This window comes from Symphalangus syndactylus, chromosome 8 (assembly GCF_028878055.3).
Source record: "Symphalangus syndactylus isolate Jambi chromosome 8, NHGRI_mSymSyn1-v2.1_pri, whole genome shotgun sequence".
NCBI lineage: Eukaryota > Metazoa > Chordata > Mammalia > Primates > Hylobatidae > Symphalangus > Symphalangus syndactylus.
In genome coordinates this window covers 53,635,328-53,923,685 of record NC_072430.2, presented here as the reverse complement: position 1 = coordinate 53,923,685, position 288,358 = coordinate 53,635,328, and the positions used below count along the sequence as shown (strand labels likewise).

The 288,358-nt window shown below is 40.8% G+C and overlaps 3 protein-coding genes and 2 non-coding genes across 7 annotated transcripts; 3 read left to right on the top strand and 2 right to left on the bottom strand.

Annotated features, from left to right (window-relative positions):
• Positions 1–14,439: 14,439 nt before the first annotated feature.
• Positions 14,440–22,333, bottom strand: GPHB5 (glycoprotein hormone subunit beta 5). The gene is made up of 2 exons (XM_063645529.1): positions 20,303–22,333; positions 14,440–15,757 (listed from the first exon to the last, which is right to left on the bottom strand). The coding sequence occupies exons 1-2, from the start codon at positions 20,504–20,506 to the stop codon at positions 15,569–15,571; spliced, it is 393 nt and encodes a 130-aa protein (XP_063501599.1). The 5' UTR covers positions 20,507–22,333; the 3' UTR covers positions 14,440–15,568.
• A 62,793-nt stretch (positions 22,334–85,126) lies between these two features.
• Positions 85,127–269,676, bottom strand: PPP2R5E (protein phosphatase 2 regulatory subunit B'epsilon). Of its 3 annotated transcripts, none has more exons than XM_055289145.2 (14): positions 269,537–269,676; positions 266,274–266,434; positions 173,413–173,609; positions 141,636–141,737; positions 134,821–134,913; positions 106,842–106,972; positions 105,796–105,855; positions 104,392–104,500; positions 102,556–102,609; positions 102,400–102,450; positions 99,971–100,090; positions 94,797–94,924; positions 92,410–92,511; positions 85,127–86,498 (listed from the first exon to the last, which is right to left on the bottom strand). In XM_055289145.2, exons 2-14 carry the CDS (start codon positions 266,428–266,430, stop codon positions 86,399–86,401), a joined length of 1,404 nt encoding a protein of 467 aa, XP_055145120.1. In that variant the 5' UTR covers positions 266,431–266,434; positions 269,537–269,676; the 3' UTR covers positions 85,127–86,398. The 3 variants fall into 3 exon arrangements, with proteins under 3 accessions (XP_055145120.1, XP_055145119.1, XP_055145121.1); XM_055289144.2 differs by having other exon boundaries at positions 266,274–266,437; positions 269,537–269,674; XM_055289146.2 differs by lacking the exon at positions 269,537–269,676 and having other exon boundaries at positions 92,425–92,511.
• Positions 199,836–199,942, top strand: LOC129488937 (U6 spliceosomal RNA). The gene has a single exon (XR_008659778.1). It is a non-coding gene; the product is annotated as a U6 spliceosomal RNA (small nuclear RNA).
• On the top strand, positions 201,342–201,483 carry LOC129489050 (small Cajal body-specific RNA 20). The gene has a single exon (XR_008659871.1). It is a non-coding gene; the product is annotated as a small Cajal body-specific RNA 20 (non-coding RNA).
• On the top strand, positions 269,543–271,738 carry LOC129487786 (uncharacterized). Its single transcript, XM_063644536.1, has one exon. The coding sequence runs from the start codon at positions 269,565–269,567 to the stop codon at positions 270,102–270,104; it is 540 nt and encodes a 179-aa protein (XP_063500606.1). The 5' UTR covers positions 269,543–269,564; the 3' UTR covers positions 270,105–271,738.
• Positions 271,739–288,358: the final 16,620 nt, after the last annotated feature.

Here is a 288,358-nt window from a genome sequence, read left to right as displayed (position 1 = left end):
GTCAGCATTACCTGGGAGCTACCAAGGACTGTGGAATTTCAGGCCCAGCCCAGACCTACTGAATCAGAATCTGCTGTTTAACAGGACCCCCAAGTGATTTGTATACACAGTGAAATAGGGGAAGTACTGGTCTCTGAGACAACCAAGTTCATCATCAGTCTTTATATCCAAACATATAGCTGCCTAACGAAGAACCATCAACTTAGCCTGTCTCTCAGATGCTACCTTTTGAGTGTCACTTAGGCTAATATTTGAGTTGCTCACATTTACTGGATGAATAAAAGGGCTGTCAGAAGTCTTTTCTTTTTCTTGTCATGTGCTGCCCAGCTGCAGGAAAGGAATATGCATATTTTAGAATCAAAAGCAGAAAAGCAGCATCTGGTTTGCTAGATCTGCTAGATCTAAAGTACTTCTGTTCTGAAAGTCTTTTTCGTGTTTATTAAGGTGAGAAAAAAATGCTCCCCCAAAATTATTTTCCATGAAGACATAAGAAAGATTCATGGTATATGAAGTTTTATAAACTCACAAAGTAAAGATAAAACAAATTTCTGAGGCACGAAACTTTTGGTAAAGTTTCTGTCTTCATTGCTTAAAACACAGAGCTCTAGATGACAGAATAAGGGTTGATTACAAACAACTTGTCCTCTAAACAGGACACAGACTCATGCCAGAGACTCGTGTTGTTATTGCCTTAAGCACAGACCAGAGTTTTACTAACTTTCTAAACATATTTTTACTAAACATCACTGGGGACCATGCTTTGTTCTCCCTACCCACACCCCAACAACCCTGGGTACAAGAGCCCTTTAAAAACTGTACACAGCCATGTACAGCAGCCTATCCTCTTATTCAAATCCTATTGTTGCTGATGACGTTCTGAAGGCAAATCACACCTATCTTCAAACAAATCAAAAAAGAGCACAGGGATCACCTGTGCTCTTGTACCTGCAAATGGCCTAGCTAATTTTCTCACTAGGATGTCAGTGATTCGGTCCCACAATAAGGACCTGATAGCACTGTGCAGGTGCAGTCATTAAAGGCCCACCTCCTCTAGGAAGCACCAACCACCTCCCTCTTCCTGCAGCAGGCTTCACTTTCCATTTGCAGACACAGGTCTGACGTTAGGACATTCAATCAGGTGTTCCTCATGCTCCAAGCAACTGGAACCCACCTGTGTTCCAAGATTACCTTTCAACTGAAAAGCTTTTAAAGGCCAGGCATAGTGGCTCACGCCTATAATCCCAGCACTTTGGGAGGCCGAGGTGGGTAGATCACCTGAGGTGAGGAGTTCGAGACCAGCCTAGCCAACACGGCGAAACCCCATCTCTATTAAAGATACAAAAATTAGCTGGGCATGGTGGCGTGTGCCTGTAGTCCCAGCTACTTGGGAGGCTGAGACAGGAGAATGCCTGAACCCAGGAGGCAAGTGTTGCAGTGAGCCGAGATCATGCCACTGCACTCCAGCCTGGATGACAGAGTGAGACTCCATCTCAAAAAAAAAAAAAAAAAATAGCTTTTATTTATTTATCTATTTTATTATACTTTAGGTTTTAGGGTACATGTGCACAGTGTGCAGGTTTGTTACATATGTATCCATGTGCCATGTTGTTTTGCTGCACCCATTAACTCGTCATTTAGCGTTAGGTATATCTCCTAATGCTGTCCCTCCCCCCTCCCCCCACCCCACAACAGTCCCTGGAGTGTGATGTATAGCTTTTAAACTGGGACAGCTGTCACCTCTGGGAGCCATTCGGCTAGCCAAAGCAGCTAACATTCTTGGGTTTTAGCAACTCCCAAAACAGAATCTTACCAAAGATTATTTCTTTTTTTTTTTTTTTTTTTTTGGATGGAGTTTTGCTCTTATTGCCCAGGCTGGAGTGCAATGGCATTATCTCGGCTCACCGCAACCTCCATCTCCCGGGCTCAAGCAATTCTCCTGTCTCAGCCTCCCGAGTAGCTAGGATTACAGGCATGTATCACCACACCCGGCTAATTTTGTCTTTTTTTTAGTAGAGATGAGGTTTCTCCATGTTGGTCAGGCTGGTCTCAAACTCCTGACCTCAGGTGATATGCCTGCCTCGGCCTCCCAAAGTGCCGGGATTACAGGTGTGAGCCACCGTGCCCAGCCAATTATTTCTCTTTATTGCAAATGTATCCCTGATTTCTTCCTTGTAACCACTGATGCAAGAAGCCAAAAGGGCTTCTACCACAAGGGCCTGCCTATCTTCCTACAGCCTGCCACAGCATGGCACCCCGACCCAGCTACTTCCTTTCCCAGGCCACAAAGGAAAGTCTATTTTATCCTCTTCAAAAAAAAATGAATGGGAGAAAACTAGTATCAATAATCCATTTGCCTTCAAGAATCCATTTACTTGTAATCTTAAAATGTTTAATTCCCAGTGCCTTTACTGTAACGGTAAAATAAATTCCCTATCCAGGATAACTAAAGGCCTCTCTTCATTTGAATAAAAACATTTCTACTGAATTAGGCACATTGAAATGATCAAGTGCTGAAGGAAAAAACCCTCCCTGCCCTGCCCTTGCTCAGAGTTCACACATTCTCCTTCCCTTGTCTGCAGTGTAGAGGTTGGCACCGGTAAATTTATGGTACATTAGTTCCTTTCAGCTTTGTCCTGAAGTTGGCTCAGATTTTGTTAATGCTGAAATTTGCAGCTGAATTCAGTTGGACCTTGCTTCTCATTAATGAGTTGACATTGCAGTGGGAAGATGTTTCAGCATTCCATTTGCTCCTTGAGCTTGCTCAAGCAGGAGCCAAAAGCTGAACAAGATCTTCCTCTTAAAAACATGCCCAACATATTTTAAAATGCTGGATAGTTTAATTCCACTCAGTAAAACTGGTCCCCCAAAATATTTTAATTTTGATATGCAGATTCCAAGAAGAAATGGAAGATGGGAGGTTCAAAACAGTCTGGAAGCTTAGATCGTCTGACTTTGACGGCTCACTCCTCCATGTTGGGTCACCTGAAGAAATTTTTTTTTTTTTTTTTAAACAGAGTCTCACTCTGTTGCCCAGGCTGGAGTGCAATGGTGTGATCTCAGTTCACTGCAACCTCTGCCTCCCAGGTTCAAGCGATTCTCCTACCTCAGCCTCCCAAGTAGCTGGGATTACAGGTATGTGCCACCACAGCTGGCTAATTTTTGTATTTGTAGTAGAGACAGGGTTTCACCATGTTGGCCAGGCTGATCTCGAACTCCTGATCTCAAGTGATCTGCCCGCCTCGGCCTCCCAAAGTGCTGGGATTATAAGCGTGAGCCACCGTGCCAAGCCATCACCTGAATAATCTTTACGTGAGTAACACAGTAAAACCAAGAAAGCATGATCTGTTCATGCATTTCATGTAGAAAGAATTTGCAACCTAACTGGATAAAATTTTTATTTTAACTGCATAATTCTGTATGTATATACTTCCTCGAGATAATAACTATTAATAGTTCATCAATATCCCTTATTGTGTATGTGTACAGTTTATTTTCAGTGAATAAATGCTCTTTCAAATGATTTTAACTCATATTTGCAACTTGGAGATAGTCACATTTATTCCTTGCTTGTAATTCTTTGAAATTACCAAAAGAAAACTACTATTCTTATCTTAGTATTATTGATATTCTTTATTAAAATAAAATGTTTTTTGTCTTTTAGAGAATGTCTGTTTGTTTGGTGTTGTCAGGGGCGTGGATAAGGAGGTGTTTGTATTTTTGGCTTTGCGTGACTTTCCAAAAGCCCCAGTGGCTCACAATCAAGGTCAAAGCATATAACTAACTGTTCTTGTGTATCAGGAAGGCTTTATTAAAAAAACTCAATTATTTAGTATGCTAAAGAAATTGTACAGCGAGAGGAACTTAGGGTCAAATATAAAGCCAAAGAGCTTGGAAAGGTTTACTTTATTTCTGATAATGAGGACCTGGAAAAGAGAATAGAATAATCCCTCTACATTTCTTAACATTGGGGACAAATCCCTGCCTTACATTGCCAATTACAGTGCTTTGCACCTGCTCCCCTTATTTTCTCATCCTTCCCTAGTTCTTGTCCCAGATATCACCTGCTCAGAAGGCTTCAGTACCCTTTTCAGACATTCTAGGATCACAACCACAAGCCTCTAAGCCTACTAGACTTCCCTGTATACAATTCCAAACAATCCCATTCATTAAACCAATGGCTTGCTTGAGCCTTGAGCCTGGGAAGTCAAGGCTGCAGTGAGCCAAGATCGTGCTACTGCACCCCAGCCTTGGTGACAGAGAGAAACACTGTTTCAAAATTAAAAAGCTCCCATGGAAAAATAAAATTCCAGGAAATTCCCCCTCTTTTTACCACTTATTAGCTACAAAATAACACACTTCTGATTCTAACAGACCCTCTGAAAGAAGCAGACTGCTCCTGCAGGACCCAGGAGACCCCCCCAAAACTGTGAGTGCCCCAACTGTGGAAGGGGGAAAGGGAAACCCTCCTCTCCTGAACACATACCTGCACTGGAGAAGATGAAGTTCTGTTTGCTGGACAAGTTTCCAACTTTACCAGAAGCTGAGTAAATTTGGAGAGCCAAGGGAAATACAGGGGTACAGGAAGCAGCAGAAAGGCCCTGGGAGCTCGCTGGGTCCCCAAGCAGCCCATTCCTGCATGGCACCACAGGGATCCATCAGGAGGGCGGCCAGAGGAGCAGGGGGTAAAACTCCACAGGGAGAAGGAATTGTCTAGCTGAACTTTGTAACAGTTTGAACTCGGTGAGAAGCCTCCTGGCCAGAACTCAGGGGAAGGCGCAAATCCAGTGTCCAGACTCCACAGGCTGGGGAAGAACCAAGCCCTTTTCTTTGGAAGCTGGGAGGCGGATAGCCTGGGGCAGGTTTTCAAGCCCATATTGCCCTCTGCCTGGAAATGGTCTGGGCGTCTGTTTGGTGGGGGGGCACAGTGGGAGTGAGACAGATCGTTTGGTTTGCGTGGGAGCTGCATGAGGCCTGTGACTGCTGACTTTCCCCCACTTCCCTGACAACCAGCAAGACACAGCAGAGGTAGCCATAATCCTCCTGGGTACACAACTCCAGTGGCCTGGGAATCTCACCCCCATCCCCCACAGCAGCAGCAGCAGCAAGACTGACCAAGAGTCTGAGCTCAGACATGCCTAGCCCTGCCCCCACCTGATGGTCCTTCCCTACCCACCCTGGTAGCAGAAGATAAAGGGCATATAATCTTGGGAGTTCTAGGGCCCTGCCCACCACCAGTCATCCCCATAATACTACAGCTGATGCTCTCTGGAAAGCACCACCTCCTGGCAGAAGGCCAACCAGCACAAAAATAGAACATTAAACCACCAAAGCTAAGAACCTTCACAGAGGCGAGATTTCCTTGAGAGGTGATTCTAGTTGGTTATTGGGGGTGGTGGGGAGAGAGAGAGAGAAAATTTACTCCAGGCAGAAGACACCACATATAGACAAGTAGAAGAAAGAAATTCAGAACTCAAAGACAAGGTGTTCAAATTAACCCAATCCAACAAAGACAAAGAGAAAAGAATAAGAAAATATGAATAAAGCCTCCAAGATGGCTGGGATTATGTTAAACAACCAAACCTAAGAATAATTGGTATTCCTGAAGAAGAAGGTAATTCCAAAAGCTTGGAAAACATATTTGGGGGAATAATCGATGCAAACTTCCCTGGTCATGCTAGAGACCTACACATCCAAATACAAGAAGCACAAAGAACATCCAGGAAATTCATAACAAAAAGATCTTCACCTGTAATCCCAGCACTTTGGGAGGCCAAGGCGGGCGGATCATGAGGTCAGGAGATAGAGACCATCCCGGCTAACACAGTGAAACCCCATCTCTAATAAAAATACAAAAAGAAATTAGCCAGGTGTGGTGGCAGGTGCCTGTAGTCCCAGCTACTTGGGAGGCTGAGACAGGAGAAAGGTGTGAACCCAGGAGGTGGAGCTTGCAGTGAGCCGAGATTGCGCCACTGCACTCCAGCCTAGGCAACAGGGCAAGACTCCGTCTCAAAAAAAAAAAAAAAAAAAATCTTCACCGAGGTACATTGTCATCAGGTTATCCAAAGTTAAGATGAAGGAAAAAAATCTTAAGAGCTGTGAGACAGAAGCACCAGGTAACCTATAAAGGAAAACCTATCAGATTAACAGCAGATTTCTCAGCAGAAACCCTACAAGCTAGAAGAGATTGGGGCCCTATCTTCAGCCTCCTCAAACAAAACAATTATCAGCCAAGGATTTTGTATCCAGTGAAACTAAGCATCATATATGAAGGAAAGATACAGTCATTTTCAGACAAATAAATGCTGAGAGAATTTGTCATTACCAAGCCACCACTACAAGAACTGCTATGCTAAAAGGAGCTCTAAATCTTGAAACAAATCCTGGAAACACATCATAACAGAACCTCTTTAAAGCATAAATCACACAAGACCTGTAAAGCAAAAATACAAGTTAAAAAGGAAAAACAAAACAAAACAAAAAATACAAAGTAGGCAACAAAGAGCATGTTGAATGCAACAGTACCTCACATTTCAATGCTAACATTGAATGTAAATGGCCTAAATGCTCCATTTAAAAGATACAGAACCACAGAATGGATAAGAACTCACCAACCAACTATCTACTGCTTTCAGGAGACTCACCTAGCACATAAGGACTCACATAAACTTAAAGTAAAGGGGTGGAAAAAGGCATTTCATGCAAATGGACACCAAAAGTGAGCAGGGGTAGCTATTCTTATATCAGAAAAACAAACTTTAAAGCAACAGCAGTTAAAAGAGACAAAGAGGGACATTATATAATGGTAAAAGTCCTTGTCCAACAGGAAAATATCACAATTCTAAACATATATGCACCTAACACTGGAGCTCCCAAATTTATAAGACAATTACTAATAGACTTAAGAAATGAGATAGACAGCAACACAATAATAGTGGGGACTTCAATACTCTACTGACAGCACTAGACAGGTCATCAAGACAGAAAGTCAACAAAGAAACAATAGATTTAACTATACCTTGGAACAAATGGACTTCACAGATATATACAGAACATTATCATCCAATAACCACAGAATACACATTCTATTCAACAGTGCATGGAACTTTCTCCAAGATCGACCATATGATAGGCCATAAAACAAGCCTCAATAAATTTAAGAAAATTGAAATTATATCAAGCACTCTCCCAGACCACAGTGGAATAAAACTGGAAATCAACTCCAAAAGGAAGCTTCAAAACCATGAAAATACATGGAAATTAAATAACCTTCTCCTGAATGAGCATTGGGTCAAAAACGAAATCAAGATTGAAATTTAAAAATTCTTCAAACTGAACGACAATAATGACACAACCTATCTAAACCTCTGGGCTACAGCAAAGGCAGTGCTAAGAGAAAAGTTCATAGCCCTAAATGCCTACATCAAAAAGACTGAAACAGCACAAACTGACATTCTAAGGTCACACCTCAAGGAACTAGAGAAACAAGAACAAACCAAACTCAAACCCAGCAGAAGAAAGGAAATAACCAAGGCCAGAGCAGAACTAAATGAAATTGAAACAAAAATAAACACAAAAGATAAATGAAACAAAAAGCAGGTTCTTTGAAAAGGTAAATAAAATTGATAGACCATTAGCAAGATTAACCAAGAAGGAAGAGAAAAAATACAAATAACCTCACTAAGAAACGAAACAGGAGATATTACAACTGACACCACTGAAATACAGAAGATCATTCAAGGCTACTATGAAAACCTTTACTCACATAAACTAGAAAACCTAGAAGAGATGGATAAATTCCTGGAAAAATACAACCCTCCTAGGTAAATCACCAAAGAATTAGATACCCTGAACAGACCAATAACAAGCAGCAAGACTGAAATGGTAATTTAAAAATTACCAACAAAAAAAATACAGGACCAAATGGATTCACAGCAGAATTCTACCAGACATTCAAAAAATTGGTACTAATCCTTTTGACGGTATTCCACAAGATAGAGAAAGAAGGAACCCTCCATAATTCATTCAATGAAGTCAACATCACCCTAATACCAAAACTAAGAAAGGACCTAACCAAAAAACAAAACTACAGACTGATATCCTTGATGAACGTAGATGCTAAGATCCTTAACAAAGTACTTGCTAACCGAATCCAACAACAAAAAGATTATCAAAAAGATAATCTACAATGATCAAGTGGGTTTCATACCAGGGATGGTTTAATATACACAAGTCAATAAATGTGATACACCACATAAACAGAATTAAAAACGAAAATCACATGATCCTCTCAATAGGTGCAGAAAAAGCATTCAGCAAAATCCAGCATCGCTTTACGATTAAAACTCTCAGCAAAATCGGCATAAAAGGGACATACTTTAAAGTAATAAAAGCCATCTATGACAAACTCACAGGCAACATAATACCAAATGGGGAAAAGTTGAAAGCATTCCCTCCGAGAACTGGAAAAAGACAAGTATACCCACTCTCACCACTCCTCTTCAACACAGCACTGGAAGTCCTAGCCAGAGCAATCAGACAAGAGAAAGAAATAAAGGGCATCCAAATCGGTAAAGAGGATGTCAAACTCACTGTTTGCTGATGATACAATTGTTTACCTTGAAAACCCTAAGTCCTCCTCCAGAAAGCTCCTAGAACTGATAAAAAAAATTCAGCAAAGTTTCCAGACACAAGATTAATGTACACTAGTCAGTAGCTCTTCTGTACACTGACAGCGACCAAGCGGAGAATCAAATAAAAAACTGAACCCCTTTTACAATAGCTGCAAAAGAAAAAAAAAAAAGGAAACTTAGGAATATACCTAACAAAGGATTTGAAAGACCTCTACAAGGAAAACTACAAAACACTGCTGAAAGAAATCACAGATGACACAAAAGAATGGAAACACATCCCATGCTCATGGATGGGTAGAATCAATAGTGTGAAAATGACCATACTGCCAAAAGCAATCTACAAATTCAATGCAATCCCCATCAAAATACCACCATCACTCTTCATAGAATTAGAAAAAACAATTCTAAAATTCATATAGAACCAAAACAGAGCCCACATAGCCAAAGCAAGACTAAGCAAAAAGAACAAATCTGGAGGCATCTGATCTCAACTATCTCACCTAGGTACATTGTCATTAGGTTAACCAAAGTTAAGACGAAGGAAAAAAATCTTAAGAGCTGTGAGACAGAAACAACTATCTGATCTCAAACTCCACTGTAAGGCCATAGTCACCAAAACAGTGTGGTACTGGTGCAAAAATAGGCACAAAGACCAAGAGGACAGAATAGAGAACCCAGAAACAAACCCAAATACTTACAGCCAACTGACCTTCAACAAAGCAAACAAAAACATAAAGTGGAGAAAGGACACCCTTTTCAACAAATGGTGCTGGGATAATTGGCTAGTCAAATGTAGGAGAATTAGACTGGATCCTCATCTCACACAAAAATCAACTCAAGATGGATTAAGGACTTAAACCTAAGACCTGAAACTATAAAAATTCTACAAGATAACATTGGAAAATCCCATCTAGACATTGGTTTAGGCAAGGATTTCATGACCAAGAACCCAAAAGCAAACACAATAAAAACAAATATAAATAACTGGGACCTAATTAAACTAAAGCGCTTTTCCACAGCAAAAGGAACAGTCAGCAGAGTAAACAGACAACCCATAGAGTAGGAGAAAATCCTCACAATCTATATATCTGACAAAGGACTAATCCAGAATCTACAACGAACTAAACAAATCAGTAAGAAAAAAACAAACAATCCCATCAAAAAGTGGGCTAGGGATATGAATAGACAATTCTCAAAAGAAGATACACAAATGGCCGACAAACATATGAAAAAACGCACAACATCACTAATGATCAGGGAAATGCAAATCAAAACCACAATGTGATACCATCTCACTCCTGCAGGAATGGCCACAATCAAAAAATCAAAAACACAGTAGATGTTGGCGTGGATACAGTGAACAGGGAACACTTCTACACTGCTGGTGGGAACGTAAACTAGTACAGCCTCTATGGAAAACAGTGTGGGGATTATTTAAAGATCTAAAAGTAGAACTACCATTGGATCCAGCAATCCCACCACTGGGTATTTACCCAGAGGAAAAGAAGTCATTATTCAAAAAAGATACTTGCACACGCATTTTTACGGTGGCCCAATTCACAATTGCAAAATCGTGGAACTAACCCAAATGCCCATCAACCAAAGAGTGGATAAAGAAGCTGTGGTATATATATATATATATATATATATATATAATAGAATATTACACAGCCATAAAAAGGAATGAATTAACAGCATTTGCAGTGACCTGGATGAGATTGGAGACTATTATTCTAAGTGAAGCAACTCACGAATGGAAAACCAAACATTGTATGTTCTCACTGAAATGCGGGAGCTAAGCTATGAGGATGCAAAAGCATAAGAACGATGCAATAGACTTTGGGGGCTTTGGGGGAAGAGTGGGAGGGGAGCGAGGGATAGAAGACTACAAATAGGGTGCAGTGTATACTGCTCAGGTGATAGGTGCACCAAAATCTCACAAATCACCACTAAAGAACTTACTCATGTAACCAAATACCACCTGTACTCCAATAACTTATGGAAAAATAAAAAATAAACACATTTCCAAGAGTAAGGAGTTGCTGAGAGTTAGTGTATGTGCCAGAGTCAATTCCCCTGCACCACTCCTCACATGCATAGGAAACAAGTTTAGAACACACATCCCTCAGTTCCACAGCAGTCTCTGAATTTCCCTTCAAGGCTCTGCTTTTTCTCCCTCAGTCTCTTCCATGGCAAGCTTTCATTTAAGCTACAGCAAAACAGTATCTTCCTAGAGGTTATACAGGAAACCAGAGAAAAGTTCCAGTCTCCATAAAACAGCCCAACCTTGCATGGAGCCACCTCCAGGAAAGATGGCAGAAATGCTAATCAATGGTAAGAGATAGTCTGACGATAAACTTAAAGACTTCTCCAAGCAGGAATGACTTGTAAGAAGCATTCCAAAAAGGCACTGTGCTCTAGTGGAAAATGTTTGGTTCTGATTCATAGAAACCTAGCATGAGCTACTTATTAGCTCTGTGACCTTGGGCAAGTTCTTTGACCTCTCTGAGCTTCTATTTCATCATCTGTAAAATGCTAATGGTAAAATGACAATGACAATGCTTACTAGCATAGTTAATACAATAACTAAGAAGTATTAATATAAAGGATTCTGCTTATAGTAAGAGATCCATAAATAATAACAATACATATTTTTTTATTTTCCAAACACAGTACCTTGCACAAAATTTAAGTTAATAAATATTTGTGGAAAGAAGGAAGGGAGAAAGGAAAAGGGAGACTTGAAAAAGATTCAAGTTTAGCACAGTATAAATCCGGATAGAGGCTTTCCTCTTTTTCACTAATAAATTCTCTGATGATAACATAGATCTATTGAGGAAACTGTTTGAATACCATGGACTATTAGCACACAGATCCTGCAGATCAGAGCCCTCTGGTGGCCATTGCAGCTTTGCTACCTGTTAGAACAATTTTGCCCACCTTGTGTCTTACAGCTGCATGTCGCCACCTGGTCCCTGTTGTCCTAGATCCCTATCTCCTATGCTGACACCGGAAGCCCAGTTCCACAGCAGCTCCCCCTGGCATCAGCCTCAGCCTAGAAAGGACAGTGGCGACCAAACTTTTCTGAGATGCACCCCTCACTAGTCAGTCTTTGTTGCTTTGTAAAAGAAATGGCCACTAAACCCTCCAGATGAACACAGCCAACTGGCGAGTTCTCTGGTTTTATGTAATAAATCCATTCTAGCAGGCCCACCTCTCTGTGCCTTTTGTTCCTCAGTACTCTGCCAGGACAGTTCTGGCATCTTCTTTTCATTAATGCAAGCCACCATTTTCCTCACTCTTGAAGGACACATCCCAACAGCACACTGGGACCAGATCCAGGTGTCCTTTTGATTACATTATATTCTGATAATGCCTGCATATGGATGAAATCTTCTTATCCAGTCTTATATTCTGGCACCCCCCCCCATACCCCTGTCTGAACCCCCCGAGACCCATTGTTAAGCACGCTCCACCAATTCCTCCTGGTTTACATTGTCAAATCCTGAAGCTCCTTCAGGGGAGGTGCTTGTTCCTCCCACCACAGAGCAAGTCCTTCCCCAGCCAGATCATCCTGAGATTTGACCGTAATGAACCATCTAGAATAATACGGGATTGTGGGCAGTATTTGAGGAGGGTGAGTATCGTCATGTAAAGCATCCTCCTCAGCATGGTCTCCAGGCAAGGGGAGTCTGCTCTCCACTAGCAAGGAGGGGCTAGGAGGTTCCTCTGCAGGGAAACCTCAAGTTCATCATCCACCTGACTGTTCCCATTCCAGGTCTCTATGTCTCACTTTTTCTCTATCAGAACGTTGACTTAAGTATAGGAGACTTGCCAGAGTGGTAAATTCAGCCCTTTTATTAACTCAGCTGCTTTCTCAATTAAATATTAGACCTAATTTTCAGCACAGTCTGTCCTTCAGCTGCATTCGAAGACAGTCTCTTCAAATCAGCTTTCATATCATGCCTGAGGGCTTTTATTGCACTTAATGACCAAGTCCCACAGTCCTTATAATTACCATGGTCTTCAGTATCTCCCAGATGTTACTGTATTAGCCAGTGCATGTCTTCCCATGTGTATTCCAGATCAATTCACTACAAGGCAGTCAGTACGTGAACTGCACAACATTTTGGTCAATGGCAGGCGGCACATATGACGGTGGTCCCATAAGATTATATTTTTTCTGTACTTGTTCTATGTTTAGATACACAAATACTTATCATTGTTTTACAGTTGCTACAGCATTCAGTATAGTAATCTGCTGTAGAGATTTGTAGCCTAGCAGCGATAAGCTATACTACATAGCTTAGCTATGTAGTAGGCTATACCGTCCAGGTTTGTGTAATTACACTATGATGTTCTCACAATGACAAAATTATCTAATGATGCATTTCTCATCATGTACCCTCGTTAAGTGACCCATGACTGTAATTGTGATGCTACAGCATGCTACCTCCTGCATTAAAGCTGAGCTTCCCAAAAGACAGCTAAGCTGGAGTTTATTCATTTGGCCTCTTAAATCCACTCTCTACCTTTCTTCAACTTGCTGCCTAGGAGGCCAACATTTATGGACTGAATCAATGGGTTTTCTCACTCTCTGCTTTCCCATTTGATTCCCATGTGTTTTTTTCTTTTTTTTTTTTTTTTTTTTTTTAGGAGATGGGGCCTTGCTTTGTCATTCAGGCTGGTGTGCAGTGGCACAATCACAGCTCACTTGCAGCCTTGACCTCCCAGTCTCAAGGGATCCTCCCACCTCAGCCCCCTGAGTAGTTGGGACTACAGCTGCACACCACCACACTCAGCTAACTTTTTTTATTTTTTGAAGAGACAGGGTCTCACCATGTTGCCCAGGATAGTCTCAAACTCCTGGCCTCAAGTAATTCTTCCACCTCGGCTTCCCAAAGTGCTGGGATTACAGGCGTGAGCCACCACGCCCAGTTTGATTCCCATTTCATTCAACAGAAGACCAGAGGATGGGAGGAGAGTGAGGATGGGTATCTGCTCCCCCACCTCCCTCCCTACCAGGTGTCAGTTTGGGAAGGGCTGCATCCTCCTACCAAAGGCTGCAGCTCCTGTCAAGGATCTCACTCCTACAGTTGTCTCAGGGGTCTGACAATCACTCCCTCCTCTTGTTCCTTCAGCCTAGGGTTGTCCATTGCCACTGAACCAGATCTGTTTCAACCCCACTTGTTGGTTTCCTCAATTCTGCCCACACATTTGTAAATCACCTCTTCAGTATCCCACTACAATAGATCACTGGTTTCCTGCCAGGACCTTTATTCATGCTGCGGTCATCTTTTCTCAAATCCTGGCAAGCCCTTTGTGCCTCAGAAAATTCTGAGGAAAGTCTTTAGAGGTGGGTTGAAAACACTTGAGTGGTACCACCCAGGATTCATCCCTAATCATCACCCACTGTTCCAGCAGAGACCCCAAGTACTTGCCTTCTTCTTATGTTAGAGTGACTTCCTTTCCTACCAACACATCTGCTAAAGGTTGGGTGGATTTTGCTCCTGCCCTTTGTTCCCAGATGTTCACCCCGCATTCCAGTACTTGACTGTCAATCTCAACATTTGCTTTACTGTGTTTTAGGGGGACTCCTTGAGTTCTTATTCGAGGAGGACTCCTGGCTCCCAGGGGTATGTCTATGCCACTGTTGGGACTCATGCTACCCAGAGTCATCTGTCTGTGTCCCTTACTAAACATGACGTGCCACATTAATGCTTAAGTAAAAATAACCTTGTAGTTTATTTGAGGTGTGCTTCTCACTGTTATTCCAAGTGTAGTAAGAATTAAAAAGACTTTCTTGAAATTTGTCATGAATCCAAAAGACAGAGGACATGCTTTATTGGCATTAATATAGGTTTTCTTGGCACATTATGAAAAAGGAACAAGGTTAAATTCAACCCCAAAAATGCCAGAATTAAAGATATTTGCATAACATTAGAGTTTTAGAGGTTTTTTCCAGCCACAGAATTAGCTACTGTAAGATTTTAGAGAGGGCAGGAGCTAGAAAATCACAGACTTTTTCCTCGGAGCCAGAGATGCAGTTTTACCCCTAAACGCATGTAAAATTTCTGAGTTTAGTAAGTTACAACTTAAATTTAAAATATGATAAATGGGGAAGAATACTTGTGATTGGCCATTTTGCCATAGCTTTGGGAGAACATCATACTCTAAAACATGAGTTTAGTTTAATAAGTTTTTAAGGCTAAATGAGATAGTTATTAGTTACATATTTTATTTCTGGGTTTTTTTCTTTTAATCCCAACGTAGCCTCTTTATTAAGACTCTTAAGGGAGTTAGGGAATTTTGCTAGGGAAAAGAATTATCCAAATCCAAACATCTTTTCATTGAAGCTACTCTCTTTGTATATCTGAGCAGTCTTATTTCTTATGTAGATAATTGCTCAGTTAAAAGGGGAAGGGAGCATTTTCCCTAAAGAAGCTTGCAGCTGGAATTCCTCTGGGGTGAGGAAGACTAGTACATGGGTTTTGTTCATTTCTAGCCCTTTAATCATAAACCTGGTTGGAGATCACTGGTTAAATAGAAGATGAGAATTTAAAAACTTTCCAGCCTCATATCTTAATCACATCCAATGTGTTTAAATCATTAGCATATTATAAGTCCAAATTGGGGGAGGATTGTGATACACAAATTATGTTCCAAGACTCAAGGCAAAGAAAAATTAATTTGCAGGTATGTGAACTGGAGAAATTATTTTGGTGAAGGCACGAATATTGTTTTGAACTTTTAGCATAAGTAGGCTGCATTTGGGCCTTTTGCCTGAGCTGGACCTAAGGGGCGACAGGTAACCTCCTCCATGGGTATGGTCGAAATTAAACAGTCTTGCATCCAGGAAGTATAACTGCATGTGCTGCTCACACAGGTGGGTCTGTGAGGCTGAGGCTGCTAGCTGCTCTCTGCAGACCATGCCAGCCTCAGATGGTCTCACACTCCGTGGTGGCAGTGGAGCAGGCTCCGCAGTCACAGCGGATGGCCACAGGATAGGTGTAGAAGGGGTCGACTCCCGGGGCACAGTTGGGCAGCTTGATGGTCACCTGTTTGGTCTCATTGTAGGTACAGACTCGATGATGGGCTTCGATATAGGGGGGTTCCAGAATGGGTTTCTGTCCCCACAGATAGAAAACAGAGAATTCATTAGAACATATGATCTTGTTTCAGTTTTTTAGTATCATTTATCACTATCAGAAATTAACTTGTTATTCGTTGATTTACTTGTTGCTCTGTCGTCTCCCAGTAGAAAACAAACTCCTAAAAGCAAGAAGCTGATTTCATTCAAGACCATACATATCCTAAGCTCCCAGGAGAGACCATAGCACACAGCAAGTGCTCCATGCATAGTCAGCAAATGAATCATCTTGGTCACTGCAAATACCTTCTAACTGGCCTCCCCTCTTCCATTTTTACTCCCTACAATCTATTTGCAACACAGTGGCCCTGAATGATCCTGTTTTTAAACATAAGTCAGATCATATTACTCCTCTGCCCAAAGCCCCAGTGATATCCCATTTCACTCAGAGCAAAATTCAAAGACCTTATGATCACCTTCAAGACCTACATCACCTTATCTGCACCTCTACCTTCTGAAATGCCTGCAACAATTCCCACCTCACTGACTTCCTCTCTAGGCTCACAGGGGTCTCCTTATTGTTCCTCTGACCCACCAGGAACAGTCCCAGCTCAGGGCCTTTGCACTTACTGTTCCTTCTGCCTGGAACATTCTTCCCCCGTATGATTCACTCCTTCACCAACCTTTGGTTTTTGTTAGAATGTCACCCTCTCAGAGAAGCATTTCCTGACCACCCTATTTAAAATTGCAACATTCCATTTCCATGCCCAGAAACTTCCCATCCCCCATCCTGCTTTATTTTTCACCACAGCACTGATCGATACCACGTGACATAGTCTACCTTTCATTCATTTGTGTGATATTCCTCCCACTCTAGAAAGTAAGCTCTTTTAGGACAGAGATTTTTGCCCGCTGTGCCTCCAGTACCTAAAACAGACCCCAGGAAGGTTTCAATAACTATTTGTCATTGAATCAATGAAAGAAAACATTACAAGACAGGTTCCCGAATGCTCTGTGCACTGTTCTGATCATCAAAAAGATTCATTTCCTTCCTTCACCTTTTATAAATCTTAAGTTCAAAGATAATTTTGATAAACAGAACACACAGATCAGAAAAAATATCAGCACCTAGCTGGAGTTAACATCTCGAGCCCTGCAGTCAGAACTATGGAGCTTGAGTCCCTGTTTTGCCACTTGCTGGAGACCTTGGAAAATCCACTCAACTTCCTGAAGACTCAGTTTCCTCCTCTGTAAAACAAAGTATCTACCTCCCACCATTGTTTGAGAGATAAGGTAAGATGATATACACAATGCACAATGTCTAGCACAAAGTAAGTGTTCAATAAATGCAATCCATTTTTTTTTTTTTTCGAGACGGAATCTTGCTGTCTCCCAGGCTGGAGTGCAGTGGCGCAATCTCGGCTAACTGCAAGCTCTACCTCCTGGGTTCATGCCATTCTCCCGCCTCAGCCTCCTGAGTAGCTGGGACTACAGGCACCCACCACCACGCCCGGCTCATTTTTTTGTATTTTTAATAGAGACAGGGTTTCACCATGTTAGCCAGGATGGTCTCGATCTCCTGACCTCGTGATCTGCCCGCCTCAGCCTCCCAAAGTGCTGGGATTACAGGCGTGAGCCACCATGCCTGGCCAATCCATTGTTCTTATTAGTGCAATTATTATAAGAAAGTAATGAAAATAATAACAAGCTTTCAAATGACAGTAACTTTGCTTTTTTGTTCTTCTTTGTTCTAGACAAAAAAGAATATATATACATATGTAGCTCAAGATGAAGTTCTTGCATGAATGTCATGAAAATAGCAGCCTTGCCTTTTTTTTCTCTTTTTTTTTCCTTTTTTTTTTTTTTTTTTTTTTTGAGATGGAGTCTCACTCTGTCACCCAGGCTTGAGTGCAGTGGTGTGATCTCAGCTCACTGTAACCTCCACCTCCTGGGTTCAAGCGAGTCTTCTGCCTCAGCCTCCCAAGTAGCTGGGACTACAGGTGCATGCCACCACACCCGGCTAATTTTTGTATTTTTAGTAGAGACAGGGTTTTACTCACCTCTACTAAAAACTGGCCAGTCTGGTCTCGAACTCCTGACCTCATGATCCACCCACCTCGGCCTCCCAAAGTGCTGAGATTACAGGTGTTAGCCACCGTGCCCAGCCAGCCTTGCCTTTAACAAAGACCAGAAGAGCTGAATTTGTCCTCACCTGTTTTCTCCTACCTTCCCGTATTTGCTTTAAGTCCTCTTACCATTAGTACTCTGGGAACCTAGACAGACTAGACGTCCCATAAAATTTCATTTTCAGATACGTAATTTTTTGGAATTAGACGTCCCATAAAATTTCATTTTCAGATACATAATTTTTTGGAATAAGTCGTCCCAAATACTATATGAGACAGACAGACTTATGCTAAAAATTTATTTATTATTTATCTTAAATTCAAATTTACCTGGGCTTCCTGGTTTTCTGGTTTTATTTCAGTTTGGGTTTCTGTAGGGAGGGGATTGGTTGTTTTATTTTATTTTGTTTGTCTGTTTGTTTGTTTGCTAAATCTGGCAACTCTATACCCGGATTATGAGGAATAGCTATCTTCAACAACAATTCCACCTTCAAATGTAAATCCAGCCAGTCTGTCGTCATGAACATCCTTATTTTCAGACATGCTTTTAGTTAAGATCCCCCCCGCCAAAAAATCAAGTGCTTTATAGCTCAGAAACTTTCAGATTGCTGGGAAAATGAATCTCATTCTTCTATTTATTTTCTATAGGTAACCTCCCTTTTCATAACACAGTCAAGACATGAATGAAAGCTGGCTAAGATCAGGGAGAATCTTGTTCTTTAATGGTTTTGGTGCTTCCGTCTTTCCAGTGAGAGCACAGTTCCTTACCTCCTATGGGTGACCATGATCCAATTAAAGACATTCATCAGTTTTTAAAAAGAAGAGAAGATGGGCTGAATTGAGGGGAAGCAGGAGTTTGAGGATTTGGCACAGAGAGGGCTTCAAATAGCCCAGACACTAGATGCGAACAGGGAGAGGCCCTGCCAGGCCAGTCCCTGAACAGGAGGAGGCGCCAAGTGCCCCAAGTGAATTTCCTGCCAATTGACAGGCAAAGTCTACTTAGCAAAACCCGATTTTCATTTGGCTAGTAGGGCTCAAACCCCTGAATGAGGCAAAAAGAAAACTACTTTGATAGAGTAGTTTCATCCAATTTGGAGATTTCATCACTATGACCCAATTCCATTCACAGGGCCATCATTGTAACCTAAGCAAGAGCAGGTTACCCTCTGGGTCCCCAAAGAGAAGGCTATTTTTCCCAATGGCAGTGTCCACTCACAATGCACGTGTGCTTCTAAGTGGCCTTCCATTAGGCTGGAGGATCTACACCTCCAGGGGGAGGTCCATCCCAGTCAACCAACAAATGTGTATTGAATGCCTTGTTCATACACGACACCTTGACAAAAGCTGTGAAGGTTGTAAGAATGAACCTCTGTCCTCAAAAAATTTAAATCACACGTGTGGTGGGGGAGGAAGTAAGACAAAAAGTAGAGCATAGTCAAGTGCTTACCTGCAAGTCAAAGAAGGCCCAGAAAGGGAGCTGGCACTGCAGATGGGCATCAGGAATAAATATGATAATGACAGATGGGAAGGAGAAAGGATATGAGGGAAGGACCAAAATGAGATCCATGAGGGCTATTTGATAAAACCTTTGAAAGTCACTTACCAAGGCCAGAGTAAGAAAATGTGTTGTCTCCAGGAAAGCAGGCAGACGCCATATTGCTGAGCACCTTGAAAGTTAGTTATTGAATCTGTAGGAGTGTGTGGACATTCAAGGTTTTTGGGCCAGGGAGTGACAAGATCAGAGCTAGCACTTCATTGGTTACCAAGTGGGCGGGCTTCAGGGGGAAGAGCCCACAGTCACTATGTAATGTGATCTGCTGGGGTGCTGAATAGCTCTCTTCCTCTTCATCACTCAGACAGCTCCTCTTAGCCCAATAGGGTTTTAACTTTGTTTGACAGTGTTATCTCCACTTTAAATTAAATGTCTCTAAAAAGGCCAGGTATAATTGAATATGAAGGAACTTAATGGATCCGTCAGTGATAACCCCAGAGGGCTCCCAGAGACTTGAGGAGGAAAAGGGCTGCAGAAGAGGCAGTGAAGGGGTCTCACCCTTCACTGGGACCAATTCTCACCCTTCAGCTCAGGGCCTCTTTCTTGGAAACTGGCTAATTTATCCAAAATGAAGAAACACAGGGAGGAGTTTGGGTCACAAGCTTGAACCACAAATTGATTCCCAGCTTTACAATGATGCTCTATGTGACTTTGCAGCCACTCTCCCTTGAATCCCTCCATGTCATCTGTAAAATGGGTAGAACAGTACATCTTGACCTCCCAGAGATGATTCCCAGATACATAGACACAATGTAAACCAAATTCTTAATCTTATCAATGCTTTGTTAGAGGGGCAACATCATGTTTTTCAAATCACTTTTGGAAGATGCCAGTCATAGTTTTGTTTTGGTTTTTTAAATCCACAGGAAAGGGCAGATGCCATCTGCACATCTTAGCAACTCACCTCCCAGGTCTCACAGCGACCCCAGCAGGCATCCGTGGTGATCCGAAGGCCCCTGCAGCCTGGCTTCTTGGCCAGGAAAGTAAACTCCCTCACGGCACAGCCCACAAAGGTACGCAGGTTCCCACTGGAGGCACCGAGGACGCAGCCATAGCCAGCCAGAAGGAGGAGGGCCATGGGGCCAAGGAAGAGGAATGCTAGCTTCATGCTGCTCTTCCGGAGGGGGAAAGGACAGAGTTTAACAGATCTGGCTGCCTTCAATGGTGCAGCCAACCATGCATTTGTCACTATCAAAGGGACCTTGCTCCTAGCATTTCAGGGAAAATGAGCCCAGAAATTGTAAATGCCCACAAACTCCAACACAGGCATCCAGAGATTCCTGTAACTGGTGCCAGTGTGAATTCCATGGCCCTCTCTAGATGCCCATCCTCCAAGTGCATTCTCAGGCTTTTCCTTATTGTAACTTAACTGCTGCAGTTGACATGTGTGTTAAAGAAGTTTGTCCCAGTGATCTTTCCAAAATAAACATAAAATATGAGTAACACCAAAACTAATCCATAATCCAACAGAATACATGAATACATATAAATTATTTTTATTCAGGTCCAGGGTATTTGGGTGCCACGTTACACACTTTGCTCAAAACTATATTTTGAGTGTCATGATGGGGAATGATTTGGAGGGGTTGATAAATATTAATAATAGTATTCCCTATATGCATCGTTACTAAACCAACTCACCACTAAATATGGATATGCAGAAGATATCATGAAACCTATCACCTGAGTTGGTGGCCATTCATAAATGTGTCCTACTCACTGTAAATTGCTTCTGCTCTAGGCTTCCACTGCAACAGCACCTACTTATGATTCAATTTAAATCCAAATGATGGAAACCATAGGAGTTATTTAAAACATAACCTCAATCCACTGTCAAGTCCATCCTCTCTGCGTCTTGGTCATTCCCTGTGCTCTTTCAGGAGCCAGAATCAACCCGCTTCATGCTTTGTCCACTAGACAGAACTCACCCGGATTTTGAAGTATAAAGGATATGGCATTCATGGACCCTTACCCCCCACTGAATTCATTATTCTCACAGTTCCTACTTCTGACCTTACTGTAGCAAGTTCTCTGGGCTTCCCCTCCTCTGGAATGAGGTTACAAATATGGAGAAGCACTTACCTAATCTTGCAGGAGCCCACTCTTCTTTTAGAGATGAAACTTGCACTAAGATTTCAGGAAGTCACAATGAATGGTAGAAGTTTGCTCTGGGTAAATGTCTCTACCTTCTGTTACTGGGCTGCTTGATTGCTCAAATATATAGGAAAGGTCTTGTCAATCAAAACAAAAGAGAGGCAGATCCTTACAGGAACTACTAAACACATCAAAGCCATGGAATAGAAAGCCAGTCTCTATTTTCCAAAACTGATTAACTTAAAGGGTGTTGTTTTGTTTCTCAACATCACCACTGAAACAGAAAGTTACCTTGGTGGGTGGCATAATCCTAAGGAAATAGTCAGAGGTAGTTCCACCTGGTTCTCAGGAGAACAAATGCATTGTGGCAGATGGATTAAATTTTCCTTCATGGTAACCACAAGTTTCCTTTGAAACAGGGGTAAGTGACTAGCAGCTCATGGCAAACCCTTTCCTTTAACCGACAACATGTTTCAATACACTGAAAAATAACAAAACAATAATTCTTGCTGGAAAGAACACAGGATCACTACCTGAAAAGATGGAAATCACAGTGAGAAGAAACATGTCAAAAGTCTTAAAATTAGCTAAGAATTAGATGATATTAATAACACCTTAAAATGAATCATTTAGGAAAAAATACCAAGATGTTCCAAGTGATTATCTTCCAGCATGGGAATTAAAGAAAACTTTTCATTTCCTTTATATGGTTTTCAGTATTTTTCACATGTTCTACATTGGGCAGACTTTTGTAATAAAGAGTCAGTCAATATCAATGTTTTAAAATTAAAATAAATCAATAGGTATGCATTTGTTCTGACTGTAAGGACATTCAGTGCTGCTCTGATAGAGATGTTTTACCAGATTTTTGGTCTTAAATGATTCAAATAAGAGCAAAATATTTTTTATGAGTATGGGATATAGTTTATATTTCAATCTACAATAACAGCATGAGTGGATGAAAAATATACTTGTTCATGGCATTTTTCTGGGTGCTTTAAAAAGTAAATGAAGCAGACATCATCTTTGCCCTTAGGAGTTTTGATAGCGTAGTAAATAATGACATAGGCAGAGACATTGAAGACGCACACTAACTAGTGAAACGAAGTAAAGAAGTTAAACCATTTCCATTTTCTGCAAAGAAAAGTGTTCTTTAAATAAATGTACTGTTCATTGTAGATTTCACTTTCAAAACAGATAACAATGCCCAGTGAGTCCGTCAATTTACCACCCCTCTCTCTAGAGCAGAATTATTACACATGTTTTATAGAAAATTGAACTACGCTTGGAAAAAGGACTTTCTTCAGCCCTTCAGCCTGTGAGTAGCATAACCAGAACTGGAGTACTCTGGGGACGGACTGCTCAGCTGGCCTGATCTTCCTAACTTGCTTGCCAAGAGCTAGCCAATCGGCAGTGAGCTGCCATCCTGGGCTGTTTCTGAAGACGGCTGCCCAACACTTTAAGACCTGAAACATACACACTTGTGTCTGCAGAGTCACAAAATAAAGACAGATTACAAAGGCCAAGAGCATCTTTCTTTCACAATCCCCAACTTCTTTATAATGCAGAGATGTGGCATCATGCATTCCACCCTGTCAGCATTAACTTTATAAGAACGACAATTTATAGTCACTAAGCATCTACTATGGTACCATGGAATCTGCTGTGCTCTTACGTGTTATCTCTAGACCTTACAACAATTCTTTAAGTCAATTATTATTTTCTCATTTTTATACTGGAAGAAATAGAAACTCAATCGTTTTGTAACCTGCCTACTTCCAAAGCTTTCAACAACACTGGGAAAGGCAAATGGGTCTATTTCATCCCTGTAACCAACTACGGTTAATGGGAAGAGGCTACCTGGAATGTTGTGTTAAAGAAGGCAGCTGAAATCATTCTAAGGGCAAAGGGCGGTGGCCCATCAGCTTCATCCTGGGTGTAGGAAAGGAGAATGGTGTATGGATGCCACCTTTTGCAGTCTAGGCCGTGTCGCACCTCTCTGTGGACAGAGTGAGAGTTTGTAGTGTGACTTCAAAGGCTAATTAATGCCCTGCTACCTACAGAATATCTCTGCACCATAGTGTGCATGTGCCTGCCACCTTCCCTTCAATCTACGTTGAAGTTCCCACCATTAAAGTCCCTCTCTTGAGATAGCAAAGAAACATATAAGTAATGACTCCAAGGATAGACTCTGGAGAATCTTCTCTCCTTTTGTTCCATGATCATCTTCACATGGATTTATTGTCACCTTGGAGAGTGAGGCACAAGATATAGGTTCACTAGGGGAAGAAAGAAAGGAGAAGTGGTATACGTGAGCAATCATCTTGAATTCCAGGGGGATCGTGACTCCAGAGGAAGGAGCCAAGTGTTAGTGTCTCAAAGGGGTGACTGAGAAACTGAGGCCTGGTCCAGGGAAGGCAGTCCCATGTGGGGAAATCCTGGGGTGCACACTGTGTGCAGGAGATGGAGACACTGACAGAGCCTGGAAACACTCCCATCCCTCCTGCAGCCATGTTGATTCTCAGTGGCACAATCTCCTTTGGGACTACCTTGAGCAAGCCACTTCTCTGAGCCTCAGTTTCTTCATCTGTAACACAGTGGGGTTGGACCCTGTGAAACCTAAGGCCCTTCCCAGCTCCAGAATTTAAATATTTATAAACTATTTTATGAGCACAAGAAGCTGAGGACAAGTCAGAGAGAGTGCGGAAGGTTACACAACCATAAAGTCAGCTGCATCGTGCTGAAATCTTGATTCTGACACTCGCCAACTTATGATCTTGTACAAGTCTAGTAGCCCACCTGAGTCTCAGCTTCCTACAAAATTGAAAATGCCTCCATCATAGGGGTCATATGAGGATTCTACAAAATAATGTCTATAAATTACTTCTCACAGGGCTTGATACATGATAAGTAGGCAATAATTGTTGTTTCTCTTTCCTTCCCTGGAAATGCATCACTATCATGTGTACCACTAAGAAATAAAAAGCTGCCAATAAAAAATTACATCACACCAGCAATTGTTAGGCATATCCTGATTTCGAAGTATTAGAGGTGAAAAAAAAAATGTGAGTCCGAGAAGAGAAGAAGCAAAGTCTTTGGGGACTGTGAGACCTCACCAGCATTCTGAAACCAGGATATGGGTAGGCACCAAGCTTGCTTTCCCAGCCAACGTGGGGTGCTTTAATCTGACACTGAAATTAACAATGTGTTTTCAGTAGAAGAAAAAAATCTAAAGTGTTAGCCTTAATTTTTAAAGTCCAAATCTCATATTTTGAGGGTAAAAGCTTTATCACAGTTGCAAATCTCAATATATTAATAAATCTTCATAAACACTCAATTTCAGTTCTGACCAAATATGGAGTCGAACCAACTAAGCCAACCAATGCTCACTGAGCATCCACTATCTTGTACAGGTATTAAATGAGAGCCCACAGGAACTAAGCTGTTTGCTGCATCACTTAAAACCATCTCTTAAGAGTTTAGAAAAGATGTGCATGCTCTAGTATGTTTTTCCACACTGTGTTCTCAAAATACACAATGCACTGCCCAAGGGTCAAATTAATTAGCATTATGCTTCCTATGGGTGGAAAAAAAGCCACAAATGAAGCTATGAGTTTCAAGGAACTAATAGAATTAATAATAGAAGAAAGGTCAGCCTTGAATCTTATAAAGTGGTATGTTGCTTTTAATACTGCTTATTTTCCGCAAAGGAAGAGGGGAGGAATTCTGGGCATATGAATGAAGATGAATAGTGAAGACTTAGAAGAAATTAAATTTGTTGAAAAGTCATTTCTTCCTTTCAAAGCACTGGGTATTTGTGGGTCAGCTCCTCATGTTATTGACTTAAAGAGATAACATTTGCCCGAGATGACGGTGCAGTTGCTATGGTAACATTTTTTTAACAAGACTAAAAATAATGACTCCTGTGTCTGATTTACTAGGACAAGTCATGCCTTTCTCCATAACTGTCTGAAAGAATTATCTGTCAGTTGTCACAGATTTATTTCAAATTAAGAGGCACATGGTTTAGCCGCTGAAGTGAAATGTTTTTATTTCCGCCTGACTCTTCCACTTGTGAATATCATAGCTTTGCAGGGCATGGCAGACACATGCCTAATAGGGAGGAACAGAGTAGAGTTTAATGAGTCACAAAGAGGCATTCTTTATTTCAGGTGCATCCTGTATTCTCATTGGAATGAGTCCACAAAGCTGCTGGGTCCCCAAACTCTTCATTTGTAATTCCCGGGGCAGTCACACAGACAAGGCCAAGGTTTTTCCTAGCTAAGCTTCGAAAAAACAGCACTTCATTTGTTAGCGCTTGACTTTGTTCCAGAAAAGATTCCTAGGCTCCTGGCCACTGAGTATGCACACGTGTGTCTGTGTGTGTCCATCCCTACGCTCCAGTGATGGGAGGATGGAGAAGAGGAGAGGAGAGCTGTTCTACTCGCCAGAGTGTTATATCATTTAACTAACAGGTATTAAGCAACTACTGTCTCACACTGGGGTCGCTGGGTTTATTAAAAAAAATTAAAATATAATGATGTTGGAAGGTGGCGGGCGGGGGGGGTGGTGAGCTAACAACTAACAGTTCTCAAAGATTTCTTTCCTCCTTCCTTTCCTTTTCCTACTCCCTCCATCCCTCCTTCTTTCTGGGAATCTGTATTTTATTGAGCATATCATTGAGTGTTACCATATGTCAGATACATACAAAGAACATTTGATGCACATATAAACGAAGCTAACAAGCTGTCCTCAAAGTGTCAATAGTCTAATGAGGATAAATAAACCAACATATATGGACCTAAAAACTGCATCCTTGGTCATTTACCCCAGAGAAATGGAAATTTATATTCACATAAAAACCTACACATGTTCAAAGTAGCTTTATTCATAATAGCCCCAAACTGGATACAACTCAAGGGCCCTTCAACAGGTGCATGGTTAAACAAACTGTAGTACATCTGTAACATGGAATATTACTCACCAATAAAAGGGAATAAACACACAATTTAGATGGATCTCCAGAGAATTATGCTGAGTGGAAAAAAGCTAATCCTGAAAGGCTATGTACTGTATGATTCCATTTATATAACATTCTTGAAATAACAAAGTTATAGAAATGGAAACTAGACCAGTGGTTGCCAGGGGTTAATAAAGGTCAGGTAAGGGTCAGGGGTGGGGAGGAAGTGTTATGGTTATAAAAAGACGACATGAAGAATTTTTGCACGATGGAAATGTTCTGTCCTTTTTTTTTTTTTTTTTTGAGACAGAGTTTCACTCTGTCACCCAGGCTGGAGTGCAGTGGCAGGATCTTGGCTCACTGCAACCTTCGCCTCCCAGGTTCAAGCAATTCTCCTGCCTCAGCCTCCCAAGTAGCTAGGATTACAGGTACACACCACCATGCCCGGCTAATTTTTTGTATGTTCAGTACAGATGGGGTTTCACCATGTTGGCCAGGCTGGTCTTGAACCCCTGACCTCAGGTGATCCACCCACTTCGGCCTCCCAAAGTGCTGGGATTACAGGCATGAGCCACTGCACCCCATGGGAAATGTTCTGTCTCTTGACTGTAGTGGTGGATACACAAAAGAAAGAAAATTGCATAGAACTAAACACATACATGCACACAAATACAAGTAAAATGGGAACTCTGAACCAGATCAGTCATTGTATCAACACCAATATCCTCATTGTGATATCGTATAACAGTTTTGCAAGGTGTTATCTTTGAGGGAGACTGGGAAAGGGGTATAAGGGGTCTCTCTGTATTCTTATAACTGCATATGAATCTACAATTTTCTCAGAATAAAAAACTTGACTTTTGAAAATTGACATAACAGTAAATGTGATAAGTCCTATGATAAAAATGACAATAGGAGGCTATGGGAGCTTAGACTAAGGTGTGGGGGCCGGGCATGGTGGCTCACGCCTGTAATCCCAGCACTTTGGGAGGCTGAGGCAGGCGGATCGTCTGAGGTCAGGAGTTCGAGACCAGTGTGGTCAACATGGCGAACCCCGTCTCTATTAAAAATATAAAAATTATCCAGGCATGGTGGCATGCACCTGTAATCCCAGCTACTAGGGAGGCTGAGGCAGGAGAATCGCTTGAACCTAGGAAGTGGAGGTTGCAGTGAGCCAAGATCACACCACCATGCTCCAGCCTGGGCGACAGAGCAAGACTCTGTCTCAAAAAAAAAAAAAAAAAAAAAAGATGTGGGGAGGAGTGTTGTCAGGAGAGACTTCCTCGAGTGGTGATTCCAGTTAGTTACCAAGGGGATAGTGGGAGAGAGAGAGAGAGTGTGAAAGAAAATGTATTCCAGGCAGAAGACACCACATGTAGAGCAAGGGCTTTGTCCATCTTGTTCACCACTATTTCTCCAATGCCTAGAATACTGCCTGGCTCACAGTTAATTATCAAAAACTGTTGAGTGAATAACTGAACACATGAATGAGGGTGTGATGAGTTTTTCTTTCATCATGATTGAGCATAGAGTATATTCAGGAAGAGCCAGGGCCAAGAATGGTAGCAGCAGGTCGGATGCAGATCGGGCACTCTGAAAGGTGCCCAGGGTATAGTGAGGAGAAAGATGGAGCAAACAAACCGGCTGGGGAGGTTGCTACGGTGACCTAGGCAAGTACTCTGCCTACAACTTCAGATACTGAAAGCCCTTCGTGGTAAGTTCTATGTCTAAAGGAGAGGTATCCAATAAAGATAGAAGTCACACATGCAATGTTAAATTTTCTAGTAGTCACATTTAAAAAGGTAAAAAAAAAAAAAAAGTAAATTAATTTAAATAATCAGTAGGTAATAACTGCTAGAAATAAAATAGATTTTATTTAACTCAACATTACCTAAAATGTCCATGTTTCAACATGTAATCAACATAAAAAGTTATTGATGAAATATTTTACACTCTTTTGACATCCTTTTTTTTTATATTAAGTCTTTGGAATCTGGTTGGCATTGGCTGGGTGCAGTGGCTTACACCTGTAATCCCAGCACTTTGGGAGGCCAAGGCGGGAGGATCGCTTGGGCTCAGGAGTTTGAGACCAGCCTGGGTGACATGGCAAAAACCTATCTCTACAAAAAAAAAATACAAAAATGAGCTGGGCTTGGTGGCTCATGCCTGTAGTCCCAGCTACTTGGGAGGCTGAGGTGGAAGGATCCCTTGAGCCCAGGAGGTCGTGGCTGCAGTGAGCTGTGATCATGCCACTGCACTCCTCCAGCCTTGGTGAAAGAATCTGGTTGGCAATGATAGCACATATAATTGGCCACACATCCCATCCAAAATGCCACATTTCAAGAGCTACATGTGGTGGTTACCATATTGGACAGTGCCGATGCTTCCCAGTGGCAAGAAGTAATTATTTGAGCTCCTTCTAGACCCTGTTCAAGTAGCATATGTATTAATTCTTACAACAATAACCACCACAAACCTATGAACTGTTTTATTACCTACCCTTTCTGACAAGTTAAACAAATTAACCATGGCTTTCCAGCTAAGCAGCGATGGAGCTGGGATTCAAATTTGGCTCTGGCTGACTGTTTTGCACTGTATCAGGCTGCTTTAGCCACTTTGTCATACTGCTCCAGTGAGAAACCTTGGCCTAAAGTGAGGGGATCATTAGATCAACCTTATAGAAATATCTGAGTCCTCACCAGCTGAGCCCATGCAGCTGATGCATGTGAAATTTCAAAGCTTAAAGCAGTGAGTCCATAAAAGAGAATGTTTTTTCTGAACTTATCAAAATGCTCATTTACCCAGAACCATAATTTCTTATCTGCTGAACCAAATTACTGGATTTGAAAGTCTCAAGCTTTAGAAATATGCCTGTTTGCCTCCCTCAGTCACTGCTTCTTACCCTAACAACACTGAGGAGCCTGCATTGGAGTGATTTATAGATAGAAATTTCTCCTACGCAGAGATGACCCTGACATTTCATGAACAATGAAGCCAGAATGGTAATCAGGTCCAGAAAAGAAAAACTAATATAATCAAGAAGATGGAGGACTTTTATAACGAAGAATAGGATTGAAAAAAAAAGCAACCTAGGCTGGAGGGATGGAAAATACAACATAAGATCTTGAAGCCATCACAACTGTGAGTGTACTGAACAGCATTAACAACTAATGTAAGACCCATTTATGTCTGTGGCTCCTGGGTCCTGAGTGTCTCTTGGAGTCAGTGACCCACCTTTGCAAAATGCTAGCCAAAGATTAGAGATAGAGTTTGAGACTTAAGAGCTGGGTAATGTATAAGCCTTAAACTCAAGATTCTGGGTTAACAAGCCATGGATAGAAAATAAACTAGACCCAGGACAGAAAGCTGAAACAGCCTGAATATTAAGCACATAAACATCTAACACTATTTATTGATTTCCTCACTATCTACTTGATCTCCTTATTTGGATGTCACAGAAACAGTGCAACCTCATTATGTCCCAAACAAAGTTCATTATCTTTCTCCTCAGGCTCTTTCCCATCCTATTCATCTTGTTTTTCATCTCTGTAAACAATACCACCTGAGATTCATTCTAGATACCTCCCTGTCCGATATCCTACCTCCACCACACACACACACACACACACACACACACACAATCCTGTGGTTCTATCTCCCAAATGCCTTGTGATTGACCCAGCCTTCCTAATTCAGAGCCCTTGAAGACACCTCTTACTGATGCCTCTCTTCTGCCTTCACACTTACCCTTTCATCTCCGCAACTCCTGCCTCTGCTTTGCCTTTGCTCATTGTCTAGCACTTGGCTTAGCTGCTGCTTCCTTCCGGAAGCCCACCCTGATCCTGATCCTCCAAGTCTGAGGTGGGCACCCAGGCCATGTGCTCTCATCAAGTACCTCCCCTACAGCAGTCCCTTTCACACTGCATCATCAGTGATAGTTCATTTGTCTCTAGCCCTTATTAGACCATTAGCTCCAAGTACCTATGCTTGCCATGACTCTCCTGCCCACTCTTACATCCCCTATGCCTGCACACAGTAGCCAATAAACACTTAAGGAAACGACTGACCAAATGATTGTGGAGAACACTAAATACCACTTATTCTCATTTTCTCCTGACTCGTATCTTTGTCAGTCTCCATTAAAGTTTGGCAAATATTTCCAGAACAGCAAATAGTCAATCCAAAAAGACTTGCCTTCCCATATCTAAATGAGAACTCAATGGGCCAGTGCAGATGCCATCATCAAACACCAAGAGCTTTGTGTTGGTGCAGTGTGGGATCAACACATGGGGGTGTGAGCTTACCCAGGCAACAAGTGGTCCTGGAAGCATTAGGCTCAGGCAGCTGGGTCAGCACCACTTCCCTATTATCTTCTTTCCCATCACAGGACATTAAACCTGATCACTTTCACCCCACCACCAATTTGAACCAATTCCTCCTTGTGAATGGTCAGTGTACACATCTGCTTCTTGGCATTTTGCTCTGTTTGGCTGGGTGTTATGACACTAACTTCAATTACTTCAGGGAGAAAAAAACATTTTCCCTCTTTGCAGCTTGAAATATCTCATCAAAGAAATGTGGAGAGTATGGAAATTAGATCTGATTGACAGCCAGCTATTTGCTTCCATCCCTTCTGCCATTCTGTAGCTTTCTTTGGATAAAGGAGTTTGGGCTCTTCTGACAGCCCAATGGGCAATGACCTAATTTTAATAATCCTCTCCCCTCAGGGGAAAAAAGTAAAGAAGGAAACTTCATAATGAAATTACTGTGCCTCAAAGATGTAGTAACTAGATTCTTCCTTTTTGCATTGTTCATGTCCGGGGCTCTGGAAACAAGATACACATTTCAGGCATGCCTAACACTTATTAATGGTCTATTTTCTGAACTGCCTTGAAGATAGATAAGGCCTTCAGCAGACTAGGCCAAGAGCATGAAGTTTTAGAAATACTATTGAAACACACACACACGCTCAGTTCAACTCCATTCATCACATAAAATTATGGATCTAATTTCTCAATTGAAAAAATTAAAAGACCCTTTTATTTTTAGACTCCCACGTAATCTTTTTTTCCCCCAATATTATGATAGGATTGGCTGAGGTTGGGGTGATTATCTTCCATTCTCACTTCTCCATGGCAGGCAAGACGGAAAAGTCTGGGCAGGATATATGTGGCCTCTGTCTCTCTACTCCACGCTCCTACCCTGAGTCTCTTATCTGAGTGGTGAGATTGGAAAATAAACACAGTGACTCAACATTTTGGAGATTTTAAAATTCAGGAAGATTTATCTGTTAGGATGGTTTTGGCTGCAAGTTACAGGTGCAAGCCACTGAGGGGGCATAAACTTACTTTAAGTAACAAGAAGCCCAGAGTCAGGGAGATCTGCCATTGGTGTTGCTGCTCCACAATGTCATCAAGGACCCAGATGCTTTCCTTTTTTCTGTTCTGCCATCCTCAGTGTGTTGACATGCCTCCCCACCTCCAGCCTTAGTGTCCTGAAACAGCAACAGCTAAAGCAAAAAGGAAAGGAATCAAGAGAGGAAGGTATCTTGTTCCAAGCATCTCTCTTTCAAAAGAGGAAAAGTCTTACAGAAGTTTCCTGCAGATTTCCTCCTTAATCACATGATCTAGATATCAAGGAAGGCTGAGAATAACAGTATCAGGCATTTTCAGCCTCTATAGTTGGAGACCAGCTCTGCTGGCAAGGGATAAAAGCAAGGAATAGCTATAGGGTAAATAACCACCAGTGTCTGTCAAATGTGTAGCTTCAATTCAGGGCAAAGGTCATTTGACTACATATCAAGCTATTCTCTCTCATTTAACTTCGTTCAATAAGAAAGCCAATATTTTTATCTCCTCCTGTCAGATTCTTGCATCTTATTTTTCTATTAGTTCCAAGCTCAGAGCAAAGAAAGGAACACAATTACTTATTACCTCTGAACACTAACAATTACTGCCAGGAGCATTGTTGACTGTAGGAAAATCAACCACCACCCATCTTTGGGCTACAGTGTCTTCATCTGAAAAGCAAGGGGGCTGGATGAAAGCATCTTTAATGTCAGCAGCCCTTTCCAGCCCTGACAGTTTATGATCCCATGACTGTGCATTCAAATGCCTCCATGCAGTGAATCAAATCATAAGCACCCTAAAAAAAGTTACAAAAGGAAGAAATTTGACTCACATTGACTCGCATTGGCCTTAGGGAATCAAAAATAGTAAATAATAATGAACTTTGAAGCCAGTATCAGTTTAATAAAAATAAGAACTTACAAATGTGCCCCAGCCATGTTATTGAAAATAGCCATGTAATAGGCTTTAGGAAAATTGCTGCTACCTTGAGAATGAGTTTTATAAGGCAAGCAGAATGACAAGGCACTAAAATGGATCTCTCCTTCATCAATTTCATTAAGCAATCATTAAGAGACCAACGACCTGTCTTGTAGTGCCACCATCTTCAAGACGTTACCTATAAAACCACCATGGAAGGGAAAGAGGGAGCCTGGAGAATTGTGTAAACCTTAAAGTGAGTATATCATTTTTATCCACATTACATTGGCCATAACTAAGTCTTATGGCCCTGATCTAACTGCAAATAAGGCTAGGGAATAAAGTTGTCCTGTCTACCCAAGAAGATGAAATAAATTGGTGAACAGAGAATTATTGTTCCCACCATAGCTTCTTCACATTTCTATGGAGCGATGCCTTCAAATTCTAATGAAAATGATTTTTATCTCCAAATTCCATACCCAACCAAACCTTCAGTCAAGCATGAGAGTAGAATAAAAAAAAATACAGACATGAGAGATCTCAAAAATTGTATACTTCACACACCCTTTCTCAGGAAGCTACCACATAATGTAAACAAGGAAGTATACAAAAGAAGAAGCAACTTTCTAACATAGGAATCAGAGACCCAATGCAGAAAAGAGTTGAAGTCCAGAAATAATAGCTGTATACTAGGTCTAAAGAGCAGCAAATCTAAACCGGAGCAGCAGGGTAACTGCATTTGAAGGATGGGGAAAGGGGAAATGGGCTGGTGACCTATTCTATCACCAGGTCTTAGCTTATACTGCTCGCTCATCTTCCATAACAGGAAGTCAACAAATAAAGCCTAAAATTTATAAATCGATAAATAGCAGTATAGGCATATTACTTGGGAATGGAGAAGTAAATTCCAAAAGAAATAGCCAAAAAGAGTTGAAAATGGTTGCCCCTGGATAGCTGTACCTGGAGGAGAGGAGAAGTTTGAGCAAGAGAATGCCATTTTTTATTGTAACTCTTGGTGTAGTATTTGACTTTTTAACCATGTAATATATATTTGTGCTAAAAGATTTGACATGTTTTTAAGTAAAGATGAGAGAGGGAGATAGAAGTTTTTATAATCTTGAGAAGAGGGAAGATCGTGGCGGACAGGAGGCAGGACTAGATTGCAGTTCCTACTCAGACAGAGCATCATGTGGAGTCTCGCGTCATAAACTTTTGCTCTAGAACTACTGCAGGAATATATCAGGAAAGCTAAGAGAACCCACAGGCCCTCTGAAGGAAGTGTATTGCTCCTGCAGGACCCAAGAGACACCCCAAATACTGTGAGTGTCCAAACTGTGGAAGTGGGAAAGGGGGATCGTCCATCCCCAAACACACACCCTCATCGGGGAATCTGAAGGCCTAGATTTTGGGAGAAGATTCTGACCTTACCTGGAGCTGAGTCAATTTAGAGGGCCCAGAGAAATACATGGGTAGAGGAAGCAGCGGGAAAAGCCCGGTGAGCTCTCTGGATCCTCTAGGAAGCAATTTCTGCCTTGTCTCACAGGAGTACTTGGGGAGGGCTGCCAGAGACACTCGGAAAAGGCCACAGGGAGAAGGAAACCTCCAGCTGAACTTTGTAGCAATTCCAACCAAACGAGAAGTCTCCTGGCCACAACTCGGGGGTTGGCTTGAATCCGGGGTACAGACTCCACAGGCAGGGAAGGACGAAAGCCCTACTTGCTTTTGTGCTGGGAGGAGGGTAGCCTGGGGCAAGTTCTCAGCCCTGCTCATCCACTGCCTGGAAACAGACTCAGTGCTGTTGCAAGGGGCATGGTGGGAGTGAGACTGGCCTTTTGGATTGCATGGGAGCTGGGTGAGGCCAGTGGCTGCCATCTTTCCCCAACTTCCCTGACAACCTGCATGACACAGCAGAGGTAGCCATAATCCTCCTGGGAACATAACTCCATTGACCTGGGAACCACACCAGCCTCAGCAAGACCCACCCAAGGAGAGTTTGAGCTCAGACACACCTAGCCCTGCCCCCACCTGATGGTCCTTCCCTACCCACTCTGGTAGCTGAAGACAAAGGGCATAAACTCTTGGGAGTTTTAGGGCACTGCCCACCACCTGATCCTCCCCATACTACCACAGCTGATACTCTCTTGAAAGCGCCACCTTCTGGCAGGAGGCCCACCAGCACAAAAATAGTGCATTAAACAACCAAAACTAAAGACCCTCAAAGAGTCCATTTCATCCCTCTGCCACCTCCACAAGAGCAGGTGCTCATATCCACAGCTGAGAGACCCACAGATGGTTCACATCACAGGGCTCTGTGCAGACAACCCACAGTACCAACCCAGAGCCTGGTAGACATGCTAGTGGCTCGATCCAGAAGACAGATAGCAATCACTACAGCTTGGCTCTCAGGAAGACACATCCCTAGGAAAACTGGGAGAATACTACATCAAGGGAATACCCTGTAGGACGAAAGAATCTGAACAATAGTCTTCAGCCCTAGACCTTCCCTCTGACAGAGCCTACCCAAATGAGAAGGAACCAGAAAACCAACTCTGGTAACATGACAAAACAAGGTTCTCTAACACCCCCAAAAAATCATACTAGCTCACCAGCAATGGATCCATACCAAGAAAAAAATCTCTGATTTATCTGAAAAAGAATTCAGAAGGTCAGTTATTAAGCTAATCAAGGAGGCACCAGAGAAAAGTGACACCCAATTTAAGGAAATAAAAAAAAAATGATACATGAGGAGAGAAATCTTCAGTGAAATAGATAGCATAAATAAAAAATAATCAAAACTTCAGGAAACAATAGACACACTTATAGAAATGCAAAAAAAAATGCTTTGGAAAGTCTCAGCAATAGAATTGAACAAGCAGAAGAAAGAACCACAGAGCTCAAAAACAAGGTTTTTGAATTAACCCAATCCAACAAAGACAAAGAAAAATGAATACAAAAATAAGAACAAAGCCTCCAAGAAGTCTGGGATTATGTTAAATGACCAAACCTAAGACTAATTGGTGCTCCTGAGGAAGAAGAGAAATCTAAAAGTTTGGAAAACATATTTGGGAGAATAATTGAGGAAAACTTCCCCAGCCAAGTTTGGAAAATATATTTGGGAGAATAATTGAGGAAAACTTCCCCAGCCTTGCTAGAAACCTAGACATCCAAATACAAGAAGCTCAAAGAACACCTGGGAAATTCACTGCAAAAAGATCATCACCTATGCACCTACTCATCAGTTTATCTAAAGTCAAAACAAAGGAAAGAATGTTAAGAGCTGTAGGGCAAAAGCATCAGGTAACCTATAAAGGAAAACCTATCAGATTAACAGCAGATTTCTCAGGAGAAACCCTACAAGCTAGAAGGGATTGGGGCCCTATCTTCAGCCTCCTTAAAACAAAACAATTATCAGCCAAAAATCTCTTATGCAGTGAAATTAAGCTTCATAAATGAAGGAAAGATACAGTCTTTTTCAGACAAACAAATGCTGAGAGAATTCCCCACTACCAAGCCAGCACTACAAGAATTGCTAAAAGGAGCTCTAAATCTTGAAACGAATCCTGGAAACACATCAAAACAGAACCTCTTTAAAGCATAAATCACACAGGACCTATAAAACAAAAATACAATTAAAGAAAAAAAGGTATATAGGCAACGAGTAGCATGATGAATGGAATAGTACCTCACATCTCTATACTAACATTGAATGTAAATGGCCTAAATGCTCCACTTAAAAGATGCAGAATGGCAGAATGGATAAGAATTCACCAACCAACTATCTGCTGCTTTTGAGAGACTCATCTAACACATAAGAACTCACATAAACTTAAGGTAAAGGGGTGGAAAAATACATTCCATGCAAATGGACACCAAAAGTGAGCAGGAGTAGCTATTCTTATATCAGATAAAACAAACTTTAAAGCAACAGCTGTTAAAAGACACAAAGAGGGACATTATATAATGATAAAAGGACTAGTCCAACTTTGGGAGCCAAGGTGGGCAGATCACAAGGTCAGGAGTCGAGACCATCTTGGCTAACATGGTGAAACCCTGTCTCTACCAAAAAAAATACAAAAAATTAGCTGGGCATGGTGGTGGGCACCTGTAGTCCCAGCTACTTGGGAGGCTGAGGCAGGAGAATGGCGTGAACCTGGGAGGCAGAGCTTGCAGTGAGCCGAGATCGTGCCACTGCACTCCAGCCTGGGCAACAGAGCAAGACTCTGTCTCAAAAAAAAAAAAAGAAGGACTAGTCCAACAGGAAAATATTACAATCTTAAATATATAAGTACCTAACACTGGAGCTCCCAAATTTATAAAACAATTATTACTGGGCCCAACAAGTGAGAGAGATAGCAACACAATAAAGTGGGGGACTTCAATACTCCACTGACAGCACTAGACAGGCCATCAAGACAGAAAGTCAACAAAGAAACAATGGATTTAAACTAAAACCTAAAACAAATTGACTTAACAGATATTTACAGAACATTCTACCCAACAACTGCAGAATATACATTCTATTCATCAGTACATGAAACATTCTCCAAGATAAAGCAAACAATAGACCACAAAACAAGCCTCAATAAGTTTAAGAAAATTGAAATTATATCAAGCACTCTCTCAGACCTCAGTGGAATAAAACTGGAAATCAATTCCAAAAGGAACCTTCAAAACCATGCAAATCCATGGAAATTAAATAACCTGCTCCTGAATGATCAATGCGTGAACAGTGAAATCAAGATGGAAATTTAAAAATTATTCAAACTGAATGACAATAGTGATACAACCTATCAAAACCTCTCAGATACAGCAAAGGCAGCGCTAAGAGGAAAGTTCAAAGCCCTAAATCCTACATCAAAAAGTCTGAAAGGGCATGAACAGAAAATCTAAGGTCACACATCAAGGAACTAGAGCAAAAAGAACAAACCAAACCCAAACCCAGCAGAAGAAAGTAAATAACCAAGATCAGAGCAGAACTAAATGAAATTTAAACAAAAAAAAAATACAAAACCTAAATTAAAAAGCTGGTTCTTTGAAAAGATAAATAAAATTGAGAGACAAGATTAACCAAGAAGAGAAGAGAGAAAATCCATATAAGCTCAATTAGAAACAAAATGGGAGATATTACAACTGACACCACAGAAATACAAAAGATCACTCAAGGCTACTATGAACACCTTTATGCACATAAAACTAGATAACCTAGAGAAGATGGATAAATCCCTGGAAAGACACAACCCTCCTGGCTTAAATCAGGAAGAATTAGATACGCTGAACAGACCAATAACAAGCAGCAAGATTGAAATGGTAATTTAAAAATGGCCAACAAAAAAATTCCAGGCCAGACAGATTCACGGCAAAATCCTACCAGACATTCAACGAATAATTGGTACCAATCCTACCGACACTATTCCACAAGATAGAGAAAGAGGGGATCCTCTCTAAATCATTCTATGAAGCCAGTATCACCCTAATACCAAAACCAGGAAAGTACATAACCAAAAAAGAAAACTATAAACGAATATCCCTGATGAACATAGATGCAAAAATCCCTAACAAAATACTAGCTAACTGAATCCAACAACATATCAAAAACATAATCTATCATGATCAAGTAGGCTTCATACCAGGGATGTAGGGATGGTTTAATATGCAAGTCAATAAATGTGATACACCACTTAAACATAATTAAAACAAAAATCACATGATTATCTCAATAGATGCGGAAAAAGCATTCAACAAAATCCAGCATCGCTTTACGATTAAAACTCTCAGCAAAATCGGCATACAAGGGACATACCACAATGTAATGAAAGCAATCTATGACAAACTCACAGCCAAACATAATACTGAATAGAGAAAAATTGAAAGCATTCCCTCTGAGAACTGGAACAAGACAAGGATACCCACTCTCACCACCTCTCTTCAACATAGCACTGGAATTCCTAGCCAGAGCAGTCAGACAAAATAAAGAAATAAAGGGCATCCAAATCGGTAAAGAGGAAGTCAAGCTGTTGCTATTTGCTGATATGATTGTATATCTAGAAAACCCTAAAGACTCCTCCAAAAAGCTCCTAGAACTGATAAGAGAATTCAGCAAACTTTCCAGATGCAAAATTAACGTACACAAATCGGTAGCTCTCCTATACACCAACAGCAACCAAGCTGAGAATCAAATCAGAACTCAACCTCTTTTACAATAGCTGCAAAAAAAAAAAAAAAAAAAAAAAAAAACTTAGGAATATACCTAACCAAGGAGGTGAAAGATGAAAGACCTCTACAAGGAAAACTACAAAACACTGCTGAAAGAAATCATAGATGACACAAACAAATGGAAACACATCCCATGTTCATGGATGGGTAGAATAAATATCATGAAAATGACCATACTGCCAAAAGCAATCTACAAATTCAATGCAATTCCCATCAAAATGCCACCATCATTCTTCACAGAACTAGCAAAAACAATCCTAAAATTCATATGGAACCAAAAAAGAGCCCACATAGCTGAAGGAAGACTAAGCAAAAAGAACAAATCTGGAGGCATCATACTACCTGATTTCAAACTATACTATAAGGCTATAATCACCAAAACAGCATGGTACTGGTACAAAAATAGGTACATACACCAATGGAATAGAATAGAGAACCCAGAAATAAACCCAAATATTTACAGCCAACTGATCTTTGACAAAGCAAACAAAAACATAAAGTGGGGAAATGACACCCTATTCAACAAATGGTGCTGGCATAACTGGCAAGCCACATGTAGGAGAATGAAACCAGATCTTCATCTCTCACCTTATACAAAAACCAACACAAGGTAGATATAGGAACTAAACCTAAGACCTGAAACTATAAAAATTCTGGAAGATAACATCAGAAACCCCCTTCTAGATATTGGCTTATGCAAAGATTTCATGACCAAGAGCCCAAAAGCAAATGCAGTAAAAACAAAGATTAATAGCTGGGACTTAATTAAACTAAAGAGCTTTTGCATGGCAAAAGGAACAGTCAGCAGAGTAAACAGACAACCCACAGAGTAGGAGAAAATCTTCACAATCTACACATCTGACAAACGACTAATCTTCAGAATCTATAATGAACTCAAACCAATTAGCAAGAAAAAAACAAACAATCCCATCAAAAAGTGGGCTAAATGAATAAACAATTCTCAAAAGAAGATATACAAATGGTCAACAAACATATGAGAAAATGCTCAACTTCACTAATGATCAGGGAAATGCAAATCAAAACCACAATGCGAAACCACCTTACTCCTGCAAGAATGGCCATAATCAAAAAATGAAAAATAACAGGTGCTGGCATGGATGCAGTGAACAGGGAACACTTTTACACTGCTGGTGGGAATGTAAACTAATACAATCACTATGGAAAACAGTGTGGAGATTCCTTAAAGAACTAAAAGTTGCCAGGCACGGTGGCTCACGCTTGTAATCCCAGCACTTTGGGAGGCCGAGGCGGGCGGATCACGAGGTCAGGAGATCGAGACCATGGTGAAACCCCGTCTCTACTAAAAATACAAAAAATTAGCCGGGCCTGGTGGTGGGCGCCTGTAGTCCTAGCTACTCGGAGAGGCTGAGGCAGGAGAATGGCGTGAACCCGGGAGGCGGAGCTTGCAGTGAGCCGAGATCACGCCACTGCACTCCATCCAGCCTGGGCGACAGAGCGAGACTCCATCTCAAAAAAAAAGAACTAAAAGTAGAACTACCATTGGATCCAGCAATCCCACTACTGGGTATCTACCCAGAGGAAAAGAAGTCATTATGCGAAAAAGATGCTTGCACACACGTTTATAGCAGTACAATTCGCAATTGCAAAAATGTGAAACGAACCCAAATGCACATCAGTCAACAAGTGGATAAACTGTGGTATATATATAAGATGGACTACTACTCAGCCATAAAAAGGAATGAATTAATGGCATTCCTAGCAACCAGGATGAGATTGGAGACTATTCTTCTAAGTGAAGTAACTCAGGAATGGAAAACCAAACATCGTATATTCTCACTCATAAGTGGGAGCTAAGCTATGAGGACGCAAGGGCATAAGAATGATGCAATGGACTTTAGAAACTTAGGGAGAAAGGATGGGATAAAAGACTACAAATTGGGTGCAGTGTATACGCTTGGGTGATGGGTGCACCAAAATCTCACAAATCACCACTGAAGAACTTATGTAACCAAATACCACCTGGTCCCCTATAACCTATGAAAATAAAAAATTTAAAAATAAGTAAATAAATAAGTTTTTATAATATTTTCCTTTATTCTACCCAAAGGTCTCACCTAGGTTCTTATCATGTCCTCAAAAGGTCAAGGAGAGAAAAAGGAAACAAAGCAAATGTGCACATATATAACACCTTTTTTGAACCCCAAGCAGAATATTTTCTCCTTCATCCAATCAAAAAAAAAACAAAACAAAACTTGCCAATGGCCCCCCTTCCTGAAGAATTTCAAGGGGAAAAGGGAAATGGCTGGTCACAATAGGTCTGGCCTGAATTCGTCTGTTCTCATAGTGATATAAAGAAATACCTAAGTCTGGGTAATTCATAAAGGAAAGAGGTTTAATTGGCTCATGGTTCCACAGGCTGTACAGGAAGCATGGCTGGGGAGGCCTTAGGAAACTTATAATCATGGTAGAAGGTGAAGGGGAAGCAGGCACATCTTACATGGCTGGAGCAGGAGGAAGAGAGAGAGGAGGGAAGTGTCTCACACTTCTACAAACCAGATCTCATGAGAACTCTATCACAAGAATAGCACCTGGGGGCCAGACGTGGTGGCTCACACCTGTAATCCCAGCACTTTGGGAGGCCAAGGTGGGCAGATCACCTGAAGTCAGGAGTTCGAGATCAGCCTGACCAACATGGAGAAACCTCATCTCTACTAAAAATACAAAATTAGCTGGGCATGGTGGCACATGCCTGTAATCCCAGCTACTTGGGAGGCTGAGGCAGGAGAATTGCTTGAACCTGGGAGGCGGAGGTTGCGGTGAGCCAAGATGGCACCATTGCCCTCCAGCCTGGGTGACAAGAGTGAAACTCTGTCTCAAAAAAAAAAGAATAGTACCTGGGGGAAAATCCACCCCCATGATCCAATCATCTCCCACCAGGTCCAACTTCCAACACAGAGGATTACAATTCAACATGCGATTTGGGTGGGGACACAAATCCAAACCACATCAGGGCCAGACAGAGCCCCTGGAATATCAGTAGTGACCCCATGTACGTTGGCCCTCTCCTCTATTGTGCCAAAAAAAGTGTAAGATATTTTACACATTTTTCTGAAATCAAGAGGCACTATATCCTTCTTATCTAATGGCTTCATAAACCTCTCAAAAAAATTTTTTTGGCCCAGCACAGTGGCTAATACCTGTAATCCCAGCCCTTTGGGAGGCCAAGGTGGGAGCATCACTTCAGCTCAGGAGTTTAAGCCCAGCCTAAGGAACATAGTGAGACCTTATCTCTACAAAAGATTAAAAAATTAGGTAGTGCATGCCTGTGGTCCCAACCTACTATGAAGGCTGAGATGGGAGGATCACTTGCGCCTGGGAGGTTGAGGCCCCAGTGAACTGTGATCACACCACTGCACTCCAGTCTGGTGACAGGGCAAAACTCTGTTTCAAAAAAAAAAAAGAAAATTTTTTTTTTTTTTTTTTTTTTTTTTTTTTAGTTTGACATGACGTTTTGGTGAGCTCATGTTGACTGCCAATGAATATTGCCTTCCTAAGTAATATATACCTTTCAGGCTTACCTTTGTAATTTCAACAACTCATCTTCTGACTGTTTTTTTTTAATTTGGGCAACATTCATTGATCTCTTGGCACTACTGCTGCCCTCCCTGCTTCTGAAAGTTCACAAAAACAGTTTTGTTGTCATTTCTATAAGATCTATTAGAATATAATTTGCTAGGTCCTAGATTCTTGACCATATTCATTGAGTGAGGGTTTAATTGCCTCTTTCAGCAACATTCATCCTATAGTCATCCGTCGAGCACCATTCCAGGTTCTGCGATAGAGGTGTAAAACATACTAAAAGTCCCTATCATTCAGGAGCTCTTCATCTAAAGAAACAGCTGAAAAATAAGCCAACAATTACAACAATTATAAGTGCCATGATAGAGATTTGTGTAGGATGCTACAGGTTAGAAGGGCACTTAAACAAGCCTGGAGGGGGCAGAGAAAGCTTTCCGGGATGAAATGTCCTCTAAGCATGTGAAGAGCTGGGAAGTAAATACGCCAAGAGAAAGAAAAGGGCATTCTGCACACATTTAAAGGCTCAGAAGTAAGGGGTAACTCAGAAAGTTCAGGAACTGAAAGTCATTTGGGCACAGGGAGAAGTAATAGGAGAGGAAGGGCACATCAGAGGTGAGCAGGGTCCAGTTCTGCTGGGAAGACACTAAGGATCTTATTCAGAGGAGTGAAATGATCAGATAGGAGTTTTATTTATTTATTTATTTAGAGACAGAGTCTCACTCTGTCACCCAGGCTGGAGTGCAATGGCGTGATCTTGGCTCACTGCAACCTCTGCCTCCTGGGTTCAAGCGATTCTCCTGCCTCAGCCTCCCGAATAGCTGGGATTACAGGTGCCTGCCACCATGCCTGCCTAATTTTTTGTATTTTTAGTAGAGACGGGGTTTCACTATGTTGGCCAGGCTGGTCTTGAACTCCTGACCTCATGATCCACCTGCCTCGGCCTCCCAAAGTGCTGGGATTACAGGCATGAGCCACTGCACCTGGCCTTCAGACAGGAGTTTTAAACAAATCCTTCCAATCCTGAAAACTAAAGTGTGTGTGTGATAGGAAGCGGAAGGTGAGATTGAGACTCAGTGACCAGACATGAGACCACTGAGTTAATGAGGGGAGAAATCCTGACAAGACGATGGAAGTGTGGATAAAAGAGGAGAGAGACCAGACCCCGCGACTCAGGCCTATAATCCCAGCACTTTGGGAGGCTGAGGCAGGTGGACTGCATGAGCCCAGGAGTTCGAGACCAGCCTGGGCAACATAGTGAGACTCCATCTCTACAAAAAATACAAAAATTAGTCAGGTATGGTGGCACATGCCTGTAGTCCCAGCTACCTGGAAGCTGAGGCAGAGGTGAGAGGATTGCTTGAACCCAAGAGTTTGAGGCTATAGTGAGTCATGACCATGCCACTGCACTCCAGCCTGGGCAATGTAGTGAGACCCTGTCTCAAAAAAAAAAAAAATGAGGAGAAAGAGCAATCAAAATCTATCTGGGAGGTTGACACTCAACAGAATCTAGTTATAAAGGATGATGGAGGAGGACACATCTCCAGTGGCTTGTCTGGCTTTGCTGATGGGATAAACGGTTGTACTACTGGACAGCAGGGGAGTTTGGGGGAAGAGGTTTGGGAGCAGGTGAGTGCACTCTGTTGACTTTGAAAGATTTGCCAGACAGTACAGTAGAGATTACTCACAGGTAGAAAAGTAGGCTTGCACTCCAGAAAGAGGATGGGGCAAGAAAGAAAACAATTGTTTTGTTTGCACACCGGGGTGGTAGAAACGGTTTGGGATGAACAAGATCTTCCAGGAATTATGTGGAATAAAGAAAATGAGCAAAAAGTCAAATACAGAGGCCTGTAGCTTAGTACCTACTAATTTAGACCCAAGTGTTTATCTCCTCAGGGATCCCACAGCACCTTGACCTAACAACCACCATTTTTAAGTTCATGTAACTTTTTTTTCACATTAAACACAATTAACTTAAGGCTAGGGACAAAATCTTGATTTAGTATCCCCAGGATCAAATACACAACTAAGAATATCTACATATTCAATAAATATTTATTAAACAATGGTGGTATATTCATATACGAGACAAATAGCAACTCTGACATGCTTCCATTTCAAAAAATCACCAGTTTTTAGCGTGTCACTCAAAACCAACTTTTATCTAAGAACCCACTCCTTCCCTCTCTCTGCCCCCTCTTTCACTTTACTCACTTCAGAGCACAAATCTGGTTTCTAGACTCTACCATTTGCTTCCTTTCCCCACTGTGAAGAGTATTTTATAGTTCTGAATATCCCCAGTTCACTTTTAAAACTAAAAACCATAGAAATGGTCTTGACTGACTTCTGCTCTCCAATTACTCCTTCTCCGAGTCCCTGGCAAGGCGGATGAGATCAGCCTCCTGGCTGGAGATGCCACCGGTGTGAGCATCCCAGTTAGAGAAAAAGAGAGCTCGATTATTCTATGGGAGGCTTTTGCAATCACAACCTCTCCCTGGGGACAGTTTATTAACATTGGAAATTTGTCATGGTTACAAAGTACTTTGATCTCACAAAAATAAGACTGTCTTCTCTGCTAAGGTGGCAAGTCGTGTTTTGCTTTTTACAAATTAACTAGGCAAGAACCACAAGCGCAGTGTTGAAGAGCCAAGATTTCTCTGCCCTCCCTAAGCCAACTACCTAAATACTCAGAAGACAGTGATCTGTGTACATAGTCACAAAATCAGAGAGTCAGTGAAGAAGTAAAGATGGAAAGCATTTTGTCTTTAAAAGGTAGCTCTTTCATCTTTAAAAGGGCAGGCTCTTGCACCACCTGCCTATAGAATCTCATGTTTCCAGCCATTGTGTCTTGCTTGGTAACAAACTGGAAGCAAATACAGTTAAGGCACTGTGCTTAGTCTATTATAAGAACTCAATCAATATTAACTAAAGAGCAAAACAAAAACAAAAGGTGACAACGTCCGAGTTCTGGGACTTAGCTTTGGTTAGTACAACACAGCCAATAGATGGGACTGGGACCCCATTCAGAGCTCAGGCCTAACTCTTTCTACACCTGGGAAATGACAGTGACAAAATCAACTCCCAAGTCTCAATGGGATGGGCAGCATTTAAAAGAAAGTTCTCCTCTTCCTTTCCCCACCCTTGAGACTGGGGACTAGAAGATGTTCATGGTGCCATTTTATACCTAATAACAGAAAAATACATTAAAATAACACCCAATACTGACAATGATGTTATGCAAATAATGTACCCAAATTCTACAGCCCATGCAAATTGACACAAATCTTACGGAAAATAATTTGCCCATATGTGTCAAAAGTCATAGAAAGTTTTCTACCTTCCCATTCCTGGCAATTTATCTTAAAGGAAAAGAATTTAAACAAGAATACAATATATGCAAAATATATTTACTACAGCATTGTTTTATAAAAATAGCAACAGAAAACATCCTACTCGCACAAGGATAGGAAAATATTAAAGTGTGTATTAAAGTGTGCTCCATCTACACAATGGAATAATACCTATCCATTAAAATTATTATAAAGACTACAGCATGTGGAAAAACATTTGACATTAGGTTAAGGAGAAAAATCAGAACACAGGACTATACATAATAAATGCTAGAGCTACACTTGTTTAACAATTATGCAAGCCTATGGACATAACTGTCAAGTCATAAATTATAATTAATTTTTTAAGGTGAGTGGATTGTGTTAGCCATTAAAACTTAATTATTTCAAACCTTCAAGGAAAGAAAATCATGACACTATTTAAACAATCCCAGAGAGTAAAACATCCCAATTCTTTTCACAAAGACGCTAATGCAACAACAAAAATAAATTAAGAGAACATCAGAAAAGAAACATATACTATTTCTCTTATAAGTACCGATGTAAAAATGCTAAAGAAAATATCAGCAAGTTGAATTCAGCAACATATTAAACAAATAATATACCATGACCAAGTTGGGCTTATTCCAGAAATGCAAGGATGATTCAGTAACAGGAAATCTGTTCATATAATTCTCCATATTAAGAGACCAAAGGAGGAAAAACACATGATGTCATCTCAACAGAGGCTGCAAAAGCATAAGATAAAATAGATACAACATTTCTTTTTGACTTAAAACAATACTTAATTTCTTAGTCCAACAGGAAAAATGGGTACTTTCTCAATATCATATGTATATACATACATATATGTATATGTGTATAGTTAGACTGAATTTTGATTATTCAAAACTATAAAAACTCAGCAACAGATGCTTGGTCTGATGAGTCCCTTGGAGATTAAATGGGCACAATGACCATTCAAAGGCTCAAAGCAGGCCCTGCTATTAGAGAGTGGTCTTCCCAGATTCTATCTTCAGCTCAAGTTACTTTACCTCTGTGCTCATTAAGATGCTTTGTGCTACAAACAATACCCATTCTCAACTTTCTCCAGTAGTTAAACAGACAATTCCTAGTCCCTACCTTGGCCTCCGGGGACTCTTATGTTCCCACCACTGCCGCCCTCTTATCGCCAGTCTCCACCCGACTCAGCTCTATCAGCCTCCTGGTTTTTCCTAAAATGCACCAAGCACATTCCTGCTTTCGGACTTCTGAATTTGTTTCTCCTGCCAGGGAAGTTCTTTCCTCAGATGTTTTAATGGCTCACTCTCTCACTTTATTCACTTATCTTACCACATTGCCTCAAATAGCATGCCTCTCTCACACAGGACCCCCGGCAACACTCCCTATCCCTTTACCCTGCTTTATTCCCTGGCGCATATAGTGTAGATTTATCTGTGTGTTGTTTTCTCTGCTACCAGAAAGCCAGCTGCATGAAGGTAAATACTCTGACCGTATTGTTCCCTGCTGCATACCTAGTATCTACGCCAGTGCCTGGCACATAGCAGACATATGCTGAATATGTTGTTGAAGGAAGAAAAAGCCTGACTCATATAGGTTTCAAAATTAGGAAATTTGTTGTTTCATGTAGCAAAATTTCAGAGGTAGAATAGGCTCAAGGAAAGAGCAAATCTTGGTCTCTTTCTCCCTGAGATTCTCTCTGTTCCTCCCTCTTTAGCATATCAGCTTTGTCCTCACATGGAGGCTGCCCTCATGGTCACAAGATGGCTGCAGCAGCAACTGGAGCAAGGTATTTTCTCTTCCCTGTACACTGAAAAAGAGCAAAGCTCTCCCAAGTCATTCCTTTCAGTCTGATTGGTCCCCTTTAGTTCATGTGCCCACCTCTGAACCAATCACTGACGAGCAGGAGGGAATTCCATGATTGGTTCAAATGAATCAGGACCCACCTGTAGAGTAGGCTGGTGTCAGCCTCTGCAGCTTCAAGTCGTTTCATGAGGAAGGGGCGGGAGGATGCCTGAAGAAAATCAAAATTGTATGTGGAAGTGAGAAGTTGAGAAAATGGATCCTGGATAGACAATGAACCATGACACTAAAATCTCTGACTCCAAAGGAACTCCTCAAGCCTAGGGAACTCTTTCTCATGGAGTAACTGGCCTCCTGAGATCTTGGAACACAATCCTTGACTTAGGATATTTTTTGAGTTAAATACCGCTCTTAGATTGGGAGCTGCCTCAGCACCTTTCCTCCTGGGAAAGCCTGAGCTCTGAGAAAAAGAGACAAATACAACTCTTTCTTGAAAGGGAAAAGGAGATAGAAACAATAATAATTCAAAATACATTTCACAGAGAGCAGTTTTTCCAAACTGATATCAAAATACAAAGCATCTACAAAGTAAAATATTCCTCCACAGAAATTAAAGGTCATTTAACTCATATTCAGGCAGTGTGAATAAAGGCAGCAGTTCAGCGCAGGAGAAAATATTTTGTCAGCACAATGAGCAAGGCTGTAAATTACCGAAAACATCACCAGCCAGACACTCTAAAGTGTTAAACAAATAGTTTGACTAACAAGTTGCTCTGGGCACGTCTCTTGCATTAGGGTGATTTACTAGAGAATAGAGGACAAAGAGATATTCACTGAAAAGCATCTGAGGTCTTGCCTACCCTTTGAACCACGATGCAATATCCTATTTCACCTGCTGCAAAAACACACACTGACATCTAGTATGTCATTCCTGAAAGAGGTTCAATCATATTGTTACACTGTGACTCCTTCCCTAAAATCCCTATATGACTCTTTCTTTTTAATTATCTGTTGAGGCCTCACTTACTATACTGAGACATTTTAGGGTGGATATTTCACATGCCTTGAAAATGCTGCTTTTCTCAATGTTAGATACACCTAAACCGGTATATGCTGGCCCCCTTCCCCCAGCCCTCAATGCTGGAGGCTGCATACAACATGTAGCAAAGCAAGCCTTTGGTTTCCAACACAGAAAAGATAACACTCTGAGCATAACTTTCTTGCTTCTTTCTAATTGTCTTCTTCAAAGGGCTTCTGGTATTCATGTGACGTGAGCCCCGACATTATCCAGAATTTATAAGAACTTTCATTAAAAATATCTACTGATTTTGCGATGAATGAGAGGGAATGGTAGGAGATTTGAAGAGGCATGTTATTGTATTACTAACCAAGAAAGTCAATGCAAGTTGCTCCAGAATACACAACCAGCAAGGAACAGAGCTAGGAGCAGATTGTAGGTGCAAGACCCCTTTTGCTACAACAATGCCCTGAGTAGGTGGCCAACTCCCTTTCTGGTGTGTCTTGCTATACACTCAGTTGGCGCCCGCTCTTATGCTGTGTAGTAAGGCACAGATTTAACTCTGAGGCTCCTTTCATCCAAAGGAAAGTTCTGGTGAAGACTTAAATACCCATAAAGAGATATAAATTAGAGTAAAGAGGCCAGGGATAGTGGCTCATGCCTATAATCCCAGCATGTTGGGAGGCCGAGGCAGATGGATCACTTGAGCTCATGAGTTTGAGGCCAGCCAGGGCAACATGGCGAAACCCCATCTCTACAAAAAATACAAAAATTGGCCGGGTGCGGTGGCTCACACCTGTAATCCCAGCACTTTGAGAGGCCAAGGCAGGCGGATCACGAGGTCAGGAGATCAAGACCATCCTGGCTAACACGGTGAAACCCCGTCTCTACTGAAAATACAAAAAAATTAGCCGGGCATGGTGGCAGGCGCCTGTAGTCCCAGCTACTCAAGAGGCTGAGGCAGGAGAATGGCGTGAACCTGGGAGGCGGAGCTCGCAGTGAGCCGAGATCGTGCCACTGGACTCCAGCCTGGGCGACAGAGCAAGACTCCGTCTCAAAAAAAAAACAAAAAACAAAAAACAAAAAACAAAAATTTGCCAGGTATGGTGGCATGCACCCCTGTAATCCCAGCTACTTGGGAGGCTGACGTGGGAGGATCACTTGAGCCTGGGAGGTCTAGGCTGCAGTGATCCATGATGGTGCCACTGGACTCGAGCCTGGGTGACAGAGTGAGACAAAGAAAGAAAAAGGGAAGGGAAGGGAAGGGGAAGGGGAAGGGAAAGCGAAAAAATAAAGACAGAAAGAAGGAAGGAAGGAAGGAAGGAAGGAAGGAAGGAAGGAAGGAAGGAAGGAAGGAAGGAAGGAAGGAAGGAAGGAAGGAAGCTAGAGTAAATATAGGTAGAAATATATATGAAATAGATACATATTTCATATAACATATATGAAATAGTTGCTCAAAAAAATCACAGCAACTCCTGGTTCTGAGACTTGTGAGAACTTTCTCCCACTGTCCCTCACTAAGCATGTGATATAATCAACAGTGGTACCCACACCATCTCCACAGACAGTATCAGATCAAGTTTAGGCTGTCTCAAGTTGCTTCTTATTGAAGATAAATGGCATAGTACCAACACAGGGTTCAGTAAAAGAGCAGATGAGTTTGCCAGAGAGGGACCAAAAAGAAGTTGAGGAAGTATACATCTCTCTAAAATGGAAAGCAAGCCAGAGAGAGGGAAAAAAATGGACTGGGGGTCTACAGAAGACAAGCAAATGTTTAAAATAGTCAGAGTGGAATGGACACAGAGGGGTTTGAGCTGAGTAAATAGGCAGCCAGGCTGCAATAAGGGGTCAGATGAGATGAAATGACACATCTGCAGAGACACCAATTCCCAGGTCTACATGACTTTATTCAGCAGCAACCAGCATCCCAGGCCAGCAAGGGTGCAGAAAGGCAGAAAGCAAAGTAAATTGAGCCAAGATCTCCAGGCCAGCTGAAAGGCAAGAGGCTGCAGAACTCTGTGTCGCCAAAAAGGTGGGTGAGAGAATGAGACAGGGGTCTGAGATAAATAGATGAGGAAGGGAGAGAGGAACAGGGAGGGTAGACAGCGCATGGGGTTCTTGCAGCAAGAGCCATGTCACATTTTGAATCTCCAGCACCCAGAATAGTAGATGCCCAATGTATACTGAGTTTATGAATGAATGCGTGAAATGGATAAATGAATTCACACACAATCCTGAGCGTATACACACACACACACAGAGAGAGCCTTATATACTACACTAGAAGACCAGGGTCACCATCAGACAGAGTTCACCATTATTGTTAATTCTGTTCATCCTTGTTACCTCATTTGGGTTCTTCATTGCTTCCCTTGTTACACCTTTCAAGATCTAAAATTTTGACTCAGGCTCTGCATTTTGGGGAACTCAAGCAAAGACAGGGGAGTCTCCCGGGAGACGTCTACAAAAGAATTTCCTCTCCAGTGGAAAGAGATCTGTAAGGAGAAATTCTTCTTCCTCCTTCTTGATGTAGTGATATGAGGGCATGGTGCCTGGAGCTGTGGCAGCCATCTGGCAAGCAGGAAGATACAAGCCTGTGAATGAAAATCAGTATGATGAGGACAGCAGAGTGGTAACAGTAAAGTCCCTGGCCCTTTGGGTATAAAAAATTAATCATCAGACTTAATATGTGAGTTTATAAATGTTTTCATTCCATAAGCCACTGTTATTCCTATTTTCTATTAGTTGCAGCTCCATCCCGCCTGACACAATGACACCAAAACAGTGTCCCTCACCTGCAGGTTTTTATTATACAAGGCTGCTGCAACAGGGGAGATGGCATTGAACTCACTAACCTGAAATATTCATGAATTTAGGTCAGGAAGTTCAGAAGCATGATTACTTAGGGTTGGTCCATGGGTATATTGATGATGATATTTCTGACCAATTAATTCAAGAAAGACTGATGGAAACAGATAAAATCTAAGCCTCATATCAGCCAATAATTTGACCTCCCCCTTCCTCTCAATTAACAAAATAAATTCATATAAAATAGTCTACAATTCATATTTGTTGATCTTACTATGTACCAGGCACTATGTTGAGCACTTCATACAAATTATCCCTTTTAATCCTTGGGACAATCCTATGAGGTAGAGAATATTATCATTTCCATTTTAGAAATGAGGGAAGTCAAGCTGAAAGTAACCATCAGACTCCCATCTTGCTGTAAGTTTCTTCTCTGTTACACTCCTTACCCTTTGGTGTTAATGTTAACAAGTAATATAATATGCAATTATCAGGAAATGAGAGAAAGAACACAAAAATGCAAGAGACCCCAGTAATCAAGTGTTACAGTAAACCTAATCAGTGTGTAGGCAAATAAAGCCAATTTATTCAGAATTTAGAATAAGATAATTTGGCAAAGTTAACTTTTACATGTCTCTTCCAATTCCATTATCCAATTTCTCTTTAATGGGCTCTAAGTGGATTTCTACCTCACTTCTTCCATGACTAGATCCGGGGAAAGTTTCTTTCAGAAAGGATACCCACATATTACTGAAACATTCTCCAGCCATTTTCAAAGTTTCTCCTAGATAATTAACCTTCTTTTCACGTTCATAAGCCACCAACTACATGTCACCAATGGTAATGAAAGCCATATCATTAAAATATAAAACTTCTAAAAACACATCTTACAAAGAAACCACAAAGAAAACAAAGATATATGTTTGTTTACTTTAGAGTAACATAGTAACTCTATACCATTTAGACAATTCTCCAAGTAAACCACAATTTCTATTATTTATAACCATGATATTTGATCAAAGAAGAATACAGGTGGCTTATTTCTCCATGCTTTTTTCCCTGGTAGTTAAGCCAAACACAAATTACATTATCTGGTTTCTAGTCACAAGAATGACTGTGATTGTTCTCAAATCTCAGACATCACAGCCAAAAATTTTTGAGAGGGATTGTAGGTAAATCTGAAGAAACAGAAAATAGCAGTAATGGTAATGCTTTTTAGAAATAGTCTGTCAAATGGAGGAAAAAGGTTGTGAGTAGAGATTTTTTTTAATGCACTAAAGGAATTCTGTAATCTCTTCTCTTAGGAACTTGTCACTCAAATTCATTGAGGTTCCAGGATAGCTTTAGGATAATGTGGTGTTATACTGGGTTTTCTAGCTCTCTGTAAGTATTCTGTAGCAGACTTCAGCTTTTTCTTTGAAGAAAAGCAACAACAATTGTTACTCAGAGGTTACTACTTGCACTCACTCTCCTCATGAAGAAAAATATCTAAACTACTCCTTGTATAAAACTTCCATTTGGTGATGAAGGAGAAATCTATAGGAATATATATACCACACAGAAATGTGCTAGTAAAGCTGCCAGAGAGAAATGTACCACTCAGGTAATTCCACATATTAAAGCATATTTATAAATGTACTAAGAAAAGAAAAAAAATTGAGAAACCAGTAGAATTGTGTCATGCATTTTACATGTATTATCTAATCCAGCAACCACCCTATGAGTTTGGTGATATTAACCCCATTTTACAGGAAAAGAGAATAATCAACTATCAAAAGTGATGTTTAAAACTTGTTGACTCAATCATTCCCTGTCCTACACATGTATTTGTACGTATTTCACTTCAACTGAGAATTTAGAAATAAAAACTTTAGGCTGAGCCCAGCAGCCCATGCCTGTAATCCCAGCACTTTGGGAGGCTGAGGCAGGAGGACCGTTTGAGGCCAAGAGTTTGAGGTTACATAAACTATGACACACCACTGGACTCCAGACTGGGTGACACAGCGAGACCCCATCTATAAAGAAAATTTAAAAATTAGCCAGACACGGTCATGCCTACCTGTAGTCCTAGCTACTCAGGAGGCTGAAGCAGGGGGGGATTGCTTGAGCCCAGGAGCTCGAGGCTGCAATGAGCCAAGACTGCACCACTGCACTCCGGCCTCGGCGACAGAGCAAGACCTGTCTCTTTAAAAAAATTTTTTACACAAAAAAGACTTAATCACATGAAATCATTGAACACAAGAGTAATACTGGATGTACATGTGAATAGACAAAAGCTTTGTCTAGATCACTGGTTCCCAAACTTGTTGGTCTCAAGATCCCTTTATTTTCTTAAAGATTATGGAGGTCCCCCAGGAGATTTTGTTTATGTTGGTTTTATCCATCAATATCTACCACAGTAAAATTAAAACTCAGTAATTTTTTAAAATCTACCTATTAATTTTAAAATAACAGTAATAAACTCATTGCATTTTAACATAGATGACACATTTTGTGGAAAAAATAACCGTGTTGTCAAAAAATAGTAAGGAACACTGCTTTCTTTTAGACATTTACAAATCACTTTAATGTCTGACATACAGAAACATCTAGATTCTCATGGGTATATTTATATTCAATCTATTGTGTTATGTTTTTTTAGCTGATTTATATGAAGAAAATCTAGCCTCACAATGATACATAGTCAGAAACAAGAGGAATCTTTTAATACTCTTTTTAGATAATTGTGGATACTCTTTGATACTAAACCAAAACTCAACCAAAACTTACATTTCAATATGCAGCAGAAGTGCATTAAGTATTCTTATATCATCACCCCAGATATTAAACTGATTCAAGTACTGAAATTTAGTAAAATTAATACTTTCTGCTGCTTTATCAAAGACATTCTTAAGTGAAACTAGTAGTATATGTATATTTTTTTGAGACAGAGTTTCACTCTTGTTGCCCAGGCTGGAGTGCAATGACATGATCTCAGCTCACTACAACCTCTGCCTCCTGGGTTCCAGCAATTCTCCTGCCTCAGCCTCCCGAGTAGCTGGGATTACAGGCATGCATCACCACGCCTGGCTAATTTTGTATTTTTAGGAGAGACGGGGTTTCTCCATGTTGGTCAAGCTGGTCTTGAACTCCCGACCTCAGGTGATCTGCCCGCCTTGGCCTCCCAAAGTGCTGGGATTACAGGCGTGAGCCACCACGGCCAGTCAACTAGTACTATTTTTTAACTGAGAATGGGTGGTGGTAAAAATTTTAATGACCACTTTTCTCAAGTGGTAGTTTCTTAAAGGTTAGTGGTAATGTAGAATCTGAAACCATTATCAATAAACTTTTTATACTGAATTAGCTTAAAATCTGTTGGTCTATCTTGCACTTCGAATGGATCTCTTACCCAGGCAGGAGTTTGTAATATCCTGCATCAATCACTTAGAAAACATTAGTTCACTAACTTGGGCAAACCTTCCAAGTGTTTTCATATTTTGTCATACAAAATAAAAAAAATACATTAATTAACATTACCAGGATTCTCATCAGAAAAGTCTTGAAGGTTTTGGAGGATGTCAAGCTCACAGTAGCAGAAATATATTTTCCAAAATTCTAATTTTGTCCTTGAAATCTCAAATTGTATTGTTGACAATAAATACTGTCAGTTATTTTCCTTGAAGTGACAGGTCACTTGCTTCATTTTCTAGAAGATATCTGCCAAGTATCCAATTCTAAATAATCACAGTTTGTCTGTCATTCTTTCAAGTAAAAATGGTGTTACATGGGAGGGGTGGTAAAGTCAGCTAATCCAGCTCTCAATCACAGAAACACTTTTCCTCAAGACAACAGTTATAGTTCAAAATGCAGCACACTCACGTTATGTAAACCTCTCATAGCATCATCACACAAAATATTAAGATGATTCAAGGATGGAATCCTTGAATCATCCTTTCCAAGGATGGAAATTTAGTAAAATTAATACTTTTTACTGCTTTATCAAGAATTTTCATAAGTGAAACTAGCATTTTTTTTTAACTGAGAATGTGTGGTGGTAATTTTTTTTTTTTTCCTTTGAGACAGAGTCTCACTCTGTTGCCCAGGCTGAAGTGCAGTAGTGTGACTGCAGCTCACTGCAACCTCTGCCTCCCAGGCTCAAGGCGATTCTTCTGAGCCTCAGGAGAATCAGCCTCCTGACTAGCTGGGATTACAGGCGTGCACCACCACACTCGGCTAGTTTTTGTATTTTTAGTAGAGACAGGGTTTTCACCATGTTGGCCAGGCCGTTCTCGAACACCTGACCTCAGGTGATCCACCCGCCTTGGCCTCCCAAAGTGCTGGGACTCCAGGCATAAGCCACTGCACCCGACCATGTGGTAGTAAAAATTTTAATGACAACTTTTACTGTTTGGTGTTGCTGCCTTAATTCACGCTAAAGCACCAGCACTTTTGTCCTCCACTGCTTTTATGCCACCAGAGCAAATGTCAATACATCTAAAAGAATAAATGACATCTTAATATTATTCCTTAAACAGTTTTTACCTTGCAAACCTCCTGAAAAAGTCCCAGAGTCTGAAGACCACACTTTAAGAACCATGGCCCTACAGAAGATATAGACTAAAATTAGAAAGAGGGAAAGGGGAAGACAGGGAGAGAAACAGGGAGAGATGATTTTTTGCTCATTTGTTTCTAGAATTCACTGTTTTTTTTTAACCTAACCTTACTCATGGTAGAACTAAAACAAATAAAATCTCAATACATTTTCCAAAAAGTAATCACCAACTTCGACTAATAGTCATGAGGTTAGCAACCCACTGACTCACACTGATTACCAAAGATTTCAAAATCAAATTCCTACGGTTTTTAGGAAAAGCTGCTTTAACTGGAGAAGGGCCTTTATATTAGACAATTAATCCATTAAGAAAGTTCAATTTCAGGTATGATATTGGGAGTTGCAAACAACTTACATTTCCTCTATGTAAGTGAAATGACCAAAAAATTGAGGAGCAAAAAGTCAATATATGGAAATTGGACTCAGTTATTCCCCCGTTCAAGCCCTTTCAGTAACTTTAGATTGCTCTTGGGATAAAATCCAAACACTATGTCATGACCTTGGAAGTCATGTGTGATCTAGCCCCTGCCTGCTTCTCCAGCCTGGCTCCTGCTCTCTCTCCACTGGGAACATCTGTCTTCTCAAGGCCTTTACTCCAAGCAAAAGACTAAATGTCACGCTGAATTTTTAAAATTCTAGTTAGATAAATGACAGAAAGAAGAAAGAGATAGATTTTACGTATAGTATATATCACTTAACACGTTGTGTTTAGAGAAACGAAATCTTATCAATCCTTTTCTTAAAAAGATACATTAAAGGGAGCCAAGATGGCCGAATAGGAACAGCTCCGGTCTACAGCTCCCAGCGTGAGCGATGCAGAAGATGGGTGATTTCTGCATTTCCATCTGAGGTACCGGGTTCACCTCACTAGGGAGTGCCAGACAGTGGGCATAGGATAGTCGGTGCAGCGCACCGTGCGCGAACCGAAGAAGGGCGAGGCATTGCCTCACTCGGGAAGCACAAGGGGTCAGGGAGTTCCCTTTCCTAGTCAAAGAAAGGGGTGACAGACGGCACCTGGAAGATCAGGTCACTCCCACCCTAATACTGCGTTTTTCCGAAGGGCTTAAAAAACGGCACACCAGGAGATTATATGCTGCACCTGGCTCAGAGGGTCCTACGCCCATGGAGTCTCGGTGATTGCTAGCACAGCAGTCTGAGATCAAACTGCAAGGCGGCAGCAAGGCTAGGGGAGGGGTGCCCCTCATTGCCCAGGCTTGCTTAGGTAAACAAAGAAGCCGGGAAGCTCGAACTGGGTGAAGCCCACCACAGCTCAAAGAGGCCTGCCTGCCTCTGTAGGCTCCACCTCTGGGGGCAGGGCACAGACAAACAAAAAAAAGCAGTAACCTCTGCAGACTTAAATGTCCCTGTCTGACAGCTTTGAAGAGAGTAGTGGTTCTCCTAGCATGCAGCTGGAGACCTGAGAATGGGCAGACTGCCTCCTCAAGTGGGTCCCTGACCCCTGACCCCTGAGCAGCCTAACTGGGAGGCACCCCCAAGTAGGGGCAGACTGACACCTCACACGGCCAGGTAATCCTCTGAGACAAAACTTCCAGAGGAACGATCAGGCAGCAGCATTCGCAGTTGACAAAAATCTGCTGTTCTGCAGCCTCCGCTGCTGAGACCCAGGCAAACAGGGTCTGGAGTGGACCTCTAGCAAACTCCAACAGACCTGCAGCTGAGGGTCCTGTCTGTTAGAAGGAAAACTAACAAACAGAAAGGACATCTACACCAAAAACCCATCTGTACATCACCATCATCAAAGATCAAAAGTAGATAAAACCACAAAGATGGGGAAAAAACAGCAGAAAAAGTGGAAACTCTAAAAAGCAGAGCACCTCTCCTCCTCCAAAGGAACGCAGTTCCTCACCAGCAACGGAACAAAGCTGGATGGAGAATGACTTTGACGTGTTGAGAGAAGAAGGCTTCAGACGATCAAACTACTCCGAGCTACAGGAGGAAATTCAAACCAAAGGCAAAGAAGTTAAAAACTTTGAAAAAAATTTAGACAAATGTATAATTAGAATAACCAATACAGAGAAGTGCTTAAAGGAGCTTATGGAGCTGAAAGCCAAGGCTCGAGAACTACGTGAAGAATGCAGAAGCCTCAGGAGCCGATGCGATCAACTGGAAGAAAGGGTATCGCTGATGGAAGATGAAATGAATGAAATGAATCCAGAAGGGAAGTTTAGAGAAAAAAGAATAAAAAGAAATGAACAAAGCCTCCAAGAAATGTGGGACTATGTGAAAAGACCAAATCTACATCTGATTGGTGTACCTGAAAATGACGGGGAGAATGGAACCAAGTTGGAAAACACTCTGCAAGATATTATCCAGGAGAACTTCCCCAATCTAGCAAGGCAGGCCAACATTGAGATTCAGGAAATACAGAGAACGCCACAAACATACTCCTCGAGAAGAGCAACTCCAAGACACATAATTGTCAGATTCACCAAAGTTGAAATGAAGGAAAAAATGTAAGGAGCAGCCAGAGAGAAAGGTCGGGTTACCCACAAAGCGAAGCCCATCAGACTAAGAGTGGACCTCTCGGCAGAAACTCTACAAGCCAGAAGAGAGTGGGGGCCAATATTCAACATTCTTAAAGAAAAGAATTTTCAACCCAGAATTTCACGTCCAGCCAAACTAAGCTTCATAAGGGAAGGAAAAATAAAATACTTTACAGACAAGCAAATGCTGACAGATGTTGTCACCACCAGGCCTACCCTAAAAGAGCTCCTGAAGGAAGCACTAAACATGGAAAGGAACAACCGGTACCAGCCACTGCAAAATCATGCCAAATTGTAAAGATCATCGAGGCTAGCAAGAAACTGCATCAACTAACGAGCAAAATAACCAGCTAACATCATAATGACAGGATCAAATTCACACATAACAATATTAACTTTAAGTGTAAATAGACTAAATGCTCCAATTAAAAGACACAGACTGGAAAATTGGATAAAGAGTCAAGACCCATCAGTGTGCTGTATTCAGGAAACCCATCTCACGTACAGAGACACACATAGGCTCAAAATAAAAGGATGTAGGAAGATCTACCAAGCAAATGGAAAACAAAAAAAGGCAGGGGTTGCAATCCTAGTCTCTGATAAAACAGACTTTAAACCAACAAAGATCAAAAGAGCCAAAGAAGGCCATTACATAATGGTAAAGGGATCAATTCAACAAGAAGAGCTAACTATCCTAAATATATATGCACCCAACACAGGAGCAACCAGATTCATAAAGCAAGTCCTGAGTGACCTACAAAGAGACTTAGACTCCCACACAACAATAATGGGAGACTTTAACACCCCACTGTCAACATTGGACAGATCAACGAGACAGAAAGTTAACAAGGATATCCAGGAATTGAACTCAGCTCTGCACCAAGCGGACCTAATAGACATCTACAGAACTCTCCACCCCAAATCAACAGAATATACATTTTTTTCAGCACCACACCACACCTATTCCAAAATTGACCACATAGTTGGAAGTAAAGCTCTCCTCAGCAAGTGTAAAAGAACAGAAATTAGAACAAACTGTCTCTCGGACCACAGTGCAATCAAACTAGAACTCAGGATTAAGAAACTCACTCAAAGCCGCTCAACTACATGGAAACTGAACAACTGCTCCTGAATGACTATTGGGTACATAACGAAATGAAGGCAGAAATAAAGATGTTCTTTGAAACCAATGAGAACAAAGACACAACATACCAGAATCTCTGGGACACATTCAAAGCAGTGTGTAGAGGGAAATTTATAGCACTAAATGCCCACAAGAGAAAGCAGGAAAGATCCAAAATTGACACCCTAACATCACAATTAAAAGAACTAGAAAAGAAAGAGCAAACACATTCAAAAGCTAGCAGAAGGCAAGAAATAACTAAAATCAGAGTAGAACTGAAGGAAATAGAGACACAAAAAACCCTTCAAAAAATTAATGAATCCAGGAGCTGGTTTTTTGAAAAGATCAACAAAATTGATAGACTGCTAGCAAGACTAATAAAGAAGAAAAGAGAGAAGAATCAAATAGATGCAATAAAAAATGATAAAGGGGATATCACCACTGATCCCACAGAAATACAAACTACCATCAGAGAATACTACAAACACCTCTATGCAAATAAACTAGAAAATATAGAAGAAATGGATAAATTCCTCGACAAATACACCCTCCCAAGACTAAACCAGGGAGAAGTTGAATCTCTGAATAGACCAATAACAGGCTCTGAAATTGTGGCAATAATCAATAGCTTACCAACCAAAAAGAGTCCAGGACCAGATGGATTCACAGCCGAATTCTACCAGAGGTACAAGGAGGAACTGGTACCATTCCTTCTGAAACTATTCCAATCAATAGAAAAAGAGGCAATCCTCCCTAACTCATTTTATGAGGCCAGCATCATCCTGATACCAAAGCCGGGCAGAGACACAACCAAAAAAGAGAATTTTAGACCAATATCCTTGATGAACATTGATGCAAAAATCCTCAATAAAATACTGGCAAACCGAATCCAGCAGCACATCAAAAAGCTTATCCACCATGATCAAGTGGGCTTCATCCCTGGGATGCAAGGCTGGTTCAACATATGCAAATCAATAAATGTAATCCAGCATATAAACAGAACCAAAGACAAAAACCACATGATTATCTCAATAGATGCAGAAAAGGCCTTTGACAAAATTCAACAACGCTTCATGCTAAAAACTCTCAATAAATTAGGTATTGATGGGACGTATCTCAAAATCATAAGAGCTATCTACGACAAACCCACAGCCAATATCATACTGAATGGGCAAAAACTGGAAGCATTCCCTCTGAAAACTGGCACAAGACAGGGATGCCCTCTCTCACCACTCCTATTCAACATAGTGTTGGAAGTTCTAGCCAGGGCAAATAGGCCGGAGAAGGAAATAAAGGGTATTGAATTAGGAAAAGAGGAAGTCAAATTGTCCCTGTTTGCAGATGACATGATTGTATATCTAGAAAACCCCACTGTCTCAGCCCAAAATCTCCTTAAGCTGATAAGCAACTTAAGCAAAGTCTCAGGATACAAAATCAATGTACAAAAATCACAAGCATTCTTATACACCAATAACAGACAAACAGAAAGCCAAATCATGAGTGAACTCCCATTCACAACTGCTTCAAAGAGAATAAAATACCTAGGAATCCAACTTACAAGGGACGTGAAGGACTTCTTCAAGGAGAACTACAAACCACTGCTCAATGAAATAAAAGAGGATACAAACAAATGGAAGAACATTCCATGCTCATGGGTTGGAAGAATCAATATCGTGAAAATGGCCATACTGCCCAAGGGAATTTATAGATTCAATGCCATCCCCATCAAGCTACCAATGACTTTCTTCACAGAATTGGAAAAACTACTTTAAAGTTCATATGGAACCAAAAAAGAGCCCGCATCACCAAGTCAGTCCTAAGCCAAAAAAACAAAGGTGGAGGCATCACGCTACCTGACTTCAAACTATACTACAAGGCTACAGTAACCAAAACAGCATGGTACTGGTACCACAACAGAGACATAGATCAATGGAACAGAACAGAGCCCTCAGAAATAATGCCGCATATCTACAACTATCTGATCTTTGACAAACTGGACAAAAACAAGCAATGGGGAAAGGATTCTCTATTTAATAAATGGTGCTGGGAAAACTGGCTAGCCATATGTAGAAAGCTGAAACTGGATCCCTTCCTTACACCTTATACAAAAATTAATTCAAGATGGATTAAAGACTTAAATGTTAGACCTAAAACCATAAAAACCCTAGAAGAAAACCTAGGCATTACCATTCAGGACATAGGCATGGGCAAGGACTTCATGTCTAAAACACCAAAAGCAATGGCAACAAAAGCCAAAATTGACAAATGGGATCTAATTAAACTAAAGAGCTTCTGCACAGCAAAAGAAACTACCATCAGAGTGAACAGGCAACCTACAAAATGGGAGAAAATTTTCGCAACCTTCTCATCTGACAAAGGGCTAATATCCAGAATCTACAATGAACTCAAACAAATTTACAAGAAAAAAACAAACAACCCCATCAAAAAGTGGGCAAAGGACATGAACAGACACTTCTCAAAAGAAGACATTTATGCAGCCAAAAAACACATGAAAAAATGCTCATCATCACTGGCCATCAGAAAAATGCAAATCAAAACCACAATGAGATACCATCTCACACCAGTTAGAATGGCCATCATTAAAAAGTCAGGAAACAACAGGTGCTGGAGAGGATGTGGAGAAATAGGAACACTTTTACACTGTTGGTGGGACTGTAAACTAGTTCAACCATTGTGGAAGTCAGTGTGGCGATTCCTCAAGGATCTCGAACTAGAAATACCATTTGACCCAGCCATCCCATTACTGGGTATATACCCAAAGGACTATAAATCATGCTGCCATAAAGACACATGCACACGTTATGTTTATTGCGGCTCTATTAACAATAGCAAAGACTTGGAACCAACCCAAATGTCCAACAACGATAGACTGGATTAAGAAAATGTGGCACATATACACCATGGAATACTATGCAGCCATAAAAAATGATGAGTTCATGTCCTTTGTAGGGACATGGATGAAACTGGAAACCATCATTCTCAGCAAACTATCGCAAGGACAAAAAACCAAACACCGCATGTTCTCACTTATAGGTGGGAATTGAACAATGAGAACAGATGGACACAGGAAGGGGAACATCACACTCCGGGGACTGTTATGGGGTCGGGGGGATGGGGGGGGATAGCATTAGGAGATATACCTAATGCTAAATGACAAGTTAATGGGTGCAGCACACCAACATGGCACATGTATACATATGTAACAAACCTGCACATTGTGCACATGTACCCTAAAACTTAAAGTATAATAATAATAAAATAAAAATAAAAAGATACATTTATATGATTTTTAAAGCAACCAGTATTAACAGTCCTGCTACCACTCTGACCCCTTTTATCCTGTTCTGCCCTCAGACAACATTTATATTAATATCTTACTTATGTTTCCAGTGTTTTCTTAGGCAAATACAAGGAAATAACAAAAAAAATCCTTATATTTGCCTCTTTTCTTTTTACAAAAAAAATGCATACTCTAAACTCTTCAGAAATTGCTTTTTTTTTTTCTACAAAATGATACCTCTTTGAGATCTCACCTTACCAGTTCAGAGAGCTCCTCATCCTTTGTTTTTTGCTACATGCTATGGCAAAGGATATTTCATCAGTTCCCTATTGCTTCATTGTCTCCAATGTTCTGCTACCACAAACCATGCTGCAATGAATAACTGAAAACATTATGACTGTTTTTTAAACCTAGTCTTTCACCTCCTCATCAGGAGGAAAGTATAAGCATGCTTGTATTCTAATCCCTCAGCCAGCCCCTTGATCCTGTTAGCTTCCAATTTTTCATTCTAGAGCTCCAAGTAGCTTCATTTTAAACAGAATTCCAGAAAGTTTAATTTAAATTACACAACTGTGCAAACAAGAGAAACCAACTCTAGTGAACTTAAATAAGAAAAGGCCAGGCGCAGTGGCTCACACCTGTAATCCCAGCATTTTGGGAGGCTAAAGCAGGCAGATCACTTGAGGTCAGGAGTTTGAGACCAGCCTGGCCAACACGGTGAGACCCCGTCTCTACTAAAAAATATTTAAAAATTAGCTGGGTGTGGTGACGCATGCTTGTAATCCCAGCTACTCAGGAGGCTGAGGCACAAGAATCACTTGAACCCAGGACGTAGAGGTTGCAGTGAGCTGAGATTGCACCACTGCACTCCAGCCTGGGTGACAGAGCAAGATTCCGTCTAAAAAAAAAAAAAAAAAGTGAGAAAAAGTCTGGAGAACAGGCTCAGACATTAGCAGGGCAGGGCTGCCCTTGCCCCAGTCAGGCTGACATGGGGTGGCCCTGGACAGTACAAGCCATCACTGGTACCCCCGCCTTCTGTCACTAAACAGGTCTGCTGTGCCTCCCCTACCAGACATCGGAGGCTTCCAGTGGAACTCTCCTCAAGAAACAATGAAGTGATGCCTCTTCTAGAGGCATTACTCTAGATTCTACAACTCCAAAAAGGAGTGGGAGATGAGCTCTGGATTTTCTCAAGGGTAGGAAAGAGACCCAGGTGTTTGGCAGTTGAAAACCCCAAAAAATGGGTACCAAATTAGTAGCACAGCTGCAACTGGAACCCACGTCTCACGGTCATGAGTCTGGGCTCTCTTCCCTCTGCTTTAGTAAGTTGTTCTATCTCAATGAAGACAAGGCTAGAACTGGCTAGAACTCAGATACTCCGGCTCCTCCACTGGCTGTAATGCGTCATTCATGAAAGTCCATAGATTTGCCATTATGGCTGACCAAGAATGGAGAGCAGCCAATTATTTCCCTCTTCTCTATTTAGATTATTTCCAATTATTGTTACCCTGTAGGAATCTAGATGTGCCAGCATTTGTAGAGATGCCTGGCTGATAAAATGTCAAATAAACCAGCTTTCAACTTCTATCCATAAAGTTGTAGCAACTCAGGGCTAGAAGGGACTCTGCCAAGGCATCAGGCCAATGTTTCTTAATCCAAATATACTCAGAATGGGCCTGGGTACCTCTTTTGTGACTCTTGATAGTACTGGCCTAGAAGGGGACAATCTGCAGACATCTCCTTGTGCTTGAGGAGTGCTAGGCTGACCTGCAGCCCTCTCAACATGTCAGACCACAAAGAGCAAATCCTCGCTTGGGTAGTAGGTGATGTCTCGTCTTCCCTGCGCGCGCCCACACACACACACACACACACACACACACACACACACACATCCTCTCATTCCCAACTGGTGTCCCCTCACCCTCCAGGAAACTCCACTCCTCACCACATGAAAAATGAGGCTGTAGCTTCTGCCCTTATTCATATCTGGCAATGTCTAGCATCTGCATAAGCCAGATGTGAATAGACACTTTCCTAAGCACAGATTTTTTACGACTCCAAAGGGAGAAGGGTGTTCTGCTGAGCGAGAGGAAAATGAGTTTCCAATTCCAATTCAGTCTCTCCACTGGCAATGGCTGTGGTCATTTTCCTCTAAAATTCTTTACGTGCAAACAAATCTTGTCCAAGTAAGTGTTAATTTTCCAGCTAGAAAGCATGGGCTGGTCTGATATGACAGAAGTACACTCTTCTGAGCTACTCCTTCAGCCAAATACCTGGTGTGATTGAGCCAAAGTAGCCTCTACCCCGTCTTGGCCTTCTTTGGTTTTGAAGATCTTGCAGTAGCCATCCTAGACCCTTGACACCAGCTCCAAATAACTTCCTCTGATGCTTAGCTCTTTCTCTTGAATACAGATTATCCCCCATACCAGATAATGCTGCAAGCAGTAATGTCTCATATTTCTGCCACATACGTTATTCATTAGCATCCTAGGTGCCGTAATAAATCACCACCAAGTGGTAACTTACTCTTTCACCCTTCTCATGGCCAGACGTCCAAAAGCAAGGTGTGGGCAGGGTTGGTTCCTTCTGAAAGCCCTGAGAGAGAGCCCAATCCATCCCTCTCTCCTAGCTTCTGAGGGCTGCCAGCAGTCCTTGGCTTGGGGCTACATAACTGCAATCTTTGCCTCTGTCTTTATATTACCTTCTCCTCTGTGTGTCTGTGTTTCCGTCTCTCTCTTTTATAGGGGCACCTGTCATTGGGTTTAGGGCCCACCCTAAATCCAGAATGATCACATCTCAAGATCATTAACTTGATTATATCTGCAAAGACCCCATTCCAAGTAAGGTCACATTCACAGTTCCTGGTGGATGTATCTTTTGGAGGGGCACTATTCAACTCACTATACTCAAGAGAAGAGAATATAGGAAAGCCCAGCTGCTCTTAAGAGGAGACAGGCAGGGGTGGAGAAATGGTAAGGAGGCTCTACTCAGCCAGCCTGTCCTCTGTCTCTGGACAGGTTACACTCTAGGCTTGATGGCGAGACATAATAGGACACAACTTGACATGAATTGGAAACTACTTTTTAAGAGTTAATAAGAATTAGTTTACAGTCCCACCAACAGTGTAAAAGTGTTCCTATTTCTCCACATCCTCTCCAGCACCTGTTGTTTCCTGATTTTTTAATGATGGCCATTCTAACTGGTGTGAGATGGTATCTCACTGTGGTTTTGATTTGCATTTCTCTGATGGCCAGTGATGAGGAGCACATGGATACATATGTAACAAACCTGCACATTGTGCACATGTACCCTGAAACCCTAAAGTATAATAAAAAAAAAAAATAAAAAAAAAAAAAAAAAAAAAGAGTTAATAAGAATTATCTTCTTTTTAAAGAATTAGCATTTTCTACTTAGCAAGAGACTCTAAAACTGCCTATATATCACATCAACTAAAATGATCGTTACCTTTATGACCTGTCCTTGGGAGCCCCGTCTCCATCCAAAAAGGGAAACAGATTGTGAGGGTTTTTTTTGTTGTGTTTTGTTTTGTTTTGTTTTGTTTTGTTTTTGAGACGGAGTCTCACCCTGTTGCCCAGGCTGGAATGCAGTGGCACAATCTCGGCTCACTGCAACCTCCGCCTCCCGGTTTCAAGCAATTCTCCTGCCTCAGCCTCCCCAGTAGCTGGGACTACAGGCACCTGCTACCACGCCTGGCTAATTTTTTTACTTTTAGTAGAGATGGGGTTTCACCGTATTAGCCAGGATGGTCAGATTGTGAGTTTTAATTAAAGTTGGGTGGGAAATTGGACAAAGACTCTCAGGGGTAAATACAAGGTAGGGCCAGCCACCATCGAAGGAGTCTTTCTAATAGTGAGGGGTAAAAATGAATCTTCCAAAAGAGAAAGATAATATATTTACATAACCGTAGAGAATAGGATCTTCACTAGGACTAAGGATTACATCAATCTGGATGAAATGCAAACATCTGTAAGGATGCTGCTGCTCATGCAGTAGCAATTTCCCATGCAGAAGAATGATGAACTTGGTCAACCGTGATGTAAGGACGCCGATGGAAGGACATGTCCATGACATTCAAGACATCATGCTGAATTAAGCTCATGAGATACATACCAAGTTAGACAGGCATGATCCTTAGGGCACTCAAATGTCTGGAGATCTGTTACTTTGATCTGCTACAGAGAAACATTCCAGATTAGTAGGGACCAACCACGAATGCCAAGCAGCACTCCTGAGCTGCGGGAGGCCCCCAGCTGGGATCCCAAGGCTCACCTTCAGGGTGTATCCCCAGGAGTAGACATCGGCCATGGCATGCCATGACAACTTGGCTTGTTAGAAGCAGAATACGGTTTTTCCAGCCTGAAGCCTTTTTATCATGTGTCAGGAAGCTTGAGGTGCCCTGACTGCCACTCGAGGGGATAGTCATCATGGGAGCTGCTCATCCTACTCGAAGGTCAGTCTGCTGGAGGAAATATGTGGGCAGTAACCCAAGGGCCTGCCGGGTAGTCCACGTCTTTTCAGGTGGATTAAGAATCACAAAGCACAAAGCCATCTCCAAATATCCCATCCCTAATTCCCCTTTAAGCCACTCTCACCCAGTTGTGTCCTCCTTGATGTTAATATTTTCCAAGAACCCCAGAATCTATACCAATAACTTAGCTTCAAGAGAATTTGTCCTACTCACGAAGCACAGAGATAGTGAACCCTAAAGGCATATAAATGTGCAAAGAAGATAAATCTGTCTATGACGATGAAATAACAGGGCCAGGACAACAGTATCATCCTTGCCCAAAAAAGCTAACTGTCATCCAATAGCTTTTCTTACATCTATAACTGTGCTGGAAGAATGGCAAACCTTGCTCAGCACTTCTGGAATGCAAGTGAATCAACTGTCAACCTCCTTTAACGCTGCTTGACGAAAGGCTTACACAAAGCCTATCAATAGAAATTTTCACACATGGAAGTGGGGTGCTACTGTGACAAACACCTAAAAATGTAAAAGTGGCTTTGGAATTGGGCAGAGACTGGATGAATGGTAAAGAAAACCTAAATTGGCTCAAATAGGCTATAAGTAGAAGGGATTTTGAGGATGGTTGCTGATGAAGGTGCAGAAGGAAATAACATGTTATTAGAAACCAGAGGAAGGGAGATGCTTGGAGCAGCAGAAAGCTGAGCAAAGTTGTTTCCTGTGGTATAGGGAAAGCAAAACATTAAGGAATGACCCTGGTTATGTAACTAAAGGGATTTCCAAGCAAGATGAAGAAAGAACTACCTGGCTGCTTCTTGCTGCTTATAGTAAATTGCACAAGGATACAGATAAACTGAAGGAAAACCGTTAAACAACAAAGAACCAGGACTTAATCATTTGGAAAAGTATTAGATTTCCTAGATAGCAAAATATGTTAAAACTAAGAAATCACTTCTTAGCACTGTCAGGAAAATGTGGCATGGAGAAAGGCCAAAAGTGTGACTATACAATCTTTTATTAGAATCTAAGACAGATCAGAGGATCAGAGTAGTTTTCAGTTACTCAAAGGGCCCTTTCAACACATTAAAGGTATGCCTCACAGATGCTTTAATCAAATCAGAGGGACCTGGGAAGCTTAAAACCCTTCTCCCTCAGTCTTCTCAGCAAGAGGCCAAGGTAGAGAAGGGCTATCTCAAAAAGATCTGTAGGTGTGGCTTTTGTTGAATGACACGAACCCCAATGAAATCCATGGAAGACCTGCAAAGTTTTCAAGGAAGTTATTTCAGCAAAACTACTGCCAAATTGGACTGAAAGGAATAGAGATAGTACAAAATGTAGAGATGCATTTGGACTCCCAAAGTCCTACTTATAGAAAACAAGCTGCCCGGACGCGGTGGCTCACAGCTATAATCCCAGCACTTTGGGAGGCTGAGGCAGGTGGATCACAATGTCAGCAGTTCGAGACCAGCCTGGCCAATATGGTGAGACCCCATCTCTACTAAAAATACAAAAATTAGCCAGGCATGGTGGCGGGCACCTGTAATCCCAGCTACTCAGGAGGCTGAGGCAGGGGAATCGCTTGAAACCAGAAGGCAGAGGTTGCAGTGAGCTGAGACCCTGCCATTGCACTCCAGCCTGGGTGACAGAGCGAAACTCCATCTCAAAAAAAAAAAAAAGAAAAAGAAAAAGAAAACAAGCTGATACAACTAAGCTGCAAATGCATGCTATCTTCTACTTTAAAAAAGGATGGATGATTCAGAGGGTAGAACCAAGAACTCAAAGGACAAAGTCAAGAGCCAAAGAGGATTATTCCCAGGACTCCTTTGTACTTCCCATTTTCCCTTTTTAGACAGAAATATCTATAACTATTATCCTATGCCTATTCCACAACTGTTTGTTGTGGGCAGGGTGATAACTTGTTTCTCTAGTTTTAAAAACTGACAGATTTAGGGGAAATTCACCCAGAGAGTGAAGTTTCTGACTTAGAGGGTGAGATTCTAGACTTTGAACAGATGCCATAATGGGATGAGACTCTTTGCCCCTTGGGAGAAGATGAATGTATTTCACATGTGAAGGGACATGTGGGAGGGGGCAAATCATCGAGAATCAGACAGCGAACTATAGTGGACAGATTCTGAGATGGCCTTATTGATCACCGTTTCTTAGCATTCACACTCTTATGTAATCCTCTCTCCTGAGTGTGGCCTGTGCTCATGACTTGTTTTTAATCAACAGAATATGGCAAAGGTGATGACATGTCACTTCTGTGATCATGTTACATAAGGCTGTAATGCCCATTTTGCTAGAAGACTCCTTGCTGCCTTTGTGTAGCAAGCAGCCACACAGGGTAAGGAACTGAGGATCATCTCTGGTCAACAGCCAGTTAGAAACTGAGGGTAGCACCCAGCCAAAGGCCAGCCAGAGACAGGTTCTATTTTATAATTTCAAGGAACTGCGTTCTGCCAACAACCATGTGAGCTTGGAAGCAGATCCTTCCCTGGTCAGTCGTTAATAATAGATCATAATTCTGGGCTATACCTCGACTACAGCCTCATGAGAGATCTCAGCAGAAGACCCAGCTAAGACACGCCCAGATACCTAATCCACAGAAACTCTCGGATAATACACGTGTGTTGTTTTACATTGCTGTTTGTAATAAATTGTTATGCAGCAACAGATAACTGATAAAAATTTTAGCAAACTAGCCTGGGCTTTCCAGGAGTCTCTATGTGGAGCACAGCACTCAGACTTCTATGCTCAAGGCCCTGTGGGGGCTTCCCATGGAGAAAAAAAAAAATGGGCTCACTCTGCAAATATTTAGGCTAGTGGATATGTTTATTATGCATGTTATTCATTCACCTATTTATCCAACACATGCTTACTGAGTACCAACGATGTGCAAGGCACTTTTATTTTAGGAGCTGGACTACTGCTACGAGTGAGACAGACAAAGCCTTTGCCATGACAGAGCTGACATTCTAGAAAGGGAGGTAGTCAACAGGTAAGTAAACAAATTAAGTAAAAGGTAATTTTGAATGGCAGTCAGCTATTCAGTAAATAAATAAGATGATGAGATGGGATTGATTTTGGAGAAGGGACCCTGTTTTAGGTAGACCAGTTAAAAGAGTCCCCTGACGAGTTGACATCTAAGCAAAGAGGGTGAAAAGCAGCCAACCATACAAAGTGCTAGGGGCAGAGGAAACAGCAAGTGCAAAGGCCCTAAGGCATGGCCAAGGACAGGACGGTGGCCAGTGGGGTTAGGTTGGGTGAGAAAAGGAGAGGAGTAGCGGGAGAGAGGATGAGAGTTAGGTAGCATCACCTTGAAGGCCGTGGTCAGGAGTCTAGTTTTTATCCCTTGGGTATCAGGTAGTTTTGGAAAAGTTCTAGAAAGAGGAGTGACATCAATCCATTGCCCTTTCTTCAAGCTTTCTGTCATTTATCTGAACCGGTGATGCATCACAGGATGGAAACAAACCATGGGTTTCCTGGGAAAAAAACACAGTAAGATCTTTGTATTTATTCCCTTAGGTGATCATAGTCCTGTTTCTTTTATAACCTAAACCTGGAGACGTACTGCCCTCCCAGGTGCTGCTGAGTACAGCCATGCAGTTGGCCAGGACGGCCGTTGTTGTGGGCACCCCCACAGGAAGTCACGCCTGAGGAAATCATGACTGGTCCTTCTAGAAGTGGAGACACAGCCACATCTGGCCACCAGGTATACACTGGCGCACCATAGCCTCTTGTCACTAGATGGTGACAGAGTAGAATACAGTCTCTCCCAACCTATCTTCTGTCTCTCACTCCAGTTTCTTGTTTTTGCCTTTAACAAGAAACTAGTAAAAATTCAGCAAGCCACTCATGTATGACACATGCACTTTTCTGCAAGGATATTACACTTTGATAAACAGTAAAAATGAAAGGATGCATGTAATTTCTTAATGAAAATAAAGCCTCCCATTGATGTGTTTTTTATTCATAAGCTTTTAAAATGATTCTCCCCAGCACTTCCCTTCTCTCCCCCATCTGCTGTAATTTAGCTAAATTGTCCTTTCAGCCAGCATTTATGGATCTTCAGAGGTTTCTCTCTGTGATAATTCCTCATCAAACTACCAATACGAAGGATATGAAACTACAGCCCCCATAAGGATGCCTGGTGACCTTCGGCCCTGAGATTTACAGTCTGCAGAAGCAATAAAGTTCCTCTCCCTCTCCTGCCGATGGCCTCTCAGGTCCCTCCATGTGGCCCCTTCCCAGCCAGCTAGACCTCCTGTAGCCAGCACTGGGCTTTCTAAAGAGACAATGTTGTTCCAGAGTTCTCACAAAGAAATTGGCCTTCCTTTGCATATCCACAAGCTTGATTTGTTCAGTCATCATCACTTGACACTTCAGATTGCTCATTATGTGAATTCACTATTGTCTGAGACGCTCCAGGTGCTCAAGTGCAATGGGGAACAGTGATAATATCCTTTTTGTGTCAGTGAAATAGCCTGTAAACGCCTAACTCATTAACACCATCTGATGTTCACATTTCCTCATTCAAGCAAACTAGGAGGCTATTTGTGCCAGGTTTCTTTCTAATCTGGGATACAATAAACAGTGGCACAAATCAATTCCTGACCGCTGCATTCTCAAAAGCTAAAAAAAAAAAAAAATTATATATCTGGAGAGGTATCAGGCAACCTGTTCCTTCCTAAGGCTTGATGTGGATCTGCTTTATCTTTATATATGTAATCACACTGGCCTCAAAGAAGCCCCTTTATACCAATAGGCCTGTCTCAGTCTGCTGAGGCCGTCTCAGGTTTGTGACACTGAGCTTTTGAAATAAGAATGCAGGCTATTTATTTGACCCATTTTTCAGGCACTGAGACTTTAGTAAAACATGGTTATGCCTCCTGCATGACCACTCTCTTCTCTCCTTTTTTGACTACTTTTAACTAATTTTAACTTCTTAAACTGTCAGTAATTGCTTCCACATTTCCAATTTGCTTATACTGCTCTTTCTTGTTTTAGCAACTCTACATACATTAAGGATTCAGCTCTCTTGTACCACCTATACCTCTTTGCTCCCACCCTAATAGAGTTATAGCACCATTATTAATTAATCAATAATCAAAGCTTGTGACTAATATGACTGTAAATATTCTCTGCCAGCCCAGTAATATACTATGAATACTTTTCCTTACAAAGCTTTTTCCCCTAGAGTCTCTAATTGCCTCTTATTCTCTTACCCTCTCTGCCATTTACATTTCATTAATCCTTCCCAATTATTATATCAGTTTTTCTACAAAGTCCTTCCTTCAACCCTCTCCTGCCCCTTTTTTTGTTGCTTGCAGAGTCTTTTATCCCCATGCTTCAATCTGCACTGGATGCTTTCTAGGCCTGCTGTACAACTATCGTATTTCTCATTGGTGCTCTGCCAGGAGGGATCCGCTGTTTCCTGGATCCTGTCTTCTGCCTTCTTGTTTTACTCTCTTTGTTTTGCTGGAGTACATCCTCAAGTAGTTTTGAACCTAAGTAAAATGCATGAGATGTAAATTTTCTTAATACAGCATGTCTAAAACCTCAACCTTCACAATTGATTGGCTGCATATGGAAGTCTAGGTTGAAAATTATTTTTCCTTAAAAATTTAAAAGCATTGTCCCATTGTCTTTTTCACCCAGTGATACTTTTGAGGAGATCCATCATTCTGATTCTTGATTCTCTAAATGTTTTCCCCCTACTGGGAGCTTTTAGAATCTGTCTACTCTTTATTCTTCATATGTTGCGAAAATTTCAGAAGTATGTACCTTGATGAGTCTTTTTCACTCATTTTGATGGGCACCCAGTGGACCCTATTAAATCTGAATCTGGGTAATCCTAGGTATATACCAAAGAGAAATGAAAACTTGTTATCAAACGCCTGCACACAAATGATTATAGTAACTTTATTCAAAATTATTTACCAAAAATTGGAAACAACCCAGATGTCCTTTAACTGGCAAGTAGACAAAGAAACAATGGAACATATTCAGCAATAAAGGAATGAAATATTGATTCACACAACATGGATGAATCTTAAATGCATTTTACTAAGTGAAATAAGATAGGTCCATTTGTATGGCTACATATTGTATGATCCCATTTATATGGCACTCTGGAAAGGCAAAACTATAGGGAGGAAAATAGATTAGTGATTCCTATGACTTAGGCTGACAAGAGGAACTGTCTATAAAGGAGGAGCATGAGGAAGTTTTGAGAGGCAATGGAACTCCTCCACATGGAACTGTGGTGGTAGACAGCAGGTTCTATGCATTTGTCCAAACCATAGGACTGTATAAAACAAAGGAATACATTGTGCTATATTTAAATTTTTTTTAAATCAACCAAGATGTGGAGGAAAAGATAAAAAGGAGACTATGACAAATGACTAACTTTATTACAAATTAATTAAAATAACCACACCGAAGTGGATGGGGAAGAAAGGAGTTGACCTAAATTGCTGTGGAAAGCAGTGCTTTAAATGAATACTGTGAAGCTAAAGACAAAAAGAACTGTATACAAATGCTGAACTATAGTTGGTAAATTTGTTTCTTATTATAGGTGTTAACGGTTAAGAACTCTGAAACTACCTTACTTGTATATTAAAGTTGAACAAATAAGTAAATACATTACAGATCATATTACCAGTTTTATCACTGTTGGAGAAGGGAGTTACTAATAAGGAAAGGGAGGGGCTAGAATGAACTCTGTGGTGCTGGATTAGAGTTGGAGGTTTTAATAATGTATTCATGTTTTTAAAAATATAAGCAGATAAATATGGAAACACAGATGTGTGTATGCAGTAGTGTACAAACATATATATCCTAGAAATCTCTACTGGGAGGGGCTAGAAACAGCAGCAATGAACACATCTAGCATTCAGATCTTGGTTTCTAAATACCATTCTCTAATAAAAGAAAGCAAGATTCACTAGAGAACTGGTTGTTCCTGGGGCTAGGGCAGGAAAAATATAAAATAAACCTGAAGCATGTGACGGTGCCAGAAATAAAGAAAGGGCTTTAAAAAAGAGGGGTGTGTGTATGGGGTGGGGTGCACATATCAAAAGGTCATGGGTGCCAACCTGAAAAAGCTCCCAATGGAACAACTTAAACAAAATAATAATAGTACTGGATTATAACCCAAAGGATAAAATTAAATCCACAAGTCCACATACATAGAAATAAGTGAAGCAATAAATAAATGGGGAAGAAGCAACTACTCTTCCTTACAGAAGAATATCAATTCATAAATTTATTAGGAATGAGAGAAAATAGAAAACTGCCATTAGAACACTACTAAAAATTAGCAGACAAGAGTTTTTTAAGCAGAAATAGACATTTACATAGTCTCTAAGTATTTCCTCCAAAGTATTTAGTAATTATAAAAAGAAAAATAGTGATTTTATGGTGCAAAGTCCTTCTAAACAGAACCATAGCCAAATGATCAAGGTAAACATCACCAGCAATACAGACTGACAACATGTACCCCCGATATCATGCACTGAAAGAGGCATATCATGTCTGAAACGCCTTTCCAAACAATGTATTCACTGCAATCTAATCATGAGAAAATATCAGAAAAACCCAAATTGAGGGACTTTCTGAAAATCGACTGGAGAAGTACAAAAGTATCAGTTGTGGAATTTAGGGAAAGACTGTGAAACTGTCACAGATTGGAAAAGACCAAGGAGACATAACAATTCAATATAATGTGGAGTCTGGATTGAATTCTGAAAGACAAAAAGGGCATTAAAGGAAAGACTGGTGAAACTGGAGTAAGTTCTGTATTTTAGTTAATAGTACAGAAGACATTTATGCAGCCAAAAAACACATGCAAAAATGCTCACCATCACTGGCCATCAGAGAAATGCAAATCAAAACCACAATGAGATATCATCTCACACCAGTTAGAATGGCCATCATTAAAAAGTCAGGAAACAACAGGTGCTGGAGAGGATGTGGAGAAATAGGAACACTTTTACACTGTTGGTGGGACTGTAAACTAGTTCAACCATTGTGGAAGTCAGTGTGGCGATTCCTCAAGGATCTAGAACTAGAAATACCATTTGACCCAGCCATCCCATTACTGGGTATATACCCAAAGGACTATAAAACATGCTGCCATAAAGACACATGCACACGTTATGTTTATTGCGGCACTATTCACAATAGCAAAGACTTGGAACCAACCCAAATGTCCAACAACGATAGACTGGATTAAGAAAATGTGGCACATATACACCATGGAATACTATGCAGCCATAAAAAAGGATGAGTTCATGTCCTTTGTAGGGACATGAATGAAACTGGAAACCATCATTCTCAGCAAACTATCGCAAGGACAAAAAACCAAACACCGCATGTTCTCACTTATAGGTGGGAATTGAACAGTGAGAACACATGGACACAGGAAGGGGAACATCACACTCCAGGGACTGCTGTGGGGTGGGGGGAGGAGGGAGGGATAGAATTGGGAGATATACCTAGTGCTAAATGACGAGTTGATGGGTACAGCACACCAGCATGGCACATGTATACATATATAACAAACCTGCACATTGTGCACATGTACCCTAAAACTTAAAGTATAATAATAATAAAATTAAAATAAAATAAAATACATTTTATTTTAAAAAAGTAGTACTGTATCTAAGATAATTGTACCAAGGATAAGTGTTCTATGGTTATAGAAGATGTTAACACAAGGGGAAGCTGAGGAGAAAGTAGGGTACTCAGGAATTTCTGGTACTATTTTTCAACACTTCCTTAAGTAACAATTATCTAAAAATAAAAAGTTTAAAAAACAAATTTGAATTAAAATGAGTCATTTTTAAATAAGCTAAGTTACAAGTATTACACAGTACAGATCACCATTGAACAACATGGGTTTGAATAGCACTTACACATGGATTTACTTCTGCCCCTGCCACCCCTGAGACAGCAAGACCAACCCCTCCTCTTCCTCCTCCTCCTCAGCCTACTCAACGTGAAGATGACAAAGATGAAGGCTTTTATGCTAATCCATTTCCACTTAGTGAACAGTAAACATATTCTCCTTATGATTTTCTAAATAACATTTTCTTGTCTATAGCTTAAGAATACAATATATAATACAAATAACATACAAAACATGCAAACATATAACATACAACATATGTTAGCTGACTTTTTATGTTACTGGTAAAGCTTCTGGTCAGTAGGCTATTAGCAGTTAAGCTCTTGGGGAGTCAAAAGATTTTCGACTGTGAGGGGAGTCAGTGCCCCTAACACCCATGTTGTTGAAGAGTCAACTGTGTATGGCAAAATTCGTGACAGTGATATGTAAATGGCTGATGTGTGGGAAACTATAATAATCTTGACTGAGCACGATGCCTGATATGCAGAACAGATATGTGTCAGGGGAAAAAACTATGGTTCTCCAGAACATAACCTTTGAGGGAAGATCTGCTTTCAGAATATCTGATTAAAATCCTAATAAACCTCCTCTTGCAGACAAACATGATAAAATCTAGCCAAAATACAAAGAACAAAGTGCAAAATACAAAGGAAGGAAGGCAACTAGAAAGCCCTGAAAAGCATAATCTGGAGGGAAGTCAACTCGGGAAGAAAAGGATGATACTGGGTAAGCTTTCCATGTTTATGAGTTTTAGGCTGAGAGTTAGCACTACGTGAGGTAGAACACCAAAAGAAAAACTGTCTTTCTGGCCTGAAGAACCAGAGGAGAGAGTTCGGAGCAACCACAGACACTGGGAGTGAGGGTATACCCCACAAAAGAGAGAATCAGAAAAGAGCAAACCAAATCCTGCACATAACTCAGCCCAAATCTATGGTTAACCCGGCCCTTGCATGCCTGGAACAAACTCCAGGGAAGGATAAAATAATTGAACTGAGATTTGAGCTTCAGCTGCTGCCCCAGAGGAGGTGGCAGTTTGAGTTCTTCCAAGTTGTTTGCTAAAACAAAATAATCAAAACTCTTCAGAGGAATACTACAGAATACAAAGTTCCCATAACATAATATTCAAAATAGCCAGGACAGGATACAAAATTGCTTGAAAAAAAAAAAAAAAAACAGGAAATGTGACAAATTCTCAAGAAAAAGACTTAAAAACAGATCCTGAGATGACCCTGATATTGGAATTTGCAAACAAGAAATTTATGACAAATATTCTAATTATGCTCAGTGATGTTAAGAAATACAGTGAATGATGAGATAGGCAATCTCAACAGAGAAAAAGAAACTATAAAAATGAACCAAGTAGAAATTCTAAGGTAAAAAATGCAATATCTAAAAGAAAAACAGTACTGTATGGGCTTAACAGCAAATAAAGATAACAGGAAACAACCAGTGAACTTAAAGATAAATCAATAAGTTACCCAATTTAAAGAACGCTGAAAAAAAAAAGACACTCTTTAAAAAAAAACATGGCACACCCACTAAGATGACAGCAACAACAATAATAATGAGAAAATGAGTCCTGGCATGGATGTGGAGCAATCAGAACCCTCTGCTGGCAAGAATGTAAAATAGAGCAGCTTCTGTGAAAAAGTTTGACAGTTTCTCAAAAAGTGAAACAGCAATTCTACAATTACCAATATATCCAAAAGAATTAAAAATAGGTATTCAAACAAAAATTTAAAATGAATGTTCCTAGAAGCACTATTTATAAGAGCCATACAGTAAAAATAACCTAAATGCACATAAACTGATAAATGAATAAATAGATATGGTATATCCATGACAGAATATTATTCAGCCATTAAAAAGAATGAAGTACTGATATATGCTACAACATAAATGAACCTCAAAAACATGCTAAATGAAAGAAGTCAGACACAAAAGATCACATACTGTATGATTCCATTGATATGAAATATCCAGAATAGGTAAATCCATAAAGGCAGAAAGCAGATTAGCAGTTGCCAGGGGCTGAGGGAGGAATAAGAAGTGACTGCTTCATGGGTACTATGTTTCCTTTTAGGGAGAAGAAAATATTTTGAACTAGAAAGAAATGATGATTGCACAATATTGTGAATATATCAAATGCCAATAAATCGTACACCATAACATGGCTACTTTTACTATGTGAATTTCATCTCAATTAAAACAAATTTTTAATCAACAGTACCTCTGTGACCTATAGTACAATACCAAAAAGTTAATACATAATTAGTGTCACAGAAGAAGGCAATAGAAAGAATGGGGCAGAGAGAATATTTGAAAAATAATTATTTCAAATATTTGACTAGAAACTTACCAAAAACATCATGAAAGATTATAAATTAAGAGATTTAAGTTCAATGATACACAATCACACACACACACACACGCACACACAGAGAGATCTAGATTCCTTTCTTACAACCTACACACAGATGTTTATCCCAGAAATTTAACGTAATTAAGCACAATAAAACAATCATATCATTTTAATATATTTAAAAAGTATTTAACAAATAACATTCTTCATGATAAAAACTCTCAGCAAACTAGAAATTAAAAGGTACCTCCTCAATCTGATAAAAGGCATCTAGGAAAAACCTATGGCTAACAACACATTTAATTAAGATTAAATAAATGAAGAGCAATACCATGTTTATGGATTATGTCTTAGTCCATTTTGTGCTGTTTTAACAGAATACCAGGGACTGGGTAACTTATAAAGAAAAGAAATGTATTCCTCACCGTTCTGGAGGCTGGGAAGTCCAATATCAAGGTGCTGGCATCTGGCAAGGACCTTCCTGCTTGTCATCCCAAGATGCAAGGCAAGATGCGGAGGTAAAAGGGGGAGGACAGGAGAGGGAGGGAGGGAGGGAGGGAGGGAGGGAGGGAGCAAGAGAGAGGGAGAAAGAGAGAGACAGAACCAAACTCACCCTTTTATTAAATACAATGAACCCACTCCCTGTAATAACAAACCCACCCCCAGTCTCCCAGTAATGGCATCAATCCATTCATGAGAGCACAGCCCTCATGTAACCCCAATCATAATCCCACCCAGGCTTTTTTTTTCCCTTTGGTAGACATGCTTCTTCTAAATTTTATGTAGAAATGCAAAGGACTTAGAATACTGAAAGCAATTTTGAAAAATACAAAACTGAAAGACAACTTGATTCAAGACTATTATAAAGCTACAGCAATCATGACAGTGTGGTTCTGGCATAAGGATAAAAATATCAACCATTAGAACAGAAAAGAGAACCCAGACTTAGATATACACTTTTAAGGTAGCTTTTTGACAAGAAAGCAGTTCTTTGGGGCGACTTTTCAACAATTGGCCCCACAATAACTGAATATCCATGTGGAAAAATTGGATCTAGATTCCTGTTTTACAACCTACACATAATAATCCAAGATGAATCACAGACCTCAATATAAAAGCTAAAGTTATAAAGCTCTTACAGAAAAACTAAGGGAAAATTTTTTGGCCTGGGATAGGAAAATGGGGGAAGAACAGTTTCTTAGGTCACAAAAAACAATCATAAAAGCAAATAATTCTGCCTTTCTGAGAATGTGTATTGTATAATGAACAAGCATCATAGAAGAATCAATCACGTACATTTGGACCCATTATTTAATTTGTGAGTCTAAATTTCCCCAGGTGTTTAATAAGGCTAATAATCTCATTGATTTTTTTTTGTAATAATAAAATTAAGAATCTATCCAGAGGTTCTCTCACTTGGCTGATAGGCAATAAATGTTTATCTACTCGTTTCCAGTGGTCCAAAAAAAATATGTGCCTAATAATAAAAAAGCAATACTTACTCCAAAAAAAACCATTTAAAAAAAGTCAAACTAATTCCCCTTTAACTATCACATACTTTGGTCTCCCTTAAAAAAATTTAAAAGTATAATGTAAACTTAATCTAATAGAAACATTACTTATCTAATAGACATACTACTTATACAAAAATCTGTATCTTTATTGTACATTTACTTTGTCTCCATTCTTTTAAATATTTACTTACAGACAGGAAGCAACATTATGCAAAGAATTAGATATTTTCTTAAAATCATCTCTTAAGTCTCTTGAACCCTAAAATTTTTTGTTACAAGTTTCTTCTTTCTAACTTACCAGGAGGTTGACCTTCAGGTGCTACAAGTGGTTATGCTTTGAAATACAAAATTGCTGACATTTACAAGGGCTTTTCCCTTCCAAACCCAGATTAATTTTAATATGAAATATTAATTGGTTAATTCCACATGGTTCCAATTTGATGTAATTTAATTAGCTAAGGGAATAGATCACACCTAAATCAAATACTTTAAAAAAAAAAAAAAAACTATCCCATGGTAGCTTAAAGATAACTGCAAATCACTGAAAACACTTCTCATTGATTCACAGTGAGGACTATGCCCCCTCCACTTGAATCTGAGCAGGCTCTGTGACCGCCTGACCAATAGAATATGGTGGAGGTGATGCCATGATAGTTTCTGGGCCCAGGCCTCAAAGAAGAGGCAGCTTCCACTTCCTGCCTCCCAGAACCCAGCTGCCATGCTGTGAGGAAGCCCAAGAAGAAAATACTGTGAGGAAGAACTGAGACCCCTGGTTGAACTCCAAGCCAAACGTCAGAACTAACTTTCAACCATGTAAGTGAGCCATGTAAGTGAGCACTAACTTGTCAACCATGTAAGTGAAGTTTCCTGCCCCACCTGTGACACCCTGGTTGACACTCGAGGATCAGAGACACGATGTTCTTGCCAAGTCCTTCCCAAACTATAGATTTGTGATGAGAATAAATTGTTGTTTTTCTAAGCCGCTACTTTTGGAGTAGTATGTTATACAGCAACTGATACTGGACCATTTCCCAATATTACATAATCATAATCATAAACCGACTTCTCAAAATGAAAGCCTGAACATACCAACCCCACTGCCTCAAAGCTAAGTTAATCAAATCTAATATTTGTATGGTTCAAAAGGCCACGGAGTTCAGAAACAAACAAACAAAAACAGCCAGGCACCTGAAAACTCTTCACTGCTTCTTTATTATGATGCACCCAGAGTACAGAACCTCTCACACATCTGTGAAAGGGGAAGGTTACATTTCTTTTTGGGGAGCACCTTCATTTTTGTTTCTGTTACCACTCTGAAGAAAGCAAATCATTTCCAAAGAAAAACATTTTAAATTCCAAGTGTTTAAGACTCAGCTTGTATTTTGTGGTGTTTGAAAAGGAAGTAGCATGTTTTAGCCAGAGGTGGAAGATTGTTTTGTGGCATTTTAAGTTTGATGTGGATCAGAAGTCTTCACTGTCTGGTTGAACCAGTCTATAATTTTCATATGCAACTTTTCATATCAAAAATGTTTCATTTTTACCTCTACTCACAAAGAGATGCTGTTTAAAAAAACACACACACACAGCTAAATTTAAAACCGATCATGAACCACAGCATTACTAACAGGGAAAATGAACTTTTGCTGCCCTCTCCTGCTAAAACAATGAAATACTAAAATACCAAAAGATTTATGAAGCTAAAGCGAAGTCCTCAAACCAAAAGCAACAGACATGTCATTCTCATTATACTTCAATCAAAAATCAGACAACAACCAGAAAATGCATTGGTAATATTTATATTTGAAAGTTCCCCATTGATACATGAGGTTTGGATTACAACTTATTTACAGTAAGTGATTTCAAAAAAAGTAAAGAAAGAGGAAGGGAAGAGGGAAGGAGGAAAAGAGAAGCTGAGAGAGAGAAAAAAAAAGAGAAAGGTGGGGGAAGGAGGGAGGGAAGGAAGAAAAGGAAACCTATATTCATAGACATCATAATATGGGATGTTTATTTCCAAGAGAGATACTACTGCTGCTATCGTGCACAAGAAGCAGCACAAATTAACATTCCGCTAGATCACAATTTGCTCAACTTTCTCTCAAGATGCACAATCCTTCTTTCAGATTTTCAAAATTAAATATAGAGGAATATAAAATGCAATGCCAATATACCTACTACAAAAATCCTTTGTGGCTCATTCCTTAACTCCACTCAGAGAAGCAGCTGAGCCAGAATACAAAAATAAAAATATTGATGTGCAAATAAAACATCAGTGAGCATGTCTGGTGCCACCTTTTTGTTACAGGTGACTGTCACTTTATGATAACATTGGTAATAGCATCAAAAGAGAATCTCTTCATTTCCTGGGCCAGGTCAGTGCATCCAATTAAAAGGAAAAAAGGAAAACAAGGAAAAAAACCACCCCAAACCCCAAAAAACTCTAAACACTTAAAAATGCCAATAACGTCCATACATCCCTTTCCCATCCCACCCTCATCCCCACAAAAAAATAAAAAAGCTTTTAAAGCTCTAAATATACTTTTTTTGTTTCTTTCCATAGTGTGATTGAGCCTAGGGCTATACATTTAAGTATAGCAGGTGCAATTACAAGCAAGTCCTGGCTCTGCACCCTGGACTATCCCACGCATAGGAGGTACAAAATAAATTAAACCCTTTCATTTAGGCAAACAAGCCCAAGATGAAGGAGCATAACCCTGCTTGTGAGTATCCAGCGGCATCGAGGGTATTATTTATTTCTTTTTTTTTCTTTTCTTTTATAAAAAAGTCAAATGTTAGGGAGAGCAAAATATAATAAAATTTAAAAGGACAAAAACTCAACACTGAAGGAGAACAACTGGGGATACTTGCACAATGAGAAAAAGGAATGCATGCTTGATTCAAAGTATGAGATGGGTGAATTCACTCACATAGTTGTTCTAGGCCCACAGCCTAAGGCCTCAGTGTCATTCTAAACCACAGGGTTGTGTGTATTTTTCTCTTCCAAAGACACTCTTAATCCTATCCCTGAAACCAATATGGTAAGGATAAGGTTGGAGTGATCATCACTCACTAACTACAATATTTGCTATTTAAAAAATATATTTATATATAGTTCTGGAAATTATGAAGCAAACAAAACATAACACAAAGATGCATTTGTCACAATTAACTCAAGTTGCAGCAACAGCAGAATTGTGGGAAGGGACATAGAGAGAGGGCTGCTGCAAATGCAGCAAGTACGTCCTGAAATATGTCACATAGTGCAACAGTCAGATTACCTCAGTTACTCTGCGTCACCGCACACAACATGACTAATGTCACATTGTCACTTTCCATTAAAAAAGAAAAAGACAGTGTTTCTTCTCAGAAGTTGCCCTATGAATTTTAGACATATAGCTTCAATTGATTCTATAAATATGTCTAAAATGTGGCTTTATTCTTCTCAGTTTGGAATGATCAACATACAAAATTGACATCAAGGAGGATAGCTGTAAGTGTTCACCTTTACTCTTGAAGACAGGGTAAGGTGCAAAAAAGGATCCTGGCCTTTCTCATTTCAAATGACTGCATTTCATTCCAATGGGCAGAGATTCTTCATAAACCTGTGATTTTAATGTCTTCTACCTAAAAAGACGAATTAATGGCAAACAAAAGTTTATACTATATAAACTAAATATAATGCAGAGTTGAAACTAAAGGGCTAAAATGACAAGGGCTAAAAAGGAGAAGATTTGTTACAAATTTATTTTTTATCACTTTGTTCCAGCATTTTTAAAGTCAGTTGTTTTGTCTTTGGCAGCCTCTGCCAACTTTACAGTGAATCCTCATCAATGTTCTTTAAAAAAAAAAAAAAATTATTAATTCCATTAAACCATGTTGCGTCTGGTGTTGCATACGACTTTTTTTTTTTTAACTGCTGGTTTTTTTTTTTTTTTTTTTAATTAACAATGCCAGTTTTGTTTTTGTTTTTTTACAAAGTTACCGAGATGACAATATCCACAATTAGCTGACTCTTACGTACACACTGTGACCTGATCATCCTGAAAAACTTTATGGGGGAGAAAGGTCAGCAGCTCTTTTTTCTTTTTCTTAAAAATAATAAAACTGGCCGGGCGCGGTGGCTCAAGCCTGTAATCCCAGCACTTTGGGAGGCCAAGGCGGGCGGATCACGAGGTCAGGAGATCGAGACCATCCAGGCTAACACGGTGAAACCCCGTCTCTACTAAAAATACAAAAAATTAGCCGGGCGTGTTGGTGGGCGCCTGTAGTCCCAGCTACTTGGGAGGCTGAGGCAGGAGAATGGCGTGAACCCGGGAGGTGGAGCTTGCAGTGAGCTGAGATCGCGCCACTGCACTCCACCCTGGGGGACAGAGCAAGACTCCGTCTCAAAAAAAAATAATAATAATAATAAAACTGCATATTCTACTTTATATTTAAATGTAAGGAAGAAAATATACAAGCCCATATTTATATTGTATTTCTATTAAGAGCAACAACAGTTCATATGTTCATGTTTGCTACTATCACAATTCAACACATGAACACAGAATCAGCTCTATACCGTGAATACTGCTGGAAGTGATGGTTTAGGATTACCAACTCACTGCTGCCACGTCCATAACAAGCAAAAGCATCCTGGAATAAACCTCCAAACACATATCTTTCAGTACATAATAATGCAACTGCATTAGGTAAGTACATACTGTACACAAGTTTTATCAGCAGTCTACCTACCCAAGATGTAAGATTCTTCATTTAAATACAAAGCAGAGAGCCAATAAGATATATATATATATATATATATAATACAGCCCTAGATTTTGTTTTTTTTGTTCTTTTTCTTAAACAATTTGGTCACGATGCACCTTTGATATAAAAGCATTTTTAAACTTTATTATTAATACTCAGGACATTAGGAATTTCCAGATTTTTTTCAGTAGCATTTGTAGAACCACTTTTGGTAACAAATACAGTAGTTAGGAATATGCATCCAATTCAGAATGCATAATAATGTTTATCCTGAATCCTTTCTGGCTAAAAACAGGGCTGGCGCTGTGATGAGATATAGAACGAGAATCTACAAAAAACACTGTAACATGTTTGTTTTTTCCCAGAGGCTACATCCTCTTTTGCTGGAATACTTTATAAATACATATTAAAAAGTAAGGCAACAACTCCAAACAGTCCAAGCTGTTTGCTCAACTCTTTTCCCAATTAGATTTGCAATCCCGGCGATCAATTTCATGGTTGTATTGTTTAGTGTTTTTCTTATTTCAAATGGTCCAAAAGGATGTTTTTCTCACATTTCTAAAACATCTCTGGTATGTGTGTTCAATGATATATGCAACTAATACTGGTCAGGTACTGAAGCCTGTGATGTCCCAGTGCCTGTTTTCAAAGGATTCAAGACATTGATTTGGATTCACCATAAACTGATGCATGAATACAATATTCCCTTCCCTACTATGTTTATCACCTCTTCTCTTTTAACTCCTAATTTTAAAACTAAAGGAGTACCAGGACTACCTGGTTACTGGAAAGATGTTCACCCCAGTAAACAAAACTCTTATCAGGGACTTTTATAATTCATGACCCCATTCCACGTGGACATTCAACTCGGGAAGATGTGCAAAAGAAAAAGATGTCAAATTACAGTCAAGTTATCCAGAGGAGGATGTTATACAAACTTATAAGGAAATGACAGTCTTTTTTTCTTCCTTTACTATAAATACATTTAACAGCTTAGCAGAAAGACAAGCTAAATTTAAGATTGTTCACATTTGAAAATTGTATCATACTCTCTGCTAGTGATAAATAAGGAACTCCCGATAATGGAATTTTAACATAGCAATTTCATCAACAGATCTTTGAAGACCGATTTTTTTTTTTTAAAAGAGGGTTAGAACAATGATTATGTTTGCAAAGTTCTGAGAAGTCCATCTACTGTCCAAACTTTGGATTGAAGTCCTTATTTTGTTTTTTCCTTTACTTAGAGACAGGTATATACAGTGCTGTTGTAATAATGAAACAAATGTGAAATCTACTGTAAAGTTGCACAATACAGAAAACTGTTGCTCCATCTTCTACTACATAAATGTGTGACTCCACAGGTTAGTAATGTTGTTGTCATTGTTTTTGTTAAGTTGGAATTATTCCATCACGTCTAAGACCTCTCTTTAACTCCAGGTCCTCCAATTTTTTCCACAATTCTTCACGCTCCTTTTCTTTCTTTTTCTCACTGAGGAAGAAATAGAATACAATGTGAACAGCTGAGGTTTAATGAGATTATGCAACAATGAATATTTTACAATTTCACCTTGACACTCCTTTATACTTAGCTTAATTCAGAAAATTAAAATTACTAAGAAACAAAAATGGGAATGACTTATATGCATCAGTTATTGTAAAATCAAGGGCATATTAGTGATTTTCACTTGCAGCTTAGTAAGAATCTTAACTTTTCTTTATCTCCAAATAGTTTCTCAAAAAGGATGCTGGAGATGACACTGATACAGAGAATATAGTAGGTCAAGAAAATATATCTGCGCCTTTATTCATATCTATTTTTCCTACCTCATGTATATTTAAATTCTTCAGCAGTTTAGAAGAAACTGAAAACTTGTGATTTCACTTTTAATGATCTGAAAAGAACTTGGTTGATATTATTATGTAGTAAATTTTAATGCATCAAGCCTTCGAATTGGGTTCAATATCAATTTCACTGATTTTAAATTTAGTGATTTTGAGACTTTGAGATTTCACTATTTGGTAAAACTTCCCCGAAAAATTGGATGTCCAAATTAGAATCGACAAACTTTATTTTGCCAAGGACATTTTAAAATTACATTTTTACAAAAAAAGGATTTTTAACATCAACCAAGTAGGAAGTACATGATGCAGGAATATAAAACTATATTGTAAATTAAATAAATTCACATTTATTAAAAATAATTCACTACACTGTCTCTGGTTTTTCCATGTTGCAGCGAACCAATAAAAAGCAGACCCAGGCTAGGCGCAGTGGTTCACGTCTGTAACTCTAGCACTTTGGGAGGCCGAGGTGGGTGGATCACTGGTGAGACCCCGTCTCTACTAAAAATACAAAAATTAGCCGGGCATGGTGGCGTGTGCCTGTAGTCCCAGCTACTTGGGAGGCTGAGGTAGGAGAATTGCTTGAACCCGGGAGGCAGAGATTGTGGGGGGCGGAGATTGCAGCGAGCCGAGATCATACCACTGCCCTCCAGCCTGGCGGACAGAGCAAGACTCCGCCTCCAAAAAAAAAAAAAAAAAAAAGGCAGATCCAGATTAACATTCATAAATCCAGGAATTCAGATAATTCCTGAAAATGGGGGCTCCACCATCTCAGGCATGGGGATATAATCCATGCACTACCTCACTTAACAAGGATTAAAACTTCAGCCACAGTACAATTTCTATGCAGGGAAATCCACATGGGTTGAGTGACATTTGTATGTAATTCCAATGCCTCATTTTTTAAAACATTATAACCAATGTTTTTTAAAAGTTATATTAATAGCTAGAGCAATAGAGATTAATCTTCATCCCCTCCAACTCCCAAAAAACTCAAGAAAAACCTAAGTAATTTTATATTCTTATTCCACTAGAGACTTGAGGAAATGTTGAATTATAATGCCATAATTGTCTGGTATTAACCAGAAATGTTTAAGACCATATGGGAGCACAAACCAGTGGAACTCTTTACAATAAATGCTTATGGCTTAGTAAAGCCATATGGTAATTAATATCATGATCTAATAGGTAATATTTTCATAACTTAGGTCTTGTTTACCATAATTAGTTTCAGCTATCTCAAATACAAATCTGCACAATATAAATTTCAGTAAGCAGACTAGTTTTCATATAATTACCTATTTGTTCATTTTGACCCTGAAAAAATTGCACTTATAGGACAATAAGGGCAAGATTAGATAATCCACCAAACTTCTTCTGGTTTTTTTGTTTTTGCTTTTGTTTTTTTCTTAGAGTCAGGGTCTCATTCTGTCACTCAGGCTAAAGTGCAGTGGCACAATCATAGCTCACTGTAGCCTCAACCACCTGGGCTCAAGCAATCCTCTTGCCTCAGCCTCCTGAGTGGCTGGGACTACAGGTGTGCAGCACCACTCCTGGTGCATTCCAGATTCTAAATATAATCAAGCTGTTTGACAAATTATCACTTTTTGTTTCTCAGTACAGTCTGGGGATAATTATGAGGTCTAAATAAATGTTAGCAAAGAACACAATTTGGGTATGTATAAATCAAATCTATAGATCCTGCTGACTTTCGATGAATATGACTTTTTATTTGGAGACAGAAGGGGATGGTAAGCAAGGGCTTGGAATTCTACTCAACTAAAAAACATTTCAATGTATTTCAGGTTCACATTGCCCTAATTTGCAGTTTTAACCCATTTATGCCAGAGGTTGCAAAATTTTTTTGTGAAAAATCAGACCTTGGCAATGACCTTGAGCAGTGGGATAAAAATAACTCCCACAAGCTTAGCGTTCCAATAATGGAACACTAGGCATAAATTGGTTAATTAAGTGTAGACATCATTAAAACATTCCTCATCTTGTTACTAAAGTGTTTCATGCTTTTGATAAAGAGATTTATAGCACTCAATGCAATTTATCCTGTGGGGCTTTTCTTCCAACTGAGCATTATGCTCAGTTATCACACAGCTTTCATACTGACAACTTTATCTTTAAAAATTCTAAATATTGCTGATATAGTTATTGTCACCCCCAATCTTTCCCACTTTTCTCTCTCCCTGTAGGTGGAAATTTTAACGCTTAACCACACTGTCATGCAGGGGATATTGTCAAATTCTCTTCTAATTTCAATTTTACATAGCACTAATGTTGGCATATGTATCTAACAGTGTTACGTACTTATTCCACCCACCATTTTCAGATTTGTAATATTTCAAAATTTGATCTGAACTGAAACCATTAACTTCTTGCCCTCCTGAAGTAAAACTGTCCATTCAGTTATTCTCTGACGGTACCAACTAAATTTCTTCATTCCCTTGTCCTATTCCCACACCTATGGAGAAACCAATGTTTCCATCTGTCAGTACACCCTTCTATTGCTCATTTGACAAATTATTATCCTTGCTTTTAAAAACCTATTTTCTCTTTTTTTTTTTTTTTTGAGACAGAGTCTCGCTCTGTCGCCCAGGCTGGAGTGCAGTGGTGCAATCTCGGCTCACTGCAAGCTCTGCCTCCTGGGTTCACGCCATTCTCCTGCCTCAGCCTCCCGAGTAGCTGGGACTACCAGCGCCCGCCACCACGCCTGGCTAATTTTTTGTAGTTTTAGCAGAGACGGGGTTTCACCATGTTAGCCAGGATAGTCTCAATCTCCTGACCTCGTGATCCGCCCATCTCAGCCTCCCAAAGAGCTGGGATTGCTCTTGTTGCCCAGGCTGGAGTACAATGATGCAAACTCTGCTAAAGGCAACCTCCCCTTCCCGGGTTCAAGTGATTCTCCTGCCTCAGCCCCCCGAGTAGCTGGGATTACAGGCATGTGCCTCCACGCCCGGCTAATTTTGTATTTTTTAGTAGAGATGGGGTTTCTCCATGTTGGTCAGGCTGGTTGCAAACTCCCAACCTCAGGTGATCCGCCTGCCAAGGACTCCCAAAGTGCTGGGATTACAGGCGTGAGCCACTACGCCTGGCCCCCATTTTCTCATTAAGAAAGTACACTCATTATAAATAACTGTAATATGCCAGAATATCACAATCAACCTCATAGTTTTATCTATTCCTTGTCCCCTTAGTTAATTCTCATCTTTTTCAAGGGTTTAGTCTATTTAGATAATAATCAGAAAATAGTTTTATTATTGAAGTTCACTAAATACAAACCAAATAATTTGAGTGGAAATAAGTTCTTCAATATTCTCTTTTTTTTTTTTTTTTTTTTTTTGAGACAGAGTCTCACTCCAATGTCCAAGCTGGAGGACAGTGGCGTGATCTTAGCTCACTGCAACCTCCACCTCCCAGGTTCAAGTGACCCTCCCAACTCAGTCTCCCTAGTAGCTGGGACCACAAGCGTATGCCACCGTGCCTGGCTAATTTTTATATTTTTAGTAGAGACAGGGTTTCACCATGTTGGCCAGGATGGTTTCGAACTCCTGACCTCAGATGATCCGCCCACCTCAGCCTCCCAAAGTGCTGGGATTACAGGCGTGAGCTACCGTGCCCAGCCAAGTTCTTCAATATTCTTGATGAGATTCTACAGATTTAATCCTGGTTCAACTAGGATAATAATAATGAGCTTTCAGAGAAGATGTTATGCACAATGCACCTTTAATGGTGCACCACAGTATTAAAATGTACCCTTGGCCCTTTTTTAAGTAACATCCTTTAAAGATTCTAAGTTTGGGGCAAGGAGGGTTATTATAAATTTATAATTTGCAACAATCGCTAATATAGTGAATTAAAAGTTGTTTAAGGCTGGGCGAGGTGGCTTACGCCTGTAATCCCAGCACTTTGGGAGGCCGAGGCGGGTGGATCATGAGGTCAGGAGATCGAGACCATCGTGACTAACACAGTGAAACCCTGTCTCTAGTAATAATACAAAAAATTAGCTGGGCGTGATGGCAGGCGCCTGTAGTCCCAGGTACTCAGGAGGCTGAGGCAGGAGAATGGCATGAACCCGGGAGGTGGAGCTTGCAGTGTGCCGAGATCACGCCACTGCACTCCAGCCTGGGCAACAGAGCGAGACTCTATCTCAAAAAAAAAAAAAAGTTGTTTAAACTGTGAGTATGGAATAACATATCCCATAATTGATAATAATCCCAATATTCTGGGTAAAAAATCTCAGCCTCTTCAGAGATTCTCAGCTAAATACTCACCACATTCCATAATTAAGTTGGTTTTCATAAACCACATCGCTGGTAACTTAGAATAAAAAAATCATTGCAATGGTCCCTCTGCCATCAAGCCTTTCCCCTCATTGCTCTTTTTATCAATAAAATGCAAGTGACAGACTAAAAATGAGACAAAGCAAAGCACCAAGGGAACCAGAGAGGTTCAGCAAGACCCTGGGTATGAACACTCACACACATCTCTGAGTCCTCTAAGGTCCACAGTTTTATGATATACAAAGCTGACATCTGCTTATGGGTCATCAAAGCCAAACCACAGGCTCAACTACTAAGAGCTCTCTAGATTTCCATAATCTCCCCAAGTACATCTTTTGGAAAGTAGAATGCATTGGACAAGAGTTTTACTAAGCCATAAGCATTTATCATAAAGAGTTCCACTGGTTTGTTCTCCCATATGGTCTCAAACATTTCTGGTTAATACCAGACTATTAACCTTCATGTTCTTTTCACTGATCTTTAAATTGTAATAAATTTGTTGGGTTCTAGTAAGTCCTGGGCCCAAGAGCTAGATAAATGATGCCTCATTTCCCCCGCTACTGGAGTGAAGTACAAGATCTGCCCAATTATACTTCAAGTAAGCTCAGAGTGGGAGTGAATCCCAGAGAGCAAACTACCTGATGGTCCCTTTAAGTGAACCTAAAATACCAGTTATATGCTAGGCTCTTAACCCTGAGGCAGAACTGAAATATTATTAAAGAAAGGAAAGAAAGCGGGCTTTATCAAAATGACAGTGTCACAAAGCTTTGTTACTCAGTGGCACAGTAATAAAGACACAGTTAATAAGCGTGCAAAAATGAATATATAAATACAGTCATGTGCCGAATAACAACATTTTGGTCAACACAGACCACATATACCATGGTGGTCCCATAAAATTTTAACAGGGTTGAAAAAGGCCTACTGCCTAGTGATTTGTGTTACAATTGGCTACGGTATTCACCACGGTAACACGCTGTACAGGTTTGTAGCCTGGGAAGAACAGGCAATACCACATAGCTCAGGTGTGTCATAGTAGGCTATACCATCTAGGTTTGTGTAATTACTGTACACTTATGATGTTCACACAATACAATTGACTAAGGATGCATTCCTCAGAACATATACTGGTTGTTAAGCAATGCATGATTGTAAACAAAATTGTGCTGCTTAAGATTTGGGGTACAATTAGGCAACTTCAGCAAAGAGCAAGGAAAAAACTCAATAATTTTATGCACAGCTGACAAAAAAGCTTTAAAAAGTTACCGCTGACGATCTGACTTGTATGTGGCTGTCAGCTCGTCAAACATGGTGCTGTTCATTTCCATAAATGCCTTCAACACATTGTACACCAACGCTACAATAGCCCTGGAAAGCACAGAAAAAAGGGAGCGTGTTAGTTAGTCTTATAAAATGGGATACTGAATGAAGAAAGCAAAAGCACAACTTTTGTCTGAATGATTTCTCGTACTGCACATTGTATCCTTTTTTAGTTGGAACAACTGAAAATGACCTACAGTTCATTTCCAAATCAAGAGATTTCAAGGCAAGATAATTTTCTGAGGGGTGGTAGAACTAGAAAAAAAAAATCTAACTTTGCCCTTCTAATTTTTTTTTTTTTTTTTTTTGCGACAGAGTTTCGCTCTTGTTGCCCAGGCTGGAGTGCAATGGCACCATCTTGGCTCACCGCAACCACAATCTCCTGGGTTCAAGCAATTCTCCTGCCTCAGTCTCCTGGGTAGCTGGGATTACAGAAGCGAGCCACCACGCCTGGCTAATTTTGTATTTTTAGTAGAGACGAGGTTTCTCCATGTTGGTCAGGCTGTTCTCGAACTCCCAACCTCAGGGGATCCGCCTGCCTCGGCCTCCCAAAGTGATGGGATTATAGGCATAAGCCACCACACCCGGCCTGCCCTTCTAATTATTGGCACCCAGAATAGAGCTGCCTGTGGGCATTTGATAATTTCATTTAATAAAAAGGCAAGTATAATAGTAAAGCAACTTCACCTTAAAATAAGCATCTGTGATAGCACTAACCTTAGACACCTGAATTTGCATAGAATTCTATTTTCTAAATAACACATAATTCATCAAAATCAGAAGCTACTTCCATAGAAACAAATGTTAGATATATATATGTGTATATATATAAATTATTCTTATCCAAAGAAATGAAATCAAGCCCTCATGTAGGTTGGGTGGTTCAATATGAATTAATTATCTAGCTCTGATCTGCACCAGTCTTGCTGACCCAAAATATATGCTGATAAGATAACTGGCAACCTAGAATGGTTGCTATTAGCTATGGGACACTATACAGCTAAACAGCCAAAATGGTAAAATGGTAGCCCATGCTTGACAAGAATTAGCTCTTGGGCAATGTGAGGACAAGGTTATGATAGGCTTGATAGCTTCAGACTAGAGTCTAAATAGCTTTTCCTTTTGCAAAAATATCCGTTGCTTCCGTTCTGCAACAAACATGCTCCTAATACCACTGAAAAATGCATTGGTAAAAATTAGCCATATATTAAATAAACCATGAGTCTGATGTTTCCAAAACATTTACAAGAAAGTACACTTGCTGTGTAGCTTCTGCCTTGTGCCATTAAAAGGAAAATTTAAGTTCTTTTCTGTTAAGGTTCCAGAATGACCTTCCTCCCAAGGGCAGTGGTGGGAAAGCACCAAATGTAGTATACTGAGTAGTTACAGACACTTGCTAGAACCATTCTCTAGGTCCTCAAGAGACTATCTGTATAAAGGGACTTAACTGTTTATCAGCTCCTTATTTTTACAAGTTCTATTAATATAATTAGGCAAATTTGAAAAATGAGAAATGTGATATTTTATAATTACATGCAAAATTTTTAAAGATAAACACTATGAATATACCGAATTGTATCTCCCAATTTTTAAATGCCACATTAAATTTTCCTTCTATTCCACAGAGAAAAATCTAAAGGCATTCAAATTCAGAATGCTTTAACTTTCATAGAGCTGGATGTTAAACTTCCCTTCATGATTTTAAACTTCTTCCTTTCCAAGAGATACACATAGCGGCTGAGTTGGCTGTTAAGAAATAGATCACACTAAAATGCAAACCTGGTCAGACCACTTCCCCACTTACAACCCTTCAGTACTTCCTCATCACCTACTTGCTGAAGGCTCACACGAGTCCCACAATCTTTTCTAGCCACATCCTCTAGCACCCTCCCCAAAAGACCTTGTGCCTCAGCCCTCCCAAACTCACAGGTCTCAGAAACTGACAGCCGCTTTTTACATCTTTGTGCCTTTTAACGTGATGGATCGACCCACTGTCTGAATTTGCCATCCACCTGCCAAATTCCTTTCAGATACAGTCTAAGCATGGCCATTCTGTCAGTATCTACACACCTCTCCTCTCAGCTGCAGTGCCTCCCCAAAAGATCTGCTACCTTCATAGATCAAGAAGCCTGTCTAGTAAGCAGATATTTTAACTGGTATTTTGTTAAAGTAGCTGTTTATTTTCTCCAGTCAGTGAATCCCCAGAAGGTAAGGATTTTATCTTTTCACATACGTCTTCAGCAACAAGGACAGCATCTGGCACATAATAACGCTGAAGGGAAAGAAAGAGAGGAAGGGAGGAAGAGAACGGAGGAAAGAAACTGAAAACCTACGGATTCCAATGTTCTTTTGAAATCCTATAAAGGCTGGAAAACATGATGGGAAGGATGACGTTAGAGTTTTCTTCTATCAAACTCATGATGTATTCATTATTCCAATAATAGAGTGCTCTTTCTGCCACCTTTGGGAAAAGAAAAAAAAAATGTTAAGAGAGAGAAAAAGACAAAGATAAAACAAAATTATAAATCTTTCCAAACAAAAGTATTTTAAAAGGGCTATTTTTAAATCATTCAATTAAAAGTAAAATTAAATATTAATCACATTTTCATTTTTTTTTTTTTGAGATGAGAGTCTCGCTAGTGGCGCGATCTCGGCTCTCTGCAACCTCCACCTCCCGGGTTCAAGCGATTCTCCTGCCTCAGCCTCCCGAGTAGCTGGGATTACAGGCACACACCACTACGCCTAGCTAATTTTTGTATTTTTAGTAGAGATGGGGTTTCACCACGTTGGCCAGGATGGTCTTGATCTCCTGACCTCGTGATCCACCCACCTCAGTCTCCCAAAGTGTTGGGATTACAGGCGTGGAACCACCGCGCCTGGCCCACATTTTAAATGTTTGTGGATTTTAAATCTCTTAGAAAATTCCAAAGTGGGCCAGGCACGGTGGCTCACACCTGTAATCCCAGCACTTTGGGAGGCCAAGGCAGGCAGATCACTTGAGCCCAAGAGTCTGAGACCAGCCTGGGTAACATGGGAAGACCTCACCTCTACAAAAACACAAAAATTAGCCGGGATTGGTGGCATGTGCCTATAGTCCCACCTACTTGGGAGGTTGAGGTGGGAGGACTGCTTGAGCCTGGGAGGCGGAGGTTGCAGTGAGTGGAGATCATGCCACTGAACTCCAGCTTGGGTGACAGAGCAAGACCATGTCTTCTCCTCCCACCAAAAAAAGTCCAGAGTGGTTCAAGTGGTTCATCGACTCAGGGAAGGAAAAGAAGTTTTCCTGTTAATTTATATTCTTCTCTAATTCTGCCCATGTCATCTGATTCCACACTTTCCTGACATCACTTTAGCACATCTCACCAGTCCCCTTTCTTATGTTTTTCATCACATACACTTAGATCGAACCCAGTGCCCAGCATATGGTTAGCATTCAGTCACAGCTACTGAGGAACACCCACAGTTGCCCATCCCTGTAGAGCGGCCAATATTTACTAAGTACCTCCTATGGGCAGGCACTGTGCCCACACAGCAAGTAGAATGTATCATCCTTACCACCATCCCAGAAGGAGATACTATTGTGCTCATTTTACAGATGAGGACACAGAGATTCAGGGAGACTGAGTAATGTAGGCAAGGTTACACTGACAATAAATGGTAAAGACTGGGCCTCACTTCTAGGGCTTCTTCCAGAGTTTGTTTCTGGTCCCTTCCTGTGCAAGCCAGGAGATGTCTGCTCAGTTTCTGGTCTCTGGGACACTGGCTGCACCTACCCTCTCTGCTCTCTTAGATCCCTTTTCTCTGCCCACCATGCTATCAGCAGGCTCTAATTTGGTCTGCTGGGCCTGATTGGCTCATCTTGGATTTCATGAATTCAAAGGAACATCTCAAAAACAAAACCTAAAATCTCTAAAAAGGGTAGTTACAGGGGAAAAGGGAAAAAGGAGTGGCTTTCTTCATTTATACAGATTAAGAAGCTGTGTTTTAGAAGAGAACAAAATGGTATAAGATGTATCTAGCGAAAGACACTGAGAAATCAGAATTTTTCCATTTACATTATTCAGCTTGGTTCAAAAAACAAAACAAAACAAAACCCTGGGACTCATTAGGCACTAGACCCTGAGAGTACAAAGAAAACAATCATTACTGCATGTTCACTATATGCCAGGCACTGTGCTAAGTGTCCCACATATATAATATCTCATTTCCTCACAACCAACAGAGTTGGTACCATTACTTTTCTATTTTGTGGATGAAGAATCTGAGACTCAGAGAGAGAAGCCATTGGCTCAAGGTCACATGGCTAGGAAGTGGCAGATTCCAAAGTCTCTATTCTTAACCTCTTTACTCTGTTATCCCTAAAGAGTTCACACACTGGTGGGAGAAGGGGCATCTACAAGCCTATCCAATGTAAACTGTGACAGATGCTATATGAGATACATGAATAAAGTGTCAGGGGAAGGTGGGGAAAAGAGTAGAATCAACAATCCAGATGACTTGGGAAACAGAAGGGTGGCAGAAATGTAACATAGGTGGGGCTGGGTGTGGTGGCTCACGACTGTAATCTAAGCACTTTGGGAGGCCAAGGTGGGTGGATCATTTGAGGTCAGGAGTTCGAGACCAGTCCGGCCAACATGGTAAAAACCCCCATCTCTACTAAAAACATAAAAATTAGCTGGCCACGGTGGGGCGTGCCTGTGGTCCCAGCTACTTGGGAGGCTGAGGCACAAGAATCACTTGAACCCGGGAGGCAGATGCTGCAGTGAACTGTGACTGTACCACTGCACTGCAGCCTGGGCAACACAGCAAGACTCCATCTCAAAAAAAGAAAAAAAAAGAAGAAAGAAATGTAACATAGGCAAGTGGCATTTAAGCTGGGCTTCGAAGGATGAAGGAAAGCGCATTCCAGGTAGAGGGCATTAAGGAAACTAGGGCAGAGGCATGGACAAGGGCAATGTGTTTGGGAATCATCAAAGCAAATGAGGTAGCTGACACAGATAAAGCAGGAGGCAAGGAGAGGGAGAAAAAAGGAGTAAGAATGAGGCTGTTCTGAACATTCTAACTGGTTGGAGGAAAATCCTAGGTGCCTCCTTCTTTACTGGCATCCTCCCGTGGTCTCTTTGGATGTTCCTCCAGAGTCCAATATTTACCTGCCATTTAACTCGAACAACTTCCTTAATCTCTTATATATCCATTTTAATATGTAAACCCACTAATAAAAGTATGTATCCAGCCCCTTAAAGAGGAAAGGTATTGTTTATGCAAAGTTAAAAATTACTATGTCTGACAATAGGACAGAGCCACTACTTTCCTGGGATCCATTGTCCTTCTGCACACACAGAGGCAGTGTCACCAGTGTGCAGACCTCAGATCCTAATGCCATACCTGAGGCAAACAATGATAAGTGTCTGGCTACATAGGGCGGCCACTTAATAAATGGATGAACCAGCAAATTCATTAATAAATGTTTGTGGATGAACCAGCAAACATTTATTAATGAACACTTAATAAATAAAGAAGAGCCTCTATCCTTTGTCCGCAATTTTACTTCTGCCAAATAATTTAAAATCCTTTTTTCTTTCTTCTACAAATTGAATTGTGTCCCCTCCACAATTCATATGCTGAAGTCCTAATCCCCAACATGACCATATTTGGACACAAGCCTTTTAGGAGGTAATTAAGGTTACATGAGCTCATAAGGGTGGGGTCCTAACCAGATAATACAGGGGCCTTATAAGAAGAGGAAGAGAGTGAGATTGCCTCTCTCTGTATGCATATGCCAGGAAAGGCCACGTGAGCATACAGCAAGAAGGCCATCTGCATGCCAGAAAGCAGGATCTCACCAGAAACCAACCATGCTGTCATCCTGATCTCAAACTTCTGGCCTCCAGGGCTATGAGAAAATAAATGTCATTTAAGTCACCAGTCTATGGTGTTATGTTATGGCAGCCTGAGCTGACCAAGACATGGCCTCTCTTTCCTAAGCTTCTGAGTATCACTTAGGCCTATCTGGTGATGCTCTTTTTTTTTTTTTCTTTCTTTTTTTTTTTTTTTTAGATGGAGTTTCGCTCTTGTTGCCCAGGCTGGAGTACAATGGCGCGATCTCAGCTCACTGCAATCTCCACCTTCCGGTTTCAAGCGATTCTCCTGCCTCAGCTTCCCGAGTAGTTGGGATTAAAGGCATCTGCCACTACGTCCAGCTAATTTTTGTATTTTTAATAGAGACGGGGTTTCACCATGTTGGCCAGGCTGGTTGCAAACTCCTGACCTCATGATCCACCCGCCTCGGCCTCCCAAAGTGCTGGGATCACAGGCATGAGCCACTGCGCCAAGCTGGTGATGCTCATTTTTAAAAAGATACTTGTTCCTTGACCTCCATAATGCCAAACATCCTGCTGAAAACTGAAAAAAATAAGGTAAACAATCCAGATGTGTGAGCACTAAAGGCCCTGGGTGGTATCAAAATATCTATATACTGTTCTGTAATTTTTCCATTTTTACTCAGGCTTGTCATGGTTTCTATCTTCTTTTTTCTTGCTTTGTGGTACAACTGCCAGACTGCCATAAAGTCACTGCTTTAACATACTAACATGTCTTTTGGTCAGAAATCAAAACAACAGCAGCAGCTAGTGTCTCTAACTGCAGCATAGTGACAGCTTAGGGAAAAAGTCCACCATCAAATGACACCGTTAGAGGTCTGGTTCTGTGCTAAGAACCACAGTCTGAACAATCTCTTAAAATCAATGGGCAGAGTCTAGGTTTATGAAACGGGCCTTAGGTGAGACAGCCAAAGGATCAAACCTAACGTGTGCTCCCCCAGTTTACCCTTCTTCCCTCCTGTGTGGGTTCCACAGCACTGCAGCCATGGCCCCAAAAAAGAAAAGTGTTGCCATGAATGGCCACGAGGAGGCAGAGCAATGCTATGGGAAGGTCACTGGCTTTAGCAAGCAGCTACACCAAAGATCAAAATTTGACTCTACTCTCTATTAACTTGGGACCTACAGTAAATTGTTCTCCGAGCCTCATAGTTTGTTTGTTTTTTTTCATCTAGAAAAGCTTCAGAGGATAATGGGACATTTATAAATAATGTACGTAAAGTATCTAGCGTAGTACGGAATATTAGGGTTTCTCCTTTTCCTCTTCAACATTATTTAGCATTCTCTCTTACACACTAGAGAAACCCCACCAGCCGACTTATTTAGGAATTATCTGAAATACTTTTGACCACTTTGAGCTTCAGTGTTCACATCTGTATGTCTTTAAAAAAAACATAATGCCCTCCTTGCAAGGTGTTAGGAGAATTAAAGTTACTGGAGAGAAAGCACCATTACTGTGGCTGTTAGGTAGCAAGAGCTCCAGATAAGCTGGCCACTATTAAAATTATCATCATGTGAGGAGATAGCAAATAAACAATAGGTAGCTAGGGTCCATTACATTGCTTTTGAAACAAATAAAATTTAACCAAAATAACTCATGCTCCCTGGCTCATGTCCCCTTTACTACTAACCTGAAAATGGGGGCTAGATACACACTTGGCGATTTGTTTAAACAAAGGTTCTTGGATTTTAACAAATTGTGAAGGTTCAATCACATCCAATATTTCTTCCAGTTCCCCAAGGAACATGACCTGTAAGTACAAGCAAAATACAAGATGTGAGGCACATCATGAAAAAAAATCCATAAGAACAAGGAGGATTAACGAGAGTTTGGACTATTTTAAGAAAAATTTACACATAAAACCAAACATACATGAACCAGTCATTATCCCATGTTAGAAGATGTTCGTTCCACAAAGAATTCACCATAGGGTACTTGGAAAAATTCTACATACTTGGAAAAAATACTCTACTTGGTATATATATTACACAGAACGAGGGACACTCACACACTGCACCGGCCCCTGAGAAGCAACGGTGACCCTGTAGGGCTTTCCTCTCTATTACTAGTAATCCAGCTCTCTTTCCACAAACTTTTTTTTTTTTTAAAAAACAATGAGATGTTTTAAAAAACATCTCGGCTAACTGCAGCCTCCGCCTCCCAGGTTCAAGCGATTCTCCTGCCTCAGCCTCCCGGGTAGCTGGGATTACAGGCATGCGCCACCACGCCTGGCTAATTTTGTATTTTTAGTAGAGATGGGGTTTCTCCATGTTGGTCAGGCTGGTCTCGAACTCCCGACCCCAGGTGACCCACCCACCTCAGCCTCCCAAAGTGCTGGGATTACAGGCGTGAGACACTGTGCCCAGCCCTGATGATGCAGTTTTATATATGCTAAACGGAGGAGCAAAAGTTCAAATGTGGTCATTTGCCAAATACGTACAGCCCCGCTACATGCTCAATGCTCTAGAACGCACTCATTAATACAACAAAAAGTTCAAGAAACACAAATGAGCAGACTCACCCACATGCAGGTGCCACTTTAAACCCATGAGCATGCACTGACGCATTCTCAACACACACACACGCACACGCACACGCACACACACACGCTTGCTCTCTATAAAGCACAGTGAATCTTGTGAACTCAGCACCAGGTGCCGCAAGAAACAGAGTTTTTAGATCACAATATGGAGCCAAATCTTCAGTAGAGTCAATTATTTTAAATATAATGGGAAAATGACAGATAAATAAAAACCAGTTTATGTATTTAGCTATGAAAAAATAATTACTTTGAAAAAAATAAAGTGAGCAATCAAAATATGAAAAATAACAGTGCCTTCATATTTTGAGATGCATCTGGGTAGCAATACACACTTCAATTTTATCTAACAGATTTTAAGAAATTAAATGACTTTCTGAAATTAAAATAGGGTTTGGAGAATTGAAGCTGATTTGAGAAGGAAGGCGTTTCTGCTAAAAGTAAAATATAGTAGACCCTTGCCATTTGTTAATATGTATATGGAATTTCTCCCAAAGTTTTAACCAAATATAAACTAACAGCTGATCTTTTTTTCTGAGCCGTTTTCCACATGGTTGCTAACCTTCTAGAAGAGTGGCTGCAGATCTGGTGCTCAGTTAGGCTCAACTCCAGCTAAGAAACTCATGTACTACCCCATAACAACCTCACAAAGGAGTACATGCCTGGTGAGTTCTCAGCAAAGGTACAAATGATTGTAGGTCTGAACCCCCCAGGGTCATTTGTGAATGGTTGAAACTAAAGGTCTGTTGTCTACTCTAAGATGACACAGCAAGATCCACCTATACTATGCTTTAAAGTGAGTATTTGGGCAGGCTGCTCTAGCATCTACGTACAGTGACAGCAAAACCTTCATATTATGAAGGGGGTGACTCAGAAGGGAACATCAACAAAGCTACACAACAGGACACCTGATTTGGGGTTGGCCTGGGCTTACCGAGGCTGAATAGCACAGTGAATAAAAAGCCAGGGTTTAGGAGTCAAGGAGGCAAGTTCCGGCCTAATCATCTGTACTTACTTAATGTACTGGGGCAGGCTATTTAACCTCTCTACAGTTTCATCACTAGTAAAACAAGAGTTTTGACAGCCCTGCCTTATAGAGTTACAATGAGGTTTAAATGAGATGACGCAGTTTTGTTTTGTTTTTGAGACAGAGTTTCACTCTTGTTGCCCAGGCTGGAGTGCAATGGCACCATCTCGGCTCACTGCAGCCTCCGCCTCCCAGGTTCAAGTGATTCTCCTGCCTCAGCCTCCCAGGTAGCTGGGATTACAGGCATGCGCCACCACGCCTGGCTAATTTTGTATTTTTAGTAGAGATGGGGTTTCTCCATGTTGGTCAGGCTGGTCTCGAACTCCCGACCCCAGGTGACCCACCCACCTCGGCCTCCCAAAGTGCTGGGATTACAGGCGTGAGCCACTGCGCCCAGCCCTGATGATGCAGTTTTATACATGCTTAGCCCAATCCTTGGAACTCAGCAAAATATTCAGTAAGCTATGAACACTCTCTGACAGTAAGCACTTACCTCTTTTTGACTACATGTTTTAGGCCAAAATTTCATTAACCCCCTAATAACCTAAAATGAAAAGGAGAAAAACAAATGGCATTTAATTTTTTCATATATACTTCTGGGAAAGGTAATTTTTCTTAAGTTTTTGAAATTATGGAAAAAAAGACTTACTGGTTCTGTGAGTGAAGGATCTTTCTCCAGAAACTGTACTATACAATATGCCAGCTGAGTAAAAAATAAAATAAAAGGCAAAATTTTAAATTCTATACAGTAAGGGCTCAAAAGATATACTATTAAAACTTCCTAAAAGGTTTCCAGACTGGTTTTAATAACTTCACATTCAATTCATTTTAATTATCATAAAATCTATATAAAGTAAAATAAGAAACTACATTTTCAAGCCAAAGACTAATATTAACATGGCTCCAGGGAACTTTTCTTTAAAAAAGAGTATTAGGACATGAAGTATGCAGCTAATGAAAAGCAGAGGTGAGACATCACACTCAGCATATTGTGGAATTATCTCACCTACATACACTTTCAGCTACATCTCAGGGGCTTCCTTTCTCTATTTGCTAACATCAACAGTACTGAGTTTTACTGTAGTTCCATAAGAGTCCTCTATGGGAAGTAAGCACTTAATAAAAACTTTGCCAATTGCCTGAAATGGCACATGCAAACTAAAGCAGTTTCACGAGGAGATAAAAGGTTGTACCTGCCAATCAGAACCTGGAGAAATGTAGAATAGTTCTACATCTGGTACTAACACATCTAAGTAAGATTGTTTAAAATAATAATCATGAGATATGATATCCCATTTCAAAAACCAAAGGCAAGATTTGTAAAAGGGCTTGTAAAGATTCTCGGACAAGAAAACCACCCTCGCAAAAGAACATTTTGATGGTGTTCTAAATTAGAAACATATGGATTAATTTTTCCTCGAAATACAGAATTTCACATTTAAAAAGGAACAGTGCTTAGAAAAATGTGTCACGTTTTTATGCAAACTCAAAACCTTCCCAATGTGGGGAAGAGGGAGTCAGAGTCTAGCAGTATTTAAAATTTTCCTATCCAAAATTTAAAATACTACTCAATAATTTATCTACCCCCCGTGACATGGTGACCATGCAAGGGAGTGTTAGCACAAAAATTAGAATGGGGACAAGACAGGGTATGCTTTTTAAAGTGAGGAAGGCTTAAAGGAAAAAAAATGTGAAAATACTGATTGATTTGTTTACTTGTGAGAGTGCTTGTGTGTAGAAAGTGATAAAGACATGGTGAGTGACCTAGAACAGGAGGCAAAAAGGGCAACTGACAGACTAACACAAAGTAGGATGGAACAAAATATTCAAGAACATTAAAACATGATTACATAGTCCAAAGATCTACATCTGCTAAGCTCCTGTGCATTTTATTATATGTAGTAGGTTCAGTAGGCTATTGTGTGCACTTGGGAAAGTCATCTAAGTTCTCTGTAAAATAAAATGACCAAACAAGGGCTCCTCCCACTTTAAAAATATTTCCATGATTCTACTGTGCATAGAAAAAAATGCATACATTTTTATTTCCCTCAGGGAGTATTTTAAACTTTAATAAGTCTCTTTCCTTTAGGAACGAAGGCTACAGGCCCGGCGCCGTGGCTCACACCTCTGTAGTCCCAGCACTTTGGGAGGCCAAGGTGGGCAGATCACGAGGTCAGAAGACCCAGACCATCTTGGCCAACATGGTGAAACCCTGTCTTTACTAAAAATACAAAAATTAGCCGGGCATGGTGGTGTGCACCTGTAGTCACAGCTACTCGGGAGGCTGAGGCAGAAGAATTGCTTGAACCCGGGAGGCGGAGGCTGTAGTGAGCCAAGACTGTGCCACTGCACTCCAGCCTAGGCGACAGAGCAAGACTCCGTCTCAAAAAAAAAAAAAAAAGAAGGCTATATCAGTATCAAAAAAACAATGAGTTTGCAAACTTTTTATTTTGCTTCTAAAAGTAGTTGTACAAAATCCTCCTACCTGTGCATGGAAGAGTGATAAGCTCCTGACAGTGTGTAAGGGGATCAATACTTTCACCAAAAACTGTTTGTGTTCTGCCTTAAGAGGTAAAGCAAAGCCATTGATAATACTAGGGAGAAAAAAGAGACACAAATTAGCAATGTTACCACAACAAGTTAAACTGAGACAAACTGTTCTTGTGATATTAATTAAACTTAATCAGTTTGTTTGTACAAAACAACATAATACCCACCCCAGTGGCATTCAGAATTTCTTTTTTTTTTTTTTTTTTTTGAGACAGAGTCATCTTGCTCTATTGCCCAGGCTGGAGTGCAATGGCCCAATCTCACTCAGCTCACTGCAACCTTCACCTCCGGGATTCAAGCTATTCCCAAGCCTCAGCCTCCCAAGTAGCTGGGATTACAGGCACCCACCACCATGCCTGGCTAATTTTTTTGTATTTTTAGTAGAGAAGGAGTTTCACCATATTGTCCAGACTGGTCTAGAACTCTTAACTGCAAGTGATCCGCCCACCTCGGCCTCCCAAAGTGCTGGGATAATAGGCGTTAGCCACCACACCCAGCCAGGATTTCTTAATGACTCAAGGAATACAATTAGTTGGAAGGAAATTTAAGAGAAGAAAATTTGCTTCTGATCACCCAACAAAGGCTCCTGTGCTCCTAAAATTAGTCAGATGGTTTCCAAAAGCTCTTTATCAAAACCCTTTATTTTCCCTCCCTTTTCCTTCTCCAAATAATGGCCCGCCTTGCTTGCTTCCGCCTTAAATATGACCTTTTCCATTTCCAGACATCATTCTTCCTCATTCCTGAAACCTCTGCCCAGCCTAGGCAAATCACTAAGAGAAAGCCGTGTGACTCCACCTTCTTTGTCTCTTCATATTAGGAGAAAAGATTAAGTAATCATATTGTCCAGCTACATTATCCTCCCTGGTGTGTAGAAACTTACACCACAGCTCTTCCCAATTCACTCCACTACTCCAGGCTGCAGCTGTTCAAGCACTATACCTGGATACACAACTCCTTTGAAAATGGCAATCTTTCCAATTTATTATAAACTTGCTTTCAACAGATAAGGCAAAGGACCAGAGAGTCTAAAAACTAATGAGAATAAGATGTTTTGGAGTAACTAGCCTGATCACAATTAGATGTATCATCTTTCTAGTAATGAATGAACTGTTAGCTCTTTCAGTCATTCCAGTGGAACTGGCAATGCATAATTGTGGAACAAGGGGAACAGGAAATTGTGTCTTGTAGAGTCAGTTGGAAAATATGCTAACAGGCACAAATGAGAGAGACCCAATGTACATACAGCAAGAGAACTAGGTGAGCATATCTTGGTGCCACCTGAAACTAATTTTTAAAATAACATTCATCTGAGATTAGCAATTAGAAAAACCGTGCTCACCTTCCTAATATTTCCAGCAGTTCAGCTACACCATTGAAGTGTTCTGTTTCATAAACAAACCTGAGAGAAGAGGAGAAAGAGGAGGAGAGGAGGAGGAGAAGGAAGGGATAAAAAGAGGAGGAGGAGGGGCAGGAGAAGAGGAGAAGGAGGAGGAGGGGGAGGAGGAGGAGGAGAAGGGGAGGAGGAGGAGAGTGGAGAAGAGAGGAGGAGAGGGAGGAGAAGGGGGAAGAGAGGGGGAGGAGGAGGAGGAGGGGGGAAGAGAGGAGGAGGAGAGGAGGGAAGAGAGGAGGACAGAGGGGAAGAGAGGAGACAGGGGAGAGATGGGGGAAGAAAGGAGAGGGAGGAGAAGATGGGGAGAGAAGAGGAGAGAGGGGAGAAGAGGGGGAAGGAGAGGAGGAGAGGGTGGAAGAGAGGAGGAGCAGAGGGAGAAGGGAGAAGGAGGGAGGAAGAGAGGAGGAGATGGGGGAGAGATGAGGGGAAGAGAGGAGGAGAAGGGGGAGGGGGAGAAAAGGAGGGAACAGAGGAGGAGAGGGGGGAGGAGAGGAGAAGGGGGGAAGAGGGGAAGAGAGGAGGAGAGCGGGGAAGATGGGGGAGGGAGAGGTGGAGGAAGAGAGGAGAAGAGGGAGGAAAAGAGGGGAAGGGGGAGGGGGCAGGAGAGGAGGAGAGGGGGGAAGAGAGGAAGAGAGGGAGGGAGAGAGGAGGAGGAGATGAGGGAGGAGAAAAGCAGGGGAGAGGGAAGAGGAGGGGGAAAGTAGGGGGAGAGGAGGGGTAGAGAAGAAGGAGTGGGGGGAGGAGGGAGAGGAAGAGGAAAAGTGGAGGAGGAGGAGGAGGGTGGGAGGAGAAGATGGGGGAGGAGAGGAGAAGATAGGGGAGGAGGGGAGGGGGGAGGGGGTAGAGGGAGAGGGAGGAGAGTCAGTAGAATGAAGGTGGGCAGAAAGGGAGAAAGAGAAGTCAGTACGCTGTTTTCAGATATTTGAGATTTACTTAATACTTCCATAAAAACACCAACTTTGCTTCTCCTTCTTCCCCCATCACCCTCCACTTACCTTAGAAAAATATTGTTAATCTGTTTTCGGATAAATGCTCTAAGACCAAGAAACTTGCCATAAATTCTGTGTAAGACTGTTTTTAAGTAGTCCCGTTCCCGAGGGTCTTCACTGTCAAATAGCTCCAGAAGCTGTTGTAAATGAAAGACATTATAGCTGTCAAAGGCAGTTTCAGAAAAGGATTTAGGAATTCTATTATTTAAAATCCCCTCCTTCCTTCCTCAAAAAATGTGTTGAATATTTATTATGTGCCAGGCACAGTGCTAGTCTTTGGGCATATCATGATAAACAAGTCAGACAAGGAGCTTATATTCCACTAAAGAAATACAAATACAAGGCCGGGCGCGGTGGCTCACGCCTGTAATCCCAGCACTTTGGGAGGCCGAGGCGGGCGGATCACGAGGTCAGGAGATCGAGACCATCCTGGCTAACACAGTGAAACCCCGTCTCTACTAAAAATACAAAAAATTAGCCGGGCAAGATGGTGGGCGCCTGTAGTCCCAGCTACTCGGGAGGCTGAGGCAGGAGAATGGCGTGAAGCCCGGCGAGCGGAGCCTGCAGTGAGCGGAGATCACACCACTGCACTCCAGCCTGGGCGACAGCGAGACTCTTGTCTCAAAAAAAAAAAAAAAAAGAAATACAAATACAAAATAACAACAATAAAAGTAATAATATGAATAATAGCTAATACACATATGGCACTTACTGTGATCATCAGGCAATTTTCCAAGCAATCTACATATTAATCCTCCCAATGAGGTAGTTTTGTCCCCTTTTTACAGAAGAGGAAACTGGGGCACATAGGGTTAAGTAACGTGCCCACGGTCACACAGCTAATAGGTGGTAAAGCTAGAATTTGAACCCCAACCGTTGAAGCCAAAAGTCCATATCTCAACCACTGCACTATGCTACCTACTGATATTCCAAATACACAGTTAAAATAAGCTGACTGTGCGTGGTGACTCATGCCTGTAATCCCAGCACCGGGGGAGGCCGAGGCAGGCGGATCACCTGAGGTCAGGAGTTTAAGACCAGCCTGGCCAACATGGTGAAACCCCGTCTCTAGTAAAAATACAAAAATTAGCCAGGTGTGGTGGCGGGCGCCTGTAATCCCAGCTACTCAGAAGGCTGAGGCAGGAGAATCACTTGAACCCAGGAGGCGGAGGTTACAGCGAGCTGAGATCACGCCATTGCACTCCAGCCTGGGCCACAGAGCAAGATTCGGTCTTTAAAAAAAAAAAAAAAAAAAAAAGGATAAGCCTTCAGCTCTACTAGAACAGCTAGGGAAACGAAAAAACCTGAATCAAAGCAAACATCAGAAAGTCTCAATGATACTGGCAATGGTCATTTTTAGATCCAGACTCCTGTTATGTAGGTGTGCTCACTCTGTAAATAGTCAACGAAGTGAACATTGATTATTTCTGTATGTATGTTATATGTGAATAACTTTTTTTTTTTTTGAGATGGAGTCTTGCTCTGTTGCCCAGTCTGGAGTGCAGTGGCATGATTTCAGCTCACTGCAACCTCCGCCTCCTGTGTTCAAGCAAGCAATTCTCCTGTCTCAGCCTCCCGAGTAGCTGGGACTAAAGGCACCTACCACCGTGCCCAGCTAATTTTTTGTATTTTTAGTAGAGACAGGGTTTCACCATATTCGTCAGGCTAGTCTCAAACTCCTGAACTCAGGTGATCCACCCGCCTCAGCCTTCCAAAGTGCTGGGATTAGAGGTGTGAGCCACCACACCTGGCTGTGAATAACATGTTTAAGTTCCCAAACATTTGTAATCTAAAGTTAATAACCAAATCCTGATAACATCACATCTATGTGCTCAAAATGAGGTCCACGCAACTAGCCCAAAAGAGGTAACAAGCTAAAGTTTCAGCCAAATGCCAGTGAGCACAACAGATTCAACTCAATCTCTATCAAAAATTCCAGCTGCTTTCTTTTTGTATCATTGACAAGTTGATCCTAAAATTTATATGGAAATGTAAGAGAACCAGAAGAGCCAAAATACTCTTGAGGGAAACAAAACTTGAAAGATTCACACTTCTCTGTTTCAAAACTTAGTCCAAAATACAGTAATCAAGACAGTGTGGTACTGGCATAAAGACAGACATATAGATTAATGGAATAGAATTGAGAGCCAAAAGTAAGCCCTCACATTTATGGTCAACTGATTTTCAACAAGAATGCCAAGTCATTTCAAGTGGGAAAGAATAGTATTTTCAACAAACGGTGCTGGACAACAGGATATCCACATGCAAAAGAGTAAGTTGAACCTCTACCTCACAACATACACTCAGATTAACTCAAAATGGACAATCAACCTAAAGTTAAGAGCTAAATTATAAAACAATTAGAAGAATAAATCTTTATAACCCTAGATTAGGTGATATTTCTTAGATATGACCCCAAACCATAAGCAACAAACAAATAAATTAGACTTCTCCCAAATTGAAACCATTCATGCTTCAAAGGACACCATTAAGAAAGTGAAAAGAGAGAATGCATATGCTGGGAGAAGATGCAGCTGACCCTGAACAACACAGGTTTGAACTGTGCAAGTTCACTTACATGCAAATTTTCTTCCACTCTTGGCCAGGCGTAATGGCTCACCCCTGTAATCCCAGCACCTTGGGAGGCTGAGGCAGGTAGTTCACTTGAGGTCAGGAGTTTGAGACCAGCCTGGCCAACATGGTGAAATCCTGTCTCTACTAAAAATACAAAAATTGGCTGGGCGTGGTGATGGGTGCCTATAATCCTAGCTACTTGGGAGGCTGAGGCAGGAGAATTGCTCGAACCCAGGAGGCAGAGGTTGCAGTGAGCTGAGATTGCACCACTGCACTCCAGCATGGGAGACAAAGCAAGACTCCGTCTCAATTTAAAAAAAAACAAAAAACTTTTTTTCTTCCACTCTTGCTGCCCTGAGACAACAAGACCAACCCTTCCCCTTCCTCCCAACCTCCTCAGCCTACTCAATGTGAAGACCACAAGGATGAAGATCTTTATGATGACCTACCTCCCATTAATGAATAGAAAATGTATTTTCTCTTCTTTATGATTTTCTTAACATATTCTTTTCTCTAGCTTGCTTTATTGTAAGAACATAGTATATAACACAGATAACATACAAAATATGTGTTATTCAACTGTTTATGTTATCAGTAAGGCTTCCTGTCAACAGCAGGCTATTTGTAGTTAGGTTTCTGGAAAGTCAAGTTATACATATAATTTTCAGCTGCTCAGGGGTTCACTGCCCCTAATCTCTGCACTGTTCAAGGGTCAACTGTATTTATAAACCATATGTCTGATAAGGGACTAGCATCCACAATATATAAAGAACTTTTAGGCCAGGCATGGTGGCTCACGCCTACAATCTCAGCACTTTGCGAGGCAGGGGCGGGTGGATCGCTTGTGCCCAGGAGTTTGAGACCAGTCTTGGCAACATGGCAAAATCCTGTCTCTACAAAGAAATTCAAAGATTAGCCAGGTTTGGTGGCACGTGCCTGTAGTCCCAGGTATTTGGGAGGCTCAAGTGGGAGAATCACCTGAGCCCCAGGAGATCAAGGCTGCACTGAGCCATGATCATGCCACTGCACTTCAGCCTGAGCAGCAGAGAAAGACTCTGTCTCAAAAACAAAAAAAAAAAAACAAAAAAAAAAAAACAAAAAAAAAAAAACAAAAAAAAACAACAAGAAAAAAGAACTTTAAAAGCTCAACAATAAGACAAATAACCCAGTTTAAAAATGGACAAAGGATTTTATTTAATAGCTAAATCGCAAAGAAAGTATACAAATGGTCAATAAACACATGAAAAGTGCTCTATTTTATTGATCATTACAGAAAAGCAAACCCTGGCTCACGCCTGTAATCCCAGCACTGTTGGAGGCTGAGGGGGTAGATCACGAGGTCAGGGGTTTGAGATCAGCCTGGCCAACATGGTGAAATCCTGTCTCCACTAAAAATACAAAAAATTAGCCAGGCATGCTAGCGTATGCCTGTAATCCCAGCTACTCGGGAGGCTGAGGCAGAAGAATTGCTTGAACCTGGGAGATGGAGTTTGCAGTGAGCCGAGATCGCACCACTGCACTACAGCCTAGGCAAGAGAGCAAGACTCCATCTCAGAAAAAAAGAAAAGAAAAGAAAACCCAACCAACAAGGAGATACTCATTGGATGGCTATAATGAAAAAGAGGGATAATAAAAAGTGTTGGCAAGGATATGGAGAAACTGGAACCCTCATACATTGTTGGTAAGAATGTAAAATGGTGCAGCTATTTCAGAAAACCATTTGGCAGTTCCTTAAATCTCCCACAGAGTTACTATATGACTAAGCGATTCCACTTTCATATATATATCCAACAGAACTGAAAACACATGTCCACGCAAAAACTTGTACACAGATGTTCATGGGAGCAATATTCATAATAGCTAAAAACTGAAACAACCCAAATATCTGTCAACTGATAAACAAAATGTGATGCCATGGAACATTATTCAGCCATAAAAAGGAACAAAGTACTGCTACATGTTATAACATGAATGAATCTTTCAAACATCATGCTAAGTAAAAGAAACCAGACACAGAAGGCCATACAATGTATGACTCCATTTATGTGAAATAACCAGAATAGGCAAATCCATAGTGACAGAAAGTAGAATGGGGAGTGACTACTAATAGGTCTGGATTTCTTTTTTTTTTCTTTTGAGACAGAGTCTTGCTCTGTCACTAGGCTGGAGTGCAGTGGCGCTATCTCGGCTTACTGCAACCTCCACCTCCTGGGTTCAAGCGATCCTCCTGCTTCAGCCTCCTGTGGGTCTGGATTTCTTCAAGGGATGATAAAAGCATCCCGCAATGATACTGTGGTGATGGTTGCATGACTCTGTAAATATACTAAAAACCACTAAATTGGAAACTTTAAAATGGTGAATTTTATGGTGTATGAATTACAACACAATAAATCTGCTACCTTTACAAAAAGTCAGTGTGCAAGTTCCTCTGGCTGAAGAACAAACTTAGAAATCGATTTGAATGTTACTGAGTTTTTTTTTTTTTACATTCATCATTATTGCAATAAAGCAAAATTCAGTTCTAGTGTCTTTATAGCAAAACATTTCAAGAGCACATAACACACAAATTAGACTACCATCGTCATCAAAAAGGCTATCCAGATATATGTAAGTTTGACCTCAGGTGATTAAGACATGAGGTTGACACTGACAGCAGAATAAAAACTTCATGGTCAATAATCGAATATGCTTTTGTTTGGTGTTTTACTTTGAATAAAAGACAGAGTTATGGACAAAAAAAAGGTCCCTCAAACATGGCAGGAAACACAAACTAAAGGATGGTCTTCAAAAATAGGTAGAGATAGGACACAATTTTTAGCTACACAATGCCATCCACCATCCATCATTCATTCATCTGCTCATTTTAAAAATGAGTATTTCAAGTAAACATTTATGGTGTGCTTATTAAGAGCCAGCCAGTGGGCGAGCTGTCAGGGATAAAATGATAAGCAAGACAGATACAGTCTTTGCTTTCTCAGAGCCTATTCTAATGCGGAATACAAACAAGTAAATAAACAGCATGTTAAGTAGTTCAGGATGTTGTATAAATACACAGCAGACACATCTACTGTATTTGGAAGAAGTAGAGTGATCAGCGAAGGCTTCTAAAGGAAGAGACATCCAGGCTGACTGATGAAGAAATCAGGAGTTAGAAGTGGGATAAGAGTGCTCCTCACAGGTTCAATAGTACATGCTTTTCCTAGCAGCCTATCCAAACAGAAGATGTTGTTAACTACAGCTCTCTGCCCATTCAGCAATACAATAAATACATACGTACTGAGTTCTTTCTATGTGCCAGCGATGGTCCTCATCACTGGACATACACATTGTTGAACAATTCTGGAGCCCATCAGGGGAGGTAATGGGCAAGTTAATACATTTCCACAGGAAAACATTCTATCTAGGAAAGAAAGGCACGTGGCCCCAACTAGCAAAAAAAAAGGCCTCATATAGACTCAGTGTCTCTTTATCTCTAACATGTTCCAAATGACATAAGACCTCTAATCCACCTACCCAATCCACCCATCCACCCATTCCCATTCCAAGGTTAATAGAAATAATTAACCTTGTAAGTTTTATTTTTTAAATTTCGTTTCTACTTTTAAGTGTTTCAAAAGGCTTTAATGAATAACTTGTAACCAACAGAAGAGAAGGTTTGAGGGTGTGTAATATTAGCAAAACTTGAATCAACTTTCCTTGTATACTGTTAATCTTGAGTTTAATGAATACACAATAATTAAGCAAGAAATGTTTGATGTTTTCATTAGGCTCTCAAACAAAATGCATTGCCGAGTGCTTAACTTTAGATATTTACAAAGCCACAAATATTAAATGTATCATGTTCTATGAGAAAGAAAGATGAATTGCAGTATTAAACTTTTTTTTTTTTTTTTTTTTTTGAGATGGAGTCTCGCTCTGTCGCCCAGGCCGGAGTGCAGTGGCGCAATCTCGGCTCACTGCAAGCTCCGCCTCCCAGGTTCACGCCATTCTCCTGCCTCAGCCTCTCCGAGTAGCTGGGACTACAGGCGCCCGCCACCACGCCCGGCTAATTTTTTGTATTTTTTAGTAGAGACGGGGTTTCACCGTGGTCTCAGTATTAAACGATTTTGATGATTTTATGATGTATGAGAGAGAAATATAATAGTGCACAGGCCAAAACAAGGTGGGGTAGGATGAGCTCTGATGAGCTCTGATTTCCAAAACAAAATAATATGAGTGTGCTTAGTCATATCTCTAGTCCCAATCACTCCCACACAAAAAAGAAATATAATCCCACACCTGTAAATGCCGAAGTGGACTGTGCCATCCCTAATATAACAGGCAGCTTGGAGTCAAAGAAAAGAAGTTAAGAAGCTGGAGCGTTTCCAAGGTGATTACAGAGCAAAGACAGACCTGTCAACATACTAACTCCAGGTTTACAAAAACCAGCCTTCTTGAAGCTCACAAGTAGGGTTAAACTACATAGTGATTTAGCCAAATAACCTTTCTTTGAACTTCATAAATCTACAATGAAATGAGAAGAGTGAAATGAAAAAGGGCTGTAAGGGTCTTCCAGCTAGACAGGGGGATTGAACCTCTCTCCTCTTGAATCCTCCCTAAAATGACAGTGAAAGAATAAGAATAGAAGAAAGCCTTGGCATAAAGAGGACTGGAGAGAAAATTTAGACTTATTTGTAGACTTCTCAAAGATGGAAGTGGATGACAAGAGATAACTATCTTAGGTTTCCTCTTTCTCCAGTCTGCTAAGTGTTTTTCCATTCTGCAAGCAGGGAAGAAAGCCAGCAAGAAGCAGGCCAGTTCACACCACAGAACCCTTAAAAGGCTTAAAAACTAAAGGCACCAGATATATTTGATGGTAAGGGTGTGAGAAATAGCTAAAAACAGGAGGACTGGTTGAAAGTCTGTAGAAGACCCCCCAGATCCCCATCCCATGTAGTGTACTGACGATTTACAATGTAAGTCTGGAGAGAATGAGTAAATATCTAGTCTTGGAGACATCGTACACATTAAGTAAAGTGCTTATTGGAAATAATGGGATGAAATAAAACTCTGCATACCTAAAAGTGACATATTTGCCAGCTTTCTTCCCTGACCAGGCTCCCAATTCTGTATAAGTCAGAAGATCAGAAAGTCCCTTTTGGAAGAAACTGACAGCCTCAAGAGGAAAGACCTACAGATATGCTAACAGCTGAGGGTTTCCTAATGAAATGGCAAGGTCCCTGACCAGTTATCCCATTCAAAGTCACCAGTTGCCAAGTGTCACCATGCAAATATAAACACACACATGCACACGGTAACATACACAGGTTCTAAGCAACTTTTCAGTAGACTAACATGTAATTATGACTAGGAAGTCAAAGATCACCAGATATTTTAAAATAAAAGACCACAACAAACAATTATAAAGAATTCAGAGGAAACAGGCACAATGCTAGGAGTACCAAAAAAAAGGTACTCCTTTTTGCAAAAAGGAAACTATAACATCCTCAAAGATAAACAAATATGCTGGATCCTCGAAATAAAACAGAGTGCTATTATTCAGGTGGATATTCAGGAAATTTTTTAAAAGCTTTTAGGTGGAGCCAAGATGGCCGAATAGGAACAGCTCCGGTCTCCAGCTCCCAGCCCCAGCGACACAGAAGACGGGTGATTTCTGCATTTCTGCTTGAGGTACCGGTTTCATCTCACTAGGGAGTGCCTAACAGTGGGTTCAGGACAGCCGGTGAAGCGCACTGTGCGCGAGCCGAAGCAGGGCGAGGCATTGCCTCACTCGGGAGGTGCAAGGGGTCAGGGAGTTCCCTTTCCTAGTCAAAGAAAGGGGAAACAGACGGCACCTGGAATATCGGGTCAGTCCCGTCCTAATACTGCGCTTTTCCAACGGGCCTGGAAAACGGAACACTAGGAGATTGTGTCCCGCACCTGGCTCGGAGGGTCCTATGCCCACAGAGTCTTGCTGATTGCTAGCACAGCAGTCTGAGATCACGCTGCAAGGCGGCAGCGAGGCTGGGGGAGGGGCGCCCGCCATTGCCCAGGCTTGCTTAGGTAAACAAAGCAACCAGGAAGCTCGAACTGGGTGGAGCCCACCACAGCTCAAGGAGGCCCGCCTGCCTCTGTAGGCTCCACCTCTGGGGGCAGGGCACAGACAACCAAAAACTCAGCGAGAACCTCCACAGCCTTAAATATCCCTGTCTGACTGACAGCTTTGAAGAGAGTAGTGGTTCTCCCAGCACGCAGCTGGAGATCTGAGAACGGACAGACTGCCTCCTAAAGTGGGTCCCTCACCCCTGAGCAGCCTAACTGGGAGGCACCCCCCCAGTGGGACAGACTGACACCTCATTCAACCGGGTACTCCTCTGAGACAAAACTTTCAGGGGAACTATCAGACAGCTGAATTTGTGGTCTCACGAAAATCCGCTGTTCTGCAGCCACCGCTGCTGACACCCAGCCAAACAGGGTCTGGAGTGGACCTCTAGTAAACTCCAACAGACCTGCAGCTGAGGGTCTTGTCTGGTAGAAGGAAAATTAACAAACAGAAAGGACATCCACACCAAAAACCCATCTGTACATCACCATCATCGAAGACAAAAAGTAGACAAAACCACAAAGATGGGGAAAAAACAGACCAAAAAAACTGGAAACTCTAAAAAACAGAGCACCTCTCCTCCTCCAAAGGAACGCAGTTCCTCACCAGCAACGGAACAAAGCTGGATGGAGGATGACTTTGATGAGTTGAGAGAAGAAGGCTTCAGACGATCAAACTACTCTGAGCTACGAGAGGAAATTCAAAACAATAGCAAAGAAGTTAAAAACTTTGAAAAAAAATTAGAAGAATGGATAACTAGAATAACCAATGGAGAGAAGGGCTTCAAGGAGATGATGGAGCTGAAAGCCAAGTTTCGAGAACTACGCGAAGAATGCAGAAGCCTCAGTAGCAGATGCGATCAACTGGAAGAAAGGGTATCGCTGATTGAAGATGAAATGAATGAAATGAAGAGAGAAGGGAAGTTTAGAGAAAAAAGAATAAAAAGAAATGAACAAAGCCTCCAAGAAATTTGGGACTATGTGAAAAGACCAAACCTACGTCTGATTGGTGTACCTGAAAATGATGGGGAGAATGGAACCAAGTTGGAAAACACTCTGCAAGATATTATCCAGGAGAACTTCCCAAATCTAGCAAGGCAGGCCAGCATTTAGATTCAGGAAATACAGAGAACGCCACAAAGATACTCCTCGAGAAGGGCAACTCCAAGACACATAATTGTCAGATTCACCAAAGTGGAAATGAAGGAAAAAATGTTAAGGGCAGCCAGAGAGAAAGGTCGGGTTACCCACAAAGGGAAGCCCATCAGACTAACAGCTGATCTCTCAGCAGAAACTCTACAAGCCAGAAGAGAGTGGGGGCCGATATTCAACATTCTTAAAGAAAAGAATTTTCAACCCAGAATTTCCTATCCCGCCAAACTAAGCTTCATAAGTGAAGGAGAAATAAAATACTTTACAGACAAGCAAACGCTGAGTGATTTTGTCACCACCAGGCCGGCCCTAAAAGAGCTCCTGAAGGAAGCACTAAACATGGAAAGGAACAACCGGTACCAGCCACTGCAAAAACATGCCAAATTGTAAAGACCATCGAGGCTAGGAAGAAACTATAGCAACTAACGAGCAAAATAACCAACTAACATCATAATGACAGGATCAGATTCACACATAACAATATTCACGTTAAATGTAAATGGGCTAAATGCTCCAATCAAAAGACACAGACTGGCAAACTGGATAAGGAGTCAGGACCCATCAGTGTGCTGTATTCAGGAAACCCATCTCACGTGCAGAGACACACATAGACTCAAAATAAAGGGATGGAGGAAGATCTATCAAGCAACTGGAAAACAAAAAAAGGCAGGGGTTGCAATCCTAGTCTCTGATAAAATAGACTTTAAACCAACAAAGATCAAAAGAGACAAAGAAGGCCATTACATAATGGTAAAGGGATCAACTCAACAAGAAGAGCTAACTATCCTAAATATATATGCACCCAACACAGGAGCACCCAGATTCATAAAGCAAGTCCTCAGTGACCTACAAAGGGACTTAAACTCCCACACAATAATAATGGGAGATTTTAACACCCCACTGTCAGCATTAGACAGATCAACGAGACAGAAAGTTAACAAGGATATCCAGGAATTGAACTCAGCTCTACATAAAGTGGACCTAATAGACATCTACAGAACTCTCCACCCCAAATCAACAGAATATACATTTTTTTCAGCACCACACCACACCTATTCCAAAATTGACCACATAGTTGGAAGTAAAGCTCTTCTCAGCAAATGTAAAAGAACAGAGATTATAACAAACTGTCTCTCAGACCACAGTGCAATCAAACTAGAACTCAGGATTAAGAAACTCAGTCAAAACCGCTCAACTACATGGAAACTGAACAACCTGCTCCTGAATGACTATTGGGTACATAATGAAATGAAGGCAGAAATAAAGATGTTCTTTGAAACCAACGAGAACAAAGACACAACATACCAGAATCTCTGGGACACGTTCAAAGCAGTGTGTAGAGGGAAATTTATAGCACTAAATGCCCACAAGAGAAAGCAGGAAAGATCCAAAATTGACACCCTAACATCACAATTAAAAGAACTAGAAAAGCAAGAGCAAACACATTCAAAAGCTAGCAGAAGGCTAGAAATAACTAAAATCAGAGCAGAACTGAAGGAAATAGAGACACAAAAAACCCTTCAAAAAATTAATGAATCTAGGAGCTGGTTTTTTGAAAAGATCAACAAAATTGATGGACCGCTAGCAAGACTAATAAAGAAGAAAAGAGAGAAGAATCAAATAGATGCAATAAAAAACGAAAAAGGGGATATCACCACCGATCCCACAGAAATACAATCTACCATCAGAGAATACTACAAACACCTCTATGCAAATAAACTAGAAAATCTGGAAGAAATGGATAAATTCCTCGACAAATACACCCTCCCAAGACTAAACCAGGAAGAAGTTGAATCTCTGAATAGACCAATAACAGGTCCTGAAATTGTGGCAATAATCAATAGCTTACCAACCAAAAAGAGTCCAGGACCTGATGGATTCACAGCTGAATTCTACCAGAGGTACAAGGAGGAACTGGTACCATTCCTTCTGAAACTATTCCAATCGATAGAAAAAGAGGGAATCCTCCCTAACACATTTTACGAAGCCAGCATCGTCCTGATACCAAAACCTGGCAGAGACATAACCAAAAAAGAGAATTTCAGACCAATATCCTTGATGAACATTGATGCAAAAATCCTCAATAAAATACTGGCAAACCGAATCCAGCAGCACATCAAAAAGCTTATCCACCATGATCAAGTGGGCTTCATCCCTGGGATGCAAGGCTGGTTCAACATACGCAAATCAATAAATGTAATCCAGCATATAAACAGAACCAAAGACAAAAACCACATGATTATCTCAATAGATGCAGAAAAGGCCTTTGACAAAATTCAACAACCCTTCATGCTAAAAACTCTCAATAAATTAGGTATTGATGGGACGTATCTCAAAATAATAAGAGCTATCTACAACAAACCCACAGCCAATATCATACTGAATGGGCAAAAACTGGAAGCATTCCCTCTGAAAACTGGCACAAGACAGGGATGCCCTCTCTCACCGCTACTATTCAACATAGTGCTGGAAGTTCTGGCCAGAGCAATCAGGCAGGAGAAGGAAATAAAGGGTATTCAATTAGGAAAAGAGGAAGTCAAATTGTCCCTGTTTGCAGATGACATGATTGTATATCTAGAAAACCCCATTGTCTCAGCCCAAAATCTCCTTAAGCTGATTAGCAACTTCAGCAAAGTCTCAGGATACAAAATTAATGTACAAAAATCACAAGCATTCTTGTACACCAATAACAGACAAACAGAGAGCCAAATCATGAGTGAACTCCCATTCACAATTGCTTCAAAGAGAATAAAATACCTAGGAATCCAACTTACCAGGGATGTGAAGGACCTCTTCAAGGAGAACTACAAACCACTGCTCAATGAAATAAAAGAGGATACAAACAAATGGAAGAACATTCCATGCTCATGGGTTGGAAGAATCAATATCGTGAAAATGGCCATACTGCCCAAGGTAATTTATAGATTCAATGCCATCCCCATCAAGCTACCAATGACTTTCTTCACAGAATTGGAAAAAACTACTTTAAAGTTCATATGGAACCAAAATAGAGCCCGCATCGCCAAGTCAATCCTAAGCCAAAAGAACAAAGCTGGAGGCATCACGCTACCTGACTTTAAACTATACTACAAGGCTACAGTAACCAAAACAGCATGGTACTGGTACCACAACAGAGACATAGATCAATGGAACAGAACAGAGCCCTCAGAAATGATGCCACATAGCTACAACTATCTGATCTTTGACAAACCTGACAAAAACAAGAAATGGGGAAAGGATTCCCTATTTAATAAATGGTGCTGGGAAAACTGGCTAGCCATATGTAGAAAGCTGCAACTGGATCCCTTCCTTACACCTTATACAAAAATTAATTCAAGATGGATTAAAGACTTATATGTTAGACCTAAAACCATTAAAATCCTACAAGAAAACCTAGGCAATACCATTCAGGACATAGGCGTGGGCAAGGACTTCATGTCTAAAACACCAAAAGCAATGGCAACAAAAGCCAAAATCGACAAATGGGATCTCATTAAACTAAAGAGCTTCTGCACAGCAAAAGAAACTATCATCAGAGTGAACAGGCAACCTACACAATGGGAGAAAATTTTTGCAACCTACTCATCTGACAAAGGGCTAATATCCAGAATCTACAATGAACTCAAACAAATTTACAAGAAAAAAACAAACAACCCCATCAAAAAGTGGGCAGAGGACATGAACAGACACTTCTCAAAAGAAGACATTTATGCAGCCAAAAAACACATGAAGAAATGCTCCTCATCACTGGCCATCAGAGAAATGCAAATCAAAACCACAGTGAGATACCATCTCACACCAGTTAGAATGGCCATCATTAAAAAATCAGGAAACAACAGGTGCTGGAGAGGATGTGGAGAAATAGGAACACTTTTACACTGTTGGTGGGACTGTAAACTAGTTCAACCATTGTGGAAGTCAGTGTGGCGATTCCTCAGGGATCTCGAACTAGAAATACCATTTGACCCAGCCATCCCATTACTGGGTATATACCCAAAGGACTATAAATCATGCTGCTATAAAGACACATGCACACGTATGTTTATTGCGGCACTATTCACAATAGCAAAGAGTTGGAACCAACCCAAATGTCCAACAACGATAGACTGGATTAAGAAAATGTGGCACATATACACCATGGAATATTATGCAGCCATAAAAAATGATGAGTTCGTGTCCTTTGTAGGGACATGGATGAAACTGGAAAACATCATTCTCAGTAAACTATCACAAGGACAAAAAACCAAACACCGCATGTTCTCACTCATAGGTGGGAATTGAACAATGAGAACTCATGGACACAGGAAGGGGAACATCACGCTCCGGGGACTGTTGTGGGGTGGGGGGAGGGGGGAGGGACAGCATCAGGAGATACACCTAATGCTAAATGACGAATTAATGGGTGCAGGAAATCAACATGGCACATGGATACATATGTAACAAACCTGCACATTGTGCACATGTACCCTAAAACCCTAAAGTATAATAAAAAAAAAAAAAAAAAAAAACTTGGGCAAGTTATTTAAATTCTAATAATTATCTGAGTTTTAGTATCCTTCTCTATAAATTGGAGATAAAAATATAAATTCGGTGGGATTGTTGTAAGAACTAACAATTCTGTATTTAAAGTGTCTGACACTTCAAAATCATTTTGCCAATAAATGGCAGAATCAGGATTTGACAGGTTCTGTCCGTTTAACACTGCCAAGTAGCGTGTGTGTGTGTGTATGTTTGTGTGTGTGTGTAGACAGAGAAAGAAACAAAGAGGTAGATTCTAAATTGTTAAACTTTGTTACATCTAGAGAGTACAATTGGGCTTAGTGGTAGTTAGATAAGGAAGAACGTGATAAGTGAGTTTAAAAAAAAGCAAGCAAGAAATGTTTCACTTATTACAATTGTATAATATTTAGGTTCTTATAGCAACCATTATCACTTTTGTAATAAAAATTCAGGCCGGGCACGGGGGCTCACGCCTGTAATCCCAGCACTTTGGGAGGCCGTGGGGGGCGGATCACGAGGTCAGGAGATCGAGACCATCCTGGCTAACACGGTGAAACCTCGTCTCTAATAAAAATACAAAAAAATTAGCCGGGCATGGTGGCGGGCGCCTGTAGTCCCAGCTACTCGGAGAGGCTGAGGCAGGAGAATGGCGTGAACCTGGGAGGCGGAGCTTGCACTGAGCCGAGATCGCGCCACTGCACTCCAGCCTGGGAGACAGAGCAAGACTCCGTCTCAAAAAAAAAAAAAAAAAAAATTCAAATGTGGAAAAACAAAGAATAAAAAATAAAGTGTCTGACACTTAAGATTCTTTAAAATTGTTATTACTGTTTTCTAATAAAGGTCATAAGCTCATTAAAACAAAAAAAAAAAAAAAAAAAAAAAAAAAGCTTTTAGAGTTCAACATATAACAAAAATTTTAGCAGAAACACTAGAACATTAAAATGAGCAAATCTACCCCTGAATGTATAACCAAAACACAGAGATAATATATAGAAGAAGATTTTAAAAACCAGAAGATCCAATACATAATAGCAATCCAGAAAGACATGGAGACAGAAAAACAGAAAATGAAGAGAAGGAAATTATCTGAGGAATAATTCAATTCAATTTCCAGGAAAAAAAAAGTCATGAATGTCAATATAGATATGGTCCATTAAGTGTTCTGCACAATAAATGAACAAAGACCCACACCAAAGCACATCACTTTCTGGATGTGGAGACAAAGAGAAGATCTCAAAGAAGATACAAAGAAGACAGGTCATTATAAAGGATAAGGCATTCAGCTGGTGCAGGCCTTCTTAGTATCAATACTGGAAGCTGGAAAACAATGGATCAATTCCTTAAAACATCTGGGAAAGTTCCAAATTTACACTTAGCCAAAATGTCAATAAAGTATGTAGGCAGGCAGGGCACAGTGGCTCACGCCTGTAATCCAGCACTTTGGAAGACGAAGGCGGGCTGATCACTTGAGGTCAGAAATTTGAGACCAACATGGGCTAACATGGTGAAACCCTGTCTCTACTAAAAATACAAAAATTAGCCTGGCGTGGTGGCATGCGCTGTAATCCCAGCAGCTGGAAGTTGCAGTGAGCCAAGATCGTGCCACTACACTCCAGCCTGGACGACAAAGCGAGAGTCTGTCTCAAAAAAAAAAAAAAAAAAATGTAGGCAGAATAAAGACGTTTTCAGACAAGTGATCTCAGAACATTTACATCCCATTCATGCTTTCTTAGGAAGAATCTAGAAGATATGCTCCACCAAAGAAGAAGTTAAACAAGCAAAGACACAGTCTAGAAGGGCAGCAAAGGGAAGTGCTGGGATGACCGTGTGGATGGCCAAGAGTGACAATTAGAGCAGGATGACCAGGGCTCCAGGAAGAAGGTCTCCAAGGAAAAAAAAAAAAAAAAAAAAAAAGGAACTGATAGACCAGTTGATATGTGGGCCATACTGAGAAGGGCTGTATGGTTACTCTCAGAGAATTAAAGCATACGCTAGTGATGAATACACAGGAAAGCAAGTAAAAAAATAAGGCACCTATTTTCCAGGGTTAAAAAAAAGAAAAAAAAAAAAAAGCTCTACAAGAAAAGAAATGTAATTATGTCCCTTGGAATGAACAACATGTATACAATAGTACTCATCTATCATCTGATTCATTCAAATTTTGTGATATAACACTGGATGTAGAGAGGGAGTTATAGTGGGAGATACATAATGGCTTACAGTAGGAAGTCAATAGACATAAATAAAATCTAAAATCACAAGTTAAAAAATAGCAGTATAAGCATGCTGTTTAGAAATATGGAAATAAATATATAGAAACAACTCGAAGACTTAAGTGTGGTTACTTCCAGGAAATAGGACTCTGATTTGGAGAAAGATGAGGCAAGAGACTGCTATTTTTCATTAAAAACCATATAAACATATTTGAATTTTAAAAGTAGCCATTATCAAAACTATTTTTAAAAGTCATTAAAAGCAAAAGATTTCGAGCAAAACAACCCAGTTGCTCTCTGCTATAATAATTACCCTGCCCTATTCTATGTACAGTAAGATTTTAGAGAACATCAGAAATCTTCAAATAGATAACCAATAAAATTGGTATTCTAAACATTTTCATCCAGAGTGCCACAGAGCACTAAAATCAGATGTCCACATTTCTGGCTTTGTTTGCAACTTTCTCCTACTACCTGAAAACTATCTTCCTCATACTTTCACCTTGGCCAAATACAGAGAAAACAACCCAGAACAAAGAAACCAGAGCCAAAGGTAGTCTGACTCCAGTGAATCAGAATGACTCAAGGGATGCACTGTATGAAATGAAGCAACCGATGGGGCAAATACTGAGAAAGGACAATGGGGACAAGGCATCAAAAGGTTGCAATCACAAGCTTCTGGCAATTCTGACTCCAAGACTCCTATGGAAATTCAATACAAAACTTTCGAAAGTGTAAGGCGTACAAATATGAACAACTCCACCAAGTCACACGCTTTTATTTTCCTCCATTTAATTTCAGGCATTCTGTCCACAAACCAAAGAAGTCCATTTTTTTCCCCTTGAGCATTCTATCTATTTCAAGACAACCTTGTGATTTAAATTTTTAAGACAACCAATTTGGTCAGCAATTCAAGAAAGAGCTATTGTGCTAAATAATGATGCACTTAGTGGGAAGCAGGCAGGGACTAGCTACATAATTTGTGGGGCCTAGTGCAAAATGAACATGCTGTAGTCTCTTGCTCAAAAAGTATTAAGAGTTTCAAGACAGCAAGAGCAGAGCACTAAACCAAGCACAGGGCCCTTCTAAGCACAGGGCCCAGTGCAACTGCACAAATTATACAACCAGGAAGCTGGCTCTGAAGGCAAGAGTCAGAGCAATAAAGCCCTTTTTACAAGATTTCTGAGTTACACACTGGACAGGGCAGGATGAGGTGATCTGCTGTTAATTGGTAATTGGTAATGGCTATCTCATAAAATTCCAGGTAGAAATAAATGCTCCCAACTCTTATTTGCTATAGGCTGTGAGAGGGAAATGTAAACATTTTGACATATTCAAGGAACTCATTTGGAAAATAGTTCTTTGTATTGGAGCTGAGATTCAAGGCCTCGTGGAATTTATTTCAGTTTAGAACTAAAATTTTTTTAACAGGTTGGTTTTTGTCATGTCCAATTTGTCTTGAGTTTTTAAAAACACAATAACAAAAGGTCACTTTTAAGGACAGGCTGAATGATTTGCATGATTTGCATAATTTACATGATAATTACAGTACCGTTCAGCTAAATATAACAGCAAATGTGAAGTACAAATTACTAAATAGCAATCTCCAGCAGTACATATGTTTACGGGGATACTTGAATAGTATGTCTCTTAGCAACCACTGACTGTTTTTCAGATTTGCAGAGTGGTTGAAAGCAATCTTTAGAAATATGTTGCTAAACTCTTGCCACAATAATCCACCCAATGAAATAATCCAAGGTTTGGCAATTCATTTGGGTCTAAAGAAGGGGTTGGGGGATCATAAAGAAACCATTTTCCCAACCATCCCAATACAGATGAAAATTATCTTTATTGAGAATAGACAAAACTGTTCCATAAAGCCTAGGCAAGTCTACATACTCATAGCTCTAGAAGGCAGTTAACCAAGTCTAAAATCAACATTACCACAGACAAAAGTGCACTATGCAATGAATTGACTATCTTTGATAAATCTCTAACAGCTTTCTTGTGCAAACACTTAAGTGAGTATACAAAAAATGCTACAGGTTATGTAAATCTAGATTTAATAAAAATCACAATGAAATTGAAGTGAGCCAGTCATACTATTCTAGAATAAAAAACAGTAAAGCCCTTCAAACGAAAACATTCAAATCCCTTGAATGAAAAACGACAGACTGTTGGCTGCGCGCGGTGGCTCACGCCTGTAATCCCAGCACTTTGGGAGGCCGAGGCGGACAGATCACGAGGTCAGGAGTTCAAGACCAGCCTGCCCAACATGGTGAAACCTCATCTCTACTAAAAATACAAAAAATTAGCCAGGCATACTGGTGCATGCTTGTAATCCCACCTATTCAGGAGACTGAGACAGAAGAATCACTTGAACCCGGGAGGCTGAGGTTGCAGTGAGCCGAGCTCGAGCCACTGCAATCCAGCCTGGGTGACAGAGCTAGACTTCATCTTAAAAAAAAAAAAAAAAAAAAAAAAATGAAAAACAGACTGTTTTGTCTGGCTCTACCAAAATATGGCTTTCCAGCTTCTCTTGAAAAACCAAAAGATCTAGCAATACCTGGCTCACTTACCTAGAGACCAACCGTTACTGAGAGTGGATTGGCAGCAGGATCCAAGCTCTCTAAACCACCAGTTTCCATCACTCCTTTGGTCATACCCACACTACTTCATTATGTACCATTTGTCTGTCCTCTGTAAAGATTCAAATGGGCTATCCCTGGTTTTCACACATTATAAATTATATGTTCCTGGCACTAATAAACATTTATGTCCAACACTGATTGGAGGAAATCAGTTGGCAAAGTGGAACTGAAGAGAATCCAGAGACACAGGAAACCCATGTAACATCTTAAGAGAACCCAACAGCCTGTGAAGAACCATGTACGTAGAGTCAAATGGATACCAATGATTTTTAGAATAAGAGTTGGATTTCAAATAATTCATAACATGCTAGGTAAGACATGACAGGCTAACACTATCTGATTTCATGGACTGAAGCTATTAAAGAAAACACAGCTTAAGAAAGTTCTTAAAACAAGAATCCTAATAAAAATATTAGTGACAGCACCAGCATAACGTTTACTGAATACGAACCATCTGTTGGGAATACTTCTGAGAGTTTGTATAGGTATTTAGTTGTTAAATCTCCACAACAACCTTACAATGTGATTATATTATGATATTTTGCGTCTACTTTCTAGATGAGGAAACTGAGGCACAGAGTAGTTATGTCACTTGTCCAAGGTCAAATACAAAAAAATGGCAGAGCCCGAATTCAAATCAGTCTGTACACTTAACCACCAATCTATACTGCTTCCTGATGAGGAAGAAAAACTCAAGGTATTGAAAAAGGCACTTTTGAGGCAACGCAGGAAGCTTTCTTTTGAGCTTTAGATTTTAAAAGGGCAGATACAAATGCTGAAAGGAAGGAAGCAATGAATACTGGGCATAAAAGAATAGTGCTATCCTACAAAAATAGTCTTAGGAAGGCTAATGCACAAAATCAGCTGAGGTTTATGAAAAATGCAAGGCAATAAAATGAGAATGCACTTGCAGATGAAATTTTTTATTATTCTTATTGATTATAACATATATGCTCTTTTTTAATATAAAAAAATAGATATCTAAAAAATAGGAAGTGAAGATCATCACACATAATCACCCCCTTCCAGCCAATTAACAACAATTTGGTAGAACACCTTTCAAAATTGTTAATGCATATTGCTATAGTCTGAATGTGTCCCCCAAAATTCATGTGATAGAAATTTAACCCCCAATGAAACAGTGTTGGGAGGTAAGGCCTTTTGGCAGGTGTTGAGGTCATAAGGAATCTGCCCTCATAAATAGATTAATGCCACTATAAAAGGGGATTTGGGACATGGGTTCACTCTCTCTCATCCTTCTGCCTTCCACCATGTGAGGGCACACCCAGTAAGATGGCACTCGTTAGATGCCAGCACCTCGATCTTGGACTTCCCAGCCTCCAGAACTGTAAGAAATAAACTTCTGTTCCTTATAAATTACCCAGTCTGAGGCATTTTGTTAAAGCAGCACAAAAGAACTAAGACAAAAATACTAACATTATTTTTCCCTAAAATAACAGACACAGGCTCAAAAATTATACTGTTCTATAACAATGCATGTTTCACTTAAAAATAGATCATGAGTAGGTCTATCACATTCTTTTTACAAACTGATGAATATTTCACTATATGAATGTCCACAGTTCAATTATCTCCTACTAAGGAACTTTGAAGTTATTTTCCAATTTTCTAATAATTATTAGCAATGGTGCATTCAATACCTTTGTATATATATGTTTTGTACATATCTGATTATTTCTCATGGAATTGTTGGGTCTAAATTTAAGTTGATAGAATACTATCGGTTCTCTCTTCAGGACAATTATGCCAATTTAATGTATATGTGTATATAGCCATCTATTCATATATTTATTCATTCATTTATTTGGTACGTCTTCTTATAGGTTTTATGGCACATCAGCAGGGTCATCTCCACCTAAGGCGCTATTATGTTCCACTCTCCTGTTCCAACGCCATACTGTTTTAATTAACTTACCTTTTCCTTTGTAGTATATTATTTAATAAGTACCATATCATTAGTCATCTTTTTCAAAAATTTATTTCATAACTAAACGTTTCAAGTTTTTAAAAAACTCTAATTTTAATTAGAACTGCACTAATGTATAAATAATTTGGAGATTATATAGACATCTTTCTGATGGTGAGTCTTCCCATCTAGCAATATGCTACATTTCTGCATTTATTCAAGCCTTCTTCAAGTTTCATATACATTTTAAAAATTCTATTTCAAAAAATGAAGATTTTAAAATTAATATTGGAAGCCAGGCACAGTGACTCATGCTGTATTGCCAGCACTTTGGGAGGCCAAGGTGGGCAGATCACTTGAGTCCAGGAGTTCAAGAGCAGCCTGGCCAACATGGTGAAACCACGTCTCTACCAAAAATACAAAAATTAGGGCCGGGCGTGGTGGCTCATGCCTATAATCCCAGCACTTTGGGAGGCCGAGGCAGGTGGATCACCTGAGGTCGGGAGTTTGAGACCAGCCTGACCAACATGGAGAAACCCCGTTACTACTAAAAATACAAAAAATTAGCCAGCCGTAGTGGCGAGTGCCTGTAATCCCAGCTACTCAGAAGGCTGAGGCAGGAGAATTGCTTGAACCCAGGAGGCAGAGGTTGCAGTGAGCTGAGACTGCACCACTGCACTCCAACCTGGGTGACAGAGCAAGACTCCGTCTCAAAAAAAAAAAAAAAATAGCTGAGTTTGGTGGTGCACGTCTGTAATCCCAGCTACTCAGGTGGCTGAGGCACGAGAATCACTTGAACCCGGGAGGTGGAGGTTGCGGTGAGCTGAAATCGCACCTCTGCACTCCAGCCTGGACAACAGAGCAAGACTCTGTCTCAAAAATAAATAAATAAATAAATAAAAATAAAATTATTCGAATCAAGAAAAATAATACATTCTATCAATGCGGGCAGATAACATACGAGGGGGTTGTGAAAAGATGAATTAATATTCAATGAACAACTACTATGCCCCATAGGTGATACCAGTAGACATTTTTACAAGTCATCTCATCTTATAACAAGCCTACTTGCTGTGACTTGTTGTGATAGGTGACTCTTAATGTCATTTTATAGAAAACGACACTGAGGCTCAGAGTGGTCAATAATCTGCCCGAGGTTTTCAGTCACCTGTTTAAGATTGAAGGCAGGGATCCTGTCTTTGTATCCACACTGCCAAGTGAACTAAGCAGATTTGACAACTGTCGATTTTGAGGTGTCTCCTATTTTACTTAACGGTATCTCATTTATCCTGTTATCTCATGTCATGAATGAGGAAATTCAGGCTTGGACAACAGGTATACAAACTTGCTGAAAGTCATACTGCAAGCAGGCAGAGAAGCCAGAGTTTGTATGCAGTTTCTTCTGACCCCAAAGCTCACATTCTCAGCTCCTAAAATATACTTACAATATATTGGGAAGTCAAGATTCAAACCCAAAGCTTCCTAACTTTCCACTACATCATAGCAAAATAGCTCAATTCCTATTTTGCTTTTGTATTCACTGACAGAGGAACGAGAGTCAGAAGACTGACTGCAAAGAACATATTCAGCTGCTACAGAAAATAAGTTGAAATCTCACGGATACAATAAATTCTGTCTAACTGAAGAAAGAAATTTTAAGCTGAGATTACCAAGATTCTTTTTTGAGATCACTGAAAACCTACAGAAAATAAAAATCTGCCCAAAGAAAAGAAACAGGGTAAATGTCATCCTGATTTGTCAAAAGGAAAAGGATGTAGGTTTCCATGTCGTAAGAGAAACACACTAGGAACAGGTGGCACCATGGGAGACTATGGAGTTCAGAAAAATGCAAGGACAAGCAGGGGTGTGAAAAAGACCTGACTACAGAGTGCAGAGGTTAGAAGGACCTGTCAATTCAAGGACAGTTATGTCATGGTGGGAAAGAGGAGGAGGAATGAGTGAGATGGGGGATAATGGGGTAAAATATCAGCATCAATCCCTCAAGCCCCAAAGGCCCACCCACTCCCCAGCAGAACAAAACCGGCCAGGAAGGGATCTCAGAAGAACCAGTTAAAAAATTAAGGCCCCCTCTTAGAAGGTACTGGGAGCAAAGGTAAGTCATCAGCAGACTAAAGGGTAAGGAAAGGACAGGTGGCCAACTTACAGGTTACCAACATGAATGAGCAGGGTATTCTGGAAAATGGTAGCTAACAGGTGCCCAGGGCTTATTCCCAACATGGCAGTTAATGCACTGATTAGTCAGATGATTTCATTCAAGCTCTCGGTGGTGGTGCTGATTCTGCCAATACCCCTGCTTGCCACTTTCACAATTCATTCAGGAAATGGTGTGAAGGTCAAATTTATAACAGATCCAGCAGATGGAAAGTAAAGAAGGCAACAATTGGAAAAATGAGGAAGGGGCTGAAAACGTAAAGTATATAAATGAACTTCACCACTGACACTTTATTTCTTGTGTCTGGCAAAATTTTAGGACAGAAGAACAAACCCATGGTTTGCAAGCACTTAGGGCAGGATCATCAGTAAACAGCACTAGCTCTAGATGTTCACTAATACCACATGGCAGATAAATGGCATTCCTTTTTATGATAAAGTTACAAGGCCTACAGATGAGAGTAATGCTATAAACACAGAGTCCTGGCTTTTACCATAGCATCTAATAGTCTCTATGTTCTCCTTACAACCAAAATTAAGAAATGCAGGAAGGGGCCGGGCGCGGTGGCTCACATTTGTAATCCCAGCACTTTGGGAGGCCGAGGTGGGCGGATCACGAGGTCAGGAGATCGAGACCATGATGAAACCCCATCTCTACTAAAAATACAAAAAATTAGCCGGGCATGGTGGCGGGCGCCTGTAGTCCCAGCTACTCGGAGAGGCTGAGGCAGGAGAATGGCGTGAACCCGGGAGGCGGAGCTTGCAGTGAGCCGAAATTGCGCCACTGCACTCCAGCCTGGGCGACAGGGCGAGACTCCGTCTCAAAAAAAAAAAAAAAAAAAAAAAAAAAAAAGAAATGCAGGAAGGATGATAATATACTAGTAAATTTCTGGATCAAGGATAAAATTCAAAGATTACTGATTAATGATGAAGCTGTGTAATATAGGGAATTTCTAAAAGCTCCTATCTCAACCCTGGCTAGTTTAACAACTTTTTCTTTTTTTTTAATTATTTTTATTTTTATAGTTTTGGGAGTACAAGTGCAGTTGTGTTACATGGATATATTGCATTGATATAGTTTGGTTTTTGTTCCCTCCAAATCTCGTGTTGAAATGTGATTCCCAGTGTTGGAGGTGAGGCCTAGTGAGAGGTATCTGGATCATGGAGGTATGGAGGTGGGTCCCTCATGAATGGGTTGGTGCTATCCTTGAAGTAATGAGTGAGTTCTCACTCTATTAGTTACTGTGAGATCTGGTTGTTAAAAAAAAAAAAAAAAAAAAAAAGCTTGACGCCCCCTCTGTCTTGCTCCTCTCTCACCACATGACACACATGCTCCCCCTTGGCTTTCCACCATGATTATAAGCTTCCTGAGGCCCTCACCAGAAGCAGATGCTAGTGCCATGCTTCTTGTACAGTCTGAAGAACCATGAACCAAATACACCTCTTTTCTTCATAAATTACCCAGCCACAAGAATTCCTTTATAGCAACACAAAATGGACTACTAGATGCATGGCAGTGAAGTCTGGGCTTTTAGTGTACCCATATACAATAGTGTGCACTGTACCCAATAGGTAGTGTTTTATCCTAGTTAAACAATTTTAATCAATGACTTAGATGAGGCCAATAGCATATTTAGGTTACAGATGTCATAAAGATGGAAGACACAGTGAATAAGGTAGATATGAATAAGGGATAAATGATTCCACAGGAACATATGCCAAGTACCACACTTAGATAAAAAAGCAAACTGTGTAACAACCAACAATAAGTAAGCCAGGCATGGTGGTGCACACCTGTAGTTTCAGCTACTTGGAAGGCTGAGGTGGATCACTTGAGCCCAACCTAGACAACATAGCAAGACCCTGTTTGTTTAAAAAAGAGAAAAGAAGAGAAACATGCAGCAATATGCAGAAAGCTCAATTAGACGCCAGCTATAATCAGAAGCTTAACGTAAGTTGGCAATGTCATGCTACAGTAAGAAATGCTCATGGGACTTTTCCTTTAAGAAACCTAGAGTCACAACAAGGGAATGAAAAAGCCAACTCTAAGCCACACTGGGCTGATCAGGCTCAGGGCATTCTGTTCAGATATAGATGTCACATTAGAGGACAAATGGACACATCCAGGATACTGAAGGCTTCAAACCTAACAAATGAGAAAAGGTTGACAGAACCAAGAACTCGATCTGGAGGAGAAAATGCATACTGACAGATGGTAGGCTAGATCTAGAAGGCAAATGGGCTAGTTCACTCTGTACAAGATTTTAGTAACACCAGAAAACTTCACAGAAGAATCTGGATTTATATTTATCTTGGGGGTTGGCGAGGAGAAAAGTCTGGGGATAACTGAATGAAGAGGGGTAGCCAAAGCCCCATTTAATAGGAACCAGTCTACATCCTATTGTCTGACCCCTGGCTTTCAGACTTACTATGTGTGAGGCTATCAGCATTTGAATTGCAACCACTGTTATAGAGAAAAAGAGTCAAAGGGTGAACACAGAAGCTGTGTTCTAAGACCTGAAAGGTTATGTCTGGGCTACAGATATACTAAGAAATTATTCTGGGGAGAATAAGGACAAAGGGTACAAGGCATAGAGAGGTTCAGCATAAAAAAGAACTTCCTAACAAAAGTGGAACAAGCTGCCTGTGTGTATCGCTTTTCTTCACTGCAAAAGGGTCTCAAAGGAGACTAATTTGCTAAAGAACTAGAATACATAACCCAAAATGTCCTTTCCAAATCTGGGTTTCTCTGAGGTTTTCGTATTATAAGTTTCATTATCTTCAGTAATGTCTACCATGGACAGCACACTGGGCTGAGCCCTGGATGTTTTTGTGTAAGAAAAGCACTGGCTTCATAGTAAGACCATAGGATTTACTGATTCCATGTCAACTAAATACAGGCTTTAATAGAGAATTACTACCTGATCCTCTCAGGCACGTTAATTCACAAGAAATAGGAGAACCCTATTATTTCATTAGTCTTCACATGTGAGGGCTACTTCTCCCCTGAAGTCACTCCAAGTTACAGCAAGGGAATCACAAGAAGGCATCATGGCATGATGGACAGAAATCCAGAATAGGAAATGTTGAGCAAACTTGATAATCTTTCTAGACCTCAGTTTGTGCATTTATAAAATGGGGCGGGGGGTGAGGGAGGGCATAAAAATTTAGCCATGTCTACTTTACAAGACTGCTGTACAAATCAACTAACGCAGGCAAAGGTGCTCTGACAATCAGACAGCACTATATACGTGCAAGGCTTTCCAATACAAAATGTAGATCTTTATGTATCACTTACATTTTTTTGAAATAAATTATGCTTCCTTGGCATAACAATCCATACCAATTTACCTATTTACCCCGTGATCCACGTATCCATCTACTTACCTACCTTTCCATCTCTATTTCAGACCTCACTTTTCCAAACCCTCTCATGTTAAAGTGTGAGCCAGCATTCACCAGTGTGGTACCAAAGTACTCTAAATCAAGGATCAGCCCCATGTACCTAGGGGAATAGGGTGTACAGGTACTAATGATCCCCACAGGCAAGGCACCAAACCTCCTTTCAGCTCTGAGCTAACACCTGAACTTTGGGTTTAATTCCACTTAGCCTTACTTAGGATGTGGAGAGGCCTCCATGCCCCTCAGCTCTCTGGAAGCTTGCCTGCCCCTGTTGGATTGAACCCTATGAAACTGCTCTTTTGAGTGTTAAAAACAGTCAAAAAATTGGCTATGGTTCAACCTATATATCCTAAATTCCAAACGTATTAATTTAATTAAGGAGGGAAATGAGATCACAAAGGTTATCAGCCCCATCCCAGTAAGGCAGAGGAGATCAATTTCCTGCCAAATTAATGTTTTACTTTTTATTTTATTTTTAGAGACAGGGTCTTGCTCTGTTGCCCAGGCTAGATCAAATTAATGTTTTAAATTTGAAATTCTTCTTACTGGCTTACTAGGAGATAAACATTTATTCTTTCCTACATTAGATGCCCCATATGTCACTCAGAAAAAGAGCTACACCAGTTTGGCTCAAGCATCCATTTTTAGAGATGAATATATCAACAACAGGAGCAAGGAAGTGTTACCTAAAACTTCAGTGCCATGAAAGCGCCCAAGTTCCAGGTAAAAAGGAAGATCCATCATTATAACATGCACAATGAGGAGTCAGGAAAAAAGTGTTCTCAGAGATGTTCCAAATGGAGAGATGAGAGTTAATCCCTTTAGGGAAATTTTAGAATGTTAAGCTATGCTATTTTCTAGCAGTGAAATCTCATCAGTACCTTGACTTTGATTATTTATTACAGGTTACTTATGCTTTGAAGTCTGAGCTTGCCTACTCAGTTTTAACAGATCTACACCACAGTTCTTTAAGAATCCTTATGCAAATATAAGTTTTTAAGCTATATAACAATTCACATAAACCAAGGTTATATAAATGAAATTCCTTTATAATTAAATTTTAAGAGAAAACTGTAGGGATTTAGGCATTAGCATTCCTGGCTATTTAAAATGTAATTGATTTCTACCATAAATAAACTTAAATGTACCTATTACTTTTAATAGGCAGTAATGGAAATTAACTTATGTTTATATATATATTTTTTGTGGGTGATATAACCGTCATTGCAAAATTTTTTTAACAAACATGAAGAGAAAATGAGATAAAGTGTTAACTGGGTGACAAATACACACATCCACAATAATTTGCTTACCTGTAATACAAATTTCTGATCTATATATTTTTTGGCAATGCTGGGTTGGAATTCTTGGCTTTCCAAAAATCGTATGAAAAATTCATATACAAGCTGCAACAAACAGATTATAATTAATTTCAAATTATGATTCACTGAGAACAGTACTAAAAACCACCAAAAGCCTGTAACACTAAAAGTGACAGGCCTTAGAAAATTGATTTTAGTATCAATCAACAAACCAGGCCAGCCTTTCTTGTGGCTCACAGTTGCTGTTATGCTTTCAACTTTTAAAAGTTTAAATTAGAAAATACAACCAAACAAAGCAAAGAAAAATTTCCCATAATCTTACCATTCAGAGACAACCACCGTTAACATTTCAATGTATATATTTCCTTCTACGACATACTAATGTACTATAAATATATTCTTACAGTTTTGCAAACTACTTGTACCATTTAAACAATATATTATGTATATACTTCATTTAACGTACCATATAAATATACTTTTACAGTTTTACAGACTACTTTTTCCATTTAAACAATGTATTATGAACAATTTACATCAATAATATCTCAACTATCATTCTTAGTAGCTGTAAGTAGTCCATTATAATGTATAATGAATAATTCCACTATTCATAATTAATTTAACCAACCTCCCAGGCTTAGATATTTAAGTAGTTTCTGAATTATTTCTCCATCATTCTGCGACAATGTGCATCACATAGCATATGTCAGTATGTACTTGTTCAATTATGTCATGAGGAAATATTTCTAAACGTGGAATTGCTAGATCACAAGATATCCAAACATTCAGAATTTTTGATACTCATTGACAAATTTCTTTTCAGAAAGTTTATGGCAATTTCTACTCATCCAGATCATAAGGTAGTGTGGCACAATATACCCATCTGCAAAAAGTCAGCCTCAAATAATTGTTCTGATAACCAGTGGGGAATCATTGCCTATTCTCTTTGCATAATAAGTCTATGTCAAAGGCTACATCAGATCCTGATGAGGTATGTAACAGTGTATCAAAACCAGAACCTTTAACTGGTACAACTGCCTGCGCCTGCAGTCTCAGCTACTCAGAAGGCTGAGGAAGGAGGACTGCTTCAGCCCAGGAGTTTGAGTCAAGCCTGGGCAAGAGAACAAGACTCTTATTTCTTTAAAAAATACATATATAATCCAGAACTTTTAAAGACATGAATACTGGGTTGAATGCCTAACTCTTTCCCTTACTGTGTAACCCCGAGCAAGTTAATTTCTCTGAAACTTTGTCTCTTCGATTTTATAATGGAGATGGATAGTCTCTAAGATTAAATGTGAAAATACACACATAAAGCCCTCTGCACAATGACTAACATGTATCATCATCACTATTCCTAAAATAACATTTGCTAACTTTTGGTCTCACTCCTTTACACTTAAAAATTAACAAGGACCCCAAAGCTTTTGTTTATATGAGATATATATGATATATATAATATCAAATTAGAAATAAAAAGTGAAAAAAACTTTAAAATTTTACTGTTTCATTTAAAAACAAGGTGCATTATATGTTAACATAATTATGTTCCTGAAAAAAAAGAAAAAAAAAACCTTTACTTTACAAAAGAATTGAGAAGAAAGCCATTGTTTTATAGTTTTATAAATCTCTTTAATATGTGGCTTAATGTAAGACAGATTTTCATCTGCTTCTATATCCAATCTGTTGTGATATGTCATTTTGGTTTAAGTATACAAAGAAAATCAAGGCTGATGGAGATCCAGGGAGATCTTCACCAAAAAAGGGGGAGTATTTTACTAGTTTCTTTTTCTCCCACATAATTGTGGATATTCTTTGATGCTACACTAAATTCAACGAATTGTCATTTCTTTTTTTTTTTTTTTTTTAAGACAGAGTCTCGCTCTGTCACCCAGGCTGGAGTGCAGTGATGCAATCTCCGCTCACTGCAAGCTCCGGCTCCCGGGTTCATGCTATTCTCCTGCCTCAGCCTCCCAAGCAGCTGGGACTACAGGCACCTGCCACCACGCCCGGCTAATTTTTTGTATTTTTAGTAGAGACGGGGTTTCACTGTGTTAGACAGGATGGTCTCGATCTCCTGACCTCGTGATCCGCCCACCTCTGCCTCCCAAAGTGCTGGGATTACAGGCGTGAGCCACCGCGCCCAGCCAACAAATTGTCATTTCTTAAAGATTAGTTGCAACATAGAATCTGAAATGATATCAATGAACTTTTCATACTTTATTACACTAAAATCCAATCATCTGTCTTGCACTTTGAATGGATCTTTATCCATGCATGGTTTCCTAACATCATTTGCCAACTGGAAAATATTGGTTCACTGAGTTATGCAGCTCTTTTAAATGTTGACTTGTTTTATTATACAGTATCTAAAAATATCACATCTTTATTATCTCAATTTTATGTTTAAAAAGTCTTTAAGCTTTGGGAAGCTGCAAGCTCAAGGTGACAGATGCAAGACAGATACAAGTTTTCTAAAATTCTAATTCTAAATTCTACGTTACTGCTCTAATTTTGTCAGTGGTAACAAATATTGTCAAATGGTTTTCTTGTTTGTTTCAGAGAAAATATCTGCCAAATACCCAAGTCTGAATAATCATAGTTTGTCAGTCATTCCTTCAAGTAAAAATGATGTTTCATGAGGAGGGGGGAAAAAAAAAAGGCTAGTTTGGGTTACAGCTCAAAAACTATTATACAAATGCTTTTCCATAAGATAACCATTATATTTCAGTATGCAGTGGATGTTACTATGCATACTTCCCATTGTGTCATGTAGAATATTTTTAAATGTGTGCTTGAGGGTCAAAATTTAATAAAATTATTAATTTTCACTGTTTCTTCAAAGATGTTCTCAAGTGAAATCGGCTTTTTTACATTTTTAATTACAAGTACATGGCAATGAAGAATACTCAACTAGTTTGGCACAAATGCCTTGATTCTCATTAAGGTAGCAGCAATTTTAACCACCATCATTTTTGCAATGAATAGTACAAACGTCAACACAGTGAAATGACAGATCATATATACAGCACTGTTATAAAGGTAGTTTTGACCTTGCAGGACACTGAAAATCAGGTCTCAGAGCCCCTCTAAGGGTCCACAGATACCACTGATTTAAATGTTTCTTGTCACGCCAGACTAATTTAAAACTTAAATTAGGGATTCACATTAGCATTTTACTTCCTTATAAAACTATGTTTCTCTCCTTGGAACTCTCTGAATTCAGAAAAATTTCTTTCCTAATGATCCGGACGTTGCCAACTTTCACATGTTATTTTGCTAGTCAAAATAATGCCCAAGTCCTAAGACCTCAGAGAATTGTTCCTTTTCTAATACACTCATCTGTCAACTCTCAGTTTTAGAAACAGAATGTCAGCCTTATTCAAATGACCCCATCAAGTGGGTTTTAGCCCTCTTTTGGTTGCCACAAAGAGGGGAGATTCTCATCTTCTAAGCTGGCCTGTGGACTGGCAAAGCTTTCCAGCAAGACTGGCAAAGTGCTCTCTCATCTCTGGTCACTTGAAAGCAGTTATGGTCTAAAATGGTTTGGTGGAAACACTTCAGACATATTTATTAATAAGCTGCTAAGTGTTCTCTGCACTTAAAAGAAAGATTTTATGTCAAAATCAAAAATCTCCCTTAAGTTTCTAAAGAGAAAGACTCGGGGCTGGGGAGGACAAATTACTTTTCAAGGTTACATAAATGAATTCTCCAAGGAACTTTAGTAAAAAGACTAGCATTCCTGTTTGTCAGTCTCAAGCGGAAAGCACTAAAAACAAATTCTTAATTGTAAATGAAAGTCCTGTAAAATTGTATTCTACTGAAGACACACCTAATTTCAGAAAATACATAAACAAGATACTAATTTGGATAATTGAAAAGGTTGAATAACATACGCAGAGTAGACCCCTTTGACATATTTGAACTAAAAATTATTCTTTTGTCTATTTTTAAAGATCCCAAAAGATCCACAATTTGTTACAATCAGTAATTTTTTACTTTTTTTTTTTTTTTTTGGTGAGATGGTCTCACTCTGTTGCCCAAGCTGGAGTGCAGTGGCACAATCTTGGCTCACTGCAGCCTCCGCCTCCCAGGTTCAAGCAATTCTCATGCCTCAGCCTCCCAAGTAGCTGGGATTACAGGCATGTGCTGCCATGCCTGTCTAATTTTTGTATTTTTCATAGAGACGAGGTTTCATTATGCTGGCCAGGCTGCTCTCAAACTCCTGGCTTCAAGTGATCCACCTGCCTTGGCCTTCCAAAGTGTTAGGATTACACACATGGGCCACTACATTCGGCCAATCAGTAATTTCGTGTAGGCCACAAATTTAAATCAAAAAGATATGCAGGAGCAGTCAATTAGCTGGGCAATGAGCACAGCCAACCATTCAACAACCACATCTCAATGTCATTTTGTTGTTTTGACCTCCTCCCGTCAGGTATTTATAGTTTCTTCCTTGCAAAATGTGTTCCAGAAAAGGAAGCATACTGCTAATTATGAAGTTAATAAAAAGTGAAAAGGTCTAAAACTATGCTGTGTTTTGGTCAGAAGAATAGACAGTGGATCAACTAAAAAGTAAAATGTTAAACTTCATGACAGTTGACTATGAGATGAATGACCTATCGTGAAAAGAAAAAGAGACTTCTTATACATTCAGTGAGTGCCCTCATTAGTGCTAAAACCACCTAACATTGAAAATGGAAAGGTGACTAATTTGTGCTATAGGAATATACAAAGGAAACACAGGATTCTTGAGACCACGTCAGGAGCCTTGGTCCAAAAGCAACAGATGGTGAAGGCAACAGTGTGCCTAGTGACCTAACCTTTACTATGAATGAAGGTTGATTTACGAATTTTAAAAGTTTCCTTCACCTGATCCAGCATTAGTAGGTCATATTTCCCCTTGAGCTAAAGAAAGGACCAAAGGATAATAACCTTGAACAGGATGTCAACATAGATGAAACCAGCCCATATTATAATACTGTTTCTGCCTTTATATCCAAAAGGGCACAGGTCTCATTACCATTTTTCATTGTTTCTTTGGTTTTAGGGTTTCAGATGAACTAATGGTTAATATTCCTGCAGTAATGACAGTGTAAGCTAGAGTGGTTTTTTGTGGCAGAATTTAAGAGTTTCAGAAATTAATTTGGTCCTATATTTTACAGAGTCATTAAGTACGGGAAGGATTAACTGTAATAATGAGTAAAACTTTATTGTGCTTTAGGGGAAATTTATGTCTATGGTTATCATGATTTAGAATATTCAAAAAGCTCTTGTAAATGGCAAGAGTGGTCCACAGTGTCTTCTCTGGAATACAGAGAAGACAATATGCTGAGGCTTTCTCTTTCCTTGTCTTTTCCACCATAAGATGTGAGACTACTGAGGAGATCGTCTTTTTGTTGTTGTTAAGTTTCTTCCAGACTAAACTGTAATTCAATGAACTGGCACCAAACATTAAGAATAAGACATGACAATTCACCCATTCAAAAAGTAATGCTTTTTTGGATTGTGTCACAATCTGGGATATACCTATGAAAAGTACAAATAGTTTTACAAGTTTCTTAGATTGCAGACAATATGTCTGGGACCTTAAAAAAAAAAAATCAAACATCTAAGATAGTAAATCAACTACCATGTTTTAACTAATTTACCCAATCTTAGCATTGGAGGCATTCATCCATAACATGCCTGAGTAACGGCTGAGAAAACAGAGCCCCCAAAAGCTCTCTACATAACAAAGGGAAATAGCACAAGTGTGTACTTGCAGAAACTTTGAGTTGTCAAAGCAGGACAGAGAGACTTGCAAATTTGTGTCAGAAATTCTGAAGTAGGGGGAAAAAATTCTTAGAATATCTCTAGGCTTTCTCTCTCTGCTGCACAGTTTGTTTGCTCTTCAAAAAGTCAACTTGAACCATGAATACATTTCTACGAAAATGCAGCAGCTTCTGCCTAGGGGTGAAGATGTGCAAGGTATTATTCATTTTCTTCCACCCCTTCCCCCTTGCTATTTGTTGAGCAACCTGAGGATATTCCAACTCAATGGAAGGGTGACTTTGGGGTTCAATATGTACAAATTTCCTTGCTCTATTCTTTCAAGAAATTTTGGCCTTCAGAGAAGGCAGCACAAGGAAGGAATGAGCTGGAAAATTACCAGTATGTATTATACAAGTTAATACAATACAGACGGCTCTAGTGCTGCAAACAGAGATTCAGTGATGCCCCTGATCCATCCTGGCACATGAGTGTGATTGGAAAACATGGCCTTCTCAGTGCAAGAGAACAGAATTGGCCTTTACCCAAGCCTTCTCTCAGCTGTTACTCTTCCTTATAATACTGTGAATGAAATAGCTATTACAGTTTGGTTTTGTCCTTCTAACTAAAGAAACACATTTGTAGTTAACGTGATGGCAGACATACAAAGTTCCCAGGGTACATACTGCTAAAAATGAGATGTATACTCTGTGAGCTAATCACATCCAACTAATACTAATGTGAAAATAACTCTGTGCTTTGTTTGAGGCTCTAGAGGGCAGGATCATAAAGAAGTTCTAATAGAGGAATAAGAACTGCTGGCTGTACCTACAACGTGAGGTGGGGGGACACTAAAGCATCACACTGACACTATTTTATTCTTTTGGCATCCTAATTATCAAGAGTAAGAAACATAAAAAACATTCTCTAACTTTCCATTAATGTACTCTAATTTGATTTCTTGGTGAATAAAGGCCTTCAAGGAATTCCCATGCTAATCAGCTAATGAGTTAATGGAGTTTTCTTTTATAACAAATGGTATTTCAAAGTACCTGTAAGTGTGGCCACGATGCCTCAAGAGTAGGTTCATCTTCTTCTGGATCAAATTCATTGCTGTCACTAGGAGGGAGAGTTCTGAATATATTGCAAGATACCTAAAAATAAACAAGCAGCAGAGTTAACGGGAAGCACCTTCTGCGCAGTTTTACACAAGGTCCTTGGAGCCAAGCTGAGGGGAACCCAGGTAACAGTGCACAAGGAACATCACCAAACTAGAATAAGGACTTCTTTCTATAGGCTCTGAGGTGGGGACCACCTCCAGGCAAGCTGGAAAGTAGCAAAGCAGCACCATCCTACTCTCTTGAACACTATTCATCGTCCTTATTTAACCCTTTCCACCCTAGGTCCCCATGATTTTATACTTCCCGTCAAAGCCTGCTCTTGGTTACTTACCAGTCAAGCATGTTTCTGATTAACCAATTGACATAAGAAATAAATAACTGCTAATGGGCTTCATGTGCTTCCCTTATCAGGCTTATTCACTATTTGCAAACTTATGGTTGAAATAACGGTGAAATTTCAGGCTTTTCTAATAACCTTAAAAATATTCCTTATCTGTCCTCAACAAGTTGGTTTACAAAATAGTAATGATACCTAGGGTAAAATTGTATCTGTGATATAAACCTCTATAAACTAGGCATTCCTTAACCATAGGCAAGATCCAAATTAAACAATGGTTGTTCAAAACATGGCCATGAGTTAATAACTGTTGAAACTGGGTGATGAAGAGATAAGGATTCATTATACTATCTATCACTTCTGTATATAAGATTTCCTTTTGTTTTTTTGAGACAGAGTCTCGCTCTGTCACCCACGCTAGAGTGCAGTGACGCAATCTTGGCTCACTGCCACCTCCTGCCTCCCAGGTTCAAGTGACTCTCCTGCCTCAGTCTCTCAAGCAGCTGGGATTACAGGTGCATGCCACCACACCCGGCTAATTTTAGTATTTTTAAGTAGAGACAAGGTTTCACCATGTTGGTCAGGCTAGTCTCGAACTCCTGACCTCAAGTGACCCGCCCACTTCAGCCTCCCAAAGTGCAGGGATTACAGGCGTGAGCCACCGCTCCTGGCCTATTACAAGATTTCTACAGTAAAATGTTTATGTTTTAAATGTTGTTGGTACTAGTCTCAGGATTCCTTTCCGGTTTCTGTTTCTTGCCCCACTCACCCACTCATCTTCCTCCTAATGACCCAAACATATCCTCAGATCTGAAGAATAAGACAAGACAGGGAGGGACAGGAGAACATGAGTAAAAAGTGAGAAGGGAAAAAGAAAGGAGATATTGCATCAGAAGCCTTTGCTGGCCTTCCTATGTAATGCAGAAAATACTGAGCTATATAATATGCTGCTCTGAAAGAGGAAAGAAGAAAGGCTTTGGGGTACCCATATAATCTGAATGTGTTTATCCAATAAATACTTATTAAGTGCCTATTACGTGTACACACTGTTCTAGGCACTAGGAAAACAGTAGTGAACAAAGCAGATAAAAATCCATGCCCTCGTGGAACTTATTATATTCTAGTTAAAGCCACAGTTATCCCCATTTCTTAGTTATGGAAACTGAGCTCAGATGGGTAAGCTACAGAAAGGAGATTCAATTTTATTTTGGTGCAATGAGAGGCCATTAGTGGATCTTAAAACAGAGAAGTGGCATGATCTGATTTTTGCTTAAAAAAAAAATCACTCCAACAGCTATGTATAGAATAGGCAGGAAGAGGACAAGTTAGAGGCTGTGAATGTGACAAGGGATGACGCTGGCTTGGCAAGGATGGTAGGGAAGACAGACAGAAATAGATTGATTCAAAAAGGTAGTGCTTTGCTGCTGGCTTGGATATATGATGTGAAAGAAAGAATTAAGGACAAGACATAGATCTGAGGCCATTAACAGAAGATGGAAATTACTGGAAAAGGGGAAAGTTTATTTCTTTGCTTGCTTATTTTAGCGGAGAGATCTAGGGATCTAGTTAGAGACGTATTAAAGGAGCAGTATCTAGGAGGCAATTAGAAATATGAAGTTGGACCTCTGAGCTGGACAGGTCAGAACCATAGACATATAAGACTCAGCAGCATATAGATAATACTTAAAGCCATGGGACCAATAGGATCACCTTGCAAAGGAGTAAACAAAAAGAAGAGAAAGGGTCGGCTGGGCGCGGTGGCTCATGCCTGTAATCCCAGCACTTTGAGAGGCCGAGGCGGGCGGTTCACGAGGTTAGGAGATCGAGACCATCCTGGCTAACATGGTGAAACTCCGTCTCTACTAAAAATACAAAAGATTAGCTGGACGTGGTGGCAGGCACCTGTAGTCCCAGCTACTTGGGAGGCTGAGGCAGGAGAATGGCATGAACCCGGGAGGCGGAGCTTGCAGTGAGCCGAGATCTCGCCACCGCACTGCAGCCTGGGCAACAGAGCGAGGCTCCATCTCAAAAAAAAAAAAAAAAGACAGAAAAGGTCCTTGGGCACCCAATATTTAAAAATTGGATAGAAGAAGATGAGCCAAGAAGAGCAAATGAAAAGAAGCAGGGGATAATAGAAAAGAACTAGAGTTTGGGGTCTCAGAAGCTAAGAGAGAAAAGAGGTCAAGAGCAGCAAATGCTGTTCAGAGGTTGACTAAGATGAGCAGAGAGCAGTATCTATTGGACCTGGCGGTCCTATGAAGTGTACACTATTATGATCCCTAATTTACCACTGAGGAAATAGAAGCATGGGTGTTGCTAAGCTCTAAGGTTACAATTAGTAACCAGCAGAGTTATAACTGGACCCAGGCTGTCAGGATCCCCAGTGTTCTTTCTAGAAGAAAAGGTAGACCAACTTTCTTATTCGTTAGCCTAGATGACAGAAAAAAATGATCATATGAGAATATGCTTTTGCTATGGCTAATGACAGCACACACAGTTCTATTATTTTATTTTTGTCCCTTCCAGTGATCACTAGAAATTATTTTTATGAAGAAATAAGTGACTTTTCAGATAACTATCAACTTACGACTTCCCTTCAACCAGCCAGCTATAATGTAATTGACAGGGCAAAGGTTCTTTAATTACTCAACTTTGAATCTTCATTAAACTATACATGTATTTCAAAAACTGAGTCTTCATCCCAACAAAGTCATTTATATGTACTGCACTCTTTAACAAGTGTTTTTCCTCTCCCAAGACATGAAAGTAAACCATGAAAGGGGGAAAATGGGGGCTTCTCTATAGTAAAAAATCTGGGTAAAGAAACAGAAACTTCTCTTCCTTTGTACTCCTGGGTATATAAACTCTCTTACAGTGTCCACCACATGCTGCAGCAACTATTTGTTTAGGTATTTGTCTCTCCCTACTAATAACTAATCAGGAATATACAACACATTTGTCTTCCCAGCATATACTAAGCATTTAATAAATATTCACAAAATAGAAGTTTGGATATATTAATAAAGCTGTGTATTGTGGTTTTGCTTTAAAGAAATTTCAACATTTTCTAAGTGACTTGAATAAACGTAAGTTATTTCTAAGGATGCTTATCCCTGTATTGTGTTCTAATCTTCTGACTTGGTCAAAACTTCATCTCTCAGTTAACACAGCAAAAGAAGGCCAAGTTGGGTAAATAATCCAAAAGGCAGGTAGTTCTAGAAGTATATACATTTCATTTAGCTACACACTGTCATTTCTTCAGATTTATCTTCCTGTCATGCTTTATTAAGTTTACTTCTAAACATTCACCAAATGAGGAATGAGGAAGCACATGTCTGCTGGGTTGGACAATTCAGAGTTGACTGGATTGGTTAAGTAGTTCTCTACCACAATGGGAAAGAACAGCAAAGCATATCAAGTGTCGTGGAAATGGCCAAACCTCTGATCCAGCCTGGAATATACTAGGTACTTAATAAAAATGTTATAAATGAGCCATTACTCCCATCCTTGAGAATTTGCCCTGAGAAACTAATCCAAGACAAGAGTGAAAAAGCTACTTAAAGCTGTCACTTGCAACATTCTCCAAAAAATGTAAAACTGGAAATAACCTTTATGTCCGGCATCGGAGAGGTTTACCAACTCAGTGGAATATTGTGCAGCATTAAAGATGATGGCTATATGGGAGCACCAAAAAAAAAGTTTATAAATAAAGATTTAGATGGAAAGGCAATTGAAAATTGTGTGATTATAAGGATAAGAATGTAAATGGTTAACTAAATGGAAATTAAAAACTGTATTAAAGCAAGAGGACTATGGATGATAAACACAGTCCTAAATCTATAAAAAGCATACATTAAAGATATACACTATGTGAGTTATACCCTTCATTGCAAGATGAAAACGGGTCTTGAATTTGTTTATATAAGACTACTGCTGTCAAGCGAGAGTTAAGAATCACAGCCTCCAGGAGTGCCAAAGGCATATCAGAAAAAAAAAAAAAAATCACAGCCTCCCACAATACCAGAGAGCTTGGCTCATGAATGAATGATTTAAGAATTAAATGAATGAACCAGTTTAACTGTACAGTTGAGCTCCAAAATCATAAATTTAAAATCAGGTCATCCATGGATGGGCTTCCATTGGGGTGCGGGGGAGGAAGGGGGGAGGCATGTCTCTAAATCCCCTGATTTATCTGCAACAGTTTGTATGTTAGTCCAATTTGGGAAAAGGCCAGTTGCCTTCATCAGATTTTCAAAAGACTTCCAAGATCTAAAAATGGTTAAAAACCAAGGTCCTAAATAGTAAATTTGCTTCCATTAAATCTTCCTTTATCACTGGCAGTCACTTTTAATTTACAGTTTACGGTTAAATGGATTATTAAATAGGTAATGGCAGTTGCATGCTTATGCAAATGTATCACAGCCATGAGTAACCACCAACGTCACGTGACTCCCCACCACACAACAGTTTTGTGAAGAGCCTATGCAGCTAGATTAAAATGCATTCAGGTATTTCCAAAGTCACAAACAGTCTCTATATTAAAATATATGAGGGTCTAGCCCCACGCCTCCTATTTTATTCATTCAAAAGTGGACTACCAAAAATGAACAAAAGGAAATTTTAAAGTATATTAGATAAATTTATTTTTCAAATATTGTATTTTAAACTACACTGGTGTCAGTACAAAGTAAAAAAAAGTTTAAGAAATAAATGCCTCTGAGGTAGTCTAACTCCTTTTCATTCCAAAGATATTAGAATACACATTGGATGTTAGGAACAAACTAAAGGCTTGAAGGGGCTGGGAGCAGTGGCTCATGCCTGGGAGGCTGAGGCAGGAGGATCACTTGAGGCCAGGAGTTTAAGACCAGCCCTGGTGACATAGCAAGACCCCCATCTCTCTATTAAAAAAAGAAAGAAAAAAAAAAAAGGAGGCTTGAAGGCACTGGCCTGGCCTCCAAAAAGTGGCTATAAGGACGAAGCAAGGCTGAAGGGATGGGAGGAAAGGATGTCAAAACCTGGACAACCACTCTTCAAAGATAGAAAACCTCCACTAACGAGCTTTTAGAATCAGATCAGGTTAGAAACTATCTCATCCAGCCCCTTCATCTTAGAAATAAGGAAATTGTGGTGCAAACAGCTTGCAAGTTTTTCAAGGTAACAAATTACCATGAAACACAGAGAGAGTTCCCAGTGTTCCTTCTGATACACTACTTCCACCCCAACCCCTGAAGACCGTGGATGGACCTGACTTCTTTATTTCTCTCTTTTTCCTCTCATCTTCCCTACTCTCATTTCTTTTTAACATTTTCACTACTCTCATTTTCTCATCTCTCCTTTCTCATCAGCGCCTTCCGAGTTTTTTTTGCCTGCCAGTGCCACTGGATGGATGACTTCGCTCAGCATTAACAAAGAACTGCCGGGCGCGGTGGCTCACGCTTGTAATCCCAGCACTTTGGGAGGCCGAGGCGGGCGGATCACGAGGTCAGGAGATCGAGACCATCCTGGCTAACACAGTGAAACCCCGTCTCTACTAAAAATACAAAAAATTAGCCGGGCGAGGCAGCGGGCACCTGTAGTCCCAGCTACTCGGAGAGGCTGAGGCAGGAGAATGGCGTGGACCCGGGAGGCGGAGCTTGCAGTGAGCCGAGATTGCGCCACTGCATTCCAGCCTGGGCGATAGAGCAAGACTCCGTCTCAAAAAAAAAAAAAAATAAAAAATAAAAGAACTATAACGATCTCTCATCCCCACTGCCGGTTCAGACTTCCAGCAGCAAACATCTTGATTACTGCTCAGTTTCCTTTCTGGTACTCTCTTCCTCACATCCCTTCTTTTTGTCTCCCCCAATTAGATTTTGAAGCACTCAAGGACTCCTTATTCATCTCGGAATGTCTGGCACCTCATGTACAATAAATGAAAATAACTACAGGTGCCAAATAGAGTTCAGGACACTGGTGAAATCTGACTTTCAGATAAATGACAAATAATTTTTTAGTATAAGTTTGTCCCATGCAATATTTGGGACAGTCTTATATTAAAAAATTATTCACTATTTATCTGAAATTCAAATTTAATTAGATGCCTTGTATTTTTATTTACTAAATCTGACAACCCTAAAATAACACTAATATTAAGAACCTCTACTGAAGGGGCAAGGTCAAGGACCTCATAACTGCTTGCTTTCAGGGCCCGGCTGCTCTATTATTTTTCAGTACGTTAGTTTACTCCTGACTATTGTTAAGTATGGTGCTGCAACAAAACCAAAAAAAGTCAAATTCTTGGCAAAATGTGAAAGAAGAGACTACAAAGTTTCCAAGTTCATGGCCTCATAAACAAAAGAGGAAGAAGCATTTAGGCATATTTTTATCAGTGTTTTATTAAACTTACTACTTTTTGACTTGCAAGAGCAAAATACAACTGTTATATTTCTAAATCGTTTTTTAAATTACTGCAGGAAAAAAATCACCATTCCCAATCCATTTCCATAGAAATTACTAATTTTACACTATGATTTTGATTGGCATTTTGTTGCTGTTAAGGAAAATATTATTTTTATTTTATTTTATTGTTATTATATTTTAAGTTTTAGGGTACATGTGCACAATATGCAGGTTTGTTACATATGTATACATGTGCCATGTTGGTGTGCTGCACCCAAGGAAAATATTATAATAGAACAATGTGGCTAGCACCTAATAGCTACTCATTAAATATCTGCCAATATTAATAAAAAAAAATACACACAAAAGACAAGGACAATACAATGAGTGTTTTTTTTAATTCACGAATACTTTGAATTTCCTGTAGTTATATATTTGTTAAGATTTGAGGCTCTGGTACACTGGGCATGTAATGTGATCAGGGGACCACTTGTACCACAGTATAACAAGTCAATTTAAATCATCTTTGTGATTTAGAATATATTTTCTAGATGGTTGAGTATCATCTCTCTTGAATAAAAGCAGATGAACTAGCTGACCTCAAAGATGTTTTCTCCCTTTCATCTGTGAAACTGTAAGTTCATATAATTATACAGTATTGCAAGCATATCAACTATAAATACAAAAAGAATGTTATCATGGCTATAAAGTGAATTTTAAGATTATAACTAAAAGGTAAATTTTCTAACCAAAAAGACTATATAAATGATGCTAAACAGAAAACATTCCAGGAAATTTAAAGTTGCCACTATTTCTCCAGCACTATTCACATTAAGACCTCATCATGCAAGTAACAATTTCAATGATATCCCTGAGTTTTCTCATCCAGTTTATGTATTCATTCATTCAATAATTCATTATGCATTAGAAAGAAACCAAAATGATCTAATCATTTACAACCAGGAGGGGCTAGTAAATGCAATGCTGACACTTAGGTCATCATGTTTTTTTGTTTTTTTTTAAGATGGAGTTTCACGCTTGTTGCCCAGGCTGGAGTGCAATGGCACGATCTTGGCTCACTGCAACCTCCACCTCCTCGGTTCGAGTGATTCTCCTGCCTCGGCCTCCCTAGAAGCTGGATTAGAGGCACCCACCACCATGCCTAGCTAATTTTTTGTATTTTTAGTAGAGATGGGGTTTCACTATGTTGGCCAGGCTGGTCTCGAACTCTTGACCTCAGGCGATCCACCTGCCTCGGCCTCCCAAAGAAAGTGCCAGGATTGCAGGCGTGAGCCCCTGCGCCTGGCCGTATTATTTTCATAATATTTTATGTTAGCACAAAAGATGAATCTAAGTAGATATGGTGAAATTGAACCTTGAAAGAAAATAGGCAAATCATCAATATTTACCATGAATGCCATTTTTAAAAAACAATTAAATCTGAAACAAAAATATTAATATAAGCAAGACTTACTTTAAATCTCTAAATCAGACATTTAAACACCTAAGACTATTTTCAAACATACTAGAATTTATATTAAATATTCAACCCTAACGCCAGGCACCGTGGCTCACACCTGTAATCCCAGCACTTTGGGAGGCCAGGGTGAGAGGATCACTTGAGGCTAGGAGTTGGAGACCAGAGTGGCCACAATGGAGAAAACCCATGTATACATACATACATATATACATACATACATAAATATTCAACTGTAAGAATAAGAACTAAAATTCTAACCAAATTTTCCAACATAAAAATAATAAATAATAAACAACACATATATAACGTCAAGCTACTTTTGGTAACACCAAATTTAAGAGTTGTTAATGGTCTCAATAATAAAGAACCTTTCAAATCTGACATTTTTAAATGTCAGCTCCTTTAAATTAATTGTAGATAATTATTGAAAAATAAACATAGAAAGATCCCAAAGCATTTGTAATTATGCTTGAGGGACTTAGAATCAGAGCAGACAAATATTTTTTAAGCCAATGCTTTGATTAGGAAACAAATGGCAAAGTTTGTAAGCTTTCAATTACCACTTAATTTAATTCACTGGTAATTTGTTCAATCAAATAATTTGTTTCTAAAGCCAAACTATGTATCTTAATTACCACAATAAATCTATTGTAGTTTCCACTTCAGACTAGGTATAAAGTCTTTTTTTAAACCTTGTCATCTATATGAATTAACATAGCTACTTAAAAGTTATCTGAATTTAAGAAACCATTCAAATCTGTTATTATAGTATAAAGGCATGTCCTGGCCAGGCATGGTGGCTCACCCCTATAATCCCAGCACTTTGGGAGGCCAAGGCAGGCAGATCACAAGATCAAGAAATCGAGACCATCCTGGCCAACATGGTGAAACCCCATCTCTACTAAAAATACAAAAATTAGCTGAGCATGGGGGCACGTGCCTGTAGTCCCAGCTACTCGGGAGACTGAGGCAGGAGAATTGCTTGAACCCAGGAGGCAGAGGTTGCAGTGAGCCCAGATCACGCCACTGCACTCCAGCCTGGCAACAGAGCTAGACTCTATCGAAAAAAATAAAAAAGGCATGTGCTTAACACCTAATTCTAAGGAGCAGAAATTTAAATTTAAGTCAGTCTGACAATTTCCTAGAATAAGTCATCCACTGCAGGTCTAGCTTTATTGCCTAACATATTAAATATTTAACTGTATTTGCTATGTAATGTCATCGATAATTATAATTTTCAGACATTATTCCAAACATGTTCATTTGAGTTACATATGATTCCTTGAGTCAAAACAATCTCCTCAATATCCTTGTTTATCACAAGTGTAGATCTCAGTTGCATGATGAGAACTATCTGAAATACTGTAACAAGTAGGTGTGATCAAGCCACTTCAGCAAGCCTGTCCATATCTTTATCATAAAACTCATTTGTGGACAAAGCTCTATACTTTTGTGAAGACGTTCACTGAACCAATGACAGGGTGCATTGTTTACATGTGACTAAGAAACATGCACTTGTGACAGTTGTGAGGTTTGTTTTACAACATCTAGAAATCCGGAAGAGGATTTAAAAGGAGATTATAGTATAAAGATTATAGTATAAAGTGATTACTCACTTTAGAAATAATTAGTAATTATTGTTACACATTTCGAAATAATTAGTAATTATTCAAATATACTTTAGGAATAATTAGTAATTATTGTTACACATTTAATGTCATACTTATATCTGTATTAGCAGGGCTTTCTAGGACATAACAACTATTCTATTAAATCTGATTCCTGAAATGAGGCAGAAAGAACATGTTAAAACGATCAGAAGTTTAACAGGCAATTGAAGATAGGGAATATCAAAAAAAAAGAAAGCTTAAAACTTATAATACCCAATTAGAATTTTTAAATACAGCCAGTATTCAAAAGACAATATTAAAGTAATAGAAGTCCTGGCCATGTACTATTTTCATAACACGCAAGGAAGACATCATTTTTATTTATATTTCCTGTATCAAGTATTTATTTTTTACTCTACTGGGAATACACTACAGATTTACACAGACCAAAAAACAAACACTGTTTTCATTGTTATTGCTGCTTGCTGCTGTTAGAAGCAGTCGGAGTATTTAGCTGATAATTGTTATGATGAATTGGTATGACTAGATTTAACATACAGTGATTGCTTCTACAAATAATTTGGTCCCCTTAGACATGGAGTTTCTGGAAGATCGGAGCACTGCCAACTGTATGAAAGAAAGGAATCTGTCCATGAGATATCAAGAATAGAGAAACAATAGAATTTGAATACAGATCAAATGTAAATACAGGCATGGTTTGGAAGACTATGTCAACACTTCATTAGAAGGGGACAACAGGGAAAAACGGAGTGAAAGAAAGGATTTTTGTCTTGTTTCCACTCTCTTTGACCTGTGGCATGTTCATCAGATGACAGAGGTGCGACAAAGACAGGAATAGAGAAGAGACTGGGGGAAGGGGAGGGAAGAAAGAAAGATTCGAGGGAAAAAGAAAGACATTTGAGCTGGCCCCCTCTATGTAGTGATCAATAATGCCAAACTAATATAATCAAGTTAATAGAAGCAGAATTTATAATAGTTGCAAACTGGAAACAACCTAAACGTTCATCAAACAGTATAAAGGATAAGCAGTCATAACCAAACCCCCCAAACATATAAAGACTGTTTAATTCCATTCATATAACATTCTAAATTAGACCAAACTAAGTCAAACTAAGTTTTAATTAAGTATTAATGTCAGGAGAGTGGACTCAAACCTAGAAAGTCGTAACCACAGGGCCTTACACAAGCTCTTAACCACAGCGCCACATACAGTCTTTTTTTTTTTTTTTTTGAGACGGGGTCTCACTGTGTCGCCCAGGCTGGAGTGCAGTCGTGCGATTACAGCTCACCGCAGCCTCAACCTCCTGGACACAACTGATCCTCCCACCTCAGCCCCACAAGTAGCTGGGACTACAGGCATGTGCCACCACACCCAGCTAATTTTTATATTTTTAGTAGAGATGGGATTTCACCATGTTGCTCAGACCGATCTCAAACTCCTGAGCGCAGGCAATCCACCTGCCTCGGCCTCCCATAGCATTGGGATTACAGGAGTGAGCCACCGTCTACAGTCATATTTAAAATAGGGGCTCTGTGAGTACAACATGGCACCAGTTGACTAGTGGGCTTGCCTATAGTGACACTGGCTGGGCTAATTCCTTACCACCTGTTCATGCCCCTCCCTCCAGAACTCGCTTTTAAGTTTTGTCTTTAGGTCTTTTCTCTTGGGCTTGCCTGATTCTCCAGAGAAGAATCATCTAACCTCCTGGCCAGAGGGCATAAGGTATCTGGGAACTGAGTGGGTTTAGTCTCAATTCAACATAGTGTCCTACTTTCAGAAAGTGCCCACTACTCTCAGCTGTGCATAATGTCCCCAAGTCCAGATTCCCTCTAGCCTCTCCAGAGAGTAAAGCTTCAGTGTTCTGCTGGGAGTTGAGAGAGCAGTTACATGGCTACCTGGTTTTGGGAGAATGGGAGAAAAGGAATTCTGGCTACTTCTTATACAGACTTTCCAGCAAATCTCCTGTTTCGCCCCCATGCACCCTTCCTTTAAGAGGTTATCTTTCTGAAGCTCCTCGGAGTTGTGCATGTGACTTGCCCTGTCTTGACTTTCCTTGCTGCTGCTTTGGGTTCAGCTTTCTCTGATTGACCAAGGTAGTAACCACTGTTCATTTGCTTTCTAGCTTCCAAAATGTTAATTTTGAGATCTCTTTATTTTGCTTTGTTCTTGTGGGTTTTATTTCTTTTCAGTAATAACTTTTTTATTTCAGTAATTGTAGGGAGATTTTAGGGAATAAAAGTAAACATATGCATGAGTTCAATATACCGTATTTACTCAAAAGTTAGTGATTATTTCCTATTATTTCTTCCATTCTCCAGTAACTTCTGCTAATTCAAGTAATTTGCTTATGCAAAAAAAAAAAAAAAATCAGTTTCTTTTTAGTGGGGAAGAATCCAGTAAAACAGCAAAAAAACAAACAAAAAAACAAACGGCAGGTACTCTAATCTTAGCCAAAATAAACTGAGAGATCTTCACAAGAGTTTTCTTTCTCAGAATTAGCACCAACTACATTAGTGGGTCTTAGTATAAAATAAAATAGAAAAATAAAGCATGTTCAGGATCTGGGAATACTGAATGCAAAATTCAAATGAACGCCTCCAAGTCATGATTTCATCCAATGAAGAAGTACACAACCTCCCTAAAAATAAAAATAAAGGTCACCACTAGAACGTAAGGTAGAACAAGTCCCAGCCCTTAGTATGCTGCTCTCCTCTCAATACTCAGTCCCCTATCACCTTTTCACTATGACCTCTGTGTCCAGGGCACATGGATATCCTTAATTTCTTTACTTCCAGTTATATAGAGAGCAGTTTTGACATCTCACTATCATCTCAAATTCAGGCTAGTCAAAACCAATTTCACCCTCATTGGACTCCATTTATCTCTCAAAGAGAATTCTCCTCCCACCTCCCCATTCTTTCAAGAAGTGCACTATTTTTTTAACCCTTTGGAGTTTTTGTTAACTCTTCTCCTTTATTCGCTATATACAATTTGTCAACAAGTCATTTTATTTATTACTTCAAAATGTCTCTTTGGTGCTCATGATGGTATTACTTTTAATAGGGGAAATTTGGAAACTGTTTAAATATCCCAAATTGGAAAAACAGTTAAGTAAACAATGGTACATCCACATAATGGACTGTTAGGAACCATTAGAATTATGCTTTTAAAAGATTATTTAATTACAGGAAAGCATGTTTATATCATAATGATAATGTATATATAGTAAGATTAGAAAAAAGGTTTAACAAGGAAAAACAGTAAAGAGGCAAAGGGGGAATTTTCTGGGGAGATGGCAATGTTCCAGATCTCATTTGGGGTGATGACTATACAAGTTTATATAATTGCTAAATTTATTGAACGTTCATTGCCTAAGATCTGTTCTTCAAATTTTATTACAAGTATATCTAAATTTTTTAAAGGGCAAAAAGTCACATTAAAAAAAAAAAAAAGCAGACTAGGAGCAGATTGGCCAAAATGCGGGTAATGATTGAATTTTGGTATTTACCAAAACTATGGGTGATTCTTTTCTTTGACAAGGGTGGAGAAAAAATACAGAAGATGGTGAGTTCTTTACATATTCTTAATTTCCTCTTCCTCTGCAATCATCTGACAAACCTAAGACAACAGCCCTCTGCCACAGGCCATCCTGGGTTATATCTGCCAGCCTAATCTTCCTTAAGTGAACACAGACTTTCTTCACAGGGTCTGGAGAAAGAAAAGTAAGAATATAGTTTCATTTCACCTCCTGTTCAAAAATCCTTACAACTCCCTGCTCGCCATCTACAAGATTAAGTCTAACCTCCTCTGCTTAGTTTGCCACGCCCTCGCTAATCTAAACTCATCCCTGTCTCTCTCCACCTTACTGCCCACAAATTCTGACCATGAACCCTCCGCTCCCATTCGGCTCCTATTTCAAGATCAAACTTTGCTCAAAATAGGACGCAACTTTTTACCTGCTGCAATGGTGACAGCAATGTTAAAATAATTATCTCTAGCGTCTGTTATCCTCACACAAAACCATCATAGGGAAATGATAGTTCACACAGAGACTGTATTGCACTCGCTCCAAAATTGGAAATGTAGCAGTGAGTCCAAAAGTGAAGATTGTTGATATTAAATCTTAGAATCCAAAAATAGAGGTGTAAACACTGCAATAGTCATAGTGCTTACTGTGTATAAATCAGTGCAGGCCCTCGTACCGCCTGTGTTGGCCTCAAGCACTCCCGCCCCACACAGGCTAACCATGTGATACCAAGGCTTTGCTGCATTTCACCATCTGGGGACTGTGGGTCCTAAGTCGTAGAAGGTTACTAAAACTGAATGAAGTGTTTTCTGTAAAAGCCACAGTGCACAAGTTGATAAAACAATACCAACATAAGGCTTCTTTGAGAACACAAATTCTAAACATCTGCTATGAGGACTTCGTAGTTCAAAATCAGCTAATGCTCAAACAAAAATTAAGCCTCTTGAATTGCGAATTTTTAAAAAAGCATACACAAAAGATTCGAGGCTCCTGATGTATGTTTCCGACTACTAGGTATGTGTTATTAATTGAAATCACTAAAAATAAACAAGAAACACGGCCAAAACTGTCACTGTCTCTTAAACTCTGTGTCTATGTGCACGTCTCTGTGTGTGTCTGTGACCTTTCATTAGCAAAACAAAGCCCTGAGCTAGTTGGGGAGTAATTAAAACACATCTGACCTACATATAACCATAACCATATAACCATATTTAGCACATATAACCATAGGTTCTGTCTATAAATCAACATTCCTCCTTATCCTAAAACTACTGCTTCATAATGAATTGAGTGTGATATGCCACTCCAGGGAAGACAGGACAGCCAGCCCTCCCCGTTGACAGTGACACATAGCTGGCTTCATCTTAGTTCCTCTGAAGGAAACCAAGAGAAGGATCTAGGGGCAGGAACTGACCACCAACCCTGTGAGCTTACATTTTAAATGTGCTTTAAACACCACTGCCTTCTGATTATTTTACTGCTCAAACAACTGTCAGAGGCATTTGAACCTGAGCAACTCCATCTTGAACAGGGGCTGGGTAAAATAAGGCTGAGACCTGCTTGGCTGCATTCCCAGTAAGTTAAGGTATTTTTAGTCACAGGATGAAATAGGAAGTCAGCACAAGATACAGGTCATAAAGACCTTACTGATAAAACAGGATGCATAAAGAAGGCAACCAAAACCCACCAAAACCAAGATGGCAAGGAGAGTGACCTCTGGTCATCCTCACCGCTACACCATGGTACTACATGGTACCACATACCAACGCCATGGCAGTTTACAAATGCCATGGCAATGTCAAGAAGTTACCCTATATGGTCTAAAAGGGGGAGGAACCCTCAGTTCGGGGAACTGCCCATCCCTTTCCCAGAAAACTCATGAATAATCCACCCCTTATTTAGAATATAATCAAGAAGTAACCATAAAAATGGATAACCATTTTTATGCCTATGGACTAGCCCTTCTTTTATTCCTTTGCTTTCTTAATAAACTTGCTTTCACTTTACTCTATGGACTCACCCCAAATTCTTACGTGAGATCTAAGAACCCTCTCTTGGGGTCTGGGTCAGGACCCCTTTCCGGTAACACAACTACTCTCGCTTTACAGAATAGGATATAACACATTTTGCACTTGTTATTAAGGGCAGCACAAATACAAAATTTAATTTTCCAACAGTTTCTCTATTGTCTACAATTTTTTTTCTAATCTGTCTAAGAGAAAAAAGCCAGAAATCTCTGAAAATGAAGTGGCCTGCCTTATTCCAGAGAGTGGTCTATCCTATTTCTCATAAAGCCCTTACCTTCTGCAGGAAGGCCAACTCCACAGTATTTCAAAGCAGCCCATTTAGTAGCTAACATTATCCTCCCAAGACCCCACTCCCCACCTTTCTGAAAAGTATAGAAACATCAAATTTTCCAATAGAACTTCCTTATCCATTTTGTCAAAAAAATACACTTGCTCTCCAACTTAGCAAATAATTATAACCAGCCTGATTTTTACTGAGAAATGTCTTTCCTTGCGTGTGCCACTCCTGACCCTCCTCGCCATGACCCCACCAGCTTTCCCTCTCTACTACTCAGCCAACCCTCACCTCTCTCTAGTCATCACAGAAATGGCATTTCTACTCTATAGTCTCGTGTCTTTGCACCATTTTTCAGAGGCAACTTGCTCCTGAGAAGCCACTGAATAGCATATTTCTTCTTGTTTTCCTACAGATCAAGTTTGGCTTTAAATACTGGTCAGCAGCCAACTGCCTCCTGGAAATGACCTGCTCATTGTCTGCTTGCCAGATTCTTGCCTCAGGCACTCCTGTCTCTGTGAATTCCACATTGAGGACACTCATTTTCTCAGCTTTTTCCTGCTCATCATGCACCACTGTGGTGTAACCAGCTTCCTCCAAAGAATCAGCCAATAAATCCCTCTCTTTCATTTCTGTGTCTCCTCAGTAGAGAGACAGCCAAATCATACAAACCAAGACCAAGAGCTGGGATTATCCAAGACCCACAAGCAAGATTTCACACTTTGTCATCCGTGCGCTTAATAGATTTTCCAGAAGCATTGCTTATACCTTTAAACCACATTTTCAGCTTCAAGGTTAAATTAAAAGGTGGGAGAAAAGAGAAACCAAAACTTGAATGCAGTACTGTAACTTATCCTGCAAAATTCTGCTGCCAGACACTGGGGGGAGGGGTAGAGACAGGGGGAGTATTCTCATTACAGTGAGATATTATTGGATATATCAGTGCTAGACAAGTCACAGCTGTCAAACAATTTTAAGTATATTAAAAACTCTGAACAACCTTTAAAGCAGTTAAGCCAGAAGGACTACAACTTGTAAATGAAGCAAATAGCAATCTCGGGTAGCTCAGTGGCTTCCTGAGTAAAAACCCTCTCTTTAGCACATTTAAATTAAAACTAAACACTGTAAAATCCTTGTCAGATTCCTTAAGAGAGAATGCTTGCGGAGAGAAATGCTAAATTATTACTAGAGTTGGGGACGTGAATATGCAAGTATATCAGGAAAAATTCATTTAGATGAACTGAGGGCAGTATATATACAAATGTATATATAACTATAAACACACGGGCATATGCAGTTTCACAGGCAGTTCTCCCAAAAAAAAAAAAAAAGATATGAAAATAAAACTTCGTAGAGAGTTTGAAATCAATAGTCAGACAAAAGATATGGAAAGTCATCTGAAAGAGACAAAAAAAAGCTTTCAGGTTAGCAAAACTTCATTGTAACCAGAAAAATGTATTAACCAATATAAAGAGACAGGTAAGCCTACTGGGGTGCTAGAGATTATACCATGAATAATGATAATAATGACATGGCAACTTTAACAATGCTTACCACAGTGCTAAGCACTGTTCATAAATTTATTTTCCAAACAACCTTATAGAGTTACAGTATAACAACAAGCTTAGAGGGTTGAGACTCACTTACATAGTTCAGTAAGTGGTCAGACTGGGTCCTGGTCTGTTTTTTGTTTTAGTTTTTGTTTTTGTTTTTGAGACGGAGTTTCGCTCTTGTTGCCCAGGCTAGAGTGCAATGGCATGATCTCAGCTCACAACAACCTCCGCCTCCCGGGTTCAAGCCATTCTCCTGCCTCAGCCCCCAGAGTAGCTGGGATTACAGGCATGCGCCACCACGCCCGGCTAATTTTGTATTTTTAGTAGACGGGGTTTCTCCATGTTGGTCAGGCTGGTCTCGAACTCCAGGCCTCAGGTGATCCAGCCGCCTCGGCTTCCCAAAGTGCTGGGATTACAGGCATGAGCTACCGCGCCCGGCTGGGTTCTGGTCTGTTTGTCTATGCCACTGACCCAGGAAGGACAATAAAAAGGAAAAGCAGGCTGTACGCACATAAGTGCTTCCAAGGATTAGGATGTCCAACATGGAGATGGAGGGATGTTTGAATCATCCAATTGACTCCCCTTGCTCTGAATCCAGGCTAACCAACCAACTTAAGGATTCCTTGGCAGCTGGCATAGCTTGCCTGCAGGGAGAGAAGGCACAGTTCAAATATACACAAACAGCTATCCACTGAGCAGTGCCCTTCTCACTCTGAATTCATACACTGGCACTTTGAATTTCCATATACGTTTTCTGTGGGTCCTACCAATTCAACACAAACAGGGCTGCAAGGTGGGGCCCCTCTATGATGCACAGGTAAGGTATTGCCACGCCAATGTTACCACATAAGGAGCACCAACGGGCAGAGGAGCCTGATTTTTGGAACTTCTAAGGGTGGGGCAGAGAGAGAAGTGGAGTGGGAAAGCACATGAACTCAGGGGACTGCAGTCTGGGTGGAAGAGAGAGGGGTGTTCTGAAATACACAGCCTTCCTCCTGGGCTCCTCCTCACCTCCTCAATCACTATTTTTCCAGACTGGGAAGAAGTGGTAGGGTAGAGAGAAAAGTTGAGAAGCAGAGTTAACAATTCAAGAATAACACAAAGGGAGTGTAAAGCTATTATATAGGGCAGCAGAAGTGGTAGGGGAGAGGGAGTGAAGAAGAAACTGTTCTTCGGCAAAAAAAAAAAAAATTAACATTTAACCCCAGAGCATACTATGTGGTCTGGCCTTGTCGGAAGCAGCAAAATACAGGGAAGGGCATAAATCAAAGGCCTTTTTACCTATTTAGAAGAGCTCAAGAAAAGAACATAGTACAGAGGCAAGACTCCAACTTTTAGGGGTTTTAGTCCTCATTCCTATTGGAAAGAATAATTCCAGAAAAGCATTATGGCTTAGCATCCAAGAGTATGGGTTCTGGGCCAGGTGCAGTGGCTCACCCCTGTAATCCCAGCACTTTGGGAGGCTGAGGCGGGCGCATCATGAGCTCAGGAGATCGAGACCATCCTGGCTAACACGGTGAAACCCTGTCTCTACTAAAAAATACAAAAAAAAAAAAAAAATTAGCTGGGAGTGGTGGCAGGCACCTGTAGTCCCAGCTACTTGGGAGGCTGAGGCAGGAGAATGGCGTGAGCCCGGGAGGCGGGGCTTGCAGTGAGCCGAGATCGCGCCACTGCACTCCAGCCTGGGCGACAGAGCAAGACTCCATCTCAAAAAAAAAAATAAAAATAAAAGAGTATGGGTTCTGGAACCAGATCCCCGAGGTTCAAATCTCAATCACCCAGGTGAGTGGCTTTGGACAAGTTTCTTAACCTCTCTCTTCCTTTACCTTATCTATAAAATGGTATCTATTACGATACTACCTATGTCACAGGTGGTTCTCATTCAATGTGAAGATTGAATTAACTCATATATTGTTCCTGCAGATTTTTATGCAGGTAACAACAGAAGGCATACGGGTGCTGGCCATCTTCTTTCATTAGTACACATCTTTGTGAAGAGACTCCAACGATTAAGTATATGGCCACAAGTCTAAACTGTGTAACTTTACAACAACCTACCTAAACTCACACCATATAAAACAAAAAAATCTGAACAGTCAGACATGTATTTAAGATACTGAGTTCACTACCAAAGCCTTCCTACAGAGAAACTCTAGCCCGAATTGTTTCACTGGTGAAATCATTCTAACAACTTCATTTTTCATCTTTAGTTATTGCCAGAAATGGGGGAACCCCGCTCCTTTCCAATCTTGTATTCTCCAAGTGAGCAGCATCTAGCATAGGCATTTACTGCACACAGGGTAAAATCGCGCTTAAACCATTTTTGAGTCACATGTACCTTTGAAAATTTAAGCAAAAGCAAGTTATTTTCTCCTATAAAAATACACAGAACACAGCAGGACACGGTGGCTCACGCCTGTAATCCCAGCACTTTGGGAGGCCGAGGCGCGCACATCATGAGGTCAGATCGAGACCATCCTGGCTAACATGGTGAAACCCCATCTCCACTAAAAATACAAAAAATTAGTCGGGCGTGATGGCGGGCGCCTGTAGTCCCAGCTACTCGGGAGGCTGAGGCAGGAGAATGGCATGAACCTGGGAGGTGGAGCTTGCAGTGAGCCAAGATCGCGCCACTGCACTCCAGCCTGGGCCACAGAGCAAGAATCTGTCTAAAAAAAAAAAATACGCAGAACACACAAAATTTTGCAGTTAACCTAAGAGGGTTCAGTGACCCCAAGAAATCCATCTATGCGCACCCCGAGCTGCTAAATCAATACTGTTAAATGAGCTTTAACTGGATTAGCACAGTTAAATTGTGGGAATTGAGGAAGTACGGACCAGTTTCCCTACCCTTTGAAAAATTACGAATGCTAACAATCTGTTCCTAACCTTGAGCAGTAAATTCCTCCTGATTTCATTCTACAAATGTCTTTGGGAGATCTCATTATCATATCCTTAAATTATTTCCTTTGTACCAAGGAATTCTTTAATTTCTAATCTAATTTTCAGGTCTTATCTTTTACGCTTATCCTATCCTTCAAATTTCCCACCAGCTTCAGTTATTAAGTGCGCTTCTCAGATACCACTCAATTCTCTCCCATTATGTATAATCCTAATATTATAAACAGTACACCCTCACCCACCCACCCCCAATGGCTCTTTTGCTATTAATACATATCTACAAATCTTATCTCCTTTGGATCTAAAGAGTCACCTCCAAGGCAAATTCTGGCCAGGATGTATACAGTAGTCCTCATCTTATCTGTGGTTTGACTTCCCATGGTTTCAGTCACCCATGGAATAAGTACAATAAGATATTTTGAGAGAGAGACAGACAGAGAGTCACAGAGAGAGAAGGAAGAAGGAGACCACATTTACATAACTTTTATTACAGTATATTGTTATAACTATTCTATTTTACTGTTATTGTTAATCTCACTGTGACTAATTTATAAATTAAACTTTATCATAGGTATGTATGTATAGGGGAAAACATGGGATATACGTATGGGATTCAGTACTATCCACAGTTTCAGGCATCCCTGGGGGTCTTGGAACATATCCCCATGGTTAAGGGGGGGCTATCATGGTTATATTCTTTATCAGACGCAGGAAGATGAAAAATGGAAATTTCATATTTCCCCCCGGCAGTTATCATTCCAAAGCTACTTTTAGATAGTTGTTCTTTTATTAAAAGAAATTCTCTGCCCTTCAGCTAATAATGTAGCGAGGTTAACCAAGCACTACTAAGAGTACATGTCGGCAGACTCTGAGATACTTAATTGCAACTTCATAATCTTCTACAAAGTCATATTATTGTATTAAATGGCTAACCAGAGCTCTGGTTTCCAGTGAAATTAAAGAATGTATAAAAAAAAATAAAGCACTTAGATAACCAAGTGACAGGTTGTAATTTGAGAGTAGGAAAAAACAAAGCTAATAGTGGCCAAGAAACAACGTAACGAACTCAAAGAAAGACCTCAACAGCAAAGAAGGAAAAACCACTGAATATATTTTATCTTAAAACTAAATTAACTTTGGAAAATTACATATTCTACCATTTGAGGTATAAGCAGAGATTGAGAATTGAAGCAGACTTTGAAACCAAGAAAAGCCAAGTCCTAGAGACAAAATAAAAATAATAACAGCAAATGATCAGTGTGACAAGGCTGTATACTTTTTGTAGGAGAAAAGTGACAAGATTTTACTCTAATGAAGACAGTACACCCAAGGTGCGAGCAATTATCTACAGTCGTCATCTCAACCTTTTGATTTTTTAATCCACTCTTCAACCCACTAGCTCCCACCTGTACCACTGCACTGAAACAATGATTCACTGGTATCATCTAGAGTTCCATCATTCTTCTTTCCCTCCCCTGCCCTACTCCCATTCTGATAACTACCGACTTCCACCTCCTACCTTCCACATCTACGTCTCCCATAGGAACCTCAACATTAACTCATCGAAAACCAACTCCTCAGCTTTCATCCAAAGCCTGGTCTCCCTACTGCTGTACCTTTCCCCAACAGCAGCACCACACCACAAACTACCCAACTGCCAAAGCTATCCGAGACTCCTTCCTCTCTCACACTCCAAAAGTTCACATAAATGCTAACAAGCAGCATCAACTTTACCTCCTAGGTGAATCTCAAATGCTCCTTTCCTCTCCTTCTCTACTTCCATGCCTGCAGTTCGCTTAGGCCCTCCACAATTTCTCCAATAAAAGTCTCCTAATTGATTCCTCTCTGCCTTCAATCTCAGCCTCCTCCAGTCTCTCTGTCCCACTGTCACTGAAATACAAATCTGACCATGTCACTCTGCCACACAGAACCTCTCAACACTTATCCATCCATTGTCTGTGAGGTTCTTTCAGACTCTGGCCCACATCCACATTTTCAGCTGCCACCATTCACTTCCTCCCACTCTCCAACACACATACACACATAACGCTGTAACAACATAGCATGACTGTGTTTCCCGGTATATATCATGTGGTTTGGGAATTCCTTTGCATCACATAATTCTCTTTAAGTTCTGCCACATTCATCTTTTAATACCCTACTGAGGCTATAATCATTCTGTCAAGCCTTCCTTAACCACCCTTCTATCTACCTTCATGTCCCTTTACTCCTTCCTTGCCTTGTACAGACTTTATTACTATACATATGACATTATCTTGTTACTGTTCACATGAGTATTCCCTCTACCAGATTGTGAGCTCACTGGCAAAGTGAAGCCCTGTCTTTTTTATTAGCAAAATGTAAAAGTGTGACACTGAGTCATTTAAATAAACATTAAGAATTAACTAAAACAATGTCTTCACCCATGAGATTTCATCTCACATTTGAAGTATCCCCAAAAGAAACATTTTTGAGAAAAAAAAAAAAAGATGTGCAAATATAAAGAATATAAAATATACAGAGTTCAAGCTCAGGTAAATCAAAATTTACACAAAGTGATTTGGAAAGCCAGAAATTCTAAGAAATCTTTCAAATGGATACATAACAACAAAACCAAAAAGGCATTAGCATAATGTGGTCAAAAAAATATGCCTCAGGGACAGACACCTGACACTTGAGATGATGTGAAGCAGAACGGAGCAAAGCCTAAAGGAGCTGGAAGTCCTGATTCTCATTTTTTCATCAGATATGACTCCAGGAGACCCCAAGAGAAATACATGAAACAAACCACTTTCTGAAGGAACTACTTTGCACAATGGCCTGTAAACTTTAAGAAAGGCGTAATCCATTTAAAATTTCTTAGACTGTGTTGATCAAAAGAGGTGTTAGTTTTCAGAAATGGAAAGATGTAAGGGATTCATCATCAACTCCCTCTATTTATAGCAGAAGAAACTGAGGCTTAGAGAGAAAATTACTTACCCAAGTTCTTACCACTAGTTAAGTGGAAGATGAGAAATGAAGACAGTGGCTTCCATGTTCTCTGCCTGGGACTCTTTCCACTACCCACTCTACTCTTCTACAAGTAAGTTATGGGCTATTTTGCTTTACAGGCATACCCCACATACATTATAGGATCAGTTCCAGACCACCGCAATAAAGCAAATATCTCAACAAAGTAGTCACACACATTTTTTGGTTTCCCGGTGCATGTAAAAGTTGTGTTTACAATACACCGTAGTCTATAAAGTGCACAATAGATTTATGTCTAAAAAACAAAAATGGACATACCTTAATTTAAAAACACTTTATTGCTAAAAAAATGCAAACAATCATCTGAGCCTTTAGCGAGTTGTAATCTTTTTTGCTGGTGGAGGGTCTTGCCTTCATGTTGATGGCTGCTCACTCATCATAGCGGTGGTTGCTGAAGGCTGAGGTGGCTGTGGCACTTTCTTAAAATAAGATGACAATGGGGCCAGGTGTGATGGCTTCACGCCTGTAATCCCAGCACTTTGGGAAGCCGAGGTGGGTGGATCACAAGGTCAGGAGTTCAAGACCAGCCTGGCCAACATGGTGAAACCCCATCTCTACTAAAATATAAAAATTAGCTAAGCGTGGTGGTGAGTGCCTGTAATCCCAGCTACTCGGAAGGCTGAGGCAGGAGAATCACTTGAACCCAGGAGGCGGAGGTTGCAGTGAGCAGAGATTGTGCCACTGCACTCCAGCCTGGGCAATAGAGTGAGACTCCACCTCAAAAAAAAAAAAAAAAAAAAAAAGATGGCAATGAAGTTTGTGGCTTTGATTGACTCTTCCTTTCATGAAAGATTTCTCTGTAGCATGTGATGCTGTCTGATAGCATTTTATCCACAATGGAACTTCTTTTCAAATTGGAGTCAATCCTCCCAAACCCTGCCACTGCTTGATCAACTAAGTTTATATAATGTTCTAAATCCTTTGTTGTCATTTCAACAATGTTCGCAACATTTTCAAGAGTTGATTCCCTCTCAAGAAATCACTTTCTTTGCTCATCCATAAGAAGCAACTCCTCATTTGTTGAAGTTTGATCATGAGATTGCAGCAATTCAGTCAAATCTTCAGGCTCTACTTCTCATTCTAGTTATCTCGCTATTCCCATCACATCTGCAGCTGCTCTCCCTATTGAAGTCAGACCTCTCAAGGTCATCCATGAGGGTTGGAATCAACCCCTTCCAAACTCCTGTTAATGCTGATATTTTGACTTCCTCCTGTGAATCACAAATGTTCTAAATGGCATCTAGAATGGTGAATCCTTTTCAGAAGGTTTTTGATTTGTTTTGCCCAGATCCATCAGAGGAATTACTATCTATGGCAGCTACAGCCTTAAGAAATGAATTTCTTAAATAATAAGACTTGAAAATCAAAATTACTCCTTGACCCACGAGCTGAAGATTGGATGGTGCGTCAGCAGGCATCAAAACAACATTTGTCCGGGCACAGTGGCTCACGCCTATAATTCCAGCACTTTGGGAGGCCAAGGCGGGCGGACCACGAGATCAGGAGATCAAGACCATCCTGGCTAACATGGTGAAACCCCGTTTCTACTAAAAATACAAAAAATTAGCCGGGCACGGTGGCAGTCGCCTGTAGTCTCAGCTACTCAGGAGGCTGAGGCAGGAGAATGGCGTGAACCCAGGAGGCAGAGCTTGCAGTGAGCCGATATAGAGTCACTGCACTCCAGCCTGGGGGACAGAGTGAGACTCCATCTCAAAAAAAAAAAAAAAAAAAAAAAGAAAACAACATTCATCTCCTTGTATATCTCCATTAGAGCTCTTGGGTAACCAGGTGGATAGTCAATCAGTAGTAGTATTTTGGGGGAAAAGAAAAACAAGACGTTTTTCTAAGCAATGGGCCTCAACAGTGAATACAGAATATTTGGTGGACCATGCGTAAGCAGAGGTGTTGTCATCTAGGCTTTGCTGTTCCATTTACAGAGCGTAGGCAGGGTGGATTTAGCATGGTTGTTAGACACCCTGAGATTTTCGGAATGGTAAATGAGCGCTGGCTTCAACATAAGTCACCAGTGGCATTAGTTCCTAACAAGAGAGTCAGCCTGGCCCAAGCTTTGGCATTGATTTCTCCTCTGCAGCTTTAAAAGTCACAGATGGTAACATCTTCTAATAGATGGTTGTTTCATCTACACTGAAACTCTGTTGTTTGGTGTAGCCACCTTCATCAATGTCTCTGCTAAGTCTTCTGGACAACTTGCTGCAGCTTCAGCTTCTACAACAGCATTTAGTGCTTCACCTTGCACTTTTATGTTAGAGAGATGGCTATTTTCCTTAAACCTCATAAGCCAACCAACCTCTGTTGCTGTCCAACTTTTCTTCTGCAGCTTCCTCAACTCTCTCAGACTTGATACAGTTGAAGAGAGCCAAGGCCTTGCTCTGGGTTAGGCTTTGGCATAAGGAATGTTGTGGCTGGTTTGATATTCTATCCAGACCACTGAAACTTGCTCAATTATCAGCAATAAGGTTGTTTTACTTTCTTATCATTCACGTGTTTACTGGAGTAGCAGTTTTAATTTCCTTCAAGAACTTTAGTTTAAATTCACAACTTGTCTAACTGTCTGATGCAAGAGGCCTAGCCTAGCTTTTGGTCTGTTTCAGCTTTTGACATGCCTTCCTCACTAAGCTAAATCATTTCTAGCTTTTGATTTAAAATGAGAGACATGTGACTCTTCCTTTCACTGGAACACTTAAAGGCCATTATAGGGTTATTAATTGGCCTAATTTCAAAACTGCTGTGTCTCGGGGAATAGGGAGGCCTGAGAAGAGGGACAGAGGCTGAGGAACAACCGCTCAGCAGAGCAGTCAGAACACATACAACATTTATCGATTAAGTTTGCTGTAGGGGCACATTTCATGGTGTCCCAAAGCAATTAAAATAGTAACTTCAGGCTGGGCGCGGTGGCTTACGCCTGTAATCCCAGCACTTTGGGAGGCCGAGGCAGATGGGTCAGGAGATAGAGACCATCCTGGCTAACATGGTGAAACCCCGTCTCTACTAAAAATACAAAAAATTAGCCAGGCATGGTGGCAGGCACCTGTAGTCCCAGCTACTCAGGAGGCTGAGGCAGGAGAATGGTGTGAACCCGGGAGGCAGAGCTTGCAATGAGCGGAGATAGAGCCACTGCACTCTAGCCTGGGCGACAGAGCGGGACTCTGTCTCAAAAATAAATAAATAAATAAATAAATAATTTAGAAAAAGTAACTTCAAAGATCTCTCATCACAGATCACTATAACAGATATAGTAACAATGCAAAGGTTTGCAACATTGCAAGAATTATCAATATATGACACAAAGATATGAAAGGGCCATATATTGTTGGAACAAATGGTACCAACAGTTTTGTTCCACACAAGGTTGCCACAAATCTTCAATTTGTTTGGGCACAGTGGCTCACGCCTGTAATCCCAGCACTTTGGGAGGCTGAGGAGGGTAGATCATGAGGTCAGGAGTTCGAGACCAGCCTGACCAACATGGTGAAACCCTGTCTCTACTAAAAATACAAAAATTAGCCAGGCACAGTGGCACCTGCATATAATCCCAGCTACTCAGGAGGCTGAGGCAGGAGAATTGCTTAAACCCGGGAGGTGGGAGGTTGCAGTGAGCCAAGATCGCGCCACCGCACTCCAGCCTGGGTGACAGAGCGAGACTTCGTCTCAAAAAAAAAACAAAAACAAAACAAAAAAAAGCAACCCCCAATATCTGTGAAGTGCAATAAAACGAGGTGTGCATGTGATTTGTTTACACCCATAAGAGTTGCTTTGCTTTCCCAATTCTAGAAGTCTGTAGGTGGTATCCAGACTTCATTTAAATGTTAAAAACGGTTTCCACAACACATAGATTACTTTTATCTCTTAGTCTTTTCTTCCCCTAACAGGAATACCAGTTCTAAAAGTACAAGTCCCATCAAGTTGGATCAAAAGCTCTCGGTACTAATGTGATACTGTAACATGACATTATACATCATTACTCAGCCTGGTTTGCAAAACCCATCTATCGCTTCATTAGTATTTCATAAAAAACACTATCATTTCCCTCACTAATTCTACTGAAGTGATTTTGTTTTACAGTAACACGAAAGAGAAATCAGTGGGGACAGTGATTACCCAACAGGCAGGATCATCTTGGAATTAGGGAACTTAAGAACCACTGTAGCAATGGAATAAAACACATCTCAGTGACGGAGTATTTTAAGTACAAAGAGGTAACAGTGGGTTTCACCAATGATTGTAAAATCAAGTATCTAATAAAATCATTGAAATGTAAAAACAGTATTTACTGAATACTTGCCACACGTTAGAGACTGTGCTAAAACTTTTACAAATATTGTCACTAATCCTCACAAAATCCCCCCAAAGGCAGGTATTACACAAACTAGGAAAGTAACCGGCACCAGGATGTATATATACAACGGGCTCAGAGGTGGCAATATAGAAGGGAATGAGGGCACCAAGTGGGACGTGGTTCCAGTTTTCCTTACAGAACAGTAAGCACACATTCTCTGGACTGTATATGTATGTATGGTGTTGACTACCCTGATACGCAAACAAAAGCACAAGCATGTTACTTAGGTGGAATATTTACGGAGGGATTGGGAAAACGATGGCTACCCTCCCCCCACCCTATGTACCTCTTAGCACCACACAAAAATGGAGGACCCCAAAGTTAAAGTAACTTGCTCACATTGATGTAGCAAGTATGGCCAGAGCTGGCATTTGAACCCAGGTCTGTATGGTTCCAAAGCCTTGTCTTTTCTTTTTTTTTTTTTTTTTTTTTTTTTTTTTGGAGATGGAGTCTTGCTCTGTTGCCCAGGCTGGAGTACAGTGGCACGATCTCAGCTCACCGCAACCTCCACCACCCAGGTTCAAGCGATTCTCCTGCCTCAGCCTCCCAAGTAGCTGGGATTACAGGCATGTGCCATCACGCCGGGCTAATTTTTGTATTTTTAGTACAGACAGGCTTTCACCATGTTGGACAGGCTGGTCTCAAACTCCTGGACTCAAGTGATCCATGCATCTCGGCCTCCCAAAGTGCTAGAATTACAGGCGTGAGCCACCGCACCCAGCGCCTTGTCTCTTTCTACTCTATCATAATATCCCCTTTTCTGTAAATGCTCCAGAGTGTCTAAGTACCATATATAATTAGTAGCTAACAATTTCAGAAATCACCAAATATGAAAAATAAGTTATACTTCTAAGAAGCCTAAACTACCATCTAGAATTTTCTAATGCCCTAGAACAGCATGTACACTAACAGACTCAATGCCTCCTAAGGTAAAGCTCCAGTGTATTTTAAAACACATACAAATGATAGGAGTCTCCTTTTTTGGCTGGAGAATGGGGAGGAAAAGAGGGAGAAAATGGTCTCCCTTAAGAGACAAAAGTTGGTTTAAGACCAAGCTGGTCCATATGGATGACAGAATTTTTGGATTATGCTAAACGCTCAGTTTAAAATCTGGGTATAATCCAATGACATCCGATATCTTAATCATAATTTGAGAGACTGAAATGCCTACATTTTAAGGAGGAATTCATTCATTCAACAAATTTCAAAAAGACCTGGGCTAGGTAGGAGGTATTATGGATGCCACAGAGATGTGCAGGACACAGTTCCTTCTTAGGAGTGCTTACATCTAATTAGAAAAATCAGATAAATATGTGAAAAGACAAAAAAAAGGAGCAAATGAACAATTCCCAAAATGGTGAGTTGCCAAGAAACAGAGGAACTGAAGGAAGGAAAAAGCACTGTGTTTTTTTCAGGAAAACAATAGTAGCACTTCAAGTCAGCCCTTGAAGGGAAAATGAGAATTAGAACTAGAGGTGAGGGAGTGGGGAATACGTGAAAGTCCAGAAACAAGGAAATAAAGGCTATTTAAATCAAATCAATACCAAATGCTGGTGAGTATGTGGAGCAGCAGAAATTCTCATTCACTCCTGGCAGGAATGCAAAATAGTACCACTACCCTGGAAGACAGTTTGGATGTTTCTTATAAAACTAAACATACTCATTACTTATAACAAGCAATAAAAGTAAATGCAAATAAAAAAAAAAACTAAACATACTCTTACCATACAATACATACAGCAATCACACTCCTTGGTATTTACCCAAAGGACCTGAAATCTTATGTTCATAAAAAAACTTGTACATGGATATTCATATTAGCTTTATTCATAATTGCCAAAACTAGGAAGCAACTCAAATGTCCTTCAGTAGGTGAATCGATAAACTATGGTACATCAACCAAATAAAATGTTATTCAACACTAAAATAAATGAGCTATCAAGTCTTGAAAAGACATGAAGGAAGCTTAAGTGCATATAACTAAGTCAAAGAAGCCCCTCTGAAAAGAGTACATGCTGTATGATTCCAACTATATGACAGTCTGGAAAAAGCAAAATTACAGAGACAGTAAAAAGATCAGTGGTTGCCAGGGAGTTGAAGGTGGTGGGTGATGAAGAAGTGGAGCACAGAGGATTTTCAGGGCAGTGATGTATGGTATGTATGGTACTATAATGGTGGATACATGTCATTACACATTTGTCTAAACTCAGAATGTCCAACACCAAGAATGAGCCCTAATGTGAACTATGAATTCTGGGTCATAATGATGCGTCAGTGTAGGACCATCAGTTGTAACAAATGTACTGCTCTGGTGGGAGTGAGGGGGAGGTGTTGATAATGGGGGAGGCTGTGCTTGTGCAGCGACAGGGGCATATGAGAAATCTCTGTACTTTCCTCTCAATTGTAATGTGAACCTAAAACTGCTCTTAAAAAATTAAATTTTCAAAAATAAATATACAGATGTCTTCATACAAAGATAAACTGATATATGTATAAGGATATTCATAGAGTAATGCTTAAATATGGTACATTCACACAATAAATATTGTGCAGCTATAAAAAGAATATAGCAACTTTATATGTACTGAAATATATATTGCTAAGTGAAAAAAGCGAGGTACAGAAAATATATAGTGTGCCACCATTTGTGTGCTTACAAAAAAAAATATTTATACATACGTTTGCATATACTTATATATTCGTGAACTATCCATGGAAAGATACAGAAGAAAGTCATAACCAATACCTCTGTTGGCTGATGATACAGGTAGGCTAAAACCAGGGACTGTGCTCTGCAGAAGGCAGGTAGACTAGAGAAGATCCTCTGCATCACATTAAGAGGTTTAGATAGCATGCAAACTCAAGAGCAAGGTTTCTCAACAGTGGCACTTGTGACATTTGGGGCCAGATATTTCTTTATTGTACCTGTACATTGTAAAATGTTTAGCAGTATCTCTGGCCTCTCCCACTAGATGCTGGTAGTACTCTCCTCCCACATCTAGTTGTGACTACCAAAAATGTCTCTAGACACTGACAAATGTCCCCTGTAAGGCAAAATCACACCTGGTTGAGAAGAACTGCTCAAGAGCCACACAGTCATCTTTAACCTACAGAACATTCTAGTGCTACATTCCTGTAAATTAACAACAAATCCAATATACATTCAGATATAGATCTGAGGAATATATTGGGCATCGTTTTCAGATGACCTTCATATATCAGTCACAGTCTCACGCTGAGATCATTCAAGTCCCTTTGCAAATCTGAACTATCATTTTTAAACATATCTACTCCATCACAAAAGTCTCTTTTCTTCATTGGTTGAATATAAATGATAAGGAACTAAATACAAAAGCCAGGCAGATGTTCAGCAGTACACAGAGAGTGTGCCAGATCCTGCAATGGACTCCTCAACGATGCACTGACGTTAGGGATCTCTGAGGCTATTTCACCAGTCAGTAGACCAGCCTCCCCACCCTGCAAAGTGCATCCCCAAATAGCATGCACTCTCCAGCTCCAAGATCTTCTGGGATGCCAAGGAAGGCAACTGTCCCACAGAAATCTATCAGAAAACCACATGTTGGCTCAGCTTTTGAAAAACTAATTGTTCACACAATAAGAATGTAATTACTCACATTATGTTAATAATGTTTTTCCTCGTAACTCCTAATGACCACACAAAATCTAAGACACTTTTTAAAAATCATAAAAGGTATCAACCCTGACTTCAAGGAGATTATAAAGAGAAGCGTTAGTTATAAAGCCCAAAAGAGGCCTTAACTAGATTCTACAAATCACAGTTTTATTAAGCATTAAGCCATTTCTAATATACCACAATGAATAAGATTAAAAAAAAAAAGAGACATCCAACAGGCTTGAATATTTTTCAAACATGGGTCTAAGACTTTTGTTATTTTCCTGTGTCTTTTCTTTTGCCACAGCCAGAAATCCAGTAATACCCTGGCAATCTTGGCTTCATATTTTGAAGTCATTGATTGCTTCAGCACTGTCGTAGTTAAAGTTCTGGATTTCGTTCTCATGAAATCATGCTCTTCAAATTCTAGCACTGTGCCGACTACATTTGCTTAGCTCTCCAAAGGTTGGCTCTCATTTGTGGAGTTGACCTCCAATGACCTCACTCTTGCAATATATACACCTGTGAGTCACTATGGAAGATGCTTAAAAGTGTCCGCGGAGAAAAAAAGAAACTCACCATTCTAACTACTTCAGGGTAAGTCTGCTCTGTCAAACAGCCTCTGCTTATTGTAATGTAGTCCACCAGTTCATTAAGAGTGGAGCGCTTGTATTCTTTCATTTTAAGATCAGATAGCGTGTCCATGAAGTCAAAAATGACACAGCACTGCTGAAGTTTCTTTAGGAACAGTTCAGGCTGCTCTGAGGATGGAACGTCTAAGAAAAAAAAAGGAAATGGTGTAAGTCTGTCATCAATTTCCAGGTAACAGGAGTTCTCTGTGAAAGTTACTTCAAAGGCAAGCTAAAAAAAAAATAAGAATTCACATGACAACAGTGTTCTTTTTCACAGTTACACATGGGTGGGAAGGATACAGTATCTACCACTTCAGAGACCTTGTCTTTGAAAACTACATTGTACCAACAAAATTGACTGTATTTGCTATTCCACAACCATGGATTGACCAAAATCCCAAAAGACTTTAGAAGGTTGAAGCAAATTTTAACCAAAAACACCCCAATGTCAATACCTTTAAATCTAAAAACACTGAAAAAGGTCAAACTTTCCCTCATAAGAAAGCTTTTGCTGTTGGTTTAAATTAGTTTTACTAAAAAACTTCAAAGCAGAAATGTCAGTTGATTCATTTTAATTTCATGCTGACATCCTTGGTATTTAAAGCTATTGTTGTGTGTTTATATTTTTTTGTTTTGTTTTGGCTTGATCTGTATGAAGTTTCTTTGTGAAAGAAACCTGAAAAATCTACTAAATGAAACAAAACCAACTCTCTCAAAAAGAGCACACCAGTAATAGGAAAATAAGAGTAAATGCCACATAAATCTACATTCTCTTTTTACCCATCTTCTTGTACTGTGACAGAAAACCACTAACATCTTATATTAATATGTTCCCAGAATGGACATCTGCTCTTTTCCCACAAACAGCAGGTCAGACATTTGGCTTGGTGTTGTTTCTAAAAAATATGTAGAAATTTTAGGTTAGTTGAAATTCCCCAGCTAGAAAGGAGCCTGATCTACAGTTGGACTTCAAATATACCGACTAAGCTGTAGACAGCCTATCCCCTCCTATCTTCTTTCCAATATTTCATTCCCCCAAACTGGAGCTTCCCTGGAGAAGCAATGAAAATTATAACCAGGGTAGGCTCTGCTGCCTTAATCCAAGGTGATTAGCTCATTAATCCTCAGAACATCCTTAGAAAGAAGCAGGTGGCATTATTCTTCTCCATTTTTCACACACACACAAAATAGAGACAATCATTGAGGTCCCACAATAAATGGGTTACAGAGCTGGGCAAAGCGTCCAGGTCTCTAACCACACTCCCATGTTCCTTTTGTACTAAGCAAGAAGGACCTTAACAGTGTGTAGCCACTTGCAGTCATCCTCAGTTGCCAGCCTTCTGGTAAATGCTTTACAATGGCCTCCTGGCTTGGGCTGCCTGCTCCCTGGGGAGGAGGGCAACAGCATATAGCACCCCCCTTACAGCCACCAGCAGCAGGAAGTGAGGGCCAGCCTCATTTTCACAGGACCCACCAGGCTCCTCTCTACAACATTCTACCCCACCTTACACCCCACAACCCAAATGCCAGCATAGCTACCCGGAACCTCACAGGCAATTCTCGCAAAACACTGCCAGTTAAGTAAACCTAGATGAGAGTGGATAGGACACCTAAATACATAGGCTTTCTCTACCAGACATTAGAGAACAAGAAGCAGTCCATATTTTTGAACATATAAGCATCACTGCTACTCTCAGGAAAAACAAGTAGTGAATTTAGAAATTATTAACCAGTGAGTTTCCCTTCCCCCATCACTCCTAGGTCCCCAAAAGCACAATGTATCTTGTAGTCATGATATAGGTCTTATCCTATGCCCCCCTAGATTTAATCTGTTTTAAAATATTTAGCCTTAGACTATAAGAACTAAATTCAGTCAGACCAAACTCTCTAAGTGCTACCTGCTTTGGGCATTTAAAATAAATAAATAAAAACGAAATAAGGCTGCTTATGAGCATGACTATATCCTTAACCAATGACTAATTCATGCACAGGACCATCACAGTTAATTACTAAAATCTTTTGAGATCGAAATCAGACCCCAGACCTGGCAGCCGAATGGGAATACTGACACTGCAAAGGGGGCAAAAAAAAGCTTTTTTTTTTTAAATTTGAGATGAAGTCTCGTTCAAGCAATTCTCCTGCCTCAGCCTCCTGAGTAGCTGGGCTTACAAGCACCCGCCACCAGACCCAGCTAATTTTGGTATTTTTAGTAAAGACAGGGTTTTGCCATGTTGGCCAGGCTGGTCTTGAACTCCTGACCTCCGGTGATCTGCCCACTTCAGCCTCCCAAAGTGTTGGGATTACAGGCATGAGCCACCGCCCTGGCCAAGAAAAAGCTTATTAATGTAACATTCATTACAGGTCAAAATCTTTAGGGAAATTTTAATTCAATTTTTGATATAGTGACTTTAATAAAGTCTAAAAATCAGACTATCTACATGGTGAACTCCTTAACATAGCACATATAAATTATAAAAGCATCGATGAACTGTAGCCTTTCCTCCTAAAGTACATCATCGTTTAAGCAGTGACAACAACAATTAACATTTGTGGTCACTGCAATAGTACTCAAGAGATTCATATACTTAGCAGTTCAAAAAATTCAGGCAGTTAACATTTAGTCCTATTTTTTAATGTTAGGCAGTAGAAATTTATCCTTTATCTGTGCAAATTGATATAATGTCATAGACAAATGTGAAACAGGCTATCCGCCTGTCCAGTGGAATAAGGATAATAACTTACATTTATTGAATATATTGGGTACATTTATTGGGCACTTTATCTAAGCACTTATACATATTATATCTCCTTTAATCCCTTCAATGGCCTTCTGCAGTAGGTACTATTTCTAATTTAACAAATGAGTAAACCAAAACACAGATTCAGTGACTTGTCCATAGTCACACAGTTAATAAGCAGTGGAGACAGGATTCAAACCCAAGTGGATTGGCTCCAAAGCCTGGACCCTTTACCACTGTGCAATGCAACACTGAAACACAGTGAAAGACCAGAGTGATACCCTATTCCAGAACACAGGGTGTGTGCAAAGACAGAAGAGGAGGAAGAAAGCAGACAAAATGAACAAATGACTCCCCATTCATAAAGTATCATACTAAACCCCTTCTCTATCTCCCCTCTAGCCCATGCCCCAAGAATTAACACAGAGCAAAAGCTGCTATTTGTCTTTTCTCATAGACTAAATTCTTTCTAAAATGACCTACCTTCATTAAATTAAAAAACCTGCACAGTCAAGATGAACCAAAAGGCGTTCTTAAAGAGACAATCCCTTTATGGTAACAATTTAGGAAAGTTTTATACATGTTGAAGGATGACCAGTCCAAACAAGAGGTTCTTCCTATAATGTCTGGGCCTCAGACTGTCCCATATAGCTAATACTGCTCCCAACCTCCTCTCTCATCTACCTAGTCCCAGGGGGATGTGAAAAGGTAGAATGTGAGAAGGCAGGACAGGCCAGAGATCAGAGTAGGAACAAGCTCTGAGTAGTCCAGAAGGTTTCCACTATATAAGAAAGTTTAGTGTCTATGTAAGCAGTCCCCGAAGTAGATCCAAATATTCTTTTTAAAGAAACATTTATTAAAAGGATGGCTTACGAAGCCATAAAGAGAATCTCATAAAAAACAAAAAGATATCATAAAGGCAATGAATTCTGACCACAATACAGTAACACTAGATTTTAACAACTCAAAGCTACCCACCTCCAAAATCCAAGTCACCTGGAAATCTAAAACCTTCAGAAGTCAAGACTGAAGAAAAAAACAAATTACAGTCATTAAGAAATAAATGTGAATTAGGAAAATTAAAGGTCATCTGAGAATCCCAAAGCCCACCAGGCAGTGGATGCTTCTGTCATCTATCTTCCAGTGAAAACCTCTGGCCAGCAGAGGCCATCCCTGCTCCCAGGAAAGGGATCCCACAGAAGCACAGCCATAAATAATGAGCAATCAATAAGTGGTTATGTAATACCGTGAAGGTCACTGGCACAATGACTCCTCCATCCAAGGTTAGTATGTGTTCAAAAGAGAGAATAATTGATCCCATTATCACAGCTTGGTAAGATCCCATAAGGTCAGATTCCACTGCTCTAGAAGAATTCTTAAAATTAAGCTGGTTTCCAGAATATGTTTCTCCACCAAGAAAAGAATGCAATGACCAGCTAAACTGTATTTCTCACTGTACTGTACTTCTCTTTACTTTTTAGCAGTAGTCATTCTCCTCCTTATGTCTTTATATCACCGTCTTCCAGTATCCTCCTATCAATTTTCATCAATAAGCAGGGGAAAATGACTACGCCTACCTCCAAGGTGTTCATTACATCTGAATATTTTTTTAATTTACGAGTGTGACATGTAATGGGAAAATGGACATAAAATTCAACACAGAGTGAGGATGCAATCTCAGATTAAGACAAAGATTCTCTTTGTATCTAAAGAGGTCAACAGGATCTATATACAGTTTAGCTCTTGCTGGGGGGCACTCCCCTCACCCTAATCATGATTTAAAGGGAGGGTTGTTTACAATTTGCAGAAGCAGCTCATTCTTCCCTACTAGTCCACTTCCATCATTCCACCCTATCTAATGTTTGGGGCACAGAATCATGGATCCAATATCACCTCACATTTTCTTCAGGCCTGGCTCATTCAGCACTTTGCAAAGCAAAAAGTAACAAGGATAGAAGAAATAAAATATGTGCCCAGTCTCTTGAGTTTGGTACTCTGGGCTCCAATCAACAAAAGTTGTTAAAAATCAGAACGTTAAATTCACATTTGCAAATATGCCAGCCAAGTAAATAAAGGAGGCCCACATCATTATATTTATTACCCATCATATCATAAAAATAAGGTAAATTGCTTTTAAAAAATAAGTTAATAAAGAAAATGTGGACTGGTAAATTATTTACACATAAACTATTGAAATGTATGTGGAAATAGAGTGAATAAGTATTTCTATAAAATGTTCATATGTTTGCACTGGAAGCTAAACTATGACACTGCTTGAGCTCCTAATGAACAATATTTATAATATCATTCAATGAATATCTATAAATTATATTTATATTTCCATTCAAAAGATCTAAAATAAAATTCTTCTAAATTAACAATACTTTTTACCTGAAAATGTCCTAAGGTATTACTCACTTAGCCCTTTTACTTCTATTTCTCCAATTTTCACAAAAAATAACAGGACCAGCACACAACGAGAATAGTAAGTATGGCCTCTGATCCCATAGAATTTTCTCTTAAGGTGTACAAATCCTCATCCATGTATACTCTGTCCTTCACAGGTAACTCTCCCTAAACTTCAACAAAATCACTGAGAATTTTACTTGCATAAGACATATGAGTCTATATTTACAGAAAACTAATAGTGTCTCATAGTTCTAAGGAGATGCTTAATACTAAAACATTAACATAAATAAAACATTATTAAGCAGATTGAGCCATGATAGACTGAAGCTAGGTACACTAGCATATGTGGTAAAATGCCTAATTGCCTGCCCATGTAGTCTGTCCAAATCATTGCCATCAATTTTACCTCTACCTTTACGTAGCACATATTTCAAGAAACCTAGAAATAATCCTATTTTATTAGTAGAACTAAGCTTCCATTATAGGAATTGCTTTTGACACCAGTAAATCACAGATATAACCAACAATATTTCCTCAAAACGAGGAGACAACTATAAGCCTTTATAATAAATCAAATAATAGTCTTATGAACTGGAGCCAAATACAACATGTTGATTACACAGGATATTTCAATGCACATAAGCAAATAAGAAACTAACCCAGAACCGATCTGTTAACTAAAATAAGCATTAAATACTTGACCATTCCAATTACTTTATTATTGTATTCAAAGAAGTAAGTTCAAAGATGTTTGTTGTTGATGATGGTGGTGATGGTGGTGATGGTGGTGGCGGTGGTGATGTGATATTTCACTGCTAAGCATTTGTATTTTATAAAAGTGACTCCAGTGATTTCAATATGTCGCTACGGTTAAGAACCACTGTTTTTAAAGTAAGCACTCTAAAATCCTTCTTTCATCCCCTCCTCCTTTGAAATTCTTTCTCTCCATTATTTAAAGCTAGCAGTGAAAACTTTTAGTTTCCAAGCTAAGGAAGGTCCCTGGAAACATTTACAACAGTGAAAGCGTTTTTTCTTGGCCTTGGCTATAATAGGTGAATGTGGAGTTGGCTGCTTTTAGAAATCTTGCCAATCTGTTAGGGAGCTTGAGAAACACTTTGCTGATTATTAGCATACACATTTTTTAAAGGTTCAAAACATGTGTCATAGAATGACTAACACAGACAGAATACTGTCAAAAGGATGAGATGAAGGTGTGGGTATTGACTGAAATTTCCAGGTAAAAAGAACAGAGACAATAATAATCATGAACACTTACAACTATAAAGCACCCCTTACTAAGCTCCTGAAACACATTATCCCTTTTAATTCTCAGAATATCTTAGGTGTAGCCACTATTAATATCCCAGTTTTTCAAATGAGGAAACTGACGCCCAGAAAGGCTAAGTCATTTGTCCAACATGACACACTAGGAAGGGCTGCAGGTGGTATCCGAACCCCAGTAGTCTTACTGCCCCAACAGTCTTACTGCGGGGGAGGGAAGGGGCATACCAATAACGATGATGATAATGGTGATGATCATGCTAAATAACAGCAACTAACCACCGTTAGAGTTGTAGATATACTTCCATTGTTATGGTTAGTTATTTGTTTAAGAGAAGTTGCAATCTAAAAGAAAAATTGGTTGACTTTTCTATTAAATACAAATATTCACGTTTTAAAACTTATAACAGTATAAAATCAGCCTTAAGCTAGTGAACAAGTATAGGCAGGTAGGTTTAAGTTTTAGATAATAATAACATATTAATTATTCTTCCCAAATGAGACAACCAACATGTATTTATTATTATTGTGTCATGAAGCTCTCCAGTTTCCCTTTCCCAAAAGCTAACAATATGCTCTCCAATTTACAAATAAAAACCAAAGGTCACCACCACTACAGACTAGTATGGCTTCAAGCAGCAAAATTACATGATTCAGGGCTTTCATGTTATTTTGACACTATGATCTAATCAGAAGAAATACAAAATACACTCACATGCACACATACATACATGCACACTGATAAATGACACACAGTGATAAATGCACACAGTGATAAATGACACAGTGTTTCCAAACTGCATGTTATCCCTCATGCTTTATCTTCCAATGCCAAGGTGGTTACTGAAACTTGTCAACACATGAAAAAATATTTTAAAATTGATCAACTCCTAATTAGAGGTTTAATTATTTTCCTGCCACCAAACTCACCACAGGACAGATGCCACCAAAGGTTCTGACAAAGTCAATGTCTTTATTATTAATTCATTTCCTAAGGGCTTATTTCCAGGGCAGTGATGCCAGGAAGAAAAGAACCGAGGCCTTTTGAATATGAGAAATTCCTGGAGCTTGATAGGCTATACTAAAAAAGAGCTGCAAGAATTATATACAGTACTCTACAGTATGCATGTCAGCGGTTCCCTCTTTTGAGGATGTTATGTGCCAGTAAAATTACAAAAAAAAAAAAAAAAAGCAGTTTGTCAATTTTTCTTCAGGTAAAGACATTAAAAAATAGCCACCATTTATTTTCACTATAATTTCATAAAAATAAAGCACATTTATAATAACAAAAGAAGAGAAAGAACGATCATAGAATAACAGACAATACTTCCTTTAAAAAGGAGGGTTGGTGCTGGGCACATTGGCTCCCACCCAAAATCCCAGCACTTTGGGAGGCCAAGGTGGCAGGATCGTTTAAAAGCCAGGCGTTTGAGAGACTAGCCTAGGCAACACCGCAAGATCCCGTCTCTACAAAATTAAAAAAAAAAAAAAAATTGCTGGGCTTGGTGGCGTGTGCCTGTGGTCCCAGATACTTGGGAGGCTGAGGTGGGAGGATCACTTGAGCCCAGGCTGCAGTGAGCTATAAGCATGCTACTGTACTCCACCCTAGATAATAGTGTGAGACCTTGTCTCAAAAAGATATAAATAAAAATAAAAAGGAGGGTTGGCAATTACCCCTCATACATACACAGACACACACACACACACACAGAGTTGTATATTCTCTCTCTTGACCTTCCTTTCTCTTCTTATTTTTCACTTTTCCCAGTACTGCCAACAACTTTTCCAAGGGCCTGTATTTGGGGATCTCTGAGCCACATTATTCCTTTGTTCCAACACTTTTCTAGAAGCACGGACAACAGAATTCTAGCTGTAATGACAGGACCGATTTCAACTGTATTTTTTTTTTTTTTAGATGGAGTCTCGCTCTGTTGCCCAGGCTGGAGTGCAGTGGTGCAATCTCGGCTCACTGCAAGCTCCGCCTCCTGGGTTTACGCCATTCTCCTGCCTCACCCTCCCGAGTAGCTGGGACTACAGGCACCTGCCACCTCGCCCAGCTAATTTTTTGTATTTTTAGTAGAGATGGAGTTTCACCATGTTAGCCAGGATGGTCTCGATCTCCTGACCTCATGATCCGCCCACCTCAGCCTCCCAAAGTGCTAGGATTACAGGTGTGAGCCACCACACCCAGCCTCCAACTGTAGATCATCATAAAAGCTGAGAAGATAAATTATATGTTCTGCAATTGTAAAGGAAGAGCAGCCATGTGAGTCCTTAAAAATTCTTGTAAATTTGTTTGAGTTCATTGTAGATTCTGGATATTAGCCCTTTGTCAGATGAGTAGGTTGCGAAAATTTTCTCCCATTTTGTAGGTTGCCTGTTCACTCTGATGGTAGTTTCTTTTGCTGTGCAGAAGCTCTTTAGTTTCATTAGATCCCATTCGTCAATTTCGGCTTTTGTTGCCATTGCTTTTGGTGTTTTAGACATGAAGTCCTTGTCCATGTCTGTGTCCTGAATGGTAATGCCTAGGTTTTCTTCTAGGGTTTTTATGGTTTTCGGTCTAATATGTTAAGTCTTTAATCCATCTTGAATTAATTTTTGTATAAGGTGTAAGGAAGGGATCCAGTTTCAGCTTTCTACATACAGCTAGCCAGTTTTCCCAGCACCATTTATTAAATAGGGAATCCTTTCCCCATTGCTTGTTTTTGTCAGGTTTGTCAAAGATTAGATAGTTGTAGATATGTGGCGTTATTTCTGAGGGTTCTGTTCTGTTCCATTGATCTGAATCTCTGTTTTGGTACCAGTACCATGCTGTTTTGGTTACTGTAGCCTTGTAGTATAGTTTGAAGTCAGGTAGCGTGATGCCTCCAGCTTTGTTCTTTTGGCTTAGGATTGACTTGGCGATGTGGGCTCTTTTTTGGTTCCATATGAACTTTAAAGTAGTTTTTTCCAATTCTGTGAAGAAAGTCATTGGTAGCTTGATGGGGATGGCATTGAATCTATAAATTACCTTGGGCAGTATGGCCATTTTCACGATATTGATTCTTCCAACCCATGAGCATGGAATGTTCTTCCATTTGTTTGTATCCTCTTTGATTTCATTGAGCAGTGGTTTGTAGTTCTCCTTGAAGAGGTCCTTCACATCCCTTGTAAGTTGGATTCCTAGGTATTTTATTCTCTTTGAAGCAATTGTGAGTGGGAGTTCACTCATGATTTGGCTCTCTGTTTGTCTGTGATTGGTGTACAAGAATGCTTGTGACTTTTGTACATTGATTTTGTATCCTGAGACTTTGCTGAAGTTGCTTATCAGCTTAAGGAGAACCCCATCAAAAAGTGGGCAAAGGACATGAACAGACACTTCTCAAAAGAAGACATTTATGCAGCCAAAAAACAAATGAAAAAATGCTCATCATCACTGGCCATCAGAGAAATGCAAATCAAAACCACAATGAGATACCATCTCACACCAGTTAGAATGGCCATCATTAAAAAGTCAGGAAACAACAGGTGCTGGAGAGGATGTGGAGAAATAGGAACACTTTTACACTGTTGGTGGGACTGTAAACTAGTTCAACCATTGTGGAAGTCAGTGTGGCGATTCCTCAGGGATCTCGAACTAGAAATACCATTTGACCCAGCCATCCCATTACTGGGTATATACCCAAAGGACTATAAATCATGCTGCTATAAAGACACATGCACACGTATGTTTACTGCGGCACTATTCACAATAGCAAAGACTTGGAACCAACCCAGATGTCCAACAACAATAGACTGGATTAAGAAAATGTGGCACATATACACCATGGAATACTAAGCAGCCATAAAAAATGATGAGTTCATGTCCTTTGTAGGGACATGGATGAAACTGGAAACCATCATTCTCAGTAAACTATCGCAAGGTCAAAAAACCAAACACCGCATGTTCTCACTCACAGGTGGGAACTGAACAATGAGAACACATGGGCACAGGAAGGGGAACATCACACTCTGGGGACTGTTGTGGGGTGGGGGGAGGGGGGGTGGGATAGCATTAGGAGATACACCTAATGCTAAATGACGAGTTAATGGGTGCAGCACACCAACATGGCACATGGATACATATGTAACAAACCTGCACATTGTGCACATGTACCCTAAAACTTAAAGTACAATTAAAAAAAAAAAATTTGGAACACAAAATTCCCATGAAACTGCAAATACCTCCATTCAAGGACTTGCTAAATTATACTGTGACTTTTTTTTTAACCAGCACTACACCTGCCTTGCACGTTTTAATAAACTGTTCATAGCAGGAGTTTTAGAATATAGTAGGTACGTAATGTTAGTTGAGTAAGTAAATTCTACATATTGCATCTTATTTCCCCATGTTTTCATTTTTAAATTATAACTTTATTCCTCCAGAAATAAAATTAGACTAAAGAATAGAGTAAAAGGCTTGATATAATGTATTTAATAAAATAAATTATTTCCTAGTATATTAATAATATCAAGTCACAAAATGCAAATTTTAAAAGTAGGATGGTTTTATGGCCGGACACAGTGGCTCATGCCCGTAATCCCAGCACTTTGGGAGGCCGAGGTGGGCGGATCACCTGAGATCGGGAGTTCGAGACCAGCCTGACCAACATAGAGAAACCCCATCTCTACTAAAAATACAAAATTAGCCAGGTGTGGTGGCACATGCCTGTAATCCCAGCTACTAGGGAGGCTGAGGCAGGAGAATCGCTTGAACCTGGGAGGCGGAGGTTGCGGTGAGCCGAGATGGCGCCATTGCACTCCAGCCTGGGCAACAAGAGCAAAATTCCATCTCAAAAAAAAAAAAAAAAAAAAACTAAGATGGTTTTTTTGTTTTTGTTTTTGTCTTTAGGCACAGTCTCGCCCTGTCACCCAGGCTGGAGGCAATGGCACAATCTCTGCTCACTGCAACCTCCGCCTCCTGGGTTCAAGTGATTCTCCTGCCTCAGCCTCCCGAGTAGCTGAGATTACAGGCACACACCACCACACCCAGCTAATTTTTTGTATCTTTTAGTAGAGACGGGGTTTCACCACGTTCGCCAGGATGGTATCGAACTCTTGGCCTCGTGATCACCCGCTTCGGCCTCCCAAAGTGCTGGGATTACAGGCAAGATAGTTTTTAATGACCCAATATGTATGAATATAAGGAGTGAAAAGAGCCAGCTTATCTGAAAGAACCTAACTAAAAAAAAATGCACAGTTCCTCAGTTCCCTGAACTATGTTCCCCTATTAATATCCAGTAAGGTAATGCCTTATTTTTTTAACAACTTATTTAAAACTCGAATTGACTTTTTTTTTTTTTTTGAGATGAGTCTCGCTCTGTCACCCAGGCTGCAGTACAGTGGCACGATCTCGGCTCACTGCAAGCTCCGCCTCCCGGGTTCATGCCATCCTCCTGCCTCAGCCTCCGGAATAGCTGGGAGGCTACTTTTTTGTATTTTTAGTACAGACGGGGTTTCACCGTGTTAGCCAGGATGGTCTCAATCTCCTGACCTTGTGATCCGCCTGCCTCGGCCTCCCAAAGTGCTGGGATTACAGGCGCGAGCCACCACGCCCGGCCGAATTGACTTTTTAAAATAAACAGAATGGTTTATATTCAAGGATAAGAGAAAAACAGGGAAAAAATTCAGAATGATGACAAGTATACAACATTAAGTAGCATAATTTGAAAACGCCCTCTATAGCAAAATAACCTGAAAATTTTGTCATTTATCATTTATAAATGAAAAATGAGAAGGTCTAGTGCAAAGGGAATGGGCTCCTCTATTCATTCACTCACTCTGTCATTCACTGATTTGCCAAATATTCATTGAACACCCACCAACAGCCAGGGACTACTGTGATAACATAATGAAGAGGAGACAAAAGTCCTGAGCTTTACATTCTAGCAGGAAGAGACAAATAATAGAAACTAAAAATAATAAACATGTTATATAGTGTATGCTATGGGGAATAATAGTATGCAGGGCAAGGGGGACTAGGCATGCTGGGGTTGAAGGGTACAATGTTAAACAGTGTTCACCTGGAAGATGACATTTGAGCAAATACTTGAAGGAAGTGGGGTAGTCAGCCGAGGCTGTCTGGGGAAGAGTGTCCCAAGGAGGGAAATGGCAAATGCAAGGTACTCTGGCAGGAAGAAGGCGCATGCTGGTGAATCTGATGATCAGCAAAGAGGTGAATGTGGCTGGAGCTGGAGTGGAAAGTGGGGAAGAAAGGGACAGAAGAAGAAAGGACAAGTGGCTGCAGAAGATCATCGTGGGTCTTGTGAGACACGGTGAGGACTTTGGCCTGGAATCTGGTTCTGAATTAGAATCACACTTTTACTGTTTACTGACAATGGACAAGCCACTTACTTCTCTGAGCATTAGTTTCCTTGTATGTAAAATTAAGAAAATATACTTTGGCTGGGCGCAGTGGCTCACGCCTGTAATCCCAGCACTTTAGGAGGCTGACATGGGCAGATTACCTGAGGTCAGGAGTTCAAAACCAGCCTGGCCAACATGGTGAAACCCCGTCTTTACTAAAAATATAAAAATTAGCCAAGTGTGGTAGCATGTGTCTGTAGTTCCAGCTACTTGGGAGGCTGAGGCAGGAGAATCTCTCAAACCCAGAAGGCAGAGGTTGCAGTGAGCTGAAATTGTGTCACTGCACTCCAGCCTGGATGACATAGTGAGACTCTGTCTCAAGAAGAAAAAAAAAAAAGAAAAGAAAATGTACTTCACAGGGTTGAGTAAAGATTAAATGAAAAATCATTTCTAGGGTGGAAAGTGCTTTCCACAAAAAAGTCATCATTCATTTGACAAATATTTATCAAGTATCTATAAATACTGTATGGAATCAATTTCCTATTTCATAACTTATTAAAACTATCTTCTGTGCAGAAATACTTATATTTGCTATTTCTGGCACATCTTCAAAATTAGTTTTAAACAATTTTTTAATTTTATTCTGAAGTATTTCTAGAAATATTAAATTTTTGACCGGGCATGGTGGCTCACGCCTGTAATCTCAGCACTTTGGAAGGCTGAGGCAGGAGGATCACTGGAGTCCAAGAGTTCGAGACCAGCCTGGGCAACATGTTAAAACCTCATCTCTACAAAAAAAAACAAAAACAAAAAACACAACTAACAAAAGATTAGCCAGGCCTGTAGTCTCAGCTACTTAGGAGGCTGAGGTCAGAGGATGGCCTGAACCCAGGAGGCAGAAGCTGCAGTGAGCCATGATCGTACCACTGCACTCCAGCCTAGGTAACACGGTAAGACTCTGTTTCAAAAAAAATTTTTTTGAAAAGAAACATTAATTTTTTGTTAAAATTTTATTCTAGTAATACCAAACTTGAATTAAACAAAGGCCATCTATTTAGAACTCTCAAATAACCATAACTTCTCTTCTGCACTTATCTTTTAAGATAAGGAGCAAATCATAAAATCCTAATCTGATAAAAAGGAATTATGGAACAAATTTCCAGGATGTGCCTGAGAGTCAGCATCACTGAAGCCCAATTTTCAGTCAGGTTCAGAAGTATGAGAAACAAAAATCTTCAAGAAAAAAGATTATTTTTTATTTACGCCATGCTTATAAGGTAAGGAGATAAGTTCATGGAATTAAAGATTTTCAGCAAGCACGTAACATTCAATTGACTCTCCCTTCCCCTAACCCGGCCAAAAAAATGGCAATAAAAGGAAACATTATTTTCAAGCATTTCAGTTAACTGAGGGTCCTTCCCCAAGAGATTACTTCTACAGGGGATAAAATGGCCTACTAATTTCCATTTGTTTTGAAAATTAACATCAACGCCAATTATTTCAGAATAAAATGAACCTGCAGCTATTTTAACAGCCCACTTATCTGTTACTTCATAATTTATAGTTGATCAAAGACATCATGAAACTTAAAAAAAAAGTTTTAAAAATACAAAAAAAAAAAAAAAAAAAAAACAGAGTCAATCCAATGTTGCAATGCCAGCTTAGAGATGCTATTTTTGAACCTCTGTTGGGATTTTAAAGTATGACAGCTTAAGCTCCTGAGATTGACACAGGACTGAGTACAGTGGAATAGCTTCTAATCCCAAGAGTAATAAAGAGTGTACGTTTATAATTAAAGTCATAATCTCGGCAGTAAAATCCAGGGATGGCATGTAGTACACAGGCATGTAGTACACAGTCCCCTAATTGTGAAGCTCTCCCATGCTTCATACAAAGGATACTACTTAATTAATATAGTTAAATACAAATGTAAGCCCACATAGAACAGTTGAGAAAATCCAAAATTCAAATCTGAAATACCATGCCAACAGACAAGAAACCCATTTCAAAGCTTTATTTCCTAGTGTGTATAAAAGCAGAATTATTCAAGCATAAAACAATAAAGACGGAGAAACTTACAAGTGTGTACTTATGTATGTATGTGTGTATACGGGTACATACAGTTTTGAGTGTATGACTCCAAAATCAAAACTTGGAGAACAGTAATGCAGAGTTTAAAAAGGACAGCGAACGTGTCTGGGAAGCTTAATACTTTCAGAACAGAAACGTATTTAAAAACACTATTGGCCGGGTGCAGTGGCTCACGCCCGTAATCCCAGCACTTTGGGAGGCCAAGGCGGGCAAATCACGAGGTCAGGAGATCGAGATTTAGTGAAACCCCGTCTCTACTAAAAATACAAAAAATTAGCCGGGCGTGGTGGCGGGCGCCTGCAGTCCCAGCTACTCGGGAGGTTGAGGCAGGAGAATGGCATGAACCCGAGAGGCGGAGCTTGCAGTGAGCCGAGATCGTGCCACTGTCCAGCCTGGGTGACAGAGCGAGACTCTGTCTCAAAAAAAACAAACAAAAAAAAACACTATTTACAACATGTTCCTTCTATGCTGCTGGTTTCCTAGCCACAAAACATCCGTCTCCAAGGGTAAGACAGTCACTGAAACCTAAAGATATGCATGCTTACAATGCAATTCTAAGCACAGCCTTTTTCTGAATCTTGATATAATTCAGCATTCTATGTCTCATATTGTAACCCAGAGTTTAGCTAAACATGCCACAGGGTAGTACAAACATTTTCTCTTCAGATTATACTGAAAACAACTTTCCCTTTCAGAAAACGTATTATATAACTCTATCTTCCACTTAAGAAGCCAGACCACATATGAGAAATAAGAGTTGGCCTTAATAAGTATAATAAAGTTAAAACTAAGCTCGGCAACCAGGTCCACTATCTCAAAAGTCTGTCAGTTACAATTCTGGAAAAACATCACAGAAACGTTTAAGATGTCAAATGAATTCAATTTCTTCCAGCATAATTGGGAACTTGAAAAAGAAATGTAAGCCCATTCTGCATTCTTCCAGATGTCTGAGGTTGTCCTTGGGGTCACACACACACAGACTCTGAAATCGGGGGATCTGGGTTCTAATCAGGCTCCAGCTGGGCAATTTTGGGCAGTATAGTGTGGCAGCTAAGATGATGGGCTACAGAGTTAGACTGCCTAGAGTCCAAGGTCAGCTTTGCCACTTCCTAGCTGGGAGAGCTTAGGTGAGTCTCTGGCCCTTAGTTTCCTCATCTATAAATGAGGGTATAATAACAGCACCTACCCCACAGAGTTTACTTAAGAATTAAGTGAGTACATAAAAATAAAAACACATAGAAGAGTATCTGGGACACATTTGGTGCTCAATAAACTTTAACTGCTAAATTAATGTTGTTGTTAAAAAGCACTGCTGAGCCTTAGTATCTCTTACAAAATGAGCCTAAAAACAGTAGTTTTGTCACAGTGATAGCACAAGCGTTTAAGACACAGAATGTTTATTGAATATTTTCCATATTCTAGACATTGTGTGAAACACAATGCCAGTCTTTTTTTCAAAAATGAACAATATAAATTGTTGATACATAGAGATCTCCCCTCCCTTTTTGGTATGTCTGGTTGTGTAAAGCATATTTGAAGAAAATAATATTGAGCTTGACCTACTAATACCCAGTGAAATAACTTCAAAATAAAGTTGTAACTCGATTAGAGGAAAGGTAAGATGCTGACTCAATAGGTGAGATGAGTCAGCTATCAGTACATGCATCAGCAACGTGTCAAAATCCTGAAGGGTGAAGAGAGTTAGCATTTGGATGGAAGAATGAATGACAAACAGAGCATTTGGGACAGAGAAGCTAGAATTTATGAAGACTCCAACAATCTGGATGAGCACTGCCAAAACAAGGACACCACTTGGGTCTCACACATCAAGGCTTCCTCTGATATCACCAGGTTTATGCAAAATGTGCAAAGGAAATAAATAAACAAGCAATGTTTGACAGCTTTGTCCTTGGAGCTAAAATTTTAAATTAGTATCATACAAATATTAATACTTATACATACTAACTAAAAGTAATAATAGTAACTTACACTTAGAGTTCTTTACAACATATTCAAAACAAACAGTATTAACCTCCCACTAAAATAACATAAAATACTAAACCACTTCAAAGTATTTCTAAACCTTTCTTTTCCCCCATACACTCGGTTATTTAGAGATCTAAGGTCTTAACTAAAATTTTGCAAACTTTTAATTGCCTCCTAGAAGGGTTCAGACTAAGTCTGGAAGGGATATGATAGGTGGTTTCAACCTTCCCACAACACGAATTTGTTTAGAATCCACCATGTTTAACTTAATCATTCATTCATTCACTCCACAAATATTTACAGAACACTTTTTACATGCCAGGCACTAGTCTAGGCTATAAATATACATTATTAAGCAAAACCAAACTTCATGTTCTTGGCCTTCATGAAGCTTACAGACCAAATGGAGAGAAACCCTAATTAAATGACCATATAGACAAATATAGAAGTTAAAACATTTTACATTACAAAAAAAGGTACGAGAAGATATTATAAGGGCATATATTATAAAGAATGAAAACAAATGGACCTACTCTCAAAAAAAGTACAGTCCAGGGGGAAGCAAGATTTGCACATATTAATAATAGCAAAAAATACAATTAAAGTGGCTGGGCACGGTGGCTCACACCTGTAATCCCAGCACTTTGGGAGGCTGAGGCGGGCTGATCACGAGGTCAGGAGATCAAGACCATCCTGGCTAACACGGTGAAATCCCATTTCTACTAAAAAAATACAAAAAAGTAGCCAGGCGTGGTGGCGGGCACCTGTAGTCAGTCCCAGCTACTCGGGAGGCTGCGGCAGGAGACTGGCATGAACCCGGGAGGCAGAACTGGCAGTGAGCCGAGATCGTGCCACTGCACTCCAGCCTGGCCACAGAGCAAGACTCCGTCTCAAAAAACAAACAAACAAACAAACAAACAAAAAAGTATCTGAATTTCATGGACCAAGTTGAGAGACAGAAAAGAAAAAAGCACCTGACAAGGAAATGGACCTCCAGCTTAGGTCCTTCATTATATCCTCCCATTAAAATCTTACAAAAATCCTGCCTAATACATGTTAATATTCCCATTTTACCTATAAGAGAACCGAGGCTGCAAGATATTCAGTTTTATTATTCTGGGTCAATGGCTAACGTGTAGAAACAACTTCACTACAAAGAACCAGAAGGGATAATTTTACACCAAAATGAAATACTTTCCTCCTCCCATTTATTTGAACAGATAAATGTGGCAGTAGGATTATAAAGAATAAACAATGATTTTTGTCCTCCTCATCTCCCACCTCCCCACCACCCCCCACTTTTTTTGAGACAAGGTCTCACTCTGTCACCCATGCTAGAGTACAGTGGCACGGTCACAGCACACTGTAGCCTCGACCTCCCTGGCTGAAGCAATCCTCCCACTTCAGCCTCCCAAGTGGCTGGGATTACAGGCATGCACCACCACACCTAGCTAATTTTTGTAGTTTTTGTAAAGACAGTGTTTCACTACGTTACCCAGGGTGGTCTTGAACTCCTGGGCTCAAGGGATCCTTGCCGCCTGGACCTCCCAAAGTGCTGGGATTACAAGCGTAAGCCCCTGCATCCGGCTTCCTACCTCCCTACTTATAGCCTACCTCCAACCCCCAAGGCACACAGTATTCCACAATCACACTCTGCACTCATAACCTTTCCATAAGTTTAAAAAAAAAAAAAAAAAACCGACTTGCCCTCTGATAATGTGGTGATTGATTATCCTGTCTACTAAAGGGTTAAGGGGTTATCTCTAGGAAGAACATATTTATATTATTAAAAAATACTTCATAGTGACAATAACAAAATGGCTTCATCCAATTGCACAATTTTAATAGGAATTTCCAGCATAAAACAAGCAAATTATCTGAAGACTCTATTGACACCTAATCTACTTTCACAGGATCATAAAGACAAGCCTTTATCAACAGATTAAAAAGAAAAAAAAACGTGGCTGAGCACAATGGCTCACACCTATAATCCGAGCACTTTTGGAGGCTGAGGTGGGAAGATCAACACAGAAAGACCCTCGTCTCTACAAAAAAAAAAAAATTACAGCATCCTAATAAAAAGAGAAAATGTCTAATTCTGAAATTTTGACAATTTACATTGCTTGCTTGTACCATTAATGCACCCTGATATTACAAAGGTGACCAAGCAATAGCTTCTGAGCCATTTTTTACCCCACCCTGAAGTCCAAAGACAAGCATAGCATGCAGATGACAACATTTCTTTGAAAAAAACCAAGTGGAGCAAGTTCAAGAGAGACCACTCTGAATGACATTCATCTAGATTCCAGAAACTCTCATATTACATACATCTGCAAAAACACGCACCAGGCTCTCTTTGGGAATGGAGAGTACACATAAAAATGCGTAAGTTTCAAATTTCTGATAAAACCAGATGTCTTATGTATAGATTGTTCATAGACCCAGATGGGCCAGAAGAACCTCATTCATACAACTCTCACAAGTTTTCAGAATCTATCCTCTATTAAAAATATCACGATCTCCTACAGACAATATACTCTTTCAGGATCTTGACTATAAACAATGTCAAAATACACTTGTTAATTAATGAATGAATAACCCAAAATAAACAAGAGTCACTGAAGACAGGTCAGGTATTAGAAAAAGATAAGCATTCTAAAGAGCCATTTCCTGTTTCACAATAGTTTCTGAAAATCTTGAATGAGTCATCCTTTCCCAGTCATATCATGTATACATAATAATAGTAAAAACTTAGTAAGCACTTACTCTGTGGCAGTCACTATTCTAAGGAGTTTACATGTATTAACTCCTTTAACCCTTTCTACAATGCTGTGAGGTAGATATTACCAACCTTATTTTTACATATAAAAATTGACCCAAAGATATTTAGTAACTTGCCCACCATCACACAGCTGGAAAGGGGGCCCTGCTGAGCTTCAGACTTCCACAATCTGGCACCTGTACACTATCCCACCTCTGCTCAAGACTAATGAGAGCTGGCTTATCACTACTGATCATTTTTGCTTTCATCTAATACCTACAACATACACTGGAGGGACCATCTGGAAGGGTTAATCTTCCTAATCTTCCTAACAGACTCCTTAACATAGATTGAGGCAGACAAGCATTCTGTCATCTATCTCCTCTTTGTACCAAGCAAAATGCAACTACCAAGGGTTAGAAAGATTCTCCAGCTGGCCTGTTATTTCTGTTAATATTTAAAAGCCCCCTTAGGCTGGGCACAGTGACTCATGCCTGTCATCCCAGCACTGTTGGAGGCCAAGGCAGGTGGATCACCTGAGTCAGATGTTCAAGACCAACCTGGCCAACATGGCGAAACCCCATCTCTACTAAAAATACAAAAATTAATCGGGCATGGTGACGGGCACCTGTAATCCCAGCTACTCGGGAGGCTGAGGCAGGAGAATCAGTTGAACCCCGGAGGCGGAGGTTGCAGTGAGCTGAGATCGCGCCATTGCACTCCAGCCTGGGCGACAAGAGTGAATCTCCATCTCAAAAAAAATAAAATAAAGGACGTCTTTACATTAGTGTTAAGTCTCTCGAAAGATGATTCGAAGTCTTCTCTAACCTTCCAGCCTTCTCCTTTGCACTAAAGCTGGCTTACTTCAAGACTTCAACCTTGTTTGGATTTAATTTACTGTTCAGGAAAATGTAATGACAGAGAAGTTTGGTTATTTCATTTTGTTCTGAACACCTGACATTTGTTGAACTCGCATACAATTTGGAGTCTGAGAGTTCAAATCTGTATTATCACCAGCACAGCCTAAGGTCAATTAGAAAGCCAGTTAGGTTGAATTGCTTTCAGCTAGTGATGGGACCGAAAGGAAGCATGAATATAACAAGGAATAAACAAAGGAAAGGTGGAAGATATTTTAGGCAAGAACAGCACAGAGGTGACAGTGAGCACATTACGGGAGAAATTATAAGAAGATATGCATGTCTAGGGCATGGAAGACAGGTGACTAGAAAAAGTGGGAAACGAGAGGGAGGAGTGAGGACATACCTGGCCAGAAAGGACTTTACAAACTGCAGGGTAACCTGAGTTTCATGTGGCTGACAACACAGAAATGTGGGACAGGAGCAAACATAATGAGAAGTGTTTTGGCAGGGGCTGAAGGGAGGCAATCAAATTAGCCAAAAACAATGTCATCAGTACCAAGCATGAAGAGTTATGAGGGCTTATACGAAGCTGATGGGCATGGAAAAATAGAAGAAAAAGAAGACCGAGATACCAGAAGGTAAGAAACAAAGGGATTTTTTTTATTATGTTAGATATAACAGAAAGGAAAGACAGTCAAAGATTACTAATGTTTCCAGGTTGGGAAAATGATGATACTGTCAGTAAAAATGAAACAATCAGACAGAGAAGTTAGTCAAGGAAGTTCATGAACTGTAGTGGCAACAATGGAATGTGAGGTAACTCCAAGGGAGAAAAAAACTCAAAATAGAACTGGAAACAAGGGGCTAAATTAAACGGTAGAGATTCCAGAGTTTTCCCATAAAGGTGAAAGTTGAAATCAAAGGAACAGATAAGCTCAATGACTGAGTAAGTGGAAAACTAAGAACAGAAGGTTAAAAATGGAACCATGGGGCAGCTAGAGACAAGATAAAGAAAACTCAACAATGAGGCAGAAAACTCAGGATAGGAAGGGACAGACAACCAAGATGATGAAGTGCCCGCAAAAACAAGAAGTAAAGCTCTGAGACATTTTCCAGTGCTAATAGTGTACTAAAGATATACAAGAGTAAAACCTTCTGTAATTTTAAAGAAATGCCTCTAAATGCTAATGAAACAACCAAAACAGCTCTCTAAGAAGTCTGATGCAATCAGACTCAAGAGGCTGTGACAGGGCTAATTGTAATTTGGTTTTGGTGTGGATTTTATTAAATGAAGAAGAGTAACAGGAAAAGGGGATGAGATGGAGAGAGAAAATCAAGTCTGTTAAAGTTTTTAGAAACTTGGGAGTTTTAACCCACATGCATTTGACTTTAACATTAAATTCTTATTAGTGACGTCAGAAAAAATTGCAATAGAAAAGCCAAGGTGAAAAGAAAATAGTGAAAGGTAAAGAGAAGGAACCTGGATTTAATTCCAGATTCAGTAAAGAATCATGACAGTATTAGAGTCGGAGTGAGCATATGGTTTGTATTATTAAAACCTGAGGGAGAGACATGCTTATGATTTGTATTGTTAAAAAGATCACTCTGGTCACTATGAGTTGAACGAATGGAAAAGAGGCAAGAAACAGGGACACCAGTTAGGAGACTACAGCTACATAGGAGGCAACTGTTACAGAATCGTGATAAGGATTGGAGACAAAGTGGACAAATTAGAGATAATTTACTGGAGAAAGAATTGGTAGAATCAATTGTGCTTGCTGATAGAAACCACTCTGGGGGGAGAATACAGAGGTGAAAAGTGACTAAGAGACAGAGAGGGATCAAAGGTACTCTTGGCACTTGCCCCACTTCTCCACGTTCAGTGAGTGGGAGCCAGGTTGTCTGGTTTGAGCACCTGGGTGAACAGAGGAGTCAGCAAGTAAAAGAGGGAAGAAATAGTTTGGTGGGGGAAATCAAGTGTTACACTCACAATATGTTACATTAGAGATGTTTATAAGACACATACATGGAAATGTATTGTATATACAAGACCAAAGTCTGAAAAGGGTGAGGTGGAGATAGAAATGTGGGCACCTCAGATGGGCGCAGTGGCGTGCTCCTGTAATCCCAGCTACTCGGGAGGCTGAGATGGGAGGATGGCTTGAGCCCAGGGAGGTCGAGACTGCAGTGAACCACAACTGCACCACTGTACTCCAGCCTGGGCAATAGAGTGAGACCCCATCTCAAAAAAAAAGAAGAAGAAGAAAAGCAAAGGAAATGTCATATTTGGGGGGAAAAAAAGGAAGAAAAGAAATGTGGGCACCAACAATATATAAATGGTAATATATAAGTGGTCTTAAAGCCAATAAGCCGGATGAACTTACCTACGGCAAGAGTGCAGAAAGTGAAGCAGAAGGAGCTCTGAAGAAACCCAACACTTACAAGTTGAGTAGAGAAGGAAGAGCCAGCTAAGAGAATGAGACAAAACAGCCAGAGGCAAAAGGAAAACCTAGATCCCTGAGGAATCGCCACACTAGAACTAGAAATACCATTTGACCCAGCCATCCCATTACTGGGTATATACCCAAAGGACTATAAATCATGCTGCTATAAAGACACATGCACACGTATGTTTATTGTGGCACTATTCACAATAGCAAAGAGTTGGAACCAACCCAAATGTCCAACAACGATAGACTGGATTAAGAAAATGTGGCACATATACACCATGGAATACTATGCAGCCATAAAAAATGATGAGTTCGTGTCCTTTGTAGGGACATGGATGAAACTGGAAAACATCATTCTCAGTAAACTATCGCAAGGACAAAAAACCAAACACCGCATGTTCTCACTCATAGGTGGGAATTGAACAATGAGAACTCATGGACACAGGAAGGGGAACATCACGCTCCGGGGACTGTTGTGGGGTGGGGGGAGGGGGGAGGGACAGCATTAGGAGATACACCTAATGCTAAATGACGAGTTAATGGGTGCAGGAAATCAACATGGCACATGGATACATATGTAACAAACCTGCACATTCTGCACATGTACCCTAAAACCCTAAAGTATAATAAAAAAAAAAAAAAAAAAGGAAAACCTGAGCAGGGTCACAGAAGCCAAAGAAGAGTATGTTTCTACAAGGAAAATGTGGACAAATGTCCAACGTTGCTGAGAGACATGTGACATGGAGGTGGCCCTGACAAGAGTAATTTCAGTGAAGCGATGATCAAGGCAGATCAACCCACACCTCACCCTCCCTGCCCTATCAACATGGCTTATCACTTCTTTGCTTCTTTTTCTTGGGTCTTTCAGCATCTATTCCTGCCTTCGACAACTCTTTATCAAATTCAAACTTCCCTAGAGAAAGGTTCTGCTGGAACATCATTTCACTCTCATCTCTGTTGGGTAGAAGCTCTGGGCCACGTTATGCCTTGCCTATAGACCAGATGGTCTTAGGTCATGGAGCCACCCAATCCGACACATGAGACCAGAACACACGTACCACATGACATCCATTAGAAGGGGGTGTCTGGATATAAAGGGGCAGTCTAAGTCCTGGCCTGTTTCCAACACACTTTACAAATATTTAAATCAAAGACCAATGAACACTTTTAGTGATGAAAGTCTAAGGAAGCTTATGAATTCTAGGCAGTTTACTTTTTCTTAACTTGGGATGGGTATCCAGATGTTCAATATACCACTGCTTTTTTATATCTTACAATTAGTTTACAAAAATTATTTATAATCTTTCAATTAGATAATACATTGAAGACTGACAATTTTTAGAGGAAAAACTACAAAGGCAAAGAAAAACTGTTTATAGGTATGAAGTCACAACATTTAACACACTTAATGATTTAAAGAAAAAAACTGCCTAGAAGTGGCTTTTAAAACTTTTATGATAAAATGTTAAAAAATGTAAGAAAAGATAGTTTTTTTTAATAGCATGCATTCATTCCCTATTAAAGAGAAGGAAAAAGTTTCCATCCAAAAATATTCAGGCCCTATAATTTTAACCCACAGGAAAGCCAAGCTAAAATGAAAAAACATTCAAAGGGAAGTTTACAGTGGAAACTCTGACAAATGCTTAACTACAGTGTCATGAACAGCACTGCTATTGTATGCATGTCTATATATTCAAACTTGAATACATACATTCTTCATTTCAATTCATGGCCATAAAAATAGAGGATTACGATACTTAAATCTTCTATCTGTCATTGATAAACCTAAACAACAACAACAAAAGTAAAAGCATTAACACAAGCTGGAGTCAGAATATTCCACAAACAATGCCCTCACATTTGAAAGTCGGAAGAATGCTAACTTAAACCTGTATAATGCTCAAGTTTTTCAAGCATTCTCAAAACGTATTATTTCTTCTTCTTTCCCCCTCCCCGCCCTTTTGCTTTTTGTTGTTGTTGTTCTCATGGAAGGCACAACACTGGATCAAAATGAGTAATTGCATTTAATGATCCTACCAACCCAGTGAGCTAGGCTGGCTAGGTTTGATACTCACTTTGCAATTGAAAAACCCAAATTCACCAAAGATAAATGCTTTGCTCAAAAGTATATTTCAGTAACACAGATTATATTCAAGTACATATCTTATAGGCTACAAAAAGACCACTCCTCCTTCCACTAAAGTTTATATTATTAATAACATACCCTTTAATAAGGAGGCTTCAAATCCCTGCTGAATCAGTTCAAATATCACATACCATACTCTGACTTCTAAATCAGACTCTACTATCCACCCAAGTAATAGTTAATCGATCAATGATTAGCAGTTTTTAGGCATTCAATGCCCTACTATACGGGTGTATTACCAGCACACAGAACCCTATACTGCTGGTGGTCACTGTTCTATCCTTAGAATTTTAAGTGCCTTTAGATCCATTAACAATTAGTAATCATAAAATAATCTTTAAATTACTTATTCATGACATTCACAAATAAGATCATATATTTAACACAAACTTAACTGAATAAGAAGCTACTTTATTATACCTGACTAGTGTCCACTAACAGCTGAAAACTAAGAACAAGAGGAATCACTTAGACTGTAGAGTAGTAGAGTCTTTTTTATGACTTTACTACAAACATACACACACACAAAATATGAATCCAATACATCTCCGTTTCTAAATGGTGATTTACAAGGACCAAATCTCCACACCTCCCATTTAATTAATGGGCTGTTCTCAGGAGTAGGCTTATAAAGGCCACAATGCCTACTAAATATTTGGATTACAGCCAAAGAGTATCAGCATCTGCACCATTTCGTAAAAAAGAAAACCATTCTCATTAAAAAATTAAGACAGCATATAATACTACTACTACACCTACTACACATCTGCCTCAGCCAAACTCAATAGACCATCTAAAAGCAAATGTGCAATGTGGTAATATTAAATAATATAAATAACCACCATTTATTGAGTACTCAATACATTCCAGGAACTGCCAACCTGCTTTAATGATAACAACAACAAAAATTGCAGCTAACATTTATTGATCCTTGATAGTGAGCCAGACAATGTTCTATGTGGTTTACAGAAATTATTTCACAACATCACACATTACAAATGGAGAATCCAAGATACATAGAGACTAAGTATTTCACCCAAGGTCATATTGGCAATTAAAAGAGGGGAAGGGGAGAGAGAAAAAAAGCAGTAATGAAGACAGCAGATGGGAAGGAGAGGGGAAGAGGGAGTAAGAAAAAAAGGGAAAAACAAATTAGATACATTACCTATAAAACTTAGTTGCCAAATAAATGCAAATACTCATTTTAAGGAAGGTCCTTAAAACTTTTCAAAGAAAAGTGTAAGGCAGCCATAAGGTTAAGGGTCTCTTATCTATACAATACAGGATCTTACTGAAAAAGCTCTTAATAAAAATGTACACTGAAGTGCTACCACTTCAGCAGCATATATACTAAAACTGGAATGATACAGAGAAGATTAGCATGGCCCCTTTTAAGAGAAAAAAATTTAAATATATATATATATAATTTTTAAATATATACTGAAACTACAAATCCAAAAATCCACGTGAGAGAAACAATGAAGTCCAACTGATATTGCTCTTATGCAAAATATGGACAACCAATTCAGCTTGGAGATCCTTCAACTATTCACTTGAGGCTGCTTTCCCACTTCAAATGGGGAAATAAAAATGACATAGCTTAGCTTCAGTTAATACTTGGTCACCTGCTGAAACTACATATAAGGAAACCAAAGAAGGGCAAATTGAATAAAGGTTTTTATGATGTGGATATCTCTCCTGTAGAACTGAAAACAGACTATCTTCAAATGACTTGGGACACAGCGAATGACAACTTGTGGTCCTCTGCAACCTAACATCTGGCCTCATTTTGAGAATGGTGAAACTGAAACCCAGAGGTCTCAATGAAACTTTTGGTTTTACAATTATTCAGGATCTCAAAGAGCTTTTTAAAAATATGGATTATGTCTACCAATATTTACCACATTAAAATTAAAAATGGGAAAATTTTAATATTTATTAATTCATTTCAATACAATTGTAAATATTTTTTAAACTACATTTTCCTCAAAAAAAAGAGTGAGAAAAGTGGCACCATTTTACACTTTTATACATCTCTTTAATGTCTGGCTTAATAGAAAGCAGTTGGATTCTCAAAACCCACTTTTGCTTCAATTTCTTGCAACAGTACAGGTAATGTAGATTCTGGAAAACACAGTATACTCACGAGACGGGGAAAAAACATAATGTCTTAGTATTACTATAAAATTAGTTTTGACCTCACAGACCCCAGAAAAGGTCTCAGGAACCTTTGGGGATCCCCAAAGCATGCTTTGAGAACCACTAATCTAGGATATGAAGTACACACTGAGAAACCATGAGAACCTGGCTCCAATGCTGACTTACCCTGAGAGGAGATTAAGTCACTTAACTTCTCTAGATGCCAATCTCCTTCTCAATAAAGAAATCATTGCCCGGGTACGGTGGCTCATGCCTGTAATCCCAGCACTTTGGGAGCCCGAGGCGGGGCAGATCACTTGAGGCCAGGAGTTCGAGACCAGCCTGGCCACTATGGCGAAACCCCATCTTGAACTAAAAATACAAAAACAAAATTAGCCGGGTACGGTGATGCACACCTGTAGTAGTCCCAGCTACTTGAGAGTCTGAGGCATGAGAAATGCTTGAACCCAGGAGAAGGAGGTTGCAGTGAGCTGAGATCATGCCACTGCACTCCACCATGAGTGACAGAGTGAGACTGTTTCAAAAAAAGAAAGAAAGAAAGAAAAAAATCATTAAGAACAATACCTATCACCAGTCTGTTAATCCCAGATTTCATAATAAAGATGAAAACACACAGAGATATACTCTGAGCTCTCTGGAAGATTAACTTCTATATAAAGTCAACTTCCAGGGCCTCTCTCCCATGGTGCTGTGGGCGGGGGAGGAGGGGTGCTTTTCTCCTCAGCGAAGACTGGAGGCCGACATCAGCCCTCAAGGATCATCCTCAGAACTGCCACGAGCTGGGCAGCCTTGTTTTCCTACCTCACACATTTATAGTAAAATAAACAAATAAATAAAGCCAACTTCTCAGGTACTATTCAGGTGAAAGTTTCACCTGTCTGTCCCTAAACATTCTAGTTCCATTCACTTGGCACCTTGCTAAACGAACTGACTGGTTTGTTTGTCCACACTTAGAACAGACACTGAACAAAACATAACTTAAGTCTTTAGTACAATAAAGGTAAGAAGTGGCTGCCTGTTTAACTCAGTCTATGTAGCACCTAACAACATACTGACAACAAACTAAAATTCTTTTCAACAAATCTTAACTGAAAAGGATGATCTCTGAGAATGGGAGGACCTAAAAAAAAATTCTCGCTGAATCCCAGTTAGTGAAATGAAACTGATGGAGAGGGAAGAACTAATATATGCAATAAAAGATTAGGTTAAACCAGATGCAAGTGCCAATTTTATACATCAAGATGGTCAAATATTGGAAATTTCATCTGGTTCAACCTAAAAGAATGCCTTATTTTGTTAACACTCAGACTAACGGTGTTAATGCACCAAAGGTCGCTACTCAAATTTGAATGCATACATGGTAAAACTTTCCACAAATAATTTTTGCTTTGTTTTTCCTTTTTGTAATATAAATATTAAAATATACTCAAAAGTAGAAAGGACAGTATAATAAACCTTCACATACTCATCACCCAGGATCAACAATTACCAACCTTTTACCAATCTTACTCCACAGATAATTTTAAGGAAATCCATTTCCACAGCCTCGATTTTCTTTTTCTTAAGAGTTGGGGTCTCGGCCAGGTGCGGTGGCTCATGCCTGTAATCCCAGCACTTTGGGAGGCCGAGGAGGGTGGATCACGGGAGGCCAGGAGTTCGGGACCAGCCTGGCCAACATGGTGAAACCCCGTCTCTACTAAAAATACAAAAATTAGCCGGGTGTGTTAGTGTGCCTGTAATCCCAGCTACTCGGGAGGCTGAGGTGGGAGAATTGCTTGAATCTGGGAGGCAGAGGCTGCAGTGAACCGAGATCACGCCACTGCACTCCAGCGTAGGCAACAGAGCAAGACCCTGTCTCAAAAAAAGAGTTGGGGTCTCACTCTGTTACCCAGGCTGAAGTGCAGTAGAGTGATAATAGTTCAATGCAGCCTCCAACTCCTGGGCTCAAGGAATCCTCCCACCTCAACCTCCCAAGAAGCTGGGACTACAGGCACAAGCCACCATGCCCTGCTATTTTTTTAATTTTTGGTAGACATAGGGACTCACTTTCTTGCGCAGGCTGGTCTCGAACTCCTAGCCTCAAGTGATCCTCCTTTCTCGGCCTCTCAAAGTGCCAGGATTACAGGCATGAGCCACTGTGCCTGGTCAGACTCCATTTTTTTATGTATTTCATCCTAAAACCACCAGCTTGAAATCTTGTCTGTAATGGCACTGCAAATTCTTCCTTTTCAGCTTCCCTTTCAAAATCTTCCTTCTCTCACATTAAAAGGAGAAACACACCTGCTCACTGATCCCAAACCTTAGCACAGCTCACTTCCCTCCCTGTCACCAAACAAAGGGTCAGTTTGAGTGTTAAGAAAATAGCAACTGGAAAACAAATTCTTTTGCAAATCTAGTAGTTTATCTGCTTTCAACAATACTGAAGGAGGATCTAACCAGTTGTCATCAAAAATAATTTTTGGTGATAGATTGATTTTTGACACATAACTCAGAAACAGTTGAAGGGATTGAGTGATGTTGCAGTAACAGAACACTTCCCATTCCTATCTCTTATTTATATAATTAGGATTTGTCAGTGCTTTATCACAATAAAAAAGAAAAGTATGAAATAGAATTGGCCGGGTGTGGTGGCTCACACCTGTAATCCCAACACTTTGGGAGGCCAAGGCGGGTGAATCACCTGAGGTCAAGAGTTCGAGACCAGCTGGCCAACATGCTGAAACTCCGTCTCTACTTAAAAAATTAACTGGGCGTGGTAGTGCACACCTGTAATCCCAGCTACTAGGGAGGGTGAGGCAGGGGAATTGCTTGAACTGAGGGGACGGAGGTTGCAGTGAGCTGAGGTCGTGCCACCACACTCCAGCCTGGGCAATAGAGCAAGACTCCATCTCAAAAAAAAAAAAAAAGACAATTGATGCTAAATCCCCATTCTGGCAATAATCAATATTTACCCATGTATGAAGAGCTCATTTATTTAATTAAAAAAAAAAAGCCACAGTCCCATGCATTTCATTGACATACATTTCCAATAAATATTTAATATTTTTAACAATCATTTATCAAAATGTAATACCTTTATATTAGTTTGAATTATGTGATAACGGCAATGGCAAATTCTGTTCACTTCTGAATTGAATTAACATTGACAGCCTCATGGTCACAAGACATTTTAACTTTTTTTATTTTAAAATGATATATTTTTAAAGTATGAGAAGTATGAGAGGGTTATCAGTTAATAAGACTTTGAAGTCTAAAAATGTTTTTTATTCTGACAAAATGCTGGATGAGTACAATGGAAATACAACTTCAATAAATAAAGAATTCAATTTTTTAGAAGATGATAGTAGGAAACAAATTGCTGTCCACCAGTACCATTAAATACATATATAAAAGTAATGAAACAGTTTAATTATTAAATGTCAACATTTTAAAATATCCTAGAAATTACATGCTATGCAACTATGTAAACATGTAGAAAAAAAACTTTTCAGAATCAATACAAAAAATACATTGTTTTACAAAATTCTTTCAAGCCTATATGAGCAAAAATGTTTGAAAACTGTTGGCGTGGAGGCCGAGCACAGTGACTCATGTCTGTAATCCCAGCACTGCGGGAGGCTGAGGTGGGCAGATCACCTGAGGTCAGGCGTTCGAGCCTGGCCAACATAGTGAAACGCCGTCTCTTCTAAAAATACAAAATTAGCCAGGCATGGTGGCGCGTGCTTGTAATCTCAGCTACTCAGGAGGCTGAGGCACAAGAATTGCTTGAACCCGGGAGGTGGAGGTTGCAGTGAGCCAAGATTGCGCCACTGCATTCCAGCCTGGGTGATAGAGCGAGACTCCATCTTGGAAAACAACAACAACAACAACAACAAACTGTTGCCATGGGTCATGCGTGATTTTAGCCTCTATTTAGATGGTATTCTGAAAACATGACCTTTGGTGAAATCTTTATTTATTTAGTTGTTGGGTTTTGGTTTACGCAAGAAAGGGGGGTAATATGAGAAGGCATGAAACACATCTGGCTGACTCGGACATCTGAAACTAATAAATAGAGTAAACCAGACTGTTAACAAAACATTTAATCTGAATGCATAAAAATCTTAAGAAGTGTTTAATTATATTTACTTTTAAGTACCAAAACAAGGCACAGACAGCCCCTAGAAAATCTAACAGAATAAACTGTTCATCATCAGTTTAATTTACCCAAGGCCTACTGTGAGCTGGGCCCTCAACATACAAGTACACATTCCTTCAACAAATAATTTTGAGCATTTTCTAGGGCTCAGACACTGTTCTAGGTACCGACAATACGGCAGTGAACAAAAGTGACAAAGATTTCTGTCCTGCTGGAGTTTACGCTCTAGCAGGATGCACAGATAATAAACATTAGAAATAAGAACATAATACAGGCACGGCCCAGTGGCTCACACCTGTCATCCTAGGACTTTGGGAAGCTGAGGCAGGCAGATGGCTTGAGCCCAGGAGTTTGAGACCAGCCTGGGCAACATAGCAAGATCTCGTCTGTACTTTTAAAATATAAATAAAAATTTTTTTAAAAAATCATATGGTATGTTGAAAAGGGAAAAGTGCAAGAGAAAAAATAAGCAGAGCAAGGAAAAGAACATGGGGAGAGAGGGGTCACAATTTTAAACAGAATGCACTCGCAGACATAAAGAAGATAGATATTTGCCTAATTATGACATCAGTGTGGTAAGTACTATAGGAGATTAAGGCTCTCAGTGGGAATGAGGAGGAGATACCTAGTTCTCCCTCAAAGAGGTAGTGATATCTGAGCCAACTCTTGAGAGAGCAAAAAGAAGTTGGCCAGAACCACAAGAGAAAGAAGGGCTCTCCTAGCCAAGAGAATAAACAACCTGTGCAGAAAGGGCACAGAGAGGTGCACATACACAGCGCATTCATGGCAGGCAGCTCCCCGTGAACTTGGAGGAGGTAAGAGGGCGCCACTAGAGAGAAACTGGGCAGGTTCAGATCCGAGAGCTTCCATTTTCTGCTGTGGGGTCCAAGGGAGCACACTACCAGCTCCTGCAGGCAGCTCCATGAAAGGTGGGTCCACAGGGGCCACACTAGAGACAGAGACCTATTGACACTCCCACAATAGGAAGAAAGGAAAGAGCAGAGCCAAGAGTGGGGAAGGAGAGAGTAGCACAGACTCAAAAAGCTCCCGAAGCCAGGCATGGTGGTTCACACATGTAATCCCAGCACTTTGGGAGGCCGAGGCGGGCAGATCACGAGGTCAGGAGTTCAACACCAGCCTGGCCAACATGGTAAAACCCTGTCTCTACTAAAAATACAAAAATTAGACGAGAGTGATGGCGCACACCTATAGTCCCAGCTACTCAGGGGGGGCTGAGGCAGGAGAATCGCTTGAACCAGAGAGGCGGAGGTTGCAGTGAGCCGAGATCACACCACTGCACTCCAGCCTGCCGACAGACTGAGACTCCGCCAAAAAAAAAAAAAACAAAAACCAAAAAAACAACTCCCAAGGAGTTAGAAGCAGAAAGATTCAGGGCCCAAAGCAATGAAGCTCAGGCCACAACGGAGATGATGGGGCCACTCCCTAAAGGGAGGAAACCTGTGAAAGGGACCGGACCGAGTAGTAGCTAGAAATGTAAGTCTGTACTGGAGAAAATTCTAGCCTGGAGATACAGACTAAAACGCCTGAGAGGGGAAACTGAAGGCATCAGAATGGATATGATCGATCTCTTTCTCTCTATTTCTCTCTCTCTCTCTGACACACACACACACACACACACACACACACACAGAATCGTATCAAGTGTAAAGAAGAGCACCAACAACTTCTAAGCATTTCCTTTTTCAGAAAGAACCTGCTAACATGAACACTATTATTAGTATTTTTTTCATCTGTCTTAAGCATACACTGTGTCAAACACCCACAAATATTCAAAAGCAAAAAAAGCAGCTTCTTAAGAATGAGGCAATGACAAGAACGAGGCTATTACAGGTAACTTTTGGAACTACAAGAAACAAAATTATAATTCAAACCAAAGACAAGTATTCTGAACCTACTGAAAAGATCGGGAAGCCCCAGACACAGTAAGTTCTAAGTCTAGGCCAAGTATATTTTCAAAGTCCTTCACAATTTCCTTAAGCTAGCAAAAGATATAGAGAGGTTTAAAAACACTATCAGGGTACCATAAAGTTTGATTTTTATGGCCTAATATTTTAGTAATTCACAATAAAAACACATAAGCCAATAATACCTTTTAAATTTACAGGAATCCTAAGCAGCAAAGAACTACCCACCAAAAAACAAGTTCGCTCATCTTTCCTGAGAGGTTGCACTTTCGACAATACTTCTATATTAAGCAACAATGCAACAGCACTCTTATTTTAAAATTAAATAGTTTTTCAGCACTTTAAGAAAAGAAAAATAAACACCTCTGAAGCAATTAATATATTCAAATTCAACAGTCATTTCTTTCAACAGCTTTTTTACTTGTATTGTTTTCACAAAAGTAAACGTTCTATCCAAATGAAACATCAATTTCTTTTACAGAATTTTAGCCTGTTATCTAATTCACAAAAGAACTGGTACTGCTACACTCTTTAAAAAAAAAAAAAGCATACTGGCAACTATATGAATTAAGATATGTGAATGCCCTCTTCCATTTTATTTTATTTTATTTTATTTTATTTTATTTCATTTTATTTAGAGACGGAGGTCTCACTATGTTACTCGAGCAGGTCTCGAACTCCTGGCCTCAAGCAATTTTCCTGCCTCAGCCTCCAGAGTAACTGGGACTACAGGCACTAAGCCATGGTTTGTTTTGTTTGTTTGTTTTTTGGGGGTTTTTTTGAGATGGAGTTCCACTCTTGTTGCCCAGGCTGGAGTGCAACGGCGTGATCTTGGCTCACCACAACCTCTGCCTCCCAGGTACAAGCGATTTTCCTGCCACGGCCTCCCGACTAGCTGGGATTACAGACATGTGCCACCACCCCCGGCTAATTTTGTATTTTTAGTAGAGACAGGGTTTCTCCATGTTGGTCAGGCTGTTCTCGAAGTCCCAACCTCAGACGATCCACCCGCTTCGGCCTCCCAAAGTGCTGAGATTACAGGCATGAGCCACCGCACCCAGCCAGCCATGATTTTGTTTAAGGTAGAGAAAAATAAAAGTCTGCAAGTGTTTTCCCTTTTAGTAATTCATAAGAATTAACACAATTGTCTTTGTCATTGTACATTACTGATAACAAACTTTTTTTTTTTTTTTTTTTGACACTGAGTCTCCCTCTGTCACCTAGGCTGGAGCACAGTGGTACGACCTCAGCTCACTGTAATCTCCACCTCCCAGGTTCAAGTGATTCTCCTGCCTCCACCTCCCAAGTAGCTAGGATTATAGGCATGCACTACTACGCCCAGCTAATTTTTGTATTTTTAGTAGAGACAGGGTTTCACCATGTTGGCCAGGCTGGTCCCAAACTCCTGATTTCAGGTGATCTGCCCACCTCGGCCTCCCAAAGTGCTGGGATTATAGGCATAAGCCACTGCACTGGCCGACAATAAATGTTTTTGATGGCGAAGTCCCCTAAAGGCATTTCCTCTAAAAAATGTACCCTAATCACATTTTAAAGTTCTAGGTCCTCTTTTCCCAATTCCCACTTCTCTCCTCCCCTCTCCTGATTTCTCCTCCCCCCACCCATCTTTCTTTCTTTCCACCCATCTTTCTTTCCCCATTACACACACAAACACACACATAAACATTTCTACCAGGGAGCAATTTTTCTTCATGGTGCTCACAAGTAGAAACATTTGCACAAATGGTAGGTTCCCTAACAAATCCGAAAAGAAGCACTCTTTTCTGGTATAAGTTACACACACATTCATATATAAATATCTATTATGTATATAGGCCAGCATTCTTATTTTGAAATGTATACTAAATTATATACACACTAGATATAAAATCCCATCACATTGTTTACCAACACCATCATTTGGGTTATACCAGAATATAAAGCTGCAAAACACACATGGTCCACAGTATTCCACTGTTTCCCACCCTCCCATTTCCTTTCCTATCCTGTTCCTGCTTTCCTGCCTCCTTTTTCCCCCACCATCCCGCATAAACTCTAAGTCCCAGTCTGTGGCTCAGCTAATCCCATGTCTAACCCCTGGTCTGTTTACTTCGAAGGCCCCTTTCCACTCCAGCCTCTCTCTCCACCCATCCTTAGAGGGTTCTCTCAAATGACACTTCTTTCATGAAGACTTTCCTGGCTGATTCCCTGAACCTGATGTGATCTCTCCCATCCTTTGAGCTGCAGAGGCCCCTCACTCACATCTCTCTTACAGCACTTAATTTGACTGCATGATGCAATCATATCTGCCCTCTTGAATTATATATAATTATATTTGCATCCCTGCAGTCCTATGAGACCAGCACGTAACATGAATACAGCTGAACTGTCTCAAACCCACATGCTTCTGTAACAAATAATGTATTTCCAGTACAGCTGTCCATAAACCCACACCTATACCCAGGCCCTCTAACAAGAATATTTCCTACCTTAGGAAGACTCTGAGAAAGTTATTTGTCGAGAAAAGTAACACAAAACCAGTATCCTAGTATTTTAACACATGACCTCAATTTCCATAATGTCATATTACTTGAAAGTGAAAATAAACATTAGCTCAAGTTGTTATGACATTTTAAAATAAGAGAAATGTGATATAGTCCAATAGGAAATCAGACTTGGAATTAGAACTATTATCATTTACCCCACCTCTCTTAAATTCCTCTTGTCTTTTTCTCCAATGCTCCTAAACTGTGTTGCTAGTAACACCAATAGATGTTTTGCTTCTTCAGGTGAGTAGTTTGGAGAAGAGAAGCTTGAGAATGGTTAAAAAGAAGGGAAGTGAAAAGTGTGGATAAATGGATGGGGTCAGTGCCAACGATGTAGGCATTTTGAAATCAATCTAATGATTTCTGAAAAGCCTTCAGAGACTGCTATATAAGCCTGAGAGGTATATCTATGTTTTCAGGGTCTTAAGAAATTTGTAATTTTAGTCCTTTCTATACAAATTAGTGTTTCACCTTTCAAAACATCTTTAAACCCAGTAATAATCTCAATAGCATATGCTCTATGTATTTCCTCTGTCAAAGAATACTTCCTCTTATTTCTACAACTCAAGAACACTTAATTTCAGGATTCCATCCTCACATTGATCATCTCAACACAATCACTTGTTCTTAATTTTCCTCTCAGATTCAGTCCAAATATTCTTTTCCCAGGTGACTCCAACTGCTTTATTACAGTACCATTAAGGTTTTAGTAACTTCCTCTTCTTTATTTGTCTTTCACATGGTCTCAACTGCTTCCTTATATTCTCCCTCATGTCTCCAAAATAAAAAATGACATCAAATGAGACACAAAACCGGGAAGCACCTTTTACATTATACTGTATTACATAAATATTTTATTTCTATCATTCGTTCTCATGTTTTTGCTTCTTTACACCCCCATCTCACCCACACACCTACTTAGGACAATTTCTTCCAAATGCTTTCCTGCTAAAGGGCACTGCTTGCTACTTAGCAGGCATTTAATAAATATTCTTTCAGCGAATGATTTTTTTTTTGAGACAGGGTCTTGCTCTGTTGCCCAGGGTGGAGTGCAGTGGCACAATCATTGCTCACTGCAGCCTCAAACTCCTTGGTCCAAGCAATCCTCCCACCTCAGCCTCCCAAATAGCTAAGACTAGAGGCACATACCACCATGCTCACCTAATTTTTGTTTTATTCTTTTTGTAGAGACAGGGTCTTGCTATGTTGCCCAGACTAGTCTCGAACTCCTGAGATCAAGCAATCCTCCCACTTCGGCTTCCCAAAGTGCTGAGATCGCAGGTGTGAGCCACTGTACCCAATCGTGTGAATGATTTTAGGAGAATCCCCTAGACTCTAATTCCTTCTAAAAAATTCCCAAAAAAGGGCCAAGCATTGTGGTTCACGCCTATAATCCCAGCACTTTGGGAGGCTGAGTTGGGCAGATCACTTGTAGTCAGGAATTTGAGACCAGCCTGGCCAACATGGCAAAACCCGATCTCTACTAAAAATACAAAAATTAGCCTGGCGTGGTGGCACATACCTATAGTCCCAGCTACTCGGGAGGCTGAGGCAAGGGAACTGCTTGAACCCAGGAGGCAGAGGTTGCAGCGAGCCAAGATCGCACCACTGTACTCCAGCCTGGGCGACAGAGCAAGACTCCATCTTAAATAAATAAATTAATTTAATTAAATATAAATATAAAAATAAATTTTAAAATTCCCAAAAAAGCTATTATGGAACTGTGTTACCCAACTGCATGACCAAAAAGACCTAAAGAATCCAAGCAACTTTAATTTCTGGTTTTATAAATGAAGAAATGGAAACCCAGGGGGGGTTAACTGACTTATCCAAAATCACACAGATGGTTAACGACAGAACCAGAATTAGAATCCAGATCTTCGAACCTCTTTACTTTTGTGTACTATTGGTGGTATTGGATTTTTGGTTTTGTTCTTGCTTTGATTTAATTACTTTTTGCATTAATTTGGGAGAGTTAATTTCTGATTTTAAAAATAGTATATGCTCACCGAAGAAGATTTGGAAAGTAAAAAATAAACATAAAAAATTGCTAATTCACTTTTCAAGTATCACTCTCTCTCACATACCCTCACTCAATACAAAGTATTTGTCCCAAAACTCTTCTTCATGGATATATATAGCCCCATAGTCAATGTTGGTCACCAAATACCATATTTTTTGTTGTTGTTGCTTTTTTTTTTTTTTTTTTGAGACAGAGTCTCACTCTCACCCAGGCTGGAGTGCAGTGGCCCGATCATGGCTCACTGCAGCCTTGACCTCCCAGGCTCAAGTGATCCTCCCACCTCAGCCTCCCAAGTAGCTGGGACTACAGGTGCACACCACCATGTCCAGCCAATTTTTGTATTTTTTGTAGAGATGGGGTTTTGCCACGTTGCCCAGGCTGGTCTTGAACTCCTAAGTTCAAGCAATCTGCCCTCTGGCCTTCCAAAGTGCTAGAATTACAGGCATGAGCTGCCGCACCCAGCCAATACCAAAATTCTTAATTTCAGGTATCAACAAGCTTCCTGATGACACCGAGATTTAGAACATTTCTATCACGGTATGTCAGAATTTAATTCAAGTACAAGTCATCTTCCTTTTCTTTGAGTGATGCCTTTCTCAGCTACATATCAATGTTTAAAGAATACATGGAACTAGAAAACTGGCACATACACAGCCACAAATCCAATGAAGTCCAGGCCAATTTATATCATCACCTACAATGCTGAAACATGATATATTTTGAGTATCTTAAAAACAAGTAACTGAAGTAAGCAACTATAAACATACTTTTTTCCTTAAATTTTATGTATATGTTAGTATATGAATACCTAAGTCTGAATGACCTCTAGCTAATAAGCAGTAAAATTCTTGCAGAGTAGAAGAACTAGGCCAAATAAAATTGTGCTAACCAATATAGCAGCCACTAGCCACGTATAATTACTGAGCACTTGAAATATGACTAGTCCTACCTCGTCAATAAATGGTGCTGGGGAAACTGGCTACCACATGCAGAACAAAACTCGACCCCTACACCTTTCACCACATACAAAAATTAACTCAAGATGGATTAAGGACTTAAATGTAAGATCTCAAAACTATAAAAATTCTAGAAGAAAACGTAGGAATTATCATTCTGGAATGCAATAAAATCAAAAGTTGACAAGTGGAACCTAATTAAACTAAAGCACTTCTGCACAGTGAAAGAAATTATCAACAGAGCAAACAGACAACCTACAGAATGGGAGAAAATATCTGCAAACTACGCATCTGACAAAGGACTAATATCCAGAATCTGGAAGAAACTCAAACAAATCAACAAGAAAAAAACAACCCCATTAAAAAGTGGGCAAAGGACATGAGCAAACACTTCTCAAAAGAGGACATACAAGCAGTCAACAAGCCTATGAAAAAAATGCTCACTATCACTAATCATCAGGGAAATGCAAATCAAAATCACAACGAGATACCATCGCACACCAGTCGGAATGAGTACTATTAAAAAGTCAAAAAATAACACGTTGGCAAGGTTGCAGAGAAAAAGGAATGCTCATACACTGATGATGGGATTGTAAATTAGTTCAGCCCCTATGTTAAGCAGTTTGGAGATTTCTCAAAGAACTAAAAATAGAATTACCATTTGACCCAGCAATTCCATTACTGGGTATATACCCAAAGAAAAATAAATGGTTGTTCAACCAAAAAGACACCTGCACTCTCATGTTTATCATAGCACTATTCACAATAGGAAAGATATGGAATCAACCTTCAACAGTGGACTGGATAAAAAAAAACGTGGAACATATACACCATGGAATACTATGCAGCATAAGAAAGAATGAAATCATGTCCTTTGCAATGTGAATGCAGCTGGAGGTCATTATCCTAACTGAATTAACACAGGAACAGAAAGCCAAATACCGCATATTTTTCACTTATAAGTAGGAGCTAAACATTGGGTACACATGAACATAAAGATATGAACAATAAACACTGGGGACTTCAGAAGGGGGAAGCCAGGTGGCAAGCGTTGAAAAACTACCCACTGGATACTATGTTCACTATTTGGATAACAAGTTCAATTCGAAACCAAACCTCAGCATAGAGTGATATATTCATGTAACAAACCTGTACATGGACTCCCTGAATCTATAATTTGAAAAAAAAACAGTATGACTAGTCCTTATTGAGATATGCTGTAAATATAAAATACACGAGACTTCAAAGATGTAGTGTGAAAAAAAGAATCTAAAAATAGCTCATTTTTATATTGGTTACATGTTGAAATGATAATATTTTAGATATACTGAGTTAAAGAAAGTATATTATTAAAATTAATTTCAGACTGGGTGCGGTGGTTCATGCCTATAATGGCAACACTTTGGGAGGCCAAGGTGGGCAGATCACCTGAGGTCAGGAGATTGCGACCAGCCTGGCCAACATGGTAAAACCCCGTCTCTGCTAAAAATACAAAATTAGCCAGGCATAGTGGCATGCGCCTGTAGTCCCAGCTACTCAGGAGGCTGAGGCAGAAGAATCGCTTAAACCCGGGAGGCAGAGGTTGCAGTGAGCAGAGATCACACCATTGCACTCCAGTCTGGGTGACAAGAATGAAACTCCATCTCAAAAAAATTAATTAATTAATTTCTTCTGTTTCTTTTTACTTTTTTAAAATCTGGCTACTGGAAAATTTAAAATTACACGTGTCCTACATTTGTGGTACCATATTTTTATTGGGGAGCACTAAAGTAAGACAATAAAGGAAACAAAGGGGAAACACATCAAGAAACAAAGGGGAAAATTTTCCATTCCCTAGGCCCTGGAAGAGCCCAGAAACTTTCTACTCTGTGTTCAAAAAAGAAACCTAATCATTCTCTGTTCTTCAATAACCCGACCTACAGCTCACTACCTCTAAACAAAAATTACAGGTTTATCTTAAAGGCACACTGATTTTTTACACCTTTATATACAACTACTACGCTTAGCCTAAACCTAAATTGTCATGATAAAGGAAGAAAAAATAATAATGCTTTATGTTCTAATGCGAGAGCTTCCTTTTTATTCAAAAAGAGACTTACTTCATGAGACTTTCTGCACTACGCAGCTGTTCTTTCCAGTTAAGGACTCAAAAATTCCTGTTTCTCTCTTACATGATGGTTGACAATGTAAAAAATTAAACCAAATATAAAGGTGCCCTTTAGAAAGACTTCTACTAAACAAGCAGTATTCCATGTTATTATGGCTCTGAGGCCTCTTATAAAGATTTTTAAAGGGTCATAACAGGTTTAAATTAATCCCATGGAAAGAATCTGACATTTTAAAAGGATCTGATGACTCAAAACATTCTTTTGGACTCTCCCAGCCTCTTCACTGGAAATGCACTCAGGACAGTCATACCAGTTGGGTTTCTTGTATGATGGCACAGATCAAGTACAAACTCGAAATGTGGAATAAGAAAAGTTATCTTAGGCTCTCTTTGATCATCAAGTGTTTTGCTTTTGTTTGTTGGGGTTTTTTTTGTTTTGGTTTGGTTGGGAAGGATGGTGGCATGTGTGTGTTTTACTTTTGCATTTGAGTGGAAAGGGGTACTTAACAGCAAAACAATGATAGCCAAGTCTTCCAGTCCAGGAATTACCAGGAGCCTTATCAGAACCAGAAATTGCATCTTTAGACAACTTTTATAGCCTCACAGAAGATACCAGGCTTCACTTTGCCAAGCTCTACTAAATTGGCCTGCCTGTCCCTACCGCTGAGCAAAACATGAAAAAGCTAGAAACAGCAACACAAAGTCAAGAGTAGCCAGCCGCTCTAGGCAAGGAATTCTGATCTACTAAAGGTGAGTGTGGCATGCAGCCATAAGAAATGGGGTAGAATCGGTTTAAGCAAAGAAATCATCAGACAGTTGTATGATGGAGCACCCTAACTCCTCTGTGTAAAGCACTGTTGATAGGCCCAGATAACTCTTTTTTGGTTTGGTGGGTTGTTTTTATTTGACCCAAAACTCCTGGGCTCAAGTGATCCTCCTGCCTCCGCCTCCTGTGTAGCTGGGACTACAGGCACTTGCCACCAAGCCAAGCTAATCAGATAACTATTTATTGTGAGCAGCTCTTCCGTGAACTGTAGGATATTTAGCAGCATCCCTGGCCTGTCTGCCACTAGATGCCAGTAGCAAGTCCTTACTCTTTCCCGCTTCAATCCTCACTCAAGTGTCACAACCAGGTCTCTCCAGACATTGCCAAATTACCGTGTGTGTGTGTGTGTGTGTGTGTGTGTGTGCACGCGCGCGCGCGAGTGTGTGTGTGCGGCAGGGGGAGGGGGAGGGGAGCAAAAGAACCCCTAGGTGAGAATCATTGGTAGAGAGCAAAAACACCGAAAACAGTTGCGACAGCAGCTACATAAAGGCTGCTTACACTGTATCCAGCGTGACAAACTGTACTCAAGCGGTTAGTTTTGCACATGTGGCAAGACATATTTCTGACAAAATTTCTGATATTACTAAACATGAAGGATAACAATATAATGAAGTACTCTAGGAATATTAACCTGGTGAGCTTCAAATGACACAGGATTCTTAAATCACTGTGGAAGTGATGCTATCTGCCTCACTAACTAATTTAGTTTGTAAACTTTTAAAAATAAGATTAACCAGTAATGATGGTCAAGTATTCAGATGATGTTCCAACTCCTAAAGTCGGGTTACTTGTTCTTTTTAAAATTATAGTTTTAAATTTTAACTGTTTAAACTGTAGGAAGAAGGTATTCTCAAATACTCTACTAGAAATGTAAAATGCAACGTCTAAAGCAATTTAGCAGCACCTACCAAGGCTTTTATTTTTTACCCAGAATTCCACTTTTAAGAATGCATCCTATAGACATACTCCCCTATGTGAACACAGAGATATGTCTTAAGTAGTTCCCCACCAGCGTTGTTTACAACAGCAGTAAAATAAAAATGCTCCAGATGTTATCAATAAGAAAGTGGCCTTAAGTAAGTTACTACTTATTCATACCTTAGAAGACTGTACAGCCATTTATTTATTTATTTATGAGACAGAGTCTCACTCTGTTGCCCAGGCTGGAGTGCAGTGACACATTCTTGGCTCACTACAACCTCCACCTCCTGGGTTTAAGCAATTCTCCTGCCTCAGCCTCCTGAGTAGCTGGGATTACAGGTGTGTACCACCACACCCGGCTAATTCTCTGTATTTTTAGTAGAGACGGGGTCTTACCAGGTTGGCCAGCCTGGTCGCGAACTCCTGACTTCAGGTGATCTGCCCCTATTAGCCTCCCAAAGTGCTGGGATTACAGGCGTGAGCCACCGCGCCCAGCTGTACAGCCATTAAAAAAAAAAAAAAAAAAGACAACCAAAAAAAAATGACACTTTTCAGTAGGAAATGAAACATTGGCAGAGACCAAGATGGTGGATCATGCCTGTAATCCCAGCATTTTGGGAGGCTGAGGTGGGTGGATCACTTGAGCTCATCAGTTCAAGACATGCCTGAACAACATGACAAAATCCCATCTCTACAAAAAATACAAAAACTAGCTAAGCATGGTGGTGCGTGCCTGTAGTTACCTAGCCACTTGGGAGGATGGCTTGAGCTCAGGGGGCAGAGGCTGCAGTAAGCCAAGATCACGCCACTGCACACCAGGCTGAGCAACAGAGCCAGACCTTATGTCAAAAAACAAAAAGCAAAAACAAAAAGGCCGGGCATGGTGGCTCATGCCTGTAATCCCACCATTTTGGGAGGCTGAGGCAGGTGGATCACTGGATGTCAGGAGTTCGAGACCAGCCTGGCTAACATGGTGAAACCCCATATCTACTAAAAATACAAAAATTAGCTGGCCCAGAGGCGTGCACCAGTAATCTCAGTTACTTGGGAGGCTGAGGCAGGAGAATCACTTGAACCCGGGAGGAGGAGGTTGCAGTGAGCCAAGATCGCGCCACTGCACTCCAGCCCGGGCGACAGAGCGAGACTCTGTCTCAAAGACAAAAAAAAAAAAAAAATTCATAAAAATATATATAGTGAGAGAGAAAGAGTACAGTACTAATTTTATAAAAATAAACATGTCTGGCCAGACACGGTGGTTCATGCCTGAAATCCCAGCACTTTGGGAGGCTGAGACGGGCAGACCACTTGAGTTCAGGAGTTAAAGACCAGCCTGGCCAACATGGTAAAACCCTGTCTCTACTAAAAATACAAAAAAAAAAAAAAATTAGCTGGGCAATGTGGTGACCTGTAATCCCAGCAACTAGGGAGGCTGAGGCAGGAGAACTGCTTGAACCCGGGAGGCAGAGGTTGCAGTGAGCTGAAATTGTGCCACTGCACTTCAGCCTCGGTGACAGTGCAAGGCTCCATTTAAAAAAATAAAGTAAAATAAACATGTCTACATATATGTACATGTAGACAAAAAAGTCTAAAAGAATATATACTAATTTGTTTTCATTTTTTTTGGCAAGTATTTTTGGGGTTTTTTTGTTTGTTTGTTTTTTCAAGAGAGGATCTCTCTCTCTCTCTAACCCAGGCTGGAGTGCAGTGGTGCAATCATGGCTCACTGCAGCCTCAACCTCCTGGGTGCAAATGATCCTCCTGCCTCAGCCTCCCAAGTAACTGAGAAAACAGGCATGTACCACCTTGCCCGGCTAGTTTCTTTGATTTTTGTAGAGACAAGGTTTCCCTATGTTGCCCGGGCTGGTCCCAACTCCCGGGCTCAAGCGATCCTCCCACCTCAGCCTTTCATAAGTGCTGGGATTAGAGGCGTGAGCCACCATGCCCAGCCAAGCATATGGTTTTTAAGCCATTTACAGTATTTTTCAAGACCAAGACTTAAAAACAATTTGCACTGTTCATTTTACAAATTAAGTGTTGAGGATTTTCTTTGTTAAATATCACTACTTCTATAAATCATGTTTTGTGGATTATTCTGCATCATACACTGGGATGTACTGGTGTTCACCGTTTATCCAGCAACATTATACCAGCACTGCTTGAGCCCTCAAGAGTGAGCCACTTGGCCAGGCACAGTGGCTCATGCCTGTAATCCCAGCACTTTGGGAGGCCAAGGCAGGCGGATCACCTGAGGTCAGCAGTTAGAGACCAGCCTGGCCAACATGGTAAAACCCTGTCTCTACAGGCTGAGGCACAAGAATCGCTTGAACCTGGGAGGCGGAGATTGCAATGAGCCAAGATCACGCCACTACCCTCCAGCCTGGGCAACAGAGTGAGACACTGTCTCAAAAAAAAAAAAAAAAAGAGTGAGCCACTTAAGGCTTAATTAAATTTGCCAAACCAACCTCAAAGAGTTAAGAAACCTCATCCAGCTCGCCTCTTGAACCATAACCCATCAATAACTAAGAACACATACAGAGGGAAATAGTTCAATTTAGAACATTGTTTTAGTAAGTGTTAAAGTGCTTAATAAACATATAATTTATAGTTTAATTTAGCAGACTCTCATCATATGCAGTCAAATTTAAATGATTCTAATTTTCCTTTTCAATTTATTGATCTGAGTAATCAAAACTAATAGATGTGATTTTTCTTCTCCGACTTAAATCTTAAAAGAATGAGCAAAGAAGCCAAATGCCTGAAAGACTGACAGAACAATTAATAAAAATTAAAATCTCAATTCTAGATTTGGAATAACAAACTATTTTATCTGGGTACACAGTTTAAAAAAAAAAAGGTAGTTTTCCAAGAATTTTTCTGGTTCTAAAATACACAGGCGAGACACACTTCAAATCAAAATGTCAGGCACTCACCATAATAGCTATGGCCTTTAAACCACCCCAGTACCCCTCCCCCTGCCCACAGCTCTAGCCAGTTTAACTGCTTTTAAATGGAACATTCTAAATTGCTAAAAATAAACTATCTCTATTTCCTCCTGCTTAAGTTTTCCCATTTTCCCAGGACATTTTAACCTTTATTCAGGCAGTTATGATCACAAACATACAATACCTATATGATACCATTTCTAACCATTTTATATAGAGATGCATAAATGTGTGATAGTATTTCCTTTCCCTTCAGAAAACAATATGGCAAAATAACTTGGAAGATCTCTAGCCAATTAGAACCCTGGATCTGAAGACTGACTCCGTGGGATTTCATAAAACTTGGCTCCCAATCAAAAGGCCACAATTATTCTTTCTTGACTACGAGCATCATCTCTGGATTATCCACATCTCTTCCATCTCCAAAGATAACTAAAAAAATACAGGGTAACTAAATGAGTATAAAAACACATGAACCTGGCCAGGTGCAGTGGCTCCCCCCTGTAATCCTAGCACTTTGGGAGGCAGAGGTGGATCACTTGAGGTCAGGAGTTCGAGACCAGACTGGTCAACATGGTGAAACCCCATCTCTACAAAAAACACAAAAATTAGCCAGGCATGGTGGCGCATGCCTGTAATCCCAGCTACTCAGGAGGCTGAGGCAGGAGAATCACTTGAAACTGGGAGGCAGAGATTGCGGTGAGCCAAGACTGTACCAGTGTGCTCCAGCCTGGGCGACAGAGGGAGACTCCATCTCAAAAAACAAAAACAAACAAAAAAAAAAACAAAAAAAAACACATGAACCTGTTCAAGGTTTATGCAGAAAGTGGAAAGGTAAATCAATGATGGATGCAAGATGTCATACATCCTCCTCCTTTAATGGCCAGAAGCATACTCATGTTAGTGGCATCACCTGGCATCACACTTCTCTACTGTTCAATATTTCTATTATAATATCAATAAATCTCATTTTCTTATTCACTTAGAATAATACATTTGGTATGTGGTGAACTTCTGGCAATAACTGAATTTAGTTCCTACAGCTTATGTCTTATTTCGAGCATGATGTCAATTCAGTCAACAAAACTAATCATCTTATCAGAAATGAACTTAATATCTCTTCTTTATAATTTAGAGAGCTTTTTCAGGTAGTATCAACCAAGTGTTGAGGGATTTTTTAAATGTCTGTTTTTTTCTTGAGACTCAGTGTCCTAAAGACAAACAGTGTGGTTTTTATTCAGTGAAAAAGCAAAGATTGCTTAAATTCTCTAAGTTCTGCTTACAAAAGAAACTACATAATATATGCATGCTTTTAAACAAATGTATACTATCAGGTTGACCTCTCTGTCCATTTCACTAACCTCTTGACATCATTTCTTTTCTTTTTTTTTTCTTTTTTTTTCTTTTTAAGTCTACATCATGCTTTGCTTGACATGGTTTTAGAAAAGGATGTTTTTCAAGTTTTGTGTATATGAACCTTTGGAAGGTTTTTAAGTGTCTTGGATCTTCATTAATATCACTAAAGAAAATACAATAACAAAACATTTTTATGAATTCAGGAAGTACTTTTAAGTAATTTTTTTTTTTTTTTTTCCAGACAGGGTCTCACTCTGTCACCCAGGCTGGAGTGAGATGGCACAAACATGGCTTACTGCAGCCGCGACTTCCCCAAGCTCAAGTAATCCTCCCACCTTGGCTTAACAAAGTGCTAGGATCACAGGCATGAACCACTGATCCAGCCTTAAATAATTCTTCATTAGTCACAAATCCCTATATACATCTGAAAACACCAGTACAAATCAGTCTGCAGATAAGAGTTCATTTGGATAATCAAATCCCTTATAACAACTTCATATATCTCTCCAGCATTCGTGGCCCAAAATTAGAAACCACTGGCAGAGACTACGAAATATAAAACTGCCTAGTTACAAGCAGAATGGCTCTTTAAAGTAAATATTAGGAATCATAAGTGAAAATTTCTTGTGTGTCAGGTACCAATGTTTTCCCCCTATAATACTGTATTTCCAAATTTAAAATCAAAATTAGTCATGAAAATCATTTATATATGCACATTTACTTCATCACAGGCAATTTTTAAGAAATGCAGCTACTCATAAAAAGGCCTCAGGACACACTGGAACACAGAATGTGCCAGCTTCCGTTTCCACCACCAAAGAGAGAAGGTTGGTTTTGGTTTGAGCTCCACTACCCAACCAGAGTACCTGTAACTAAAACCTTAATACAATTTTGAACATATCACAGGTCAGAGCTGCCTAAAAGAGAGACAAGTATATATGATACCAGAAATGTAAAAATACAAATCATAAAATAGCCACCTCACTGTGAAACTAGAAGGGCTATGGCAGTAATAAGGATGAGAAAAAGAGCAGCAAAAACACAAATTTAGAGATTTCTCTAAATTAATCAATATTTGGTAGTATCTTATTATTATGAGAAATAGGGATGGGTGCAGGGGCTCACACCTGTAATCCCAGCACTTTGGGAGGCCGAGGTGGGTGAATCACCTGAAGTCAGGAGTTCGAGACCAGCCTGGCCAACACGGCAAAACCTGTCTCTACTAAAAATGCAAAAATTAGCCAGGCATGGTGGTGCGTGCCTGTAATCACAGCTACTCGGGAGGCTGAGGCAGGAGAATCACTTGTACCTAGGAGGCGGAGGTTGTAGTGAGCTGAGATCGCACCACTGCACTCCAGCCTGGAAGACAGACCAGGATTCTATCTCAGAAAAAAAAAAGAAAGAAACCAAGGAATTTTTGCTCTGGATAAGCCCCAAGAGACCATCTGTTCTAGTCCAGTTGTCTCATTTTACAGATGAGGAAACTGGCCCAAAGGACTTAAGTGGCTTGCTCCGGGTCATTCAGCTGACTGGTAGCAAGTCCTGATCCCAGCTCTTCTGGTTCCTAGCCCAATATCTCCAGTTTTTTGTCTGGCATTTCACAATCCCTCTGCCACATCCTAATCTGGATTTGACTCATTATGTTGAAAATTATTGTGACAATGTATAACTATTGTAAACAGGTATTTCTCAAGCTTCATTTAACTATCCTGCAGATCACTCAAATTAAACCTCAGCAGTTTTCCCATCTATAGAGGGGGTGGTGATGGGTATGTTTTGGGCACTATGAATTTTTCTTACAGGAACATATTGTCTCCCCTTTGATCTTGAAAGTCTATGAGAAATAAATGTATTTTAAAAAAATTAGTTTCAAAAGCAACTTTTCTTGAAAGAAATTCACTTTAATGAAAGTAAAACTTGGTTTTCAGAAACCAATGCCCTAGATTTATTTTGACTTTAACTAAACCAGATGGGTACATCACCTCTCATTCAAATAAATACACCAAGGTGCCAAATGAAGATGAATACTTACAATGCCAAATGCTGCAGTTCTTTTTACCAGCTAAGTCTTTGTGACAGGAAATAGTTTACATTGACTAAATTCTAAACTCAGGATTTGGGACAAAATACTAAAACTGATACGAATAATTGTTACATACTTGTATGGTTAACTGGTAATGACACAGAAACAATAAATACCAATATGGAAGACTATAAATGAACCAATTAGAAATATGACAGATCCCTGGGTGGGCACAGAGGGCTTTGGGAGGCCACGGCAGGAGGATCTCTTGAGGCCAAGAGTATGAGACAATACAGCAACATAGATAGGCAATATAGCAAGATTGCCGTCTCTACAAGAAAATTTTTAAAAATTAGCCAGGCGTGGTGGTGCATCTGTGGTCCCAACTACTCAGGAGGCTGAGGCGGGAGAATCTCTTGAGCCTGGGATTTTAAGGTGGCAGCAAGCTATGATTGCACCACTACACAATCAGCCTGGGTGACAGAGTGAGACCGCATCTCTAAAAAGAAAAAGAAAAAGAAAAACTATGACATCCTAGTGTAACAGCAGCTAAAATGTATAGAGTACAAATTGGAGCCAAGTGCTTTCCACATGTTAACTCATTTAATTCTTACAACTCTACATCTACATACTATTATTATCTCCCACTTTACAAATCAGGAAACCAAGGTAGAGACAAATTAAATGACAAGTCCACAGTCAGACACTTGTAAGAGGGAGAGCCAGGATCTGCATAGAAAATGTTAATAAGGGCCAGGCGCGGTGGCTCATGCCTGTAATCCCAGCACTTTGGGAGGTTGAGGCGGGCAGATCACGAGGTCAGGAGATCAAGACCATCCTGGCTAACACGGTGAAGCTCCATCTCTACTAAAAGAAATACAAAAAAAATTAGCCAGGCGTGGTGGCGGGCGCCTGTAGTCCCAGCTACTCAGGAGGCTGAGGCAGGAGAATGGCGTGAACCTGGGAGGCGGAGCTTGCAATGAGCCGAGATAGTGCCACCGCACTCCAGCCTGGGCGACAGAGCAAGACTCTGTCTCAAAAAAAAAAAAAAAAAAAAAAGAAAATGTTAATAAGATATAATGATGGTGGAAATTTTACATGAAATGTCCAGAATAGGCAAATTCAGAGATACATAAAGTAGATTAGTGATTAAAGTAGATTAGTGATTGCCTGCAGCTGGGGAGAGAAGGTAGCGCAAGGAATGAGGAGTGACTGCTAATGGGTACAGAATTTCATTCTGAGGTGATAAAAATGTTCTAAAAATAGATTGTGATGGTTATACAACTCTGTGAACATACTAAAAACTAATGAATTGCACATTTTAGATGAGTGAACTGTACAGTACGTGAATTATGTCTCAATAAAGCTGTTAAAAAATATGGTGGTGACATATAGTCAAAACGGAACCATACTCAGCAATAAAAAATGGAAAAGATAGTTAGTTGCCAGTACTAGGGGAAGCAGTCTGAGTTCTCTATTTTTGCTACTTTAAGTCTAAAATTATTTCCAAATAAAAATTGGGGTTTTTTGTTAATTTTTATTTTTTTGAGACACGGTTTTATTCTGTCGGCCTGGCTGGAGTACAGTGGCGAGATCTCAGCTCACTGCAGCCTCCACCTCCAAGGTTCAAGCAATTCTTCTGCCTCGGCCTCCCGAGTAGCTGGGATTATAGGCACGCACCACCACACCCAGCTAATTTTTGTATTTTTAGTTGAGACGTAGTTTCACCATGTTGGCCAAGCTGGTCTCAAATTTCTGGCCTCAAGTGATCCACCTGCCCTGGTCTCCCAAAGTGGTGGGATTACAGACGTGAGCCACCGCACACAACTGGAAGTTGTTTTTTTTTTTTTTTTTTTTTGAGACGGAGTCTCGCTCTGTCGCCCAGGCTGGAGTGCAGTGGCGCAATCTCGGCTCACTACAAGCTCCGCCTCCCGGGTTCACGCCATTCTCCTGCCTCAGCCTCTCCGAGTAGCTGGGACGACAGGCGCCCGCCACCACGCCCGGCTAATTTTTTGTATTTTTTTAGTAGAGACGGGGTTTCACCGTGGTCTCGATCTCCTGACCTCGTGATCCGCCCGCCTCAGCCTCCCAAAGTGCTGGGATTACAAGCGTGAGCCACCGCGCCCGGCTGGAAGTTGTTTTTTTAAATGGAACCATCGACATAGCATGAAGCAGAGGGCACCAGACTTAGAGGCAGGAGGTGCTGCCCTGCCTCCTGACACCCATAACTTCCCTTCTCGAAGTCCTGAGGGTGACAAGACTCATCCTGCTCAACACCTCACTTGCCATGAGCACCCCACAGAAGGTGGCATAATGAAAACACTCCCACTTGCCAGGACGCGGTGGCTCACGCCTGTAATCCCAGCACTTTAGGAGGCCGAGGCAGGCAAATCATGAGGTCAAGAGTTCGAGACCAGCCTGGTGAAACCCCAGCTCTATTAAAAATACAAAAATTAGCCAGGCATGGTGGTGTGCGCCTGTAATCCCAGCTACTTGGGAGACTGAGGCAGAAGAATTGCTTGAACCCGGCAGGCAGAGGTTGCAGTGAGCTGAGATCATGCCACTGCACTCAAGTCTGGGTGACAGAGCAAGACTCCGTCTCAAAAAACTAAAAAACACTCCCACCACAATACTCAAATGCCATCTATAGGAAGGATAAATATTACCATGTTGAAATTTTATAAAATTTTATAAAAGCAAAATTATCAGTAGAAAACTATCAGAAAAAGGTGTCTGAAAGCTCATGAAATATAGTAATAGTCAATAGCTAGGCTGGGTGCAATGGCTAACACTTGTAATCCCAGCACTTTGTGAGGCCAAGGCAGGAAAATCACTTGTGCCCAGGAGTCTGAGATCAGCCTGGGCAATATGGTGAAACCCTGTCTCTACCAAAAATACAAAAATTAGCCAGGCATGGTGGCACGTGCCTGCAGTCCCAGCAACTCAGGACGCTGAGGTGGGTGGATTGCTTGAGCCTGAGAGGCAGTGGTTGCAGTGAGCCGAGCTTACACCACGGCACTCCAGCCAGGGAGATTGAGCGAGTCTCTGTATCCAAATATATATATATATAGTAAACAGCTAATTCTTAGTGAGCACTCTCTATGTGCCACACTGCTCTCCACCCTACTCATCTATTGGGTCACTTAATTCTCACAATAACACTATAAAATAAGTACTATTGTTACTAGCCCCACTTTACAGAAGCAGCAACTGAGGCTCTTGTCAAAGGGTACATGCTGAGCAGGGGTCTAAACTTAAGCAATACGGCCCCAGAGTCCATGATCTTAACGCACTTTGGATACTGCTCCTAAAGCAAAAATTATGAGCTTTTTTTTTAGAGCTGCCATTCCCCATTCATTCAACTCATTCACCTAGGCCCTGCACAAGGTAAATAAGAGACAATCTTTGGCCCTCAGGGAGCTTACATTGTAGTAGGAAACCAGGCAAGTAAACCTCAAAAGCCACTGTGAAAAGAGTGCTGTAAGAGTGCTGGGGACAGGGCACCTCCCTGAAGCCAGCGAAGTCACAGGAGGCTACCTTCCTTCAGGGGACTGTGTCAGATTAGTAAGAGTTCACCAAGAAGAAAAGAAGGACAAAGAGAGCCAGGATAATCAAAAAGAGATTACCCATAAAGTAAAGAGGCAGCAGAGAGAAATACAGGAGACAGAAAAATGAACTTAATAAATAGGAAAAGGGATACCTTCTCCACTTAAATAGGAGGAAAAATGAAGTTCAAGACAATTCATGCCTGCTGGCCATCATGAAGGGGGTAGTTCATGGTGGGGCATGTGGAAAAGTAAGTAATGAAACAGGATGGGACCTTAAGACTTTATCCATCAAATTAATCTTTTGTGTTTGGGTTTATTCTCATCTTATAGATAAGCTTAACTGTGACTCAAAGCGGTTAAGGTCTTGCTAAAGGTCACATACAGGTAGAAAGCTGCAAATCTCCAAGGCCTGTTCTCTTCTACTATACCATACTCCTTCTATGAACTGGTGTCACTGTGTAATGGCACTAGTCAGCAGTTACGTGGATTCTAGTCTGCCTAGAAAATGGGACGGATGAAAATGCAACTGGAGAAACGTACACGTTATGTTGTATATCATTCTCCAAAATGCAGAGAAGCTGAAAATGAAGACTTTCCTTCCTCAAACTATAAACAAAAATATTCTGGTTCAGTTTTCAATACTTTTTAAAAAGCAAATTAACAAACAAAAAAAACCCCACACCTCAGTGGTTCTCAAAAAGGATACACAGTTTATTAAAGCAGAAGCACGTACTCCCTAATACACTAGAAGACTGCTTTATATTCAAAAGTTCTGTCTTGTGGGTCAACCAGGCACTGATCTGACTAGGAGATGTACTACTAATTAGAGAAGTCAGTTACTCCATTTGACTTGATAAAAAAGGCATTATTATAAATTACCACAGTGATGACTTACTAAATTTTTATCAGACTAATTACTACATTGGGATAGGCTAGAAGTAGCCCTCCAAAAAAAATTGTTTTGGTCTATTAAGACCATGAGCCCATACAAACACAGCTGCCACCACCACTACCCCTACAAAAAAAAAAAGCTTGAAGAATACACACCAAAATGTTCGAAGTGGTAATCATCTGTCCATCTATATTTTCTACAAAAATACATGCATGACTTTGGTTAACTTTAAACAAGTTTTGTTTTGTTGTTGTTATTTCAAGAACACCAAAAACCACATTGAAGGGTGGGAGGACTGGCAGGGCAAGATTCAGAAAAACTTAGCTCAAGGCTTCTAACTAGAATCTTTACATCAAAATCTTTAGCAACATTATATTCTACAAGACGATATTCAATGAATAGTATCTTAATGGTTCTTAAAACATTACTTGTCACATACTTAGAAAACTATAACAGAAATGAAGCTTGGGTAGAAAATGAGCTCTAAAAATTAAAAAAAAAAAAATTCAACAAATTTCAGATTCTGTGGCCGAATCCTAAATCATTTCCATTAGTGCAGTTCTACTCTTCTAAATAAGACATAATAACACCACCATATGTTTCTACTATACGAAATTGATTTTTTTTTTTTTAATTTTTTTTGAGACAGAGTCTTGCTCTGCCGCCTAGGCTACAGTGCAGCGGCAGGATCTCGGCTCGCTGCAACCTCCACATCCCTGGTTCAAGTGATTCTCCTGCCTTAGCCCCCAGAGTAGCTGGGATTACAGGCGCCCGCCACCGCACGTGGCTAATTTTTGTATTTTTAGTAGAGACGGGATTTCACCATCTTGGCCAAGCTAGTCTTGAACTCCTAACCTCAGGTGATCTACCTGTCTCCGCCTCCCAAAATGCTGGGATTACAGGCGTGAGCCACCGTGCCTGGCAGATTAAAAATATTAAAAGAGGCCAGGCACGGTGGCTCACGCCTGTAATCCCAGCACTTTGGGAGGCAGGCCAAGGCAGGTGAATCACTCAAGCCAACGAACTAGAGACCAGACTGGGCAGCATGGACAGATGTCATCTCTACAAAAAATTAAAAAGTTAGCCAGTCCTGCTGGTGCGCATCTGTACTCCTTGCTACTTGGGAGGCTGAGGTGGAAGGATCACATGAGCCCAGGTGGCGGAGGTTGCAGTGAGCCGAGATGGCGCCACTGCACTCTAGCCTGGGTGACAGAGTGAGATCCTGTCTTAAATTTAAAAAAAAAAAAAAAAAAAAAAGAAGAAGAAGGAGAAGGAGGAGGAGTAACAGGAGGAAGGGTAGGAAGAGAAAGAGAAGAAGGAGGACGAAGGAAGAAGAGAAAGAGAGAGAGGGAGGGAGGAAGGAGGGAAGGAAGGGGAGGGGGAGGAGGGGGAGGAGGAGGAGGAGAAGGTTAAATATAAAGTTACTGGATGCTATGAAAAACACAAAACCTAAGATTATTCCTACTTTCAAGGCACTTAAAATCTTATTAAGAGAAATAAACTATTTTTCACATTAAAAGACAGAGGAGCCAGGTGTAATGGCACCCACCTATAGTAACAGCTACTTGGGAGGCTAAAGCGGGAGGATCCCTTGAGCCTAGGAGTTCAAGACTAGCCTGGGCAACATAGCAAGAAACCTCATCTCAAAAACAAAAATACAAAGACAGAGGACCAGCACATTAATATTATGCACCGCACAACCTCTGAAGTTGTACATGGGAACCTTGAAAGATAACCAGTAAAGCAGTGCAATATACAGGAATGGTCCAATGGGCAATACAGACCATAAGTAAAAAATTACATACTACAAGAGCCAAACAGGGAAAGTTAGCCATTTTTTTTTTTAACTACTGTATGTACAAAGGGGTTTTGGGAAAGGCATCATCAGAGTGAGCTAGACTAGACAAAGCTTCTTGGGAAGGCCTCCTCTTGAGCTGAGCCCTGAGGAGACAGAAGATGAATTTCCATCTTGGGAGGAATGAATAGAGCAAAGGCACTGAGGCCATTGAAGAACATGGGGTGTGGAGTGACAGGCAGGAACAGGCCTCTATGTAGAGGTTAGAAACAAGCACTATGACACTTCCAAGCAATATCCAGTCTGCTCAAAAAGCATTTGAACCACCTGGACTGCACATCCCCCAGGTAAAAGATAGCAAATCAACAACTCCAACCAATTTCTCAGGTGATTCCTATGCACACTGAAGTCTGAAAACAACTGTTCCAGAGCAAGAAGGTAACATAAGGCAAGCAGTAAGGGCAAAAAACACCACATTAATATCACATGTTAACACTGCAAGGAAGACAGTTGTTTTAGATGTTCTGTTTCAATACTCCCTACTATTATCCTTCCCCAAAAGCACTTTAATTTACTATATAGTTTAATGAATTTCACATCTGAAAATCATTAATAATCTGTCTTCTGTTAGGTATACTGAAACTACCAGAATTGCATGGGGGCCTTGAAAGCCCTTATTTAAGAGGTTCGGATGGCAGGATGTGAGGAAAACCATTTGGAAAAAATCCCAATCAGTATGCCTCCCTGCCCCAAAATATGCTTTACTAAGAAGGGCAGAGCCCTGGTTTTAAAAGCAAAGCAAAGCAAAACAAAAACTCTTTCAAGTTCTGATTAAGCATGCAGTACCAAAATCACATGCCAGTGTCCTCTGAGTGCAAAATTTGAATACATCACTTCATTATTCAGAAATGAAATAGATTAAAAGAGCTAGGGAATATGAGAAGTTTTGAATCACTCTCTAAACTACTTCCAAATTTTTCTTCCCAATCAAGAATCAGGCACAGGTATGGATTATTTCCACCATAACACCTGAGTAGCCACTTGCCCAAGACATGTACATATTGTATAGATTATAAATTTCAAAGTTCCAAATACCTCTCACATTTTCTTGGCAAGCAAAACTTTTCTTGGCAATCAAAAAAAAAGCAAAAACAAAAACAAACAAACAAAAAAACCATCTAAGAAGTCAATTGGCCGGGCACGGTGGCTCACACCTGTAATCCCAGCACTTTGGGAGGCCAAGGCAGAAGGATCACTTCAGGTCAGGAGTTCAAGACCAGCCTGGCCAACATGGCAAAACCCCATCTCTACTAAAAATACAAATATTAGCCAGGTGTGGTGGCTCATGCCTATAGTCCCAGCTACTTGGGAGGCTGAGGCAGGAAAATGGCTTGAACCTAGGAGGCAGAGGTTGCACTGAGATGAGATCTGACCACTGTACTCCAGCCTTGGTGACAGAATAAGACTCCACCTCAAAAAAAAAAAAAGAGGAAAAAGAAGTCAATCAAGTACTGCTTGAGAAACTATTTACTCATCGTATTAGATGTTTGGTAATGCATCGTATTAGATGCATTAGATGAAATGCAAAAAAAACAAGGCATACAGCCTAACTGGGGAAGAGAAAACCTACACCCATGAAAAGCAATGGCCTGTAGAATGCAAGCGCCTTACACGTCTTAGTCACCCTTTACCCCCAGGGCATAGCATAAAATATGTGTTCAATAAACATTGTTAAAAAAAATGCTGTCTTGGTCATCTTTGTCACTCCAGCATCTAGCCAAGTTCCTAATGCAATGTTTGCTGAATGAATGAATGATACCATGCTGTTCACATAAATATGTCTTGCATGACTTAGGTTAAGAAAATGGGGATCATTAAGGACTAAAGTAATCAAGAAAGATTTCATGGGGAAGACAAAGTTTTGGGTCATGAAATCTTAGAGCTGAAAGAAATCTTAAAGTATTACTAAGACCGGCCGGGCATGGTGGCTCATGTCTGCAATCCCAGTACTTTGGGAGGCCGAGATAGGCGGATCATTTGAGGTCAGGAGTTCGAGACCAGCCTGGCCAACATGGTGAAACCCTGCCTCTACTAAAAATACAAAAATTAGTCGGACATGCTTGCTTGAACCCCGGCGGCAGAGGCTGCAATGACCCGAGATCATGCCACTGCACTCCAGCCTGGAGGAAAGAGTGAGACTCTGTCAAATAAATAAATAATACTAAGACTACCTAATCTGGTAGCTCCAAAAGTAGTTTCCAAAGATGCCAAAAGCAGCTTTACACCTCTAAGGTTAAGAAGATAATTGACCTTGGTAATGACCACTTTAAAATTGAAGAAATCCACATAAACACCGTGGTTATTATGATACATTAATAATGACAACCTGCTCACACACTGAACACTTCACCATTCACTCTGCTCTCCCCACCCCTTTCTCACACTAAGAAGTCCATGCAAGGAGGCTGAGTTCTTCAAGCTCATCTGCCTCCAAGCAGTCCTTAATAAAGTATGGACTGCAAGCTGGAGAATCACAGCCTTCTGCACACACTCTACAATCTGAATCTAAGCTGGTTCATAAAAACTGAAGACCAACAATCTGGACCAGCTGCATCCCCTCTTTCACTTGACAGAGTTCCACAGAGAAATCCATGCATTCACTCAGGCAACATTCAGTGACCGTCATATATTACACTATTATCCATGCCAGAAACTCAGTTAGGAACATAGTAGACACAGCACCTGCCTCCCAAGGTATCACTGGGTGAGGGAGAAAATACCACAAATAAATTACAAAGCAATGTGGGGAGTATTATAATCAATATGAAAAAAATACATACACCCTAGGTATCCAAGAGACAAAATGACAACGTTGTGTAAAGTCAGGCAAGGCTTTCAATAAAAGGTAGTGTTTCTTTCATTCATTCTTTGACAAATATTTTCTGAGCATGTAAATATTTGCATGCTTCAAAGGGCACCATCAAGAAAAGGCAACCCAATGAATGGGAGAAAATATTTGCAAATCATATATTTGATACGGGACTTATACCCAGAATATAAAAAGAATTCTTCACCTTAATAACGAAAAGACTGGCCGGGAGCAGTGGCTCAAGCCTGTAATCCTAGCACTTTGGGAGGCCGAGGCAGGTAGATCACAAGGTCAGGAGATTGAGACCATCCTGGCTAACAGGCTGAAACCCTGTCTCTACTAAAAATACAAAAAAATTAGCCAGGCATGGTGGCAGGCGCCTGTAATCCCAGCTACTTGGGAGGCTGAGGCAGGAGAATGGCATGAACCTGGGAGGCGGAGCTTGCAGTGAGCCGAGATTGCGCCACTGCACTCCAGCCTGGGCGACAGAGCAAGACTCCATCTCAAAAAAGAAAAAAGTAATAATAATAACAACAAAAAGATAATCCAAAAGTAGGCAAAGGATTTGAATAGACATTTCTCCAAAGAAGATACACAAATAGCCAGTAAGAACATGCAAAGATGTTCAACATCATCAGCCATCCAGGAAATGCAAATCACACCCAATAAGATGACTATCATCAAAAAGAGAGAAAATAACATGTGTTGGCAAAGATGTAGAGAAATTAAATCCCTCATACCTTCCTAGTGGGGATATAAAATGGCAGAGCTGCTGTGGAAAACAGTTTCTCAATGGTTAGATAGTTAAAACAATATTTCAAGGCCGGGCGCGGTGGCTCACGCTTGTAATCCCAGCACTTTGGGAGGCCGAGGCAGGCGGATCATGAGGTCAGGAGATCGAGACCACGGTGAAACCCTGTCTCTACTAAAAATACAAAAAATTAGCCGGGCGTGGTGGCGGGCGCCTGTAGTCCCAGCTACTCGGAGAGGCTGAGGCAGGAGAATGGCGTGAACCCAGGAGGCGGAGCTTGCAGTGAGCCGAGATCGCGCCACTGCACTCCAGCCTGGGTGAGAGAGCGAGACTCCGTCTCAAAAAAAAAAAAAAAAAAAAAAAAACAAAACAATATTTCAAAAATATCTCAAAAAGTTAAAACAGAGTTACCAAATGACCCAGCAATCCCACCCCCAGGTATAATATTTACCCAAGGTAACTGAAAGTATGTCCACTAAAATTGTACATGAATGTTCATAACAGCATTATCCATAATAGCCAAAAAGCAGAAACAACCCAAATGTTCATCAACTGATAAATGGATTTTTTAAATGTGGCACAATGGAATATTATTCAGTCACAAAAAGGAATGAAGTGCTGACACATGAGACAACATGGAGGAACCTTGAAAATCTGGCCTCAAGTGATGCCCCGCCTCAGCCTCCCAAAGTGCTGAGGTTATAGGTGTGAGCCACGGCGCCCAGCCTGGGACAAGAGTATTAAATGCACCCATTACTTCCTGTCCCAGGCCACTGCTGCAGGGGGCACAAGGGAGGATCTCAGTAGCCTGGGTAAGTAGTGAGCACTAAAGGACCATCAGTGGGCCTTCAAAAACTCACAAGTTGCCTTACAGAAAGGATTTGGGGCCTTAAAGGCCTAGAAGCAGCAATGAGGGAATACCAACTGCCTACCTGCTGTAAGTACCAGGCCCCTTCTAAAGACCTCTCTCTTTCCTGGCATCCAACTACCCTAACTGTTAATTACCTTGCTCCTGGATTAATCTCAGAAGGGCAGTGTGGGTTCCTTTTAGAAGCCATAAGATAAACATGGCACTTCTCCCTTGGTGCAATTAACTTTACTAAAAACACCAATGTTTATAATGAAAAGAAACAAATACGTTATGAAATGCAAAAATCTCTGAATTTTTAAAGTAAAAAAAAAAAAAACTTCAAAATAACTGCAGCAAGGGTAATTCTCTTTTTTTTTTTTGAGACGGAGTCTTGTTCTGTCGCCCAGGCTGGAAGGCAGTGGCATGATCTCAGCTCACTGCAAGCTCTGCCTCCCGGGTTCATACCATTCTCCTGCCTCAGCCTCCCAAGTAGCTGGGACTACAGGCGCCCGCCACCACTCGGCCAATTTTTTGTATTTTTTAGTAGAGACAGGGTTTCACCATGTTAGCCAGGATGGTCTCCATCTCCTGACCTTGTGATCTGCCCACGTTGGCCTCCCAAAGTGCTGGGATTACAGGCGTGAGCCACCACGCCCAGCAGCACTTGATTAGATAAGTTTGAGAAGCCTGACCCTAGGGATCTATCATAAACCCACAGAACTCTTTTCTTCTGGAGCCTCAGTTTGTATGATTCCCCTTTGTAGAGATCCAATGAAATAGCCTAATCCAAGCCCATAAACCCTCACTCCACCCTCCTTCCCACCCCCACACACACTTCTACACACACCAGTGTTCTCTTCTAGCCCCTGCAGCTCTCAGGCCCCCGTTACCAAGTGTGTGCTCTTCCCTCCTCGCACACCTCACACACCTCTCTGGAGCCACTGTGCACACAAATGCTTTCCTTTCTAGACCATGCAGCTCACTTGTTTACCCCAATGCTATGGCCACCCCCTCCCTCTGCCTGTCACTCTTTGTTCTGTCACTCTCACAAAACAACTGCATATATTCGCTAGTTTCATAGGGACCACAATGGCACATAAAACTGTGTCCTGAGTGCCCATTTAAGCCCTTCTGGTATCATTTTCCTGAATTCTTCAGAAAATATGCCTTCTGTATATATTAGCTAACATTTCCTAAGCATCTACAATAAGCCTTTTCCATGTATCACTGCATCGAATCCTTACAACTCTAAGGTATGAGCCCTCTCAATATTCCCCTTTTTACCACCAAGGAAACTGAGGCATAGAGAGATTAAATAACTTATCTAAGATCACTCCAATAGTAAACGGCAAAACTGGACTGAAGTCCTAGCTTGTCTTCCCCAAAAGGGGATGTTCTTAACCCTTCCGCTCATAAGAAGCCAGAGTCCAGAAGAGCCCCACAATTCCGACTGTCATTATCAGCACCCTCTTTCCACTAAATATTTAAAGCTCTCTCTTGCTTTGCTTTCCAGCTTTCTAATTCAACCTGCTTTGGGGCAGCAAAACATAAATTTCCACTTCTGGAATGGGAGACATCTCCAGTGAAAGTTACCTTAAGGTCCAGAAGAAGCCAGGCAGAGAAATCACGTCTCAGCTTTTCCACTGCAAAATTTCTATTTTATACTTGACGAATGTGATTCTAATCAAGTACAAGTTAATCTGCACCTGAACATCTTCAAGTCCATTAATATAAAAATCAGTAACTTTTTCAAATCAAAGGTTTCAAGAAATTAGATTTATCTGGTTCTTTAGCCTTCAAAGTCTGAGTCAAGTAACTCTTACACAGACTTTGCTGCTTAAAATCCTTCACTTCTTCCCTAGGCCTGTGTAGACCGCAAATATTTCCATTACAGTTGCTTATGGGACTCACACCCCAGTTGTATCTTAGTCTATGACGTGCGCTATAATTTAAAAATCATACAATTACCTTTATTTTAAAATATTCCTTTTTTTTTTTTGAAACAGGGTCTTGCTCTATCACCCAGGCTGGAGTGCAGTGGCGCGATCTCGGCTCACTGCAGCTTCTGCCTCCAGGTTCAAGCGATTCTCGTGCCTTGGCCTCCCAAGTAGCTGGGATTACAGATGCACACCACCACACCCAGCTAATTTTTGTATTTTTAGTAGAGACGGGGTTTTGCCATGTTGGCCAGGCTGGTTTCGAACTCCTGACCTCAAGTGATCCACCCGCCTTGGCCTCCCAAAGCACTGGGATTACAGGCCTCGTGAGTCGCTGTGCCAGGCCTAATTTTAAATATTCTGTGCATCAGATATTTCACTAAACCAGACTGCCCTTCCTCCTACTCATTCCCATCTCATCTCATTATTCCAAATGTTAGAGGTTTGACTATATGTTACAAACACACACCCGCAAATGGAGTCAATGCCTGTGGACTAACAGAATCCATATTCAAAGCCTGAGAATCAGCTATAGGAAAGCCATCTGAGAGACAAATTATACTTGAAGGACAGCAACTCTATCCCTGAGTTAGCTAACACTCAGCAGAAGTCTGGCCCACTGGGACCTGAGCAATTTGGTACGTAGATCTGAGTATAAAAAGGTTTGGGAGCTTGCAGGAATTTCAAGAGTACACAAAGACGGCATCAACAACACTACCTGAACATCCATGCCTAAGTAAAAAGGGTTGGCTCTATGTGCCACCCTCTTCAAAAAAACAAACATATGAATATTCGTATTTATGTAAACCATAAGCATACAATGATTATATATTTAAATCCATGAAGATGGGTATTTATGAAGAAAAATGAGCACAAAGTCATCAAATTAAAATTTTGTTGGCAAAAGGGGATAGGATGAAACTTTCCTTAAATATCATAACACTGGTCCAGCTGAGCATCAACAAACAGGAGGAAATCAGCTGCCTCTAGCCCAGCAACAATGGGACACAGCCCTCACCTCACTTCTAGGGAAGAGCCACCACTAAGACCAGGTGATGAATGTCACTGGGCAGTGATTCTGCTGAGGCTTAGGTGGCATACACCCTGCACTAGCACTGTTCTAGGCATTGGGGATAAACAGCAAACAAAATACTCAAGGTCACTGCCCTCATGGAGCATGCAGTCTAACTGGAGGGGACAGAAAATAAACAATTGTCAGGTGGTGATAAGTGCTAAGGAGTAAAATAGAGCAAGCCAGAGACTGGTAAGCAAGAATGTTATTTTACGTAGTGTATCATTGACAGCCTATCTGAGAAGGTGATATATAAACAGACACCTTAAAGAAGTAAAGGAAGGAGACACGCTGAGTATCTGGTAGAGAAAACCACAAATGCAAAGCCCTACGGCCTGTTAGTGTGTTTGAGAAACAGCAAGGAGGGAGTGTGGCTAAGAGCAGTGAGTTAAGAAGAGATCAAAGAAAGAGCCACATCATGTAATGTTTTGTAGCCTCAGAAAGTAATTTAAATTTTATTCTGAATGAAATAAGAAGCCAGTGGAAGGTTTTGAACAGAGGAGTGACATAATCTGACTTCTGTTTTTAAAAGCTTGCTCTGGCTGCTGTGTAGAACACAAGCGAAAAGGTGGAAGCAGCAGGGAACCTGTTGGGAGGCAAAAGATGACAGTGGTTTGGACTAGGAGGTAGCAAAGGAGGCAGAGAAGATAGTGAGAAGTGGTTGGATTCTAGACATATTTCAAAATAAAAACAATATCCATTGAACCAAGGTGGGAAGTCCCAAGTATATTTATGGCAGATTGCAGAAATGGCCACAAATTCTTTCCCTCCTTGTGTTCATGCCACTGCAGTATAATTTTATAGCTCCTCCCACAAAGAGGTAGAGTAGAGTCTTTCTCCATCCTTGGAATTTTAGCTGGCCTTGTAACTGACTTTGGCCAATAGGACAATAGCAAACATGATGAAAACAGAGATTTGAAAAGTTCTTAAAGCATTTGCATTTGCCCTCTCTTACTGCTTTAGAGAATCCCATAAGCCACCACGTGGAGAAGCCCACACATTAGAGAACCCCATAAGCCACCATGTGGAGAAGCCAAGGCTAACCTGCTGGATGATGAGACTCACAAAGCCCAGACATCCCTGTAGCCCTGGCCAACCATCATATATATGAGTGAGACTATCCATCTGACGGGATGTTCATGAGTGAGCCCAGAGGAGAAGAGAACCATCACATAGCTGAGCTCAGCTTAAATTGCCAAACCACAAAATGGTGAACTGAAATAAATGCCTGTTGTTTTTTTTTTTTTTTTGAGACAGAGTCTCGCTCTGTCGCCCAGGCTGGAGTGCAGTGGCGCGATCTCGGCTCACTGCAAGCTCCGCCTCCCGGGTTCACGCTATTCTCCTGCCTCAGCCTCTCCGAGTAGCTGGGACTACAGGCGCCCGCCACCACGCCCGGCTAATTTTTTGTGTTTTTAGTAGAGACGGGGTTTCACCGTGGTCTCGATCTCCTGACCTCGTGATCTGCGCGCCTCGGCCTCCCAAAGTGCTGGGATTACAAGCGTGAGCCACCGCGCCCGGCCCATGCCTGTTGTTTTAAGCCACCAAGTTTTGGAGTGGTTTGTTAAGCAGCAAAAGCTGATTCAAAATCTATCCCCCAAATCGAATGCAAGCCATCTAACAACATTATACAAAAGGCAAAATTTCAATTCTAAAGTAAACTGACATAGAACGGTCATGGTGTTGATGAGCTAATTAGAAAAGGAAAGAGCACAAGTCATAAATCACCATGTAGCTCATTAAAATGTGGTATGACGTCTGGGAAGTGAGGAGCGCCTCTGCCCGGCCGCCCCGTCTGGGAGGTGAGGAGCGCCTCTGCCCGGCTGCCCCGTCTGGGAGGTGAGGAGCGCCTCTGCCCGGCCGCCCCATCTGGGAAGAAGTGAGGAGCGCCTCTGCCCGGCCGCCCCGTCTGGGAAGAAGTGAGGAGCGCCTCTGCCCGGCCGCCCCATCTGGGAAGAAGTGAGGAGCGCCTCTGCCCGGCCGCCCCGTCTGGGAAGAAGTGAGGAGCGTCTCTGCCCGGTCGCCCCGTCTGGGAAGAAGTGAGGAGCGTCTCTGCCCGGCCATCCCCTCTGGGAAGTGAGGAGCACCTCTGCCCGGCCACCCATCGTCTGGGAAGTGAGGAGCGCCTCTGCCCGGCCGCCCATCGTCTGGGATGTGAGGAGCGCCTCTGCCCGGCCGCCCCGTCTGGGAAGTGAGGAGCGTCTCTGCCCAGCTGTCCCGTCTGGGAAGTGAGGAGCGCCTCTGCCCGGCCACCCATCGTCTGGGATGTGAGGAGCGCCTCTGCCCGGCCGCCCCGTCTGGGAAGTGAGGAGCGCCTCTGCCCGGCCGCCCCGTCTGGGAAGTGGGGAGCACCTGTGCCCGGCCGCCCTGTCTGGGAGGTCTACCACGGAGGCCAGACGTAATGTGGGGGCTGGACGTGGTGGCTCACGCCTGTAGTCCCGGCACTCTAGGAGGCCGAGGAGGGTTGATCACCTGAGGCTAGGAGTTCAAGACCAGCCTGACCAACATGGCGAAACATATGAAAAATATAACAGACAGACCAACCAACCAACCCAGCAACAACAAAACAGGTCTACCCTGGAGTCATACTCTAACTTTTTCTATTTTCCTCCCTTTCTGATCCTTTGTCCCACTTTCTTTTTCTTCCTCTTCCTTCTCCTTCTTCTTTGTCAAATAGACGATTGAGTTATTATCACTGATCCATACAACGTCCCTCTCTCATTTATTTTCTTTAATTCCTACTCCCCCATTTCTATTCCCCGTCTTCCCATGTGCAATCTTCCTAATATGTTTGAAAAAAAAAAACAAAAAAACCCCGCACTGACTCTCCAAAAAAAAAAAAAATGTGGTATGATAGAGAGCTGAGTTCTCTGTGCAAAAAATTACCAAGAAGATAAGAATCTTGGCCGGGTGTGGTGGCTCACGTCTGTAATCCCAGCACTTTGGGAGGCCGAGGTGGGTGGATCACATGAGGTTAGGAGTTTGAGACCAGCCTGGCCAACATGGTGAAACCCCATCTCTACTAAGATACAAAAAATTAGCCGGGCGTGGTGGCGCACCCCTGTAATCCCAGCTACTCAGGAGGCTGAGGCAGGAGAATCGCCTGAACCTGGAAGGCAGAGGTTGCAGAGGTTGCAGTGAGCTGAGATCATGCCACTGCACTCCAGCCTGGACGACAGAGCAAGACTCTGTCTTAAAAAAAAAAAAAAAAAAAAAAAAAAAAAAAAAAAAAAATCTCAGAACACTGAAAATAAAAGATTTCACATCAATACAATTTATCTTTTCAATGTCCCACACACCATTTTTGAAAATTACTAAGTACTTTACCCTCTTGCCAAACATCAAAAATAATATGCTCTTTCAAGATCATCTAGATAGAGGAACAGTTACGCTCTTTCCTTATAGAAAAGAAACCAAGCTGCACTTCTCTTCCTTAGCAGATACAGATAGATGGGTAGATGATGGGTGGATGGAAGGATAGAGGGACAAACATACATACCACAAATAATACTTAAGAGCAAAAGCGGCCGTGCGCAGTAGCTCACGCTTGTAATCCCAGCACTTTGGGAGGCTGAGGCGGGTGGATCACGAGGTCAGGAGATTGAGACCAGGTGAAACCCCGTCTCTACTAAAAATACAAAAAATTAGCCAGGCGTGGTGGCGGGCGCCTGTAGTCCCAGCTACTCGGAGAGGCTGAGGCAGGAGAATGGCGTGAACCCGGGAGGCGGAGCTTGCAGTGAGCCGAGATTGCGCCACTGCACTCCAGCCTGGGTGACAGAGCGAGACTCCGTCTCAAAAAAAAAAAGAGTAAAAGCATTTATGCTGTATTGAAAGTCTCTGGTGGACTCTGTAAGTGATCATACAAAGGCTTAATGTGATGATCACCAATGTTCATAGAGTTCATAGATATCATTTTTCTTCTCAGTAGTTGTTACTTTCTATTAATTGGAAAGGCAGATTTGAGACACATAACTACCCTTCTGTTTTTAATTAATTTTTTTAATGTTAAGATAGAAAGTGAAACCTTCCATTTCTATTCCCCAAAGATGACCAGTGTTAAGTTTTCTCGTATCTCCTTCTAGGCCATTTCTCTTTTCCAAATTAATTATTGTTACTTATGATAACTAATGTGATATAAAAAATAAAAAATTTTTAAAAACAAAGTTAATTGTCACATACTATAATTTTGAAAACTAAAACATATCTTCCAAGCTACCCCTATAAATTAAGTAGAATCCTCCCTACCTATAAATGTTCTGTCACAAGCTTTCCAAACTCTGTAAAAACCTAACATTAGTATTATATATTGAGTTTTAAACAACTAGTATCAAGATGGCTTGATTTCTGAAACATCTCATCACCCTATCACCAAAGAGAACCAACAGCAGCAATGGAAAACCCCACTCTCCACCCCCCTGCCCCCCACCAAGAAAACAACAACAAAACCCAGCTATTTAATGGCTGGGGGGAAAAATTACCTTTTTTGGAACTGAAACAGAAACTGTTTGGACGGTTAAATGAAACCACTCACTAGAGTTTATAGGCCTAGTTTATACTTGACATGTAGAAATGAGTCTTCAGGAACAAAGAAAATTCCTGAAGATGGATCCTGTTTATCTCTGTTTCTGAAGATACACTCACCAAAGAAAGGCCTCTCAGGATCATGCACTGGTGTATTCAAAATACACACTGCATTGCCCTCAAGTAAAAAGGACAAGGATGGACTAAGTCTTATCAAATTATGCCCTGCAAAATGAAGAGCTTGGAAAATGAGGTTCCGGTAAAAGAAAATCTCCCCTCAAATACTGTACGATCTTTCAAAAATATGAACCACTCAGTAAGTGTGTTTCTCATGTTACATAAAACTTTAGAAAACCACATCAAATCCTGTTACCTCTTAATTATACATACTAATGAAGGGATAAAAACATGGAGAGCCTAAAATTCACTTCCTGCATATTAAAAAAAAAAAAAAGGAACCAATTGTAGAGGTTGGGAGGCAGGGGATAGAGGTGGGGAGGGGTTCCTGCAACAACAAACAGAAATTTTCCTTTCTAATTGTTTACTTAAAGCTAGAATTAAAATAAGCTTTTTATATTTCCTGAACACACATCAAACAAAAATAAAGAGAGCCTGGGTGTCCATCTGACTGGAAAGGAAACTACACAGAAGACCAGAGGAGGAACTTATATAGAGCTTATCTTTCATTAACTGTGATGAGCCAGAACTGGGGCCTCTGAGCTGATATGAATCCCTATAAGGCAAGAGCGGCCAGGGTAAGAGAAAGGACTAGAATATCACACTCTCTCCCGAAGCTCACTCTTCCACTTGCACATCCCCCAGACACAAAGGTACTATGCTCTTTAGGTCCTGGGCTCCAGCCCAATGTTTCCTATGGCATATTTCAAGGAGAGCTGCAAAGTGCCAGGTTAATGCCAGCAGCAATTCTTGTGAACCAGCAAATCTCTGTCCAGTCTAAGCCCCAGATATGACAGGAAACTGAGTTTGTTTTATTGTCAAGGCTGCACCAAAAGTCACTTAATGTTTGTATACTATTTCCGCTCTCCAAATCTAATCAAATAAATACTACCCAATAAATTTAAACCCCACTAAATCTTTATATCTGAATATCATCATATTTATTCATTCAATAAACACTTATTCCACACCTCCTACATGCCAGACACTGCCAGCTCTCAGTCACAACTGAAAAGATTGATGATAAAACCAGAAAAGGAACTTTATGCCCAGAGTCTTTCAAAGCGTTTGGCCACCTTTCATACTCATGGGTCTTTCACAGACTATGCTCTGTCCAAAGCAACACCTTTCCTGCTAACCAGAGTAAGCCATAATCATAAATCTCTACCTTTAAAGCTATGTCCAGTCTTTTACACTACATTACACAAAAACTCTCTTCATTAAAAAAAAAGAGAGAGACTCTCTAGAAGAATATTTAAGATGCAAACCAAAAAAACAAAAAGTAATGAGTAAGAAGCAATACTATAGTAAGAATCAGCACTGCTTTAAATACATGAAGAATTCCTTTCCTGCCTGAAAGGAGGGTTTCCCTCAGCAGGTACTCTAAGCAGTGAAGATGAGAGGGGGCACTATCCTAGAGAGCAAGAATACAAACATAATTGGACATGGAATATTGACCATTTCCCTGACCTCAAAGATGGAAATATCATGACAACTGTCAATTACCAAGCGCCTATCATGTGTTAGCTGCTACTCTAGTAATTTCACATATATCACCTCTAAAATGAATCCTGCAAGGTAGACGATATTATCACCACTTTACAGATAAGCAAACAGAGGCTGTGAGAAGGTCATCTGTCCAAAGTCACCCAGCTTACAAGGAAAATTGACTAGAATTCTAAGATTTCTGCCTCGCTCCCAAACCTATCCCTCTTTTCATAACTCTACCCTGCTGAACATGCAATATCTCTATGTCTTTATCTTCAGTCTCCCTAGCTTCCCATGCCACTTCTGTATTTCTGACCTGGCCATACCTCTGTACAACCCTAAGCAAGCCCACCCGCAAAACTACTTAGAGAGGGGAAAACAGAAGAAAAAAATAAATGTCAAAAATGTTAACAGATGGGAGAAAATAAACTACCATACGGGACACTATCTCAAGCTTCAATAAAGTTGAAGTCAAACAGTATACACAACTGAAATACCCTCCCCTGACTGAAGTTTTCGCTTCAGAGTCTTTGAGAATTATTCAAATTATTTAGAATAAAAAGTAAGAACTCGAGGTAGAATAGAAACTTCAGCATCTACCAAGTCAAGAAGATAACTTGGAAAACAATTCTGATTGGCATTCCAATTCAATCACACTTACTGAATTCTGCACTGTCAGTGATTTCTTGGAGCCTTGGTTTCCCTCATTATATACCTACTTCAAATACATATAATGTTGTTTTTGTGAACATTATCATTCACAGACACTTTTTTTTTTTTGAGTCAGAGTCTCACTCTGTAGCCCGGGCTGGTGTGATCTTGGCTCACTGCAATCTCCGCCTCCCAGATTCAAACAATTCTCCTGCCTCGGCCTCCCGAGTAGCTGGGATTACAGATGCCTGCCACCACGCCTGGCTAATTTTTGTATTTTTAGTAGAAATGGGGTTTCACCATGTTGGCCAGGCTGGTCTCGAACTCCTGACCTCGTGATCCACCTGCCTCGGACTCCCAAAGTGCTGGGATTACAGGTGTGAGCCACTGTACCCAGTCATAGCCACTTATTTTCTTTTATTTTTATTTTACTTTTTTTTTTTTTTTTTTTGAGACAGAGTCTTGCTCTGTCGCCCAGGCTGGAGTGCAGTGGCGCAATCTTGGCTCACTGCAAGCTCCACCTCCTAGGTTCACGCCATCCTCCTGCCTCAGCCTCCCAAGTAGCTGGGACTACAAGTGCCCGCCACCACTCCTGGCTAGTTTTTTGTATTTTTAGTAGAGACGGGGTTTCACCATGTTAGCCAGGATGGTCTCGATCTCCTGACCTCATGATCCGCCCACCTCAGCCTCCCAAAGTGCTGGGATTAGAGGCGCGAGCCACCATGCCCGGCATAGCCACTTATTTTATTTAAATTACTTATGAAAGGAAAATTCCACAAGGGTGAATATATTTTCTTATCTCAACAGAAACTGAAGACATGTCAATGACGACCCTCATTATCTTGAGATAAGAATGAGAAATGAGTGTTTTGGACATTGTAATAACCACAACTTCCCATGAGGAAGAAAAAGAAAAAAATCTAAGAATAAAGACTAAATACAGGTTTCATTGCTAATCAAAATTGCATGCGTGCAACAAATCCATAATTTCAGTTCATAAAAATAGCTTTAAGTAAAAGTTCACAGATGAAGAAAAAATGTTTAACACAACATGAAATTCATATTCTAAGCCACCTGCTGCAAAGATACTTTTACGAAACTCCTAGCAACTTCTTTGGATTTTGTTTAGAAGACTTTTCAATGCTCCCACTGAATGAAAGGTGCTAGGTTAATAGCTATTTCCTATCTGTCCACGTATCATCAACCTATTTCCTACATTTGGCAACCACCACCAATCCCGATGTTTCACAGGCAAGATACCAAGATCATCACACACGTCCAATTCCCCAATCTCCAACCTCCCCATCTCAACACACACCAGCTGGGAAGACAGGTGAACACAATGCTTTCACATCTGTCATAGAGCAAAGCAGCTCACGTTTGGCTAGGCTAATCCTTCGGTTCAGTAATGTACTAACTTTGACAGCTTCCAAATGTTACTTCACTCAAAAATTCTTTCTGAATGCTTTTTAGAGCTCAATAGCAAACCTAATATATAATATATAGTGATATATTGTTTTGCTTAAACAATTTAGTCTACGGATGAACTAAATAGATTTTTAAAAACAAACGCTCACTTCCCTAAATGTAGCATACAAAGAGATCAACTTTACAGGATCCACTTGAAACCCAAGTCTTATGACTCAAAAAATATGTATTATTTAAGAGGCAGAGAACTGGTCAACTATCCTTGCATCTGTAGGCACAAATGAGTATCAATTGTTAACTATGATACCCTGAGGTGGTGAAATTATTCTGTTATGAAAGTACGTAATTATTACCAGCCTTGCTTAAAAAATAAATAAATAAAAATAGGATACCCTCCTAGTAAAGAAATGTAGGTGTAGTGCCCTACATTAACACACAAATGAAAAAGAATATTCCATTAAGTAAAACTGTGAAGAAACATAATTTCACCAAGAATATTTTGATATTAAATATAGATTTGGGCCTACAGGAATGCACAATGTCTGACTAGCCATGAAATGACTAAAAACACTTTGAAATTCATTAACCATTTAGGTACAAGAGTGGTCATTTAAGCACTGACTATCAAAAGCCCCAAACTCTACAGTCCTTTATTTATTTTGTCAGACGCTGTCAGGTCACAGTCTGACATAATCATGGATGATGCTTTCTTCCTTACGTAAACCATCACAAATCCAGGTCCACTTCAAGCACTGGTACTGAAAAGCACTCACTCCACTCAATTTTCACCACCCACAAAATGCAGTGCAGATAATTCTCAATAATTTAAATTATAATAAATGAGGAAAATTTAAAATTAGCAAGTGACAAAGAGGTGGATTCAATTTTTAACTTCATTCAATTTGTCAAATTTGAAATACTTTCAATTATTTATTTTTCCAGTCTTCACAGTAACCATAACACCACCAATGTTAATTGCTTTGCCTAACTGCAGTTTTATTGTTGCTTGCATTCTCATTTAATGAACTTCAGTTGGTACTGATAATTCTAGATCTAATCTTCTAAACTTTTATTCTCTTAATGAATTAAATCTATTGCATTATGTTCCCCACTATTCCAAGAAGTAGTTCATAAAATAGGGAATTAAAACACATGAAAACTTAAGATTGTGTACTTTAATAACACAGTGGCATCCATAGAACATATAGCTGAGCCTACAGATAGATTTTATTTTATTAATTTTATTTTTTAGAGACAGGATCTCACTCTGTCACCCAGGCTGTGTTGCAGTGATGCAATCACAGCTCACTGCAGCCTCGAACTCCTGGCCTTAAGCAGTCCTCCTGCCTCAGTCTCCCAAAGCACTGGGATTACAGGCATAAGCCAACATTCCTGGCCCAGATTTTTTTTTTGTTTATTTATTGGTCTCACTCTGTCACCCAGTCTGGAGTGCAATGGTGCAATCATGGCTAACTGCAGCCTCAAACTCCTGTGCTCAAGGGATCCCCTCCTGCCTTAGCCTCTGGAGCAGCTGGGACTACAGGCATACATCACCATGCCAGGCTAATTTTTTTTTTCTTCTGTAGAGACAGGGGTCTCACTCTGCTGCCCAGGTTGGTCTCAAGCTCCTGGCCTCAAGAGATCCTCCCGTCTCAGCCTCCCAAATCACTGCAATTACAGGGGTGAGCCACAGTGCCCACACAGATTTTATTTACAGTTTTTTTTAAGAGACTTGATATTTTTGTTGTTGTACATTTCATTTTTATGGTCTAAAAGTAAATTAGCAATATTTTTAAAAGGCAAGCAACGAAGTGACTTGTTTTCATGGAAACCACAATATCATAAAATACAATAAGCACAATGTTACCATGACGAGAGAACTTTTTAAAATTCCAACTCCAACAATAAGACTACCTCAAAGTAATCTTCCATCATAATGCTATTATAAATCATCACATGGAAAAATAAGTATAATATAAGAATATGCAGGCTGCTCTGCCTACAAAGTAGCCATTCTTTTATTCCTTTACTTTCTTAATAAACTTGCTTTCACTTAAAATAAAAAATAAAAAAATAAAAAAATAAAAGAGGCCAGGCGCAGTGGCTCACGCCTGTAATCCCAACACTTTGGGAGGCCAAGAAGGGCAGATCACCTGAGGTTGGGAGTTCGAGACCAGCCTAACATGGAGAAACTCCGTCACTGCTAAAAATACAAAATTAGCCAAGCGTGGTGGCGCATGCCTGTAGTCCCAGCTACTCGGGAGGCTGAGGCAGGAGAATCACTTGAACCTGGGAGGCAGAGGTTGCAGTGAGCCAAGATCACACCATTGCACTCCAGTCTGGGCAACAAGAGCAAGACTCTGTCTCAAAAAAAAAGAAAAAATATGTAAACATGAGGGGAAAATATTACTCCTTATGACTCGGTAGGGGATCTAGAGGTGATTTATACATTCTGTGGTTGTATTTTTGAGGGTGTACAAATGTTCTTGGGATCAAGGACAAACTCTTTTTTTTTTTTTCTTGAGACAGAGTCTTGTTCTGTCACCCAGGCTGGAGTGCAGTAGTACGATCTCTGCTCAGTGCAACCTCTGCCTCCTGAGTTCAAGTGATTCTCCCCCCAAGCAGCTGGGATTACAGGCACACACCACCATGCCCAGCTAATTTTTTTTTGTATTTTTAGTAGAGACAGGGTTTCACCATGTTGGCCAGGGGGGTCTCGAACTCCTGACCTCAGGTGATCCACCCACCTCAGCCTCTCAAAGTGCTGGGATTACAGGCATGAGCCACCTAAGGACAAACTCTCTTCTTTTTTTTTTTTTTTTTTGAGACAGAGTTGCTCTGTTGCCCAGGCTGGAGTGCAGCAGCACAATCTCAGCTCACTGCAACTTCCGCTTCCTGGATTCAAGTGATTCTCCTGCCTCAGCCTCCTGGGTAGCTGGGATTACAGGCATGTGCCACCATGTCCGGCTAATTTTTGTATTTTTAGTAGAGATGGGGTTTCACCATGTTGGTCAGGCTGGTGTCGAACTCCTGACCTCGTGATCCGCCCGCCTCGGCCTCCCAAAGTGCTGGGATTACAGGTGTGAGCCACCGTGCCTAGCTCCTACAGACAAACTCTTAATTCAGCCTTGAAGATTTGGCCCCAGAAAACCTTAATAGCCCATCCAGTCTCTGATCTCCAGCTACAAGTCTTTTGAGAAGAACCTTTTTTTTGAGACGGAGTCTCGCTCTGTCGCCCAGGCTGGAGTGCAGTGGCTCAATCTCGGCTCACTGCTAACTCCGCCTCCCAGGTTCATGCTATTCTCTCGCCTCAGCCTCTGGAGTACCTGGGACTACAGGCGCCCGCCACCACGCTCGGCTAATTTTTTGCATTTTTAGTAGAGACGGGGTTTCACCATGCTAGCCAGGATGGTCCCAATCTCCTGACCTCGTGATCCGCCCGCCTCAGCCTCCCAAAGTGCTGGGATTACAGGTGTGAGCCACCACGCCAGGCCGAGAAAACCTTATCAACCTACCTGCTCTGTCTTCTTCTCTCAGCATAATCACTTCCTCTGAGAAACCTTCCCTGAATGGCCACCCTATTTCTCCAAAAGCACTTGCCATTGTTGGAATTCTATCTTTGTCTGTTCAGGTGATTAATATCTATCTCTCCAAATATCAGAGACCAATCCTGTTATGCTCATCACTGTATTCCCAGAACAGTGTCTGGTGTATCATACGGCTCAACAGAAACGTGTTGAATGAGTGAATAAATGGACTGAATTGCATAGCTCACTGTAACAATCATAAAAATGAGAATTGAAGGCCCTTGGAAGAGACTGAGTTAGCCAGGTCCTAGGCCGACTCCTTTCATAGCTGTTTGCTTCATATACGTTTAGAAAAACACATGCGTGGCCAGGTGCAGTGGCTCACATCTGTAATCCCAGCACTTTGGGAGGCCGAGGCGGGCGGATCACAAGGTCAGCAGATCGAGACCATCCTGGCTAACACGGTGAAACCTCGTCTCTACTAAAAATACGAAAAAAAAAAAATTAGCCGGGCATAGTAGCGGGCGCCTGTGGTTCCAGCTGCTCGAGAGGCTGAGACAGGAGAATGGCGTGAACTAGGGAGGCAAAGCTTGCAGTGAGCCAAGATCGTACCACTGCACTCCAGCCTGGGCAACAGAGCAAGACTCTGTCTCAAAAAAAAAAAAAAAGAAAAGAAAAAGAAAAACACATGCATATAATTTATTTTATTCAAATCTTGCCATAATTCAAGAGTATGAATACAGTCTACCACTCCTAAGCCCAAGAGTATCTAAAGCATATACCATTTCCAGAACATCTCACTAACTAGTACAGTTAAAATAAATTCCAGTTACTTGAACTGCCTTTTAAAATGTTAAGACATAAATCTAAATATAATACAATATAGCTCTATTCAACATAAGTTTCAGAACTTCATCTAAACTGTTTTTGATTAAAATATCTTTAAACTTTCTTAAAGTGAAATGAGCATTATTTATAGATGATGGGTTACTATTAAAAACATCAGTTAGTTGGCCGGGTGCAGTGGCTCATGCCTGTAATCCCAGCACTTTGGGAGGCAGAGGCGGGCAGACCACGAGGTCAGGAGTTCAAGACCAGCCTGACCAACATGGAGAAATCCCGTCTCTACTAAAAATACAAAAATTAGCCAGGCGTGGTGGCACATGCCAGTAATTCCACTCAGGAGGCTGAGGCAGGAGAATCACTTGAACCCAGGAGGCAGAGGTTGCAGTGAGCTGAGATCACACCACTGCACTCCAGTCTGGTGAACAGAGCAAGACTCAGTCTCAAAAAACCACCAGTTAGTTGTATCAGTTGTAGGTGGAGTTGGAGAGACAAGTGCAGATGGATGTATAGAACACCTCACAGAACAGAGAATACTGAAACTTCCTTCTAAAGTCCCCTGTGTCAATCTGCTTTCCAGTCCTTTTGATTTTTGCTCACAGACTGGGGGAAAACACCTGTCCTTCTGATGCATGGCTATCTTCCTGAAAAATTAATTTGATGAGATAAAGATCAAAAGTAGCCTTCTTACCCTCAAAAAACCTCTTCACCTTTGCTATAAATATTCTTGCATTCAAAATACTCATTCAATCAAAAAGAGTGTTGTGTGCTTATAATGTGTAAGGCACACAACAGCTGTGATTCCTACACTGCTAGTAGAAGACAGCCCTTAGGAGCTGAACCTACTCTGAATTCTCACTGTATTTCCTCATAAGATATGGTGGAGGAGTATGCCCTACTATTGCCAGATATTGTTTCCTGGGGGCACTTCAGTAAAAGGTTAATTCAAGTCTGTATCTCCCTTATTAGAAGACAGTACTTTTCCTGAAATGGTGCCAAGTCTCAATTTGCTACATGTTCTTTTTAATGTTTTAACATTTTACTTTGAACAGTGTTCCAGGCACAAGCAGCCCTGAATTAATTAAATTAAAATTTAACGTCACTGTGAGACAAAAGTCTTTCATGGTGCCTACATAACAGATGAACTTTTGCCAGATTGCTTCTCTCACAACACTGCATATTTTGAAACAAGATCCAGGTCCACAGGGCTGACTTCAAGAAAGATGAATGGCAAACAGAGAGATGAGGGAACGCATATTTATTAAGCAGCCAACCACTATTCAGGCAGTTTACCCACAATGCCTCACTTACTCCTCACAACCACCTTGGGCAGCATGAATCTCGTTTTTACCAAAAGGGAAACCGAAGTTCCAAAGAGGTTTAAATAACTCACCTCAGTTCATAAAACTAGGATTATCACCTAGACTTGAACCCAGACCCTTTCCTACAATAAGTTAGTTCCCCAAAGATGGAGGGATGAGTGTTCACGGACACCGCAGCCAGAATGCTACCAGTTTACCAAACCGTTCCTTACTATTCCATGACTGATATGACTGACATGCCTTCACCAGGACACAGCATGAGTTGCACAGGGGACCGGGGAAGCATCTTGTGCCCAGCTCCCTGGCCTGGCCAGCCTTCTTGAGGAGCCCAGAGCCTACGGCCTGTCACACCTCTCCCCATCACCACCCACAGTGCTGCTGCAGGCCTGGCTGCTGCCCTCATTCCTCTCTTCTCTGCTTTGCTTTCTCACCACCTTCAGTCTCCTCGTAATTTTTAGAGTACTTGCAAAAACGTCTTAGTAAATCACCCCAGCACAGTATGACCAAGATTGCGGTTAGCTGTTCTCACCTGCACACATTTATGACTAACGGCCACAACAAGGAAGTTACCAGCTTTAGAGCCAGACCGGCCTAGGTTCCCACCCCTTGCTCTCTCTGCACGAGTGGGCAAGTTACTCTGCCCTCAATTAAAAGCAAACATTGCTTGTTCTTGGTATTGGGCATGCGGCTTAAATGAGACGCCATGTGGTCTCATTTTCGGTGTGCCTGGCACACCGAAAAACCAACAGACATCTCTTCTTCACTGACTGCTAACCTATTTCTTTACCAGCAGAAACAACCTGACTTTCTCCTGCCAAATTCTCCCAGGTCCACAGCCATTCCAGAAAAATGTTTCTTTACAGGCACACTCAATTTTATCACTGGTATTCCTATTCCCCCAGCTTAATTTTTCAAATGATGCAGATCAAAATTTTCCAGCCAACCACACACTACAGTCATGTAGTAACTTCTCCCTTCAAATATCTTTTAAAATTCTATTTGGTATCAAAAAGAATCAAAAATCAGGAAGGACATACAGGAGAAGAAACCTCTAGTCATGAGAGCTCCCTTCTAGAGACAGAGATGACAAATTCTCTGTCTCCACTCTGAGTGAGAAAACATGCCAACCACCCAAAGCAACCGTTCCTAGCCTTTGGAGAAACTCCTTTGAGAATCTGATGAAAGCTCTACCTTTGTCCGGAAAAGTGTCAGTCTGCACAGAGACACAAAATACTCCCTGGAATTTCAAGAGGGTCAAGGGCCCTGTAAAACTCACCCACTGACCACAAGATAAGAGCCATCAACAAAGAGCCATCTGTGATACTCTTTAAATTGCTAAAATCCTCAATTCAGATTCTGTTTCCTTAAGGTACAATAAACTTAAAAGCCTATGCAAAGACCTCAAGAAGGTACACTAAGAAAGAAGTTTCTCATTCAATTCTTCATGTCTTTTTTTTTTTTTTTTTTTTTGAGATGGAGTTTTGCTCTGTACCCAGGATGGAGTGCAGTGGTGCAATCTCAGCTTACTGCAACCTCCGCCGCATGGGTTCAAGAGATTCTCCTGCCTCAGCCTCCCAAGTAGCTAAGATTACAGGCACCTACCACCAAATCTGGCTAATTTTTCTTGTATTTTTAGTAGAGACGGGGTTACACCATGTTGGCCAGGCTGGTCTTGAACTCCTGACTTCAAGTGATCTGCCTGCCTCGGCCTCCCAAAGTGCTGGGATTACAGGAGTGAGCCACCATGCCTGGCCCTCTTCATGTCCTTCGCTGGTTCAAAATAAAATGCTGCAAAACTAACATGGCTCAAAACCCAAAGAGAAAGTTCTCTCTTTCAATCTAAGTATCAAAACAAAGCTGTGTTCCAGACCAGTGTGTGTGCTGGGGAATGGGCAAGAGAAATGGAGGCACAAAAGTATTAGAACTCTATATCTCATTTTTCAATATCATCCTTTTTAAACATCTCTATGTTTGTATATGTTTTAATGTTGTAACAGGACAAATACAACAAGAGTGCTGAAGTTATATTCTCTGATAGAAGTAAGCAATTACAAAAACGTTTGAAGATCCTGTCCTGGGAAACAACTTTCTCTCTTTGTCTCTCTGTCTCTCTTTCTCTTTCTCTCTCTCTCTCTCTCTCAATCTTTCTCTTTTTCTTTTTGAGACAGGGTCTCACTCTATCACCCAAGCTGGAGTGCAGCAGCGTGATCTTGGCTCACTGCTGCAGCCTTGACCTCCCGGCATCAGGTGATTCTCTCACCTTAGCCTCCAGAGTAGCTGGGACGACAGGAGCATACCCCCACACCTGGCTAATTTTTCTACTTTTTGTAGAGACGGAGTTTTGCCATGCTTCCCAGGCTGGTCTTGAACTCCTGGGCTCAGCCGATCCTCCCACCTCAGCCTCCCAAAGTGCTAGGTAGGATTACAGGTGTGAGCTACTGCGTCTGGCCTAACAACTTCCAAATTAAGTTTACCTAGGCCGGGCACAGTGGCTCACGCCTGTAATCCCAGCACTCTGGGAGGCCAAGGCGGGCGGATCACCTGAGCTTGGCAGCTCAAAACCAGCCTGACCAACATGGTGAAACCCCATCTCTACTAAAAATACAAAATTAGCCAGTTGTGGTGGCGCATGCCTGTAATCCCAGCTACTCGGGAGGCTGAGGCAGGAGAATCACTCGAACCCAGGAGGTGGGGGGGTGCAGTGAGTCAAGATCAAGCCGTTGCTCTCCAGCCTGGGCAACAAGAGGGAAACTCCATCTCAAACAAAAAAGAAAGTTTATCTAATAATAATTTTACCTGGTAATGCTCCATAAATGGAATTTCCCTTGAAAATAATTACATTAGTCACTTTAAATTCTGATTCCAGAAACAAGAAATCTGTCTCAAACTGACATTAACTAAACAGTAATGCTGAGATTGTTCCATAAGAACTAGTTTCTCCTTTTTGCTTTAAAAGTATAATTCTCACAGCTGTATATACTCCTTATTTTTCTTCCTTAAATGGAAAGAATCCATGTAATGTGTTAAAGGAACAAAAATCAACTAAAAGACGTTAGTAAACATTTGCCACTGTGTACTTTTTCCTATAATTATAGTAGTTAATATTCTTCAATTCATACAATGTATCTAGCACTAGGCTAAATGTTTTACCTGCCTTCTGGAATTTAATCTGACTCTATGATAGGTCAGCTCCTGGCCGGGTGTGGTGGCTCAATGCCTGTAATCCCAGCACTTTGAGAGGCCGAGGAGGGCGAATCACACGGTCAGGAGTTCAAGACCAGCCTGGCCAACATGGCAAAACCCCGTCTATACTAAAAATACAAAAACTTAGCTGGGCATGGTGGTGGGTGCCTGTAATCTCAGCTACTCGGGAAGCTGAGGCAGAAGAATTGCTTGAACCCAGGAGGTGGAGGTTGCAATGAGCAGAGATCGCGTCACTGCACTCCAGCCCGGGCGACAATGTAAGAAAAAAAAAAAAAGTCAAATGGCTTCTAATGGTGGACTCAGAATTCAAACTCAGGTATGTGTGACCCCAGGGCCTACATTCTTACTGAGGGAAACTATGCTTAATTCTACTGTAACATAAAAATAAGATTCCATATAAGTTTTCAAAAAATAATCTTCAAATACAAAAGGTAGAAACCATTTTTAAGTATTAAAAGAGGATGTCATCACTTGCAAACGAAAGAACTACTTTAGCCTATTTGAAATATCTAGAAACTTTACTGATCTTTTTCAAGCACTACAAAATCTAATTACTATTATGAGCCAATATTATTATAAAATCTAAGTTTTACAAATCAGAGAACATTTGCCCATAAAACCCTGCTCTGAAAGTCCATTATAATATTCAGATATTCTATTCTCTCTTAAACTATATAAAGTCTGGTGATCTGATTAGGCTATAATCAGTCCTCAAATACACAGAACAGAGGGATTTCACTGGACTTAACGTCTTAACTTTTGTAAAATTAAAGTGATGAATTTGCAAAGTAAAAGGAATCACTCTAAGTTTGTCGTCTATAAAATCCACTCCATTCTCTCTATATAATATACTACTTATGTTTTTAACCTGAAACATGCAGAATTACCAAAGCACAAACCCACTCAAGATTTTAGTTGAACACTCAGCAATGTGATCCTTTTAAAATAAAAAGTTTTCATTAAACAAGTTTATATTTTGTGTAAATTATAAGTTAAAATAAAATTGGCATTAAAATTTTATTTTTTTAAAATAAAATTGGCCTGGGTTTTGCAAAAAAAAATAAAGTGCTTAAATATTTATGAAGGAAAAATAAATGCCTTTATTACTTATTAGTCAACTAAGTCAACCTAAATGTGAAATAAAAATGTTCATTCATTTGCTAAGAAATATTTATTGAATGCCAATTATGTACAAGGCACTGTTCTAAGCCCTAGAGATAAGAAAAACAAGATTTCTGGCCGGGCGCGGTGGCTCAAGCCTGTAATCCCAGCACTTTGGGAGGCCGAGGCGGGTGGATCACGAGGTCAGGAGATCGAGACCATCCTGGCTAACACAGTGAAACCCCGTCTCTACTAAAAAATACAAAAAATTAGCCGGGCGTGTTGGCGGGCGCCTGTGGTCCCAGCTACTCGGGAGGCTGAGGCAGGAGAATGGCGTGAACCCAGGAGGTGGAGGTTGTGGTGAGCCGAGATCGCGCCACTGCACTCCAGCCTGGGGGACAGAGAAAGACTCCGTCTCAAAAAAAAAAAAAAAAAAAAAGAAAAAAAAAAAGAAAAACAAGATTTCTACACGGAAGAAGATCATACTTTAATGAGGGAAGGGAGATATATCAGACAAGTGAACAAACAAAGATAAAATAATTAAAGATTATAAGAAACAACAGAGTAATAGAAACTTCAAACACTTTTTTTTCCAAGAGACAAGAGTCTTGCTGTCACCTAGAGCAAGCAATCCTCCTTCCTGTCTCAGCCTCCCAAGTAGCCAAGACACAGGTGCATGCTACCATTTCCAGCTAATTTTTTAATTTTCTAGTAGGCACAGGGGTCTCACTATGTTGCCCAGGTTGATCTTGAACACCTGGCCTCAAGAGATCCTCCTGTGTCCTCCCAAAGTGCTGGGATTACAGGCATGAGCCACCGTGCCCAGCCAAAGACTATTTTTTTTTCTTTTCTTTTTGAGATAGAGTTTCGCTCCTGTCACCCAGGCTTGAGTGCAGTGGCATGATCTCGGCTCACTGTAACCTCCGCCTCCAAGGTTCAAGTGATTCACCTGCCTCAGACTCCCGAGTAGCTGGGATTACAGGTGCACAGCACCACGCCCAGCAAATTTTTGTATTTTTAGTAGAGACGAGGTTTTACCATGTTGGCCAGGCTGGTCTCAAACTCCTGACCTCAGGTGATCCGCCCACCTCAGCCTCCCAAAGTGCTGGGATTACAGGCGTGAGCCACCGCACCCAGCCCAAAGACTAATTTTTTTTTTTTTTTTGAGACTGAGTCTCACTCTGTCGCCCAGGCTGGACTGCAGTGGTGCGATCTTGGCTTACTGCAAGCACCACCTCCCGGGTTCACGCCATTCTCCTGCCTCAGCCTCCGGAGTAGCTGGGACTACAGGCGCCTGCTACCACACCCGGCTAGTGTTTTTTTTTGTTTTTTTTTTTGTTGTTTTTTTTTTTTTGTCTTTTTAGTAGACACGGGGTTTCACCGTGCCAGCCAGGATGGTCTCGATCTCCTGACCTCGTGATCCGCCTGCCTCGGCCTCCCAAAGTGCTGGGATTACAGGCGTGAGCCACCGTGCCCGGCCGAAAGACTATTTTTTAAAGTCATCAAGGAAGTCCCCAAAGAGGTCCCCCTGGAGCTAAAACTTGAATGATAAGGAGTTGGGGAAGAAAATTCTAGGTAGAAAAGGACCACCTCATCTTATGAGAACATTCATTTGGCACTTCAATATTTATATGCCCTGTCTTGCATATAAATATTGCATATAAATATCCAGGTTACATCCTGGACGGACACACATTATGATGAATGCTGTTTATGGCTTACAGTGTTTTATGGTAAGGGTAGATGCATATGTGCACACAGAGCAGTTAACACCATACTCAGAAAATAGTAACAACACAATTCCCATTTAGTCTAAGCCAAAAACTCTTAACTATAGAGAGAGAACGTGAATGGAAGGGATGAATCTTTGAGAATCTGATGAAAGCAATCAATTCTCTCCTCCAAAAAAGAATGCACATACACAGAAACTTTACATATAATTTTAGGAGGGTCTAGAAACCCTGAAGCCCATCCAGATATACACTGTCCCAACCAGAAATCCATGAACCCTAAGTTAAGAACTTTTTCGGTTTTTTTTTTTTTTTTTGAGACGGAGTCTCACTCTGTTGCCCACGCTGAAATGCAATGGTGCGATCTCAGCTCACTGCAACCTCTGCCTCCCAGATTCAAGCGATTCTCCTGCCTCAGCCTCCCGAGTAGCTGGGACTACAGGCGCATGCCACCATGCCTGGCTAATTTTTGTATTTTTAATAGAGACGAGGTTTCACAATGTTGGCCAGGCTGGTCTCAAACTTCTGACCTCAGGTGATCCGCCCGCCTCGGCTTCCCAAAGTGCTAGGATTACAGGCATAAGTCACAACACCTGGCCAGGATTAAGTAATTAGTTCTTAATGGGATGAATATGAACGCAAGCTTCTATCCTACTTTTAAGTGATGAATGTATCAGGTACACTGACTCTCAATTTCTTTGTTTGTTTTTTTTTGAGACAGAGTCACTCTGTCACCCAGGCTGGAGTGCAGTGATGCAACCTCTGCCTCCCAGTTCAAGCGATTCTCCTCAGTCTCCCAAGTAGCTGGGATTACAGGTGCGCATCACCACGTCTGGCTAATTTTTTTGTATTTTTAGTAGAGACGGGGTTTCACCATGTTGGCCTGGATGGCATCAAATTCCTGACCTCAAGTGATCCTCCAGCCTCAGCCTTCCAAAGTGCTGGGATGACAGGTGTGAGCCACCGCACCTGGCCAATTTCTTTTGGCCCACATAAAGCTCTGTACAATAATTTTACCTATGCTACAGAAGCAAACTATTAGAATATATTAAAAAATATATATATATTCCTTCCTAAAAGTGAATGAAATTATCTCTTCATTACAACTGGGTACAATCTTTCATACATAAAAATACAGGAGAATTTCCTGAACTCGGGAGGCGGAGGTTGCAGAGAGCCGAGATAGCGCCATTGCGCTCCAGCCTGGGCAACAAGAGCAAAACTCCCATCTCAAAAAAAAAAAAGAAAGAAAAAAATAACATATGTATACATGTGCCATGTTGGTGTGCTGCATCCATTAACTCGTCATTTAGAATTAGGTATATCTCCTAATGCTATCCCTCCCCATCCCCCCACCCCACAACAGTCCCTGGTGTGTGATGTTCCCCTTCCTGTGTCCATGTGTTCTCATTGTTCAATTCCCACCTATGAGTGAGAACATGCGGTGTTTGGTTTTTTGTCCTTGCGATGTATACATATGTAACAAACCTGCACGCTGTGCACATGTACCCTAAAACTTAAAGTATAATAATAATAAAATTTTAAAAAAAGAAAAAATAACATAGCTTGGCACTTGCTTTTGTGCAAGATCTTAAAATTGCTTCCCCCCAAAAAAATTATTACCACACTTTTTCAAAGGTTCTAAAACTGAACTTTAACATCTATCAACATATAGATGTTCTTTCAGTTCAAAAGTAAAGCTTATGGTTATTTTTTAAACACACACACACACACACACGGCCGGGTGCGGTGGCTCATGCCTGTAATCCCAGCACTTTGGGAGGCCAAAGTGGGAGGGTCACTTGAGGTCAAGAGTTCAAGACCAGGCTGACCAACATGGTGAAACCCCATCTCTATTAAAAATACAAAATTAACCGGGCGTGGTGGTGCACACCTGTAATCCCAGCTACTTGGGAGGCTGAGGCAGGAGAATCGCTTGAACCTGGGAGGCAGAGGTTGCAGTGAGCCGAGATGGGGCCACTGCACTCCAGCCTGGGCAACAAGAGCGAACCTCCGTCTCAAAACACACACACACACACACACACACAGACACACACACACAAATCTTAGATGCCTGAAGAACACATATCATTAGTCGAAGGTACAAACTAGATCAATAGATCTTAACCCGTTTTAAGTCAGATATCCCTTTGAGAATCTGAAAAATGCTATTGATTCCCCATTTTGAAAATAGATACACACATACAAAATGTTCACATAATTTTAGGCTGCTCACTGCATTTTAAATCCAACCAAGGATTTAAGAGTCTCTATACCTACTATACAAGAGTATAATGACTGGTTGCTTCTGGGAAGGGAAACTAGGAGAAGGGATGGAAGGAAGATTTTTCACTACACATCCTTTTGTAACCTTTGGAATTTGAACTATATGGCTGTATTATCTATTCAAAAAATGAATAAATTAAAAATAAAAAGCATTACACTAAATAACATGGCAAGATACTAATGCAGTAGATGCAACTCTCCAGGTGAAGATGTTTAGAATAGCTATTCTATTAAATTCACCATATTTAAAAACTGCTTCTTTGAAATTTTTGGTTGAAAAACATTTGTGGCTGCAAAATTATGCTCTTCATAATTTTCAGAGAAATTTCCAATTTCCACCTTTTTACTAGGAAACTATGTCATAAAAATTTCATATTATTCATATTCTAACTTCTGAAACCCCCATTAAATAACAACAGCTAGTATTTACTGAATGTGGCACTGTCACATCTATTGACTATTAACGTCATCATCATTTTACAGACAAGGAAAACCAAAGCTTTCAGCAGTTAACTCGTTTGTCCAAAGCAACCCAGCTAGTGGTAAGCTAGGACTCTTGAGGACCAACAAAACCCATGCGACACTGTATCACGACATGGAGCGTAGTAAACACTAAAATAGATGACATTATTCCTTAAGAGACTATTCTTTTTTGAGACAGCGTTTCACTCTGTTGCCCAGGCTCAAGTGCAGTGGCACAATCACAGCTCACTGCAGCCTCAATCTCCTGGGCTCAAACTATCCTCCCTCAGCCTTCCAAGTACCTAGGACTACAGGCATGTACCATCACACCCAGCTAATTTTTTATTTTATTTTTTTTTAGAGACGGGCCTGCTATGTTGCACAGGCTGGCCTTGAACTCCTGGGCTCAAGTAATCCTCCCACCTTGACCTCCCAAAGTGCTGGGATTAAAGGTGTGAGTTACTTACTGTACCTGGCCTCTTAAGAGACTATTCTTATTCTAAACAGGTTTTAGCGCATTCACTCGTTATAAAAATCTGGTATTATACTGCATGTGCCTGCTTTACTATACACGAAGCAGATATAGACGAAAAAGGCAATCATTAAAAAGGCACGAAAACGGCTGGGCAAGGTGGCTCACGCCTGTAATCCCAGCACTTTGGGAAGCCGAGGCGGGCAGATCACCTGAGATCGGGAGTTCATGACCAGCCTGACCAACGTGGGGAAACCCCATCTCTACTAAAAATACAAAATTAGCCGGGCATGGAGGCGCATGCCTGTAATCCCAGCTACTTGGGAGGCTGAGGCAGGAAAATCGCTTGAACCCAGGAGGCAGAGGCTGTGGTGAGCCGAGATCGCACCATTACACTCCAGCCTGGGCAACAAAAGCTAAACTCCGCTTTAAAAAAAAAAAAAAAAAAAGGCACAAAAACTAGTTCAAATTATAATTTTTAAAGTTCTTACAAATTATCACCCTAAAAAATAAAAATGTAAGCTGAACCTTAAAACTATGGTGGGTTTTTTTTTTTTAAGTGTTTTTACTAGAGAAAGAGTATCAACACCAAAGAAGCAAAGGGTTTCTTTCTGCTAAATGGGACCTCTAGACATCATAGTTTTAAGAATATCTAAAAGTGAATGTACAAACTATCTGCAAAATGCCTCAGAAATGTATAATGGATTGTGAGACAAGAAATAACAAAGGCGGCAGGGCACGGTGGCTCGTGCCAAGAATCCCAGCACTTTGGGAGGCCCAGGCAGGCTGACACACCTGTGGTCAGGAGTTCGAGACCAGCCTGGCCAACATGGAGAAACCTTGTCTCTACTAAAAATACAAAAATCAGCCAGGTGTGGTGGCGGACACCTGTAATCCCAGCTACTCTCGGCAGGCTGAGGCAGGAGAATCGCTTGAACCTCGAGGCAGAGGTTGCAGTGAGCCAAGATTGCGCCACTGCACTTCCAGCCTGGGTGACAGAGCGAGACTCTGTCTCAAAAAAAACAAACAAAAAAAAGAAATAACAATGCCACTTTCACTATAATTCCATCTTCAAAGAGGCAATATTCTTCAAAAAACGTTCACCCAAATCTAAACTTATAGAATCGCTTAAAGTCAACGCAAGAAAATGAGGCACAGGAGGCTGGGGTGAGGAGAGAACACAAATCCCCCAGCCAGGTGGTACTACCACTGATTATTATTAACATAAATTAGTGTGTGTGTGTTTGTGTGCTTGCCTAAGTGTTTAGTTTGACTGTCTTATTCAACAACTTACCTAGATAACAGTCAAGGCTTGCTTCATGTCCTGCTGTGTAAGGAAAGGAAAGTATCCAAGTCTTGATTTTCTTTCTTTTTTTTTTTTTTTTTTTTTAAGACAGAGTCTACAGTGACACAATATGAGCTCACTGCAACCTCCACCTCCCGGGGTCAAGTCATTCTCCTGCCTCAGCCTCCTGAGTAGCTGGGATTATAGATGCACACCACTACATCCACTAATTTTTGGATTTTTAGTAGAGACGGGGTTTCACCCTGTTGGCCAGGCTGGTCTCAAACTCTTGACCTCAGATGACCCGCCCCCTGTCGGCCTCCCCCAAGATTTTACTTTCTTATCAAGTAAGTAAGAAACTAAACCTCTACTGGGTTTTCCCTATCAGTGAATGAGTAAGAATCTTTTAGACTCAAAGAAAAAAATGTTTTTCTTTTGAGACAAAGGTCTCACTCTGTCAGCCACACTGGACACAGTGGAACAATCACAGCTCACTGCAGCCTCAGCCTCCTGGGCTCAGGCAATCCTTCTGCCTCAGCCTCCCAAGTAGCTGGGACCACAGGTGCACACCACCACCCTGGCCAATTTTTTAAATTATTTGTAGAGATGAGGTTTCACTATGTTGCGTAGGCTGGTCTCAAACTCTTGGGCTTAAGCGAGCCTCCCAACTCAGTCTCCCAAAGTGCTAGGATTATAGGTGTGAGCCACCATACCCAGCCTCAAAAATGTTAAGACTCTCCAGAAACACTTTCACAAAAGCATATAAAGATGGAGAAAATGTAAATGTCTATCTTTGCAAAGTTCATCCTATAATTTCCTAACATACAGATAGGGAAAAAACAGGTATATTTATACAGAATTACAGGTGGTGTTGCTTTCTACAGGAAATAACATCAGTGATACAGATTTCAAAACCCCACCTATTAGACATAGGGCAAAATAGGCTGGGCGCAGTGACTCACGCCTGTAATCCCAGCACTTTGGGAGGCCAAAGCAGGTGGATCACCCGAGGTCAGGAGTTTGAGACCAGGCTGGCTGGTCTCAACACGTCTCTACTAAAAATACAAAAAAATTAGCTTGGTGTGGTGGTGGACACCTGTAATCCCAGCTACTCAGGAGCCTGAGGCAAGAGAATCACTTGAACCAAGAGGCAGAGGTTGCAGTGAGCTGAGATCGCACCACTGTACTCCAGGCTGGGCAACAAGAGCAAAACTCCACCTCAAAAAAAAAAAAAAAAAGAAATAGGGCAAAACAAAAACTTTCCCTTCACATTATGTTGCAGTTTTGCAAGTGAACAGACTTTAAAATGCTAAGAATTAATGCAGTATTATTTATAAATCTGTCAAAGATTATGATGTATATAATAAACATTCTGATAACGCATATGCATAAAACAAGTGGTTATTAATGCACATCTGAGCATTCAAAAATGACATATTAAAAAGATGAGTTATATAATCACTGTTTATATAATTATCATATTCAAACTCCCCTGAAATTAAAGACCTTAAGGACACCTCTTTTACTTCATTATTTAAAATAACTCACAAAATTCAACCACATTTTATTTTGTACTCCAAATAAAATTAACCCAATTTAGTCAAAGCAATACTATAGAAAATTAAATCAATAACTATCCTTTAGCATGCATATAGTGTTTATCCTGGTTTCTCTTAAGGCAATGGCCAAAAAAAATAAAATCCTAGAAAAGAAATTCCTCCTATATTTTCTTTATATTCCCTAAATTACTTCCTAGAAAATCAAGAGCAAATATACATTACTGAAGTCTATTTCTGATTATACTTCCTTATGTTATTCTACAGACAGAGATGGATATCTAATTTATAGAATACTCTCCAGAATATTTACCCAGAATGTGCTTACTACATAACAATCACTGTTAGTCAATCTGGAATTAGGTTTGTGAGTATATAGTCCTGTTACTCTCCAATTCTCTCATACTGGCAAAATATACAAGTTCAAAAAATCACATTCTTGGAAAGCAGAGTTCTTAGAAAACTGGCAATACTAGCAGACTTCACTTTCAAAAGTGAGAAAAAGGATATAGAAATGGCCAAAAAGCACAGGAAAAGATGCTCAACATCACTAATCATTAGGGCAATGCAAATCAAAATCACACCGAAATACCACTTCATACCCATTATAATGACTATTATCAAAAAATCAAAAAGCAGAAAATGAGTCATGGTGAGGATATAGAAAACTGGAACCCTCATGCATTGCTAATGGGGATGAAAAATGGTCCAGTTGCTGTGGCAATATGTATGGCAATTCCTGAAAAAATTCAACATATGATCCAGCAATTATACGTCTGGGTACATACCCAAAAGAAATGAAAGCCAGAACTTAAACAGGTATCTGTACATCATGGTCACAGCAGCATTATTCACAATAGCCTGAAGGTGGAAGCAACCCAAGTGTCCATCAATGAATTAATGGATTAAAAAATATATGGTATGTATATACACTGAAATTATTCAGCCTTAAAAAAGAATGAAATTCCAACACCTGCTACAACAGAGATGAACACTGAAGACACTTGACTAAGTGAAATAAGCCAGTCACAAAAAGACAAATATTGCACGGCATCACTTATAGGAGGTTCCTAGAGTAGTAAAATTCATAGAAACAAAAAACAGAATGGTGGTTGCCAAGGGCTGGTGGGGGAAACAGGGAGTTAGTGTTTAATAGGTACAGAGCTTCAGCTGGGGAAGATGAAAAGGTTCTGGAGATGGATGGTAGGGATGGTTGCATGACAATGTCAAGGCACTTAATGCACATTTAAACATGGTTAAGATGGCAAATTTTATGTTATGTATACTTTACCATAATTTTTTAAAATGAGAAAAAAGACATTAAAGCATTAAAGAAAAAACACATTAAAGCATGTGTCCAAATTCTTCTCATGCATGCTTCTTTCACTACCCACAAAACCAATACCCTGACTATGAGTGGTCAGTGAAGTCCTAATTTAATTGTTTACCATAAGATCCAAGAAATTAGTGTAAGTTTTTAAATTCCTTCTAACCCTAAAAAAAAAGTTTAACTGGCTTCCTCAGAATGAAGTCCTTCACAGATATAGAAGTTAACAGCTATTACATATCTACTTCAGATTAAATAGATTATTAAAAATCAGTGTCTCCCAACTTTATATTTCAAGCATAGTTCAATCTACAGTGTTTCCTACATTTTCTTTCCAAAGCCTCATAATGACTATTTTCATTTTTACCAGCAACATTTCTAGTCAAAATTTTCTCCCCCAAAGCTCCTAGGAGCTCATCTTTACTGACTGGTAGATATGTCATCTTTACAGTAATCAGTATTCAGTTTCCAAAAATTTTGTGTAAACATTGGAATCTTATTTATGAATCTCTCTCCCTTTTTTAAAAAAAGTATTCATATGGAAAAAATAGAAGCTTGAAATATCCTAAGCTAAATTTTGAGGATCTTTTCCGGTTACATTCCAGTTTTTCTTATAATACCTTCTGATTTCACAAACTGTTACAGAAATAAGTCTGCAATAATGAACTAGCAAACCAGGTTGCCTGGTTTCCTCCAAGCCACACTACAGCTCATTGTGTTGTTCGTATCCCCTTTCCCCCATTCTTCAGTATTTAGCACATAAACACCCACCTTCAAAGGTAAATTCTGATAGTTTCCACACTATAAAAGCTATGTTCTGATATTTTTCAAACAACTCCTGTTCATAAACATGAAGCAAACATGATGAAAATTAAAAGGGACAAAAAGTACATACCCAAACAAAAGTTGAAATGCCTAATTTAGAAAAACTTCATATTAAAAACGTGTTGGGCCGGGCATGGTGGCTCACGCCTACAATCCTGGCACGGGAACACCATGGCAATTCAAGACCAGCCTCTGCAACATGGCAAAACCCCATCTCTACAAAAAAACGGAAAAATTAGCTGGGCGTGGTGGCACGCTTCTGTAGTCCCAGCTACTCGGGAAGTTGATCCCAGCTACTCGGGAAAGGGAGGATCACTTGAGCCTAGGAGACAGAGGCCACAGTGAGCCCCAACCTGCACTTTCTTTTTATTTTCCCCCCGAGACAGAGTCTTGCTCTGTCACCCAGGCTAGAGTGCAGTGGCACGATCTTGGCTCACTTCAACCTCTGCCTCCCAGTTCAAGCAATTCTCCTGCCTCGGCTTCCCAAGTAGCTGGGATTACAGGTGTCCACCACTGCACCTAATTTTTGTATTTTTAGTAGAGACAGGGTTTCACCATGTTGGCCAGGCTGGTCTCGAACTCCTGACCTCATGATCCACCTGCCTCGGGCTCCCAAAGTGCTGGGATTACAGGCGTGAGCCACCACGCCCGGCCTCAACCTGCACTTTCACTCTGTCCCCACTGAACTCTAGCCAGAGTGACAGCATGAGATTGTCTCAAAAGAAAATAGAACCAACCAGGCCGGGAGCGGTGGCTCATGCTTGTAATCCCAGCACTTTGGGAGGCCGAGGCGGGCGGATCACGAGGTCAGGAGATCGAGACCACGGTGAAACCCCGCCTCTACTAAAAATACAAAAAAAAATTAGCCGGGCGTGGTGGCGGGCGCCTGTAGTCCCAGCTACGCGGAGAGGCTGAGACAGGAGAATGGCATGAACCCAGGAGGCGGAGCTTGCAGTGAGCCGAGATCGCGCCACTGCACTCCAGCCTGGGCAACAGATCGAGACTCCGTCTCAAAAAAAAAAAAAAAAAAAAGAAAATAGAACCAACCAAAAAACTTGTTTTTAACAAATTTCAGGCCAGGCGCGGTGGCTCACACCTGTAATCCCAGCACTTTGGGAGGTCAAGGTTGGCAGATCACCTGGGGTCAGGAGTTCAAGACCAGCCTGAACAACATGGTGAAACGCTGTCTCTCCTAAAAATACAAAAATTAGCTGGGCATGGTGGCGGGCACCTGTGCTCCCAGCTACTCGGGAGGCTGAGGGAGGAAAATCACTTGAACCCAGGAGGTGGAGGTTGCTGTGAACCAGCCTGAGCAACAGAGGGAGACTCTATCTCAAAAGATAAAAATTAAAATTAAAAAATTAACAAATTTCAAAGAAAAGATCACACTAAACAAGTATGATCATCATACACCTTTTCTACTTGTATTATCTGAAAACAAGAGTGCATGTAAACAACTATAAATGGACAATATTTTTCTTGATTTTTAAAAATGAATTCTTCCAAATACCATTTTCTATATGTAAATTAATGAATGGTACCATCTCCTCTACTAGGGTCTACTTCCTAAGACAGGATAATCTGTAGCTGTCATTGCATATAATGTATCCCTAAATGTCAACAGAAGAAAAAATGAAAAACACAAACCCAGACATCTTACAGTTTCTCTAGTACTTAGTTTACCTACTCACCAATGTGAGATATTCTCCTGATAATAAGTTTCTTTTAACTTGCCAAAAGACAGACTAAATTGAGCCTTTAAAAAGGAGAGTGGGTATATCTGGTCACACATTAGTAACTTCAATGTATGTGAAGTATCCCATCCCTTCAATTCGCAACACATATAAAACTCTACAAAAAGGAAATTATATATAGATGTAGAAAGATCAATTGAAAAAGAATGCATCACCTGGTCATGAGCCTTACCTTTTAGCAGCGGCAGAGGTGTTAACTCAATAGGCTTGCCTTGAGACCTAAACTGTGAGGAACTTTGCGACCTCTTCTGTCTGGCTTTTCTGACGGACTTCCGAGAAAATCCGTCTACTTTATCCACTGATGGAGGAGTAGTTGGTGCTGAGGACATATCCCTACTGAAGAGAAAGAAGTATCATAAACCCATACATTCCCAAGGTGGAAGCATACATGTGAGTTACACAAATTCTAAAATTCCCATACACAATATTCATGAAAATGGGAATATGTGCTAAAGAAAATAAAATCAGTTAAGAAAAGTCTTATCTTGGCTGTGCGCAATGGCTCACGCCTGTAATTCCAGCACTTTGGGAGGCCGAGATGGGTGGATCACTTGAGGTCAGGAGTTCAAGACCAACCTGGACAACATGGTGAAATTCAGTCTCTACAAAATTACAAAAATTAGCTGGGCATGATGGCAGGTGCTTGTAATCTCAGCTACTCGGGAGGCTGAGGTAAAAGAATCACTTGAACCTGGGAGGCGGAGGTTGCAGTGGGCCAGGATCCCACCATCGCACTCCAGCCTGAGTGACAGAGTGAGATTCCGTCTTTTAAAAAAAAAAAAAAAAAAGGGCTGGGCCTGGTGGCTCACTCGTGTAATCCCAGCACTTTGGGAGGCCGAGGTGGGCGGATCACTTGAGATCAGGAGTTTGACACTAGCCTGGCCAACATGGTGAAACCCTGTCTCTACTAAAAATACAAAAATTAGCCAGGCGCAGTGGCATGCACCTGTAATCTCAGCTACTCAAGAGGCTGAGAAGGGAGAACCGCTTGAACCCGGGAGGCGGAGGTTGCGGTGAGCCAAGATGGCACCACTACACTCCAGCCTGGGTGACAGAGCAAGATTCCATCTCAAAAAAAAAGCCAGGCAGGTGGCACACACCTGTAATCCCAGCACTTTGGGAGGCCAAGGCAGGCGGATAACCTCAGGTTGGGAGTTCGAGACCAGCCTGACCAACATGGAGAAACCCCATCTCTACTAAAAAAAAAAAAAAAAAAAAAAATACAAAAATTAGCCAGGCATGGTGGTGCATGCCTGTAATCCCAGCTACTCGGGAGGCTGAGGCAGGAGAATCACTTGAACCCGGGAGGCAGAGGTTGCGGTGAGCCAAGATTGTGCCATTGCACTCCAGCCTAGGCAGTAAGAGCAAAACTCCTTCTCAAAAAAAAAAAAGAAAGAAACAAAGAAAAGTCATATGTTAATAGTAAAACATGAAAATTTAGTGAAAATAATGTAAGTATCATGGAAACAATATCAGAACTCTAATGTATTGTGCCACTCCATTATAAGCATTAAAGATACTCATCTAGGCTTAAAGAAATCTATGCTGCCTGCCCATTTTCTAACTGCAAAGCTCTTCACATCTTCAAGTAATTTTTGGAGCTATTCTGTAGCTGGAAAACTTCCATCGATACATTTTCCCAAGATATTTAATATTATGAACGGGTTCTGGAGTTGTTGAAACCCTTAGTGTACTTCAAGAATCTATACCAATGTATCACAGCAAGGTGAAATTTACTTCTACTGAAACTATCTAGGCATAACTTTTAATGGGATGTGCTATGTTAGCTATGATAAACTATACCACACTGCAAATGAGGACAGGCTAGATTACTTTAAACAAAACACATAAAAGGCATAATTAAAATATTTCAAATAAGTCTTCTTTTTGAATAAAGCCACCTTACGTTATTAAAGCTTAATAAAAACTATGAGAAAATAAAGCACCAAAGTTGAACTGAAAACATAAATTCACAGCCTACTGAAACAACCAAGTTGACTTCCCTTGAGGTTTAGACCTTGAAGTTCATCATCAAATACCAATTTTCATTCCATCAAACTTATGGAACTGAACAGTACTTTTGCATTGTTTAACCCTCTCGAGTTATTAAAATGAAGGCTATTTCCTGAAAGTAACAAGCGTTAAGCTTAATTTCATTCACCAATTTAAACAGATGCCATTATTTCCATGGCACTGAGGCTTCATGCAAGACTAATGGCAGACTCAGATAGAAGTAATGCATATGGGGGAAATGCTGAAATGCAATTACTCACCTGTCATTCCAATACACAAGACAAGTGGTTTTTAACTTCTACATAAAAGAGTAAGGGAATTTCTTCCTGAACACGTGAGAATAAAAAGTTACCTGGATTACGTGGATTTTGACAATGTAAAAATAACAAAAACATTTAAAAACACATACACACATGTGATGTTGACGTTTGGAATTCGGAAGTCTTCTTTGGTTTTCTTTAAAAAAAAAAAAGTTTTTAAAAATCTACCTAATTTAGCCTTAATATAATGTGACGGATTCCAAATAGAATCAGAAACTATGAATGACTATAGATGTTAAGATCACTTTAAAATATCAAAATGACTGCATCAGCCAAAAGCTCCACATCTTATTTGTATGTTGTAAATTTAGGGGCCGATTTTCCAATCAGGTATGTGAATCATTTAGACTTCATTCTAACTCTAACACTACAAAATTTCAGTAAATCCTCTTCCTCCATCACTCTTTTTGTCTCTTCTTTATTCCTTATCTCTCATCTCTACAGATGATATATAGGTAGCTTTTAAAAAAATCATTTACCCCTTATGCCCGAGGCCCAGAATAAACGTCAAGGATCGCAACCCTGAAGCACTGCAAAACTGAACGTAAGGTAACAGCGGGTCCGTGCAAAGCCCAGGGAAACAGGTTTCGCCCTGGGCCAGCGCTCCCGAAGCTTTATCATCCTCTAATCAGCAGGCACGGGGCATTTCCATGGCTCAGGATAATCCAAAGGGAGTAAGGGGAAGTAGGGAAAGACAGGGAAGGGGTTTGTCTGTGGGGATGCTTACATACTCCCTTTGCTCCTAACCCACACCCCAAGCCCTGGAGACGATAAGCTGCTAGAGAATCCTCCTCACACCAAACCCCCCTTTATTCCCCGCCCCCGCCAGTGGATAAAGGGGGGCAAGAAAACGCCTCCAATCCCAGAAGGTGGAGAAAAAGGGGGGAGGGGGCAGAGTGAATGAGAGGTATCATCAGAAGCATTTGTAGGTAAATCAGACAAGTGGGACGGGCGCTCCCGAGCCCGCACCCGCACCCCACCCCACCGCACCCCTCGCCTGCCCTGCCAGGCCTTCCCAAGGCCGGTGCCCCATAGGTTCCCCAGGAGGACCGGGAGGAAGAAGGGAATCGGGCGAGCCGCGTTGCTGGAGGGACGAAGTTACCTTGAAGCTTCTGGGGAAGAATCCGAAGATGATCTGTGGCTTCGAGGGGCGGGAGACGGGCGAGGTGGCCGCAGCGGGGGCGGGCGGCGGGACCGGGACGTGCAGGGGGAGGTCCGGGCAGCTGCGGGGAGCCCGGGACGACGGCTGTCCGGTGCGGGGTCCCTCCGGTTCCGCGGCGGCAGAGCCTCTAGGCCTCACGGCCGGACCCGAACCTCAGCGTTCCGGTGGCGGCGGCGGCCTCACGATCCTCCCCCGCGGGCCCGTCCCATCAAATCGGCACCGACCCCGTTGCGGCTCCGCCGGTGGCTCCTCGCTCACATTCCTGGCGGGCGGCGCCTCAGCTCGTTGCCCCGGACCCGGCGGCGGCGGCGGCGGCGACGACGTGGGGAGGGGGGGAAGGGAGGGACGAAGACTGGATCTGCAGCGGCAGCAAGAGAAGGGGACAGGAGAAGGAGGAGGAGCCGCAGGAGCTGAAGCCGCCGCTGCCAGAGCCACCCTTCGCTACCCGCGGTGGGTCCCAGTCAATGCCCCTTTCTCTCTCCTATTGTCAATATCACCGGGCGGCTGAGTCCATGGCACACGCGCAACCGAACCTTCTGGCCAGCAGCACCCGCCTCCGGCGCCCGCCCACTGGAGACTTCAAACGGGAAGCGAGGCCTCATTGGCCAGTATCCGCCTTCACTCCCCTGACAGCATGTTCGGCTGAGACCTGATCAGGGATTGGCGGCAGGAGGGCGGAGAAACAGGAGGGTGGGAAGAGAGGAGGTCGAGGATTGGGCCGAAGCGTGAGGGACCCGGATGCTGCCGGGATCTCGGGAGTTGCAGCCGCCGCTTCCGCCCGGCGGTGGGGCAGGCTGAAGTGAGAAGCCGCTGGGCCTGAGAGGAGCTCTTTAATTCCGGGAGGTGTGCAACTAGCTGATCAGCGGGCTTGCTTTCCGTGCTGTGCGGAGCCTTTGGGCGGCGGTCGTCTTGGACCGGAGGAGTCCAAGGGCATGGGTCGGCTAAGGGTGGGGGAGCCCCCGAGACTTGATCCCGCCCTGCAGCTAGTGTGGCCCCTCAGGGTTTGGGGAGTCCCACTCTGGACGCGACCCCGTGATGCGTAGACAGAAATAAGATCCCCCGCCCGCGCCGGTGCGCCACTGCTTGTGTAAATGGGTCCCTTGAAACCCCTAGCAGTCGCTCTCCGCTGAACCTTCTTCGAATTCTCTCACCTCATCTCCTTTTCCTTAAACGTCTGTTTTGAGTATCAGACCCCTGTAGCGTTGAGGCCAGCGCTCGTTTAGTTAATGCAGGTGGGAACGCTGTCGCCACAGTTTACAGTCTATTCATTCAGAATAACCCGCCGGTCAGCCGGCTGCTCAGAGCTCGGAAAGACCCAGCTCCAAACTAGGAGTTTCGAGATTTTGATTGGCAAGTTGGACCCGAAAGAGTTAATGGAGAAGACTACTTAAATCTATCTAGAACAAGTGATGAGATATTTGGAGATGTGTTTGCATGCTTGGTGAATGCAAACGGCCAAATGGTACATTTCCAGATAATATTCTTGGATTAATGTATTTGAATGCACCCTACATACATTTTTTGAGGGGAAAAAAGGAAGAAATTATTAATGCTAACTACAAACGTCAGAGTACCAGTTGCTCAAAACTTAGAAAATGGGGGGGGGGGGGACAAAAAAATTAACATTCATATTTTCTCAACTCAGAGATAACCACTTACAGTATTTGCATACTTCCTTTTAGTATTTTTTCTTTTTATGTTAATAATGTGTGTCGATCTATAGCCTAGTTTTTTTCCCTCAGCATTATATCATCTTTTCGATACGGTTAGGGAATAGAGCTATATATAAATAAAACTATATGTACCATCTGTACAAGTGACAACGAAAAATGCATTTGCATTTCTCCTGTTTGTGTTGTTAAACACTAGAGTTTTCAAATTTTCTTTGCACACTCCCAGAAATGGCTCTTGAGTGGAAAAATAATTTTGTGCCATGAAAGATAAAAATATTCCTGCTTTGAACTGAAATGGAAAACGAAAAGATGACTCTTAGATGGAAGCAGGCTCCCCCTACTGACTCCAGATGATTGGCCACTGTATGGCTAGTGCCCACTTTTGCCGTGATAAAGTTCATTACCACTAAGTATTAACTATAGAATACCAGCAGTCTAGTTCCTACCCTCAAGAAACTTAAATTTCCGTGTCTCAATATCCTGTACAGTCTTCATGAAAGTTCAGTGTCCCATGGCCGGGCGCGGTGGCTCACGCTTGTAATCCCAGCACTTTGGGAGGCCGAGGCGGGCGGATCACGAGGTCAGGAGATCGAGACCACGGTGAAACCCCGTCTCTACTAAAAATACAAAAAAATTAGCCGGGCGTGGTGGCGGGCGCCTGTAGTCCCAGCTACTTGGAGAGGCTGAGGCAGGAGAATGGCGTGAACCCGGGAGGCGGAGCTTGCAGTGAGCCGAGATTGCGCCACTGCACTCCAGCCTGGGCGACAGAGCGAGACTCCGTCTCAAAAAAAAAAAAAAAAAAAAAAAAAAAAAAAAAAAAAAAAAAAAAAAAAAAAAAAGTTCAGTGTCCCAGCCAAGGACCTGTTTCTTCAATCTTTGATTGAGGGTAAATTCAGAATTAAAACCAAGGAAGATTTTGAAGCCAATTCAATTTCCCTTGGCAACAGTTGAACTGTTAAAAGCATAGTGCACGTTTGAAATTCTCACAGCTGTTGCTTAGAACATGTCATAGAGTGGGGATTTTGCTTGCAAATTATGGATCTCTATAAAGACAATTCATTTCAAAGTCATTTCACTTTCTATAAAATGGCTGAGCAACTGAAATGAGCAGGTTTTTTTAAAATGGAAACATCCTTGCCTATGTGAGAAATTGTTCTCTGGACTAGTAATTTCTCCCATGTATCCCAGGGGTTTCGGTACTCCAAGAATAGTGCAAGACAATCTATCTCAGATGCAGTAAAAGAAAGTACTAAGAAATATATTTACATTTAATTTTAATCTAAAAGGCATTATGGTCAACTACTATTTTATATAGAGTGAATGGCTCTGCCCTCAGTCCATGGAATGGTGCCTTGGCCTAGAACAGCATAGGAGATGTCCTGAGGGAAAAGTGGGAGTCACCCATTCCTAGGGGTTGGCAATGGTGGGCCCACCCAATCAGCCCCTGACAACATATGACTTATTGCAGTTTCTTATTGCAGTTTCTGGATTCAACTAAGTGGACTTACTGATTATATTATCTAAGTTTAGTTAAACTAACCCTCATAAAACAGACAAATGACTCTAAGAGTCCTTTGCAAATAAACCACGGGAGAACAAGAAGAAAATGTTAGAACTGACTCTTCAGGATAAAATCTTTTTTTTTTTTTTTTTTTTTTTGGTATTTTTAGTAGAGACGGGGTTTCACCATGTTGGCCAGGCTGGTCTCAAACTCCTGACCTTGTGATCCACCCGCCTCGGTCTCCCAAAGTGCTGGGATTACAGGCGTGAGCCACCTCGCCCGGCCCAGTATCAAATCTTTGACTGCCACTTTTCAAAAGTAAAATACCAATCTAATAAATTCAACCAAATTTTGACTAGAAAAAAAAATCAAGGCTACTTGAAATGTAAATTTACATCCACTGTTTTTTTTGTTGTTGTTGTTGTTTTTTGAGATGGAGTCTCGCTTTGTCACCCAGGCTGGAGTACAGTGGCACAAACTTGACTCACTGCAACTTCCACCTCCCGGGTTCAAGCAATCCTCCTGCCTCAGCCACCCAAGTAGCTGGGATTACAGGCGTGTACCACCACGCCTGGCTAATTTTTGTATTTTAAGTAGAGACGGTAGGCCGGGCGCAGTGGCTCACGCCTGTAATCCCAGCACTTTGGGAGGCCGAGGTGGGCAGATCACGAGGTCAGGAGATCGAGACCATCCTGGCTAACACGGTGAAACCCTGTCTCTACTAAAAATACAAAAAATTAGCCGGGCGAGGTGGCAGGCGCCTGTAGTCCCAGCTATGCGGGAGGCTGAGGCAGAAGAATGGCGTGAACCCCGGGGGGCGGAGCCTGCAGTGAGCCGAGATCGCGCCACTGCACTCCAGCCTGGGTGAAAGAGCGAGACTCCGTCTCAAAAAAAAAAAAAAAAAAAAAAAAAAAAAGTAGAAACGGGGTTTCACCATGTTGGCCAGGCTGGTCTCGAACTCCTGACCTCAAATGATCCACCCCGCCCCGGCCTCCCGAAGTGCTGGGATTACAGGTGTGAGCCACCGTGCCCAGCCTACATCCACTGTTATTAAGAATTGAACTTCGCTTTAAGTGTATATTTTGATTGAGTTAAGCTAATGATGGTAGCGTATGTCTATACTTTATGGACAAATACACATATATTTGGAAGACTTTTTTCGGCTGGATGTCACAGCTAATGCCTGTAATCCTAGCACTTTGGGAGGCTGAGGAGGGTGGATCACTTGAGCCCAGGTGTTTGAGACCAGACTGGGCAACATGGTGAAACCCCTTATCTATGAAAAAAATTTCAAAATTAGCTGGGCCTGGTGGCACACTCCTGTTGTCCCAGCTACTGGGAGGCTGAGGTGGGAAGATCACCTGAGCCCAGGTGGTTGATGCTGCAGTGAGCTGCGATCATGCCACTGCATTCCAGCCTGGGAGAGAAAGTGAAAACCTGTCCCCAAAAAAAGAAGTTTGGAAACCAGGCACAATGGCATAGGCCTGCAGTCCCAACTACTCTAGAGGGGAGGTCGAAGAATCACTTGAGCCCAGGAGTTGGATTCTGTAGTGTGACATGATGGAGCCTGTGAAGAAAAACATTATAGGCCGGGCGCAGTGGCTCACACCTGTAATCCCAGCACTTTGAGAGGCCAAGGCAGGTGGATCACAAGGTCAGGAGTTCGAGACCAGCCTGGCCAATATGGTGAAACCCCGTCTCTATTAAAAATACAAAAATTAGCCGGGTTTGGTAGCAGATGTCTATAATTCCAGCTACTCAGGAGGCTGAGGCAGGAGAATTGCTTGAACCCAGGAGGCAGGGGTTGTAGTGAGCCAAGATTGCAACACTGCACTCCAGCCTGGGTGACAGAGCAAGACTTCATCTCAAAAAACAAAAAAAAAGAAAAGAAAAGAAAAACATTATAGCCATCCGAGAGGCCATTATCAAGTGACAAAATGTAGTTTATTGCTCTCAGATGAAAGCATTCACTTCCCAGATATCGAAGCTGAGCTTATCATGAATCTACTAGTGAGCTAGCCACGTGGTGAGACCAAGACACTGACTATCAAATGATGGCTGGCTGGTGAACTAAAGGAGGACTAAAATAATAAGTAGAAGCATAGTCAGAACAATTGTCAACCAGTAGAGGAGGAAAAGACCTATGCTGATTAGATATCATCATCAGAGGTATACTAGTTTGGTGTGTGTGGAGTGGGGGGGTACATGAAGCTGGTCGTGGACTGAGAGGAAAGAACAGTGAGGGTGAGAAAGCCTGAGGCAGTAGCTGCCTCTTAGGAAAACAACAGAAAGAGTATACACTGCAGGCGCGGTGGCTCACACCTGTAATCCCAACACTGGGAGGCGAGGCAGGCAGATCACTTGAGAACAGGAGTTCAAGGCCAGCCTGGCCAACATGGTGAAACCCTGTCTCTACTAAAAATACAAAAATTAGCCGAGCATGGTGGCTAGCACCTGTAGTCCCAGCTACTCGGGAGGCTGAGGCACAATAATCACTTGAACCCAGGAGGTGGAGGCTGCAGTAAGCTGAGATCATGCCACTGTACTCCATCCTGGATGACAGAGCAAGACTCTCTCTCAAAGAAAAGAGTATACACAAGAAAAAAGTATACACATGGCTACTGTAGACAAGGGATTTTGGTGTCATATTTCTTTGAGTTACATTTATCCACCAGGAAATATCCTCAGCAGTGACATTTTCTTGGGTCACAGTTTAAATACTCTAGTTACATTTTCAGATGTGCTTCAAAGGTTGTGGCTTATTCATAGCTTTCCATGTGATTAATATGTATAATTATTGCTTGAGATTTAAAGTGTTTAGGTGGTCCAGTTCCCTAGTTAGCAGTTTAAGCTGCATTCCAGAGATGACTATCAGAAGACCCTTGCGCTGTCCTTAGTGAGAGCCCTGTGTCACTGATGGATCAAGACAGAGAGACCTTATATCACGGACAGGGAAGCAGAGTTGGAAAAAAAAAAAAAAAAACAGGAAGAGAAAGCCAATTTTTTTTAAATTTTTTTGTTTTTGTTTTTGAGATGGAGTCTTGCTCTGTCGCCTAGGCTGGAGTGCAGTGGCACGATCTCCACTCACTGCAAGCTCCGCCTCCCAGGTTCATGCCATTCTCCTGCCTCAGCCTCCTGAGTAGCTGGGACTACAGGCACCCGTCACCACGCCCGGCTAATTTTTTTTGTATTTTTTAGTAGAGACGGGGTTTCACCATGTTAGCCAGGATGGTCTCGATCTCCTGACCTCGTGATCCACCCGTCTCAGCCTCCCAAAGTGCTGGGATTACAGGCGTAAACCACCATGCCCGTCAAGAAAGCCAATTTTAAGTGCCCTTTATTTCATACAGGATAAAATACAAAATAATGTACCACAAGCAATAATTTTGTTTGTAAAATAGTCAAATTACACAATTAAATGAGCTTAAAGCTATACCTAATAATAAGCATGATGGTGAGAACCCACTCTGAAATCCAAAGTTATCTTAGCTCTGACAGTCAAGAGATAGGGCAGATTATTAACCCCTTCCTCCAGCCTTGATTTCTTCACCTGTAAATAAGCAGACTAACAATTCCTAACTCAGGATACTCATCAAATTGAAATGATGTTATGCATTTACTACAGTGCCTTGCATCTATTAACTGCTTGATAAATACTACTTATTACCACAGTCGTCTATTTTCTTATTTTTAATACTCCTTATCTGGCCAGGTGTGGTGGCTCACACCTGTAACCCCAGCACTTTGGAAGGCCAAGGTGGGTGGATCACTGAAGCCAGGTGTTTGAGACCAGCCTGGCCAACATGGCAAAACCCCATCTCTACAAAAAATAAAAAAATTAGCTGGGTGTGGTGGTGCATGCCTCTAGTCCCAGCTACTTGGGAGACTGAGGCAGAGAATAGCTTGAACCTGGGAGGTGGAGGTTGCAGTGAGCCGAGATAGTGCCAGTCCAGCCTAGATGACAGAGTAAGACTCTGTCTCAAAAAAAAATAAATAAATAGGCCGGGTGCAGTGGCTCACGCCTGTAATCCCAGCACTTTGGGAGGCCAAGGTGGGCAGATCACGAGGTCAAGAGATCGAGACCATCCAGGCTAACACGGTGAAACCCTGTCTCTACAAAATATACAAAAAATTAGCCAGGCATGGTGATGGGCGCCTGTAGTCTCAGCTACTCGGGAGGCTGAGGCAGGAGAATGGCATGAACCTGGGAGGCGGAACTTGCAGTGAGCCGAGATCGCGCCACTGCACTTCAGCCTGGGTGACAGAGCGAGACTCTGTCTCAAAACAATAAATAAATAAATAAAAACATAAAAAATAATTTAAAAAATTCCTTAGCCATCTAAAAACTAAACTTTAGGAAGTTTTCTCTTGAGATTCCCCCCCTCCTCAAAATTTTCTTCTGGCATACCCCCTGAGACAGGAAGAAAACAAGGAACAGGGAAATCAGAGGCATGCCTCTCAATCTACTTCTACACTAAATTAGACAATGTGTGTGTGGGAGCATTCATTAGCAATAGCAGGGATTTCCATTTTAGAATATCCATTTACCTCTAAAACTGAACAAAATGGTTATTTGACTTCATTTCAGAGCTTTAGCTTCATTCTAATTTTTTTCTTTTTTGAGATGGAATCTCACTCTGTTGCCCAGACTGGAGTACAGTGGCACCATCTCGGCTCAATGTCTGCCTCCCAGGTTCAAGTGATTCTCCTGCCTCAGCCTCCTGAGTAGCTGGGATTACAGGCATATGCCACGTCACCTGGCTAATTTCTGTATTTCTAGTAGAGTCAGGGTTTCACCATGTTGGCCAGGCCAGCCTTGAACTCCTGACCTCAAGTGATCTGCCTGCCTCAGCCTCCCAAAGTCCTGGGATTACAGGCGTTAGCCACCGCACCTGGCCCTTCATTCTAATATATATTCTTTTAAAAGAGGCTCAGGCTGGGCGCAGTGGCTCATACCTGTAATCTCAGCACTTTGGGAGACCACGGAGAGAGGATGGCTTGAGCCCAGGAGGTCAGGACCAGCCTGGGGAACATAGCAAGACCCCTATCTCTACAAAAGAATTTAAAAGTTAGTCAGATCTGGTAGTACACAAATGTTGTCCTAGCTACTCAGGTGGCCCTGTGTGTCCTAGCTACTCAGGCGGCTAAAATGGGAGGAGCACTTGAGCCCAGGAGTTTGAAGCTGCAGTGAGCTATGATCATGCCATTGCACTCTAGCCCGGGCAAAAGAATGAGACCCTGTCTCTAAAAAAAATAACAACAACAACAACAACAACAAACAGGCGGCCAGACACAGTGGCTCACACCTGTAATCCCATCATTTTGGGAGGCCAAGGTGAGCAGATCACTTGAGGCCAGGAGTTCAAGACCAGCCTGGCCAACATAGTGAAACCCTGTCTCTACTAAAAATTACAAAAATTAGGCCGGGCGCAGTGGCTCCCACTTGTGATCCCAGCACTTTGGGAGGCCGAGGCAGGCGGATCACCAGGTCAGGAGATTGAGACCATCCTGGCTAACACGGTGAAACTCCATCTCTACTAAAAATACAAAAAAAAAAAAAAATTAGCCGGGCGTGGTGGCGGGCGTCTGTAGTCCCAGCTACTCGGGAGGCTGAGGTGGGAGAATGGCGTGAAACCGGGAGGCGGAGCTTGCAATGAGCCGAGATCATGCCACTGCACGCCAGCCTGGGCTACAGAGCAAGACTTCATCTCAAAAAAAAAAAAAAAAAAAAAAATTTAGCTGGGCGTGGTGGCACACACCTGTAATCCTAGCTACTCTGGAGGCTGAGGCAGGAGAATTGCTTGAACCTGGGAGGTGGAAGTTGCAATGAGCCAAGATCGCAACACTGCACTCCAGCCTGGGCAACAGAGTGAGACTCCATCTCAAAAAACAAACACACAATCAAAGTATTTTTGCTCTAAGCTTATCTATTTCTCATCCTCATTGTAACCTCTAAAACTGTACCAGGACTGAGATTCCAGTTTCTAATCCTAGCCCTGCCTTTAATAGTGGTCTGGCCTTGGTGTTTTGAATATGTGCCTCCCAACCATCCCCTTCTTTTCCTTTGAGGCCCACACCCTCCCTCACTTTATGTGATTCTGATGGGACTGTTACTCATGGTGCTTCCTTTTCCCTCCCTCCTCCCCCAGAGAGATGGGTACATGACTCAAGATGGGTATATGACTCAACTGGGTCTTCCCCAAGATTTGCTTTTTGAATGCTGGAGGAGGGATGCCTCTCTTCCTCTTGGATCAGAAACCATGAAATGATATAAGTTAGAGCTACTTATAACTGTCTCCCTTTTCCTTCCTTCATCCTAGAGGAAGCCAATCCTTTAGAAGAGACTTTGGCAAATGCCAAGTTCCATCAGCCTTGTTGGAACTGCTGGATTCAGCTATACCTAAGCTAGTTTCAGCTATATGAGCCAGTAAATTCCCTTTTTTGTTTAAGCCACTGTAGAGTTTGATTTCTACAATGGACACCCAAAAGGATCCTGACAGGCAAGTCACTTAACCTCTTCAAGCTTCAGTTTACTTTTTAGACTCTGAATCTGAGGTTTTCTAAATGTTGAGAACTAAGTGAAACATTTATGAATCTTAAGCATGAAAGGAAATAATTTAAAGTGACCCTGCCAGGAGTTCTTTCCTAATGTAATTGATGAAGTGTAATTTATTTCTGTTTTTTTTTTCTTTTTTTTTTTTTTTGAGAGGGAGCCTCGTTCTATCACCCAGGCTGGAGTGCGGTGGCGTGATCTCAGCTCACTGCAACCTCCACCTCTTGGGTTCAAGCAATTCTCCTGCCTCAGCCTCCTGAGTAGCTGGGATTACAGGCATGCGTCACCAAGCCTGGCTAATTTTTGTATTTTTTAGTAGAGAGAGGTTTCACCATATTGGTCAGGCTGATTTTGAACTCCTGACCTTGTGACTCACCCACCTCGGCTTCCCAAAGTGCTAGGATTACAGGTATGAGCCACCACACCCGGCTGATTTCTGTTTTTCTTAAGTTTAGACTCAAAGAAGATATTCTTAAGAATTATGCATTTTTGGCTGGACGTGGTGGCTGATACTCGTAATCCCAGCACTTTGGGAGGCTGAGGCAGGCAGATGGCTTGAGGTCAGGAGTTCAAGACCAGCTTGTCCAACATGATGAAACTCCCTCTCTACTAAAAATACAAAAAAATTAGCCTGGCGTGGTAGTGCACACCTGAAATCCCAGCAACTTGGGAGGCTGAGGTGGAAGGGTCACTTGAATCCAGGAGGCAGAAGTTGCAGTAAGCCGAGATGGCGCCACTGCACTCCAGCCTGGGTAACAGAACAAGACTGTATCTCAAAAACAAACAAACAAACAAACAAACAAAAAACTACACATTTTCTAAGTGACAGGGAGCTCAGGAAAAAAAAATTTAAAAAGGAATTATGCATATAGAGTTAAGTCCTTCTAGAACACAAGGAAAGTATAGTGCAATGACCTAGTAAACATGGAAATAAGCCTTATTTAGCAAACTGTATGCTGCTTTTCAATAGGTTATTTTTACTGAGTCTCTTAATACACCAAGGCCATATTTTAGAAAATGCAGCCTACGTTTGAGTGATACATCTAGGCTTCTTATCTATCATAGAGAGAGAACATTGTTTTTGAGATATCAATAAAATTGGGTAAAATCTATGAACACAGTACGAATCAGAGCTAACACATTCTAAGAGGCAAGACAACCAAGAGAGGGTGAAAACTGAAATCTTATCACACTGTTATTGAAACAAAATAAACCAATAAGGACAATGCATAGCATGGTACTTGTAAAAATCTCATATGGTATTGGTAAAAATAACTGCAAGCATGTGCATAGCAATTTAGTGCATTTTCATATGCAGTATTTAATTTGAGCCTTAACTCTGTAGATACATATTATTTTCATTTCAAAAATAAGAAAACTGAGGATCAAGGAGGTTGCCCAATGTCAGACAGCTAGTAATGAGTGGAACCACAATTTGAATCCTGTTTGTCCAAGAGCCAGGTCTTTTCACACTATATAACAAGTTATCTCTGTGTGTTTAAGTCGTTTGCTGCTAATATATCCAAGTAATTGAATATATGGCTACTATTTTCTTCATCTTACAAAGGAAAGACTAATAAGATACAGAGGTTAACTGTGACCTTTTATGAGATCATAAAGTAAAGAAAGTAGAAACAATGGTCCAAGTCTTCCATCACCATAACTCCCATTCATTGAACACTATGAGCTAGGAACTATGGCAGACACTTTACTTGTATTATCTTGGTTTTTGTTTCATTTGTTTTGTTTGGTTTGGGTTTTTTTTGTTTTTTTTGTTTTTGAGACAGAGTCTTACTCTGTCACCCAGGCTTGAGTGCAGTGGCGCGATCTCGGCCCACTGCAACCTCCACCTCCCGGGTTCAAGTGATTCTCCTGCCTCAGTCTCATGAGTAGCTGGGATTACAGGCGCCCGCCACCACGCCCAGCTAATTTTTGTATTTTTAGTAGAGATAGCATTTCACCATATTGGCTAGGCTGCTTGAACTCCTGACCTCAGGTGATCTGTCTGCCTCGGCCTCCCAAAGTACTGGGATTACAGGTGTGAGCCACCGAGCCTGGCCGTATTATCTTGTTTAATCCTCAAAATAACCTATTGATGTAGGCACTATTATTCCACTTTTTTAGATGCAGAAACTAAGATACAGAAAGCTTAAGTTTATTTTTATTTTATTTTATTTTTTGAGACAGAGTCTCGCTCTGTCCCCCAGGCTGGAGTGCAGTGGTGCAATCTCGGCTCACTGCCATCTCCACCTCCTGGGTTCACGCCATTCTCCTGCCTCAGCCTCCCGAGTAGCTGGGACTACAGGCACCCGCCACCACGCCTGGCTAATTTTTTTTGTATTTTTAATAGAGATGGGGTTTCACCATGTTAGCCAGGATGGTCTTGATCTCCTGACCTCATGATCCACCCACCTTGGCCTCCCAAAGTGCTGGGATTACAGGCGTGAGCCACCACGCCCGGCCTTTATTATTATTTTCAGAGACAGAGTCTCTGTCACCCAGGCTGGAGTGCAGTGATTGAATCATAGCTCACTGTAACCTCAAACTCCTGGGCTCAAGCAATCCCCCACTCAGCCTCCCAAGTAGCTGGAACTACAGGCAGGTGCCACCATATCTGACTAGAAAGCTTAAGTTTCTTTTCCAAGGTTATACATCTAGTAAGTGGCAGAGCTTGGGTAGGAATTCTGACTGGAAGAAAGGCGCTGAAATTCTAAACTTAGTTTGCTACCTTTTCCCCATAGAAATCCTCTATACCAGCAGTCCACAACCTTTCTGGCACCAGGGACTGATTTTGTGGAAGACAATTTTTCCACTGACTGGGGTGTGGGGACTTGAGTGGGTGGTTTTGGGATGAAACTCTTCCACCTCAGATCATCAGGCATTAGATTCTCGTAAGGAGCACGCAACCTAGAACCCTCGCATGCACAGTTCACAGTAGAGTTTGCGCTCCTATGAGAATCTAATGCCGCAGCTGATCTGACAGGAGGCCGAACTCAGGCAGTAATACCGCCTTGCCTGCCACTCACCTCCTGCTGTCCAGTCCAGTTCCTAACAGGCCATGGACTGATACCGGTCTGTGGCCCAGGGTTGGGGACCCCTGTGCGACACATTCTGTTCTATATATAGTGCTGTGTAGAGTACCTAGAAAACATAATGCCTTTCCAGCTCATTTCCCTTGATATTTAAGTCTTTTTCAAAAAACATAAAGAAACCCTATTCTGTCTTTAGAAAGAAGCACACTTTGCAGGTAGAGGTAAATTTCAGTGTGAATCCAAATCAAGCTTCTTTTTTTGTATCCTAAGTTTTATCTTTTTAACATGCCCTAGCATTAGAACAACTTTCTTCTTAATGAACAGAAAATATTGTAGGAAATTTCGGTTTAAAGAGCTTTGAAAACAAGGATATAGGCGGTAGTCATCTCCAGTACTTGAAAATGTTCTGTTTGATGGCATTTCTAAGTCAAGGAAGCATATATTCTGATTTGGAAGGTTGATGACCCAGTTAACAAGTGATGACCCAATTGGCAAATGGAACAGGGTATTTATGAAAAAGTATTTTTGAAAAAAAAAAAAGCATTGAAAGAGACTCATTCAAAGTATATAATCACAGCTGTCTTGACCCCTAAAATGAAACAAGTTATAATTAGCTAAAAGTCACTGCCTTCATTGGCAAACTGTCGCAAACGCTCAACTTCAAGAGAACTCATCATCTCATGATGATCAGTACATTTCCATAAGCCTTTCAAACACATCATATAGAAGTTTCCTAACCAAACTTTCATTATTGTATTTAATCATTCCCTCATACATAACATTCCATACGTTCAAGTACCTATTTGGCACTCTGGGGCAACTCAAATATGAAAAAGACATAAATAGTATCACTCAGCCGGGTGTGGTGGCTCATGCCTGTAATCCCAGCACTTTGGGAGGCAGAGGTAGGTGGATCACGAGGTCAGGAGTTCAAGACCAGCCTAGCCAAGATGGTGAAACCCCATCTCTACTAAAAATACAAAAAATATTAGCCGGGCATGGTGGTGGGCACCTGTAATCCCAGCTACTCAGGAGGCTGAGGCAAAGAATTGCTTGAACCCAGGAGGCGGAGATTGCAGTGAGCTGAGATGGTGCCACTGCACTCTAGTCTGGGCAACAGAGCGAGACTCCAGCTCAAAAAAAAAAAAATACTATCACTCTACTCTACTACAAGATGCTATGAACAAGGACTAATTACTATGAAAGCCCAGAGTTTGGTGCAATATCTTATGATCAGGAGGAAAAAATGGAAAAAATAGAAAAAGAGGCGGTGATACTGGTTATACTCAGAATTCTCCTTCATGCCTGGCCTGGCACACTTGGCCTGCTTTTTGTTTGTTTAAAGTATTGTTTACTATGAGAGGCCGGGCACAGTGGCTCGCGCCTGTAATTCCAGCACTTTGGGAGGCTGAGGCGGGTGGATCCCTTGAGGTTAGGAGTTTGAGACCAGTCTGGCCAATATGGTGAAACCCCGTATCTACTAAAAATACAAAAAATCAGCCAGTGTGGTAGCACACACCTGTAATCCCAGCTACTAGGGAGGCTGAGGCAGGAAAATTGTTTGAACCTGGGAGGCGGAGGTTGCACTGAGCCAAGATTGTGCCACTACACTCCAGCCTGGGCAACAGAGCGAGACTCAATCTCAGAAAATAAAACAACAACAAAAAAGTATTGTTTACTGTGGGCCAGGAACTGTCTAAAGTGGTTCACATAGAATATTTATTTTCACCGGGCGCAGAGGCTCACACCTGTAATCCCAGCACTTTGGGAGGCCGAGGTAGGTGGATCACCTGAGGTTAGGAGTTCAAGACCAGCCTGGCCAAGGTGGTGAAACACTGTCTCTTCTAAAAATACAAAAATTAGCCAAGTGTGATGGTGGGCACCTGTAATCCCAGCTACTTGGGAGACTGAGGCAGGAGAATCGTTTGAACCCGGGAGGCAGAGGTTGCAGTGAGCCGAGATTGTGCCGTTGCAATCCAGCCTGGGTGACAAGAGCAAAACTCCATCTCAAAAAAAAAAAAAAGAAAGAATATTTATTTTCATTTTACCAAGTGCTCCACCAGTATTAAGTTCTTCCTTCTGCTCCTCTCTTCTCCATGGTAGACCTTCAGAGTTGGAAATTAAGTATTTCCCTCACTCCCTCTGTTCTGCAATGTTGAGGCACTGAGCAGGATCTGGGGTTCTCTCTCTTGAGTTGGAGCAGCAGGAGCTTTACCAGGGACTTACTGGAGCTGGCATATGCAAAGGGGGATAATTGCTATTAGGATTCTGGGCAGGGATGCACTTAGCCTCAGCAAGCAGGGACTAGCCGTAGGATGGAAAAGCACTCAGGCCTTTTTGTCTCTGTCCCTTGCTGTGATTGTGCTTCAGTCATTCTCCTCTCACTTTCTCTGAGGGGCAGGCTAGGTTGGGCAAAATTGCAGGTCAAGCTCTCATTTTTGCATTGTCTCCATTTAATAGAGCAGCCAGAACATAGGCAAGGATCCGTTAGTGTTAATTCAAAGTTCCTGGGAAAGCGACCTTAGCCCAGGTTAGCTCAGGTACCCTCACCTGGTCCAATCAAATGTGGTCAGGATATGAGACTCACTGCACAAAATGAGTGTTGGAGGCTTTCTGCTGTTTCCATGTGCATTGGAGGAGAAAAAGAGGAGAAGGAGCTTGACATTTTGGGCTGGATGATTCTTCACTTGGGGGTGGTAGGGAGAAGAGTAGGAGCAGTAGCCCTGAGATGTACCCAGTGGATGTCTACTTATGACATCTTTATTTCCTCAAATTTGTGAAAGTAGAATTCATGATTTAAGGATATGTTTTTTTTTTTTTTTGAGACGGAGTCTCACTCTGTCACCAGGTTGGAGGGCAGTGGTGTGATCTCAGCTCACTGCAACCTCCACCTCCTGGGTTCAAGCGATTCTCCTGCCTCAGCCTCCAGAGTCGCTGGAATTACAGGCGCCTGCAACCACGCTTAGCTAATTTTTGTATTTTTAGTAGAGACGGGATTTCACCATGTTGGCCAGGATGGTCTCGATCTCTTGACCTCATGATCCACCCGCCTCTGCCTCCCAAAGTGCTGGGATTACAGGCCTGAGCCACTGCGCCCAGCCCCAGGATATGAATATTTTTTTTTTTGAGACAGAGTCTCCCCCTTTGACCCAGGCTGGAGTGCAGTGGCGTGATCTCGGCTCACTGGAGGCTCCGCCCCCCAGGGTTCACGCCATTCTCCTGCCTCAGCCTCTCGCGTAGCTGGGACTACAGGCGCCGGCCACCTCGCCCGGCTAATTTTTTGTATTTTTAGTAGAGACGGGGTTTCACCGTGTTAGCCAGGATGGTCTTGATCTCCTGACCTCGTGATCCGCCTGCCTCAGCCTCCCAAAGTGCTGGGATTACAGGCATGAGCCACCGTGCCCGGCCAAATATTTTTAAGCTCTTTTCGTATTGTGGTTGTTTTTTGAGACAGAGTCTCATTCTTGCCCAGCCTGGAGTTCAGTGATGAGATCTCAACTCACTGCAACCTCCACCTACAGAGTTCAAACGATTCTCGGACCTCAGCCTCCCAAGCAGCTGGGATTACAGGCACAGGCCAGCACACTGGGCTTTTTTTTTTTTTTTTTTTTTTTTGCTTTTTTTAGTAGAAATGGGGTTTTACTATGTTGGCCAGGCTGGTTTTGAACTCCTGACCTCAAGTGATCCTCCCATTTGTGTTTTGGAGATGGGCACGATCTTGGCTCACTGCATCCTCGACTTTCTGGGCTCAAGTTATCCTCCCACCTTAGCCTCCCAAGTAGCTGGGATTACAGTCATAAGCCACTGCACAAATATCAACTCATTTGTTAAGATTGTTTTGCCTTTCAGAGAAAAATGAGCATATAAGACAATATAAGTCATATCCCTTTACTAGGAAGGCTTAGTTGAATTAGTCAATCAATTCTCATTCTTTTAAGTAAAAGTAGAGTCAGCAATGAGTATATGTTCAAGCTTTTATACAATCCCTAATCATTCAAGATGCTCTAAAACTTAGTTTGATCTTAAATTTCTTTCTTTTTTTTTTTTTTTGAGACAGAGTTTCACTCTTGTTGCCCAGGCTGGAGTGCAATGGCATAATCTCAGCTCACCACAACCTCCGCCTCCCGGGTTCAAGCAATTCTCCTGCCTCAGCCTCCCAAGTAGCTGGGATTACAGGCATGTGCCACCACACCCGGTTAATTTTGTATTTTTAGTAGAGACAGGGTTTCTCCATGTTGGTCAGGCTAGTCTCGAACTCCTGACCTCAGGTGATCCACCCACCTCAGCCTCCCAAAGTGCTGGGATTACAGGCGTGAGCCACCGCGCCCAGCCTGATCTTTAATTTCAAAATACATATTTCCTAATCTGTTGACCACAAAGTTGTGTGGTTTTAATACTGACACTTTACATGATAAGGAAGTGAATGGTCAGTGAAATGCACAAAACCCAGGCAGCACCAATATGCAGGAGATATAATTATGAGTAATCTCAAAGCTAGATGATTGACAGCTGGTTTATGGATCAGAGAGATTGATTTACCAGTGGTTCAGTAATTCAATAGTAAATTGATTCGATGTGACATTGCTGATTGCAGTGGCAGAAGATTACATACAATTTGCCAAGTGAACAACAAAAATCATCTGACACATTTTTCAGTTTCTCTTTTTCATTTTTCTATATTAGTTACTATAACTAATTTTAAAGAAATCGAGCCCTTTATTTAGCAGAGGTGGAAGGGAATGAGAGGTCAGTATTAACTAAGCACCTACTCTGTGCAGTCATGCTAGGCTCTTACCGAGTTCTTCCAATAACCCCAGGAAGTAGGTGTAATATTATTTACAAATGAAAAAACTGAGATTTAGAAGGGTAAAGTTAACTTTCTAAGACATACAAGAGGATTTGAAATTAGATGTGAATCTAGAATTGCTCCCCTTTCTTTCACTATCACACAACCAGTTCAATTTCCCTAATGATGCAAATTTAGACAGCATGTTGGGTTTCAATTAATAAATGGAATGTATTCTAAAACTTGAAAAGCTTGTCAAATAGTAAAACTGAGATGCAGGGCTTTCCAGTGCACAATATACAGTAAAAGTAACAATACACTGGTGGTATTAGAAAGATGAAACAGGTTGCATGTTATTCTCTAGAACTGTGATGAGCCTAAAGCCATCAAAAGCATATAGAAACCACTAAGTATATCTTCCTTAGGTTCTGGAGTGACATCAGAGGGAATGACAGAGTAAAGACTTTGGAAAATATACTCTTTCATTAGAGCACTGAAAACACTGACAAAAATTGCCAAAATCAATTTCTTTGGAACACTGTACAATAACAAACTTTTTGCAGCAATTCCAGGAGCATTTATTCGAGAAAAATGGCTGAATCTTGTTAAGAACAGTGAACTTTGTGACAATTTATCTTGTCCTATTCCCATCCCTATCTTTTTAGGTCCATAGCAATCTTGAAAACCAACTACTCTGTATCTTGGCGAATGAACAGCCTAGCAGCCACTGTAGAAAACCAAATAGGTTTAGAGCTCCCCAAAGCACCATTCACACAGAATTCTCATTATTTCACCTGTCTGGCAGTTCCCCGGAAACCTCCACTCACAGGGCTTGTCTTTATTTGATCTGACTCAGAACTCAGTGCAAAAAGTCTTTTCCCTCAGGGCATTGGTCAAAAACAATCAGTAACAATTATTTAACATTACAGTTGCTATGGTAATGATAACAACTGGAGCAAACCAGAAGCTGACCAAAAAAACATGAAAAGAAAATCTGGGGGCTGGGTGCAGTGGCTGATGCCTGTAATCTCAGCACTTTGGGAGGCTAAGGCAGGTGGATCACCTGAGGTCAGGAATTCAAAACAAGCTTGGCCAACATGGTGAAACTCCATCTCTACTAAAAATACAAAAATTAGTCAGGCATGGTGGCACATGCCTGTAATCTCAGCTACTCGGGAGACTGAGGCAGGAGAATCACTTGAACCCAGGAGGTGGAG

What these genes read in the sequence shown, in the direction of transcription:
- GPHB5 (XM_063645529.1), bottom strand. Translation starts at nt 20,506, where the DNA reads ATGAAGCTAGCATTCCTCTTCCTTGGCCCCATGGCCCTCCTCCTTCTG. An exon ending in GTCGCTGTGAGACCTGGGAG is followed by an intron (nt 15,758 to 20,302) that starts GTGAGTTGCTAA and finishes CTGTGGGGACAG; the next exon opens with AAACCCATTCTGGAACCCCC.
- PPP2R5E (XM_055289145.2), bottom strand. Translation starts at nt 266,430, where the DNA reads ATGTCCTCAGCACCAACTACTCCTCCATCAGTGGATAAAGTAGACGGA. An exon ending in ACCCTGAAGTAGTTAGAATG is followed by an intron (nt 141,738 to 173,412) that starts GTGAGTTTCTTT and finishes GTTTATTTTTAG; the next exon opens with GTATCTTGCAATATATTCAG. An exon ending in TACAAGTCAGATCGTCAGCG is followed by an intron (nt 86,499 to 92,409) that starts GTAACTTTTTAA and finishes TTTCTTCCTCAG; the next exon opens with TGAGAAAAAGAAAGAAAAGG.
- LOC129487786 (XM_063644536.1), top strand. Translation starts at nt 269,565, where the DNA reads ATGATCTGTGGCTTCGAGGGGCGGGAGACGGGCGAGGTGGCCGCAGCG.